The sequence below is a fragment of the Magnolia sinica genome, chromosome 16 (genome assembly GCF_029962835.1).
Source record: "Magnolia sinica isolate HGM2019 chromosome 16, MsV1, whole genome shotgun sequence".
Taxonomy (NCBI): domain Eukaryota; kingdom Viridiplantae; phylum Streptophyta; class Magnoliopsida; order Magnoliales; family Magnoliaceae; genus Magnolia; species Magnolia sinica.
In genome coordinates this window covers 22146276-22434633 of record NC_080588.1, presented here as the reverse complement: position 1 = coordinate 22434633, position 288358 = coordinate 22146276, and the positions used below count along the sequence as shown (strand labels likewise).

Sequence of the window (288358 nt, the reverse complement as noted above, 5' to 3'; positions counted from 1 at the left end):
AATCCATCATTAATTCATATCCAATCATGTTTAGAACATCAAACAATCCATATTCATTCCACATTGATTTGGGGAGGATCTAAAGTATAATGTCTTGTCTAGGTTTCTTTAGATTACCCAAATACATCCCCTAATAGGCAAAATCATTAGATTCATATTAAAATTGGTGTTAGGCCACCTAAGAATAATAGTCCGCACATATGGATCGTTGAGATCTCGGGAACGACCTAAGAGTATGGATTTTGGGGTCGATTGGCCGAAATTCCTGAGGCAAAGCACTTGCATGTTAGAACTCCATGCAAATCCCCTCTCCACACAAGGGTTTTAAGAAAAAAGGGATAAGGGATTTACCTATACAATCAGCAAGAGCGGTTCTTGCGGTTGTGGTGGAGGGTTTTCTTGAAGAAGAGGTAGGGGTTTGCAAGATGAAACTCCCTTGGGCCCTACTTCGATCTATGGTCCACCTTCACTCTCCTTCTTCTCTCTTTACTCTCTGTCTCTCTTTACTCTCTTTGGTTGTTGGAGTAATGGTGGGAGTTATGAGAGAAAGAGCCTTAGGGCTTTATTTCCTAGACTTGGGCCCATTGGCCTTAAGTTCAATAAATTCCCTCAATAGCCCTCTAGGACCCCCTTTTAGCTTTGGAGCTGCCCTATCAACCCCCTAGGCCACCAAATTTTATGTATAGGTGTCTCATGGCCTGATGAGGGGCCATGCAAAATTTAAAGATGATCGGACTCGCGGTTTCATCGTACGGTTCCGATCTTTGAATGGCCCTACGAGGTCCATTCTGGTTGTTGGGGTGGTTCTAATGGTCCCCTGGCTATGAAACCTATAGGATAGGTGCTCCATGGCCAATGAAGGGCCGTGCAAAATTTGAAGGAAAACGGATTCATGGTTTTATCGTACGGGTCTGATTTACCATCAATGGTCACCGTTCCACGATCAGGTCCCAGATTTTGTGGATGGGCGTAGAAAAATATTCTAGGCCTTCACCATAAATGTAGAAGAGATCCGATGACTTCAAAGCCTGGTATCTCAGTTTTATTTATAAGTGTCAGATTTCAATTCTGGCCTTTGGGTGAGTTGCGTTTGGCAAGTGCCGCTGGGACGGCGTGGATAATTAATTTCTGGGTGTCTACTGAGTCCGTGGTTTGCGATGGACCACAAGCCCAGTGAGATCTGTGGTTCCCTAATTTTTAAAATTTTTCTGACCTTCCTTGGCCACTGCATGGCTCGCACGGGCTGTTGCTAAGTGCAAACGGGTAATCTGGATTGACGGCCCGCACTTAGTCTGATCGTAACTAGATTGGTCCACCTTAATGGGCTAATCCTGGGTTAATTTATTTGTGGTACCCCACCTATGAGTGGTTTAAGCGAATGGTCCTGTGGCAAATCCTATGTGGACACCCCAGGACACTGTTTTGGTTGTACGAGACGTTACAATCTACCCCCCTTATAAATAAATTTCATCCTCAAAATTTATACCTGTTCATATTGCTGGAGCAGGCTTGGGTAATGCTTGTAGACTTCTGCTTTTATTTTGTGGCATCTTCTTCATCGTGGTGGGTCCATAATACCTTGACCAATGGGATGACCTTGTTGCGTAAGACTTGCTCCTTCCTATCCAGTATTCGAGTGGGTCGGAGAATGTATGTGGCATTTTCCTTGAGCTCCACATATTCCCACTTGATGATATGCAAAGGATCGAGGACATACTTCTTCAACATTGAGATAAGAAAGACGTTGTGCACTCTGGCGAGTGGCGTGGGTAGTGCCAAGTGATAAGCAACTGCACCCTCGCGGTCCAAAATCTTGAAGGGCCCAATGAATCGTGGCATGAGCTTTCCTTTCTTGCCGAAGCGTACAACTGCCTTCATTGGAGAGATCTTGAGAAATACATGGTCCCCAGCTTCAAATTACAGGTCTCTTCGCCTCTTGTTGGCATAGCTTTTCCGTCTGCTTTGGGCCGTTAAGAGGCGACGCTGAATAATTTCAATCTTCTCAATCGAAATTTGCACCAAATCCGGCCCCAGCAAGCTTTTCTCCCCAATTTCCTCCCAACAATGTGGGGCTCAGCACGGACGCCCATACAAAACCTCCTAAGGCGCCATGCTGATGCTAACCTGGAAGCTATTGTTATAGGCGAACTCGGTGTAGGAGAGGCAGTCATCCCAGCTCTCCTGAAAGTCCAGTACACAAGCCTGCAACATGTCTTCTAGTACCTGATTCACCCATTCAGTTTGCTCATTTGTCTGCAGGTGGAAAGTGGTGCTAAATTTCAGCTTCACTCCCATAGCTTCTTGGATTCGCGTCCAGAATATCGACATGAATCGAGTGTCCCGGTCTGACACAATTTCTAACGGGACACCGTGGAGCCGCACTATCTCCTTGATATACAGCTTGGCTAAATCATCAACGGAGCTAGAATTCTTTATCGGCAGAAAGTGGGCTGATTTGATTAATCGGTTCTCAATCACCCATATTGAGTCATGCCCCTTCCTAGTCTTGGGAAAACTGGAGATAAAATCTATTGATATGAAGTCCCATTTCCACTCTGCTATGGGCATGGGCTGCAAAAGGCCCGGTGGTTGGCGGTGTTCAGCCTTGACCTGTTGACAAGTGAGGCATCGAGACACATACTCCATTATTTCCTTCTTCATATTGTCCCACCAATAGTTTAGCCTCAGATCCCAGTAAACCTTGGTACTACCAGGATGCATTGCCAATTTGGAGTTATGAGCAACATTTAGAACTTCTTCCCGTAGTCCTTAAAGATTTGGAACACAAAGGCGGCCTCGGTACCACAATCCCCCATAAGTACTGACTCTCCACTCGGACTCCACATCATTCTTTGCTCTTTTTTTCATCTTTTTCAATAACTCATTACCCTCCTGAGCTTCAATGATTTACCTGAAAATCATGGGCTGGACTTGAATATGGGCTATGACCTCGTACGGTTCCTCCACGGTTAGTTTTATGTCAAAGTTCCGTACAAATTCCACCATGTTCCACTCTCTCACCATCAACGGGGCCGCAAATTCGAGCGTCCTTTTGCAGCTTAAGGTGTCCGCCACCAAATTGGCCTTGCCAGGGTGGTATGAGACTTCAAACTTAAAGTCCTTTAACGTTTCCATCTAGTGACGTTGTCTCATGTTCAGATCCTTTTGAGTGAAGATGTATTTGAGACTCTTATGATCACAGAAGAGCTCAAACTCCTCACCATAAAAATAATGTCTCCATATCTTCAATGCAAAAACTACTATCGTGAGTTTGAGGTCATGTGTAGGGTAGTTCTCCTCATGTTTCCTTAACTGCCGAGACGTGTAAGCAATTGCCCTGTCCTTTTGCATGAGTACGCAACCCAAGCCCACACGAGAGGCGTCAGTATAGACGGTGTACATGACCCCTTGCTCAGGTAATATGAGTACAGGTGCTGACGTCAGTTTATCTTTTAACTCTTGGAAGGCCGCCTCCTCCTTCTCATTCCAGGCAAATTTGACCTTCCGTGTAAGCTGGGATAGCGGCCCGGCTATTTTAGAAAAATCTCTAATGAATCTTCGATAATAGCCTGCGAGACGAGGAAACTCCTCACTTCCATAATTGACCTTGGTTGCTTCTAATCTTGTACGGCCGCCACCTTGGCGAGATCAACAGATATGCCTTCCTTGGACACCACATGTCCCCGAAATTTGACCTCCTCCTTTCAGAAGTCACATTTCCTAAATTGTGCAAACAATCAATTTTTCTTAAGGATTTCAAGGACCGCTCGTAAATGTTTTTCATGCTCTTCACGACTCCTTGAATACATGAGTATGTCATCTATGAATACAATGACGAATCTGTATAAGAACGGCCTGAAGACTCTGCTCATGAGATCCATGAATACCACTGGAGCATTGGTTAGTCCAAACGGCATAACTAGGAACTTATAATAGCTAAAATAGGTTCTAAAGGCTGTTTTCTATATATTTTCATCCCTGACTCATAGCTGATGGTACCCTGATTGTAGATCGATCTTTGAGAAGTATTGAGCACCCCTCAGCTGGTCGAACAAGTCGTCAATTCTGGGCAACGGGTACTTATTTTGAACCGTCACTTGGTTTAATCGCCTGTAATCTACACACAATCGAATGAGCCATCCTTCTTCTTCACAAATAGGACCGGGGCTCCCCACGGTGAGATGTTGGGTTAGATAAAGCCCGACTCTAACAAGTTTTTGATCTGCATCCTAAGCTCTTCCATCTCACATGGGGGCATGCGGTAAGTCAGCAATGAAATAGGTGTGGCATCCGGAGTTAAATCGATCGTGAAGTCTAACTCACGTCGAGGAGGAAGTCTAGGTATGGCTTTAAACACGTCCCAAAAATCTTAGACCATGGGGGTGCATGTTATCGAGGGTCCATCATAACCCTCCTCTAATGATGCATAACATAAAATTCTACGTGCGTAGCTGACCTGGACTAGGAATGTGAAGGAAGCGCCATCGTCCTCATATATTTTCACAAATATAGTGTCACAGTCTATTTCTGCCTTCATCAGAGTCAACCAGTCCATGCCCAAGATGATGTCATAATGAAAAATCTTGGTCGCTATCAGGTCTACAAGCACCACCTTGCCCCCCAAGTCTATGGGAGCAGTCACAACACATCTTCATTGCTTCAGAGAACGTACCAGCGGCTACAATGATTTTCACTCTTAAGATAGGAGTGAGGCGTAGTCCTATATGCTTGACGGTTGCATGTGATATGAGAGAAATAGTGGATCCAGTGTCTACCAAAAGAACTATGAGAGTACCTTATATGTGGGCCATCACCTCGAAGGCTGTGGGAGTGGGGGTGACTGCATCTTAGCCTTCTACCACTAAGGCATGTACTCGTGCTTACTGTGTAAAGTTCGGTCGCTGTATAGGCCATTGTGACGGCCTAACTTGAGGTAAGGGAGGACGACGGAACTACTGGCTAGGCCCCATCGTCCGCAGAGGAGGAATCTGTAAGGCCTGCAGTGGGGGTCATCGATGCACTGAGGGGGCGTGAAGGCGAGGTCCCTCATTCTCATAAAACAGTATGGCTCAGAGTGACCTGTCATCCTACAATAATTGCATATCTAGGTAGGTCATGTAAAAGGGGCCGGTGTGGCAGCTAGCTTAGGCAGAGAATTTGGGCGCGGCCTTTTCCCGACAAAAGAAGAGGACAGTCCTTCCATCCTGCTTAGCGGCCCCAGCTGTGAACTGGTCCGTGAGACTCGCTCCTCATCCTGCTCCGCCTGTATTGACATCTCAACAAGCTTGGTATATGTCTTGATGCTTGCATAACACACCTTCGAGTAAATGCCACTCCTCAAACCCTTAGTAAATTGCCTCATTTTAATTGCCTCGTCGACGACTATTTGGGAAGCATAGCGCGACGATTCAGTGAAGCGGTTTTCGTATTGTGCCACAGACATCCCTCCTTGTTGGAGGCGTAGGAATTCATTCTCCTTATCATGCCAGTACGTCTGGTATTTCTGATTGAAGCAGCCCTCAAATGCTTCCCACATCCATACGTGTTTCTCGAGAATGGTCCTAAGAACGCTCTCCCACCATAGGTCCACCTCCTTCTCAAAGAGATAAGAGAGGATTTTGACACTCTCCGCTTTAGAACAGTGGAGAGGCCGAAGCAGATTGGTGACTCGGTTGAGCCAGTATTTCACTTCCTCCGGGCGGTGGGTGCCAACAAAAGTAGGCAGCCTAAACCTTTGGAACTGCTCAAATAAGTTGCTCGTGGTGGTTGCAGGTGCAGCCATGCTAGGTTGCTCCGGTTGTTTCACACCCATGTTATGGGCCATGACTCCCATCATAGTGACCATCATTTGTTGTTGTTGTTGCATGAGCAGCAACATCTGCCCCATTTGGTCAATGTCGACGTTAAGGGAGGTGCGGGTGTTGTGGCTTGCGTTGGTGGCACATCTGGGGCCTCATCTTGGGTATTATTACCCGTGTTGTGGGAACCAGTCGCCCCTTGGGGGCCTTATGGGTCATCGGGAAGTTGGTCCCTCTCAATTAGGCTACCGTGAGGTAGGCGGACATATCCGCCTTCTCCCCGTGGAGGCATTTCCTAGATGAACGTCTCTTAAGAGGTTAAGTACAAGAACATTGCCCATACCAAGGTCATGCGCACATATACAAGACCTATATATACATTTCATTCGTGAGCATAAGCAACTATACTTACAAGCATTTACATGGCGATAAGAAATTTCTAAGGCAATCCATATATTCACATCAATTTCAAAATGCCATTGGTATGGCCAGTACATCCTACAATATGGATTACATGTGTCACTAGTTACTTCAAACATAAAGGAAATACAGCCTAATCAAAGAAAAAGTTCTATCTAACCTTTAATACATGGACGTAGTCCTAACTGACTCAAAATAAAATACTAGTTATCAGTAGAGTTAAGCTACTATTCTTCTGAGTCGGACGAGGATGGGGTTGCTTCCTCCCCTTTGTTGCAGCAGATCAAGGTCTTTATGGCCCTATATATCTTCTTGTTCCATTTCTCCTGCTCTGCATGATGCCTTGCTTGGGTTCCCTCCATCTTAGTTAGTCTAGCGTCGAGCGCATCCAACTTAGTCATTCTAGCGTCGAGCGCATCTAAACGCTCCCATACGTCTGGAGTGGTGAGTGGCTCCCAGCCAACTTCTTCGATTTCCTTAGCTTCTTCCACCTCTTCAGCTTCATCCTCATTCTCATCTTTGTCACTTCCATTGTCTTCCTCTTCCTCTTCGTTGGCATCCCCGAATTGCTCAATGTGGGCTTGTCGTTGCTTGAGACCTATTCCCATATTATTCAACATATTGTCACCCAAAATCTGCGTCGATATACAATTTCCATCCGATCTGCCCACACCATATTGCTAAGCCAACCAACTGACCAGGTGACTAAATGGAAGGCATACATTCTTCCGTGTTGCCCTTGCGGCCCTCACGATTTGGTGGAGCACTACGCTGGGGAGGTACACATCTGCTCCCTATCCTACTTGATATAAAAACTCTACCATATAGCGAGAGTACTCAGTGCGGTTCTTCAGCCTTGGGTACACATTATGGGTGCAAATGCGGTGAAGTACTCGGTACTCTGGGATCAAGTTGGATGAGTTCAGGCCGACCTCTCGCCTCCACTAGGCAACCCATCCACCCAAAAAGCAGGTCCGCTCATCACGGGCTCGACTGGTATCCAAATTTCCCTCATTAATCTGTAACTAGCCTCATGGCACTCCAAGTACGTCAAAAATGTCCTCCACCTCAAAGTGAAACCTCTTGCTACCCACTACCAAATCAATGCCCAACGGCTTGAATTTAGGGTTTCTGATTCGGGTGTAGAAAGCCCTGGCTTGTCCCTTATACACTTGGGAACCACCATAGAATATGGGACCCCATTCCTCTTCCATAAGTTGGTCGAGTAGGGCATGATTATCGAACAGATGCTCCTCCACGGAGGCTTCGAAGGTGACATTGCGCATGTGGAAATTTCCCATATCTTCAACTAGTGGTGGGGAAGCTTGAGTTGCGAGCCCTCTTTGGGAATCGTTTCTTCTCTTAGATCAGACTTCCGAGCTTGACTTCCCCATTGGATCGGCTTTCTTCTTACTACGCCTTTCTCGCCTCGGTCTCGACTTTATGGGAGTTGATCTCTTCTTCCCCATGAGGGAAAGAATCATTGGAATGGAGAAGATGGAGGAAAGTTCCTAGGGATGGGTTTAAGAATGGGTCTAGGAATGGGTTTGGGGAGTGTGTGTGTGTGTGTGTGTGTGTGTGTGTGTGTGTGTGTGTGTTGAAATGATTTGAGAATGTATTGGAGAAAGAGAGGTTAAGAATGGGTTCAAGGGGATGTTGAGTGAGATGGATTAGAAGATGAGTTGAAGATATGGGATTTGGGAAGGGATTTAGATGTGTTTAAGAAAAATGGATTTGAGGAATGGGAGGAAAATGGTTAAGAAAGGGTTTGGGAAAGGATTTGAGAACAAAAGGGATGGGAGTTAGTTGGAGAGAGTGGGTTTGATGTTGGGTTTGTGAATGGGGTTTTGTGGGTGGACTTGAGAATGGGATGTGTTTTGGGGATATATTTGAGAAGTTGGTTAAGGATGGGTTTTGGGAATGAAGTTTGGAGATGGGGAAGAGTAGGTGGGTTAGGGAGATGGGAAATGTGAAAGAGAAGATGGTGAGTTAAAGAAATGGGTTTGAGGATGGGAGAGTAAGGGTGATGGAGTGAGAGTAGAGGAAATGAGCTCTAGACATCCCTAAAATAGCAAAAGAAATGGCCCCACACGTGTGTACATAGAAAAGAGAAGGGGCCACCCATTTTTGATCCCGTATGGGGGCCATGCCGGCTGGGTGGGGTCCTGCTGGGTCGCTGGACAGGTGGGCGAGGTTGCTCGCATGACTGGAGGCTGGGCAGGGTCGGGGCGGTCTGGCGGGGTGCGCACCGACGGGAGGGCTTGTTTGGGCGGGGTCCCGCCGACCCTCTGTACTTGGGCGGGGTCCACTTTACTTTGTGATTTCTTGGGCGACGGTAAGGCCCCTGGGGATGTACCATATATGATTTTAGGGTAGAAGAAACCGATCTACGCAATGGTCCTATATTTTTCATGAAATTCCTCCCAGTTAGAGGTAAAAATTTAGTTTTTCTATAGCTTCACTATTTTCAGGAAAATGTCATTTACCTCCAAGTATTTATCCCCAAATAGGCTGGAACTATCAATTTTGGCCCGGTATTAACTCATTCGGTCCAGGACAATGGCTTCGACCGTCTAATCGTTCAATTTATGGCTCGTTCCTATTAACATGCTGGGGCGCTGTAAGCATCTCGGACCTATCTCCTAGCATCGCTACTTCTCTTGCTACCCAACCCTAACACCTTGGAAGTCTTACCCTCTGTCTACAATGGTCAGTTCAGGGCTTGCGATGGTTCCTAACATTCTAAGTCTTTGTCACATTCCCTCTCGAGTCAGCGGATGTGTTAGTGAGTTCATGATCCATGACCCAATTAATTCAAAACCATTGCTCTGATACCAACTTGAAACGCCCTGAAAATTGGAGGTCATGCATTCACTTGACTCCCAAGTTCCCGGGTATCACTTATAACCGATTTTACTAATTTACATTTAATCAGTTTAGATGTGCAGTGTGGAATTACTTGAAACATGAAGCACAACCACAACTAGCCTACTGAAGTGAAAGAGGCTAAATATATATAAGTTCAAAATAATATAAATGGGTCGCACAAGACGTTACCCAACAAAATTATAAAAAATGTGTCCCAAAAGAATGATGAGTTGAGTCCAACACCCAGTGATCCAAAATCCGTCTACTAGGCCGATGGAGGACTGCCTATTAGCTGAAAGTTGGACAACTTGTCATCCTCATCAAGACTTGTGCTGCAGGCTCCTCGTACTCTGCATCACCTGCATCTACGGGAGAGTCTGGTTGGTGTTTAAAAACACCGTCCTAAAGTGGGAGTGAGTGATCAACTAATGGGTGTTATTAGTCTTAAGTTGTAACAAACATCAATTATATTATGAATTTAATGAAAGACAAACATCCATAAACACCTAACTAATCTTATTAATGTAGGTGCATGATAAATGATATAATGCATGACCTCACAATAACACTCCCTTGAGCGACTCCGTCTAACGATCGCGTATGACCAACACTCCCTCATTGCAACCTTAACTGTCGAATCACCAACCTAACTAATGCGATGCGATTATGATAGTGTTAGCCGAGTTCTTAATTAATTTCATTCATCAAGTAAATTGGAAAAACTGATACACCCCACGTATCAATGCCCTCAACTAGTTGCAGGACCAAGGCCCCTAAACGTGCAAGGCCAGGACTCCGCAATCCTTGATCCCGTTAGGTTACCCATCTCTGACTTCAAGCACATGGGGAGTGCTGAGAGAAGGGATCGCTCGTGGTCACTATGGGGAGGCTTGTCACCCCAGCGTAGGCCGACAGCTTGAATATAGTGTCCCATTCCACCATGCCAGGCTCACGAGTCAGTGGATCGGTTTCAATTGGTTATCAATGGGCTTCAACGGTTGAAGGGTGTTCTAAGTTCCATACAGGTGTGAGCAGACAGGGTTAACAAACATGGTTAGTCAGTACATAAACTAGACCGCACTAGTTCAGTCGAATAGGTGATAGATGATATTGGGTACAAGCGACTCATGTAGTCTAACTACTGTCGCCCATATGCACATGCCCAAATCCATGGGTTTAGCCTCAGTATGGTCCTAATAACGGGACCACCGTCTCTCTCCTCAGATTCCTGACCAACCTAAGGGTTTTGATGGTATTCAATAACATTTCAACAATCAGGATTATCAACTAACATAAGCGATATCATGCATTCATATTTCCCAGCATAAAATTTAGATTTTCTACAATACAATTGCTAATAATATTATGAAATAATGGTGTATGTGTTTTGTGCGGGTTAGTGGGAAAGCAAAGCATTTCATAAATCTTCTAATATAAAAAAATATATAAGGATTAGTGCATCAAACATGTAATGAGGGAACATCATACAAGAATCGAGCAAGGAATGTATAAGCCATCATCAATTCATAGCCAATCATGTTTAGAACATCAAACAATCCATATTCATTCCACATTGATTTGGGGATGATCTAAAGTATAATGTCTTGTCTAGGTTTCTCTAGATTACCCAAATACATCCCCCAATAAGAAAAATCATTAGATTCATATTAAAATTGGTGCTAGGCCACCTAAGAACAATAGTCCGCACCTATGGATCGTTGAGATCTCGGGAACGACCTAGGAGTGTGGATTTTGGGGTCGATTGGCAGGAATCCCTAAGACAAAGCACTTGCATGTTAGAACTCCATGCAAATCCCCTCTCCACACAAGAGTTTCAAGAAAAACGGTATAAGGGATTTACCTATATAATCAGCGGGAGTGGTTCTTGCGGTTGTGGTGGAGGGTTTTCTTGAAGAAGAGGTAGGGGTTTGCAAGATGGAACTCCCTTGGGCCCCACTTCGATCTATGGTCCACCTTCACTCTCCTTCTTCTCTCTTTACTCTCTTTGCTCTCTCTTTACTCTCTTTAGTTGTTGGAGTAATGGTGGGAGTTATGAGAGAAAGAGCCTTAGGGCTTTATTTCCTAGACTTGGGCCCATTGGCCTTAAGTTCAACAAATTCCCTCAATGGCCCTCTAGGACCCCCTTTTGGCTTTGGGGTGGCCCTATCACCCCCAAGCCACCAAATCTTGTGTGTAGGTGTCTCATGGCCTGATGAGGGGCCATGCAAAATTTAAAGACGATTGGACGCGGGGTTTCATCGTACGGCTTCGATCTTTAAATGGCCCTACGAGGTCTACTCTGGTTGTTGGGGCGGTTCTGATGGCCTCCTGGCTATAAAACCTATAGAATAGGTGCTCCATAGCCTGATGAAGGGCCATACAAAATTTGAAGGCAAACGAACTCGGGGTTTTATCGTACGGGTCCGATTTGCCATCAACGGTCACCGTTCCACGATCGGGTCCCAGATTTGTGGGTGGGCGTAGAAAAATACAATAGGCCTTCACCGTAAATGTAAAAGAGATCCAACGACTACAAAGCCTGGTATCTCAATTTTATTTACAAGTACCAGATTTCAATTCTGGCCTTTGGGCGAGTTGCGTTTGATAAGTGCCGCTGGGATGGCGTCGATAATTAATTTCTGGGTGTCTACTGATTCCGTGGTTCTAGATGGACCACAAGCCCAGTGAGATCTATGGTTCCCCAATTTTTTAGATTTTTCTGACCTTCCCTAGCCGCTGCATGGTCCACACGGGCAGTTGCTAAGTGCAATCGAGCTATCTAGATTGACGGCCCGCACTTAGTCTGATCGTAAGTAGACTAATCCACCTTAATGGGGTAATCTTTAGTTAATTTATTTGTGGTACCTCACCTATGAGTGGTTTAAGTGAATGGTCCTGTGAGGCCCGTCTCCTAGCCCATACTGTTCCGTAGGCTTCCACGGTCCTCCCGGTCAAATTTCGGCAACACTCGACCTGTATTCAACGTTTGTGCGCGATTCTAAGCCGAGTCCTGCATACCGAAGTTGGCTCAGCTCGATACTTGTATTATTGTGACCACACTGTTGCCACGGTTCAAACTCTGGGATTCGCGCACCGATCCGATACCCAGGTCAGCAGATGTGGGCCCGCATTCAGTTTGAAGAAAATGCCGCGCGTTGCAAATAAAGAGGGAATCTCTACGACACGTCACATCAATCCATCAAGCAAGTACAAGCAACCCAACCCATCCCTCTCTTACACAACCTTACCTAAAGTCAACTCTCCCTTACATGTCAAGTACACCTATCCATCACTCACCATCCCTCTCTCCCATCACTTCTCTTACATTACTTTCTCTCTCATCTCTCTCTCTCATTACTCCCAAGCAACCCCAAGGGAGAGCCAACGTCAATGGCCTCCCAAGGGAGAGAGGAGGCTATGTGTGGCCCACTTCCTATCCCTTTCATCCTAGCCACTCAATTTTCATCTTCAACCATTAAAAGGAAGCCAACGAGTAAAGGGAGCCATAGGAGCCAAGAAGAAGGCCGATCGGTAGGTGATCCCAATTGATTTTAAATTTGATGGCCTACTTGTGATGGGACCCAATTTAATGTATGAAATCATATGAGGGACCCGTAGTGGTGGGGTCCCTCTACTACACCGCTTTCTCTCTCTCTCTCTCTCTCTCTTTCTTTTATTCTTGATGATGATAATTGTATGGCCCACTTGATCCATGCTGTCCATGGGTGAGACCCACCTTGCTGGACTGTCCAGCGGACGGGATTACTGCCCATCCATCTGGATAGGCCGAGATGAAGGAAAACACAAGTATCAGCTTCACCCAAAGACTGGTGGGCCACGTGTGTGAGACCCACCGTCCAGCGTCCAAGGTCTGGATGCTGGATCCCTGGAAGTGCTGGCCTCTTTTGATTTTTTTTTTAAAATGATAATAATAATAATGATAATAAAATAAAATAAAATGTATATACATATGTTATATATATAAATATATATTTAATGTATATATAATATATATAATACATGTGATATATATACATCTTATATGTATACACGTGTGATGGTGGGCCCCACGTGGGAACCCCCCACTGGAGAGGCATTGATATGTTGATATATATATATATACATATATATATATATATATATATATATATATCTGTGTGATGGTGGCCCCACGTAGGAACCTACCACTGGAGAGGCTGATTGGCTGGCCTACCACATTCACCAGCCATCTACTTCTGACGTGAGATGTCAGCAAGTTCCATGGGACCCACCTTATTTATGCGTCATTTGCACCATCCATCTGGACGGTGCCACGTACGCCCCACCATGATGGGTGTTTTCCATCCGAACTGTCCATCCACCTGGTAGGATCAGGGCTGTCCATCTGTTAGACGGTCAGCGCCCCACCATGATGGATGTTTTCCATCGAAACTATCCATCCACCTGGAAGGATCAGGGCCGTCCATTTGCTGGATGGTCAGCGCCCCACCATGATGGATGTTTTCCATCCAAACCATTCATTCATTCGGTGGACAGCCATGTGCGTGGACCCCACCACGATGTATGTGCTTTATCCATGCCGCCCATCAGCGGGCCCCATGATGTCAACAGTCCTGTGGGGCCCGCTGTTGTATGTGTTGCATCTAAATCACCCATCTATTTGGCAAGTCAATCTCAAGGATTGAGACTAAAAATAAGGCAGATCTAGTTATCAGGTGGACCACACTACAGAAAGCAGTGGGTTTAAATGTCTACCATTGAAACCCATTTTGGGTTACAGAAGTTTTGAATTAATATGATATTTGTTCCTCTCCCCGTCCAGGTCTTTGTGACCTTGGGAACAGACTGGATGGGAAAATAAACACTATGGTGGGCCCACTGAAAATTCAACCATTAAAATTATTAACACCACTGCCATTTGTGGTATGGTCCAGATGATCTTTTGATCCGATTCATTGTTTGGATAATGCTCTAAAAAGATCTCTATAGATGGATGAATGGTGCGGCCCAAGTAGTGCGGCCTACTTGTTATATTTGGGAGGCCTAATACCATGCATTCAGGGCTCATGGGTTGAGGCCCATTGTGATGTATTTGGAGCCCATGTGTAGAGGCCAAAGGTGCTGTGTATTAGGCCCATTTGATTCGGCCCCAATTGACTCAGCCCATTTTAACCGGCCCAATTGACTCGGCCCATTTGTACCGGCCCAATTGATTCGGCCCATTTGTACCGGCTCATTTGATTCGGCCCCCTTTGATCGACCCATTTGATTCAGCCCATTTGAATTGGCCCTTTTGAATCAGCCCATTTGATCGGCCCATTTGATGCAATTGAGGCCTATGATGATGTATATTAGGCCTTTGTATGAGGCCGTGGGCCCATTATATGTTTGGCTCTATGTGGGCCATTGCTTGGGAGCGATGTTGGTTAAATGACCACATCGATGGGCAATGATGGTTTAATGTCCACATTATGACCTTCCCTTAGGCCTTGTTTGGCTAAGTATCAAGACCGATCCCGATTGTCGAGGCCAATTTGTCGAGGCCGATTCTGATTATCGAGGCCAATTCTGATTTGTCGAGGCCGATTGTATAGGCCGATTCCGATTGTCGAGGCCGAGTATCGAGGCCAATTCTGATTGTCGAGGCCGATTGTATAGGCCGATTCCGATTGTCGAGGCCGAGTATCGAGGCCGATTCCGATTGTCGAGGCCGAGTATCAAGGCCGATTCCTATTTGTCGAGGCTGATTGTATAAGCCGATTCCGATTGTCGAGGCCGAGTATTGAGACCGATTTCGAGTGTCGATTCCAATTGTTGAGGCCGATTTCAATTGTCGAGGCTAATTTTGATTGTCGAGGCCGATTGTCGAGACCTATATGATGTATATGCGACCCATAGTTGTGACACATTATGATGCATTTGAGGGCCAGGCGATGGAGTCCATTGTGATGTATATTAGGCCCATGTGAGAGGCTCATCATGATGCGTATTAAGCTCTTGAGTGAGGCCCATGGTGTTGTATATTAGGTCCTTGTGTGAGGCCATGAGTCCACTATATGTTAGGCGCTATGTGGGCCATCCCTTGGGGGCAATGTTAGTTAAATGTCCACATTATCAAGGCCAATTGTTGATGCCAGTTATTGATATCGATTATAAGTATGTGACAGCATAGCATGATGATACATGCCCATGCGCATCATCTGCATGTTTGTTATGAGATGTGATTGACCATTGCATATGTTATTGGGCAGGTTGCTATGAGACTCCCTGATAGGCCGAGATTGTCTCACATGAGTGCATGGTATGCGTAGTGACTGAATTGTATGACTCATGCATCTTGCATTGTATGTTGTGAGTACTGTACGCCCTAGCAACATCAGGGCCGTGGCCTCCACAGGCATATCGTGGATGGCCAAATGGGATACCGAAATGTTTAGTTCTAGCATACGAGCGCCATAGATGTCCTTGGGTGAAAATTTCTAAATCTCCGTAGCCAAGAGATGCCCCAACGTCAAGACCGAGTGAATATATATGAGCGCATGAGGGCGGTATACCAGTAGGCTGCGTCTCCCACTGTGTTGTGGTCGATAGGGAGGGGGTGTGACCTTACCTGCCTGAGTGAGGGGGCAATGTCTAGGTTGAGTTTGACTAGCTTGAGGAATGGGTCCGCTATCGACGAGCCGGGCCCGATATTAGCAAGTGGATAGTGAGATTTCTTCCACTTACCTAGTTGTGTGCTCGGATAGGGGCGACAAGCTGGCATAGAGTGCAATAGACCCCGGTGATGATCTTAGAGAGGAACCGTACTGATATGTGGACTTATTGAGCAGGAGTTACATACTCATTCATTCATTCACTATCCACTCGGGCTGGTGGTGCGTAACTATTTGTTACATGTACCTTCGCAATGGCCAAGATTTCGGTTGGGGCGCACAACTAACCTGAGATCAGGAGTTTACCACATTGAGTCTGACTATCCAAATTTAGGTATGAGACTGGTTTGGATAGAAATCCCTTGTGGTGGACCCCGTAGCCTGTGATTCTACGTACTATCATCTCAACTTCACATTGGTCATTTCATTCGCATCGTATATTGAATTGCATCCTCAGCACATAGTATTTGACTTACTGTCTCCACATTACATATCTAATCTACATTACTTCCTCAGTATATGATATTGATTTATTATATTTTTGCATTACATAGCCTGGGTAAGGCTGATGGTATTTATGGGCCTATCAGCATATTTTTGCATTATTCTGATATTATATGATATATGGGCTTGTCAGTATTTCTGCTTACTCTAATTACTCTGATATTGCTTACTAGACACTTACCTTGTGCACACACTTTTACCACCCACTAAGCTTTCTATAAGCTTATGCACAATAGATGCGTGCAGGTGGCATTAGGTTGCAACAGTGTTAAGCTTGGAGCATGCATCTATCTTCTGGAGCTTTGATTTTATTTAATATATGTATTTCCATTTCAGCATTGTATTCAAAGTTTATATTAGTGGATATATGATGATGATGTTGCCTTTGTGATTTGGGTAAACTTGTGGTCATGCTTCTTATGAGACAAATGTACGTTGAAAATCCTCCTTGTAGGATCCCAGGATCGGAATCTGGCGTATACATGCTAGGAGCCGAGAATGGGGTACTACGGAGGCTGTCGGCACCGGATTCGGTGATCGGGAATTTTGTGAGCCTGGGGCGTGATAGGTCCTGTGGCAAATCCTACGTGGACGCCTCAGGACACTGTTCTGGTTGGACTGGATGTTAATCTTTTGTAATATCTAGTCATTTTCTTCTATGGAAACTTCGACTAAACAAACCATTCATCGTCCTCAGGCCGGTTCTTCCTCCCGGTCTACCAATTAAGTTGTACGCAATATTCGCTTATCGAAAAATGATTCAAAAAATGTGCGGGATTTTTGTACCCTTAACATTATTAATGAGCACACTATGAATACAAATCACATTGCCCGTTTTGGCCTTATTGAGATCCTATTCGACGTAAGTTAGGAGAATATTTTTACGTGGGGTGGTGCACTTACAGGTCTATCGCACAAGGGATGTATGCATCCATTTCTGACATGTCCTCGGAACAATTATCTTTTTCTATTCAGTTCGTGGAAGACACAGTCACCATTACTCCCTCCATCATATCACATATCTTAAACATTGATATGGCGGAAGATGGAATCTCTATTCCATCACTCTTTGAATATATGTATCCAATAGATAGAGATTCTCTCACTCGGGAGTTATGTGGTTTTAATGCAACTTGGCGTAACCATAACTCACTCCCCACCTTCAACCTTCTTCCAAAATGTCGCGTCTTGCATCGTAGTTTCACTTCAAATGTTTATCATTATAGTGGGAATAAGACTGATCTTACTCCCTATATGATGCGTATTCTACATTCAGTCATTTCTGGTATTCATATCTGTCTTCCATCATTGATCACCTACCTGATCATTCAGTACCATCTTCACCCTCGTCATGGCTCTATTCCTTTTGCATACCTCATGACTTCCATTGTTTTGCGGTATCATGTTCAAATTCCCGCAACTGAAGCACCGGAGTTCGATCTCCCGTTTGGTAATGCTAATCTAAATACGATCCAACTTGAATTAAGGCCTGAGCAGCAAGGTGATCAGGAAGATGTTCCTGAAGAAGATGTCAATATGGATGACATCTTTGCTAACCTGGAAGAATCTGACGATACCAATGACTCTGATTTCCAGCCTTCGCAATTCTCAGAGAGGTTAGAGAGTCTAGAGAAGAAGGTGGACAACTTGCATGTTTCTCAGGAAGCATTACTTTAAACTCAGAAACAATAAATGAAGTATATGAAAAAGTACTTTCATTGTTTCAATAGGAGTCTGAAGATTAATGACCCTTACATGCCAGCACCGTCCTCCTCTAGTTCTGATTGATATATTTGTTTAAACTCTTGGTTTGTAATAACTTTAGACATATTTTCACTCTTGCTTGACATACTTTTGTATACTATACATGGTTATGTTATGCATCTTATATCTTATGTCAATTACTTCTTCCTTATATCCTATAGTGCTTCATTGATTGCTTCTTCCTTTGTCAACTTTTGACAAAAATGGGGAGAAATTTATATATATGTGGATGTGGATATGATCATCATCATCATCATCATCACATTTATGAGCACACAAATTTGCATGCACACACTCTATGGAATTTTATTTTTGCAGATAAGACTAAGTGCTTAAGGGGAGTGATGATTATGGATGATCTCAGGGGGAGTATCAAGATTCAACAAGCTAGTCCTGGTCGACTCAAATGTTTTTGTGTTATTGAGATGTTGTAATATGTTGTGTTGAGTTGTAGGAGTAAGTTTTGTCAAGAATTTGACAAAGGGGGAGATTATAAGTGCTTATACTTAAAGCACATTATAGTTTGTCAAATTTTGTAGTCTTGTTAGGATCACAAGCTCGACTGAAGACAATTTATCAACTCGATCAAGCATCTACAAAGAAGTCTCAACATCTCAAGGCAAGATTATTCATGGTTCGAAGTTCAGAACACTTCGTATGAGTCAACCTTCAAGTAATATAAACCTAGTTTGACCATAGGTTAGGTGTTTTTCACACATGCATAACTATAATCATATTTCATGTTAAATACACTCTAGTTAGGCTAGCCCGACGATTGGTTTGGACAACCTAACTGACTTTGGCCAACCCTACTATATTCGGTCAAAAAGACAGATCTGAAAAAAAAAAATTGCTGTAAGTTCTGCCAGCCCGACCTAAGGTTCGACTAGCCAAACATACCTTTTGTCAGCCCAACTTGGGTTCGATCAAGTTTCCAGCAATGGAACAAAAATCAAATTTTAGGCTAATTGGGCCAGCTGAACCACTTACTTAGTCCGCCGAACCTGGTGTTCGGCCAGCTGAACTTGGGCTTAAGCTAGCCGAATTTTTGAAAGATATTATCACTCAAAATCCGAGTTCCGTTGGAACGTGATCTTTGGAATTTGGCCAGCCGAACCGACCCTCGGGCAAGCAGAACTACACGGATCCTTTGCTATAAATAGGGCCTCTTTCTTACTCTTTAAGACGCGAAAATTTATAGATTTATATTGTATCGCAAAGAGAGAAAGTTCAAGCCTCCTTAAGCTATTTGTGTTATAATTCTTATTCTTGTTTTAACTAATTCTATTCTCCTTCTTAAGTTAGATTAATCTGTTTTAATAGAGTAATCCATACTCTACTTTGAGAAAAGGGAGAATCGAATTTGCAGCAATAGGGTATCATTTATTTTATTGAAAATACATTAGATCCCTTTATTTCTTTTTGGGTTGAACTTATACAAAGGCTTCATCTACATCTCGAGAAGAAGATCGCTGCATTTAAGCTACAACTACGACTTCGACTCGCCAATCGAAGATAAGTACTGTCTATTCAATTATTTCAGTTTGGGTTTTTCTGAGATAGCCTAGAAATCTCAGCGGGTTTGTTTGTGGTGACCTCGTGAAAATCACAAAGTGGATTTGATTGTGATAGCCCGTGAAAATCGCAATAACTGTATCAGGTTGTTAAAGTGACCCTGAAAAACGTTGAAATAGTGAAAGCTAAAATTGCGAGTGAAGTAATTTTGGGAGTGGAGTAGGTTGCATTGAAGCATCAAACCACTACAATTCTTTTGTGCATTGTGTCGATTGGTTATTATTATTTGTGTATATATTGTGGTTTATTTATTCTAACAATAAGTTTGATATTTTTATTTCGAAGATGTTGTGAAATAAGGTTGTCGTACCTAAATTCTTTTAGGTGAAAGGTTCTTACGAACTATTTGATATCAAGAATTCAATACTTTGTGATATTGCATTTAATTGATTTATTATTCTGCATTATATCGAAATATTTGTCATTGTCCTATTCACCCCCCTCTAGGACATCTATAGCTCGTCCTTTCAACGTTCATCCCCGTGTCAAATTCTCTTATAGATTTTCTAGAATACAATTTCGTGCCTAGATCGTCGATCTGTTTTGACTGAGTTCTCAATTAGCCAAGTTAATCTGATCTAGAACTTGACCAGTTCTTGACTTTGTTGAACTTAGCTGAACTCGCCTAAACTCGCTTAAAGTCGGCTGAAATTGGCACTTTACTTGTATTAAACTTAGTGAATCACCCAGTTAAGGTTCACTGACGTTGCTGAAACTTGTCTTGACCCGAACCCAAGTCAAACTCGAGCTGACTCAACTCAACGGATCAACTCAGCCCTACTCGTCCCTTTCACTTCATCTTATTCTCTTTCTTTTCTCTTCTTTCTTCTCTCTTTTTCTCCTCACTCAATCCCATGTCCAGCAGGGACAATGAAACCCACATAACTCGGTTGAACTCGGCACAAGTCAGCAAGTCAATGACTTGATTCAGTTTTGGACTGAGTCGACTCAACAACTCACCTCTCTTCCTCTTCTTCCTCTTCTATTTTCCTTCTCCTTCTCCTTCTCCTTCTTCTTTAAACTCTATTTGCTCCTGTTTTTCATTCTCAACTGGGGCATCCAACACCCTATACCTGAACTAAACTCACCTCGATTTGCCTTAACTCAATAGCGAGTCGACTCAAACTCGACAATAACCCTCGTCTCGCCCTCACCCTCTCTTCCTTCTTTTTCCTTTCTTCTTCCTTCTTCCTACCTACTTCTCCTAGCCCGACTAGTAATGTCTAGACTCAATCCCAGACCCTAACTCAGTATGACTCATAGGAGTGCAAAGGCCCGACAACTCCGCTCGACAGATAAAAAAGGCACACACCCACTCTCACTGTCATGCCTCAAACCCAGAAATCGGATTCACAGGAATCCCGATCATCGAATCCGGTATCGACAGCCTCCGTAGTACCCCATTCTTGGCTCTTAGTGTCCATACGCCTGATTCTGATCCTGAGATCCTACAAGGAGGATTTATTTATTTTTGTACATTTAACTCGTAATAAGCATAAACACAAGATTACCTAATTCACAAAGGCAACATCATGATCACATATCCACTAATATAATATTTTGAGTACAATGCTGAAAGGGAAATACATAAATCGAAAATCAAGCTCCAGAAGACCGCTGCAGGCTCCAAGCTCAACGCTGCTGCAACTTAACATCACCTGCACGCATCTATCGTGCATAAGCTTATAGAAAGGTTAGAGGGTGATGTAAGTGTGTGCACAAGGTAAGTGTCAAGTATACAACGCGATGTCATAATCATACAATGTCAAAATAGGTGCAAGGTCATGAATTATACGTTATTAGAGTAAGCGAAAATACTGAGAATCAAACAATATCAGAATACGCAATACAGATCAACTATACAAATGAGGAACAATATCAAAATACGAGGTACAGATCAACTATACAAATGAGGAGTCATAAAGAGTCAAATATCAGATGCCGTATCTAAACCATATAAATATAAAAATACAGGTAACCAAAACTGTCATACGCCGCGGATGTAATGCAATATGCAGTGCAAATGGAATGACCATGCTGGAGTTTGAAGTCGGGATGATAGTACGTAGTATTACAGGCTATGGGGTCTATCACAAGGAACTTCTATCCAAACCAGTCCCATACCTAAATTTGGATAGTCAGACTTAATGTAGTAAACTCCTGATCTCAGGTTAGTCGTGCACCTCAACTGAAATCCTGACCATTGTGAAGGTACATGTAACAAATAGTTACGTACCACCAGCTTGAGTAGATAGTGAATGAATGAACGAGTATACAATTCCTGCTCAAATAGCCCACATATAAGTACGGTTCTTCTCTGGGATCATCACCGGGGTTTAGTACACTCCAAATGGCACTGCCGCTCTCCCAGCCACAGTCCAAGTGAGCATAAGAAACCTCACTATCCGCCTGACCAATAATTTGCCAATACCTATCCGACACATCGATAGCGGACCCATTCACGAGCTGGTCAAACTCAGCCTAGTATTGCCCCTATGCTCGGGTGGGTAAGGCCACACCCCCTCCCAACCGACCATGATATAGTGGGAGACGAGGCCTCCTGGTATTCGGCACTCGAGCACTCATGTATCCACTCGGTCTCGACTTTGGGGTGTCTCCTGGCCCAAAGGTTTAGAGATTTTCACCCAGGGCCATCTATGGCAGCCCGATGCTAATAAGATATTTCCGGTGTCCCATCTGGCCATCCATGATTTGCTTGTGGAGGCTACGGCCCTAATGTCGCTAGGGCGTACAGTAGTCACAACACACAATGCAAGATGTATAAGTCATACAATCCAGTCATGCATTAATCATGCGCATACCGTGCGCTCATGTGAATAACCTCCGCCAACCAGGGAGTCTCATAACAACTTGCCCAATGGCATATGCAATGGTCAACCACATCTCATAACAAACATGCAGATGATGCGTATGGTCATTATCATGATGTTATGCTGTCACATACTTATAATCGGTGTTAATAACTGGCATCAACAATCAGCCTCAACAATGTGGACATTTAACCAATATTGCCCCCAAGGAATGGCCCACATAAAGCCTAACATATAATGGACCCATGGCCTTACACAATAGCCGAATATACAACAAGTGAACTGCATTGCATGGGCCTCTCATACATCACATCGAGCCTCGCCATTTGGGCCTCACTCTTGAGCCACATATACAACTCAATGGGCCGCACATATGGGCCAAAAGTACATCACAATGGGCTCTATCGCCTGGCCCTCGAATGCGTCAAATGAGCCTCATCACATAGACCTTATATTCATCACATTGGGCCTTAAATATGGGCTGAATACGCATCACAATAGGCCTCAAATACGGGCCGCATATATATCACTTTGGGCCTCAAACACGGGCCGAATGCAATCACAATGGGCCTCAAATACGGGCCACATATACATCACATTGGGCCTCGACAATCAGCCTTGATATTTGGCCTCGATATTTAACCTTGACAATCGGCCTATACAATCGGCCTCGATATCGGAATCAGCCTCGATGATCGGAATCGGCAATCGGCCACAAACAATCGGAATCGATTAATAATTAGCCTCAATAATTGGAATCAGCAATCAGCCATGACAATTGAAATCGGCAATCGGTCACGATAATCAGCCTTGATCACTAATCGGCAATCGAACACCTCAATCGGAATCGATCGATAATCGGAATCGACAATCGGTCACGATAATCAGCCTTGATCGCTAATTGACAATCGAACACGTAAATCGGAATTGGTAATCAGTTACGATAATCAGCCTCGATCACTAGTCGGTAATCGACCACCTCAATTAAAATCGATCGATAATCAGAATCGGCAATCGGTCACGATAATCAGCCTCGATCGCTAATCGGCAATCAGCCACGTCAATTAGAATTGGCCTCGACAATCGGAATCAATCTCGATAATCAGCCTCGACAAACGGAATCGGCCTAATAAGACCTAAGGGAAGGTCACAATGTAGACATTAAACCATCATTGCCCAACATGTGGCCATGAAACCATCATTGCTCCCAAGGCATGGCCCACCATAATCATCATTACATACATCATGGAGTAATCACACATCGCAATAGACCTCATATATATCACATTTGGCCCCATACAAAGGCCCCACATACGTCTCATTGGGCCTCACTTGTGGCCCTTATATCCATCACATTGGGCCTCGTATACCTCAAATGGGCTGTATCAATGGGTCATACTAATGGGCCTAATACATCACAACAGGCCTTGCCCATAGGCTACGAATACATCATAATAGGCCTTACTCATGAGCCTCAGATTCAAGCAGGTGGGGCCCACCATATAAGCCTTATATACATCACATCGAGCCCCACTCATGGGCCCAATATACATCATAATGGGCCTCTCTACCGGGGCCTCACATACATCAAGTTGACCCACACAACAGGTGGGCATGTACCTCCTAAATGGGCCCACCAGATGAACAACATGGATGTATAACACATACATCAAGGTGGACCCCACCATAACGCTTATTTTCCATCCAATCTGTTCACAAGGTCACAAAGTCCTAGATAAGGAGGAAAACAAATATCATGTTGGTCCAAAACTTCTGTAACCCAAAGGGTTCAATGGTGGGTGTTCAATCTCCAATGGTCTTTGCGGTGTGGTTCACCTGATCAATGGTCGGACTCATCATGGTGTGGCCTGTCGTGATGTATTTGAGATCCAACCTATTCATAAGTTAACATAATGATAGATGAAGTGAAAACAAAAACATCAACTTGATCGAAAACTACTGTGGCCCTTAGAAGTTTTGAACGGTGGATATCACTTTCCCTACTATTTTCAATGGTGGGGCCTGCTTGAACCATAGATCTGACTCATTCTTTCTCTCATGCCATAAAATGATCTCTTAAAATGGTGGGACGGTTTAGATATAAGACATGCATCATGGTGGATCCAACCGTCCAAGGTCAGGACAGCGTGGATGGGACCCATACATCATAGTGGAGTCCACCTAATGGAAGGTGCAGATTACAATTCATACATCAGTGGGCCCAGAGAGCTTCTGACGTCAAAGCAGCAGCATTTCTGCTGCGTGGGCCCCACTGTCTAGATGGACAGTGTATATATATAATACATACATCAATGGTGGAATCCCACCGTCCAGTAGATTGGACGGTGGGGATGTATGATGCATGCATCTATGTGGGGTCCATAGACAGACGATGCGGTTGTAAATCATATACATCATGGTCGGCCCACACAACAAGTGGATGGCTGAGATGAAACCTGATGGATGGCATGAATGAAACACATATCATGGTGGACCCCTCCTACTAAAATAGATGAATAGCTTGGATCCAAAACTCACGGCTCACATGGGACCCACAGAATTTGCTGCGTTAACACAGCAGCTGTTCTGCTGCTCATACACAAACGGACGGTTGGGTGAAAAAAAAAATACACAAAATCAAGGTGGGGCCCATGGATTTTGCAGATGTCAACCTGAGGCAAGGCTACAGGGACCCATCGTCCTTGTTTCAAATGGACGAACGGCTGGGAGTATAAAACACATATATCAAAGGTAGGTCCCACTACACGTGGCCCACAGCTTGGGACCAAGCTGATATTTATGAATTCCCCATTGTCCAGACAGTTGGATGGTGTGGACAGATACATCATAGTGTGGTCCGTAGAACTTACTGCTGTAAATACAGTAGATGTATAGCTGGTGTGCAGGTCCACCGTCCATCAGACGAATGGCTTGGATATCAAGTAGATGGACGATGTGCAGGTATAACACATACATCTAATGGGGTCCACGTAGATGGACGGTCTGGATATAACATTCATCATGGAGGGCCCCACAGTACTTGTTGATGTTAGTCAACGGTAGGACCCACCATAAAAAAATAGATGTACGGCAGGGAGATAGACATCACGGTGGAGTCCCACCATCCAGCAGCTGGACGGTGGGGATGAAACCATACATCAAGTGGGTCCACACGTGTGGGACCCACCAGCTTTTAGATTAAGCTCATACGGTGTAGCAGCAGAGGCTGCTGGACATCCCATGGCCGGGCAGCAAGGATGTAATACATCCATCAAGGCGGCTTCCCACACGTGCCATCTAGGCAAGCCCCACCACTTGCTGACGTGAACGTCAATACAGCAACTACATGGTTGCGTGAGATACCTCAGCCAATCCATGCCCACTGTCCAAGGATCGGACGATGTGGATGTGATGCATCAATACAAGATGGGCCCCACACGCTGCCATGGTGGGGTCCACAACACAAGGGAAAGAGAGAGAGAGAGAGAGAGAGAGAGAGAGAGAGGGTAGTGAAGGGGCCCCGCCACTATGGGCCCCTCATGCTTACAACATATACATCAAAATGGGACCCACTTACGAGTGGGCCCTCAAATGGAAATCGATGGTAGATCACCCACCTTAGATCCCTTCTCCCTTCTTCCACCAATGTATGATAGAGCTCCAAAGGTACAACTTCAACTGTTGAGATGATCTTTGGATGGTGGAGATGGGAGGTAAGAAAGTGAGCCACACAAGCTCTCTCCCATGGAAGCTTGCTTGGATGTGGGATGCTTGCTTGGAGAATGAGAAAGAGATGAGAGAGAGAGGTGTGTGTGTGTGTGTGTGAGAGAGAGAGAGAGAGAGAGAGAGAGAGATGGGTGTGATGGGTGTGAGTGAGTGTTGTGTACTTGTGTAAGAGAGAGTTGACTTTAGGAGAGGGGTGGTTGTACTTGGGGATGGGTGAGTGATGGAGTGTGATGTGTACTTTGATTGATGGAATTGATGGGATGGATTCTCTTAAGATTGTAACGAGCGACGTTTTCCTCGAACTGAATGCGGGCCCACATCTCTTGGCTCGAGAATCGCCTTGGCACGCAAGACACGGCGTTGGAACCGTGGCAATAGTGCGGTCGCCCTGGTATAAGTCTTAGGTCGAGTCGACTCAGATATACAGGACACCACTTAGGATCGCGCGAAAATGCTGATAACAGATTGCAAGTCAACGAAATTCAATCGGGAGGACCGCGGAAGCCTACGGAATAGTACAGGTTAGGATATGAGCTTCACACTCACACTCTTTCATCTCTTTTCTTCTTTCTCTTTAGAAGTCCAAAGTTGCCCTGATCTAGTCTGAAGATTAGATGGTGACTCAGAGACCGAGCCGAGTTATGCTAGTGAGTCCCGACTAGGCAACGACCCACTAGACCTCTCTCCCTCTTGTCTTCTCTTCTCTCTCACCCTCTTCTTCTTCCTCTTTCTGAATCTCTTCTACTTATTCTCTCTATGTTAGGAAGACCAGATGAGACGTTGGAGTCAGACCGAACTCACAGCAACTCGAACCGAGTTGACTCAACTCATTGTAGCAATCACAACGATGTACCCTCTCTTTCTCTTTATAGCTTATTATTTTTAACAAGGGATGCCCTAGAAATTAGCCCTTTTGTAGGGCTTCATTAACCTATTTTCCAGATACTTCTAACACTAATTAAATGGTTAGTTATAGTTGTGCAATTAGATCATCCAATAGGGTGATAATACTCAATGTTAATAATTAAATAAACCTATTTTATTCAAATCGACCTACACCGATAAGTTTCTAGTGGTATGGTCCACAAAACAGATGCCCATAATCAGTGGATTAAGCCCACCAGGAATTTGTGTGGTTTTTAGCCAAACAGGGAAGATGGCTGCCATAATCATGGCGGATTTCAATTTGAAGGTTGATCTTTCGATCTACCACATCTTGTTGTAGAGCGGGTCACGGACACTGACATGTCCAAAATGGATCAGAGAAGGCCCGATTAGAGGTAAAAGTCATCAAGACCATCAGAACCTTAAAACAGGCATATCTCGAAAAATTGGTATGAGTTACTCGACGTACCATATATGATTTTGGAGTAGGACAAGCTACTTTAGCCTTGCCGGGTTTCCCACACCAAATTTGCGAGATTCCATCATATCGACAGCCAAATTCCATGTTTAATTTTGTTTTTACTATAAATAGTAAGTTTAGTTTGATTATAACTCTTCATCCGTTGGGCTTTAGGAGTTGCACCCAACATGAAAAGTGTTTAGAAAAATTAGGAGAATAACGTGGTTAAGCTACATAGAACACTTACTATAAATAGAAATTTACAATCTATACTAAGTTATGAATTTTAAGGAGTTTTAGTTATAGTTTAATTCCTAAACTTATTCTGAGTCTTATTATTCCTATTTAAAGGAGTGTAGACTCGTGAATCAATCAATTAACACGTTTCTTTCATATATCTTAAAATTATTTCTATTTCTTTTCCTCGTGGATTTAAGAAGTCTCTGTGAGAAGTCCAAAGAAGCTCCGTGGATTCGGAGTAGTTATCCTTGAGGAAGACGGTGATCGACCTCATCACATTCATCCCTGCGTCAATTGGTATCAGAGCGAGGACTCCCTTCGAGTCGATGGCAAACAATGAAGATATGAACCAAAATCCTGTAGACGGTGATCCAGTGATTTGTTATATTTTAGGAAGAATAGAAGTTTTCCATCGGGAGAGTCAGTTGACCATACAATGACTGCAGGCAACCCTCAGTTGTATTGTGGATGCGCTAATTCTGCCCCAACCCTAGGTGATGCTCGACTAGCCGTAGTTGTTGTACGACACAACTTTGATTTCTGTGGAGCACTACCAGTGGTGAATCGTAGGGTTATGCTAGATAATGTGAGTTTTAGCGACGAGGACCTTGATGACGGCTTTGCCCAATGACTAGTCCATAGAGGAGATCAACTAGATCGTATTGAAAAAGACTATCGAGGTAAGGCTGAACTTCCTAGTTTTAATGGATTATTATGTATAGAAGATTTCCTCAACTGGCTTGCCAAAGTAGAACGATATTTCGATTACATGGATGTGCCAGAGCATAAAAGGGTGAAGTTGGTAGCCTTTAAATTAAAATCCAGTGCTTCTGCATGGTGGGAGCAATTACAAGTCTCACGTGCCCGACTGATCAAGGCACCCATCTCATCATGGTCACGAATGAGACGCCTTCTTTAATCACAATTCTCCCTAGTGATTACGAGCAGGTGTTGTTCCAACGATATCAAAATTGCTGACAAGGGAATCGAACCGTCACAGATTACACTGAAGAATTCCAACAGTTGGCAATACAGAACAATTTGTCAGAAACAGAATCATAGAAGGTAGCATGATTTATAGGTGGGTTACGATCAGTGATTTAGGACCGAGTTCAGATGTACCTAGTGAGAATTGTGGATGAAGTAGTTCAGTTCGCAGGTAGGGCAGAAACACAGCTTGTGAGAGTTCCTATTTAGCCTTATGCTTTAACTCAACCCCCTATGATAGGTCCCACTCAGGATTCAGAATCGACAAGAGGAAAAGAACTAGTAGTAGGACATCCTCAAACTTTTACAATTAGCGGCTCATCTAGGTTTCAACACCCTACAACCTACTTGACCATTAACAAAGGGGGCACTGTAGGTGCGGTCATAGACGAAGACCCTGACTTTGATGAAGATGAACAAGCCATTGAGGAAGGAGCACATGGCGAAGAATGGATGGGCGAGGATCGTGATGAATCTCTAGTCATGAGGCGATTAATGTACACCCCACGGAAAGAATTACATCCACAACGACATAATATATTCCATACACGGTGCACCATCAACGACAAGGTTTGTGATGTGATCATAATGGTAGTAGTAGCAAGAACATCGTCTTGAAAATGATGGTTGACAAGTTGCAACTACTTACGACAAAACATCCTTCCCCTTACTCAATTGGCTCGATTAAAAAGATGAACTAGTCCAAGGTAATTGAATAATGCACTGTCTTATTTTCAATTGGTAAAAATTATAAAGATCAGATACTTTGTGACATGGTAGACATGAAAGCATGCCATATGCTACTCGGTCGACCATGGCAGTCAGACCGTGATGCAACCCACCAAAGATGAGACAATGTTTACACCTTTATTGAGAATGGTCGAAAGATAATCCTTGCCCCTATGGTACCAGACAAATACCCCGAAGCTTCTAAAGTGGAGGGGAGATTCCTCTTGACCATTCGAGGTTTCGTGGAGGAATCCAAGGAAGCAGGTGAGGTATACGCTGTAGTAGTAAAGGACAAGGAATCAAAACCCTTAAACATTCCTCCAAGTTTAAGTCCTTTTCTAAACGAATGTAAAGAAGTCTGGCATGAAGATTTACTTGATGGATTGCCCCCCATGAGGGACATCCAATATCACATACGCCTTGTCCCTGGGGCTAGCTTGTCCAACCGCCCTCACTGTTAGGTAAGTCAGAAAGAATGTCAAATCTTGAACATAGAAGTGAGGGAATTGATCCATACTAGCCAAGTCAAGGAGAGCATGAGTACATGTATTGTGTCAACTCAAGAGCCTAATGCCAAGTACAAGAAAATGGCTAATAAACATCGGCATCAAAAGTTATCTCAGAATCACAAAACTAAGTCCCTTGAGTAACTCGTGGATGAGTTTTTTTTTCGAGCAGAGGGGTTTGATGTAAAACGTATCACAGATACATTCCTAGCATGGTTAGACTAAAAGAAGGTGGACTGTAAATTGATCATAACTTTTGATCCAGATATCGTTATGGCGCACCAGACCAAACATCATAAACCGAAGTAGCACGAGAACTTGAGGACAAGTTCTTTTGAAGTGGAGGGGACCGATTTAGAGTGGGTCGCGGACACTTACATGTCCAAAATGGATCAAAGAAGGCCCGATCAGAGGCAGAAGTCATCAAGACCATAAGAACCTTAAATAGGCATATCTTGCAAACCAGAATGAGTTACTCAATGTAACATATATGATTTTGGGGTAGGATGAGCTACTTTAGCCAACCACCAAGTTGCCCATACTGAATTTGCAAGATTCCATCATATTGACGGCCAAATTCCATGTTTAATTATGTTTTTTTCTTATAAATAGTAAGTTTTAGTTTGATTATAACTGTTCATCCGTTGGGCTTTAGGAGTTGCACCCAACATGAAAAGTGTTTAGAAAAAATTAGGAGAATAATGTGGTTAAGCCACATAGGACACTTACTATAAATAGAAATTTATTATTTATAGTAAGTTATGAATTTTAAGGAGTTTTAGTTATAGTTTAATTCCTAAACTTCTTCTAAGTCTTGGTATTCCTATTTAAAGGAGTGTAGACTCGTGAATCAATCAACAAGTTTCTTTCATATATCTTAAAATTATTTTTATTTCTTCTCCTCGTGGATTCGAGAAGTCTCTGTGAAGAGTCCAGAGAAGTTCCGTGGATTCAGAGTAGTTATCCTTGAGGAAAAAGGTGATTGACCTCATCACGTTCATCCCTACATCACATCTGGATGGCATGGATTAGTCCCCAGATCATTGCGGGAGCTATGTTTTTTATGAACACAAGGGTACCTTGATGATACGTGAGATTTTCTCGTTCTGCACACTATTTCTTGGCCAACAAGTTCTCTCCTGAGATCTTTTTACCATATGTGAAAGGGCTTTCTAACGCCCTAGCTTGGATGTCTGGGATTCATAGTCGAGGCTTCTAGAAGCAGATGGATGATCTGGATCATGTTAGTGTAAAGATTTTATGTGCACGATAGCTTTAACTGACAAACCCTAAAATGAGCCGGAGCTTGGATACACAGCTGAGATTCTTATGGATGAACAATCAGGATTGAGAGAGATTTTCTCGAATTTACCTGCTTACTGAGCTAAAAATGGGATTTCCGCTTTAAAAAATAGCCCGAACACAACTACTTTTGTGCTTGCGTTACTGCACACACACGTGTGTAGTCACATATTCAATCAACGGTTTTAGGTCGGAAGCCTCGTCTGAACATTCTGGATGGTTCATATTTTCTAGACAGGTAATCATTGTGGGCCACGATCGACGCAATCGGATGGAGATCCTGGTTCAGGAAGCACCGCATGCATGTTCGATCATCGCTGAAGATCATGCACCTACATACGTGTTTCAATGTGCGAATGTGATCAGGGTTTGGTTGGAATTGTCCGTTCTCCAAGATGGACGATTTTGATTAACCAACCGTAAATAAATGTTGGGCCACGATCGTCGTAACAAAGCCAGTTCATTTTAAATGGTCATAGGAGGGAAACATAAGAGGAAGAAGAATCCTTCCTTTTTGGGTTTTGTACAGTCAAACTTGATTTGAGTCATTTGACTGGGTTTTTCATTTTGGCGCTCTGCGGGTGCACACCCTTTTGTGCACAGACAGGCCAAGGGTGGGGTCCACAGCAATGTTTCATAGGATTCACGTTAACCAATAGTTCCCCATCTCATGTTGGGTCCCTAGCTAAGGGATGAAGTAGATCCATAGCTCAGTGCGTCGGCCATACATCTTTCTTTGTGAGTTCAACTAACGATCTTTATCAATACGATGATCGGGTGGACTCTGAATCTGAACATCAACTGTTTAAAGAGTCCAAGGGCCTGTTTAAGCAAAAATCAACAATAATTTTAGTGGTGATATGATCTTATTGACTCGATCAAGTAATGGGTCTATACATTGGGTGTTTTAGACTCGATGTACGGTGGATTTTGACGTCTAGGCTCTGATTTCAACTATGAATGGTTCAACCCGTGTTTTAAGGTATCTACGGAGTTTTGTCTATTCAATCATTTCCAACGCTAATGAAAGGTCCAAGTGTTCGTATTGCTTGTACGTGTACGTGCATTGTGAACCCGTGTTTAGATCTACACTTAGGATGGTCATGCATGATTATGAGTTGTACCATGATCCAAGTCTAATTAATGGCCCACTATTTGCATGATTTATGTTATGGGTAAAAATAGATTGACCAGATGTATGAGACAGATGGGCCGAGCATCCAGACTCAATGACTATGGATTGCTTCGACCTCGGCCTCGGGTATCAACTTCAGCCTCGGATACCGACCTCGGCCTCAAAGAAGAGCCTCGATCATGATCAACACTTCAGCTTGGTCTGTACCATTCTCGACCACGATTGATAGTTCAGTTCGGTTTGTAAGATCTCAACCTATCCATCCTGGAGGTCGGCCTCAATCATCTACCTAGACCTCCTCAGATCCCTACTACTCGAAGATCTTATCTGAAAAAGATTTTCCCGAGATCTTCGCCATGGATCTTGGGGAGATAACCACAATGCATTTGAAAGAAGATCCCTTCTGCAATACGCATCCATCATAGAAAGAGGCATTGCCATATATGCCACTTCCCCTTAAAGCCTATAAATACACTCGATTGCACGAGTAAAGGTACATTCAACAAATATCTGCTTCTTCTACTCCTTCTGCGAAACTTCCTAACTTAGGCATCGAAGGGTACCCGACCTTAACCGGCTCCCCCAATGTCTTCTCTTGTTTTCCAATATATCCCAGGTAGCCCAGCTAACAGGAGGTGAGGCAGAATCGACCAGATTTCTGCATCAACAAGTTGGCGTCATCTGTGAGAATGACATTAAAGTCATTTCCATCTCATCGAGGTTCTACAAAGGTGAAAGGAAGAAAGAGAGCTATGGCCGTTAGTGCTACAACTGCTCCTATGCTAGCAAAACAATCCATAGACCAAGTACATCCGCCTTCCCAACTCCAGGCTGATTCTTCTACCGTAGGCCTTATACAGAGGTCACATAATCAAGGAGGTTGGCTCGTCTCTCTAGAACATCAAGTGTAAGACCCGACCTAAGTTCCTGCATGTGCATGTGTGTGTGAGTATGCATTTCATTTCTTATGGTCCAGCGGTCCTACCAGTCAGATTCTGGCGACTTGCGACCCTTGGATTGTGTTTGCGGTCATCCTTGAGTCCAGTCATGTAGACCCGACTCGGATCGACCCGAGACCTATGCCATCTTATTCGCATCATCGTCACGGTTCTGACGACGTGTCTTGTGCGTCCATCCGATATATGGATTAAAAGTTATGAACATTATATAGTATGACCCTTAATCATATGACCTACTTTTGTACAATGCATATGAACCACCTCCTTGGCACAAGTCCCTATACACACTACACACACACCACACAAATTCTATGAAAAACACCACCCAATTTAACAAACACTACACAAGCCTAATCTAAAGCCTAAACATTGTAAACTCCTCCCTAGGCAATGATTATTTTTCTTACAAAACAATGATGACATTTCTCTCTCTCTCTCTCTCTCTCTCTCTCTCTCTCTTTATTCTCTCCCTCCCTCTCATTTCCCTCCATTTCTAGCAACACTCCACTCCAATGTCCCCTTCTCCCTCTTTTCTCCAGCCCCCTAATCCTCAACATACTGCCAATCCCACCTTAAGAATAAATCTCCACCATTAAAGCCTCTACTTAGGCTTAAGATCTTCATGGTGTAAAAGTTTGGAGGCTTGCTTTGCATGTGAGTGAATATAAATTTTTAATTTCTTTCCTGACCTTTAATATTCTCTTTTCTTCATATATGGATATATGGAACCCACCAATCCATGGTGGGGATCCCATTTGACCCTATGGATGTAGCCCTTTGGCCCATCCTACATGCATGTCATGATACATGATGGGGCCATTCTCCATGGACCCCATCATGATGTATTGTATTATATACTTCATTCCAAGGGAATCTAAACCCTAGAAGTTATATTGGGATGGCATCCTAACCACACATTTTAGTTATGGATCATGCATGCATAGGTTTATTATTGCATGTACAATCTACATAGTTGTATGGATGAGATTGAATCTTGGGAGGGCCCATTAGTGGCGGAGCCCTACCCCCATGGTCGGGTTATATTTCTTCTTCTCATTTCTCTTATTATTGTAGATGATGATGTGTGTGGCCCACTTGGTGGGCCTAGGACGTCCCAAAAATTCAGCAAGGGTGGGATGCCCCTACCACCTTATTCCATGATTTTTGGACACCCTAATTTAAGGCATGCAAGTGTCCTGACCTTAGTTCATGATCTAGACGTGTGTGGGGCCCACTAAGGAAGGCCACACATCCTTTTAATTGCTGAGATTATTGAAATATAGGCTGATATGTCCAGCCATGTATTGCTGTCGAAAAATCTGGACTGTTGCATGGACTGTTATGGTCAATGTTTGGCATAGATTTTAAATCATGATTTCCATTATTTTCTTTATGATTATGGGGTGTAATATAAAGGTGTGGACCTCACCTTGAGGTGTGATGGATCACACCTCAGATGGCCTATAAAATGGTACCAAAAAAGGGAGGCCCATAGGGGTGGGCGGTCCACCTTGTTGGACCATCCGGCCCACATGTATGGAGGGAAAACACAAATTTCAACTTGGTTTCTCTGAGGGGTGGGCCAATTTTGTGGACCCCACCTTACTGTATTTTATGGAAAAAAAATACTAAACATCCACTTTTCCCCTCCTAGATGAAGTTTGGGCCTACCTTATTGGATAAATATTGCATGGACAACAACATTTCACTCTGGATAGATTGTAATTTTGAATTTAATAAAACTATTTATGAGTATCCAAAAATTTTAAAATTTATATAGAGGTGGCCCACCCATGGTAGGACCCACCTACCAATTTTTAGGGCCAACGGACCTCTATACACACCGTGGTAAGGGCTAGACTGGCCCACCAGGCTAGGACATCTAGGTCAAACATATTTTCTGGACAGTCTTTTTTCTTTAAATTAATTAAAATACTTATAATCATTCAAAAATCATGAAATTTTGTAGAGGTGTGGTCCACCCATGGAAGGACCACCTTGTAAATTTTTAGTGCCATCGGTTCCTTGTACCGTTCGTGGTATGGCCTGGAGTGGCCCACTAGGCTGGGAAGCCCAGGCTAGGGCGTCCAGCCTTGGCTGGTCATCCAAGCCATCTTGTGGACCCACCTTGATGAATTTTATGGTCCCACCATCTATACAATCTTGGTCCATGTGAGACATGGCCACCTCCCTTTGCAGTTTCCATTTTTGGGGTCCATTTGGGTGAATTATAGGCTAATTACCCAGGCCCATAGGGCTGCCTACACATGGGACACCCAGCCCATTGGGCTGTCGCTGGACGTCCAGTCCAGCAGCATGGCCCACCTGATTTATGTGTCTAATCTACTCACTTCATCTAGTAGGTCCCCTATGACATGTATGAGTCACCAGGAACTAAAATAAATATATAAATTAATTATTTTTGAATTTCCAGCAAGCCTAGATTGTGGGTGGGCTGGAATTTCAGCAATAGGCCCAAAGTTGCTGCCCATAAATGAATGTTTTAGGGCAGCATGGTCCACCAAATTTGAGAAAATTATTAAAAAAATTTGAGGACATTATTACACATATCTTACCCATTTTTAATTAGATTTTAGGCTTAATTAGTGCATATTTAAGACCCATTCCAATTGGATTCTTATTGGACTAGTCTTCTTAGTTAATTGTTGGGTTTCCTAGGCCCATTGTCTTGAAACTTTCTTGATAAGCCCCTGACCTTTGGGCCTATATTTAATACACTATTGTAATGAGTTTTATGGGCCAAAATACTCAAGTAGTTGGGCCCTTGCTTGCCCATTAAAATAAACTCATACTTAGGCCAAGATGTGAGTCACTTGATTCAAATATGGAATTGCCCATATGGTTGAAATAATGGGCTACCCATTAGGCCCACCATAATGAGTGGACTCATGACCTTTATGGTTGGGCCCAAAACTTGCTTGAGGGCTCACCATGTTGCCTAAGTGTTGGGCCTTGTGTACGGCCCACTAGGCCCGGATTATTTAGGCCTTGGGCCTTGTTTTACATGCGTGTAGTTAGCGGACTACTTTTTAGGACCCAGTTGAGATTGGATGTCCTCCTTAGTGGCCCTCAGGTAGGCCTATAGGGCCCTTATAGGTTGTTGAAGGCCTACCTTGGGCCTTGTTAGGATCGTTTCCTCCTTGAGGCTTTATAACTCTCTTAGCTTGTGGGTCATCCCAAAGTATTGGGCCCCCACTAGAGGACTTCACTTCTCCTTAGAGTACCTGTCTATGTATCTAAACCTTGTCCTTCCTGAGGAAGGAGGAATATATTCTACAGGTAGCGTTCTTACATCATTGTGACCCATATGCATCATCTGTGTGAATTGATTACATTGTGTGGTGTTCATAGAGGGATGGAGTTTCTCCCCTTGTGCACATTGAGTGGCTGAAGCTAGTGCATGATCTGTATGTGTGACTCATGCATTGGCATCGTATTTTTTTATGATACCGCCCTTGCTTCATCAGGGCCTTTCCTCCACAGGGATATTCATGGATGGCTGTATGTATGGACACTGAAAATATTATTTGAGCATACAATGTGCATAGGATGCCCATAGGTGAAATTCTCAAAATTTCCATGGTGTCAAGGATCTGCCCCAACGCCGTGACTGAGTGGAAACTATGAGGGCACGAGGGCCTTATACCGTTAGGCCGGGACTCCCACTATCGTGTAGTCAGTTGGCTAGGGGTGTGGCCTTACTCGCCTGATGTAAGGAGGTATTGCTAGGCTGAGTCTGACCAGCTCATAAATGGGTCCGCAAATGCTACCTGCGGGTCATTAAAATTCGACTGGGAGGACCGTGAAAATTTAGGAAACAGTACGGGCGAGAATACGGGTCTTACAGGTGATTTCCTTATGATTGGAAATGTACTTGATATGTGGATTGGTTATGAGCACTGACATTACTTCGCACTGCATTTGCATCGGCTACATAAGCCCCTTTATGCATCACCTTGATATAGCGTCCAGTACTCATTGCATTGTATTCATGATAACCTCGGTAAGGCTAGCGATATTGTCATTGATCATGTTTCCCTCCCTGTATCTCTTATTATTCTTCTGTGCACCATTATCACACACCTTCACCACCCTCTAAGCTTTTATAAGCTTATGCACGATTGATGCATGTAGGAGATCCTAGACAGGCGTTGTAGCGGCAAAGCTTAGATTAGAATTGAGCTTGAGGACCCCGGTGTTGTAGACTTTTTCTCTCCTTCTTCTATTATCTTATGTATGTCCTTTGGACGTTATGAAAACTTGTAAAAGTTCAAATTCATAGTGGATTTTGTGATGTGTGCTTTTGTTATTCTCAAATATACTTGCTGTGATCTTGGGTATGCTCATATTGGAAATGATTATACTGTTATGGAAATCCTCTTTATAGTATCCCAAGATCGGAACCTGCCTCAGGAGCCGAGAATGGGGTACAAAGGAGGCCTTTGCGGCCAGAACCGGCTATTGGGTTTCTTTATAGTCTGTTACCCAGTCTGGGACGTGATATTAAGCTGAAGCCTTGACTAGTAATATTAACTGGATAATGCATCTTGAAGAGACAAAACCCACCTCTCGACTAGGGGATAGATGCACTGGTAGCTACCAAGGTCTTTGCACCACCTTAAGCACTGGTCAACTCGTAGAGAACCATGCAACATCTTGGGCAGCCAAGCCATGCGCACTCCTACACCTCGGGAACTGTCATGCCCGCCGACTCCGACTTGCATCACACGTTGGAGAAGAAGAGGTGTGGAAAGGCTCCCGATGAGTTAGCTAAGAATGAGGGCCTCTGGAAGGCAAAACTCAAGGAACTGCGAGGTCAGATCGGTAATATCTGCCAAGCCTACCATGCTCAAATACTGACCTCCGTCGAGGCCATGTTGGATAGCCGCTGTTCGCTAACGAAATCATGGGAGCTCAACTTCTGCCCAAGTTTCAAATGCCCTAAATTGCCCCCTACTTGGGGTCTAGTGACCCGGCATAGCACTTGGAATCCTTCAGGGCTTGGATGGAGCTCCAAGGCACGTCAAGCTCTATAATGTTCCGAGCATTCTCCTTGACTCTGTCGGGAACTGCACGAAAATGGTATAGGCAATTAAAGCCGAAGTCCATCAGCTTATTCACTCAACTTAGCAAGGCCTTCATCACACAGTTCATCAGTGGGAAAGACAAAAGAAAGCCATCAACTCATCTTCTCATAATCACTCAGAGGGAGGACAAGTTGCTAAAAGACTGCATCATCCGTTTCAACACTTAAGCTACCCAGGTCGACAATTATTCCGACTAGATAGCTCTAGCTACCATGGTAACCGACCTTAAACAAGGAAAGTTCCTTTTATCTATTAGTAAGAACCCCTCGAATACCCTCACCAACCTACTTAATTGAGCTAAAAAATATTCCAATGTCTAGGAGTTCTTATGTTTGCGAAGAGCTACTCGAGGAGGAAATGACTCTTCTAAGGATAGGAAGTGAAGGGAAGAAGGGGAGCCCTCTACCGTTAATGCTAAAAGAGAGAAAGAATACAACCAAGACCGAGACCATCATACTAACTGACATTCAAAAAATCATTTTCATTGGTACACTCCCTTAAACACCAAGTCGGATTAGGTACTTGAGGAAGTTGGGCTGAGCAAGGAAGTATGACGACCGAGCTAAACCAATCAACCGAGCTCGGTAATAAGACTCGTCGGCCAACCCTGACCTACTCGACTAAGAGCGACCTCCCTTTTTAAAGGAGAAAAAGGTGCTCATGATTTTACTTTTGTGTTTTCTACTGCTTTATGGGCTTTTACAATAAAAGAACTTCCTCGGGTTAGGGGAAGAAATGCTTTTAAACTATTTCTCGACTATCTGAACTACATGACCGACTAAGAGGGCTTCCCTTAGTGCAAGGGAAGAAAGTCCTCCACTATGAATTCTACTATGAAAGAACCTCCCTAGGTCAGGGGAGGAGAATTTCTTTCAATTTTCCAATTATCCGAGCTTACGAGGACTTCTCTTAATATAAGGGAAGAAAGTCCTTCTACCGAGTGCTCGACCTACTCTAATGTGAACGACTGGGACTTTCCTCAATTGAATGGAAGAAAAGTCCCTCCTATTAATTCTACCGTGTGTGACTTACTATTGAACAATCAACTTATTGATCCTATGGTTGGTTGGCCCACTCACTCTACTCCGTCTGACCTCTCATCCTCCCGACCTCTTTTGTGTGAGGGATCATAGTGTCAGTCCACACTAAGTTACTTCCCAAGCTCCTGAAGAATGCTTGGAAGTTGGGGGCTATTGTTATGGGTAAAAATAGACTGACTAGATGTATGAGACAGATGAGCTAAGCAACTAGACTCGATGACTATGGATTGCTTTGACCTTGGCCTCGGTTACCAACCTTGGAGGTCGACCTCATATACCGACTTTGGCCTCGGGTACCAACTTCAACCTCGGATACCGACCTCAGCTTTAGGTACTAACTTCGGCCTTGGATACCGACCTTGGCCTCGAAGAAAAGCCTCGATCACAATCAACACTTTAGCCTAGTCTATACCATTCTCGACCACAGCTGACAGTTCAGTTCAGCCTGTAAGATCTTGACCCAGCCATCCTGGAGGTCGGCCTCAGCCATCTACCCAGACCTCGAATCCTAACTACTCAAAGATCTAATCAGAAGAAGATCTTCCTGAGATCTTCACCCTTTATCTTAAGGAGATAATCACAATGAATTCGGAAGATCCCTTTCGCAATGCACATCCATCATAGAGAGGCATTGCCATATACGCTACCGCCCCCAAAAGCCCATAAATACACCTGCTTGCATGAGTAAAGGTACACACAACAAATATCCCGCTTCTTCTACTCCTATTACGAAACTTTCTGACTTAGGCATCGGAGGGTCCCCGGCCTTAACCGACTCCCCCAACACTTTCTCTTCTTTTTCAACAAATTGTAGGCATTCCAAATAACTGGAGGGGAGGCAAAATCGCCCAAATTTCTATATTAACAATTTAGATAATCACAAACGTCGTTGATTGATCGATATAAATTAGATGATCTAGATTTGTTTTGATTCAGGGTTCACGATCAAATAGCACTAAAATTTCAATTAATGAGCCCATAGAGCTTCATGACTAACAAAATGCAAATATATGGTGGATTTTTACTACCCAAGATCAAGCAATTGAGATGCGTAAATTAATGGATGATCGAGCGATGGTGTATAGAGTAGATTCTGTGTGTTCCCATACATATATACATTAATTAGATATCTAAGGTAACACCCGAGTCGAGTATTGAAAAGTACAATGTGTTACATGATGTCTGCTACATGCAATCAGATTATGTGGATTTAGGGCCTTCCGTCAGATCTTGGTCTTCATCTTACAGTTCTGACTCCAACTTATGTGGATAAGATCGGTGTAGTTCATATTGCTTCCAAGCTTATCTTTCATGAGAGGATGAAGCACATAGAGGTTGATTGCCACTTTATCTAAGAGAAGTATCACTCAGGCATCATTTCTCTTCCTAATGCAACATCTCTGAATCAATTTGCCAATATTCTTATCAAGATGCTACCTTTTACACGAAACTCCTTATTGACAAGTTATTGATGGTTGATAACCCACATCAATTTGAGGGGGGGTGTTAGACATATATGATTTCCCATTCCACACGCCATGACTGGGGCATACGGCTGGATGGTTGTGGTGGAGGGGTATGTCCCCTCACCTATTTATATTATGTTTATATTATATTTTTCTTTTTTACCCTTTCGCCCATGTTGGGTGACCATGTTTGTAAAGGGGGATTATGGTACATTGTTTTCTTCCTTGGTTGATATATATTGTTGCTTTCTTTGAGAGTTTATGATAATGCAAACCTCACTAATCTAGATTTTTGTTATGGGTGATGATTTCTTTTGGTTTTCTTTAAAACCTATCATGTAGACCATCAGATGCATCACCCAGTGTTGGGCCGAGAGTCCAAAAAGCAGACCCATCCATCATTTGAGTGGGTCACATAATCAAGAACAATTTTGCAGGGGTATCCCACCATCTAAACCGTTTCCCTTCTTGTAACCTACTTAAATTTATGGAACAACCTAACTTTTAGGCCTAGGGCCTAACATGTGATGAAGAGTATGATGGTTTGAGTGTATTTGACATGCATATCAATGTGGGCCTGGTAAAAAGTGAAGGGTGGATGTTCCTCTCTCAACTAGTTCCCTTGGTGTGGCTCACCTAATTTTTGGGCCCTAGGCATAACCTCTGATTAAGCATTGGATGGTCGAGTAGATTTAACATACATATCGAGGTAGGTCTTGTAAAAAAACTTCAAGGATGGGCATCATTCTACTAACAATTTCTCTTGATGTGGCCCACTTCAATCATAGGATAGCTTGAATTTTGTGCCTTAGGCCTACCAAGGGCTGACACATCTTGATGGTCATAGTGAATTTCACATACAAATCATGGTAGGACCCACCAGAGGCATCCTCCATTTGTATATATGTGGGTTTTGTTGTCTTTACCTTTGATGGGGATGTTAGACCTTTTAAGTGGCACACTGGCTAACCTATTATTGATCCAAATCATTCATTCATTCATACACTTAGGAGCAAGCCATTGTGGAAAAATCATGCCAATCTGGCAACCTATTGCTGGTCTGAACCATTCATTCATTCATACGATTAAAAGCTACCCATGATGGAAAAATCACGCCAATTGTGTGATCCTAGGCTTATGATCAACAACATGAAAAATGGACAATCAAGGTTGATCAGAGAAACAAAACATGTCCAATCATCATATAAGAACATTTAATAAATAGATCCCACTTTGTATTTCTTATGATTCCAAAGTAATAATTTGATTTAATGATTCTAACCATGTGATTTATGGCTCATAAACAATGGACGGTTATAACAAATTGATCCCTTCAAAGGGTTAGAATCATTCATTCAGTGTGATTCTTACACCATGGATTGTTCCTAGTTGTATGAATGAATGAATCAATGATTTAAATCGTTGATAAGTGACCCTGCGTGCCGTTTAACAGGTTTAAGGCCATTGTTAGCATCCCATAAAAGTGGGGATGTTACTAAAAGCATGTAGGAATTTGGGATGTGTAAATCTATAATTATGGAAATTCAAAATTTAAAATATAATTATAAAAAGAAATTAAAATAAAATTAGAAATTTGAATAAGGAAGAATTTAGAAATTTTTTTTGATTCGAAGTGCAACAAAAGTCACTTGGCTTGAAATTAATTTGCCCACCTTTAGACGATGTCTGTATTGTAACATGAATACTAGACAAGCAACCTCCAGGATACCCTCGAATATTGTCTTGTCATATTGGTGCACTCGATGTATGAAAACCCAAATTGTCTTTGTATGTCTAACCTGAAGACTGAAGCAGGTGAACTAAAAGAAACCGTTGCGGATATTTGAAGTGAGAAAGAGAGCTGAAAGATTGAATTATTATTAAATTCGGAACTAAAGAAGTCCCTTATATATACTTCAATGGTTGCCTCCATTTGGTGTGTATGCACCTTGCTAATAGTCATGGTTGTTGGGTTTTAAAAAAATGTTCATGACCCCAAGTGTAAGGTCGTGATGTAGTAATAATATCGATGAGACCGAGGTCGAATCTACAAGGACTAAACTTGTACATATTCTAAAAATAACTAGAACTAGAACTAGAAAAAGATCTAAATCTAAATCTAGAATAAAAGAGTAATTGTGAATGGTGTTGATTTAAACTATCAATCAAAAGGTAGGAACTAGGGTGCCAAGGATCCACTTGTAGCTATCAGGATGCTACCTTACTTGATTTAAGGAACACAATTAAAATTGGAGTCCTATCTTATCCAATTGGAAGTTGAAGCAATTATACCAAATCTGAACTTTTCATTGATTTAGTCCTCAATGAAGGGGTATTATGAGGATAGGAAGGGATTCCATCATCCTATCATCCTTAGGATACGATGTTGAACAACAGGATTTACCAATCTCACAATCTCAAAATAGAAAAATAAGATATCTAAAGCTATCATAACATCTATTGTAATTTGAGTCACAATAAACCATAGAAAACTGAAAATATTCCTTTAATATCAAACTAGAAATCAATGAGGTTCAACAAGAACAAGAATCAAAGCAAGAAAACTATCCCAACATGCTTCAAGCTTCACCTCTTAGCCCTAGCTAAGAGGTTTAGCCAACCATAGTTTTGATTAGATTTAAAACCCTAAAAGAAAGCATTAAAAATAGAAAAGAAAAGAAGAAAAACTCTTAGGAGGCTGCTCCACACTTTGGCTCTACTTCTTAAAACTTAATTCCTCCTTAGAAGTCCTTGAAAAACCCATATTTATAGCCTTCTCCATCTAATTTTGAAAAACTACCTCAAATTTATGCACTCTATGTAATGGTTTTGATGTCATCGAATGTAACTTGAATTCAGAAGTCGCGCCTTTCCGCACTGTGTAACGCCTTTCGTACTACTTAACTCTTCATGTCAACGAACATACTTTCGATGTCATCGAACAGTCCTTCAATGTCATCGAAGGGTGTTCGAGTAATCAAGAATGTGTTCATAGTGTTCCTACGAGTTGCTCTAAAAAATCACAAAAATCTTAATGTCATCGAACTGCCTTCAATGTCATCAAGGAGGTCTTCGAGCAATCGAACAAGGCTTCAATGTCATCAAGAACTGCATCCCATTTGTCTAGCAACCAACTTGATTTTCATGTAATGATTCGATGTCATCGAACACTGGCTTTGATGTCATCAAACACTAGCTTCAATGTCATTGACTGACGATCGATGACATAGAAAGTGAAGTTTAGATTCTGTGAATTTCTACACTTTGCACTTTTGACTTCCTTCCTTTTCCACTTGGTTTTCTTAGATCTTGGGGTCTTGAAATCTTTAATCTTGGTCTCCTAAGATCCATTCCTTGCCATGGTGATTCTTGAGTATCAAATCTATACTTTTAACATTCTTTTCAATCCAAGCTCTTAAACTCACCTCACAATACAAACATGTATAAAATATACCCATTAAGTGTTATCATGTTCATAAAATTAAGATATAAATAGGGGAAAATATGCAATATTTGACAGTCACACACCCCCTAACCAACATTTTGCTAGTCCCAAGCAAAACATGCATGACATAATTTTCAATTCTCAATGTGCGAACTTGTTTCAAAAAATAATCTTTTGTACAAACAAGTATGAATGAGTATAATCCAAAGAAGCAAGAGTGAAAATTTGAAAACCTAAAGCCGAATCACATGAGTAATCAATCAAATAGGTTCGTTATCAAATACTTAAGAGAATTAAGTTCATATATTAAGTTTCTCAATGTGCTCAGTGAATTTCAACTTACTTTTCATAAAACTACTATCGTTTCATAATGTTAGCCATGCTCATCACCTCAAAATTAATTGAATAATCAAGTGTTAATTCCAAACTTATCCCTTCTTTCTTCTTTTTCCAGTTTTTGATTTTATATTGATGGTCACTTTTATTTATTCATTCTTTTCAGTCTTTTCATTCTTTTCTAATCTTTTCATTCTTTTCCAATCTTTTCATCATACATGACCTTTTTGTCGATCTCTCTGTTTTTTTAACAGGTTCTTTTCATCTTTTTAAGGTGGATAAAATTCTTCAGACTCAATTCTCAACATCTATCAATGATTCACATACTAACAATCAAAAATTCTAGCACAATTCAGAAAAAATAGATTAAATGTCTCTTGTGATTTAGATTAACATGATATTCAAACTTCCTCTTCATCAATTAAATGAAAGAACTTAAGTGATAGTCTATTCAGTTGATCAAACCCCAACAATTCAAAATTCAATGTCTATCTTATCAACATACTCAAAGCATTCTTAAGTGAACAAACTTTTATTTTCCAAACAAGTTTTAATTTGAAAAATTGAAAAATTGATATTTTTTTGCTCAAAGACTAAGAAAATACGATTAGTTTACCTAATCCACATCCCAACCTAAAATCTACATTGTCCTCAATGTAAAAGAAATGAGCATGCAATGCACATGAGAGAACAAAAAGAAAGGAGAAGTGAGGGAAAGGTACTACTTGAAGAAAGAGAATTGAAACTTTTCCAAAGTTCTCAACATGTAGATGAGTTAGCATGAAGACTAAACTTATTGAAAAACAAACTGTCCTATCCTAAAACTTATGAAAGCAATAAACCCAACTAAACCTCCATCATACTAGGAGGTCAATCATAGTATACAAGATCAATCAGAGGTATGGACATATCCTCTGAGTCAAACTTCTCACAAATGGCTTTAGACGATGTCCGTTTACCTTGAAAACATTGTCATTCGTCAGATTCTTTATCTCGACGGCCCTATGAGGATAAACATTAGTAACAGTAAAAGGGCGGGTCCAACGAGATTAAAGCTTACCTGGAAAAAGATGTAACCAAGAATTATACAAAAAGACTTTTTGACCAGTTATGAATGATTTTCGAAGGATGTTCCTGTCATGGAACACCTTCATCTTGTCCTTGTAAATTGTCGAGTTCTCATAAGCATCGTTCTGAATTTCTTTGAGTTCATTCAATTGAAGCTTGAGTAGCAAGCCAGCATTGTCCAAGTTAAAATTAAGATTTTGGATAGCCCAATAGGCTTTATGTTCCAACTCTACATGCAAGTGGCAAGCTTTTCCATAGACAAGTCTAAAGGGAGACATTCCAATAGGGGTCTTAAAACATGTACGGTAAGCCCATAAAGCATCAATCAAGCGGATTGACCAATCCTTACAGTCAGGGTTAACTATTTTTTTCAAGATTTACTTAATTTTCCTGTTGAAAATCTTGGCTTGCCAGCTTGTCTGCGGATGGTATGGAGTGCTCACTTTGTGAGAGATGCTATATTTCTTCATTAAGTTCTTGAATGACGTATTGTAAAAGTGTAAGCCTCCATTACTAATGATGGCTTGAGGCATTTTGAACCAGAAAATGATGTTTTCTTTTAAGAATTTAATGACCGCTCGATGATCATTGTTCTGGCACAGAATCGCTTCAACCTACTTAGTGACATTGTATACTGCTAATAAAATATAAATATTCCCAAAGGATTGGGGGAATGACCCCATGAAATCGATGCCTCAGCAATCAAATGCTTCAATGATAAGAATTGGGTTTAGTGGCATCATATTTCGATGGGACAATCCTCCCTATTTCTGACAATGCTTACAAGCTTTGCAAAACTCATGAGTATCTTTGAACATAGTGGGCCAGTAAAAGCCGCACTATAGAATTTTGGCCATGGTCTTTTTAGCAGAAAAGTGACCACCACGGGCCGAAGAGTGATAAAAGGAGATAATACTTTGATGTTCATTTCTGGCACACATCTCCTTAGAATTTGGTCTGGGTAATATTTAAACAAATAGGGATCATCCCAGAAGAACTTACGTACCTCAGCAAAGAATTTTTCTTATCTTGCGTTATCCAATATGTCGGCGTGAAACTCGTGACAAGATAATTCTCAATATCAGCAAACTAGGGTAATTGGGAGAGTTTAAACAATTGCTCGTCAGGGAACATGTCGTTTATCGATGTTAGTAAAAGGGAATCAGGAAGATCAAGCCTAGAGAGATGGTTGGCCACTATGTTCTATACTCTCTTTTTATCTCGTATTTCTATGTTGAACTCTTGGAGTAGAAGGATCCATCTTATCAAGCGGGGCTTAGCATCATTCCTAGAAAGAAGGTACTTCAGTGCTGCATGATCATTGTAGATAATGATCTTGGATTCGATCAAATAGGACCTAAATTTATTCAAAGCGAGCACTATGACTAAGAGTTCCTTCTCCGTGGTAGAGTAATTTACTTGGGTAGGATTTAGAGTTTTACTTGCATAGTGAATCACATAGGGATTCTTCTCTTTTCTCTGGCCTAACACTGCCCTAATAGTATAATCAGATGCATCGTACATAATTTCAAAAGGTATGCTCCAATCGAGTGGCTGAATGATAGGTGCAGTAGTCAACATGCATTTGAGCTTAGTAAAAGCTTTTTGGCATTACTCAGTCCACTCGTATGGTGCATCCTTTTTATGTAAATTACATAAAGGATGAAAGAGGTAGCTAAAGTCCTTTATGAATCGTCTATAAAATCTGGCATGTCCTAAGAAGGATTGCACGTCAGGTATGCTCTTAGGTGGAGGTAGGTTAGAGATATGGTCAATTTTAGCCTTGTCTACCTTAATTCCCTTAGACAAAATTATATGTCCAATCACTATTCCCTTGGGAACCATAAAATAGCACTTCTCCCAATTCAAAATCAAACTCTTTTCTTCGCATCGCTTAAGCACATTTTTAAGATTTTCCAAACACTCGCTAAAGGATGGACCAAAAACAGAGAAGTCGTCCATGAAGACCTCTAAATATTACCCCACCATGTCAGAAAATATACCCAACATGCATTGCTGAAAAGTGGCGGGGGCATTATATAGTTTGAATGGCATCCTTTGGTAAATAAAGGTGCCAAAGGGACATGTGAATGTTGTCTTTTCTTGATCTTCAAGGTCTATCTCTATCTGATTGTAGCCCGAATACCCGTAAAGGAAACAATAGTAAGAGTGACCAGCTAACCTTTCTAAAATTTGATCAATGAAGGACAAAGGAAAGTGGTCTTCTTTGTGACGGTGTTCAATTTCCTGTAATCAATGCACATTCTCCAACTAATGGTAACTTTAGTTGGCACGAGTTCATTATCGACATTGGCTATAATGGTGATTCCGAACTTCTTGGGAACCACGTGAGTTGGACTCACCCATTGACCATCGGATATAGGGTATATGATACTCACATCCAACAACTTAAGTACCTTAGCCTTAACCACTTCTTTCGTGTTTAGTTTTAATTGACGTTGTGGTTGCCAGGAGGTTTTTGCATTATTCTCAAGATTTATGTGGTGAGTACAAATCAAATGGTCAATTCCTTTGAGGTCCACAATCGACCATCCAATGGCTCCTTTATGCTCAATGAGAGTGGAAATAAGCACACTCTCTTATTCTTTCTAAAGGTGGGAAGAAATCACCACTGGGTATGTCTCATCTTGACCTAAATAGAAATATTTAAAATCAATGGGCAAAGGTTTTAGTCAAGCTTCAATGCTTTGTGGACAGTAGAGGCACTACATCGGTTTGGGACAATTTCTCAAATTGTGGCCTCCACCGGTTAACTTCAAGTATCGGCGTAGCATCAAGTAAGGCATCCATCTCCCTAATCATGTCATTATCTAAATCAGAGGAATGGACCAAGCACGTCTCTAAAGGGTCAGAGTATAGAGTAAAAAAGGCTCTATCTTCCATGCAAGAATCTTCGTGGATATCATCAACATCCTCTAACTGTTTGCTCATGTTGAAAAAGATATTGAGCTCCAATGTCATATTTTCAAAAGATAAATTCATAATTACATTCCTACATTAATGATTACATTTGATGTAGTAAGGAATGGACAACCAAGAATGATGGGAATTTGAGTGCTCATATCTATAATGGGTTGAGTATCTAAGACAATAAAGTCTAATGGATATTAGAATTTATCAACCTAGACCAACACATCCTCAATCATCCCTCTCGGTACACGAATTGAGCAATCGCCAAGTTGTAATGTGGTCCGGGTGGATTTTAATTCACCTAGACCCAATTGTTCATAAACTGAGTAAGAGATCAGATTTACACTCGCCCCCAAGTCCAGAAGTGCATGTTAAATCTGGTGATTCCCAATTATACAGGTGATAGTTGGGTTACCAGGATCCTCGTATTTTTGTGGCACATCTTGCTTGAGGATGGCACTCACTTTTTCTGTCATAAAGATTTCTTTTATATGTTTTGCCGTCGTTTGGTTATACATAGAGCTTTCAGAAATTTGACATATAAAGGGATTTGTTTAACAACATCTAGTAGAAGAATATTGACCTTCACTTACTTAAGCACGTTTAGAATATCCTAAGAATTTGATAGAAGTTTTGGTGTAATCAACTGTTGAGGGAATGAGGCAATCGGCTTACTTTCATGTTTCGGTTCTAATCCATGTGGAGCATTGTTAGGTCTATCATTCTCAGCTTCTTTCAGGTCCTTAGGCTTTTCAGCCCTCGGCGGAATAGTTTTGTTAATAATCTTCCCACTCCTAAGAGTGGTGAAAGACTTAGCCTACTCCATCTGATTTAAAGAGCTTGGGTCACTTATTTCATATTGCGGTTTTGGATTAGGGAATGGTTGGACTGGAAGGATCCATTTCTCCCCAATCGAATTTTTTGTATTAAGCCCTTGTATGACCTTTATAAGGTTTTGAAAGGCTTGCAGCATACCCTGATTAAAAAGCTCTTGATTTTGCATGTGTTTTAAGACCAAATCCTCTTGAGGTTTACTTTTGTTCAGAAATTGGTTAAGGATCCCTTGAGGAGTAACAATTTGTTCATTCCTCCAACTGAAATTTGGATGGTTCCTCTAACTTGAGTTATATGTATTTAAGGTGGGTGCACTGAAGGTCTTTGGTAGTTGTTTACAACATTTGATTGGTCATTCAATATATCTCTTGAAAAGCAGAAATTGTTAGGCAATTCTTAGTTGTATGTAGGTTACAAGCACAAATACCACAAACAACTTCCACAGCCTTTTCGGGTTCTGCCTTCTTAAGTTCCATGGCCTCGACTTTTCTTGTGAGTTTGGCTATTCTTGCATTTACATCATCTTCCTCTTTTAATACATAAATTCCTCCAATTTCCTTTGATTGAGTAGTCTTAGAAGTGGTAGTTCTTGATGAGGTATCCCATGATTACGCGTTTTCAGTGAGTTTATCAAAATAATCTCACGCATCATCGGCTTCCTTGTTCATGAATTCCCTATTACACATCATCTTTACAAATTGGCGCATGGATGAGGTCAATCCTTCATAGAAAAAGCTTGTTATCCGCCATGTTTCGTAGCCATGTTGTGGAAATGAATTTATGATATCCTTAAATTGCTCCCAACATTAGAAGGTCTTATTCTCTTTTTGCACAAAATTCATGATTGCTTTCCTTAAGGTATTATTTTGTGATATGGGAAGAAATTTTTAAGGAACTCCTTTGTCATCTCAGCCCATGTGCTAAAGGACTGTGGTCTTAAGGAATGTAACCACGACTTAGCCTTTTCTTTCAAAGAGAAAGGAAACAATTTCAGTCTTACTGTGTCCTTACACACGTTTGGGAAGTGTAATGTAGATATTATCTCATCAAACTCTTTCATATGCAAGTATGGACTTTCAGATTCTAGTCCATGAAACTTAGGAAGGAGTTGAATCACTCCAGGTTTAACATTCACAGTTCCTGCATTCAATGAGAATATCATACAGGAAGGTGTGCTCATCCCCGACGGTTGTAAATAATCTCGTAGAGTACGAGGCGGGGTTGCTTGATGCACCTCATTCTCATCCTGGGTTTCCTCTACTGGGTGTTGAGGTTGATGTGCAGCCATCACTTCTACTAACTTAGAGGATATCAGGTGGTGTCTAACCTGGTGATGGATAGGCAACCCTTCAACTAATCATCCTTCACTCAAGAAACGGAGAGTGTTGTCACAAACCCACTTGGGCATGAAACACTCTCAGCCCTCAAGTAACTAAATAACTAAACCTAAAAAGAAAACTAGAAAGACTAAAAAAAAATAGGAGATCTAGAAAAGGTAAGAGAGGGTGTTGGAACAAAATTACCGAATAAGAGTTGCTATGTTAGGATCCTACAAAATAGAAAACAATGTTAGTTTCTAAAAATAATTTCAGAAAAAATTCTAACCTAAAAACATAACAGAAAAAATAAACCCTAATCTTAACCTAATTCTAATACCAATTATCTTAGAAAAATGCAGCCACAGTCCCCGGCAGCAGCGCCAAAAGCTTTACGTATTCTGAAAATAACTAGAACTTGTACGTATTCTGAAAATAACTATAACTAGAACTATAACTAAAAAAAGATCTAAATCTAAATCTGTAATAAAAGAGTAATTGTGAATGGTGTTGATTCAAACTATCAATTGAAAGGTGGGAACTGGGGTGCCAAGGATCCACTTGTAGCTATCAGGATGCTACCTTACTTGATTCGAGGAACACAATTAGAATTGGAGTACTATCCTCTCCAATTGGAAGATGAAGTAACTATACCAAATCTGAACTTTCATTGATTTAGTCCTCAGTGAAGGAGTATTGTGAGGATTGGAAAGGATTCCATTATCCTACCATCCTCAGGTTAAAATGGTGAACAACAGGATTTACTAATCTCACAATCTCAAAACAGGAAAAGAAAATATCTAAAGCTATCACAACATCTATTGTAATTTGAGTCACAATAAATCATAGAAAACTGAAAATATTCCTTTAATATCAAACTAGAAATCAATGAGGTTCAACAAGAATAAGAATCAAAGCAAGAAAACCATCTTACCATGCTACAAGCTTCACCTCTTAGCCCTAACTAAGAAGTTTAGCCAACCATAGACATGATTGGATCTAAAACCCTAAAAAACATCATTAAAAATAGAAAAGGAAAGAAGAAAAACTCTTGGGAGGCTGCTACACCCTTTGACTCTGCTTCTTAAAACCTAATTCCTCCCTAGAAGTCCTTGAAAAACCCATATTTATAGCCTTGTCCGTCTAATTTCGGAAAACCACTTTAAATTTACGCATTCTGCGTAACTCTGCCTAATGTCTTTGATGCCATCGAATGTAACTTGAATTTGGAAGTCACGCCTTTTTGCAATGCGTAACACCTTTCACACTGCGTAACTCTTCATGTCATTGAATAGTCCTTTGATGTCATCGAAGGCCGTTCGAGTAATCGAGAATGTGTATGGAGTGTTCCACCAAGTTGCTCCAAAAACTCACAAAAATCTCATGTCATCAAACTGCCTTCGATGTTATCGAGTAATCAAACAGGGCTTTGATGTCATCGAGAACTGCATCCCATTTGTCCAACAACTAACTTGATTTTCATGTAATACTTTGATGTCATTGACTCGTGTTTGATGTCATCGAACACTAGCTTCGATGTCATCGACAGGCGATCGATGAAATAGACAGTGAAGTTCAAATTCTGTGAATTTCTACGCTTAACACTTTCGAGTTCCTTCCCTCTTCACTTGGTTTCCTTGGATCTTGGGGTCTTAAAATCTTTTATTTCGGTCTCCTAAGATCTATTCCTTGCATTGGTGATTCTTGAGCATCAAATCCATGCTTTTAACATTCTTTTCAATCCAAGCTCTTAAACTTACCTCCCAATACAAACATGTATAAAATATACTCATTAAGTGTTATCATGTTCATAAAACCAAGATATAAATAGGGAAAAATATGCAATATTTGACACTCAACAAAAAACTTTTCATTTTTCGGCTTTGTTCAAAAATTCAAAACAAATGACTATTTTGCTCAACCATTGCAAAATGAAATTTCAAAAGGCAACAAAAAACTTTTAGGCTTGCAAGTATACTTACGCGTGCATGCATGCGCACCACACCGCATCGCATCGCGCTGCACCACACCACATCCATGGCCACAGACCGGTCCAGTACGCACGCACATGTGTGGTTTATTATATAGATTGGGGTTGTGGCTTTGAAAATTCACTTGTGGTGTAATGGGATTACCACTGTTGTGTGTGCGAAAGCTTAGTGGAGCTAAGGAATGAAGGGTATATCCTAGAGGGGGTGATTAGGACCAAATAAAATTTTATCTTTTAAAACCACAGTTGCCTACTTAAGCTAATTTTAAATTATGCCAAGCAAGGTAATTAACAGGAAAGCTTCCAAGCCAATAGAGGGTCCAATCACATGAACTACAAATGATATGCCAATTAAGCAACTAGTATATAAACACACTAGTGTACATGTGTGTGAGGGATGGGCTGACTATCAAGCCTTAACATTTATCTAATCATGCATACAAATAATTAAACATTCAATCACATAAGCATAATTAAACAAATGCATAATTATAATACAAAACACTAACATGTATAGTAGTTCGGTTTTCCTACTCTACTCTTGGCGGACCCACTCAACCCATGAGTGTACTAGATTTCATTATCGGAGGTTTTAAATCAGGTTAACTTCTAACCTTTACAATCCTACATAAGGAAGGGCTCCCACAAAAGACTTTACATAGTTTTTTATGTGCTCACCACAAACCTCAATCGTACACAAGAACTTACTGATGTACACTCCTGTTGGAGGCTCCCGTAAGAGACTTTAGTTGGTTTTCTATAAGCTAACCAACAATCACAGTCCTATTCCAACGACCTATGTTTATTTTCATCAAAGGCTCCTACAAAGACTAACACATACACACCTGTGTCCGATGGCCTATGAAAGGACTTTATTTAGGCCCTACATAAGAGCTAAGGTCCTACACAAGAACTTAGTATTTAGGCCTTACACAATAGCTAATGTCCTACACAAGAACCTAGTCGAGTTTAGGTAATAAACTATTACCCTCATTCTTATATAATGAAGGAGAGTTTATAGACTCTTACACTTGACAAATTACTTGTTAGACTGAGCCCCTTTTATTACACTTTCTTGGGTAACTTGATCAATGCTATCCCATGCTTCAATTAGTTCTCTTTTTCTCCCTCGATCAGAGTGTCGATGCTTTGCTAATAGGCCCTACATAAGAGCTAAGGTCCTACACAAGAACTTAGTATTTAGGCCTTACACAATAGCTAATGTCCTACACAAGAACCTAGTCGAGTTTAGGTAATAAACTATTACCCTCATTCTTATATAATGAAGGAGAGTTTATAGACTCTTACACTTGACAAATTACTTGTTAGACTGAGCCCCTTTTATTACACTTTCTTGGGTAACTTGATCAATGCTATCCCATGCTTCAATTAGTTCTCTTTTTCTCCCTCGATCAGAGTGTCGATGCTTTGCTAATGCTCCAACTCCAAGATCAAATACCTTACATGTAATGCTCATTTAAGGTAACCAAGGTGGTAGGAAGTTGGTTGAATCTCCTACAACTAATAGAAAGTTGTATTTCCTAGGGCATTCACTTAGATGGGTCTTCTAGAGGATTTAGACAATGATATGCCTATAAATGTTGAGCCTAATCTCTAGAAAATGGAGAAGTTCAAGCACATCTTCAAGGTGGAGGTTAGAATCCTCATAAGAGTGTTAATCTCAAGGAAGATGACGTAGAAGTCTTCGACTTAAAGGCTTGAGATGAGGGATATGATCATGGAATCACCTAAGCTTCTATTGGACAAAAAACCCATCTTACTGCCCAAGAACCAAATGGCCTTTATAAGAAGTTCAAGTTCTAACAATAAGAAAATGGGCAGATAATGGCTCTATTGATGCCATCGAAAGGTCTTCAATGCCATCGAGGTGTCCTCCAATGCCATAGAAGGGTTACCTTGATGCCATCGTAGGGTACCTCGATGCCATCGAGAAAATTAAATAATATGATATATTTCTTGCTAAACATATCTGAGTTACCTTTTGATGCCATTGAGCGGTCTTCAATGCCATCGAAGATTTCATCGAAGTGAATCTTCAATGCTATTGAATGAGACCTCGATGTCATCAAGAAAATCATATTAAATGATCAATTCTTACTGGACATATCTGACTGCTTGTTCGATGCCATTGAGTGGTCTTTGATGCCATCGAAGATCCCTCAAGGTCTGCTCAATGGGATCTTGCACCACTCAAAGTCTGTTGTTTTGGGCGTATATTTTCACAACAGCTTCGCACCTCTTCTATCTTTATTTATCATGTTCCAGTCAGGTTTCTAAAGCTAAGGGATGATCAACAAGATTTACCTATTAAGCCAAGATTATCAAGAGGTTTAAAGGTTATTTTAGGTCAAGGGTTAGAGCCACTAAGGCACATCATTTACCTGTTCTTTTATCCTTGTTCCTCTTTTACTCTTGTGTCTTTGTTCTTTAACTTCCAAAGGCTCAACCAACTACATGACACAAGGACTCATGTGATTAACAAATGAAATGCACAAATCATTGTACTAACAGGCATAACCCCCGAAACAACCAAATTCACATGCCTCTTAAAAGGGGCTTAAGCCCTATGTAAAATTCTCTTCTTATAAACCTAAGTTTTTCTCATTGCCTATCTAATGTGAGACTAAACCCACACCACTACAAGACAAAATGTCTTTGTTGCTTTTTGAAAATTTTGAAGGATTTTTTTAAAAAAAAAAATTTGAAACTCCAAAATACAACAATCCACCACATATTTCAAAATGATGACTTTCAAATTAAACATAAATAATTGTGCATTATATTGATATTTAGTAGACTTGAATCGATACTTACAATAGATAAGGTAGGTTCATAGGAGTCAAGTGACAGACAATCTTGAACCATATTCCTATTAATGTAAACGGCTACACATGTCATCACACAATTGTTCCAATATAGATGGTTTTATGGTTTGATGCCGTAACACCCCGTAATTTCGGTACTCGTGTGCTACCGAGTAACCCTACTTAGTATAAGTACGAACATAGCTCGAGCAAATGTTCACATGCATTCCAGTCAAAATTCGACCGTTGAAGAACGGTTCCCATCCATATATCGGACTATCCATCCGTTATTCCTCGAGGCGGACCATCACGTCATCAGAAAACCCACCCTTAGGATTCTAATTTGATTGGTAAAAGGTCCATCCAACCGTTGTAGATAGCTTAGGGACACTTAGAAGCATCGATGAAAATATCAGAAAGCAAATGGGTGCGCTTAAGATTAATATTGGGATTATCCGATCATCAGATTGGTCATCCAATTCAGGATGTGTAAATGTAATAATTATCATATATATTATATATATATATAACTTAGTATATGTATGTTATATGATCTAACTGATTAAATAAATACTATAATACAATATAAATACATACACTGTGAAATGTTACTTGTACACTTTATAAATAGTTAAAATTTCATAATACGTTGATGTGTAATTACAACCCACATTATAATTATACATTTGTAACATTATTTATATGAATTTCAATCGTAAAAATCTATATTACATAAATTAATAAAATTTATAATAAATAACACATTTCAAGCAATTGAGATCTCATATAGAATTTAAAACTTAAAACATATATAACCACAAAAATAATATACAAATTTTATATATATATATATATATATATATATATATATATCTTTGCTCACTGATGTGCATATAATTTATATTTATTAACAATCTATTATAATATAAATTATATATGAAAAAATATATAATGTAAATAATTACTAATAATAGTAATAATTATAATTTTAATAAAGTAAAAATAAGACATTAAAATTGTTGATTGCTTACTAACATGTTATGAGGGGCTTGGATATATATCTGGTCTATTAGTACCTTTTAACAGTTGACATTCGAATTAGAATCAATCCGACCATCGGATCGATGCAATCGGCACTAAAGGACCCTAGTTTCATTAGTATGGCCCACCTAAGCGTTGGATCTGCCACATCTTCGGTCATGACAGCTTAGTTGAGTTGTGGAACATCACGGACGGTGGGGATTATGTAAAACAGTCTTTTGGGCCCCACTTTGAGGCAGTGCGTGTGCACAGAGGTCGTGCACTCGAGATGCAGTAGACCTGTCAACACGGTCAGCACGAGTTGACCCGTGCTTCTCAAAAAAAGAAAGAATTTCCCTTTTCTTTCGGCATTGGCAGCGGACGGAGGTGCGTCTACTGTCTTCGATCATGGCCCACCATCTGGGCCCCACCTTGACGATCCAGACCCTCCATAGTGCGTGCGGCATGGGCCTGACCAGAACCACGTCACTCGTGCAAGCCCCTGCACACGTGTGTTCACACAACAACCGGCACAAGCAGGACCAGAAGCACAAAGTTTTTAAAAATGGAAACTGTTCTCCCTTGCCAGCTTGGCAATCCGGGTGCTCTCTCCCTTTCCTATCCCAGCCGTCCATCCTGGAGAGATCCTAGCCGTCCTAGCCAGGTTTTTAGGAAAGAAAGAGGATGAGAGAGAGAGAGTAGCAGCCACCTTCCTTCTCAAAACCCACCAACCCATCCTCCTTGAAGCTTCAATGAAGCTTGTCTACAAGTTTTCTAAAGCCCCTACGGACCTTCTTCAAGAGGCTGATTGGAGGAAAACCATCTGGGCGAGATTCTGCCATTAACGGCACTCTCCTTCACCACCGCGAGGTGTCGACTGGGTCGGGTTTGCTCGGGTCTAGAGGAGTTGTTGTATCAGCTGCTAGAGAGGGAGATGAAACAGTGGAAGGAGAGAGAGATTCCGAAATGTGGCAGTCAGCTGCCGTTGTGCAGCACCGGCCCGACCCAAACCGAGTCGGGACCCGAGTCGCACTGCTGGCCGAGTTCTCGTCAACACTGACGAGTGAAGGGGAGAGAAAGGGAGACAGGAAGAAGAAGGAAAGGAGAAAGAAAGAAAGGAAAAGGAAAGAAAATAAAGAAATGAAGGAGGAAAGAGAGACAGAGTGGGAGAGAGAGGGCCACCGCTGAGTCGACTCGGCTGAACTCCCTGAGTCCAGCGGTGCGAGTCGGTCAGGGCTGGCTAGTTGCAACAGAGGAAGGAAGAAATAGGAGAAAGAAAATGGAGAAAGAAGATAAGAGAGTTTGGGGGAGAAGAAGTCCGAGACAGAGAGAGTGAGGGGCTGCTCCTGTCGAGTCGGGCAAGTCCGACTCGCTGAGTCCGAATGGGGTCTGGTATGGCTGTTGCTGGACTTTTCCAAGCAGAAGAAAAAGGAAGGAAGGGAGAGAGAGAGAGAGAGAGAGAGAGAGAGAGAAGAAGAAGAAGAAGAAGAAGAAGAAGAAGAAGATAGGATAGAAGGGAGAGAGTGGAAGTAGGGGTGGTTGCATTGAGCCAAATCAACTCAACTCGAACCGAGTCGGCTAGGTGAGTCCCCATTTTCTTCCTAGATTGAAATTATTTCAATTATCATTTTATTATTATCATCAATTTTTTCTAGGATTATTAAATTTAGATGTAACTAACCATTAGTAAATTATCCATACCGACATTGGTTAATACATATGGAAATTATCATTATTAAGATATTAGCATTTTATTTCACCGTTCTTAAAATATTAACATTGACATTAGGACATACTATTTATTTTCATCAAAATGACTATTAGTGTTATGCTGGCTAATTTAGTGATATTATTAATATTAATAATTACTTTGGACTTATTAGCCTTAATATTCATCGTAGGTTGTTGTTAGGTAATTTTAATATGATAGTAGCCATTGTTAATATTCCTGCAACTAATAACTAATTTGAATTCTATCTTATGTGGTCATTAACAACCACATAAGATAGAATTCAAATTCCATACACAAAACATAGAATCTAAACATAGAATTAAACCCTAAAATGAAACCCTAAACTCTACATTAAAATCTTAAAAATCTAGCCTAGACCTAAACTCTAGGATAAAATCTTAGACCTAAGAAATCTATTAGGTCAAGACCTTAATTAAGAATAGCGTATAAAGCTGGGATCTAACTGTACAACTTAAAAATTTATGATACGGTTTGATTCTAAGGAAACACACATTCTGTAGCAACATTGGTAGGCGGTTCAACTATAAGGTGATGATTTCTTCCCCATAAGCTTTCCATCTCCAAATTAGTTTAAGTTATAGTCTTTTTGAAGAATCAAAATTGTTAATTCATAGCATGCGATCTCTTACATAATTTATATCTGATTTACAGTTGATAATTGTGAAACATGATTGCATGCGATAGTTACTTACATGATAATTCTCATTTTAATTTATAGTTCACATCATGACCTGTTGTGATTATTATGCTTAACATATGTCTGTCATTTTATAGCTGTATATTTTCACATGAATTGTTGTAAGTCATTATGAACCTATATTCACTACACTTATTAGTGGGTAAGCCCTCTTGTGTATGTGAACCCATACTTAGGATGTAACAAGATGGGTTGGTGAGGAATGGGCTCTCGATTTAGAAGTTATATGGGATATGGAACATTAATGTGGGATTTACCGTCAATAGGGCATACGGCTTGAATGGCTTGAAATGACCTCTTTAACCGCTCTGATTTAATCTTACCTACCCCTTGTCATCTCGATTAGTATTTCGAGCATTCTTTTACCGTTATGATTTAACACTTGTCCCATGTTTTGATTATTTCCTTGTATGCCTTTGATGGCCTATACCATGCGATGGAAATCCCTACTTATTGAATTTGTTTGGCCACTAATCGATAGGCTACATTAAGCATCCTAAGGTGAGGGAATCTCATGAGCCAGGAATGATGGTCATGAGACACTATGCCCAAGCTGTCGGCCTACACTAGGTGACAAGCCTCCCGTAGTGACCATTGAGTTACTTAAATTGGCTGATTGTAATTGGATTAATAACGGTTGGCTAATCATGCATTCATAGTATATTAGCAATGATGGGTGGCTAATTCTGGATGCTATAGCACGTGCCCTAGAGACTTTCGGGTATCGTTTTGCTAGCTCCCAAACCACCGACTATCAACCCATTGTTCCGACTAGATGATCATTCCCAGGTCGATGATTGCATGGGTGATGAGCCCAAGTCTGACTGGATGTGCATCCCCAGGTCGATGTGCATTCACGCATCCATGCATATAAAAAGACTGCATCATGTTTTGTTTTGATTGCCTTGTCATTTTAACTATGCTTAATTAAGGCAGCGATGTGTAATCTTGAGGAAAATTCACACTGAATTGGCCACTCATCCATCAAATATATAACCGTATAGATAGCACAGGTGGCTTAAGTGATTTTCAGGTTCAGGCTGATGAGGAGCCGGGTACAAGTGCCAGGGTTGCATGGTTGTATCTACCTTGAGAAGCTGCGTAGTGTTGCGGCTTATGTTTATATTCTTATGTTATTTTTCATGTACTAAATCATGTGAATTCTTATATTTGTTAACATGAGACATTGGTTTGTATAAATCATTATGGGCAACCTCTTGTGTATTCTAAATATAAATGAAAATTTTTCGTTATGCTGACTTGTCCATCCTACGCTTATCTGCTAACTCTGATAAGAGAAAAAGATTATATATGGAATTTGGCCATTCTTAGGTTAACACTCGGGTTTTTAGAAAATGGGTCATATACTCGGGTCCTAAAAACCCGGGGCGTTACAGATGCTTTTTAGTCATCCACCTTTATCTAGATTTCACTAGTGCTTTAGTGAATTCGTCCAAGTTTTCATAGGAAGTAGCATCACCTCCACACTAGTATAGGTGAATTCCATCTAGTGTACGCACAACAACTAAATACACCACCAATAAGTATATGGAATATGGATTCATTAAGAGTTTGAGGCTCAACCTTACTAATTATCGCTTGCATTGCCTACACCATAAAAGAAACTTTCTTATCGCGGTGCTAAATGTTTTGTTGTTTACCCATTTGAAACACATTGCATGGGATCTCCATTGGTATAGGTTGGGTTACAACACTAGTAGCTTATGATATTGGACTCAGCACCATTCCCTTCAATGTATATAGGACTAGTTGTTTACTAAGTCCTTTAGTAAGAGGATTTGTGTAACGACCTGTATGTTCGATTAAAAGCTTCGATTTTAGTATAAGATCAACCATTTTTTCCCAATGCCATGAACCTAGTAGCAAGACTCCAACAGTAGGTCCAGTTACATGTTAACATTCCCCACATCAGTCGATGAACACATTAGAATTAAAATCGCAGTCGGGTTAACCAAGAATCTATAATCATTAGTAACAAGCCTCAATTGGGACCCATTAAAAACCTTAGAACCGACAGATCTTCGACTTAAGGCGTTGATGAACCACCCAAGCAGAATGAACGGTGTGGATCACACTGACGATAGCGTGGACCCCACCTTTGAGGTCATGTACGAACACAAATTGCATGCATCCGCAGAATGCTGAACCGTGCACACGGTCAAACCGGGCTTGACCCGATAAAACGCAGAAAAGTGGGATTTTTCCCACTTTCTCGCCACACGCAAATTCAAATCGAGATTGTTTGTTTGGGCCCACCATCGAGGACCATCAAAATTGTCACACCCAATATGAACCGTCCATCATGTTCAACAAAGGCCACCAACCATGGCCATGGTGGAAGTTGCAAGAAATAAACACGTCTGTAACCAGAAATCAAAGACGAACTAAGCGTTGAACAAAGAAGCCTTGATGGAGAGAAGAGATCCACTTCATGCCACCACGCAGGCATATCCGGCTGTTTGAAGTCATCGAAAATCATCCACGCACGCAATGGAGTCCTTGTCACGCCAGCCAAATCTGGAAATATCTCCGCTTGCAGCGTGGAGTGGATGGAATCTTCCCATTTATAGGAACAATCCATCCCAACCGATCGTTCGCTTCTAGAAACCCCACACGAACAGATCTCGGATGTTGGCATTAGGGCTACTGGAGATCTCGTAACTTACTGAGAAGTTTGTCGATAAGTTGACGAGAAAATGAATCGGCGCAAACCATCTCCGTGCGGTTAAACACATTTAATCTACACCCTTCTATCCACCGTAAGATGGACCCCACATACCTTCTAGTGGAGATCAGAGCCGTTCGGATGACCCTGATCGATGGATCAACCGACCAGTTACAGCTACCCGCACCCATGCAAAAGATCATCTAAATGAGAGAACTGTAGGATGAATCTCTCAACATCTTTTCTTATTAGCAGTGTGCTAATCCCTGGGATTAGCCGTAGAAAACTCTAGAAAAGGAAGGGCTATAAATAGTCAGATATTAGGGCGACTTCTAAGGAAGGATAGAGAGAGAAAGAGAGAGGGAGCCGGCCATTGGAGCAAGTTGCATGCCTCTATAGCAACTCGACATAGCCACCCCAGTAGGCAAGTCTGTAGCAAATCTGACTCATTTTCCTGCTAAGAAAGAAAGAGAGAAGAGAGAGAAAGAGATAGAGAGAGAGAGAGGGAGTGAGAAAGAGAGAACAACATCAACCAGGACAGCTAGCTCAGACCGAAATCTAATTCTGCTCAGTAACAAACTTGACATTTTCACGAGGACCCATCCTTCCAGAAAACCGACCAGACGCATTGCGAATCACAACTACCTCTTCGTGACAAACCATCTTCAATCAACTCGTATCAGTCTTGAATCAGTAGGATCTAATGAAAACACCCATCCGAATCGCATCCCAGGTAACAAGTCTCTGCCCAAACTTAGTTCTGGGTCAAGTCATTGGTGAGTTGGTAATTTATCTGCGTTTCAGGGAGAACCCTAACTCAAATCGGATTTGGAGAATAGTTCGTTTCAGTCTCCCTACACCATCAGGTAATCTGAATCTATCCTAACAGTTTCAAAGTAACGCCACACTCCACTCGGTGCAAGTTAACTTAGTGTTAACACATTATGATGATGCCTTTAGGAATGCCTCTAACTGGCTACGCTGGGAAGTAATCATCCTCTACGATAGTTGAGGAAAGGAATCGCTATTTAGGTACGAAACTAGAGTCTGCTATCTAGTTTTAAAATCCCCTCAACTCAGTGGCAAGTTGACTTGTCCACTTTCCCAACCAAGTCAAACTAATCACCGATGCCAGAGTCATTTGAGGATAATTTGGGAAGCATCAGACCCAGGGGATCAGTAATCTAAACCTGCAGCAAGTAAACTACTTAAAACCTATACTCAACTAGTTTGTTAGTTGAGAATCCCGACCGAGTCGACTCATATTAACTCACTGGAATCTTGTAATATCTTATTTAAGTGCTATTTGCAACTGTTCTCCTTGAAGGATACTTCCCTTCAATCAATTTCAAATCAAGTAAGTGAAGGCAATCTCAAATCACCCATAGTCCATGCATGAACTAGAATAGAATTTGATTCTCATTACTTTGATTTAGGATTTCATAAACTCACCTTATAGGAAGGTTCAAATCAAGAGGAACATTCATTCAAGGTGAGGAATATCCCACATTACTTCCTTCATTTCATTGAAGTCCAAGTTGGTTTTAAGCCTAAAGTATAGAGACATCACAATAGTGTAAATGTTGATCTCCCTCCTTTTAGATTTTAATTGATATTGATAATCATGAATGAACCTTGTTGCTCTAATTCATTTTATAGGAGTTTGTATTATACTCCTTATGCCACATTTGGAATTGCTTGATTACATGTACATTTCTACTAGTGATAATATGAGGTAAGAAATCTTGTTTCCACCCATCTTATAAATGGTACAATTGCCCCATTACTCCTTATATATGCTAGACCCATCTTAGTTTGAATCTAATGTGTATGAAATTTTAGAATAATGTGAATAGTAATTTATTCCTCTTATTCCTATTTTGTAGTGATAAATAGGAGTTAATACTTTATTTTCCTATTACCCAAATCCTATATTTATTAACCATGTGATTAGGATTTAGTCATGCAGTCTCTATGTTATTTTATTAATTGCTTGATTATGGGCATAGTTCCACTAGTAATGACAAGAGTCATGATATTTCATTTCATTCCATTTTACAAATTAAGATTATGTGTGGGATGTTACCTTTCATGAGAAATGTAGAATGAACACATTAATAGTTTAATCATATCTAATATGTCACATTTATGGGCCCTCACTTGGACCTAGAGGAATTATCAAGATTTATGTAAACCCATATTTGGATGTTGGATAACTTGCTAAAGACCTTAAACTTTGATTATGTATATGATTTAAATGGCTATCTTGTTAAATCTAAAGAATGTACATGGGTACCATGGTGCATGACATCCACGCATGACATATGAGCTTTACTGAGTGCTCAATGTAAGCCATGTTCTGCTCTGTTTACTAAAAGTCCTATCACTTTAGTTAAGCTTTCAGAATATGTGCATTTTACCACTATGGGCTGCTCTTCCTTTACATGAGGCTTTTCCATATTTTAGGACCTCCTCGGGTGTATCCTGAGTATTTTTTCAAGAGGTTAGACAACCTTGGGCGCACTCACCTTCATGGTCTTTTCCAGGTAGTCAGGCTACTGCGGACAACCCTTTTATTTTGACAGTTGGATGTACATCCCTAGATCTATGACTTGAACATACATTCATACATCCATACATAGATACATTTAATATAACTACTTTATGAAATGAATGTGTTGGTTTAAACTATATTGGAATGATGTGATATGCATGAATCTGTGCAGGAAATTTCCATTGAGTTTTCACTCATCCAATTGTGCGGTTGCACCAAATAGACGCAGGTATAATGGTCGAGGGTGACCCCTATGACGGGACAAGAGGGTTAGCTGGGGAGGAGTATGGTGAGGAGGATCTTTATGCTGGAGAAGTCGAGTCGTTGGAGCTCAACTGATATTTAGGATTTATTTGCTTTCATATTTCAGATTTTATGCTTTGCTTGCATTTAAGGATTGTAATTAAAATCCCTTGTTGAGGGATTTCACTTTTATGTCTTATTCCTCATTCACGTATGTTGGACTCTTTTAAATTTGCTTTTATTAGTTTATACAGCAATTACCTTTCTTAATGTTATGAGAATTGTTACTAGTTAAATGAATGTTAGATCACTTCATAACATAACCCTCGAGTTCTCGTACTCGACCGATCATCCTTGGGCTACGAGGACTAGGGTGTTACAATTTGTCAAGTTCTTCTCTGATCTCATAAAATCAATGGTTATTACTCCATCATGTAGTAAATGTCTTACTATGTTATGCTAGAGTTGAATATACCTACTTTTGCCATAATAGATCTTATTGTTCTCCCTTGCTATAACATCTTGAAAATGAAAAGATATAACTGAAATACATTTTGGCCACAAAGGTATATCAGCAATAGATTTCTAATCCATTTTGCTTCCGCTCCAGCCTTTTCTAAAACAATGAACTCGGATTCTATAGTAGACTGAGCAATATAAGTTTATTTGGTAGATTTCAAGGAGATAACTTCTCCACCCAAAATGAAAACATATCCACTTATGAATTTTGTTTTATCTAAATCTATAATCCAATTAACAAACTATATCCTTCCATAATAGCGGAAAAGCTAATGCAATGTATACCACATATGAATGTACCTTTTAGATACCTTAGTATTCGAGATAAATCATTCCAATGATCATGATTAAGGTTATGAGTATGTGTACTCAATCTATTTATTGCATAAGCTATATTAGGCATTGTGCAATTCATTAGGTATATTAAGCTACCAATGATTATGGAATATTCAAGTTGTGATACATTTTCACTAGCATTTTTCTTTAAATATATGGAATAGTCATAAGGAGTGCTAATAGGCATATTAACAAAGTGATTAAAATATTTTAACTTTCTCAATGTAATGAGATTGATATGGAATAAAACCATCATCCTTTTTAATTACTTTTATTCCAAGAATCACATTGACCTCGCCTAAATCTTTCATATCAAAATGTGATGATGATAAATTTTAGTATAGTTAATCAACATAAGACTAGTTCAAAAAATGAGCATATCATATACATACAAACAAATAATAACTCTTAAATTACCTGTGAATTTACTATGTACACATTTGTCTGCATCATGTATTCTCTATCTATTAAATTTCAAAACACTGTCAAATTCTTTCATGCCACTGTTTAAGAGGTTGTTTTAAACTATTTAGGGATTTGATTAATCTACATACTTTGTTTTCTTGACTTTCAATTTTGTAACTCTCAGGTTGATCCATGTATATTTCTTTTTTAAAATCTTCATTCAAAAAAGCAGTCTTGACGTCCATTTGATGCACAAGAAGTTTGTATATATAGGCTATAACTATAATGACTTTAATAGAAGAGATCCTATATAGATGAGAATATGTATCAAAGTAGTTTATCTCTTCCTTCTGTCTAAAACCCTTAGCTACTAATCTACCATTAAACTTGTCAATGGTACCATTAGGTTTAACTTTTACCTTAAAATCCATTTACAATTTATTGTCTTATTCCCAAGTGGCATGTCTACTAATTCCTAAGTTTTATTAGACAAAATAGATTCTAATTTATCATGTATAGCTTCTTTCCAGAAGGATACATCAGGTGAATTGATAGCTTATGTATAGATTAAAGGATCATCGTCAAGGAGAAAAGTATAGAATCCATCTCCTAAGTTAGTTTCTTTTCTAAACCTTATACTCCTCATTGGTTCTACTTCTTCTATGTTTTCTCTTTTTACAGTCTTACTACTTGAGGTAATACTTAAAGCATCATTATTTTCAATATCTTTAGATATGACTTTCATTGCAAAAACATTCTTAAAGAATTCTGCATCTCTTGCCTCAATGATAATGTTAGGGTATATGATGTTATCCAGAGATTTCAAAACTAAGAATCTGTAGGGTGCACTATTTTTTGTGTATCCTATAAATACATGCAGTTTGTTGTTTTCAGACATAATTACCTTTTCTTAGTTTCTGATAACCCTACTTTTGCTAAGAACCCCCACACTTTAATATATTTATACCTAGTAGAATGTTTCTTCCATAGTTTATAGGGTGTTTCACCTATAATTTTATAAGGTATTCTATTCAGGATGTGACAAGCAAAAAAAATAGCTTTTCCCCACATGTTTGAGGGTAAATGACTCAAGGAAGGACATGAGGTCGAGCACCGTCTTCCTTAAGAGGATAACTATTCCGAATCCATGGAACTTCTCTGGACTCCTCACAGAGACTTCTCAAATCCACGAGGAAAGAAAGCAGGAAATAGAAATAAATTCTAATAAATTCGAAATTGATTAATGAATCCATAAAAATGAGTTCACAACCCTTTAAATAGGGGTACCAAGCAATGGGAAAGAAATCAGAATCAAACTACAACTAAAACTCTTAGAATTCCTGACTTACTATAAATAGTAAACTTACTATTTATAAACGGTTGTGATGTCTACTAGTGCGCAAGGTTTTTAGCCAAAAATAGTAAGCATCCTATTTGGCTTCACCAAACCGTTCTCCTAATTTTTCTAAGCTCTTTTTACATTGGACGCAACTCCTAAAGCCCAATGGATGAAGAGTTATAATCAAACTAAAACTTACTATTTATAGTAAAAACGAAATTAAAATAGGGAAACGACCGTCGATCTGGTGGTATTTTGCAAATGTGGCTTTGGCAACCCAGCGTAGTAGGGTTGGTTGGCTAAAGTAGCTGGTTCTACCCCAAAATCATATATTTTATGTCAGATAACTCATTTTAGATTGCGAGATACGCCTGATTTAAGGTCCAATGGTCTGGATCACTTCTGTCGTCGACCGGGCCTTTTTTTATCCATCTTGGCCATGTAACTGTCTGTGACCCGCTCTACATCAGTCTCCTCCACTTCAAAAGAACTCGTCCTCAAGTTCTCATCATGCTTTGGTTCATGATACTCGGTTAGGTCCGTGACGTTGAAAGTCCGTGAGATCACCATGTCATCTAGAAGATCAATAACATAAGCGTTGTCATTGATCTTTCGGATGATTGGTACCGGTCCAATCTTTTTATTCTTCAACTTATTATATATTCTGGTTGAAATTCTTTCTTTACATAGATGGACCATTACTTGGTCGCCCACCTCGAATACTTTTTGTCGCGGATGCTTGTCCGCTTACTCCTTGTACTTTTCGTTTAAGGCATGTAGCTTGGTTTATACCTCCGCATGAATGCCCACGATCTTGTCTAACATATGTTCTGCTGTAATGCTCATGCCTGGGAGTTTGGGTGGAGGGACCAAGTCTAGTGTGTGGCGAGGTACTTGTCCGTAAATAACCTTGAACGGGAATTTCCCTGTCAAGCGGTTCATCATGTTTTTAAATGCAAACTTCACTTGAGACAAAGCCAAATCCCACTGCTTTGATTTTTCTCTTGAAATACATCGAAGGAGGTTTCCCAACGTGCGATTCACAACCTCGATTTGCTCATCAATATGTGGGTGGTAGGCACTGCTAAACTGAAGTCATGTATTGAATCAAGTCCACAATGTCTGCCAAAAGTGGCTTATGAACTTCGTGTCACGATTAGAAGTAATAGTCTTGGGAACCTTGTGTAGCCGCACAATTTCTCTGAAGAATAGATTCACCATGTGTGTTGCATCAAGTCTTCTTGCATGGAATAAAGTGCGTCATCTTGGAGAAACGATCTACTACCACGAATACCGAATCCATGTCGCGTTGTGTTCGTGGAAGACCAAGCACGAAGTCCATAGATAAATCCTCTCAAGGGCCATCAAGTACGGGTAACGGAGTGTAAAGGCCCATATTATGAGATTGTCCCTTGGAGGTCTGACAAATATAACAATATTGGACTACCTTTCCTACATCACGTAGCAATTGCGGCTAATAATATTGTTCTTTCACAAGAGCTCGTGTCTTGACTTGCCCCATGTGTCTACTGAGGCCACCTTCATATAACTCTTTGATTATTTGTTCCCTTAGCGAACTGTTCGAGATGCATAGTCGATTTCCCTTGAAAAGGAACCTGTCTTGCATATGTAAGTCACTGGGGTGACCTTCTTGGCATCTAACCCATGCGTCCTTGAAGTCGTCGTCGGTGGCATATATATCTTTGAGGCGCTCGAACTCGACAACCTCATTGCTCATAGTGACTAACAAAGTTACACGACGACTCAGCTCATTGGCTACTTTGTTCTGTTGCCCTGACTTATGTTTTAGCACAAACATGAATTCCTACAAAAACGAGATCCATCTAGCATGCACACAGTTAATGTTGGCTTGGCTATTAATGAATTTGAGAGCTTGATGGTCCGTGTAAAATATAAATTTCCTTTGAATCAAATTATGTTGCCAGTGTCGCAGTGCCTGGACCACAGCGTACAACTCGATCTCATATGTAGACCACTTCTTGCGTGTATCGTTAAGTTTCTCATTGTAGAAGGCTACCGGCCTACCTTCTTGAGACAATACTCCCCCAATCCTGACATATGAGGGATCGCATTCGACTTCAAACAGTTTGTCAAAGTTGGGAAGTACAAGAATCGGGGTCGTGGATAATCTGCGCTTGATTTCAGCAAAACTCCTGTCGGCTTTGTCTATCCACTAAAACTATCCTTTCTTCATGCAATCTGTGATTGGTGACATAATGGTATTGAAATTTTTCACGAACCAACGATAGAATATCGCCAATCCATGAAAACTTCATACTTCGTGAATATTTATGGGAACCGGCCATTCTCTGATTGCCTTTACCTTTTCCTCATCCACTCGAATGCCCGTGGATGTAACCACAAAACCCAGAAACAATATGCTATCAGTTATGAAGCTGCACTTTTTTAAATTGAGATACAGTTTATTTTTAGTAAGCACTTGAAGGACCTTCGTGAGGTGTTCCATATGGGTGGTTTCGTCTTGACTATATATCAAAATATCATTGAAATAAACCACAACGAACCACCTAATGAAAGGTTTCAGAACTTGGTTTATCAATCTCATAAATGTGTTAAGCACATTCAAAAGACCGAAGGGCATGACTATCCATTCGTACAATCTTTTTTTTGTCGTAAAGGTCGTTTTCCACTCATCACCTGGCCGTATTTGAATCTAATGGTAGCTACTTCTTAGGTCCAATTTAGAGAATATTTTTACGCCCTCTAGCATGTCCAATATATCGTCCAACCGTGGTATAGGAAACATGTATTTTATGGTGATTTTGTTAACGATTCAACTATCGACACACATGCGCTAACTCCCATCTTTCTTTGGAGTTACTAGAGCTGGTACGATGTATGGGCTCATACTTTCTCGAATAAGACCCTTACGGATCAGCTCCTTCACTTGGCCCTTTAGAATCTTGCACTCATTCGAACTCATTCGATAATGAGGACGATTAGGTAAACTGGACCCAGGGACAAAGTTGATATGGTGTTGAATATCCCGCATGAGGGGTAACCCATCGGGAAGGTCATTGGGCCAGATTTCTTTGAATTCATGTAACCAGGGCCTTAGTCTTTTAGGAATGATGGTAGGCTCGAGTTCTTCCCCTTTTACAATTAATACATAAGTTTGTCCTGTTTCTTTGGATTATTCCACGATGTCCTGTATGGTTAAGAGAAAACGACCCTCCACTTCAGAAGTTTCAGGTGGTCCTTCTGGATCCATAGGGGCCAATATGGTCTTCCGGCCGTCCTTGACGAAGATATATATGTTATCTCGCCCTTCATGATTAGCGTCATGATCAGATTGCTAGGGTCGACCAAGTAGTATGTGACATGCTTCCATGTCAACCACATTGCATACTACTCCATCCTTATAATGTTTGTCAATTGAAAAGGATATGGTGCATTGTTCAGTTACCTTTGTTTCGTTGACCATCTTGATCCAACCGATTGTATATTGGGAGGGATGACGCTCTGTTTTCAATTGTAATTTTTCTACCATGACCTTGGAGACAATGTTCTCGCTGCTTTCACTGTCAATGATCACGTCACAAAACCTTTCAATAGCTGTCTCACAACGAGCGACTTGCCGTGATCTTGCTGAATCGAACCTAAATATCTACCTCATTCTCGGTGGTATGCTCATGTTCTTCAACATCTGGATCTTCATAGGCGTTATCAGCACTACCATCATTAATGGTGAGGTTTGTCACTTTTCGCTTGGGACAAGTATTTGATAGGTGGCTTGGTTGGCTACCATGATAGCAGTTGTCAGGCCTTGGCCGAGCATAGGGGTTCAGGATTTTACTTGGACTAGCAACAATCGATACGCCCCTTTGGGGTCTAGCTTGCCCACTCCCCTGATCTCGGTTCTTAGACGTAGGAGGTTGAGTGTGTGCTCCTACAGGCTCCTTCCCCTTGGGATGTAGAGCTTCCTAGGGCAGACTTGCGGTAGGATAGGCCCGTGTGTTAGGACGTTCAAGGATAGCCATACGTAATCCACCATTGAATCGGGGGACTTGCTGCGATTCAGTCTCAATCAAATCATTACACGCCGCCAAGCGGTAAAATTCTTCTGCGTATTCTCTCACCGACTAACTACCCTGTCGACAGTTTTGCTATTGTTGGAATAATACCTGATAGTAATCGCTAGGGAGGAATCGGACATGTAGTAGCTGCTTCATCCGCTGCCATGTGTAGATTGATGCTTTCATCTGCCTAGTTCGTGTGAGTTGCAGTTGTTCCCACCAAGCTGAAGCTCTGCCTTTCAACTTGTAGGCCATAAGCTTGACCTTCTTTGCTTCAGGAATGTCCATATAGTCAAAAAATCGCTCAACTTCAGAAAGCTAATCGAGAAAATCCTCAATGTGTAGTTGGCCATTGAAGTTAGGAATATCAACCCGCATCTTGAATTCTCGATCTGTTCGATTTACTCGATCGCCGCCTTGTCTAGTGTAACAACCCAAATAAATCTTAACCGTCAAATTTTAACCATTAATCAATGTACCCAATTAGTCCGATATGACTATCGATCTATAAGATCAACTGGTTCAATCTCAACCATTGATTTGGACATATCCGATCCAACTGTTCGTTAACTAATAAATCCAACCATATATTTAACCATCCATCCAACGATACAACCATCAAATTGTCCATAAGCTGAAATCATCAGAATACTTGTCCATCCATCTACCATCCATTTAAACCGATCATTCATCTCACCAATAATCCACAGGTACATAACAAATTCCATTCCCCGATCTCATCTAGCCGTACATTTATCCATCCATCTACCCATACATTCATTTGTCCATCTATTATACATTGATCTATCCATCCATCTACATTATCCATGTACCATCAAATACATCCCAACCACACACATGCACCAAACACATCATGCACACCTACCTTTCACACGTGGCATACATGCATCAAATACATCGCATGCATCACATGCACACACATGTGGCACATGCATGAGGCGCACACACTTACACACGTGTGGCATGCACACACATTTGACAAATGCATGTGGCACACACATGGCAGTTGTGAAATGCATGGTACATGTATACACTAGATAGCAACTGACTATAAATGAAAAAGGAAAAAAAAACATGGCCAAAAGAAAATGAAAATAGTAGCAATAAAGGTGAGAGTTGCTTTAATGTACGTGCCTAAAACAACACTATAAATAAGAGGATCACTCTTCACCAAGATGTGAGTGTGAAAAGTGAGGAAGTGTGTGACGTGAGGAGAGATAAAGAGCAAGTGTAGGGATGTGAGAAGAGTGAGGAGAGAGAAGAAAGGGAGAAGAGAGAAAAAAAAGAGTTGCTGGACATTCACGTTGGAAAGAGAGGGAGAGAGAGAAGAGAGAAAAAAAAAGAAGAAAAGAGGAGAGAGAAAAAGGAAGAAAAAAAAAGAAAAAAAATACTTTTTAAGAAAAAAGTGAGTTTTCTCTCACTTGATATTTAAAAAAAAAATGTTTTTTATTTAATTATTCATTCATTCAAATAATTAGATCTTACTTGCCCATCTTATATGTATTGTTGTTTGTTTAATTATTATTATTTGTTTTAATTGCTTTCTATAGTTTTAAACATGTCATTTTAATTTTTTGTTGTTCGGTTGTCTTTATTTTAATTGACATGATATTATTGCAAAAATCTTGAGTTTAGAAATTTTGGATTCTTAAATCAAATAAATTATATTGCATATTTATTTATTTTTATTTTTATTATTATTATTTTTTGTAGAACTTTAATCATGTATATGCAATTTACATTGATTAACAATTTTGTTTTAAATTTAATAAATTGTGCACATCACGTATTATGATTGATCAATAGGAGTCGTTAAATATTTTTAGAAATATTTGATTTATGTAATATTAAAATCATGCATCATTAAAATAGTTATGAAACACCAGAAAATAGGTGAGGCGATCAAGTCCTCAGGGTTGAAAATCTCTAAAGCGTAAATAGGTGGGGCGATTAAGATCCTTGGGTTGAAAGTCCCAGAAACCCAATTGGTATCTTTTGGAACCTCTACCGTACCCTTTGAGTGGGTGAGCTGTCAGGATTGCAAAAGGTTCCCACTGCCAGGTTCGGTAGGGTAGTAGTCTGACCCGCTAACGTACAAATGGGTCCCTCACCAAGTGCCCTTTGGATGGGTGAGCATGTCATGTAAGAGGTTCCCTTTGCCAGGCTAGGTGTTGTATTAGTGCGGGTGTTGGCCAACCGGTGTAAACTGGCCCTGGTGTTAAAAAGAATAAACTGCACATGTTATTATGGAGTATAGCATATGTTGATTTCATTCATTCATTTTTCTTTGAATTTACATGGAAACATTTTGTTTATTAAATCTCCTCATTTGTTGTTTGGCCCAAATATGTATCGTGTTTTTATACAATTTTATTCATATTACATGAGATTATTTTGAAACCTGTGTTGAGATTACTCACTAGGCTTCGCAGCTTACCCTATTGGGATTTTAAAATTTCAGGATCGGGATCACATGGAGGGGCTTAAAGAGATTTTCTTTTATTTATTTTTGTTTCTTTACCATTTTCTAAATAAGTGTAATGAACATTTAGTATAACAACATTACGATGACATGTGTTTGATGATAATCTTGAATAGTCGGAACATTGACATTTTTCTTTAAATAAATGTTTGATTATTCAATTTTTGGATTGTTATATTTTATGAATGAGGTTATTTTGTCAATATATGTGTGAAATATGAAATGTAAACATACAAAACATAAGTCATGCCTGTGGGTACGGAATCGCGGTCGGATTTACCCAGGTGCCAGATTTTGGGGCGTGACATCTAGGGTGTTGAAAGATTATGTCGTCAATTTTCTCCTCACTGGATCCCCCTTCCTCATATATTTTACATCAGATAACTCATTCCGGATTGCGAGATACGCCCGATTTAAGGTCCGATGGTCTGGATCACTTCTGTCGTCGACTGGGCCTTTTCTGATCCATCTTGGCCATGTAACTGTCTGCGACCCGCTCTACATTAGTAAAGAAGAACTATTCAACATTACATTTATCATTTTTTCAAAGTTCTATTTTTTTGTTCTTATATACTATTTTGTTCAGGTGTATAAGGGGCAGTGATTTCATGTATAATGTTATTCTTTTCACGGAATTCCTTAAACTGTAAGGATTCGTATTCACCTACCCTATCTATTTTTATTTTTTTATTTTTTTTTATTTAATTGGTTTTCAACTTCTGTCTTATAGTTGATAAAGAAAAGCTAAGGCTTTATCTTTACTTTTTAGTAGGTATACTCTAATGTACCTCGAGAAGTCATCTATGAATGTTAGGTACTATCTTTTTCCATTTCTATATATATGATTCGTAAAATCACCCAAGTCACTATGAATCAATTCTAGAATCTCAAATTATCCAAAAACTAATTTAAAGCTTTCTTATGGAACTTAGATTCTACACGCAATTCACATTTATTTGGTTCTTGATTTGAAAAATCAAGTATAAGACTTAGTTTCTTTATTCTTTTCAGAACATCTACATTTACATGTCCTAATCTATTCTGCTATAAATCAAGTGACTTAACTAAGTAAGCGGAATTGGAATTCATTTTATTATTATCAATAGATGATACATTCAGTACAAATAGTCATCACAACAATATTTAGGAGGGTGCTAGAAACTTTTTCTGATGTCATGCACATGTAGAAATTATTTAGTACAATGGTCTTTCCAGAAGTGAGCCTTAAGATTACTTTTCTTTTTCCAACTACTGAAGAGGTTCAGGCATTTTCCATAAACACTTGTTCATCCCCTATAGCTTGGTAGGAGGCAAACATGTTTCGATCCTTACAAATGTGACATGTAGCCCCAGTGTCTAGTACCCAGTGCATTGTGTTGACAAGGTTTACTTCAAATACCACTGCAACTATTTCATTTTGTCCATCTTGTTCAGTTTGATTGGCCTGAGCTTGAGAAGCCTTCTTCTTATGCCTGTACTGTCTAATATGATGCCCGAGTTTACTACAATGAAAACATTTTTCTTTTTTTTTTTAATACCAGTTTTACTTTCTTATTTTTGATCATACATTGTTCAACACGATGGCCTGGCTTTCCACAATGGAAACATATCCCTTTTAAGTATTAACATTGATCAATAAGGTGACCTGCCTTTCCACAGTGAGAACATGATCCTTTCATCCTTTTATTCTCCTGATTTGTTTCAACTAGGTCAGCATTTGAAGCAGAGCTATTAATATTTTCCTTTTGATCTCTTATATAATTGGCTTAATCTATTCGGATATGTACGATAATGTTTTTCATGGATTTTTTTTTCTTGTGTTTCATCTTATTTTTGTATTCTTTCCAAGAGGGAGTGAAATTTGCAATTAAAGCACCTCCAAGGAAATATATAATCCATTTTTAATCATTCAAATATAAGCTCATGCACTAAACTTTAATACTCAAGTATTTGATTAGATACATGTTTATCATCCAACATAGAAAAGTTTAGAAAGAAGGAAATAACATGCTTTTTGGCACCAGCTTCTTCTAACACATATTTTGTAGCAAATACCAACTAGATATCCTTGTACTTTCATATGTAGCATACACGTCATACAGTTTATTAGAAGAGATTTTTAGAATATAGTTTTTGCAGTTGTGGTCATCCCTTACAACTATTTCTTTATCAACTTCTTATTGGAAAGTATCAGATATCACATATAATACTTTTAATATATTTAAAGCAAATTTGAGTTTCTATTTCCACCTTTTAAAATGGTTCTCAGAAATTTTTCGATTTTAGATAATTCGGTGGTCGGGTTTACTGTTATGTCTACCATTATTACAGATGTACATATCAGTAAATCAATTTCAAGATTGTAAAAATTTTGGATCTATAAATCTGTAATTATGGAAATTCAGAATTTAAAAATAATTATAAAAAGAAATTTTTAAAAATTAGAAATTTGAATAAGGAAGAATTTAGAAAACTTATTTGATTCGAAGCGTGATGAAAGTCACTCGATTTGAAATTGATTTGCCATCTTTTAGATGATGTCCATAGTGCAATAGGAATATTGGACAATCAACCTTCAAGATACCCTTGAATGTTGTCTCATCACACTGGTGCATTTTATGTATGAAGACCCGAACCATCTTTGTATGTCTAACTCGAAGATTGAACCAAATGAACCAAAAGAAACCTTTGTAGAGATTTGAAGTGAGAAAGAGCTAAAATTTTGACCTGTTATTAAATTCGAATTCAGAGAAGTCCCTTATATAAACTTCAAAGGTTGCCTCAAATGGGTGTGCAATCACCCTTGCCAACAGTCATGGCTGTTGGTTTTTTTTTTTTTAAAGAAAAACTTTTCATTTTCTAGATCTATTCGAAAATTCAAATAAATGACTATTCTAGTCAACCACTGCAAAATGAAATTTCGAAAGGCAACCAAAAAACTTTTAGGCTTGCAAGTATACCTACACATGCAAGTACGAATGCCACACCACACCGCACTGCACCATGCCACGTAACGTCCATGACCCGGCCCCAACACAGCTGCGCAGTTCATGTTATAGATTGGGGCTGTTGCATAGCCCCCTCCCCCAAACAAACAAATTCACATGCCTCCTGAAAGGGGGCTAAGACTTCTATAAAATCCTCTTCTTATAAACCCAACTTTTTCTCTTTGCCTATCTAATGTGGGACTAAACCCACACTACTACAAGACAAAATGCCTTTGTTATTTTTTGAAAAAATTTGAGGAATTTTTATTTTTATTTTGAAACACCAAAATACAACAAAGCGCATGCATACACACACATGTTGGGGTGTATGAAAATTGCTACTTCCTACATGGTGATATGAAGGGAGAGTAGGGAGAGATTGCGGCTACGGCAGGCTACACAAGTCCCATGCTTTTCCTATTCTCTCTCCCACTATGTTCCTGTGCTATAATCCACCTTGTATTTAGACCTGTTTAACTTTTTGGAATCACATCCCAAAATGAGCTTTTCACAACTGATTTATGAAGAGAATTTCACATAGACATCACGATAGCTCCTATATAATTTTTTTGTCTTAAGGAGTTGCATTATATGGGCTATACATAAAGATGGGAGAAAATGGTGCGGTTACTCTATTAAAAATATGAAAATAATGATTGTACCTCCATTTAAAGGGCTAGTCGCAATGAATACTCTACTATTTTAAAATCTGTTAGCCGTGATTGCTAGGGGCAAAAATGTCCCTCACTATTAGTGATATTATATAAAATAAGCAATACGCTGGTCACTTGGCACCTTGGATTTGAGTGTACTTGAGTGCATTTCAAATCCAAAGTAGTTTGGAATTATGGATTCATAGGTATTTGGAATTGCAGGTGACTGAAATATACAGTTTTAGTATGTTTTGAAATCTTTCGTTTTTATCCTGATTTGTAATTAAATGACATTTTGACTCCTTTTTAAAGGTGGTAGTTGCACGCATAAAAAAAGGTGTCCCTAGCCTGTTAATCTATAGTACAAATGGCACGTTGATGATACCTCCAAAACCATTAAGTTATTTGGCACATCACTAAAATTACATTTATAGGGTGATTCAAACAATCCAAATGTTGGTCACATAAATTGATGGCTTATTATAATTATTCCCATTAGATATCACATATGCACACTGTTGATGTAGAAATTTGGACGCCCTCCTTAAACCACTTGATACCTGTAAGAGAAGATAGAGATGGAGACCCTGGTTGTAGCAGGAGACCCTCCAATTCCAAAGTTAGGCAAGCAAACCAGGTCTAGTAAAACGTAGGGTTTTAGATGTGATTTGTGCGTACCTTTCATTGTAGAACAACTCTCTATTTATAGTTGATAGGTGCGATCGCAAAGAAGGAAATCTCCTTGCCTAGTAGGTGTGTATTGTAGGGGGGACCCTATCCCGAGCATGTCGAGGCAATCTTTCGAGATCCTCGACATAAATCTCAGAGATATCTTTTTTGATAAGCTTTAAGTAGTCGAGATTAGAAGAAACATGTAGTAGGAGACCGAGGCCGACCTGGGCTCTTTGACGGGCCGTGGCTGGGCTTTCCCTTTAACATTCGAGTAGGTTGATGACCTACCTTGTAAGACCCTTAACCTCAGTGTCCGTTTTGTTCCATTAGGTCCCGCGGTCCTACCAGTCAAATTTTGGTGAACCGTGACCTGTAGATTTTATTTGCGGTCATCCTTAAGTTCTATTATGTAAACCCGACCTAGATTGAGCCGAAACCTATACCGTTGCGACCGCATCGACGTCGCGGTTCCAATGCCGCGTCTTGTGCGTAAATCCGACGTGTACATCAAAAGATATAGGCCGTGCATTTTATGAACCATTAATTGTGATTTGGTGGGACCCACCTAGCTTGCATGTTTTCCCATGCATGACATCATCCTTTGTCATAATAACCTAACCTAGCCCCTATAGATCCTACCCCTAGTAAGGCATGGGTTGCTTCTCCCATACTCATCATGGCTTTCCTCTTAGCTAGGCCATTATTGCTTATCTTTTTAAGAAAACTCATCATTGCATTTCAACTATAAGTCCCATGCTTTTCCTATTCTCTCTCATTTCTCCTCCTTCTCCTTGCTAGAGCTCCATGGCCGTCCCACCTAGCTGAAAAATTTCAGCCACCATTCTCTTAAAAATCTCCCAATCTAACCATCAACTTTCAATCTCAACCTTACATCCTTATACCTTGGAGCATGAGTCCCTTGGTAGAAGAATCTTGAAGATCCGGTGTACTTCTAGGATTAGTTTTCTGATTTTCCTTTATGAAATTTTGTTTTTCATTCTTAGGAGCTTGTAGGACCCACCAATCAATGGTTGAGATCCTACACGACTCTATAAGTGTGGCTAGTGGCCCACTTCATGCATGCATGTTGCCATGATGGGACCATTCTCCATGGACCCCATCATGATGATTTCTCCTTTTATCTATTTTGTTGGGTCATCTAGATCTGATATTGCATGGTGGGGATGGCATCCCCACCTTAGATTTTTCTTTGGATGTAAGAATCCATGTGTGCATGGACTTATGATGTATGGTTTGGATTGTTGGAGGACTCATAATGGCAGAGTCCTCCCATGGCTGTGATTTTCTCTCTCTATCTCTTTCCCTCTTTGTTCCTGATGAATGTAGCCCACCTGATGCGACCAAAACACCCTTCAGATTTTTGGGACGTCCAGGCCCATTTGGTTGTATGGGTTGGATGGCCATTAAGGCCTGATTTCCTTGGATGTTTTTGTAAGAGGATTGGGTTTGAAATATTTGTGGCCCATCTAGGTGGACCCCACTTGTTTAATCTAAGCTTGAATGCCTCTATTTATTTTGCAGTGGGTTAGAAATGGACAGTATATGTTATTGTCCAGATTTCAGGCCCAATTGATGTATGGTTTTGGACATTGTTGTAAGGCCTGTTTATAAGGCTTTTCTTCTAGATTTTTTTTTTGAGGATTCTCTGAGGTGTGGACCCTACCTTGATGTAGGATGGAGCCCACACCTTCCACCCTTGATTTGAGCTCCATGGAGTGGACCCAAGAGGGCTGGGCGGCCCAAATTTCCCGGACTGTCCAGCAGTCCTGCATGCAGAAAATGCACCCGTATTAGCCTAGTTTTGGAGAAAATAGGCCAATCTAGTGGACCCCACATGTTGTCCATATATGGGTGCATACAATCCACCCATTTCCCCTTTGATTTGGTAGGCCTAGGCCCACCCCATTGGGTGCACAAGATGAGGCCAGCAACAATTTTTCTACAGTAAAAATTTTTACAACCTTGCTGCCCATTTGGATTAAAATTATTTGGAGGTATTTATGGCCCTACTTTTTCCCCCATTTTGTGGCCCACATGCTGGGACCTACCTCAGGTGCATGTGGGCCACCTAAATCATAGAGTTTTCGGGTTTTTGGGGCTAGGATGCAAGCACCATGCTGGACGTCCAGCCATGGGTTAGCCCTCCACCCCTTGTGGACCACCTTGATGTATGTGTTTCTTCCCTCAGTTCCTCCCTTATGTGGCCCACTGAAGCGTGGACCGTCCCTTGGTGGGACATCCACTTATGGAGCCCAACCGTCCAGGCCCTTGGAACGCCCAAGCCCACCTGGGATGTCCAGGCCTTTTGGGGCACCCACTTGAGTTTATGTGTTTTTGTCCACATTCCCCATCTGTTGGGACCCACCATGATGATCAGGGACCACCATAGAATTTATGTCTCCCCAAAATCAATTTTTGTAGGACCTCAACAAGCCCAGGAAGCTGGGTGGGCTGAAGGTCCAGCAAGGTGTTATGAAAGAAATTATATAAGTGGCTAGATATTTTAAGGATGTGGGGCCCACCAAGTGGAGAAATAATGAGTGCATATGCTATACTTTTAATGCTAAGGCTTTTGGGCTTAATTAGTGCCAAGAAAGGCCCACCTTTTGTTGATGTTTGAGCCCGAAATAGATGGACCAGAATTTTTGGATGTCTAGCAAGCCCAGATGGGCTGGGACATCCCACCTTTTGTTGATGTTTGAACCCGAAATAGATGGACCAGAATTTTTGGATGTTCAGCAGGCCCAAATGGGCTGGGACGTCCAAGCTTGGCCTAGTTGTATATATGGGCTGCTTCCACCATTATGCTGGAATAGTTGGCCTGGAATAGGTCCTTGATTGCCCACCTAATTTTTTAGTTTTTGGGCTGGTGTCGTAAGGCCCATTTGGTCTAACTTGGATATGATCTTTGCCTATGTACTTGGGCTTATGGGCTGCCACTAAGTCCAACATAATGCATAGATTTGGTGGCATTGTTCTTGGGCCATAATCTTCCCTATGGGCCCATGTTGTTATATGTAGGCTTGGGCCATTTTCTCTAGGCCATTATGTGAGAAATATATATGTATGTAGCTACCTATTTTAATGATAGTATTGGGGCCTTGGGCCTTGCTTCTAAGCAGATTTTGTTGGGCTGCCTTGTTAGGGGACAATGGTGGTTAAATGTCCACATTGAGGACCGCCACTAGGCCCGTTTGATAGGCCCGTTTTCATCTATTGGTGGTTAAATGTCCACCATAGACCCTTTGTTAGGCCCACTCTCATCATTTAGGTCCATGACATTATCTACTTAGTCTCGTGGGCTACCCTAAGCTATTGGGCCCCCACTAGTGGCCGTGTTCCTTCTTCCATGGAAATTTGTCCAAGTACCTAGACCCGATACGAGTACATCATTTCATGGCACACTTAGTCATTTTCATGACTCATGAGCATCATTTGTGTGCTTGGTGGATGGTTGATTTGTCATGGCATTATGCCGTTGGGCAGGCTATTATTGGACTCCTTGTGTGATAGAGTTGTCCCACTTGAGCGCACTAGATGCACAGGATTTGATGTATGATTGATTGGTGTGATTCACGCATCTGGAATAGAATGTTGATATTTTCCCTAGCTTCATCAGGGTTGTAGCCTCCACAGGTGTAACGTAGATGGCCAGTTTTGGACACCAAATGTTTATTTGAGCACTGTGGGCACGTAGGATGTCCTTGTGTGAAAGTTTCAAAACCTTCATGGTACCAGGAGATACTCCAACGCCGAGACCGAGTGGAAAACATGAGCGTCAGTGCCTTTACCATTAGACCGCGTCTCCCACTGTATCGTGGTCAGTTGGAAGGGGGTGTGGCCTTAACCACCTGAGTGAGAGGGCAATGGCTAGGTTGAGTCTGACCAGCTCGTCAATGGGTCCACTACTATCGTGCCTTATTGGTGTTGGCTGTCCATAGGCGGGTAGTGAGGTCTCTTAAGCTTGCTAGGCTGTGCGCCTTAGAGAGCGTTAGTCAGCAGGTAGTTTATTTGACCCCGGTGATTTCCCAAAGAGAAACTGTATTGATTTGTGGACTTGATATGAGGATGACCATGATCACATTACATATTGCATATGACACTTGGTTGTATAGCCCTGCATTGCATAGCCTTGGATTGGCCGATGGTATCTTGCATTGAGTTGTATAGCCCTTGGTTGGCAGATGGTATTCCTACCTTGCATTGCTTAGCCTTGTGTCGGCTAGTAGTATTCATGGTCTTACCGCACTATTTCTACATACTCTGATATCGCATTCATGGCACCTGTCCTGCACACACTTACACCGCCCTCTAAGCTTTTGATAAGCTTATGCACGATTGATGCGTGCAGGTGACGCTAGGCAGTGTGCAAGTGATCTTAGGCAGCAGCCGTAGCTGAGCAAGAGCATGGAGCATGCCGCAGTTTATTTTGGAGTTGTTCTTATTTAGTCCTTGTATCTTTTCCCCTTAAACCTTATACTTGTAAAAAGTTTAAATTCTTAGTGGATTTTGTGATGATGCTCATGTAGTTATTATCTATGGTTATGATGTTATGTCTTGGGTATGCTTATTATGAATCAGACTTATGTTATAGAAATCTTCCTTGTAGGATCCCAGGATCAGAACCTGGTGAATGGGCGTCAGGAGCCGAGAATGGGGTACAACGGAGGCTGTTGCCGCCAGATTTAGTGACTGGGATTTCTGTGAGGTTAGTTTCCAAGTTTGGGGCACGACATACCGACCTACTCCTGAATGTAGCATCTGAGTGCCGAGACCGACCTCACTTTCTTAGTAGAACACAAGCGAAGTCGAGGATGACCATCCTCTTCAACTTATCGTATCATGCAGGGACTCTCTCACAAGTTTTCTGAGCAAGGCATGCTCGGTCGTATACGGGATCATGCCTCGGAGGCTTCTCCAAGAGACCTAAACATTAGCTTAGACATGTTTGGGGCCATGGAAGAGTTCGACGTCATATAAAAAAGTATAACAGAATATCACTTTTTGGTCATTGAGGAACTCCTTGGTCATGTCTGGAGTTGGCCGACCATGCAACGTGCACAGATGTCCGAGCCAACCTCATACTCCTAACCAACTCATTTTTACCCATAACAGTAGCTCCCTTACTTCCGAGCTGACCGCATAAGCTCGGGAAGTAAGTCAGTCCGATGAGGTTAGATCATTGATATCTTGCGCATGGGAGGTCGAATCGGTTTGTCATTAATGCGGAGAGGTAACAGGTGTGGAGATCGTGGAAGATATACAATGATAGCACGACATGTTCGAAGCGGTGTGCATTGGCAGGGCAGCTTTTCACTCCACGAGTTATGGGGCGTGGACGTGTGGCACTACCTAGGAAGTCAGGTCATTGGGCGAGTGGGAGATCTCCACGTGGCTACATGCACGTGCCTGGGAGCCTCTTCGTCTGATGCATTTAATGCGGGTAGTCATCGCCTGTGGTCGAGCTGCCTATAAAAGGGGGAGAACCCTAACATTTCCAGCCATTTTCTCTTACTGCTTCTTCTCAAGGTCCCAGACTCGGCGATTTTTAGTAAGTAGTAAATATTCTTCCTCGATGTCTTTTACTTCTTTTTTCTTTCCATATTCTATTTCTTGACCTAATATGTCCGATATCTCAAATGAAAGCCTTGAGCTTTATGCTTTCCAGGGAGACTCTGACCTGGGGAGCGTAGATTCTAGGCTTGGGGCTCCTTTTGATCCTTCATCTTCCGTATCCTTAGACCATGACCAAACGATGGAACCCATTCCATCAAAGAGGGAAGTTACTCATACTTTGGTCGAGTAACCAATTGATGTCTGTCCTACTGGGTCGACGTTGATGGGGGTCGATCTGGCTCGGATCGGATTTGAGTACTGTATTCCAGACTCAGTGGGACTTAGAAGCCCCCCATCCTGGTGAAGTCCCTAGTGACCCACGCGAAGGCGAGGTGGTTATCTTCTTAGTAGCCTTGTAGTGCAGCTCCGCCTCCCCTCCCACTGAATCGTGAGAGGGGCCACCTCTCACTTAAGGTTGGCCCTGGGATAGATCATCCCAAACGCCTGAAGGGTGTTGTTGGGGACTTACATTCTCTGGTTCCAACTTGGGAACAAAGAGCTGACAGTCGAGGAGTTCATGTACCTATACCAGCCTAAGGATCACCCAAAGCAGCTGAGTTAGTACTACTTCTCGGCATGGGCGAACAAGGGTCGGGCCCTCATCACTGGCAACCCAACTTCCAACAAAAATTAGAAGAATAAGTAGTTCTGGGGGTCTGGAGAATGGGAGGTTCCTGTTGCTTAACTGGCCTAGCTGCGAGCTCAGGTTCTCACCAAATTCGTGGTCAGATATTACCAAGGTGTTGAACTTAAGATTTTTCTTCATATTTAGTAGTTGCATTCACTAGCCACTGATTGCTTTTGCAGGCTTCCCCAAGACTCCGCCCCTTCTCTCTGACCTGCAACTCAGGCAAGTGAACAAGGCAAAGGTGACAAAGGATGATCTCCTGCTCTAGAGAGCATTGATCCCCCTAGATCTCCTCTATCAGTCCGAGCTTTTTCGACATGCCCCTTTCGCTACTCCTTCTAGTAGGTAACGAATTGGAGACATACTTAAATAAAGTAGATTTTTTCTAACTTTGAATGTTCCATTGTGCAGACATGGCCGAGCTGTCGTAGTCTGGGAAAAGGGTCCACCCCCCATGTTATTGAAACGATCGGAAGGAAATTGACCGTGAGGAGGAAGGTGATGGTCCCTCCGACCATATTGGCAGTAGCCTCTTTTGCGGCAGAGGTGAGGTTATTTAAACTCGCAAGTATACGAATCAGATGCAGATACGGTATGTATTACGAGATCGTTCCCACGAGGACCGGTCGTCACAATTCAAATCTATGATTCTCCTTAACTAATCCAACAAATAATGGAATGAATTACTAAGCACAATTTTATGAAAAACAATTAATTAAGAACAGGGAAGAAAATTCAATCAGAGAGAGAGCACTAGGACTTTCGAATCCACCCCTAATTATCCTAACCTTGTTTTGTCTGTTGATTCACCTTGATCTAGATTGATACCACTTATACAGAGAAAGCACAATCTGTGTCCTTAATCGGGCATCCAAACTGTCTAATTCCTTTAAGCAATGCCATGAAGGACATATCCCATATCCTTGGTCGGGTACATGGAATGTACATTCATTAAAGCACCCTGTTTCTTCCTCTATAGGAAACTTGTTCTTGATCGACACAAGCACCTATAATAAGCATCCAAACAACATCCATATATATACTTTGGTCAAGTTCATAGATGGAGAAGTTTAGAATTTAAACCCATAAAGCCCACTTAAAGAAAGAAACAAATTAATTGAAATTCAAAGTAAATCAACCAATACAAGAGCTAATCAAATTAGGGGCTTCATCTCAGCCCTAGCTAAAAGATTAATGACCCATAAAATCCATAAAAAATATTAAATAAAATTCATAAAAAAAACGTCAAACCAAACAATCTCTTTCTCTCTTCTTTCTTCTCTTTCTTCTCTTTCTTCTCTCCCTTGCTCCAGATCTGGAATCCCCTGGTTCTGAATGAATTTCCCACGTCCAAAACTCCCCTTTTATAGCTGCTGGATGGCTGGGGTCGGTGGCAGAGTCGTAGAAGGACTCGAAGTGTAATTTTTCGCAGCCGTGATCGGTGGGCCCCACAGAGGTATTTTATGAAAAATCCACCCCGTCCATTGGATTCAGAACGAAATTTCAGTCAAGCATGGGTGGTTTTGAAGGTCCATTAGTGCGGCCCAGAGAAGAAAATACAAAAAGATCAGTTTTGAACGTCCCGGGGTAGTCTACTTTTGGCCTCTGCACCGCACACGTGTGTACGCATGGGCGAGGAATATCAACATATTTTTGAAGCTCTCGACGCCCTCTACACGATGGACGGATCAGATCTTCCATCTGATCGAAGATGGTGGGCCACAACCGCCCGGAAGTCAGTTTTTTCGCGGACATGCGTAAGCCTTCGTACGTCCGGCGCTGTGATGCTCGGTGGGCCCCACATAAGAGTTTTCGGGGAAATCCACCCCGTCCATTGGATAGAGGACGAGATTTCGTTCAAAGATGGATGGTTTTGAACTTGCGTGGACGCGGCCCAAAGAAGGAATCATGCTGTTTTCATTCTGGACGTCATGGGGCAGCTTGCTTGTGTCCTCTGTACCGAACACGTGTGCACGTATGGGAGTGGAATATCAGCATGGTTTTGTAGTTCTCGAACCCATCTACACGATGGACGGCTCGGATCGGCCGTACGGGTGACGTACGGGGCCCACAGCGGTCCGTAAAAACGGACTTTCCGTCCGTTACACGCGCCAGAAACGGGAGTTTCTGTTTTTGAAAGGATGAAGTCGGGTCAGCGCTGCTGACCGACTTATGCTCGTTCGGTGCACATGCAGTGCACATGTGCACCATGCACATGTCACCCAAGGTGGGGTCCACTGTGATACTTTTGAGAAATCTGCACCGTCCATCCTTTTTCTCATATTATTTCCACCGTCAGGACCAAAATTGATGTATATCCAGATATCCAGCGGGCCCCACTTAATGAATTAAGGGGCTGATCTGGCCGTTAGACCACTTTCTGAGATTTTCAATGGCTGAAATTTAATATGTACGGTTCATTTATGGTCCCCATCACGTGTATGAAGTTTCGAGTTGATCGGATGGCGGGAAACATGTGATCTTGCATTCGGACCCTTTTCGAGCCCCTTTGCCTTGCTTTCCTCAATCCCAGGCGTGTAAAATCTTCACTATTGGTTTTCTGGAGTCCATCCCGTGCTCTGGTAATTTTGGAGCGCCAAATCCATGTTCTTAACATCATCTTTCAGTACACACTCCTGATTTCATCCTGTAATAAAAACACGATTAAAATATGGCATTAAACCTTATCATGTACGTAAATTTAGGCAATTACTAGGGTCTGATATGCAATATTTGACCCTGATCACAACCCCCAACCAGCATTTTGCTAGTCCCGAGCAAAACATGCGAAAAATAATTTCAGAAATACTTGACAATTCTTGTGAACCCGAGTGACTTGTGAACAGATAGCTGAGATGTGAAAATTCTAAGATTCATGAATGGTAAGTAGAATTTTCTTCTGAAATCAAGCTTACAGTAAACTTCATAATCAAGTTCAACATATTAATCCATTAATTAGAACATTCCTAAACACTGAGTTCCACAGGTGTATAGTATAATCTCAGCTTACAATCATTAAGAGTTCCAATAATCAATTTCATGCTAAAATTGGTAATTAACAACAGAATTCTTGACAACCAATACTAGCATTTTAAATTAACCCTTCAGCCCAAAAATTTTTATTTTTATTTTTTTTATTTTTTTTTTTTAAATTTTCTTTATGAACAGTACGCCAAGGAAGGGAATCAAATCCTCACCTACAGGGAGCAAACCTATGGTGAAAACTCGTCGCCTCATTTTTTATAAGTCAACTATGGAGAATCAAATCTACACCTATAGGGAGCAAACCTATGGTGAAGATTATGTGACTTAGCCTTTTAATTCTTCTTTTTACCAAGTTAATCATTCAGTTATCGAACCAAAACTTAATGTGCAAGCGAGATGTGATTTGTGAAATCATGACTCAATCAATGGTTACAACTTCTAATCATGGATTAACAATTCAAAATTGACTGCGAAATCAAGCAGATGGCCGAATCCAAGAGTCATTAGTTACCAACATCATGCATCTTATAATGTTAAAATCACAACTATCCTTCAAAATCACTTTGAATTCAATAGAAATTCCAGAAAAAATTTTAAAATTTTCACAAATTTTGCTCAAGACCAAGAAAATACTGATTAGGTAACCTAATCTCCCACCCCCAACCTAAAATCTACATTGTCCTCAATGTAAAAGAAATAATCATGCGATGCACATGGGACAACGAATAATAAAAGAGGAATGAGGGAAAGATAGTACCTGGACGGAGAATCAAGAGGCTTCCCAAAATTATCAATGTAAGAGCAAGTTAGGGCAAGAGAGAAATTAATAGAAGCGAAAATAACAAAAAGAAAAAGAAAAGAAGATCCGACCTATACCACTTTCGCAGGTGCTCTCGATTGCATTTAGCGTATGCAACAAGCCTTTAAACCCCTAGGTTACCCCTAGTGGACGAGTTGTAGTCTCGTGAGGGTTTGCAGTAATGTTACCCACAAACATTGAAGTAACGAACTAGGAAAAAGCATAAAATAAAAGACTGGGTTGCCTCCCATGAGCGCTAAGTTTAACGTCTTCAGCCAGACAAGAACGGACCATGAATGAAATAATCTTTATAACCAGGGTCCGCCAAAGAAATTACCTCAACACTTTCATTAACCGATCCCAGACAAGTGATGTGAGTTCCCATGAACTGTGCTATCTGAAATAAGGCAACTGACACTGTCGTCAAATAATTTAAGGACTTCTGCTCGAACGACTTCTTCTATGTTAGGATCACGCTTCCTTTGCATGTTATGCGATATTACCACAGCATGATCCATCCATACAGTGGGGCATACTCCCTGGATTTTTTCTATCTTCCGTTCAATTGCTGCCTTATATGCTCTAAGAACATTAAGCAGCCTGCTCGCCTTTGTCTTCTCAGAGTTACAAACTGTGCTGTCAGGAAGAGTCTCAGAGGGATGAAGAGGTTCCACTTTCGCTCTCCATTTTTCAGTCTCCAATATAGGAGTAGAGTCGAGCAATGCATTGACTTCATGGATGGGACTATCAATGTCAAAATCCATGCCCGATTGTGCTAAGCAGGTCTCAAGAGGATCTTCAAAAGATGTACGGAAGGAGTCCTGCACAAGGCTCTCGATCATGTCCACTTCAAATATGTCATCCAAATCTGAGGGTTGTTGTCCTGCATTAAAAACATTGAGTTTAATATTCATGTTACCAAAGGACAATTTCATAACTCCATTCCTGCAATTGATAATAACATTAGATGTGGCCAAAAATGGACGACCCAAAATGACTGGGATCTGACTATGAAGATTCTGGACAGGCTGAGTATCTATAACTATGAAATCCACTGGAAAATAAAATTTATCAACCTGGATTAACACATCTTCAATAACACCCCGGGGCACCTTGACAGATCTATCGGCTAGTTGTAATGTTACCTTAGTCGGTTTCAACTCACCAAGTCCTAGCTGCTCATAAACCGAATATGGTAACAAATTGACACTCGCACCTAAATCAAGTAATGCCTTCCCGATCTTATGATCTCCTATGCCGCAAGAAATGGTGGGAGCTCCTGGATCCCTAAATTTAGGAGGGGTGTTATGTTGAATCATGGAGCTGAGCTGCTCTGCAAGGAAGACTTTCTTATGAACATTCTGCTTACGCTTTTGAGTGCATAAATCCTTAAGAAACTTAGCGTAAGCAGGGACTTGCTTGATAGCGTCAAGCAATGGGATGTTGACTTGCACTTTTTGAAACACATCCAAGATTTCATCAAAGTTATTTCTTTTCTTTATTGGTGCCAGACGTTGAGGAAAGGGTGCTTTGGGCACATAAGGTGGCACATTAGTGGCTCTTGGAGAGTCAGAGAGCTTTTGGACTTTGGATGCATTGGTATGGCTCTCTGCTTCATCTTGATCTTCTGTTTTAGAATTTGATTCATCCCCAGGCATCTCTATTCTGTTATCAATCTGCTTGCCTGACCTAAGGGTAGTGATCGATTTGGCCTGTTCATGATATTGCCCTTGGTTGGAATTAGAGCCAATCTCATACTGTCCCTTTGGATTAGCCTCAGGTTGGCCAGGGAACTTGCCCTTCTCTCTCTCACTCAATGTGGCAGCTAGTTGACCCATTTGTGCTTCCAGCTTGGCAATGGATTGTGCATTTGCATGTAAGCTTTGCTGGTTGGCCAGTAAGGTTTGTTGGGTGTCTTTTTGGAATTGGAGAGAACTCTGCATGAAAAGATGGAGTGTATCCTCAAGAGATGGTTTCCTTGATTGTGGAGGCACTTGTTGATACTGTGAGAACTGCTGAGGTTGTTGATTGCCCACTTGGGAGTAAGGTTGCATAGGAGGATTTCCAGATGGTCCTCCTTGTTGTGGTCCTTTTGCCCAAGAAAAATTTGGATGTCTAGCCCACCCTGGGTTGTATGTGTTCGAGTAAGGATCATTCCCAGATTTGTGAAAAGTGTTCATAGCATGAACTTGTTCAGAGAGAAGTTCTGGGAATGCTGCACCAGATGGACAAGACTGCATAGGATGGGCAGGGCTAGAACATGTGGCATATGCCTCGACTTGAGCTGTTTGTGGTGGTCCATTATTTAATACCAGAGCATCAACTTTCTTTGTCAGGGTTATCAAGCTTGGCGCTCAGCTCTGGCATGACTCCTATCTCATATATACCACCTCTCTTTTGTGGTTGGGGACTTTTGTCACCTCTATTTGAATAATCCCATTGCTGTTGGGAATTTTCGCACAAGGTTTAAAAGAAGATCCACGCTTCGACAACACTTTTGGTCAGGTATGACCCTACACTGGGGGCATCAACCATGCGACGGTTATGTGGTGTCAGACCGTCATAGAAGTATTGAACTTGTTGCCACTTCTCAAAACCATGGTGAGGACATTTAAGAAGCAAGTCCTTCCATCTTTCCCAACATTCATGAAAGTGCTCGCCCTCTTTTTGTGTGAAGTTAGTAATTTCTCTACGGAGGGCATTGGTTTTGTGAACGGGAAGAACTTGTTTAAGAACTTCTTAGACAGTTGGTCCCATGTAGTGATAGATCCAACTTCTAGAGAATTCAACCATGCTTTCGCCTTATCCTTCAAAGAAAAAGGAAACAGGCGTAGGCGGATCGAATCGTCTGAGAAGTTTTGGAACTTAAAGGTGGAGCAAATGTTTAAGAATTCTTTCACATGATGATATGGGTCCTCCTTGTCCAATCCATAAAAGGATGGCAACAATTGTATGACTCCAGGTTTAAGTTCAAAGTGTGCTGCCGTAGTGGTTGGCAACACTATGCATGAAGGCGCATTAAATTGGACAGGAGCTGAATAATCTTTGAGAGCTTTAACTTCAGTCTCATTCACCATTTCAACAGGATTATTTCTCAATCTTTCACGAATTGTTCTTTCAATCTCAGGATCAAACGGTGCTAGTTCTATATTCAGAGATCTACGTCCTAGCATAAACTATGTTATTGCAATGTAAGAAAGAAAACTAAACTAAGAAGCAACCTAAGAGAAATAAAACTAGACCTAGAAACTATGAGATTCTAAAACAAGTTAAAACTATGTAATTAAGAATGGGAAGAAAGAACCCGGAAAAGGAGATGATTGATGTCTGAAGAATAGAGAGCTCCTCCTTTTGAAGTCAATGTTATTTAGCAGCTTCCTTCCTTAATTCCTGTAAACAAAAAGAAAACAAAAAGAATTTAAATTTACTAAAATAATGCTAGAAAAATCCTAAGCAACGGTTAATTTCTAAAAAAGAAAGTTTGTAATCTTAGAAATAAAAGCTAAGTTAGTTTCTAAAAAGGAAAATTTTCTAAAAAATAGGAAATTAGAAAATAAGAGAGAAACTTTCTAAAAAATAAAACCTAAAGACTCTTCTAAAAATAATAAAATTTCTAAAACTAGAAAATAGAAAGTTACTTGAAAGAAGAATCGGAATCTAGAATTAGAAAATAGGAAATTTCTAAAAATAAAAAAATAAAAATAAAAAATAAAATAGCTTAGAAATAGAAACTTTCTAAAAAATAAATAAATAAATAAAACCTCAATTCTAAAAATAGAAATTGGAAAAAAAAAAATAGAAAATTTGGAAAGAGATTACCAAATTAGTAGTTTATGTCAGGTTCCTACAAAACAAGAAATAGGTTAGTTTCTAAAAAAATTTAACCTAAAGTTAGTAAAAAAACTAAGACTATGAATTATGATAAGAGAGAATCCTAAATCCAATTGGAACAAAACAGTCCCCGGCAACGGCGCCAAAAACTTGATGTTTTATTTAAACCAACATGATTTAAATGATTTTTAAACTCGCAAGTATACGAATCAGATGTAGATACGGTACGTATTACGAGATCGTTCCCACGAGGACTGGTCGTCACAATTCAAATCTATGATTCTCCTTAACTAATCCAACAAATAATGGAATGAATTACTAAGCACAATTTTATGAAAAATAATTAATTAAGAACAGGGAAGAAAATTCAATCAGAGAGAGAGCACTAGGACTTTCGAATCCACCCCTAATTATCCTAACCTTGTTTTGTCTGTTGATTCACCTTGATCTAGATTGATACCACTTATACAGAGAAAGCACAATCTGTGTCCTTAATCGGGCATACAAACTGTCTAATTCCTTTAAGCAATGCCATGAATGACATATCCCATATCCTTGGTCGGGTACATGGAATGTACATTCATTAAAGCACCCTGTTTCTTCCTCTATAGGAAACTTGTTCTTGATCAGACACAAGTACCTATAATAAGCATCCAAACAACATCCATATATATACTTTAATCAAGTTCATAGATGGAGAAGTATAGAATTTAAACCCATAAAGCCCACTTAAAGAAAGAAACAAATTAATTGAAATTCAAAGTAAATCAACCAATACAAGAGCTAATCAAATTAGGGGCTTCATCTCAGCCCTAGCTGAGAGATTAGTGACCCATAAAATCCATAAAAAATATTAAATAAAATTCATAAAAGAAACGTCAAACCAAACAATCTCTTTCTCTCTTCTTTCTTCTCTTTCTTCTCTCCCTTGCTCCAGATCTGGAATCCCCTGGTTCTGAATGCCTTTCCCACGTCCAAAACTCTCCTTCTATAGCTGCTGGATGGCTGGGGTCGGTGGCAGAGTCGTAGAAGGACTCGGAGTACAAATTTTCGCAGCTGTGATCGGTGGGCCCCACAGAGGTATTTTCTGGAAAATCCACCCTCCATTGGATTCAGAACGAAATTTCAGTCAAGCATGGGTGGTTTTGAAGGTCCATTAGTGCGGCCCAGAGAAGAAAATACAAAAAGATCAATTTTGAACGTGGCAGTCTACTTTTGGCCTCTGTACCGGACACGTGTGTACGCATGGGCGAGGAATATCAACATGGTTTTGAAGCTCTCGAAGCCCTCTACACGATGGACGGATCAGATCTTCCATCTGATCGAAGATGGTGGGCCACAACCGGAAGTCGACTTTTCGCGGACGTGCGTAAGCCTTCGCACGTCCGGCGCTGTGATGCTCGGTGGGCCCCACAGAGGTATTTTCTGGAAAATCCACCCCGTCCATTGGATAGAGGACGAGATTTCGTTCAAAGATGGATGGTTTTGAACTTGCGTGGACGCGGCCCAAAGAAGGAATCAAGCTGTTTTCATTCTGGACGTCATGGGGCAGCTTGCTTGTGGCCTCTGTACCGCACACGTGTGTCCGCATGGGAGTGGAATATCAGCATGGTTTTGTAGTTCTCGAACCCATCTACACGATGGACGGCTCGGATCGGCCGTACGGGTGACGTACGGGGCCCACAGCGGTCCGTAAAAATGGACTTTTCGTCCGTTACACGCGCCAGAAACGGGAGTTTCTGTTTTTGAAAGGATGAAGTCGGGTCGGCGCTGCTGACCGACTTATGCTCGTTCGGTGCACATGCAGTGCACATGTGCACCATGCACATGTCACCCAAGGTGGGGTCCACTGTGATACTTTTGAGAAATCTGCACCGTCCATCCTTTTTCTCATATTATTTCCACCGTCAGGACCAAAATTGATGTATATCCAGATATCCAGCGGGCCCCACTTAATGAATTAAGGGGCTGATCTGGCCGTTAGACCACTTTCCGAGATTTTCAATGGCTGAAATTTAATATGTACGGTTCATTTATGGTCCCCATCACGTGTATGAAGTTTCGAGTTGATCGGATGGCGGGAAACATGTGATCTTGCATTCTGGACCCTTTTCGAGCCCCTTTGCCTTGCTTTCCTCAATCCCAGGCGTGTAAAATCTTCATTATTGGTTTTCTGGAGTCCATCCCGTGCTTTGGAAACTTTGGATCGCCAAATCCATGTTCTTAACATCATCTTTCAGTACACACTCCTGATTTCATCCTGTAATAAAAAACACGATTAAAATATGGCATTAAACCTTATCATGTACGTAAATTTAGGCAATTACTAGGGTCTGATATGCAATCGTAGTCTGGGAAAAGGGTCCACCCCCTATGTTATTAAAACAATCAGAAGGAAATCAACCGTGAGGAGGAAGGTGATGGTCCCTTCGACCATATTGGCAGTAGCCTCTTTTGCGGCAGAGGTGAGGTCGGGATCTGACGCCGAGGAATCCTTGGCGGAGCAGTCGCTTCTGACCACGTCAAGTGAAGGGGCTCAGGGTGCCCTTGCCCTGCCTATCCCTCCACAGTAGGCGACTATGGAGGTGGTGGATTTGGAGGAGACCTCTCCAGCTCATGAGGCTCACGCGGCCGAGGAGCCTCAGCCCACAACCATCCAGGATCAGGCCGAGGAGTCCTAGCCTGCGACCACTCAGGGTTAAGACGAGGACGGTGGTACTTCGGGCCCCTAGACAACCGAGATCGAGAGATTGAGCTCCCTACCCCCTGGGTATCATATAAGTGGCATGACCAATTGGGCGGCTAGGCATGCTCCGGAGGATTAGATCGTCGATTTGATCAACACTCATCTCGAGACTCTCCTGAGGGACGCGATAATGTTTTGCTATAAGGTGCATCCTTTCCTCATGGTTGTGTTTGTTCATTTACATTTGGTTTCTAACATGCTTTCTTCATTTCAGCTTGTCCCCACTCTTCTGTCTACTTGACCAAAAATGAGGCAGGTGGCGGATGAGTGTGAGCAGGCAGAGGCAAAGCTCCAGGGCAAGACTGCTGAGGTTGAGGCCCTTCGATGGACTTTGGAGCTAACTGGGGAGGAGCGTGCAGCTCTTAAGATCTAGTTGAGAGAAGATCATCAAAAGGAGAGTTCAATGTTGGCCAAATTGAAGGGGATGAGGTCGTATCTTTCTTTGGTAAAAAAGGAGTGATCTCAAGTGGCAGCTGAGGTCGTAGAGCTGAAGGCTGAGCTGGCAAGGGAGAGAGAGAGCTTAGAAGCTAAGTTGGCTAAATTCAAGGCAACTTTGGCTGCTTAGTTGTCTGAGGTTGTGGCAGCTATCCATCAAGACTGCAACTATAAAGGAGTACAAAGCCTTGAAGGAAAGTAGAGGTGATCTACAACTGCAGCTACGAACACTGCATAGAGGATGTCAAGGGGTTATACCCTGAGCTGAATCTTGACAGCCTCGGTGACAAGGTACCTGCAGACCCTGCACCAACCAATGCCAAAGCTGAGTAGCCCCCCTCTCGAGTTGGTTGAGCCTCGCCACCCCTCACCATACTCATATAATTTTTGCTTTTTGTTGTAATGCTCGACCTGATCAATGGAAAGATAATTTTTTACAGTAATTAATGTTGTGCATGGGATTTTAAAGTAGATTTAAGTGGTCGCTTAGTTGCGTGTTGGTTACAATAGTAGGCTGAGCATATTAGTCGAGTAGTAGAAGTAGAGCTCTTCCATTCATTAAGGGAGTTTTGCCCATGTAGAATAGGTAGATTAACCGCATCGACCTCTTCATAAAGGGTCGGGCAGTTCAATTAAGAAGACTAATTTTCCTCGCACTAAGGGAGATCCACATAGTAGATCATGTGGTTTAAGTAGTGAAAATGATTAGTAGTCCGACCTCTTCTCTAAGGGTCGGACAACTAGTGAGAGGAATGCTTTCTCTTGCATTAAGGGAAATCCTCGGTAGGCCATGTAGTCTGAACAGTTTAGATGATGAGTAGAATTAGAGATTTTCCTATCTTGGGGATTTTTATTGTAGATTTTGCATAATAGATAAACAAGCTGTTTCGACCCAACAGGTTAGTCATTTTTTATCTGAAGTCAGATCTGTATTTCACAGATAGTAGATCTTCAAATGCTCGGTGTTTCACAGATGTGGTAGAGGTTGTCCCTTCACGTCTTCAAGTCGATAAGTCCTAAGTTCGGTTGTACCTATTATCTTGTAGGGCCCCTCCCAATTTGGCGCTAGGGTTCATGAACTGGGTTCCTTCATGTTTTGGAAAGTTCTACGGAGTACCAGGTCTCCTACTCAAAACCTTCTCACTCTTATTCGGGAATTGTAGAATCGGGCAACCTGCTATTACCGAGTCACAACCTTTAGTTGTGATTGTTCCCTCCTCTCTTCGAGTAGGTCAAGACTAAGGGCCATCTGCTCGACATTTTGAACTTCATCATAGGACCGAACACGATCCGTGGGGAGCCCCATTTCAACTGGTAAGATGGCCTCTGCTCTAAATGCTAGGGAAAAGGGGGTTTCTCCCGTAGATGTGCGAGCGATAGTTCGGTATGCCCAAAGCACATAAGGGATCTCCTTGGCCCATGCTCTTTTGGCCTTCTCGAGCCTGGTTTTGAGGTGGTTCTTGATTTTTTTGTTGACCGCCTCTACTTGATCGTTAGCTCGAGGGTGTCGAGGAGACGAGTAGGTATTGCGGACCCCGAGCCTCTCGTACATACCTCAGAACCAGTCATTGTTGAACTGTTTGTCGTTGTCTGAGACGATTGTGTTTGGAATTCCATATCGGTAGATGATATTTTTTCAGACGAAATCAGTTATCTTCTACTCGGTGATCTTAGCTAACAACTCAGCCTCAGCCTATTTGGTGAAGTAGTCAATCGCGATGACAGCATACTTGGTCTAACCTGTACCTGTTGGTAGTGGGCCGATGATGTCTATCCCCCATTGGGCGAACAACCATGGTCCGATCATGGGGGTCAGCTCCTCGGTTGGCTGACGGGGTACCAATGTGAATCTGTGACATTTGTCGCATTTTCGAGTATACTACTTGGCGTCTTTCTTAATGGTTGCCAAAAGTACCCTTGCCGGATGATCTTGTGAGCAATAGCATGACTACCAGAGTGGTTGCCATATATTCCCTCATGTATCTCCTCTAGAACGTATTCATCTTCTTCAGGTTGGAGGTATCGTAGGTAGGGCAAGGAAAATCATTTTATGTAGAGGATGTCTCCTACCATGGTATACCAAGCTGACCTAACCTGAAATTTGCACGCTTTAAGCTTATCTTTGGGCAGCGTGCCTTCCCGAAGATACTCAACGATCAGATCCATCCAACTCGAGGTTGAGCTGACGGGGCAAGCGACTTCCTGGTCGGGTTCATTAATGCTCGGGTCAGATAGGAACTTGATGGGGATTAACTCGGGATGTCATCCTCGGTTGCCTTGGCTAACTTCGTCAGCACATCCGCTTTGGAAATCTCTACTCTAGGGACTAGGACGACATCACATTTTTAGAAATTTTTGATGAGTTCACGGGCCTTCTGAAGATAGGCAATCATTTTCTCTTATTTAGCCTGATACTCACTCACGACCTGGTTCACAATGATATACGAATCACTGTGGACTTTTAGGGTCTAGGCCCCCACCGCCTCTGCCAACTTGAGTCCGACAAGAAGTGCTTCATATTTCATCACGTTATTCGACGTTTGAAATCCAAATCTCAAGGCATATTGCATGTTGGTCTGGTCGGGTGCCTCGAGGACTATCCCGACCCCGCTGCCTTTGGAGTTGGAAGAACCGTCAATGTATAATGTCCAGACCAGTTGGTTGGCTTCGATCATCTGGTTGGCTCTGACTAGCTGGTCAGCCGTGTTATTTGGATCGTTTGGGGTTCCTGAGTTCTGTCCACTGGTGAGTTTTACGAGGAAGTCGGCCACCACTTGATCCTTGATGGTGGTCTGGGGCTGATATTTGATGTCGAATTCATTGAGTTTGATAGCCCATTTTGTGAGACTTCCCGACACCTCAGGCTTCCGAAGTACTTGGCGAAGAGGTTGATTGGTCGGGACTATGGGTGAGCTTAGAAGTAAGGGCATAGGCAACGAGATGACACGACCAAGGCTAGGGCGATCTTTTCAATGTCTGGGTATTTGATATCAGTTGGAACTAATGCCTTATTGATGTAGTAGATAGGGAACTGCTTCCTCCCTTGCTCTTGAATAAGAGCTGAGCTGACTGCCGCGGTTGAGACAGCTAGGTTGAGTAGTAATGGCTCTCCTTGCTCGGGCTTAGAAAGTAGCGGGGATGAACCTAAGTATTACTTGAGTTGTTGAAAGGCTAGCTCGTAGTCCTTAGTCCATTCCACCTTCTGTTTTCCTTTTAACCGCTGGAAGAAAGGAAGGAAATTGTTAGTGGCTCGAGAGATGAAGCGATTAAGGGCAATAACTCTTCTAGTGAGGCATTGGATATCTTTCGTTGTCCTAAGTGAGATCATGTCTAGCAGGGTTTAGATCTTATCGGGGTTTACCTCAATCCTCCTTTGGCTGACCAGAAAGCCTAAGAATTTTTCCAAGCTAATGTCGAAGGCACACTTGCTTGGGTTCAGCTTCATCTGATATTTTCGCAGGATTGCGAACATCTTATCGAGGTTGGCGGTATGACTTATAGCTTTAATGCTCTTAATAAGCACGTCGTTGATATAAACCTCCATGGAGTGCCCGATCTGCCGAGCAAATATTTTGTTGACCAGCCGTTGGTACGTAGCTTCAGCGTTCTTCAGCCCGAAAGGCATCACTCTGTAGTAGTAGAGCCCCTTGTCGGTGACAAAAGTAGTCTTCTACTTATCGTGTGGGTGCATGGTGATCTAATTGTAACCTGAGTATACATTTACGAAGCTTAAGAGATCGTGCCCTGCAGTGCTGTCGATCGGTCGGTTGATCCATGGGAGAGGAAAACTATCCTTGGGACGGGCCTTGTTCAGGTCTGTGTAGTCGACACAGACTCACCATTTCCCATTGGACTTTTTCACTAAGATGACTTAGCGATCCATTCAGGATAATAAATCTCCTCGATGAATCCAGCTTCCAGGAGCTTGCTGACCTCCTCTCCAATGACGGCATATCACTCTGGTTCGAATGCTCGTCGCTTCTGCCTCACTGGTCGGTGTTTGGGATCAACGTTTAATTTGTGGACCATTACTTCTACGCTAATGTAGGGCATGTCTTGGCGGGACCAGGTGAAAATATTGGCATGGTGTTGGGGGAGGTTCATGATCTCGTCCTGCAGATCTGGAGCTAGCGATGAGCCGACCTGTATAGTGCAAGTTGGGTTGGACTCATTGAGGGAGATGGCTACAAGGTCTTCTATTAGAGACCCTCTCTCGAGTGACTCTTCCCAGGGATCGAGGGAAGTGATGGTCATCGTGCGGTGCTGGGTCCTTAAAGCCGCGGAGTAACATTGGCAAGCGTCTTACTGGTCTCCTTTGACTTGCCCAACACTGTGCTCAGTCGAAAACTTCATTGTGAGGTGGTAGGTTGATACCACCAATCGCATGGTGTTGAGGGACGGTCGTACAAGGATGACATTGTAGATGGAAGGATAATCGACCACAAGAAAGTCAGTCATTATTGTCGTCTGGTTTTGTCCTTCTCCCGTATTGACTGGGAGGAGTATAGATCCTTCAAAGGTGACCTTTTCTCCTGTGAATCCGAGTGGAGGGGTTCAGACAGGTCGAAGTCGGGATATTTCAATCCCCATCTTGTTGAAGGTGACAGCGAAGAGGATGTCGACCGAGCTGCCAATGTCTACCAAAATTCAGAACACTCTGCGGTTGACTATGGTCATGGCCACCATTAGGGCGTCATCATGAGGGGGAGTTGGACACCTCGGGTATCCTCCTCGGTGAAGGTCAGTTTGTAGGGGACCATCTTTTGCTCTTTCGGAGGTTGGAATGTGAGGTGGATATGATGTTCTAAACTGTCGTGACTGATGCTCTAAGCATGAGCTTTCCTCTTCTAGGCCCGCTAAAGATGGTACAGATTTCCCTTGTAGCTTCATTGTTGTTTCAATTTTCGTGTTGTTTGGTCCTCCGATCTGACCATTCTTCTTTTCTTTTGATGTACTCCTGCAAGTGTTTAGTGTGAATGAGGGCTTCGATCTCCTCCTTGAGGTCAAAACAATCACTAGTGACGTGATCGTGGTCGCGGTGGAAGTGACAATACTTCTGCTTGTCTCGCTTGTCGGCATCAGTCCTCATTCGGTTTGCCCATTTCAAGAGTTATTTGTCCCGAACTTATGTGAGGACTTGTTCAGGCATAGTGTTAAGGGAGGTGTAAGAGCGGAACCTGCTCTTAGGTCATCTGCTCAGACGTTGACCCCTGGTCGGATCATCATCCCTTCCACGCTTGTTATTGGGGGCCGATGTCTGTCCCTCGTTAGGCTGTTTTTCCTTAGCCAAGCTCCCTGCACTCCAAGTGGCTTTTCGTGAGCTAAAAAGCTCCTTGAAGTTGGAGTGCTTCTAAGCTCGATTGAGGAGATCTGCTAATGTCGTCAGGGGATTCTTGCCTGCCGAGAAGAGCAATCTCCCCTCCTTTATGCCAGCCATCATAGTGGCCGGGGCGATCTAATCTGAATAGCCCTCCACTTGCATCGCTTCCAAGTTAAAGTGTTTAATGTAGTCTTTCAACAATATGTCCTCCTTATGAGTGACGGTAAGGAGCTTAGTTGCTGGCTTTCACCCTTCTTTTCCTCTAATGAAGTTAGTAATGAAGGCTTTGTTGAGCTGTGTGAATGAGTTAATGGACTTCGGTTTCAATTGTCGAAACCATTTCCGGGCTACTCCTGACAGAGTTATGGAGAATGCTCGGCACGTCACCGCGGTCAAGGCACCATGAAGTTCCATCAACACCCTGAAGGATTCTATATGCTCAGCTAAGTCGGTGGACCCGGAGTAGAGGGTGATTTGTGGCATCCTAAATGGGCGAGAGCTGAGCTTGCATGATATCGTTGGTGAACGATGGCTCAGTTTCTTCCAACATCGCTTCTATTGAGGTCGCGGCATGCACGTGATAGGCTTGACGTACATCACTGATCTATCCTCATATTTCTTTGAGTTCGGCCTCCCAGGGGTCCCATTCTCGGCCACATTTTCATGAGCTTTATCTTGCCTCTTCTTCTCCAATGCATGATGTAGGTTGGAGGCAGTCAGCACGGCAGTTCCCAAAGCATGGGAGGGTGCACATCTCAGTGCCTCACATGCATGTTTGTTCCTATGGGAGTCGGCGGGTGCCTGAGATGGCGTAGAAACTTCAGTAGCTGTCCGAGCAACAGCTTCTTCCTCCCCTTGGTCGAGAGGAGGATTCTGTCTTTCCAACATTTGCCTTATCTGATCAATGCTACTAGTTAGTGCTTCAACTTGATGCTCCAGGGAGATAAGCTGACCTCCCCAGTTCTGAGATCGCTACACTGGACCTGCGGGTGAAGAATCAGTCTGAAGTTGGGAGGGTGAGTCCCCATGGTCCACAGACTGTTCTGCGAGTGCAGCGCTGGGTGCAACAGTAGTAGTGGCCTGAGCCTTCTTTCTCTCTTTTGCCATTGTAGGATCGATGTAGGTGATGGGAATGGCTTTCAATGTCACTTCCCACAGATGGCGCCAAACTGTTGATGCAGAAATCTGGACGTCCTCCTTAGACCACTTGATACTTAACCTTGGTTGCCGCAGGGGACCCGTCGATGCCAAAGTCAGGCCACAGGGACTGAAACCTGTACGTTATCTGAAAATAACCAGATCTAGAACTAGGTTAAGATGAAATCTAAACCAATTGTGATCTGAGGAATAATGGTGAAATATTAATCTAAACTTAAAGAATTCAGAGAAAGGGAACTAGGGATTCAGAGGATCCACTTGTAGAGATCAGGGAGATCTTATGCCCACTTCATGGATATTATACTGAACTTACTTGATATAGTTTTCAAGAGATGAAAGGTATAAGAATTAGGTATGATTCCATCGCAAATCCATGCCTAAGAGACAAGGTAAACAACAAAACTTAGACCAATCCATAACCAACTAAAAGATGTATGAGTGTTAGGAAGGATTCCATCATCCAACCATGTCTATGAGACGATGGCGAACAACAGGGTTTCCGAACATCAAAATAAAAGGAAAAGAATTATTCAAGCCATCACAGATCTATTGTAATTTAAATCACAACAAATCATTAATGACTAAAAGAATTTCTTAAATCAAAACATAGTCAATCAGTTCAGTTCAATCAAACCTGTAAAAGCTCCCATCATGCCACAAGCTTCACCTCTTAGCCCTAGCTAAGAGATTTAGCCTAACATAATCATAGAAAAAGGAAGAAAAATAAAGAAAAAATACATAAAAATTTCAAACGCTTCTCTGCGCCTCTCTTTCTCTATCTAACGTCTCCTATTCAGGCATACCCTGTTCTCCATGTTTGGAACTCTTTTTATAGCTTTTGGAGTGGTGAAAATCGGATTTGGGAAGCTATCGCACGTTCAGCGAAAGCCTTTTCGCAGTTCGGGGCTTCATAACTCTCGTGTTCCTTGCATTATTTCCGTAAAATCAACGTCTCTTGGAAGTATTTTGGTTGGCCTACATGATGGTTCAGATATGCCATATGATCAAAGATGGTGAGCCACAACCGCCTGGAAAGTCGATTTCGCGGACGTGCGTAGCCTTTCGCACGTTCGGCGCCAGCGTGATCGGTGGGCCCCACAGAGGTATTTTCGGAAAAATCGATCAGGACGAAATTTTGATCAAGAATGGGTGGTTTTGAATGTCCATTGACGCGAGAGAAGAAATCACCCCAAAAATCGTTTTGAATGTCACAGGACCGCCTGTTTATGGCCTCTATATCGCGCACGTGTGCTTGCATGGGTCTAAAAGTTCAGCAAGGTTTTAGATTTCATGGCCCTCTACAAGATGGACAGTTCAGATTGGTCGTACGTACACTATGTGGGGCCCACTAGCGTCCACAAAATTGGACAGCGTCCGTCCGTTACACAGCTTGAAACGACAATTGCCGTTTTAGGAAGAAGGTGCGGGTCAGCGCTGCTGACCCGCCTCACTTAGCTCGGTGCGCAGTGGCACGTGTGTACCTTATGTACACACGCTATGTAAACGGGGCCCATTGTGATGTTCCTACAAAATCCAAACCATCCATTTGTTTCCTCATCTTATTTAAACCGCCGAGACCAAAGTTGAGACAGTTCCAGATATCAGGTGGGCCTAGAATCAACGGTTTATGGGCTGATCTGTCAATTGGGGTACTTCCATAGTGATCCGAGGGCTGAAATTTGATATGTACGATTAATTTATGGCCCTCAGGCCATGTATAAAGTTTTGAGCCAATCAGATGGTGAGAACCATGTGATCTTGTAATTTTCACCAATTTCGGGCCTCTTTAACGTGAATGGCTTGATTTTCTCGGATCACTGGTGTGTAATTCCATCGATCTTGGTCCCCTGGAGTCCGTCCCTTGCCTTGGGTGTCATCAGAGCGTTAAATCCATGGTTTAAGCACCCTTTTTCAGTTCATGCTTGTAAATACACTCTGCATCACAAACACGATTAAATCAGGCTATTAAACGGTATCAATGATTGTAAATCCATGCAATAACTGGGTCTGATATGCAATATTTGACCCTCAACATATGCACCATCCTTGGTTGCCGCAGGGGACCCGTCGATGCCAAAGTCAGGCAAGCAAACCAAGTCTAGTAGAATGTAGGTTTTTACATGAGATTTGTGTGTACCTTTCATTGTAGAACAACTATTTATTTATAGTTGATAGGTGTGATGACGTAGATGGCAATCTCCTTGCTTGGTAAGTGCATATTATAGAGGGGATCCTATCTCAAGCATGTCGGGGCAATCTTTCGAGATCCTTGGCAAAGATCTCAAAGAGATTTTTTTTTTTTGATAAGCTATGAGTGGTCAGGATTAGAAGAAACATGTAGCAGGAGATCGAGGCCGACTTAGGCTCTCTGACGGGCCATGGCCGAGCTTTCCCTTTAGCATTCGAGTAGGTTGCCGACCTGCCTACCTACCCCTGAATGTAGCATCCGAGTGCTGAGATCGAGCTCCCTTTCTTAGTAGAACATAAGTGAAGTCGAGGATGACCATTCTCTTCATCTTATTGTACCATGCAGGAACTCTCTCGCAAGTCTTCCCAGCAGGGCATGCTCGGTCGTATACGAGATCATGCCTCGGAGGCTTCTCTAGAAACCTAAACATTAGCTCGGACATGGATGGGGCCTTGGTAGAGTTCGGCATCGTACAAAAAAGTACAACAAAATATCACTTTCGGGTTACTGAGGAGCTCCTTGATCATGCTTAGCGTTGGCCGACCATGCGATGTTCACAGATGTTCGAGGCGACCTCATACTTTTGACTAGCTCATTTTTACCCATAACACACAATAATTAGTGATATTAATTAAGGATGAGTAACCTGGGTTCAAGCCTAGGTACTTACCTTGAAAAAAATTAGGAATATTAAAATTGATTTAGTAATCAAAATCAATCTTGTAAATATGAATTCCAGTGAATTCAGAGTTTAAGCTGCCAAGCATAATTGAGAATTGGAAATCACCTTGATTTGAAATCAAATGACATTTTGGCTCCTTTTTAAAGGTGGGAGTTGCACGCATAAAAAGGTGTCACTGGCTTTTAATCCATTATACAAATGGCAAAACGATTAAGTTATCGGCCACATCACTAAAATTATATTTATAGAGTGATTCAAACAATCCAAATGTTGGTCACATCAATTGATGGCTTATTATAATTATTCCCGATATCACATACGCACACTAATTAGTGATATTAATCAAGGATGAGTAATCTGGGTTCAAGCCTAGAAACTTACCTTTAAAAAAAACTAGGGATATTAAAATTAATTTAGTAATCAAAATCAATTTCTTGTAAATATGGATTCCAGTGCATTCTGAGTTCAAGCTGCCAAGCACAATTGAGAATTGGGAATCGCCTTGATTTGTGATTTGGAACATAATACATTCCAAATAAGGCTGTACACAAGCAGAGTTAGCTCGGTTAGCTCGCTCGGCTTGACTCGACTCGAAAAAGCTTGATTCGACTCGGTTCGAAATTGAGTTCGAGCCTAGTCGAGCTGACTTTTTGAGTTGGAAATTTTTTTTAACCGAGTTCGAGCTTGGCCGAGCTCAACTCGACTCGGACCGAACCCAACTCGAATCGAACTCGGATTGAACCAGTTCGGTGACCGGTTACTTTGATATTGATGTTGCTCACCATCTATTTGATGAAAGAACCCAACCATGTGTCGACTGGTGGCAAGGAAGGTAGTATGTGAAATAAATACCCATTTTTCTTGATTTTCATGTTGCCTATGAGGTGTTTGATGAAATACCTGTGAAAACTGCTGCCGCTGTTTTACAAACAGTGAGAATTTGAGATGCAGTTCATGTGTTTGTGAAAATGCCGCAGAGGTGAACTCGGCTCCATCTTGGCCCGAGCTATTGACTGAGCCGAGTTTGAGCTGGGGTCGGCAAGTGGCCGAGCCGAGTCGAGCTGTGTCAAGCTCGACTCGATTCGACTCGTGTATTTCCAAATACAAGCTCCGCAACGGCAGAGGATCCGCCGGATTCACGCAACCGGGTTTTAATCGACCGGGACAGAACCCGATTTCTAAACGGGAAAACAATTTGAAACAGATCCGTTGAAATCAGTTCGGGTCCATTAAAGCATTCATGACTTCCACCAGCATGAAGATGCAGCCGGTAGACGAGAGGGAGGTGGTGGCAAGGATGGAATGCGCTGCAAGGGGAAGGACAGCAACAGCTTGCACCGGACCTGCTACCAGACGCTGTGGCGTCTGCGGAGCCGTCGCTTACTGTTCTCGCTCTCACCAGGCATCTCTCTCTCTCTCTCTCTCTCTCTCTCTCTCTCTCTCTCTCTCTCTTTATTAGGCTGCGTTTGGTTGCACAAGCGCAGCGAACATTCAGTTTTAGCAGGTGGACATCAAAAAAATTCAGGCTGCGCTTGGATGCACATCATAGGAATCACACTGAGGATGCAACCCTAAATTGCACTGACTATAATGCTAAATAATTTGAATTTGGGGCCCATATCCTCAATATTGTGTATTATATCACAATTTGGTTAGTCCCACTTCACTGGGCTTTAAGAATTCATTACTCTTTTGCGTCCAAAGATGCACTCGACTCAATGTTGTTCTGTAGCATTCACAACTGAGGAAGTATCCCTTAAATTGCATTCACAGTGGGATTACTGCAATTTGGAGCCCAAATCCTCCACATGAATCCTATGTTTGGATGCACTTTGCCACTCCTACTTTGTTATGCTCTGGTCACGTTTGCATTCACGATTGGAGGGAATTGTGAACATTCAGTTTAATTCATAAAGAGATTATGATAAGAACCGCTTGTATTTCCTAGTATTATAGTTAGGAAGTAGCCCTTGAGTTGTCATTGCCTCTCTCTCCACTTTGACTAAGGGGCCGTTTGGATGCCTGTAAATTGGGCAAGTTGTAAATGATTGACAGGGAAATAATTTACACTCTGTGTTTGGATGACCTTTTATTTGTAAATCATTTACAGGCTGTAAATGATTTACAACATTTACCCCCATACCATTTACAGGCAAAAAGGTGGGATTTCATTTACAGGCTCTCCATTTACAGCCTAACGGCTATATTTTAAACAATTGGCTCTCCATTTACAGGACTTAAACAATTTATAGGCTATCTGACCACAGACAATCATTTACCTGTAAATCATTAACAACTTACAGCCAAACACGACAGGCTGTAAATGGTTTACACCTGTAAATTGTAAACCATTTACCACTTAAACCATTTACAGGCATCCAAACGATCCCAAAAAAAGACAATAAAATCACCTCAGCTGCTCAGTATGAATGCCAAGGAAGGAAATTATAATTAAGGTATTTCCAGTTTATTAAATTAAGAAATGCAATTCAATTCAATACCACATCCAATTGAGCCATGAGAGTTCAGTGCTCAACACATCCTCTGAGTTTCAACAGATTGCAGCAAGTTTCTAATGCTGACAAGTGACAAGTGGTGTCCCATGGTTTAATTACCATCGAGATTTTGTCTCCCTGCTCAAAAAATCTCAAAGGTTCTTAGTTACAACACATTGGAGCAAGTTTCTAATGCCGACAAGTTACCATCAACATTTTTTGTTTCCCTGCTCAAAAAATCTCAATGGTTCTGAGTTACAACACATTGTAGCAAGTTTCTAATGCTGACAAGTGACAAGTGGTGCCCCATGGTTTAATTACCATCGAGATTTTGTGTCTCCCTGCTCAAAAAATCTCAAAGGTTGGAAGATCATGGCCACCAACTTCTGATTTTTATTTTATTTGAATGTGACTATTTTTCTATTTCTCTTATTAGCTGTCTAGGCCATAAATTACCATCATACTATCAGGTAGATTTTATGGGATAGTCCATCAATAACAGAGTCAGCTGACCAATGGTCTGGATTACAGAAGCATGGTCCCACTGGTTAGAATGGAAAATATGCATGTACTGTGCAAAGCCTCTGGTTGCGTGCTTTATTATTATTTTAATTGGTTTTCTTAATTAGTCGTTGAGTACAAGTTGGTTCTTGAGTTAAATTAATTAGCAAGTTAACTTGGGTCAGAAGTCTCTAGTTAGTCTAGTTCTTTGCTGTAGATGTTTGAGTTGCTTTTAAGAGGACTGGGTTTGGTTTTTGAAAAGATATTGAAGATCATTAGTTCTGTGAGAGATTTGAAATCTAGTTTGGAGTATAACAGGTTTTAATACTAGCTTGATATGAAGTTGAATAAAGAGTACTCTAGGATCAGAAACTTTAGTTTTAGGGTTGTTTAGGCGGTTATAAATACGAGTACTTAGAGAATAACCACACACACACACACACACACACAAATACAAGTACTTAGAGAATGAACACACACACATTATAATTTTAAGAATATACCATAATAGTTGTTCGAGTGCCTTTTGTGCTTGGAGTTTTCATATATTGTTCTCCATTGACATTTGTTTCTTCCTCTTACGAGTATTGTACTGGAATTGATTGTCAATGTCAACCAAGGTGGGAATGAGATTTTGGCATCTTATATAACCATGTGTTTTGAATTGGTTGTGTTGTGACATCTCACAGTTGGTGCCACCATTTCCCCAGTGAACTTATGATCATGATTTTGTTTGATCTTTTGTCGGCCACTATGCTGTATTCCCTTATGGATGTATTTTGTTGAAGTCGTCTTGGTGTCAGACTCTTAGTTCCTTGTGGCTTTGTGGACTGATTAGGGATGACTTATCGTAGTTAATAATTTGCTGAAGGGCCTCATTTTCCAAAGACAAATACTAGTTGCAGTATTCAGTTTCTCTGATGAACTGGTAAAGATCTGGTATCTTTATAAAGCTTGTAATAAGCTTGACATTGTGGTACCTATTGATGGGAGGCCTTGATAGAATTGCTTGGAGCTATCTTAATAACCATCTTTCAAAATAAAGTAAAATATGAATGTATTATGACCTCTGGAACTTTTACCAAAAGACTAAAAAAGTGAAAAAAGAAAAAAAAAAGAAAGAAAGAAAAAAAAGCAAGCACCTCTTTCTTTTGTTGGATATTGTGTACCATTTGTTTCCATCTCGAGTAACAAGGAGGAAGAATATTCAAGATTATTCAAACTGTAGAACAAAATGGATCTTATGTTAATAGTCTACCTTAATGACAGTCAAAACTTAGAATGTACCTATCTAAGGGTCAGGATTTTCCAATTTGCAAAACTTTGGAGGATCCCTCATCGATAGTTGGCCCATAATTTCAAGGGTTTGGGTCGTTGCTCCACCTGTAGGGAATAGCATATCAGGACACTATTCATATCCTGATGCATTGGCACCCAACAGTTCCTCTTAGTTATGCATTTATGCCATGTTGAGAAATAATTGATTCTGATGAAAATTTCAAGAGCGTGATGCAAGCTCTACTAAATTTGTTTTTATTTGTTTCCAGATTTCACATTGGAATGATCATAAAGGCGAATGTGCAAGATTCGAAAAACAAATGAGATGTGCAGATGCCTTGCATGATTTCCCATTTACATTCTCTGGAGACACCACTCTCCAGGTGACTGAATATTTGGTTGTTGTTGTTGCCGGATAAGTTCCAACTTTGCTTTTAAGGTTCACTGCTCATTTTATTTTTATTACTTCATAGCTTGAAAATTGTATGTTCTACATCAATTTTTCATTGCTGAATTAATTCTTTGTTGCATATTTTAAATTTCCTGGTAGTATTCTATTATTAAAAATTCATCCTTGTAGCATTGTGCCAGAAACTAAGGTAATGGAGGATGGTTGATGTCAGGTGGTCAACCAGCGGCGAAACTTTTGCTATCTTGAGAGCCGACCCCAGATAGCTGGGACAAGGTTATGATGATGCTGATGGTAGTCTACATTTAAAATTATCAGGGTAATTAAAAACCTCATTGTTGCATGACCTTTAAGAGGTTATTACGATCTAGTGATCATAATGTCTAAAGGAGGCTTGTACCCATTTGATGATTTTCTCCATGATGTTACAATTACTTTGTAGATTTCTTTTACCTCTACTAGGTCTATGTGAAGATCAATACTTTGTCACGGTGCAGTTGTCTTTCGCAAGGCTTCTCTGAGAGGGAGTGTTAAGGAACAAACGGCATTTCCTTCTTTCCTTCTTTCTTTCTTTATTTGCCTTCTTCCTCTTCTTTTTTTATTTATTTTTTTTTTTCTTAAAAAAAAATAAAATGTATAGCAAAGTTGGTACAACATGGCAGAACTTCCATTTTGTATATATATTTTTGTAAGGGGATTTTATGTAAACTTACCTTGCCAGTCTCATATAACCTATTGTAAAGAAGTCATAAGATCAATATAGGAAATAGAAGAGAAGTATCTTTCTCCATAGTTTTTTTCTATTGGGAGAAGAGATCCCTTCTCGACCACACATACAACAATATCGAAATCAAAAGAAAAACAAAGAAAAGATGCAAATCACAACATAGAGATTTACGTGGTTCCCTTTTGGGATGTCCATGGATTCACACCGATCCACTATGCTAAAAAAAAAGGAAAAGAAAAGAAAAAAAGAAGAAGCAGCGACTCTCAATACAGTGATGGCTTCCTTTCTCACGACAAAATTTATTTTTATCCTAAACGAACTAGGGTTTACATAAAACTCCATGTGAAATTATGAAATTGCCCTCCAAGCCCGGAGCTACACCCTTGGACCCCCAAGTAAGGGGGTGCTGCTCTCTATGACCTGCGAAAGTGCTGGTTGGTGAACTGTACATCTCTGATGATTAGGCTCCACAAATCCTAACAATCTCCTACTTGGATACTGATCACATGCAATCTCCCATTAAATATGCTACATTGGAAAAAGGCCATGCCTCCATAGAGAACTCAATGTGAATGACTTTAGTTTCTCTCTGGTGACCACCTTAGTCAACATATTTGCAGGGTTTTGATTTGTGTGAATTTTTTTCAAAGTAAATTATGCATCCTCTAAAAGAGATCATATGAAATGACATTTGATGTCATATGCTTGATTCTTGAATGGAAGGTTGAGTTCTTTGTTAGATGAATTGCACTTTGACCGTCACTGTACAACTTATAATTTTCTTGCTTCTTACCTAACTCCTCCATGAGAGCCTATAACCATACCATTTCCTTGCGAGACTCTGTTGTAGCCACATACTCTGCTTTTGTCGTTGAGATGGTAACAATCTTTTATAACTATGAGACCCAAGTAATTGCTGCACTGCCCAAAGTGAACACATGCTCCATAGTGCTCTTTCTGCTATCAATATCTCTTGCCAAATCTTAATCAACATATTCCTGTAAACTTATTTTTGACCCTCCATAGCACAACGCTACATCAGTAGTACCTTTCAAGTACCTGGAAATCCATTTGACAATTTCCCAATACTCATTCTCTGGGTTATTCATAAACGTGCTGACAACTCCCATTGCATGAGCAATATCTAGTCTTATACAAACCATGATGTACATTAAGTTGCCAATGGTGGATGCATATGGAACCTTGGCCATGTAGTCACGTTCTTCTTGCGTTGCTTCACCCTGTTCCTTTGAGAGTCTGAAGTGGCTTGCCAAGAGAGTGCTAACTGGCTTAGCATCTTTTATGTTGAATTGTTTGAGTAGTTTTGCAACATATTTAGCCTGTGGTATTTTTAACTTCTTATTTCTTCTGTCTTTGTTGATTCTTATGCCAATGATTTGTTTTGTAACACCCAAATCCTTCATTGCAAACTCCCTAGACAACTGTTCCTTGAGATTTGAAATCTCATGCATGCTTGACCCTGTGGTAATTGTAACTTACTGTTCTTCTGTCTTTGCCGACTCTTATGCTAGTGATTTGTTTTGTAGCACCCAGATCCTTCATTGCAAACTCCTTAGTCCTTAGACAATTGTTCCTTGAGATTTGAAATCTCATGCATGCTTGACCTTGCAACAAACATATCGTCTACATACAAAAGAAGTATCAGATACAAAATTTCAAGTTTCTTGAAATAACAATAATGATTAACATGGCATCTCTTAAAGCCATTAGTGGACATAAAACTGTTAAACTTCTTATACCACTGTCTTGGAGCCTGTTTCAAATCATAAAAATTCTTCTTGAGTTTACATATCATGTTCTCTTTATTAGGTGCATCATATTTCTGTAGCTGATGTATATAATGTCTTCTTCAAGATCACCAAGAAGAAAAACTGTTTTTACATTTAACTGCTCTTAAATGTAGATCCTCCACAACTACAATGCTTAGACTTGATAGTGGAAATCTTAACAACAGGAGAAAATATTTCAATGTAGTCAATACCTGCCTTCTGTTGAAAACCTTTCACAATCGACCTGTCCTCGAATCTTTTAGTACCGTTATGCTCTTCTTCCAATATATAAGCCTACTTATCATGCAAAGTTACCTTTCCCTTGGGTAGTTGGACTAGGTCTCATGTTTGGTTTGATATTAGAGAATTCATCTCATCATCCATAGCCTGCTTCCAATTGTTCCTGGTCTCAATTCGCAAAGCCTCTTCATAACATTTTGGTTTACCATTATCAGTTCGTAATAATTAATGCAAAGAAGGAGAATAATGAACTGTGGGTTTGCTAACCCTAGATGATCTCCTCACAGGAATATGGTTTTGAGGTTCTGCCTGTAAATTTTCATCTTGGGGCCTTAAAACATCCTTATTAAGTATCTCATCAAGTTCTACAAACTTATCATGTTCAATTTTCTCTTCATGTCATTCCAACTTATGCTTATACATGACAATTTCATTAAATACATCCTTTCTCCTAATGATTTTTTAATCTTCAACATCTTAAAATCGATAACAAAAAATCATTAAGGCCATATCCAATGAATGTACACCTTCTAGACTTAGGATCAAGCTTGGTCTTATTTTTAGAATTGATATGGATATAAGAGATAAAACCAAATACCTTTAAATGGGACAAGTTTACTCATTTCCAGTCCATGCTTCCTCTAGCAATTCACCACCCAAAGCAATTGAGGGTCCTCTATTAATCAAGTAAGTTGCAATATGTACGACATCTACCTAAAACAGTTTTCGCAATCCAGCATGGATTCTCATGCGCCTTGCATGCTCCTGAATGGTTCTGTTCATCACTCAGCTACACCATTTTTGCTATGGTGTTCTTGGAGTCGTTTTCTGTTTCTTGATTCCCACACAATACTCCTCAAACTTGTTGTCGCAGTACTCTCCCCCATTGAATGGTTCTGTTCATCACTCAGCTACACCATTTTTGCTATGGTGTTCTTGGAGTCGTTTTCTGTTTCTTGATTCCCACACAATACTCCTCAAACTTGTTGTCGTAGTACTCTCCCCCATTATTTGATCTAGGACACTTTAGCTTTAGACCTGTTTCATTCTCAACCAAAGCTTTTCATTTCTCGAACACATCAAATACTTTCGATTTATGCTTCAAGAAATAAACTCACAAATTTCTAGTAACATCATCAATAAATGTAACAAAATAAAAATAACCACCAACATAGGATACCTTAGCTAGTCCCCACACATCAGTGTGAACTGGTTCCAACCACTCCAACTTTGAAGTCATTCTGACCTCTATTTGTCATAGATACGATCTTCATAAAGTCTAGATCAATAGATTTTAACCCTAATAGTTTCCCTTTTGAAAGTAGAACCGTTATCCCCTTTTCTCCCATGTGCCCAAGTTTGTGATCCATATACGTGTGTCCACCCCTGATGATGCAACTGCAATGGAACTGTTAGAGCTGAAAGTCAAGTAAAGAGTGCCTTCTTTCTTACCCCAAGCAATTAGTACCATAGCCCTCTTTGTGATCTTTCATGAATCACTAGTGAAAGTCCTCATGTGTTTTGAATCCGCAAGCTGGCCAACTGAGATCAAATTCCTTTTTAGATTGGAACATGCCTAACATCTTTCAACTTCAATACTGTCCAATTCAACTATTTTATCTGAACGTCTCTCTTTCGAACAACACAACAGGTTCATCATCTCTCAGATAGACTTTCTCGAGATTGCCCTGCACATAGTTATGAAGAATATCCTTACTTGAAGTAGTATGAAACGAGGCACCATAATCTATTACTTAAGAATAATTACGAGTATCAAAAGATAGATTAGGGTTTTAGAAATATTTTCATCAGAGATGTTTACAGAGTCTTTACCTCCCTAATTACTGTTTTCTTATTGTTTCTTCGGAGCTTTACAGTCCCACTTCATGTGCATCTTTTTGCCGCAATTCCATCAACCATCACTCTATCTTTGTGGAGGCTTGGATGATCTATTCTTCTTTGATCTCGATTGACCATGATTTTTGTTTTCTCTGTTTGGTCTTCTTCCCCTTTCTTAAGCATTCAGAGCATTCCCTGATATTTCACCTAAAGATCCTAATGCTTTCCTTCGAGATTCCTCACTTAGAATGAGGCCTATAACATCATCATACTTCAACTTTGCTAATCCAGTAGAATTACTCATGGCTACCACCAAACTGTCTCAACTTTTTGGTAATCCTGATAAGATCAGAAGAGCTCTAATTTCATCATCAAAATTGAGGCATATGGACTCCAAGTGGCTTGTGACTGTGTCGAATTTATTGATATGCTTAGTCACGTTTCCGCTATAAGATATCTTCATATTGAGCAACCTCTTCATCAGATGAACTTTGTTGGAAACATATGGTTTTTCGTACATCCTTGATAGGGTTGCCATCAAATCTTTTCTAGTTTTCTCCTACGAGATATTGAATGCAATAGATTTCGCTAGAGAAAGTCAAATCGTTCCTAGAGCCTCTCTTAAGTACATCCTAGTTGCTGTTAGACATCTTCTCTGGTTTCTTTAATTTTCCTCCAAGGGGGAAGTAGAGATCCTTCTGATAGAGGTAATCCTCTATCTACATCTTCTAGAAGCTGAAGTTCGAACCATTGAACTTGTCAATCCTTACCTTTCCTTCTTCCGACATTGCCCCCACTCAAACCAAGAGCTATAATACCAGTTGTTGGGAGAAGAGATCTCTTCTTGATCACACACACAACAATATTGAAATCAAAAGAAAAATAGAGAAAAGATGCACACCACAACATAGAGATTTACATGGTTCCCTTTCGGGACGGCCATGGATTCACACCGATCCATATGTTAAAAAAATAAAAAATAAAATGAAGAAGCAACTCTTAATACAATGACTGATTCTCTCTCTCATGATAAAATATATATTCCCTAAAAGAACTAGGGTTTACATAAAACTTCATGTGAAATTACGAAATTGCCCAAAAGTGCTGGCTGGATGAAAGTACATCTCTGATGATTAGGCTCCATAGATCCTAATATCTTCCTCTTTTTGCATCTTCATTTCCATTGACTATCTTATAATGGCTATTGAGTGCTGAAGCAAAATGTAGAATCATGGCCCATACTTCTTGGAAAATGATATTTGCTAAAGAAATTTATGCTGGAACTTGGGTGTGGGTGTCATTTCTCATGGCATGAAAAGTGATGATCAAGCTGTTTTTTAGTTAATGACACCTGCCACGTTAGTCTTTTCTTGTTCTTCGATTAATAAAATCATCACTTTCAAAAAAACAAAAGAAGGGAAAAAAGCGACTACGCTGCACCGCTGCATTCCACTTCTCTACTAGTTTGGTCCTTCATTGTACAATCATAGCATATCATTATCTATTCCTCCTCTAAAAAAGACACTCAAACTCAAAAGTAAATATGTCCTCCATAGTGGGAGTATCAGCATTTGGTCGCTGAATTGTTCCACAAGTCAATTTGGAACATACCACCGTAACAGGATTTTGATAAATTGGTCCTGATCAATATACATGCACTAGCTTGAGTGGGGGAGTTGTGATGATAAGTAATAAGCCATAAGTGCAGGTGCTTTAACATCGTAGTTCCTTGGCCTGACATATGCATTATGTTTCTTATTATGTAATATTTGTCATCCTATGACAAGAATATGAAACTCTCACCTAGGTTGGAACTTGCAACGAAGCTCATTTATTCGTTGCACATTATATTACACAAAGTACTTTATTTTACATGTGCACTTGCATTAGGTTTTCTGATTGACTATGAGATTTTGTTTATAATTGACTGATTTGGTTGTTGCCCTTATCCTTTTGGTGTTTAATGTTTTAGTATGTCTGTGCGAAGCAGGTGACACGATGTTCCTTCTTGACGACAAGGGGCCTTCACCGAATAGGGCTGTGGAAATATGAATGCAGTTGTTGCCCATCAGTTTCTTCTTCCGATTGTCTGAGGTTTCTTCCTTTCTTTCCATGTGGAAGTAGTGTCATTTCCAAATTAAATTTATTTTTTCAGTGGAAGGGTGTAACGTCTCGGAAAAATCCGTACAAAGACCTGAGTATCACCTCAGGCAGAAATCACTCAAGACCAAATTCTTTAGAAATTAGACGAGAATTAGCTAGTGCTAAACTAGAGTACCTGTGAAATTAGTACTAATCACTTTAAATATGATCTGCAAGACCCAAAACGTGTAGAATCATTAACGCTACTTTACCCTGAAATCTAGAATCAATCTCTAAACCCGGTTGCTCTCAGGAGCACCTTGAGACTCCGTATCGGACCTGGACCGCGCATCGAAACTCTGATTACTATGAAACCATACGGTTATGACCGCTATGTTGGACTTGACCATTATCTCGGAAATCAAGTCCTAATTGTATCCAGAAACGCACAACTTGAGCCCGGAGCGAAGTGTGTGAGAAACGCGAATATCTTTAGGAAATGAACTGGGACTTAAGTGAATTGAGTCGTTTCACTTGCAGGCCAAATCTAAGGATTCAGACCGTCGGAATCTGACCCAATTACACCCTCGGATCAGGGAAAATTTCCAACACATGTCAGTGCACTTGTGGCCCTGATCGAGTACCGGTGACCGTTGAACTGAAACTGGTCCTCCGCGGTCGATCTGTAAACCTGATCGGACCGAAGTCTTAGCCTGACCTAGATCCAATGTCAGGAAGCTTAAGTCCAACCACATGTTGATGCAGGACGTGAATTTAAATATGATATGCAAGATTTCAGGCTTATATCACACCAATTCAGAAACAATCACACAAATTCCACATCCCACATGAAAATCCAAACATTCAATTAAAGGTGAATCTATGCGGGTCCAAGCCGACACAGGCTAGGACTGGACCAATAAAAATTATAAACCAAACGACGTCAAAGGGAAATAAAATCAACTACTCATGCATAAAAATCAGTCCCTAATCTAAGGGATTCCCTAATTTCAATTCAAGGAACCTTAAGGTGATAAAAAGGGGAAAATCAATTAAGGATCATGTAATCTAGGGTTAGGATTCTTGAAAAACGGCTATGAGAGGATAAAAGAGGATAAAAACCTGAGCCAAAAGATGATCCCACGTGTGCACAACAACAATGGCCCAGACGGACGTGCGTGTGATCCAGGCCGCACGTGTGCGGGGCCCACTATTCAGAAAAAGGCCACCTTGGCTCTGGTCGGCTAGGGATGGACTCCAAAACTCCCAAATCTGGTGCTTCGCCGAAGTTTCAGCTCGCCTGCGGGCCGAAATCTGGAAACCTGCTGTAATGAAAAAATCTGATGCAATAAAAGGACAAATTCGAAGTACGGATGGTGAGAGAAGATGGAAAAAAGATGATGGAAGATGGGGGTAAATTGGGATCGATGTGGCTTCGCACCACGGTAGTTAGCCCTTCAAAAAGGGAGGGCTTCGCACCCACTTTTGAATTCTTCCACAACTCACGAAGAGAGCAGAAAAATAAAGCAGGAATTTTTTTATTAACTTCAATCAATCAAAAGAACTACAAGGGGTGCCTATTTATAGGGAGAACCCTATACCCAAAAACTCGCACCATGTGCGACACCAATTACTTGGCGATGAAGTAAACTAAAATAAAAACCAAACAAGGAAATCTAAAGCGTTCACGATGTTCTAAATAATAACAATAAGCAAAACCTAAAATATAAAACCAATCCGACGAGTGGGCCACGATCATGAGATCCCATGGTGGGCTTTTCTTGACTATCGGGCCACTTTTCTGAACCAAAACTTGACTTCTAGCTAGGATGCCCTCCTTGGACGTCGTCATCGAGCCAGATCGATGGTGGGGTCTTCCTTCTACGTATGTACGTGCGTAGGGGGGCGGCGTGAGTGCGCGTGATGTCCCCATCACATGTGGAAAAGGGGCCTCCAGACCAGCTCCGTTGGATCGGAACAGTCCACTTTTGGCTATAACCTAAGTATATCATGGCCCTGGGGCCATTCCCATCAGTTCTGGGCCTATATAAAGGCCTAAACCCACCCCTCTCATTCCATACGAATTCCTAACCCTAAGAGAGAGAAGAGAGAGAAAAGAGAAGGAAAGAGAGAGAAAGTGAGAGAGAAAGCTGGAGTTTGTTTCTGGGACTCAATCCCCTCGCTCCACGTACTTAACCACCACATCTGTATCGCTGTACCAGCGATTTTGACGCCGTTTTTGGGTAAGAAAACCTAACCCTAATTTGTTTTAGGGTTTCAAATAGAGTGAATGATGAATTAGCTAACCTATTTCATACTTTAGGTTGCCGTTGTGCCGTAGACGACAAATTAGAGAACGAACTGAGTTCGTTACAAGTTTACCGGCAAAAGGTGCGGAGTATAAATGTTTAGGTTACGGTTTTCAAGGCTTTCAATGTCAGCTAATGATTTATGACTGACTTGAATACTATCACATGCTTAGATACGATGTTTCCTGCACTTTACACATATATATGAACTATGTTGAATATAGTGTATTCTACGTGTTTGTTGATATGTCTGAATGAATATGGAATTTGTATTTGTGCTTGCCATGATTATTAGCTATGGATATATGCTTGTTGTGTATGTGGCAACTCTTTTGTAAAAGGGGCTTGCCGGGATGTATGTTGTAACTAGTCTATTACATGTGTGTAATATGTGTAGGCTAAGTGTTTGATAAAATGCCTGAATGAGGAAATGTTTGTTTAAATGTAGGTAATAAGGGTGTTGAGATAGGATTCTTAATTCCCTTAACTATGGCTATAGTTTCCTTTATGTAACCTACATCGCTACTACGTGCTTTATGACTGAAATACCTATGTATGCTAACATGTACCCTATGTGTTTGTTGAAATGCTCATATGAGATTTGTATTTGAGTTCAGTTGCCACATGCTGTTTGACTTAATGTGAATGCTATTGTTTGGAATGTGATTGAGGCTATGATGTAGTCCAGGCAATCAGTAATGGTTTACGATAAGTGGCCATACTACTTAGCCACGACAGACACGCCTGATGAATCCGAGTCATATGCTGCTAGTCGACAGTGGTTAGGCCACGCGGAGTGCTTACGCGGTCTATGTCGATCGGCTCGACGTATGCTCATACCAGTCGAGCTTGTCAAGTAACCCGATTGCCCGATGTATGTTCACCATGTATGGACGCTACTGCTTGAATCTAACGTACCAAACTCACTATTGAAAACCCGTTTAACCTTGATACCATGATCCTCTAAGACTCATGAGTCGGGCATGGTGGTATGGGATACCGTGGTCGAGCTGTCGGTCAACACTAGGGTGACGAGCCTCTTTGTAATGTCCAGTGAGCAACCTAGACTCGTGAGCCGAATACGGTGGTATGAGACACTGTATTCGTGCTATCGACCTACGATCAGGTGACGAGCCTCTCATAGTAACCTTGAGCATACTCTAAACTACGCTGAAGTGACGAGCCTCTCCGTAGTAAACTAGAGTATAAACCAGACCTGCACTAAGGTGACAAGCCTCTCTGTGGCGACTTGGAATCATCTATCGTATGTGAATGACTAGGAGTGACGACCCTAGATGGATCAATGTTTGGGTATATAATATAAAGGGAGGTGCCTTAACTTTTCAATCCTGTTGTATCAAAAAGGGCTAACTAAGAACTTGGATAACACGATCATGCATCGCATTGCACGGTGCTTTGGCGAGGAAGTGCACGTTTACTGGGAGTGGTGCATGCCGCGATCGTAAGATGTTGTCGAGTGCAGGCGAGGGCATGCATCATTATAACATACCATTCTTGCATTAACAAGAGTACTTAGGACATGAATGTTGTACTGCTTTATCATTACTACTTGACTGAATTGATAACATGTTAACCTTTGCTTCATAGTTCGACTGAGTTGATCACTCACTCCCACGTTCTGGGACGGTGTTGTACACACCAACCAGATTCTGTCTTAGCTGCAGGTGATAGCGATGCTTATGTAACAGAGCCGGACTATTGCGATGATGAGTTCTCCTATATGCAACTCTCTGACGGGTCTATGTAGGCTTGGAGTTGCGCTGTCGGGGCTATAGGGTCTTGGATAGAGAACATTACACATTTTGATTTTTGTATATTTTGAATTAAACTTGTAATTATTTAACCTAGTGACATTCATACTCTGAGGGCTTGCTATTACTTTTGTACAGTTTATATACACATCACAGTCTTCCGCTAACGCACTTTAATTTGTCCCTGGAGTATGATATGATGTTTTGGTATAATCCCATTCATGTTTAAGACACTAATACGGACAACATTTAATTATCATTATCTATGTTGCATAAGTGATGCGTTGAAACTCGGGAGTTGAGTCTATGCTCGACCCCCGATTTTCAGGGCGTTACAAGTTGGTATCAGAGCGAGGATGCTCTATCTCCCGAGGTGGGGTGAGTCCCTGCCCAGCCGAGTTGGTGACAAGCCAGCTGTCAAGGAGGTAGGAACAGGCATAGGATTCTCAGTTTCGCCAATCGGCGAAATTAACCGAGATCGACCGCCAGAGCGGGCCCGTACACACCCGTGATCACTTGAGGCGATCCCGGATCACTTCTAGACCTGCAATTGACGGGTTTAGACGAAGATTTAACCTATTCCAACCCCAAATGACCCGGAAAACGCGAATGTACATGAGATAGGACCCAAAATGACTCGAACGGACTTCGGGGCCAAAATCGTTCAAATCGGGGGGACTCAGAGTGGACCCTGCATGTTTTTGGCACCCCATGTGCGGCGATGGCATTGCTGGATCGGCGATGGCATCGCCGGTCGGGTGCACCGGGCCTGTCGGGCTAGCATGGGTCGGGCTGGCCAATGCAGGTGGGACGCTGTGGGGCCCACGGAATCATGTAAGACCCCTCCTATTTGTTTCAATTTCTCCCCTCTTTCATTTCCCACCCCTCCAAGCTTTCTTTTCTATCCAAAAACCCTTTTCCTCTCTTGAATCTCCCCTCCATTCTCCCATTTTCTCATTTTCCTATAATACTGACGCCCCTCCACCGTTTATTACCAAAACCCCTCTCCTACTTCCTTCATTTCCTCTCATTTTGAGCACACCAACACCACTTTGTGCCTCAAAAATCTTGGGATCCAACAACCCATCCTATTTATCCATTTTATTCCTCTCCAATGGCTCTTTTTGAGCTTGTGACGGCCCTATTTTCACTTTCCACACTCCTTTCCCTCATGGGGAAGAAGAGGGCTCTTACGGATGAGGCCAGGCCTAGTCGCCCTACTCGTTCAAGGAGACTGAGAGGCGCCACCGTTAGTGCAAGCATCAATCGAGAGATAAAGACAAAGCGGGACCTCGATCCCCAGGCTCCCCTCGAGAGGGCCCTACTGGCGGATCTGTCCCATGGACGATTCCAGGGCCATAGGGTTCTTTTTGAAGCACACGTGGACGAGAAGCTCTTTGGAGAATATCTGGTGATGGACCGCCTGGTCAAGGCCGGGTGGGGTCCGGTATTTGAGGGCAAGTGTCGTGCGAACGTGAACATTGTCCGAGCCTTCTACGCGCACATTCGGGAGCCAACGCTGGAGCCTTTGCAGTTCAAATTTCCTGTGGGAAGGCGAGTTCTCACAGTCAATGCTGGCTTGATAGCCCGACTTATGGGAGTGCCGCTTGGCGAGGTCCATGCTAGTGAGAAGAATCTTCGGAGTGCACGTGAAAGAGATCACCGCACGCGATTCCTTTGTGGCCAACTGGCCCACTGGAATTCAAACAATAGTCTCCTGTCATCCAATATGACCGACGACTTCCGCCTGCTCCACCACATCTTCACGTACAACGTATACCCCAGGTGGAGCAATCGCAGCGAGTGCACACGCCTGATGGTAGACTTTCTGTACCAAGCTGGGCAGGGAGAGAAGCTGTGCGTGCCTACGTATGTGCTGCTACAAATAGTGCAGACTGCGCGCTCTTCCAGGACGTCCATTTCACTCCCCTTTGGCCTACTTATATGCAAGCTTGCACGTGAATTCGCCTACAGACTTGGTGCAAAACTTCCTGTGCCGATCCATTTCATCAATGACACCACTCTCAACAACATGGAGATTGGGCCATGATAGTGTCAAGCCCGACTCGACGAGAGAGGATGAAACGGAAAGTGAAGAGGAAGAGAGTGATGAAGAAGGTAGAGATGAAATAGAAGAAGAGCAGGGAGAGGAAGAAGAGGAGGCCCAAGACACTGATGAGGGCTCTCCTTGTGCTGCACAGAGACGCGATAGTGATCGGGCGGCTATACAAGCCCGCTTGGCTCAACTTGAGGAGGGCCAGGCTACCCTGCAACAAGAGGTTGGTGAGACCTGGGCTTTCGTAAAGCGAAAGTTTAGTAAGGTGTCTCGTGCATTGAGGACTATCCTGTGCTGTGTGCAGGATAAGAATGCACCTCCACCATCGCCGGACTCTGACGACTAGTCGTGCATATAGTCGTCTTCTAGTTTGTTTGTTGTTTGTTTGCTTGTTTCTATGTGTAGTCTTGATAGGCTTAGTAGTGTGGTAGTTTGATAGTATGTTTTAGGGTTTGAAGTCTTGATTGTATTAGCTCACATGCGTTTTTCTGTCATGATTCATGTAAGACTACATCTTATGTATTGTGACGATTTTGTTAAATGAAATGCATGAAGTTTCTTTGAGCCTTAATGTGAATGCTGTGTAGTTGAACTGTGAGTATGCTGAATCTGACCTGGGTTGCACCCTATGTTGTAAATAGGGGATGCCACCTAAGAGCACGCGGAGCTCGGCACGTCTCTCACTGGGCGAATCGTTTGATGGGGCACCTCCCCTAAGCGATAGCCATACGAACCCCAGCTTGGGTCCGATCCACGAGACTATGCCGAATTCTGAGCCGGCCACTGGCCCCACTGTTGGGCCGACGCCTATGACACCGCCTATGGCACCACCTGTGGTAGCACTTGTCAAACCATCGGTTCCTGAGCAGAACCGTGCGTCTACCTCGATGCCTTACATACCACAGTCCGCTCCGCCTCCTGATAGGCTAGAGCAGATGATGCTGTTGATGCAGCAGCAGCAGCAGTTTTTGTCTTCCATGTCTGGTATCTTTACTCAGTCGATGGGGGCGACTCCACCTACTTCACCTATGCACCCATCTGGGAATGCAGGTGCTAGCGGCCATTTTGAGCGATTCCAGCGCTTGCGGCCTCCTACTTTCGCGGGTACTCACCGACCCGAGGAGGCCTAGTATTGGCTCGCATCTCTAAGATGCTAAGGCCGCTGCACTGCACTGAGGCAGAGCAGGTGGAGTTGGTCATCTTCATGTTCGAAAAGGAGGCCAGCTTATGGTGAGACAGCGTCCTTAGGACCATTGCTGCCGGTTTTGTGTGGATGTGGGAAGCCTTTGAGATGCGCTTCCACGAGAAGTATTTCTCTCTCACGTACCGGCATGAGAAGGAGAGTTTCTTGGCCTCCGTCAGGGAGGGATGATGGTAGCAGAGTATGAGAACCGATTCACGGAGCTGGCCAGATATGCTCCCCTGATATTGGCAGACTAGCCGATGTGGATGCGGCGGTTTTCTGAGGGCCTGCGACCCACAATACACTCGAAGATGTGTTGCGCCAGCATATCTACCTATGCTGAGCTAGTGGGCATGTCTTTGCGAGCAGAGCAGGACGGGGATAGGTTATCCCGCACTCGTGGGCCTATAGTTCCTAGGCGACGACCCGAGTTGCCGACAGGCCGTTCCTTGGCAAGAGGCCTCATGTAGATTCACTTCCTAGACTTCCGGCTCCCCTGACTCAGCTGAGGTGACCGGACTTATTGTGCGCCTACTGCAAGAGGCCAGGCCACACTGACACATTGCTTCACTAGGATGAGGGACAACAGCTTCTCGCAGCCTCAGAGGATTAACCGTCAGCTTCCTCAAGCTATTTCAGCCCCACCTCTGCGTTCAGCACCGACACATCCATCCTTTCGACCACCTGCCCCTCGATTCAGGCAGCCTTAGCGACCTTTGGCACCGCTGTTGAACCGTTCACAGTAGGCTCGGGTGCACTCACTTTCAACTGAGGCATCTGAGACGACAGTTACGGCACCACCGGCTTTCGAAGTCACAACGCATATGCAAGGTATACCGGTCTTCTTATTGGTGGACACTAGGTCCACTACCTCTATAGTATCATGCGCAGCAGTCAAGCGACTGGGGTTGAAAACTGGTCCTATGAAGGGAGTGAGACTTCTTGCCGCCATAGGAACTTTTTCAAACATTACCAAGATGTGTAAGGATTGCTCGATAGACTTAGGGGGCAGGACAATTCTCGTCGACCTGATTGCTGCTCCACTATGGCATTATGACGTTATCCTTGGTATGGATTGGCTCACCGAGATGAAGGCTGAGATCGATTGCGATACCAGAGTGGTGACAGCTCATGCACCTGAGGGCACGACCTTTACTTTTGCAGTTCAGGTCAATTTGCTTTGCCACTTGCGTTGTTACGCTTGTTGAAGAATGTTGATGGCCCAACACTTGAAACCACGCCCGTAGTTCGAGATTTTGAGGATGTGTTCAGGAAGATACCTGGGTTGCCTCCTCAGCGCGAGGTCGATTTTACCATTGACCTAGCGCCCGGTGCGACACCCATTTCGCTACCGACGTATCGCATGCCTCCATGCGAGATGGAGGAACTGAGGAGGCAGATTGATGATTTTTAGAGGCAGGTTTCATACGACCGAGTGTGTCCCCTTGGGAAGTGCCCGTGTTGTTCGTAAAGAAGAAAGATGGTTCACTGCGATTATGTATTGATTATCGCAGGTTGAACCAGGTGACGGTGAAGAACAAGTATCCTTTGCCTAGGATAGATGATCTGTTTAATCAGTTGAAGGGGGCACGATACTTCTCGAAGATCGATCTGCAGTCAGGGTATCATCAGTTGCGCGTCAGGGATGAGGACGTGCAGAAGACGACCTTCAGGACCAGTTTTGGACACTATGAGTTCCTTGTGATGTCATTTGGACTCACGAATGCCCCGGCCGTGTTCATGGACCTGATGAACTGGGTATTTCGACCATAATTGTACCGATTCGTCATCGTCTTTATAGATGACATTCTGATATACTCCAAGAGTCGGGAAGAGCACGAGGAGCACCTGCGGGCAGTGTTTACTACTCTTAGGGAGAACCAGTTGTTCGCACAGTACAAGAAGTGCGACTTCTGGAAAGAAGAAGTCAAGTTCCTGGGACATGTGGTGTCTAAGGAAGGGATAGCTGTGGACCTTGCTAAGGTAGCTGCGGTTCAGGATTGGGAGCAGCCCGGTTCGGTTACTGAGGTGAGGAGCTTCCTTGGTCTGGCAGGTTATTATCGACGATTCATTCGGGACTTCTCCAAGATAGCCAGACCTTTGTCTCAGTTGACACGGAAGGATCTGAAGTTCGCTTGGAATGAGAAGGCGGAAGCATCTTTTCAGGAGTTGAAAGACAAGCTAACGTCCGCCCCTGTGCTAGTATTGCCAGAGCAAGGGGTTAAGTATATTATATACACCGACGCATCTCACGTTGGTTTGGGTTGTGTCCTTATGCAGAAGGACAGGGTGATTGCCTATGCATCGCGTCAGTTGAGGAAACACGAGAACTACCCTACACACGACCCAGAGTTAGCGGCCGTCATCTTTGCACCGAAGCTCTGGAGAAATTACCTCTACGGAGAGGAGTTCGAGCTCTTTTGTGACCACAAGAGCCTCAGTTACATATTCACTCAGCGGGACCTGAATATGAGGCAGCGGCGATGGATGGAAACCTTGAAGGACTTCAAGTTCGAGGTTTCCCACCATTCGGGCAAGGCTAACCTTGTGGCTGACGCGTTGAGCCTCAAGAAGACCATAGAGTTTGCGGCTCCGCTGATGGTGGCAGAATGGGGTATGGTAGAGTTCGTGCGAGACTTCGAGTAGAAGCTCACTGTGGAGGAGCCGTTCAAGAGCGTCGCGCACGTTCGTGTGCGACCACTTATTGATGATAGGATCATTGAGGCCCAGAAGGACAATGGACGATTGTCTGAGCTTCGAGAGCAGGCTAGCGACGATGAGGACGCCGAGTGGAGAGTTGGTACGGATGGGGGCTTACGTTACCATGGCCGCCTATGCGTCCCGGATCTTCCATGACTTGAGACGAGGTTCTCGAGGCTGCACATAGTTCGAAATTAGCGATGCATCCTGGAAGTACGAAGATGTATTAAGATATGAAGAGATCGTACTGGTGGGACAACATGAAGCCCTATATAGCAGAGTATGTATCACGTTGTCTCACGTGCCAGCAGGTCAAGGCCGAACATCGCCGACCTCTTGGACTGCTTCAGCCCATGCCCATAGCTGAATGGAAATGGAATTTCATCTCTATGGATTTCATATCAGGGCTGCCGAAGACGAGGAAGGGGCATGACTCTATATGAGTGATCGTGGATCGATTGACGAAATTGGCTCATTTTCTCCCTATCAGAGTTTCGAACTCAGCAAACGAGTTGGCCAGGTTGTACATCAAGGAGATTTTGCGTCTGCATGGAGTTCATCTGGAGATCGTGTCGGACCGAGACACAATTCACATCTATTCTCTGGACTCGTATCCAGGAAGCAATGGGTGTGAAATTGAAGTTCAGTACCGCGTTCCACTCACAGACTGAGGGGCAGACGGAACAGGTAAACCAGGTGTTGGAGGACATGTTGCGAGCTTGTGTGCTAGATTTCAAGGATAGTTGGGATGACTGTCTTCCTTATGCAGAGTTCGCGTATAACAACAGTTTTCAGGCGAGTATTGGTATGACTCCTTATGAGGCATTGTATGGGCGTCCCTGTTGGGTACCACATTGCTGGGCAGAGGTTGGCGAGAAGAGCCTGATTGGCCCAGAATTAGTTCAAGCGACTTCAGAGAAGATCGACATTATCAGACGTCGACTCCTGGCAGCATAGAGCAGACAGAAGAGCTACGTCGATACGAGGTGTCGGCAGTTAGAGTTTGAGGTCGGGGATCATGTAGTTCTAAAAGTTTTCCCCATTAAGGGAGTTCTTCGGTTTGGCAAGATGGGGAAGCTTACCCCGAGATTCATTGCCCATTTCAGATACTTGACCGAGTGGGTGTGTTGGCATACCGTCTTGCTCTGCCCACACCACTTGCGGGCGTGCACAATGTATTTCATGTATCTATGCTGAAGAAATATGTTCCTAATCCTTCCCACATTATCAAGTGAGAGTAGGTGCAGTTGAGTGAGGACGCTACTTATGTACTGCGACCGACGTGTATCCTAGATAGGAAGGAGCAGGTATTGCGTAGCAAGGTTATCCCACTTGTGAAGGTACTGTGGACGCATCACACTGAGGAAGAGGCTACTTGGGAAACTGAAGCCGAGGTTCGTAAGAACTACCCACAGATTCTCGAGGAGTACGAAAAGGTACTAATTTTGAGGATGAAAATTTTCTTTAAGGGGGGTCGATTGTAACGTCTCGGAAAAATTTGTACAAAGACCCGAGTATCACCTCTGACAGAAATCACTCAGGACCAAATCCTTTAGAAATTAGACGAGAATTAGCTAGTGCTAAACTAGAGTACCTGTGAAATTAGCACTAATCACTTTAAATAAGATCTGCAAGACCCAAAACATGCAGAATCATTGACGCTACTTTACCCTGAAATCTAGAATCAATCTCTAAACTCGGTTGCTCTCGGGAGCACCTTAAGACTCCGTATCGGACCTGGACCGCGCGTCGAAAGTCCGATTACTACGAAGCTATACGGTTATGACCACTATATTGGACTTGACCACTACCTCGGAAATTAAGTCCTAATTGTATCCAGAAATACACAACTTGAGCCCGGAGCGAAGTGTGTGAGAAACGCGAATATCTTTAGGAAATGAACTGGGACTTAAGTGAATTGAGTCGTTTCACTTACAGGCCAAATCTAAGGATTCAGACCGTCGGAATCTGACCCAATCACACCCTTGGATCAGGGAAAATTTCCAACACATGTCAGTGCACTTGTGGCCTTGATCGAGTACCGGTGACCGTTGAACTGAAACTGGTCCTGCGCGTTCGATCTGTAAACCCGATCGGACCGAAGTCTTAGCCTGACCTAGATTCAATGTCAAGAAGCTTAAGTCCGACCGCATGTGGAAAAGGGGCCTCCAGAACAGCTCCGTTGGATCGGAACAGTCCACTTTTGGCTATAACCTAAGTATACCATGGCCCTGGGGCCATTCCCATCAGTTCTGGGCCTATATAAAGGCCTAAACCCACCCCTCTCTCATTCCATACGAATTCCTAACCCTAAGAGAGAGAAGAGAGAGAAAAGAGAAGGAAAGAGAGAGTGAGAGAGAAAGCTGGAGTTTGTTTCTGGGACTCAATCCACTCGCTCCACGTGCTTAACCACCACATCTGTATTGCTATACTGGCGATTTTGACGCCGTTTTTGGGTAAGAAAACCTAACCCTAATCCGTTTTAGGGTTTCAAATAGAGTGAATGATGAATTAGCTAACCTATTTCATACTTTAGGTTGCCGTTGTGCCGTAGACGACAAATTAGAGAACGAACTGAGTTCGTTACAAGTTTACCGGCGAAAGGTGCAGACTATAAATGTTTAGGTTACGGTTTTCAAGGCTTTCAATGTCAGCTAATGATTTATGACTGACTTGAATGCTATCACATGCTTAGATACGATGTTTCCCGCACTTTACACATATATATGAACTATGTTGAATATAGTGTATTCTACGTGTTTGTTGATATGTCTGAATGAATATGGAATTTGTATTTGTGCTTGCCATGATTATTAGCTATGGATATATGCTTGTTGTGTATGTGGCAACTCTTTTGTAAAAGGGGCTTGCCGGGATGTATGTTGTAACTAGTCTATTACATGTGTGTAATATGTGTAGGCTAAGTGTTTGATAAAATGCCTGAATGAGGAAATGTTTGTTTAAATGTATGTAATAAGGGTGTTGAGATAGGATTCTCAATTCCCTTAACTACGGCTATAGTTTCCTTTATGTAACCTACATCGCTACTACGTGCTTTATGGCTGAAATGCCTATGTATGCTAACATGTACCCTATGTGTTTGTTGAAATGCTCATATGAGATTTGTATTTGAGTTCAGTTGCCACATGCTGTTTGGCTTAATGTGAATGCTATTGTTTGGAATGTGATTGGGGCTACGACGTAGTCCAGGCAATCGGTAATGGTTTACGATAGGTGGCCATACTACTTAGCCAAGACAGACATGCCCGATGAATACGAGTCGTACGTTGCTAGTCGGCAGTGGTTTGGCCATGCGGAGTGCTTATGCAGTATATGTCGATCGGCTCGACGTATGCTTGTACCAGTCGAGCTTGTCAAGTAACCTGATTGCCCGATGTATGTTCACCATGTATGGACGCTACTGCTTGAATCTAAGGTACCAAACTCACTAGTGAAAACCCGTTTAACCTTGGTACCTTGATCCGCTAAGACTCATGAGCCGGGCATGGTGGTATGGGACACCGTGGTCGAGCTGTCGGCCTACGCTGGGGTGACGAATCTCGCCGTAGTGTCCAGTGAGCAACCCAGACTTGTGAGCCGAATACGGTGGTATGGGACACTGTATTCGTGCTGTCGGCTTGCGATTAGGTGATGAGCCTCTCTTAGTGTACTCGAGCATACTCTAAACTGCGCTGAGGTGACGAGCGTCTCCGTAGTAAACTAGAGTATAAACCAAACCTGCACTGAGGTGACGAGCCTCTCTGTGCCAACTTGGAATCATATATCGTATGTGAATGACTAGGAGTGACGACCCTAGATGGATCAATGTTTGGGTATATAATATAAATGGAGGTGCCTTAGCTTTCCAATCCTGCTGTATGAAAAAGGGCTAACTAAGAACTTGGATAACACGATCATGCATCGCATTGCACGGTGCTTTGGCGAGGAAGTGCACGTTTACTGGGAGTGGTGCATGCCGCGATCGTAAGATGTTGTCGCAAGAGGGAGTGCAGGCGAGGGCATGCATCATTACAACATACTATTCTTGCATTAACAAGAGTACTTAGGACATGAGTGTTGTACTGCTTTATCATTACTGCTTGACTGAATTGATAATATGTTAACCTTTGCTTCATAGTTCCATTGAGTTGATCACTCACTCCACGTTCTGGGACGGTGTTGTACACACCAACCAGACTCTGTCTTAGCTGCAAGTGATGGCGATAGTTATGAAGCAGAGCCGGACTATTATGATGACGAGGAGGAGTTCTCCTATATGCAACTCTCTGGCGGGTCTATGTAGGCCTGGAGTTGCGCTGTCGGGGCTACAGGGTCTTGGATAGAGAGCATTACACATTTTGATTTTTGTATATTTTGAATCAAACTTGTAATTATTTAACCTAGTGACGTTCATACTCTGAGGGCTTGCTATTACTTTTGTACAGTTTATATACACATCACAGTCTTCCGCTAACACACTTTAATTTGTCCCTGGAGTATGATATGATGTTTTGGTATAATCCCATTCATGTTTATGGCACTAATACGGACAACATTTAATCATCATTATCTATGTTGCATAAGTGATGCGTTGGAACTCGGGAGTTGAGTCTATGCTCGACCCCCGATTTTCAGGGCGTTACAAATGGACATACAACATATTGGTTTTGAAACTACTCCTTTTGCTTAGGAGGCAAGTTACGCTTGGGTCCCATAGAAACGACATTTTTGTGTAGATGAAATTAAAGATGTTGGTTTTATTTTGTGCCCTAAAAAGCCAATTGGACTTGGTTGATTGGAGCTTTGTTATTGGTGAGTGACCTTTATCTATTATGTCCGATGGTTGGACTGGTCCAACTAGACATAGCTTGTTCAATTTTATGGTGTATTGCCATCTAAGGACAATGTTCTATAAATTAACTGATGCATCAAAGGCAACAAAAAATGCAGATTATATTTTCACCCTCGTGGGTGGTGGATGAGATTGGGGAGCAAAATGTGGTGTAGATTGTAATTGACAATGAAGCAACATACAAGTCAGTGGCTAAAGTGCTAATGGACAAGAGAATTTTTATTCTGGTCACCATGTGCCACACACTACATCAACCTTATATTAGAGGATATTGGAAAAGCAAGTGACAACATTCATCTACCATCATAACCAATTAGTTGCCATAATGAGGAAGTTCAAGTGAAGGTGAGAGTTACTCAAGCTTGTGGCGATTTGATTTGTGATAAACTTTATTGCCCTTGTGAGTAAGTGTGAGTGTTTGGGAGAATTGAGTGAAATGTTTGCTTCTCGGAAGTGGCTCAACACAAAACATGGGAAGAATACATCGGGGACCTCGATTTAGGTTGTGCGGATCATCATGGACAACAAATATTGGAAGAAGGTTGCAAACATCCTCAAGGTGATGGATGAAGTGAAGTTATTCATCATGATTGTAAACATTATTTAGATTACTAGAAGATGATTGACAAGCATTGGATGAATTAGCTTCACCATGACTTCATGCAGTGGGCAGAGTCTCATTTTAGTAATGTCTTATTTATGTTCAGTATGTACTTGTTTTTATTAGTTATTACTAAGTTATTTTTATGGTATAATCATTAAAGTCTTTGTTTTCATTATCGTAATGCAGGATACTATCTAAATTCGCAATATTGTTACGTTGTTTCATTTGTCGAGAATGAAGAGGTTTGTGTCGGCTTGAAGAACGTGAAAGATAGTAGAGCCTAACATAGATTTACAGATAAGGGTGTTGACAAAGTGAGTACACTTCTTTAATTATTGGTCTTTAATCTTGTTATTTTGGTGCTTAAAACAAATCATCTTTTTTGGCGTATTGTCCACAGTTTGGAAATATTTGGACTTCGCCATGGCAACTTCTCGGATGCACTTGTGCAAAGGGCAATCTTTTAGATAGCTCTAGGTAAGAAACTAATACATAATCATAGAATTTGTTTTGTTAGTGATGTAGAATGGTGTGTATTGCATAAAAATTCCCCCCCTCTCTATGAAAGTACAAAGGCTTTCAAGACAATAGTGGTTAAAGTTTGAGCCACAAACTTCTTCCTCAAGCTGCGTGAGGAACTGGAGCTAGTTTACTCATCCATTTTGTACAATAGGAATAGCTTGCAAGTTGGACATTGGATCGGTTCATCTACATGTAGTACAATAAAAGTTGAGATTACGTAATTCAAGGCGTGTAGTGAACCAGGTTGAAGAAGGCGACTTTTGTCCAATAAACTTGGACAACATTAACGATGGAGAGGAGTTTCTTTTACCTTAGTTGGAATCAGTGTTTGAATTGTCGACGAGAAATCGATAATATCGGCGATATTATCGGTGTCGCTGAACCGGCGATATCGAAACCCCAAGTTTTCGTTTCTCTTCCAAATATCGGCGATATTTTCGATTTTATAGAAAAAAATAGCTATCGTTCTCCTTATTATTGAAAAAAAATTGAAATAAATACAAAAAAAATATAAAAAAAGATCTCTTACCTTCTTTTTCTCCCGATTTACCCGCGGAAGTGGATTTCGGCTAGATTTAGTGGCAAATCGCTGTTGATAGCTCTGAATTATCCGAGATAAGAAAACCCTTTTAAAAAACCCTTTTGTTTTTTTCAAAGAAAGAGATTTGAAAGCGAACTTGATTTCACCGAGATTTATGGAGATTTCGGTTCGGATTTGAAAAAGAAAAAGATAAATTTCTGGAAAGTTTTTTACGGAAGATGAGATTGATTGCGATTTTCCGGAGAAGAGGAGAGAATTTCGTAAAAACGAAATTTCTCTCGCGTCCGGGAGGGGATTAGCTACTGACGGGTTGAGTATACTCACAGGTTGAGTCGCGAGACTAGCTACTGAAGTGACATCGGCAAGTTCCGTGGGCCCCACTATGATGTATGTTTTGCATCCACACCTTCCATCCATTTGGAGAGATCATTTTAGGGCAATATCCAAAGAACGAGTTAAATCCAAAGCTCCAGTGGACCCCAGCACAGAAAACAGTGGGACAGTGACACCCACCATTAAAAACTTCTAAAGGCCACAAAAGTTTTAGATCAAGCTGATATTTGTGTTTTCCCTTATTTAATGTCTTTTTTAACTTTTAAACAGGTTGGATTTCAAATAAACATTATGATGGGCCTTAGGATAGTTTCAACGGTGGGAATCACTCTCCCCGTTGTTTTCTTTGGTGGGGTCCACAACAGATTTTTATTTGATTCATTCTTTGGTTCATACCCTAAAATGATATCTAAAAATGGATGGACGGTGTGGATATAACATATACATCATAGTGGGGCCACATAACTTGGTTACGTCACGTCAGTAGCCGACTGGCTACTCAACTTGTTAGTATCCATATAATCCGCGTCCTCTCACACCTGCTGTATAGCTGCTGTATACGTAAGCAAGTTCTGTGGGTCTGATCACAGGGTATTTGTTATATCAAAACCGTCCATCAATTTGGCGAGCTCTCTTAAGGCTTGAGACGAAAAATAAAACAGATTTAACTATCAAGTGGACCACACTGCAAAAAGTGGTGGGAGATTGAACGTCTACCATTGAAACCCTTTTTGGGGTCACAAAAGTTTTAGATCAATATGAAATTTGTTTTTATTCTTCATTCAGGTCTTTGTGACCTTACGAACAGATTGGATGGAAAATAAACGTTATGGTGGGCCCTACGTATTTTTTAACGGTGAAAATCATTATCTCTGCTACTATTTGTGGTGTGGTCCAAGTGATCTTTGGACATGATTCATTTTTTGGATAATAATCTAAAATGATCTCTAAAAATAGATGAACGATGTAGATATAATAAATACATCACTGTGGGGCCCATGTAACTTTGATCTCCTTTGAACCGTTCGTACAACTTGGAGCTCGAGCAGCGTCAGTGCACGTCTTCGCACTACACGAACCTGCAGTAGCTATATAGCTGGTGTGTGGTACACCTGCCAATCTGCTTCCAATTTTAAGGGAATGGAATGCGCTTCCAATTTAATGGTGGCATTTAATAGCGGTTGTTCCCTTTGATGTGGTCCACTTGAGATTTGGAACTACCTCATTTTTTGGACCATGTACTAAAATGATATGCTGAAATAGATTAATAGAGTTGATTCCTCGCATATATCATGGTGGGCCCACGGAATACTCTCCAGTAGCCACCTCGTTATTCACAGCATTATAAAACACATGGGATACGGTGGGTACCACAAAGTCCTTACACCACCTAGAGGACTTGATTTGGCTAGTGACGTTGCCACTGTCAAGATGGCTAATGGTTGGTGCTATGTGGGCCTAATCATGATGTATTTATTTGATCCATGCTGTCCATCTATTTTTTCAGATCATTTTAGATCTTGATCCAAAACATCAGGCATGTATAACTCTCAAGTGGACCACACCACAAGAAATAGTAGCAATTGAATGTCCACCATTAAAAACCTCCCAGGGTTCAATGTAATGTTTATTTGACATCCAACTTGTTAATTAGGTTATACAAACTAGTTCGATACAAAATTTGTGGCCCTTGAGAAGTTTTTAATGGTGTGCATTCAATCAACACTGTCCTGTGATGTGGTTCACTTAAGATTTGGATCTATCTATTTTTTGGGCTTATACCATAAAATGATCTGGAAAATTGAATGGATGCGTCAATATGTCAAACAAGTGCCATATCCAAGCCATCAATCACCAAGTAAACCAATATATATAGATTCCATGTCCCAAAAAAGGTGTACTTTTTTAGTTCATTAACTTTTACATGTCCTAATTATTATATGTTAACTGCATTTGTATTATATGAACTCATTTTGATTACAATTGGAGCGATTTCTTATGGCAGCATATGCTTTTTGGGTCCCATTAAATGAAAACTTATTATTTAATGTATTTTTTTTTGTAATTTTTTTATTCATAAATATGCAAATATGTGTATTTAGGCATGCCCTGAAGTTCTACTAAAAAATTCCATCATTTTCCCCATTATTCGTCATTTTTTTTTTCGCATTTCCGGTTATCGGCGATATTATCAGCGATAATGATAATATATCTTTATCTCTACTTAGCGAAACTTGTAGCGATACCGACAACTCGAACACTGGTTGGAATTAAACAAAAAACTAGTAGAAGATGATAGTGAATAAGTCGAGGTGCATGACCCACCATTACGCGTGAGGCAACAAGAGAGTCTTTTAGCTGTCTTGGAACTGAGTAGAGCTACAGAAGATTTGACCCAATGAAAGACTTGCAACAGCAAAACCAGTCAATGATGATGATGATGATAATGATGGTGCACCTGTTGGTCTTGTTGAGCAAATGAGAGTACATACATCTAAAGCGTTCAAGGTTGATGTGCATCGATTGACCAGAGGTCGGACTTATGAGTGTATTGAATCACGATACGACTAACTAGGGTAGGAGCATCATAGGGAGGCGGACAGCAATGGCACTGGAGGAGATGGAACACCAGGATATCTGATGGCTTAAGATATCAATATGGATATGGCCATGGATAGTATAGGTAGCCTAGGGCACTTTCTTGTTGGACTAGTCTCGGTCGATATGATCCATATGGAGTAGGTCAATATGGGAGATATGGATACTTGGATCTGGATCCGAGTTATTTGTCGTCCTAGTCTCACTCTCACTCTTAGCAGTACGAGCAATACCAGGGGCAATATGTGTATGACTATGGCTATGGGTCTACACCTGCCATTGGTGAATATTCTTGCTAGGGAGTTGCAACTCATCCACTGTATGAATGGCATGTATACACATGAATCTGCATTATCCAATTCGTGGGCTCTAATGTGCATGGTGCATAGCTGAAAATTTTCACTCATGAGATGGTACCAGCAATCCATTTGGGAACATCAAGTGGATCGTTAAATGGTCAAATTTCAACAGGTTAAATCAGATGGTTAAGATCGTGGGAAGAAATGGGGCTTACAATTTGGACAGTCCAGATTGGTTTGATGTGTGGGTTGCAGTATACAAGAACTATTAATGCAGAAAAGGTGGCACCTTCATTAAAATAATTCAGTACAAATAAGTACAAGATCTGGGAAGAAATGGACTGCAACATCACACGGTCTTGACCATATATTTGCTCATCACTTTAAGCCTGTTATAAGGCTTTCTTGGTTGCAAATTGTGGTTATTCTAATAAAACAAAGTAGGTACTGGATAGGTATTGGATTGAACTGTTCATATGTTGTCCTTTTTTATTTGTTCTTGATTTGGACAGAGTATCAATGCAAACTACTTCAATCTAGACTATTATTTTTATCCAAAATGTTCTTTGTTGCCAGGATAAATGATGATTGGAATCTTCCAAGTGACTTATGCCCATGCACGGGTATAGTTCTTGCTTGTCATCTTTCTCTATGATGGATTTTCTGTTTTCATATATATATATTTTTAAATTTCAAACAAACATGCAGAGCCAATAAATTCAGTATCAATGCGTTTGAGTAGTTGGAAGGATTACTATCAGTGGAGGTGCCTCCCGCTCAATTCACCTGTTGCTTTGCTACTCCATTGGGTATGATATGCTGTTTATACTCAATGTTAATATATGTGACCCTGGAAGCTCTCTCTCTCTCTCTACATCTCTTATAAATGCAATATCCTTGTTCTATATTTGTATTTGTTTATATGAATGTTATATCAGATAGAAAGCCTACTTGCTAGTTATTAGCAAAAAAGAAAAAAAAAAACACTCATCTTCTTTTTTTTTTTAATTTTTTAATTTTATTTTAATTATAAAGATTTTGATATTTGAATGTTTTTCTCTCTATGTTATTTTACTTTTTTAGTTGGTAGCATAATGCTCACCAATGAAGGAACCAGCAGAGTCTGGGTTCCTTAGCATAATTTTGGTGGCTGTTCGTTGGGCAATTTGGGCACTTTGGGGATTGGAGGTACCCTGAGGGACGAGAATGGCGCATTCTTGATGGTGTATTTGGGCCCTTGTAGGTAGTCAGGGTCGCTCCAAGCTCCCCTGCTTGCCCTAATAAAAGGACTGCTATCATTGCCTTTCATTCTAGATGAGGTTATTGTTGTGGATGATTTACGACCTGCCATACAATGGCTTTCAAGCAACCTGTTGCATTTGTTTTAGTTGTTTTTTCTTCGTCAGGTTTGTATTGCATTTCTGAGATCTAATATATAGCCTAAATGGTAGTTATTAGCCTAAAGAAAAACCTGAAGAGGGGTTTGTATTGTATTTTTGAGATCTAATACACTGTATCTTTCTTAGGAGCCCAATTCTCAAAAGCTAGCCACAAGGTGAATGAGCCCACTTGTAGGCTAGCTAGAGGGGATGCGAGAGGGCCACTCATTTCATGCTCCTGTTTGTATTTGCTTTAGTTGTTTTTTCTTTGTCAGGTTAATAAAGTCTTTGCTGTAGATTGAGAAGAGAAGAGGTAGATGAGGGATTATAAACATGCAACGAGAAGAGAGGGAAAGGATTTGCATTTCCTACAAAGGGTGATCAAAGCATTAAGATGATTAGGAATTCTTAGAAGTGTCTTTTTTGATGTTGGTTATGGTGGGAGGAGATTCGATGAATTGTATCCTATGGATTATATCACAAACACTGGAGGATGTCAGGGACTTCATCTCGGGATGAGCTTTTCTTGTAATCTTGTTTCGGGGGATGCTAAAATGGTTGCTGACACACTAGCCAAAGAGTTTCTGATTCCAAGTTGTATACTGGACCTCCTCTCCCTTTACCTGAATTTAATAATCATTAATTTACTTTTATAATCTTGTAAAGTATCTTCAATTATCAAAACCAGAAAATTACATAACTACCCCTTGCAAGTAATCAGCAATGTGGTTATTGGGGAGAACCCAAAAATTGTTCCAACATATCCTACTACAATTAATAATGACCATAATCACTAAAAAGATATATTTAGACACGCCTCTCTCTTGAAGCCTGAGGTTTTAGACTGAAGACCAACTGCGATATGATTTAAGAAATTGTCTAAAAGATTTTTTTCTGGAATTTACAATGATAAGGGTCTGAAATCACTTCAGATAGCCTCTGAAAATTTTACTAGTCACAAAAAAATAAAAATAAAAATAAAAATCGAAAACAAATTAATTGATTATATTATGAGATCTACTTATATGTGACTTCAATTTATGACTTTATGTCACAGGTACCAGTCATAACATCAGCCACACAAGAGTTCTATTTTTATTTTTATTTGGTGAAACTTGAAAGGGGATAGTACTACCAAAAATTTATTGATTTTCAATAAGGTCCTGTTTCCTGTTCCGCCTGAAACAAGAACTCAACTCCCCGATTCACCGAACTGACATGATTCATGGAAAGCATAAGAAAGGAGATAGTGTTTCCTGAGAAACTTTATTTTCAGGAAATTGTGGGAAAGGAAACATTGTTTTCCTTGTTTGTTTTTCAACTAGATTTCCCTAGAAATTTAGGATCTATTTTCAAATTTGTTGTTTGGCAAAACAAAACATTTTCTTGGAAAAAAATTCTAGGTAGTCACTAGCATGTGTTAGATGAGCACATGTGGCACGTGTGGGATACTTGAAAAGATGGATAATGGCACATGTGGCACTTGTGGGATGCTTGCAAAGGTGGATAATGGCACATGGATGCTTGAAAAGATGGATAATGGCACATGTGGCACACATAGGATGCTTGTGAAGATGGATAATGGCATGTGGTATGCATAACATACATGGGCACTTGGACCTGAATTGTGGCACACATGGTACATTTCAGGTGCTTGAAGTTGTACGGTGCCACATGTGGCGCAGGACACGTATTGATGCATTTGAGCACGAAGACTTGAAGCTAGATGGCAGTGCTTGTACACATTGTCACCATTGGCACACGTTGCATATTTGGAGTGATTGAAGATGGACAATGGCACATGTGGCACATTAGCATGTGGGATGCATTACACATGTGGGGCTTAAGAGAAGATGGTGGCACATTGGTACATGTGCAATAGTGGCACATGTGGGGCATAATTGAAGATGGACAATGGCTCATTTAGCACATTGTCAGGTGTCACATGTGAGGCGATTGAAGATGGATGGTGGCATAGTTGGGCCTAACCTTCGAGAAACCCATTTTGCTTCCATTGTGGGAAATGCCTTTATTAGGGGCGGAGGTGGGAAAATAAATTTGGTTATTTTCCAGAAAGGATAGAAAGTGGAAAATGGCGTTTCCCTCAACTTCCTACAAAAAAAGGCTTGCCAAACCACAAAAATTGTGTTTCATAGTAAACAATGCTTCCTTTCCCTTCTTTTCCACAAATCCAAATGGGCCCTAAGAAAAATTGCACTTATTTGGGGGGAGGGACATACGAACCTTGTCCCAAAAATGAACAATACATGAATAAAAAATATTGAAGTGAAAAAAATTCTCCCTGATATTCACAATACCGGCCTTATCCACAACAATCTTCTCTTTAATATTAGCAAGAAACTGGTGGGATGCGAAAAAAGATATTGGAGGAATTCTCACAGCCTAACATGCCCAAACCATCAATCATTACGTAACTCTCCCTAATTTTGGTAGAAAAGCTATTGACTTGTTCTCACTAATGCTACTTTTTATACAAGAGTAATAGAGTAAGTGAAGAAAAGAACAAACCATCTATTAATAGCATGAAACTACGAGATGCAGTATCGGTCGGCCGATATTGTTAGCATCGCATGTGCATGAGATGCAACCCTACCTATGTTCAGTTTTTTGGGATGTCGACAATATTATTGCTATGTGTCACACTGTATCGCCAATATCGGCAATACATTGCAATATATTGTTCGTGATGTATTGACGATATAGGCAATACATTGCCGAAAAAAAAACTTTAGTTGTTCTTCCTCTTCTTCTCCTCCTCCTCCTTTCCTGCTCCTCTCTCTACTTTCTCTCTCTTGATTGCAGACTGTAACAATCGCTATGATTTTTGGGCTCCATTTCTAAATTTATTGTGGCATCTAATGGTCAGAATGGATTTTATATAGTCATCATGGTGGGCCCCGTAAAAATCAAGGGTGGATGTCTCTTTACCAATTGTTTCATTTGGTGTGGCCTACATGAATCACAGGTTGGCCTGAATTTTTGGCCTGGGCCTAAAGTAAGATTACACATCTAACAGTAGGAGTGGATTTCACATACCGCATTGCAGTCGGACTCGAAAAAAATGAAGGGTGAGTGTCTTGATTTTAGCTAATATATTTTTAAAAAAATCTTATTGACCCCTTGAGTTTTTATGGGGACCACCTTGATATGTATGTGAGATCCACTTTGATCATTATGTGTAATTCCACGTTAGTCCAAGGCCAAAAAATCAGGCTGACTTGTGATTCAGGTAGGCCATGCCAAAGGAAATAATTGGTAGAGAGATGTCCACCCTTGAATTTTACAAGACCCATTGTGATGATTGTATGAAATCCACTCCTACCATTAGATGCTACAACAAAATTTAGGTACGTGGCTAAAAAATTCAAGCCGATCCATGATTTAGGTGGGCCACACAAAGGGAAATAGTTTAGAGGGAGAGCATTGCGCTGTACACTGTTTCCAATCATATGGTCCACTTGAATCATGGATGGGACTGATTTTGTAGCCTTGGGCCTAACATGGGTTCACACACCTGGTGGTCGAGGCAGATTTGACATAAACATCATGGTGGAGAGATGTCCACCCTTGAATTTTACAAGACCCATTGTGATGATTGTATGAAATCCACTCCTACCATTAGATGCCACAACAAAATTTTGGTACGTGGCTAAAAAATTCAAGCCGATCCATGATTTAGGTGGGCCACACAAAGGGAAATAGTCTAGAGGGAGAGCATTGCGCTGTACACTGTTTCCAATCATATGGTCCACTTGAATCATGGATGGGACTGATTTTGTAGCCTTGGGCCTAACATGGGGTCACACACCTGGTGGTCGAGGCAAATTTGACATAAACATCATGGTGGGGCCCACCTAAGCCTTCGAGATCCCTAATCTCTATTTAAAGGCATTCATAAATTGTAATGTGTACGATGCACGTATAACACTTATATGGATGCACTAAAAAATTGCATACATGTCATATATTAAATTATTAACTCAAATTAAACTAATTAAATTGTGGAACCACTGTTGGTAAATCATGATCCCAAAATTGGATTGTTTGAATGACCCTGACCTTTGATTCGTGGACACTTGTTTATTAAAACAGGACCATTGGATATTTTTCATTCCTAACTGTCTATGAAATGTCCACTAATCTCACCGTCAGATGAAGAAATAAACCTAATTTTTTCGGTTACGAGACATAATATGGAAAATTTATTTCCAATTGCTTGTATCGTATGCTATGTGTGTAGTTTTTTAAAATAATTAATTGATTGTGTTTCTATATACATCTTCTATGATTTACAAATTATATTAGTTGATTTTGAATATGGTTGCATCACTTTGTTAGATAACGCATAGTTCAGGACCCTATACAAAGGGAGCTTATTATGAGCACTTATTTTTTGTAACATTTTGATTTCTAAGTGTGTAATCATGTCTCTTTTAACATCCGTTGAAGTTACAAAAAAAAATAATTATGCGATACATTTGATATTTCCCATGTGATAACCGATATGTTTCCATATCCCAAGGTTGCGATACATACATTGATACCGATATTGAAAACATTACACATAACTAGCCTATCCTATAAACTAATAAACAACAATTTGCAGTGAAAAAGAATTCCCTAGGACAACCACTTCCTTTTATAAAAATGGTGGTAAATCTTCCATATTATCCCATGGATTATCAAAGCACTCCTATGGGTTTCTTAATTCTTTTTGCAAATGGAACATAGTACAATAGGTTTACCTCCTGCACATCTTTGCATGCTTTGGACTTTCAATCACATTGAGGCATGGGATTTCTTTCATGGTTGTTCAAAAATGTCATACGTATTGTATATATTACTTGGTTATTTTTTCAAAGAACAAGAAATCCATTTTAGTAGCTTTTGGTTATTTGCTAATGTCATGTATGTGTATTTTGATTGAACCCAAGGGTTGACAACCCCAAGTATAGGGCTGCGATGTAGTAATAACTCAATAAGACCAAGGTCGATTCATAAAAATTCGGTGAGAATATACTAAGAACTTAAATTAAGAACAAATGGTTGGTCTGGGTTTTTAATCCAGTGGAATAGAAGAGTTGTAAAAACTATTATAAAAAGGACTAAAGATCCAAGAATCCCCAATCAATAGATTTTGAATTCAATTCATCTTCTTGAGTTGATAACTCAACTAGAACTGGATTCCAATCCGTTTTAATTGGAAGATAGCACAGTAATATCAATAAAAAACATCCAACATAGATTGGAATCATGATAGGCTTGATCTCTCATGAAGATCTAGGTAATCACATCGCAGTGAATTGAAAGTATCTAATGTACCCGGAGGCAGTGTTTTAAATATCGATGATATCAGCCGATATATCCCACCTATTCAATCCAGTGGGCATTTTCAATTTTCGATCCATGTTTTTGTCATAAATCACGTTAAACCAGTGTTAAATTGTTACAAATCTATGATTCTTTCTGTTTTAAATGAAAAATTATGGATTTGGAACTTTGATTTCGAGATTTGGGGGAGATGGGTCAAATTGCAGAAAATTGAGAAAAAACAAAATTTCTCAATTTCTCACAAATTAGTCACAATCTTTGTATCTAAACACAAAATTAAACATGTATGTAACCTGATCTAGTGATTCTTCTTTTGCTTTTGAATGTATTGCTTGTGTTTCCATACATGTCTTCTTATACTTATAAATTATGTGAATGGATTAGACTTTGAATATACTTCCATCAGTTCAGTTGGAAAGCACATATATTAGGACCCTATACAAAGGAAACCTCTATTATGTGCACTTTTTTTGTAATGTTTTGATTTCTAAATGTATATTGATGTCTTTTTCAACAATGCCTAAAGTTTCATTGAAACATTCAACCAATTTCCCAATGTTCCCATGTTTCCCAACGACAACGATACATTATGCGATACAATCGATATATCCCATGCGATAACCGATATTTATCCGTATCCCAAGGGTACGATACATTATGCGATAGTGATATTTAAAATACTGCCCAGAGGCGATAATAGATCAAACAACTTTACAGATCTATTCCTTCCCCAATCTAGGAATTCAATCACATTCATTCATATTTCAACATAAAAACCTTAAGTTTCATTGAAGAAACAAATCAACTATCAAGTATCCATTAAAAGGTTCATCCCTTAGCCTTAGCTAAGAGATTAGCCAAGCATGACTAACATCTTAAACAAAACATAAAGAAAAACCAGAAAACAAACTATAATCGAATGATTGAGAAGGAAGGATGATTCCGAAGGAGCTCCGCAACTCCTAGGTCTCTCTCCTAAGCCCTAATTCGTACTTAGGAAGGCTTAGAACACCCCTTTAAATAGGAAAAGTTTGCACCCACCTAGAACTGACTTCAAATTTGCGCACTTTTGTTACGCTTCGGTCACACCGAAGTCGCACCGAGTCCAACCGAAGATTCCTTTGGTTGTAACCGAATTTCATAAAAATCTATCTTAAGTCTCTGTCCCTCTTAGGTCGCACCGAACTCTCCTTCAGTGGCACCGAACCTAGCTTCGGTCGGATCTAAGTGTCAAGCTGAATTATCTCTAAAAATCACAGTTTGTTGCTGGACCGTTCTGTACACATTCAGTCGGACCGAACCAACCTCAGGTGGGACCGAACAATCTGTTATTTCTATTATTGAATTGTGTGATTTTTCAGTCATTCCTTCATCTTTTGTACTTGGTTTTCTTGAATCTTTGGCATGTGAATTCTTTATTAAACATGATTTCATCTTTGTTTCCTGGATTACCTCGCATGTACTAAATAGATGTTAGTGAATTAATTAAGCACTTTGAATGCATGGAAACTAATGCAATTGAGAGGATAAATATGCGATATTTAAATGTTATCATATTTGCATACGCACACACATTGTCATTTTATCATCCCTATATGTAAATTTTCTATATCATTCTTTTGATGCTTAGAGCTTCGATGCAGAAAAAGGTGCAATCATGCTATCCCTTCTATACATCCTTTTCTTTTTGGTAAAGGTTCACATAGTTCCGATTCTCCTTGCATCTAATGAATGTGGTTGATCTATTTCACTCTTCTCATTGCAACTAAAGAATGAGTGGGATCCATCTTGTTACAAACATGATTTTATTAGTATTTGCGCTGATTATCTCAGTAATAAATTTTTATGGGTTTTTTCTTTTTTTTTTTTTTATAAAAATTTTGAATATCCTAATCTCTTCAAATATGGCATGTTGTGTCATTTTATTTATTTTTTGTTACAGCCTCTTACCATATACCAGGGCGTTCAACTTGCTTCCAGCATAAGACCAATTTCCGAAATTAGAAGCAAATTGCACATCCATTATTTAGGTATATCTTGGTTCCTGAGGTTTTCAATTTCGTCATTATAGCTATAAGTTTATGATCTCATTCTCAAAATTTTTCAGTACTATGTCTATTATGGTCTTGTATTGTATGATGATCATCATCATTATAGTATTCTACTAATTAGCACAGGAATGGTGAGTTAAATCCTAAGGTTTTGTACTATATAAGTTACTTCAATCTTCTGTATTTTATTATCTTCACATTATAGCAGCAAGTTGCTGATCAAGACCTTTACCTGTTACAAGTGTTCATCCTATTGGTATTGTTACATATATAGTGACTAAGGATAAGGAAATGTGTATCGATATTGCCGAAAAGATAGCTGTTACATGGACATGTATCTTTGACTGACGGAATCATTGGGGAAACATGGAGAAAAAGGTGAAAATTTTCAGTGAAGCTTGAGTAGATTCTAGGAGACACATGTTTACATATTTAGGAATAAAAGAATTGCAAAAAAGAACCATACACGATAAGTTTCCATTTAATAGGGGCCTAAACCATATGTTGTTGTAAAAAAAGCCATTGCACTAGTTAAAAAAAAAACGAATTCATATCATACAAACGTAGGTAATAAACAATAAGTAAGACAAAAAAACTAAGGGAAATGAAAAAGATACCTATTCGGCTATCCTTCAAACCCACATGGAGTTGCGAGGTGGCTCAAAGTTATCATCTCTGTCCCCACACGGTCGGCCTTAGGATTGCTTCTCCACATGTTCCTAGTACTGTGCCTAGGTCATTGTCTGGTTGTACTAATGGAGGTACTCTCATAGGTGTCTTTGGTATTCATCCTCCCTGAACTGTATGAGTACGCGTAGACATGGGTATTGCGTAATTGTAACTGGCTATGGTTAAGTTATGTAGGAGATGGATTGACTTCAACCACGACTCTCGGGTAGAACTGAGCCCAAGCATACCCTGAATATCCCCTTCTTACCAATAATCGTAAGTGCTCTCCTACGGTTGCCCATATCCATAGAAGGACAACTGTGACCTAGTGTTGTAGCTATAGTCATACCTATGGTACCCTCCATGTGCATACGGTGGAACTGAAGTGGAGTTCCCTAGTTCTAAACAAATATCCTCCAACGACAAGCTGCATGCAAGAGACTCCTCGGAGCGTGTGACCTTCTTCCCATCCTCGCAATGCTAGAAATGCTGGTTAGGCTCTCCTACTCTTTGCCAGGGTGATGGATGAGATCCATGATCTTTGTATTGAGTGGCATGGTCAAAGTGGTTGTCCTTGGTGAATTGGTTAATGGATCGCTGATTTGACCTATTGCATAAGCCCTACCTACCATTTCTGTGTCAACCTCCAACTCTTCCACCTCCACCCTCACCGTCACCATTGCCATCCCCCCTGTCATCACCCCATTGTCGTCTTCATCACCCTTGTTGCCACAGTAGGATGGGGATGCCGCTTGTGATGATACCTCGTGACCCTCACTAGGATGCACTGGGCTCCTTATCGACACGTTGGACTGGGCATGAGTCTTTTGCTCACTCACGACTTGGTCAACATCAATACCTAGAGACATTGCTCCCTTGACTACCATTGGAGCAGAGCCTCCCTTAGTATCATCTAAATCAACTGACTTGACCTACTTATAAAGTGGTTTGTAGCATCATCAACAAGATGTGCCTGTGCGCCTATTGACATCAAGTCCAGTGAGTCATGTTGTGATTCCTTGTTGCACTTTACCTGTAGCTGCCTCTCTTTCAGCTTCATATTATAGTGGCAATGTATGAGCTTCTACACCTTCTCACACCCAAATTTGCTTCTCTTGTTTGTGTAGATGAGCGACCACGTGCTCCAGTTTCTCTCATATGGTGAAGAGAAAACAGTCTGTGCGTGCACACAGATGGCCTGTAACTATAGTGTGGGAACGTTGATTTCATGCATCGCCTACAAGGCCACAACTTGCTTGCCAATCTATTAGAAGCATGTCTTACTTCAATTGGTAAATGCGTTGCTCCATCACAAACCATATTGTTTGATTACTTAAAGTAATTAATATCCTCACATTACATCATCATTTCTCTCGATGCTCTTGTAATTGCGGTTGAGAACGTATACATGGCATGTCAAAAGCGTAGTAGTTGTCAATCACAATTCATGAATACCCATCCAATAGTAGACTATAAGAAAGTAAAAGCCTCAATTTATCATTACATCATTCCTAAATTGTGGCCATCTCATCAACCTAGTGGATGACCATCTTCGGTTCATTATCCTCCTAGAGCTGGTGGAACTTCGAGTTGAGGCAATATGCTGAACCCCAAATAATATTTAATTAACAACACTAACATAGAAACAAAAGTAATACTCGATCAACAACTGAGAAATAAATGATTAAATGTAAGAACCTTTTAGCTTGAAGTGGATGCTCAAGGATTTTGTTCCATCTATTATCTATAATGTTGGGCACCTATCTATGCAAATTGAGATAGATGCAATCCTTTTCATATCAAGCACACAAGCTCGTATACCCCATCGATGGCCACCTCTTATTATTTACGGCATTTAGGATATTGTAAATTGGATGCAGGATGCCAACTATATCATGAACTCTATCTCAGAATCTGCCACTCAACATCATCTCCGCAACCCTTTCCACACTTTGCGCCTCTTTTTTTATTCCATTCTAAGTATCTCTCAGATTTGAATAGATTCCTTAGTCTCTCCTTGTGCCATTACAAGCTGTCTAGTGCGAAAAAGTTTGTGGTGAATTGTGTTGCCCCCATTCAGACAATATCCCCCTGGCACTCATCGCACATCACAGCTAACTAGGAATGACTGTATATGAATTGGTTACTTTCCTCACAGCCTTAGCGGACTTGACCAACCCTCTCTACCCTATTGACTTGAACATAGGGTCGATGCAGTGAGCCGCGTAGAGGGTCCAATAGATATTGTTTTTTTTCATCTTCTTTCCTGCCTTAACGAACATATGCCGTTGTCCCTCACCTACACCACATTCTTAGGCTCGACTCTCTAATCACCCCCTTCAGAAGGTCATATATGTAGGAGTGATCTTTTATGTGAGCGAATGTATTAATAAATCTAAGAAAAATTGATTTCTCTTTGCAGTAACGATGAAGTTGATGATTGATAACTTTGTAGGCTTCATCTAGACATCGTACATCACTGTCACCCCATATGTCTCCTAGTTCGGCTTGAGGTCCTTTGCTCAAGTTTGCATACTTGTGGTCAAGGTAGACCCCCAAAACCTCCTTCGGCATTGGAGGCTTCACGCCTTGACCAATTCTCTTGATTGTGTTGATTATATTGTGGAAGTGGGGGCTAGATGCTCTGTGTGCTAGTATGTGACTCGAAATGAATCCCACTTTGTTATAGCACTCCCTACGGTCTTCTTAATTCCTCCATTGCTCCATAAATATTTCAATCTCCTCTGCTTTGCACCAACAATGGGTGTATGTGAACCACGAGCACTATGGGTGCATTGTAGGCCAGGAATGCTTGAACTAGACTCCCCCTTGCTGCTCTCCCCTTATTGCTCCCACCATTCTCACGTGTAAAGGCCCCAAATGTCTACCTAGTCTCCTCAAGCCATTGCCTTTGCTCCCAATCCCAACTTAATGTCAATGACTCGTACATGGCTTGTCTATACGTCACCTTGTCTCGCTCGATAATCCTTGGGATATGCTAGGCCCACGTCATTATCATCATCTCGCTCCTCAACGGTCCCTAGACTCCATCCAGGAACCCAAAACTCCTCCCTCATATCCTTCTCCCATGCCTGCTACTGCTGCTTGTGTATCATACCCTTGCTCAACACCTTCGTCATCTCCACTCTCACCTCATCTGGAACACTTTGGCAACCCTTCACATCATTTTTTCGCCTAGCAAGTACTGCAACCCAAAAACCCTCCACTCATCTTATGCCCATAGTAGTTGTAAATGGTTCCAAATCAATTCCCCTCCATTTGCCATTCATGTCTCCAACCGATGTCCCTTGCTCATTTTCCTAACATTTTAATTTATGCTACCTACATGGAAATACAACCAATAATATCGTTGGGAACACGATAATCGCTTAAAGCTGTTTCTAAAACAAAGAAAAAGTCATACAACCATGCATGCATCGATACGTCCATCCATACATGCCTTAATACATCCATCCATCCATCCATCCATGGATACATAGACTATAATACCTCTATCCATCGATCTGTGCATACATAACACTAATACCTCCATCCATCCATGCATAATGCATGCATCATCCATCCATCCATCCATGCATACATACATACATACATGATCCATCCATTCATCTATCAGTTCATGCATACATTCATAAATACATACATCTATACATGTCTATCCATTGATCCATCAATCGATCGATCTGTCCATCCATCTGTCATACATTTGTACATATATACATTACTACATCTGTCCATCCATCCATGTGAGGAACTCAGTGAGTAAAAAAGGAAATAGTCGTATAGGAGATAATTTTGTGTGAGATGCAAGGTCTCAACATGATTGGAAAGGGAAGAAGATAGCGATATCTTCTGAAGAAAAAGAACGGGGAACTGAGGGAACAGAGTTTCAGGGGCGTTGGACAACCGTCTCTACGATCAAACCAAAGCAACGGGGAAATGAAAGAAGGGGTTTGCTATAGGAATACCAACTTTATTCGTGGAAGGTTTTCCGGTTGGGTCGTTGCTGCGAATTTCGAGAGTGTGTTTGGACGTGCTGGGAAAGTGATGGAAGTAGTCATCCCACAAGAATGAAATACAACAAATCTCTGGTGATTGGTCTTTGTTAGAATGCTTTTGGATGAGGTGGAGAAGGCCGTTGAGTTGCTGAATGGCGAGAATTTTGGAGGAAAGGAATTGAGAGTCCAGAAAACTCAGTTTGGACCAGAGATAAAAAAATAGAGCAAGGGGGAAAGCCGGAAGGAGAGTAAAAAGAAGAAAAATAGTGAAATTGTGTTTGATGGTCAGAGAGAAGTAGATTTAGTGCTGCAAAAATCTTTTCCGATGTCAAAAGGCATGGAGGATGGTAGATTGTTTAAAGAGGTGGTGACAAATACTGCTAAACAGGGGATGAAAATGGACTTAGAGTGAGGGGAGTCATCAAAGAAGATAGGAGAAATGGGTATGGAGGGAAATAACGGAGGAAGGGCCAGAAGTGCATGTTTATAAAAATGTTTTAGAAGATTCATTGAAATCCTTTGAATATAGTTTTGTAATCACAGTGCGGCCGGGAACCTCTGATTCTGAAATGGTGGAATGGTTAGCTCAGAATTGCAGTGCTGCAGATCAAGAAGATATAATGGTGAAGAGGCTAAAGGTTGATGTAATGCTCGTCTCGAAGTTGCCAATAAAATGTTGATACAGTATATTTAGCATGCAATCTGAACCAGGATGAGATGGTGAAACGAATACAGAGATGGGAAGAGCACTGGTTTCAAATCTGGAATATTCCCATGGAATTCTGGATTAATGAGCTCTTCAGGGAGATTGGAGCCTATATTGGAATAGTGGTGATGGTTGACTCTTGCACGAAAGAAAGTGAGGAGCTTTGGTACAAGGCTTTGAATCTGGAAGAAGTTACGTCCGGTCCCTGAAATGATACAAATTAGAGTCGGTGATGTCAGGGTTGCAGTAACAGTGGTGCAGGAGCTGATGGAGCAGATGAAAGTCGCTGAAGAAGAGAAGATGAACTAGTAAATGATGGTGAGGCGAAGTGTCGAAGGAGTACATGATAGGTATTGTTGCAGAGTACTGGATGCAAGAGAGAGATCATGTGGTTCTCCCATTCGCCACCATAAAGGTGTGTCAGGCATGAATGATGTTGGCAAGATGCGTGAAGAAGAGAGGGAAAAAGCTCTGGAAATCTCTGGCAAAGTTAATGACAGGGGAGGTAGGTGGCTTAACGTTGTGACGTGTGGTGAGGATGCGGTCAACGCATTTAATTCAAGAGATCAACTCAAAAGTAAGGTTAGGATTTCTCACATGCTGCATGAGGGGGCATCGGATATTATTGAGATGGAGCCATCTCAAAGAGAGAGCCATGTACGTGTGGAGGGCTCCACACATGTGAATGACTCGCAACTCTTTCACACGGGTGGAGAATAACTTACTCAAAGACAAGTATGATAGGGCTATTTCAAAAGGAATCGATTCTGGGTCTAATATAGAACTACGATACAGCAATTTGCAGAGGAAAACGAGTGTGGATGTAGGATAAAAGAAGAATCTATGACCATAAAGGCTGGGGCTTTAGGAGGAGCGAACAGGTTTTCAATTGGTTCCCCATAGCGAGTCTGGCAAGGAAGCCGCTTCAGCGGGAGGAGGCGAACAAGTACAGAACAGCCAAGTGCATCTTGTTTTGGCAATGGAAGAGGTTGGTAGCCAAGCAAGCTAGATGAACAGTAAGATAGAGGTTTGTACAAATATGCTGGAACCTGAAATGATAACACTGCTGGCAATTGATCGTCAATTGGCCAATGTTGAAGAGACGGCAGAGGCACCACGCCCAGTTAACATGGTGAATGATGCAATAGAACTGATGCAGGTACAGAACAACAAGCTTCCCATGGCACAGGGTATGAAATGAATTAAAATGGTCACGGTGGAGATTGCTTATCTAGTGGGGCTAACATTCGGGGACAGGCTAGAGGATTACGTGGCTCACTGGCTCTATTTGAATTTGTGGAAGAAAGCAGGAGGCAACTAGTCCATCAGGACATGCATGAACAACCCAAACTGGCAGCAGAGAGTTGCCGTACTCGGAATTTGGTAGTGGTAGCGTGGTTTGTGAGTTTGTGGGCAACACAGTTGAGGGGCAGTAGGGATTAGAAGGTGGCATATGAAGCTACTCAGTTGGGATGTGAGGGGCTTGGGGTGTCTGGAAAAAAAAAGAGGGCAGGTCAAGGATGTGTAAAAAATATAAAGTTCAAATATTGGCATTTCAAGAACCCAAATTGTAAGGCGTAGATGAGGGAATAGTGAACTAATTGTGGTGGGGGCAAAAAAATGGAGTGGGAAGCTTTGGATGCAATGGGGTCAGCAGGAGGTATCAAGGTAATTTGGAACTCAAGCATATGGTGTAAAGGAGAGTTGGAAGGGGCAATTCTTGGTATCTTTGTTGTTCAGAGAAGTTTCGACGGGATTTAGGTGGCATTTTCAACGGTATATGGGCCAAGCAGATTGAGATTAAGGTTAGAGTTTTGGGTTGAGTTAGATGTGGTGTGTGGGTGGAGACTTCATGTGATTAGATTTTCTTATGAAAAGGGGAAGGACATCCACCAGTATGAGTAATTTTTCAGATTAGATTGTAAAAGATGAGATGGTAGATAAACATATAGGAGAAGTAAAGTTTACATGGTCAAATGGGCAAGCTAAGGTGGTCAAGTCAAAATTAGACGACCTTTTACTTTCACCAGAATGTGTTGAAAAATTTCCGTTGGTGCATTAAAGAGGCTTGCTAAGGCCTATATCAGATCAATGTCCAATAATGTTAGAGATGGATATGGAGGATTGGGGACCTTGTCCTTTTAGATTTGAGCTTGCTTGGTTGGAGGTATAGGGGTTTTCGGAATCGGTGGCTCAATGGTGGTTTTCTTTCTCGATTCAGGGGGTTGCAGGCTTCGCTTTATTCCAGAAATTAAAGATGTCGAAAAGAAAAATAAATGTGTGGAAAAAAGAGACTTTGGGGACTTGAGAGGAGGCGGCTTCAAAAATATTGCAAGAAATTCAGCTTCTAGATATAAAAGAAGAATCGGGAGAGCTATTGAAAGATGAAAGGTCATGGCGGGAAGTTTCGTGCAAAGTATAATGCTAGATTGAGAGATGATGAAATTAGATGGCGACAAAGGTCAAGGGCTCTTTGGTTGAAAGGGGATAAAAATACAAAATTTTTTCATGCCTTGGCAAGTTCTAGAGAAAGAATTAATAAGATCAAGTTGTTAATAGTGAAAGGGGAAAGAGTCAATGGCAAGGCAAAAGTATGTGCTTCAATAGTTCATTTCTAGGAGGGTCTATTGTCGAGGGAAGAATGGAAGAGAACATTACTTGATAATCTTTCATTCGGTTCTATCTTAATAAAAGCGGCAGATTCATAGGAAAAAAAAGGCCCCTCCAGAGGAGGAAATTGAGAGAGTAGTATCAGAATTGGGAGGTGACAAAGCCCCTGGATCAGATGGTTTTTGATACAGGACATGAAAATTAACTATGATATGCAAGATCTCAGGCTTTAGATCAAACTAATTCAGAAACATTCACATAAAATTTCGACATCCCACACAAAAGTTCAAACATTCAAGCAAGGAGAATCTGTGCGGGTCCAGGCCTACACATGTTAGGGCTGGATCAATAAAGATTATGAGCCAAACGGTACTCAAAGGGAAGTAAAACTCATCCACACATGCACAACAACCAGTCCCTAATCCAAGGGATTCACCCGTTTCAGTTCAGAGAACCCTAGGATTAGAAAAGGGGCAAATAAATTGAAAGTAATGCAATCTAGGGTTAGGGTTAGGGAAAATAGGTATGAGAGGAGTAACATAGGTAGGAAACCTGAACCTGGAGACAGTTTCTGCGCACGGACAGCGGGCTAGGCCTATCACACGTGCGCAGGGGCCTGGCCGCACGTGCGAGGGGGCGCCGAATGTGGAAAGCGCCTCCTTGGCTCTGGTCGGCCAGGGGAGAGCTTCAAAACCTCCAAGTTTCGTGGTGATCCAATGTGTAGTTTGTGCGTGGTGCTCTACCGAAGTTTCAGCCATCCTGCAGGGCCAGAATCTAGAATTCTGCTATAAAGAGTAAAACTGCTGCAATAAAGAACGGATTTGAATCGTAGATGATTATACGAGATGAGAAGTATGGATGGTAGAAGATGGAGGCGAATCGGGATAGATGTGGCTTCACACCACGGTAGTCAGCCCTTCGAAGAAGGGAGGGCTTCGCACCCAATTTGATTTCCACAACTCAAGAACTCAGAGGAGTAGAAAAACGCATGAATTTTTTTTATTAATCTTTAATGAATAAAAAAGCTACAAGGGATGCCTATTTATAAGAAAACCCAATACCCCAAAACTCGCGCCATGTGCGCAACCTATTACTCGGCGATGAAGTAAACAAAAATAAAAACTAATCAAAGAAATCTAAACCGTCCATGATATTCTAAATAACATTAATAAGGAAAACCTAAAATATGAAATTAATCAGACTAGTGGGTCCCGATCATGAGATCCCATGATGGGCTTTACTTGACTCTCAGGCCCACTCCAACGAATCAAAATTTCGTCTTCTAACTAGGAGGCCCTCCCTGGATGTCGTCATCGATGCAAATCGACAGTGGGGCCCTCCTCCCTGCGTACGTGCGTAGGGGGGTGGCATGCGTGCGCGCGCGCGCGGGCGTGATGTCCCCATCAGTTTCCCAATAGCATTTTACCATAAATTCTAGGAGCTAGTAAAGAGGGAAGTGTTTGGTTTTATTAATGAATTCTATGAGAAAGGAGGGATATATTGCGTTTAAGCTAGAGGCCACATTTAGTGTGGCGATTCCTATAAAAGGTGCCGAGTATCTTAAGGATCGTAGAGTGTAGACCCATCAATATTTTGGGAGGACCATAAAAGATTCTGGCTAAAGCTCTTGTAACTAGATTTCATGCATTTATGCAAGAAGTTATTTTAGCATCACTAGGGGCCCTCGTCGAATGAAGATAAATAATGGATAGTGCTTTGGTGGCAAATGGATGTATCAATTCTTGTAATAGAACAGGCTTGAAAGGCGTATTATGTAAGTTGGATATAGAAAAAGCATGCGATTATATGCATTGGGATTTTTTAGATTAAATGTTCGGTAGGATGGGTTGTGGGATGAAATGGCGTTCTTGGATATGGGAATGTGCAATTTCCACAAAATTCTTAGTCTTGGTCAATGGATCTCTGAATGACTTTTTCTCTACTACTAGGGGATTGCAGCAAGGGGGACCCCCTTTCCCTGTATCTGTTTGTGGTAGTTATGGAGGCTTTGAGTAGGATGTTGGATAAGGGGTAGAGGTGGGTTTGGTGAAAGGATTCGGGGTGAATAGCTCGAAATTCCAAATTTCTTACTTGCAGCATGGAGATGATGCACTTATATTTTGTGAGGCAGATGCTTGAAAAGTGAAAAATCTTTGTTTGGTAATAATTACTTTTGAGGCGGTATTGGGGCTTAAGGTGAACATTATTAGAAAGAGCGAGATTTTTGGGGTGAATATTTCTAAGGAAGAGGTGGGGGATTGTGCTAAGATATTTGGATGTAGGGAGGGATCTTTCCCATCTACATACCTTGGTCTTCCTTTATGTATTGGAAGACCTGTGAAACATTTATGAGACAAAGTGATTGAAAGATTTGAGAGGAAGTTGACTTAATGGAAATCTTGACACTTACCTTTGGGTGGAAGAATAACTCTGATAAAGGCCGTAATGTTGAATCTTCCAGTCTACTATGTGTCGCTGTTCAAATGTCCAAGGTTGGTATTGAAAAAATTGGAAAAAATTAGATGGGACTTTCCGTGGAAGGGAGCAGAAGATAAGCACAAGTTTCATTCTCATGAAGTGGGAAGATGTTTGTAAACCTTGGGATCAAGGGGGAGCCAGATTAAGGTGTTTGGAGGTCATGAATTTAGCTTTGCTAGGAAAAAGGGTTTTGAGGTTTGGGGTGGAAGAGGGTCTTAATGGAGAAAGGTGGTAGGTAGAAAATATGGGGTGGAAGAAAGGGGTAGGTGGATTAGGTAGTCATTGTTATATAGGTCATCATATATCTGGAAATTTGTGGCATTGATAAAAAGTAAGTTTGGGAAGGGTTAGGTTTATGTTTGGGAGTTGGGAAGCAAATTAGGTTTGGGGATAAAAAAAATAAGCGAACTTTTCCCTCATTTAGCGAGGATTGCGGTTAAGGCAAATCTGACGGTAGATAGATGCTTTTCCATCCAAGGAGAAATATTTTTGTGGGCTTCGCCATACAAAAGGAATTTAGAGTATGAATAGATTAGAGAATTTGCTAGTCTTATTGTGTACTTATCCAAGATAAGTCGGTGTTATCAGAAGCAGATTCGATGAAATGGTTGAAAGATAAGTCTGGTAAGTTTTCAGTAAAATTCTTCTACAAGTTGTTAAGCGGGATTGGAAGAAACATTAAATCACATAGATACCTTAACATTTGCAATTACACAAGAATGATGAATCAATTCCATAATAACTTTTGGTACGATCCTTTTTGAAGTATTCCAGGGTAGAGCACTTGTGTGTGCTGATCGTTTTAGGGGATGACCCAAGGCAGAGCACCTGTGATGATCCTTCTAGGGAATGACCCTTTACAGAGCATTAGTGTTGATCCTTTTAGGGAATGACCTTGGGTAAAGCACCCATGAATGAACTTTTAGGGTAAAACCAAGTCGGGGCACTCGTGTGTATGTATCTTTAGGGAATCACCCAGGGTAGAGCACTCGTGCTGATCCTTTTGAGAATGACCCTAGGTAGAGTATCCGTGCAGTGGTGGCCATTTTGGGAATGACCTTGGGTAGAGCACTTGTGCAACAAGGTATTCCGTAACAGTAATGGTGGCCGTAATAGTGACCACTACTACCTTTACGATATGGGTCATAATGGTTGTTATGGCCCCCGTAACAACTGTTATTGTTTCTTTAATTTTTTTAATTGAAAAATAAAATTGAAAAACCTTTATGTACATCGTAACGTTGAAAAACTTATATTAGCCTCATAACAGACCATTACGGGGCTGTTATGGCCTTTACATGGGACGTAACGGGTCATTAACTATAGTTACAGGTCATTTTTTTCCATAACGGCTGTTATGGTTGTTATGATCCTATAACGTGTAACGGTTGCCATGTTATCTTTACGTCCCCGTAACGGCCTTTACGGCACATCATGCCGTGCAGTGCTGATCCTTTTGGGAATGATCCTAGGCAGAGCACCCGTGCTTTCAGTTTCCGTTCTTATTTAGTTACAACAAAGAAATAATGAAATCACAGTTTTACCATCACACGATCTATCATCGATTCCACACAACTTTAAGTGTGTACATAAAAGTAAGATCATATCTATATTTGAATCCATGATTAATACAAAATTTAAATGGCAAAAATAAAAGATTCAATGTAAAATGGCAACATGTTTAAGTATAGACTAAAATCAAGGCAACTCAATTCATTACAAGTAAAAATGAAGGACTATGCACCATAGTTGTATAAACATGGAATTGATAAAATAAGGAAGGATCACCCACCTGGATACGTGTGCAAGGGATTGAGCTGTGGCTGGAAATACGTGCGCACTTTCAGGGTTCGGTTCCAAATACACAGTTGGATTCAGTTGCACAAAATCTGATTCGTTAGGTGTTTTGATGCAAATAGGTGGAGACCTCTACATGTAATTACACACGTTGATTTGTCAGATTCTAGTCTAGGGTTTCTGGTCCTCGGGACCCAAAATACAACAAAAGCATGTTGACTCACTGAGTAAACTCAATGAGTCCTAGGTTAAACTACATTTCATGATCTTTTTCTTGAATCGAAACGGCTACAATCGGGGCTTACCTATTGAAGATTGCATATGGGGCTTCACTTAGCCCTGATTTCAGCTTGGTTACAGAGACTTAGCGGGTCAACTCACTAAGTTGACTCGATTGGTTCTTCTTTTCCTCATTCTTTTCTTTCTTTTCTTCTTCTTTTCTCTTCTTTCTCCTCTCATTTCCTTCGACTTAGAACGTCCAACAACTAGACTAACTCAACGACACAACGAGTCACGACTTGCTAGGTCTGCTCTCTCTCCTCATCTCTTTCTTATTTTATTTTATTTTTTCCCTTCTCTCTCTCTCTCTCTCTCTCTCTCTCTCTCTCTTTTCCGTCTTCTTCTAGTTTCTACTGCTTTATTTCCCTCCAAATCACATCTAACACTGGCATTGGAAGGGCTTCGATGCTCGACTCGAGCCACCCTGATCTCTTAGTTAAGATCTCTATCTGCTGTGTTTTCTATTGTGAGATAGCTCTCGCTGGGAGGGGTTTTATAAGGTTATTGGTTCCGGAATCTGAGTTAAGGAGTTTTTCATCGAGTTTGCACATGGTGTGTCTGCGAACGAAGTTGTTGGTAACGATCGGGTTTTTAAGTTTTACACATTAGTGTGAGTCATTCTTACTGACCGTTGATTGGTAGTGTTTAGACGGGCCTCAAAATGATGGTTTTTCAATCTTGACACAAGGTTTATACAATATTCACGTGATGGGTTCTTAATCGGGAGGATGGAGCATTAATGGTGGATCTTGACCTGGTACAAATCTCGACATTCTAAAACTTCTGGATGGCTCAGATTTGTCCAAGGGAACTTAGGGAAGCATGGAATTGAAGGTTGGGATTAGTTTTCTCGGTGGGTTCTGGACTTGAAGAGTGTGGTTGAAAAACGTTCAATAACCGAAGACACCGAGAAGAACACGGGAAAGAGGGAGATTTGATTGGCTCGGAACGAAGGGAGTGAGTTCGTGTAATGTAAACTGTTAGATGAAGATTGAAATCTTAGAATTTGAATGGCTTAGATTAAGAGCTGGTGCGTTTGAGGAGGTTGTGTTGCTCATAGACACGGAAAGAAATCCCATTTTGAATGGGTTTCCACAGTTGGCGTCGAGGATGTGAATGCGTTTGGAATTTGTAAGAGATAGGTGGGGTCCACTGGGATATTTGATGAAATCCATTTTGTTCATCTCGTTCTGCAGATCTTGTTAAGATAGGAGTCGAAAGATGGAACAAATGAGAAGCTCAAGTGGACCGCACGATAGGAAATTGTGAGGATGGGATACCATCCGTTAGAGGCTGATGATGAACGGTCTAGATCAACAAGGTGGGCGCCATAGATGGACGGCTGTGAGTTAGGGTTTACTGCGCTTGCACGGAAGGAAAGAGAGATGTCGTCTCCTGGCTAATAGGGTAATGTGCACATGGCAACGTACTTTGCTGAATTTTATTATTATTAATATTTTTTTTACATGGATGAAGTTGTGGGCTCCACTAAAGTGCTCGTGTAGAATCTAAACCGTCCACTAGGTTAGGCAAGTCCCAATAGGACATGGGCTCAGCAATAAGGTAGATCCAACTTAGATGGGCCGCACCGAAAGAGCTGATTAAAGATTTGGGATGAATGGTCGTGTGTAAAACTAAACAAACATGTGAATTGAGTATTGATTTCAACATCGATGATAGCTTAGACTTGGTGTCAGTGTTGAGAATTTTAATGGGTTAGATTTGCGAATGGATTTGAATATGAACGGATGTGAAGGTTTTAAGTTGGTTTGTTACGATCAGATGATTCGCATGCAAAGTGAACGGTTGGGAAATCCTTAGGTTGTGAGTAGTTGATCCTACGGCTGGATTGGTTGTTGGTTGTGTATGCGTGGTTGTATTGGGTTTCAAAGGTCGTGATGAGGTGTACGGGAGTCTAAGTGTACGTTCGTGAGCTTAAATGCATGTGTCATTCTCCTAAAGGTTCGAGTTTAATGTGGAATGTGTACTAGGATACGCACTTGTGTACCTACAGGAGCACACAAATTTTCGGGGTATTACATTTTACTCACCTTAACAAATTTTGTCCTTGAAATCTAATCTACCTATGACTATGTTTGAGTTGGGTGGCCTAGCGAGTATAGGTGTCGAGAGTGCAATTGTACATATACATATATGCATATGGACTGAAATCATATAATTATTAACTGCGTACATCATTGGTTCACACTAGACGGGTAAATCACACATGTTAATTGCCACTACTTGCATAGATTGATGAATGTACGTATGCATGGATGGATGCATGAATGCTTTGATGAATGCAAGTAAACATGCGTGTACATGTATGCATGTGCACTAAAATCTCAGGTAATCTCAGGTCGTTACAGTTTTGCACTAAATTAGACTTACTAATGATGTAATATCATGATATTTGGTGCAATCAAACACAACCTTAAATATTTTATTTTTTATTTTTACACTCTTATTCCTTGATATGCCTCTAGGCTTACGCAACCTTACAACACTCGATCGCCTCTACTACCCTCTCTTCTTTAAAACCTTGCTCTTGACCCATTCATGTAGTATCTTTTTAGAACAATAATTTTTGGTGATGGTGGCAGAGGAAACTTCTCTTCTCAGCAGCTCAAGTTGTCACTTGTAACCAATGTTTACCGTATCGTTATTGCATTATGTATTGCACCCATGGGATACAAATACATATTGGTTATCGCATGGGATATATTAGTTGTATAATGTAATTTATCGCACTTTATGGGAACATTAGGAAATTGGTTGATTTTTTCATTGAAACTTTAGGGATTGTTAAAAAAAGACATTAATACACATTTTTAAATCATAACATCACAAAAAACAAATGCACATAATAGGTTTTCTTTATATAAAGTCTTAAGCTATGCGTTGTCTGACCGAACTATGCAACTGTATTCAAAGTCAATTCATAAAACTTATAAATGTAAGAAGATATTTATGGAAACACAACTAATATATTCAAAAGCAAATGAAGTAGAAAATTAGAAATATACCTATGAATGATGTGTGTGGCTGTGGCTTAGACCCACAGAGCTATGCGATGGCTCTCAAAATCATCATCTCCATCTCGACGGGGCTGAGAATAGTATTGTTGCTCCACAAATTGACAATATTGTGCTCATGTCATAGTAGAATGGTACTAGTGAAGATAATCCATGCTGCTGGCCATATATAGACTTTGGATATCCTTACCCGTATGTGGAAGTGAACTCCTGACTGTAGTTGAAAAATGATGTGTCATAATTGCTGGAGTTGCTTGCTGCATATCAACGAGGTCTATCTATATCCATATTGTGGCACAAAACTCTAGCTACCCTCTTGTGTTTGTGATCCATATCCATACCGTGGCATAAAACTCGAGCTACGCTCCCTTGTTCGTGATCCAAAAGTAGAGCTACCCCACTTCTCACCAACGCTTGTGTCCCTCAAACACTACCAATAATTGCTCTAAATCTGTTAGCTTTTGGGTTTGCTTCTTCTTTAGTAGCTTCTTATGTGTGTATGCTTTATTAATGACAAGGCGGGGGTGTGGTTCTTCTAGGCGAGACTCATATTTAGTGTCCTGGGTGGCATGATCAAATTCCCTCCCTAGTGAATGGGCTAAGAAGGCTCTAAAACTGACTCCTAGAATGAATCTCGTTGTTGCTGCCCCCATCCTCGTCGCTATGTCGCCATCGTCATCATCGTCATCACCATCACCATCACCATCACCATCATCGTCGTCATCATCATCACCATACCCATCACCTGCATTGCTCTCTGTCTTGCTCTGAGTGTCGGATAAGGTCTCGCCCAAGGTGTCCCGTATCGGTATCGGTTGGCGTAACGGTGACCTCCAAAACCGATACGGATACGGGGGCGTAACGGTGATACGGGGGCGTAACGGCGCAAATTATTATTATTATTTTTTTTTGCAAAAAAATATGGATTAAATCCGTGTAACGGTCCACTCTTTGGTGAGAAGTTGTATCGGACTATCTGATGAATTTATGAACCAGATAACCTGAATTTGACTACAAAATTCATATATTTAATTTTCTAACTAACTACTATCAATGATAGATATATTAGAATGAATGTAATATGAAAATATCTTACATTTAGCTATTTGCAATTATTTTTGAGGGCCAAAATTCATGCGTAAATAGAAAAAAATATACAAAAATATATAAAATGGCACCCCATCATGCGTAAATAGAAAAAAATATTAAAAAAATATAAAATGGCACCCCAAATATGTAAAATGCACATTATCATGTTCTACTATGATTAACACATCATATGACATCATTAAAACAGCAAAAGAATCATTAAAAATGATTTTTTGAAAAAAAGGGCCTAAATTAATGCGTAAATAGAAAAAAATATAAAAAAATATATAAAATGGCACCCCAAATCTGTAAAATGCACATTAACATGTTCTACTATGATTAACAGATCAAATGGCATGATTAAAGCAGCAAAAGAATCATTAAAAATGATTTTTCGAATTTTCAAAAAAAGGGCCAAAATAAATGCGTAAATAGAACTTAAAATGCACATTAACATGTTCTACTATGATTAACACATCATATGATGTCATTAAAACAGCAAAAGAATCATTATAAAATGATTTTTCGTATTTTCAATAAAATGGTCTTAAATAAATGCGAAAATAGAAAAAATTATTAAAAATTATATAAAATGGCACCCCAAATATGTAAAATGCACATTAACATGTTCTACTATGATTAACACATCAAATGGCATGATTAAAACAGCAAAACAACCATTAAAATTTGATTTTTCGAATTTTAAAAAAAGGGGCCAAAATTCATGCGTAAATAGAAAAAATATTAAAAAATTATTAAATGGCACCCCAAATCTGTAAAATGTACATTAACATGTTCTACTATGATTAACACATCATATGACATGATTAAAACAGCAAAACATATTAAAAAAGTATAAATACCTATTTTTGACAAATATTTGTTTTTATCTCAAATACCTAGCTAAGGTTGGTCGAAATTAGTAGTAGAAGGAGTGAAAAGCAGTTTGGAAGCAAGAGGTTTCAAAAAAACAGCAAAAAATGAGCTAAAAATGAAAAAAAATTGGACTCCTGGTCAATTGGTCAAAAGTTTCGGGAGGAGATCTAGCTTGCTTTACATGAGCTTCAACATTAATCCCCCGTGATGTTTCTTCCTCCGCTAGATGCAGCTCTGGTCATCCATCTGAAGTGTAAAAGTCATCTGACTCAACCCACTCTTAAAGTGGGTCCTCTATATCCTCTTCAGCATATGCATGCTCACAGATCATCATCAAGTCCAATGGGTCCTATGCTTTTCTTCTCTCTTCTGTGATTAGCAACCTTTCTCATGGCTTCATGTTGTAGTGGCAATATATTAGTTTCTGAAGCCTTTCGTATCCCAATCTATTGTGCTTGTTCGTGTTAATGAGAGAGGTGAGGACAATGTTTGTGCGAGCACACCAACAGTTAGTGGCTGCAAAATCTCGCAATCACTCCCATATATGGCCCACTATTCGCCTACGAAATATATAATTTTTTCCCCTTTGTTTCACATTTACTAATAAAATATGAAAACTAACTTTAAGTTGTAAGAGGTAAGTAATGCATCAATTCACATGCCATCATTTGGCTCCTCGCCCTTTGTACAGCCTCGCATCCAAACATTCCAACAACATTAGGGAATTGAACAATCTGTTGATGTCATTTAACATTAACTATGAGTATGAAAGTTTTGATGAAGTTAAAGAGTGAAGAACATGAAGTGGCCTTTCCCCGGATAGTTGGGACCTAACTTATCACATACCTCATGCACAACCCTCTTCAGGGTATTGTCTTTATAGAGTCTATAGTTGTAGTGGTACTTGGGATTCATGAAGTATGCTGGAACTTAACACTGCAAATATTCACATATCAGTACAATAAAATAGCCATACATGCTATGCGAAGAACTGAGTACTAAAGCATATAGGCAACAAAAAATAAATCATGTAAGACTACTTGCTAGTTTGATGAAGTGGGTGCAAAAAGGTTCTTTCCCAACAGTCATCAATTATTGCATGCACCCACTCATATGCTTTGGGGGCTTTAGCCTGGATGGCTTCTTTCATTAGCTGCATGGACACATACAAGGATCCCATTGACGAATGTGTCTCAATTTGCACTGCCCTTGGCACTACATATATGGGCTCCAAAATACCCACAACATCATGCACGTGTTCCTAGAATACGCTTCTCAATTCTCCAAGCTACTCTCTTCCCACTCTGATTCCAATTCGCATACTATCCAGAGCTAAAAGGTTCTTGCAGAGTCCCTGCCTATGTTTTAGGAGGCTATTTAGGGCGATGTAATTTGTGGAAAACCTCGTTGTTGCGGGCCACACTATATCCGTACCATACCTCGTGCACATCTCGGATGGTAACCTAGCGTGGTTGTAGATGAAAGTTGTGATCAACCGTGAATCAGTAATAATAGCCTTCACTGAAGGCCTATCCTTTATCGCCTCCCACACGAGATCTATGTAATGGGCTGTACAGGGGCTCCGGTACATATAGTACTTTATTATCTCCTTCCTTGCCTTCACAAATGCACTCTCATTGTTCGTAACAAATTGCACGATGTTCTTACAACGTCTTTATGACATCATTCACTCTCATTGTTCGTAACAAATTGCACGATTTTCCGGTCGCAACAAATTTACCTATATGGTTCAGGACCGAGATGACTTGCCAGCTTTTAGATGCTAAACATTCAAATTTCATATGGCCGACATCCCCACATGCATGGCACATGGGAGAGGCTCTAGGTCTACTACTAGAGGCTGATGAGTCCTTTTGGATTATCACGGGGATTGAGGTTGTAACATGAATATTCCTATTATTTCTAAGACCTCTCTTGTCCCCATAAGGTTTGCCTAAAGATGTTCTTAGTAGATATTGTTCTTGGGCAACCTTAACATTAACAAGATAAGATTCAAGTTGGCTAACTTAAAGTTTCAGGTCTTGATTTTCGGATTTTACCGTATTGATTTCTAATTCAAGACCCGAATCCCTAAAGTCTCATCAAGGCCAAACTTAAGATTTTCTTGTATTTGAATCGGAGAGAGATTTTCAGATTCAAGTTGTTTTAATTGGTTAGCCAATTGAATCTTTTCATCCTTTACCAAACCCAACATTTTTATCATTTTCATGCTTTTCTTGAAAAGTTGGTCATAGGCATCTTGCAAATCCACTTCTCCATCCTCATCATTGATGAAACTTCCATTCAACTCTCGCACCGTTTTCATGTCCTGCATCAATCATCTTCTTAACCATTGGAGGAGGATGTCTCTTCTTCATCCTAGGTGTTATGGTTAGATACTTCTCCCATGTCTTTAGTCATAGGGAGATTAGAGGTGTTGGAGATCATTAAGTTTTGCATTGATCCAAGGTCTCCACCACTATGGGATTTTTCGGAATTTGATTTAAAATCCTCGGACTTATCCCATTTTGCTGCCGTATTCTTTCCTTTGATTTTTAAAACATTCGGACATGAAGAAGTAACATGACCATTACCCTTGCAAATGTGACAACGGGTTTCTTTTGATGTTTTGAAAGATTTACCTATATGTATAGAGTCAAAAGATGTACCCTCCATGTCACAACAACCTCTATTGTTACACATGATTCTAAAGCTCTTTTTTTGGATCTTACTCTAAACGGTTTGATGGGGATATCTCGTGCACATGCACGCCCCCCTTACACATGTACGCAAGGAGGAAGACCCCACCTTCGATCTGGATCGATGACGACATCCATGGAGGGCCTCCTAGTTAGAGGACCGTGTTTTGGTTCCTTGGGATGGACCCGATCATCATGTGGATCCCATCATTGGATCTCATGATCGTGACCAACTATCCTAGGTGACCTAGGACTTTGAGTTTTGCTTATTACTGTTATTAGGAACATCATGAATGGTTTAGATTGCAATGGTTAGTTGTTATTTTTGATTACTTTGTCTTTAAGTAATAGTATGCGCACATGGCGCGGCTTTTGGGGTATAGGTTTTTCTTATAAATAGGCAACCCTTGTAGGTTTTTTTTTCCAGTGAAGATAATTAATAGGGTTTTTTTCATTGAAGATTATTAATAAAATTATGTGTTTTCCTGCTTCTTTAATTCTCGGAGTTGTGGAAACCTAATTAGGTGCGAAACCCTCTGTTCTTCGAAGGGCTAACTACTGTGGTGCGAAGCCACACCCATCCCAAATCTCTCCCATCTCCTACCCTGCATATTCCTCATCTCCTACAGCCATCCCCTCACCAAATCCACCCACGTTTGCAGCTAATCTTTCCCCTACAGCAGATTTCCAGAATCTGACTCTGCAGGAGGGCTAAAACTTCGGCGGAGCACCGTGTTCAAACCGATCATCCGTTTGGCCTGAAATTTGGAGGGAAGGTGGCCCATCCCTGGCTGACCATGCCCTAGTTGGCCGATTCCAAATTCGTGGGCCCCACACACGTGCGGGTCGCCATCCACGCACGTGCGTGTAACGCCCTGAAAATCGGGTGTCGAGTAAAAGTCCAACTCCCGAGTTCCAACGCATCACTTATGCAACATATTTAATGATGATTAAATGTTGTCTGTATTAGTGCATAAAACATGAATAAGATTAAGCCAGAGCAACAAAACATAATCCAGGGACAGTTGTAATACGCAAGCGGAAGACTTACTCAAATACGTATAGCGTTATAACACAGTATAGGTCCCCAAAGTATGTATGCATTGCCAGGTCAATAATTACATATATTGTTTCCAAATACAAAACGTCAGAAGTGTGATAGTCCACTACAAGTATAACCCTGAAGCCCCGTTGATCCGGATGGCCTAAGCAAAACCCCCGGAGAATTGCATATATGAGAACTCATCCTGATCGTCATAGTAATCGGGCTCCGCCTCCTGAATCACATCGCCATCTGCAACTAAGACAGGGTCTGGTGGGTGTTCCGAACACCGTCCCAGAACGTGGGAGTGAGTGATCAACTCAGTGGAACCATGGAGCAAAGGTTAACATGTTATCAATTCAGTCAAGCAGTAATGATAAAGCAGACATATCAGACATTCCTAGATACTCTTATTAATGCAAGGATGAAATGTAAGCATGATGCATGCCCTCGCCTACACTCCCTTGTGCGACACCATCTTACGGTCGCGACATGCTTTCTTCCCTCTGTGCTCTTCAACCCGGGGCACATGCAGTGCGATGAAATGAGCGTGATTACCGAGTTATTATTAGTCCCTTTCATACAGCAGGATTGTGAAGCTAAGGTACCTCCCTTATATCAATTCCCAAACAATGATCCATTCTAGGGTCGTCAATCCTATTAAATCTCATACGATGTTACAGTTCTAGGTCGCTGCAAAGGGCTCGTCACCTTATCAATGCAGGCCTAGTTTGTACTCTTATTATGACGAAAAGGATCGTCGCCTCTATGCAGTCTTTGGGTACCCTCGAGGTCACTACAAAGGGCTCGTCACCTTATCAGTGTAGGCCGACAGCTCGAATACAGTGTCCCATACCACCGTATTCGGCTCACGAGTCTGGGTTGCTCACTGGTCACTACGGGGAGGCTCGTCACCCTAGCGTAGGCCGACAGCTCGACCACGGTGTCCCATACCACCATGCCCGGCCCATGAGTCTTAGCGGATTGAGGTACCAAGGTTTAAAAGGGTTTTCACTGATGAGTTTGGTACCTTAGATTCAAGCAGTAGCGTCCATACATGGTGAACATACATCGGGTCAATTGGGTTACTTGACAAGCTCGATTAGTACGAGCGCACGTTGAGTTGATCGACATGAAGTGCGTAAGCACTCCGTGTGGCCAAACCACTGCCGACATCCCAAGTACGGCTCGGATTCATCGATCACGTCCTATGTGGCGAAACAACCTCAGCCACATATTCCAAGCCCGTTACCGATTGCCTGGACTATTCCGTAGTCCCAAACACATTCAATTATAACAGATAATCATACAATCTAATCAGAACAGTAATGGATCAACAATTCCAATCATACAAGCATGTGAGCATTTGATGGATTTCAACTTAAACATGAATTCACACATATGCAGTGTCTAAGTAAAATAGACAAAGAATATAAGTTATATGGAGGAAATCATACACATCGCTAAGATAGTTGAGAATCTCTTCTCAACGCCCATATAACGTATAATTTATTACACTTGTTCATTCAGACATTTCTACAAACACTTAGACTACACATTCCAACATACATGACATATGTTGGTGATAGCACGTCTTAGGGCAAATCCTTTTGCTAAGGAGTTGTTACACATACAACTAGCATAAACATATGACAATTAATCATGGCAAACACACGTTTCAATTCCATACGTATACGATACTTTCTACGTATACATGGAATACACTAAACCCAATATAGTTCATATATATCAGAAACGCGATACAAACATCGCATTTGGCATGTGAAATTGCACCCACATCAGTAATAAACCATTAACCGACATTGAAAGCCTTGAAAACCATAACCTATACGTTTATAGTCCGCACCTTTCGCCGGTAGACCCGTAACGAACTCAGTTTTAAAGCTAAGTCTTTGTCTACGGCACATTGGCAACCTATAGCATAAATTAGGTTTGCTATTTCATAACTTACACTACCTGAAACCCTAAAACAAATTAGGGTTAGGTTTTCTTACCTAAGAACGGGATTGGTATCGCTCGTTTAGCGACACAGGAGTGGTGGCTAAGCACGTGGAGTGTCAGGGAAAGATCCCAACATCTATCTCTCACTCTCTCTCTCTCTCTTTCTCACTTTCTTCTTCTCTTTTCTCTCTTCTTTCCCTTAGGGTTTGCAAAATTCGTATGACATATGAGAGGGAGTGTTTAAGGTCCTTATATAGGCCCAGGTTTGATGGGAATGGCCCCAGGGCCAAGGTATACTTAGGTTATATCCAAATACGGACTGTTCTGGTCCAACGGAGCACTTCTGGTGGCCCCTTTTCCACGTGCGGTCGGACTTAAGCTCCCTGACCATGGATCTAGGTCAGGTTGAGTTTTCGTTCCGATCAGATCAGCCGTGGCGGACCAGTTTCAGTTCAACGGTCACGGTCACTCGATCAGGGCCACAAGTACATCGACATGTGTGGGACATTTCTCCTGATCCGAGGGTGTATTTGGGTCAGATTCTGACGGTCTGAATCCTTATATTTGGCCCGCAAGCGACACGACTCAGATTACTTAAATTCGGATTTTTATTTCTAAATATTTTCACGTTTCTCACACACTTTGATCCGGGCTCAAGTTGTGCATTTATAGACACAATCAAGACTTGATTTCCGAGGGGGTTGTCAAGTTCAGTAATGCGGTCATATCCGTATAGTTTCGGAGTAATCGGACTTTCGACGTGCGGTCTAGGTCCGATACGGAGTTTCGGTGTGCTCCCGAGAGCAACCGGGTTTAAGGATGGATTCTAGATTTCAGGGTAATGTAGCGTCAATGATTCTGCACGTTTTGGGTCTTGCAGATCATATTTAAAGTGATTAGTGCTAATTTCACAAGCACTCTAGTTTAGCACTTGCTAACATTAACCTAATTTTCTAAAGGTTTTGATCCTGGGTAATTTCTGCCAGAGGGGGTACTCGGGTCTTTGTACAGGTTTTTCCGAGACGTTACAGTGCGTTAGGCCGGTTTGCTGTCCACACGTGCGGGCTGATCACAGGTTCCCTCTCGTCTCTATTTCACTCATCTTTCACCTTGTTTCTATGATGCTAACCCTAGATCATCTCAAATCCCCAAGTTCTATTCCACTTTTGAAACCCTAGGTTTTCCCGAATTGAAACGTGAGAATCCCTTAGATTGAGAAATAATCCTTTGCATGTGTGGATGAATCTACTATCCTTTGAGCATTGTTTGGTCTGTAATTTTTAATTGATTCAGCCTCAAGATGTGTAGGCTTGGACCTTCGTAGATTCTCCTTGTTGAATGCTTGACTTTATGTGGGATGTGGAATTATTGTGATTGTTTCTAAATTATTATGATCTAAAGCCTGAAATCTTGCACTTCATATCTAATTTTCATGTCCTGCATCAAATTTGGTATCAAAGCTTAGGGTTCTTATAAGGGAATGCATCGCATGTTTAGGGTTTAGTCTACTCGCGTTTATTTTGAATTAAATTTCATCATGTAGGGTTGTTTAGGACCCATCATTCACAACATAGACTGCTGAATTTTCTATTGTCAGAAATTCTCCAATTTTCATTGCTGAATTTTCTGTTAACAAACTGTTTGGACAGTTATTTTGCTGGAATTTTAGGTGCGTTGCGTAGTTTCTCTCATATAGAGTCCTATAGGAGCATTTAGTCACATTTAGACACATATAGTTGCATTAGAGGACCTTTGAGTTGAGTGGGTAGTTGTATGCCCACACGTACTGGTCGTGGTTTAAGTTGCATCCTGTACTAAACATGGAGCAATTACAAGACTCAATGGACAACATAACCTGACAGTTTGAGTCTTTGGGTAGGTTCTTGGAATAACGTATTGACCAACCCTGGGATTAGCTTAATGTGCGCATTACCCAACTAGAGCCCTTCGCCTGGGCAAACCTGCCATTGGGGAAGATGCCCAATCTCAGGCAGGTGGGCAGGAGGATAGACAAGGGAATGGGGGTGGCCAAAGAAAGACATGGGCACACACCCGTGCACCCATCCTGCGAGAGGCATCATGATCGTTATGATCCAGATGCGCAACTCCTCAAAGGAGTTAGGGTAAAGGCCCTTACGTTTAATGGCCACTTGAGCCCCAAAGCTTTTCTAGATTGGTTGGCGGATATGGACCACTATTTTGAGCGGTACGACATGTCAGATGCTCGTCGAGTACGATTTGCCAAGATGAAGCTTGTGGGCCAAGCAAAGAGGTTTTGGGCTACTGTGGAGCGAAAGAAAGAGAGGTTGAGGGAACCCCCAATAGTCTATTGGGGACAAATGAAAGAAACTCTTAAGGAAAAATGCCTCCCTTTCTCTTATCACTTAAGGTTGGTTAAGGAATCAAAGTCCAAGTCTAAGCCTCTCCATATTCTAAATGCCAAAGACTTTGAGCGAGAGACTGAGTCGGACTTGATGGTGTACGCCTTTGTGGCTAGGGAAAGTGCACCAGAGGCTAGTGCAGAGTTACCCACTGAGGCCATTCCAGTAGTGGATGAGTTTCGTGATGTCTTTCCCGATGATCTACCGGATGAGCTTCCCCGTATGAGGGATATACAACACGCCATTAATTTAGTCCTTGGGGCGACTCTACCAAACCTGTCTGAGGTGGTCAATAGGAGTCTTGGTAATTAGCTCAGGTGTTTAGTGGGGGAGTACACCAGGACGTGGGACACTGCACTACCTGTCGCTGAGTTTGCATTTAATAGTTATGTCAACAGATCCACAGGTTCAAGTCCTTCTGAAGTCGTTACTGGTTATAAACCTAGGAAGCCTATTGATCTTGTCCCTATGTCCCTGTCCTATAGGCCATCAGAGTCTGCAAAGTCTTTTGCACATCACATTCATTCATTGCATCAAGAAATCAGGCGAATTACAAAATTTCTACTGACCAACATAAACGATTCAAGGAATTCAATGTAGGAGACTCTGTGATGGTCCGCATCAAGCCAGAGCGGTACCCTCAGGGAGCCGTCGTAAATTACACGCACGTAGCGCTGGATCATTCAAAATTATAAAACGAAACGGTCTCAATGCGTATGTGGTAGATCTTCCACCTTCCATGGGAATTAGTTTCACATTCAATGTGGAGGATTTAGTTGCATTTCAGGGGACCACTGATACATTATCTAGCCTATCACCTAACCATGGCCCTCTCCCGACCCATCTTCCTAGCCTTTATCTCCCATGCCTACCCTTCCTATACCCAGAGAAGAGATAAAGGATATTCTGGACCATCAGATAATATCGACGTCAAACGGCAGATTTCAAAAGTTCCTGGTCAAGTAGAAGTCACGCCCGGCTTCAGACAGTACGTGGCTTACTAAGGAGGAGCTTCAGAGACTTGATCCTGACATTTTGGAGCGGTTTAGGAGTTTTGTTTTGCCAGTGGCGAAATCTTCGAAGCCGGCGAGAGTTGATGGGGACATCTCGCGCACACGCACACCCCCCTTACGCACGTACGCAAGGAGGGCCCCACCTTCGATTTGGATCAATGAAGACATCCATGGAGAGCCTCCTAGTTAGAGGACCGTGTTTTGGTTCCTTAGGGTGGACCCAATCATCATGTGGATCCCATCATTGGATCTCATGATCGTGGCCCACTACCCTAGGTGACCTAGGACTTTGAGTTTTGCTTATTACCGTTATTAGGAACATCATGAACAGTTTAGATTGCATTGATTAGTTGTTATTTTTTATTACTTCATCTTTAAGTAATAGTATGCACACATGGCGTGGCTTTTGGGGTATAGGTTTTTCTTATAAATAGGCAACCACTTGTAGGGTTTTTTCACTGAAGATGATTAATAAAATTATGCATTTTCTTGCTTCTCTAATTCTCTGAGTTGTGGAAACCTACTTGGGTGCGAAACCCTTCGTTTTTCAAAGGGTTAATTACCGTGGTGTGAAGCTATACCCATCCCAAATCGCCCCCATCTCCTACCCTCCATATTCCTCATCTCCTACGACCATCCCTTCATCAAATCCACCCACGTTTGCAGCTAATCTTTTCTCTATAGCAGATTTCCAAAATCTGGCTCTGTAGGAGGGCTGAAACTTCGGCGGAGCACCGTGTTCAAACTGATCATCCGTTTGGCCTGAAATTTGGAGGGAAGGTAGCCCATCCTTGGCCGACCAGGCCCTAGCTAGCCGATTCCAGATTCGTGGGCCCCACACACGTGCAGGCCACCATCCACGCACATGCGTCAGGCCGGTTTGCTGTCCACACGTGCGGGCTGATCATAGGTTCCCTCTCGTCTCTATTTCACTCCTCTTTTGCCTTATTTCCATAACCCTAACCCTAGATCATCTCATATCCCCAAGTTCTATTCCACTTTTGAAACCCTAGGTTTTCCCGAATTGAAGCGTGAGAATCCCTTAGATTGGGAAATAATCCTTTGCATGTGTGGATGAATCTACTATCCATTGCGCATTGTTTGGTCTATAATTTTTAATTGATTTAGATTTAAGATGTGTAGGCTTGGACCCTCGTAGATTCCCCTTGTTGAATGCTTGACTTTATATGGGATGTGGAATTATTGTGATTGTTTCTAAATTATTATGATCTAAAGCCTGAAATCTTGCACTTCATATCTAATTTTCATGTCCTGCATCACGATTGAGTCCTTGAAGAGCAACCCGCTCTGATATCGATTGAAATTACGTGGATTGTCTACCACGGTGCGTGCAGAAGTTTGACGGAGCTTTAGAATTATGGTTAATTCCTAAAAAGGGGGACCACTTAAAATTTCTTTGCCTAATTAACTAATTTATCAATTCAAATCAATAAGGCAAATAACACTTAGGCTTCCAAGCCAAAGTGGGTCCAATCACATAGACTACAATATGTGCAAAAATCAAGTAACTAGTCTATAAAGTAAGATAGTGATCTTGTGTGTAGGATATGTTAACTATTCAACACCTAACATATATCTAATTATGTATTCATATAAGGAATTAAGTTCATAAGCATAAATAGAAATGTGCGTAAATCATAATCCCAAACACAAGCATGTATAGTGGTTCGGCTACTTACCTACTTCACTCCTGGCAGACACTCTCTCCTCGAGTGTATCGGAATTTCACTATTAGAGGTTTTAAATTAGATTCACCTTTAACCTTTACAAGCGTATACTCCCGCCGAAGGCCTACACAAGGACTTTATGCACGTACACTCCTGTGTTGGAGGAACACGTTTCCACCCGTGTTAGTGGCTCCTGCAAGAGACTTTAGTTGGTTTTCTATCGGCTAACCAACAACTACTAGCGGTCCTAATCCAAGGCCCTACATACTCCTGCTAGAGGCTTCCTATGGAGACTAACACGTACACACCCATGTCTGGTGAATTGGGCCCTGCACAAGAACCTATTCGAGTTTAGTACAAACTCTTACACTCAATACTACACAAGGAAAGAGTGTATGGACTCTAAAAGTGATAACCTTACTTGTTGGATTGAGCCCCGTTGATGTGCCTTGCTTGAGATGATTGATCGATGCTCTACCGTACTTTAATCAACTTCTCTTGTACTCACAGGATCTTTGGGGCCGATCTTCTTCCGCTTCCTTGAATCAGCTACCTTGCACTTGATGCTCTAATGAGGCTACCAAGGTATTGGGAGTGGTTTAGTTGAATCTCATACCACTAATGACTTAGTTGGTTTCCAAATGGGGATTCACCTATATGTGCGTTTTAGAGGTTTAAAAGACAAAGGATTTGCCTATTGGATTGGTGTCTATCCTCTAAAGAATGTAAGAAACCAAGATCATCTTTATAAGGTGCTTGGAATGCTCATAAGAGTGATTAATCACATGTAAGATGACTCGAATCCCTTTGGGTGAGAGCCTAGAAGTGTTGGGAAGTATTAGGGCACACTGGAGTTTCTAACTCGCTACAAAACCATCATTTTGTCCAATGTCCGAGTGCCTTGTATAAAGGAATCAAGTTCCAATGGTAAAAAAAAAATAGGCAGAAAAACATCACCTTCGATCGATTGAGCAATTCCTTCGATCAATTGAACTCCCCTTTGATAGGATCGAAGGTACTTCGATGGGATCAAAGTTCATAATTTAGATAGAGAGTTGTTGGACGTTTCTGGCTGCCTTCGAGCAATCGAGCCATGAGCGGATTGAGACCCATCGACAACCTGTCGATGAGATCAAAGATCCCTAAAAAATTGCTGTTTTGGGCTGATTGATTTATAACAACTTTGCATCTCTTTAGCCTATATTTATCATGTTCCAATTTATTCTTTTAAGGCTATGAGATGAGCAAATTAAGGGTTTACCTATTAAGGAACGATCATCTAGAGGTTAAAGTTGTTTTGGGTCTTGAGACCCATCGGCAACTTGTCGATGGGATCAAAGATCCCTTGAAAACTGTTGTTTTGGGCTGATTGATTTACAATAACTTTACATCTCTTTAGCCTATATTTATCATGTTCCAATTTAGTCTTTTAAGGCTATGAGATGATCAAATAAGGGTTTACCTATTAAGGAACGATCATCTACAGGTTAAAGTTGTTTTGGGTCTAAGGTTCCAAGGCACCTCAATTTACCTGTTCTTCTCTCCTTTATGCTTCATGTCCTCTTGTGTCTTCGGTCTTTAGCTTCTAAGGGCTCAACTGACTTCTTGACGCAGACTCATGTGATTGACAAATAGGTGCACTAACGCTCTCAACATGTTCTACTTGCAAAAGAATATGCAAATGCAGTGTACTACATCCATAATTCTTAATAGAATCTAACTATTGATCAAATTGGATTTTCATAAAAAATCTTTTTTAACTTTTTTTAAAAATTATTTTAAAATTAAATTATTAATTATATTTTCAAAAAAATCATCAAACACCCTTAAATGCTCTAAAAATTGTAGTCAATTGACTGTAAAAATTATTATATATATATGTATTTTAAAAATTTTAATTAAGATTTTTTTTTTTTTTCTCAAAGAAAGCTTCAAAACATAAACAATCAGTAGATCATGTTTGATACATGTTTCATTTCATGTTAGGACACTAAGATTGCAACCAATGTTTTAAATATTGTTATCGCATAATGTATCGCACCCATCGGATATGGATACATATCGGTTATCGCATGGGATATATCGGTTGTATTGCGTAATGTATCGATGTTGTTGGGAAACATGAGAACATTGGGAAATTGGTCAAATATTTCAATGAAACTTCAGGGATTGTTGAAAAAGACATTAATACACACTTAGAAATCAAAACATTACAAAAAAGTGCACATAATAGGGGTTTCCTTTGTATGACGTCCTAATATATTTGATTTCCAATTGAACCGATGCAAGTATATTCATATAATTTATAAACGCAAGAAGATATGTATGAAAACACTAGCAATACATTCAAAAGCAAAAGAAGAATCACTAGACCAGGTTACATATGTGTTTAATTTTGTGTTTTGATACAAAGATTGCAACTGATTTGTGAGGAATTAAGAAATTTTGATTTTTCTTAATTTTCTGCAACTTGACCCATCTCCCCCAAATCTCAAAATCGAAGTTCCAAATCCATGATTTTTCATGGAAAACATGAAGAATCATAGATTTGTAACCATTTGACACTAGTTTAATGCAATTTACAACAAAGACATGGACCAAAAATTGAAAATGCTTACTGGATCGAGTAGGTGGGATATATCAGCACTACCTATGCGTTTCGTATTGCACAAGTGGGATACAAGATATATCATGGGATATCTCGGCTGATATCGTCGATATTTAAAACACCGATTGCAACTAATGTGAGAGAAATTTTGATTTTTTTTCCCAATTTCCCCCAAATTGGACCAACCCCCAAATTCCAAAATTAGAGTGTATAATATGAATATTTCATCAAATACTCTTACATACTCTGCAATATGGTCCAATCAACTATTGATAGAAGTGGAATTTCAAAAAAATAATTTATAATATTTTAAAACTATTTTTAATTAAAAAATATTAAAAAACAAATCTTCAAAATGATAAGAATCAGTAGATCATGTCTCATACATGTTTGATTTCGTATTTGGATTGTAAGATTGCAACCAATTTGGGAGAAATTGCGGAATTTTCGATTTCCCCCAAATCGGACTGCCTACACTCAAATCTTGAAATCGAAGTTTGAGATCCTATACTTTCTATGGAAAACATGAAGAATTATGCATTTCTAACAATTTGGCACTGATTTGACATGATTTTAAAGAGGGATCAAAATGCGAAAATATTCACCGAAACGAAACCGACTCCAAATCGGTTTTAATGTTGATTCCGCCTTGAAAACGTTGTTTTTTCTTCGAAGTGATTCAAGAGGATGGACTGAAATCCACTCTAAATGTGTTTAGAAGAGGAAATAAACAAGGAAAATGAGGAAAAATGAGTTTTTTTTTTCCCCACCTAGCCCTGACTCTCAAACAACGTGGATGACATCTATCGATATTTGTCGATACTAAAGACAAAAACAAAGGAAACAAATGCAATATATCGCGATAGTTGCGATACATTGTGATATCATGCGATACATTGTGATATTGTGCGATACATTGTGATATTTTGACTAACACTAACGATTTTAGATACTCCATGCGTGTTTCATATTGCTAGTATGCAATAACGGTAATATCGGTCGACTTATCAGCCGATATCAACGTTATTGCTAACGCCACCTATAACCTTGTACTTTAAGCCAGACTGTACCATTTCCTGTTACAAACATAACTAAAATACATTTGATTGAATCTGGATATAGTATTCAACCTGTCTATCATAGGGAAATAAGAAGGGACTTGACTTTACTCTCAAAGACCAATGGAAAAGCATTATTGCGATTGTGATGATAATATACTGAATGCTATTTCTTAGGATGGTGGCTGCTATGGAAGATTCAAACCTTCTTTGCATCTTAGCCAAGTTTATTTTATTTTATTTATTTTTATTTATTTATTATTATTATTTTTTGTGTGTGTGTATGTAGTTGGCTAGCTCTGTTTCTATTGTGCTTTACGTACAAAGGCAAAAGAACTTGTAATTTGGGGCTTTAGGTTTGTAAAGATGTGTCGACCATATCTACAAGTGCAGAAATGCTCAGCATATTGGTGGAGCAACTAGTGCTTGTCTCAAAGTGAAAAGAACATGAATAAACAACTGCATCCACAAATCCTTTAAAAAAAAAAAACAACATGCACAATGAAGATTTCTGCAAAAGATGCTCTTTTCTCTGATTTGGGGGAAAATCATTTGGGTGAAGTGGTGGTAACTGTCTGTACCTAAAAATCTATTATTTTTGCAAGATTCATGATGATGACATCCTACCATTTAGAGTGTACCAGAGGAGGAGGAGGTCGGCCCATCCTTCACTTTGGCTTGATGATTTGTATATGGGCCCAGGTGGGCCGCACTGAGGCCTTGAAGACTCCACATGCATGATTGTGCATTTTCGAAGACCCTACACTAGGAAGATGCATGTGGGTTGCTTCGTTGGGAGATTTGGACCATTAGATTGTGGCGATATGATGATCGGAATGTTGGATTGTATGAACAACTTGATCAGACCGTTGATCGTGGGCCATCGGTGTCACTTGACATCATTGAATTTTATTTACTGTAGGATTTTATTTTATTTTTAGCTTAGATTAGGTGTTTTCCCAATTTATTTCATATTTGATGCATTTATGTAATGTTTTGTGAGGTTTGGGACATGGTGGGAACAAAAAGAACTGAAAGGGCATTTTTATAATTTGGCAGTCCAAAGCCTATTTAGGCTTGGACATCCTGCTGTTAGGGTTTTATTTATTTATTTATTTAATGCATGAAGTTTTGAAAAAAGGATAAAAAGAAAAACAAGATTTCTCTCTTCCCATGTGCAATGCGTGGAATCCTTTTGTGAAAAGAGACAATTTTGGTATGAATCCAAGGGTTTGAAGCCCATTGTCCTCTTTTTCTCCCTCATTCTCTACATCCAAGGTATCATCTTCACTTTCTCTTTCTCCATCTCTCTCAACCCCTCTTTATTTCTCTCCGTCTCTTCTTTTCCCTTTTGCTTTCACCCAAAACCCATTCTAATCACATCTTAAACCCACCTAAGCTCAACCCAATTCTAGCCGTACAATCATATGGATCAACCCAAGACCATATGTCTGTATGGGAGTGCTGTACGGCCATCTGGACGGCCAAGGCCTCCCTCCTCTCTTTCCCTCTTTACTCTTATTCCTTTTCCCCTTTAAAACTCATAGCCCTAATCCTAAAACCTTAAACCAAACTATAGCTCTCAAAACCCTATTTCCCTACAAACCCTAATTCCCAAATCCCCAAATTTCCTAACCGACTCTAATTCCTAAATTCTCAAATTTCCTACCCTATAAGTGTGCCAAATCTACCCATTGATTTAGAACCTTGCCTATGCTAATGTGGGGGGTTCCAATCTCTGATTGGGCCTTGGGTTTTCATGTTTATATGATTCTTACTAATGTGGGATTGTGATTTTATCATAAATCTAAATTTTATTGCCTCTTTGGTACTCTTTAGATCATGGTTGGATAGCATGTTATTATATTTGCTTTGTTGTGGTTAATCTGTTAATAATCTCCCGCATTCAAGTAGTAATCACACATCTTGCATCAATTCATATATCGGGAAGGTTTTTATTTGGAAGATGTTTTAGATCAGAACACAGGCTCTTACATGAAGGATGTTATCTCAAGAAAGTACATTGAGAAATTAGCTATTTTGTGGACTTGCTGGTTTTGCAAGGAGAAATTTGGACTGGGCAAGAGAGAAAGTAATCTGTATGCTAAACATATTCGAGTGGATTGCCTCTCTTTCTTTCTTCATTTTTTTTTTTGGTAGGAAAGTGAAGTTTTGTTAACCTTGGTGTCAGAAGATCTAAGGTGATAAGAATCTTTTAGTTCCTCTATGATCTTTATTTTGAGGATTGTTGTTTCAACTCAAGCTCGTAATATCCAAATGCCTTCTTGAGGAGCAATAATCAGATTGCAGATGTTTCTACCAAAGCCTCGGTGTAGACGAGTTTTGGCTTTTCTTAATCGAAGAATGACCAACAAACCAGTTTAAGGGTGCTTTGAAGATAACAATTTTCCCATTATTTTTCATATATTTATCATGCATACACTTAGTGTTTGGGCGTTCTTATAATAAAAGAAATCTAATCATTCACTCTTATTCTTATTATTTTACATAACTGCCTGTTTCCAAGTAATTGTGCTTTGCTTCCAGTGTTCAGTATCGGCATCATTACATGTAATGGTGTGCAACGGACTGGTGATTTGCAAATATGTATCAATATCAACGTTATTATTGTCGATACTCGTAAAAATATCACTAACCGAGGGAAACATTGTGAAAAAGGTAGAATTTTTCAGTGAAACTTTAGGAGATGTTAAAAGACAGAGATTTAGACATTTAGAAATTAAATTATTGCAAAAAATAATTATATATAATTGGTTTCCATCTAATAGGGGCCTAAACCATGCGTTGTCCGAAGAAAGCTATAGTCCGCAATTATATCCAAAATGAGTTTATATCATTCAAATACCATATTATGCAAGTAATAAAACATCCATTCTCAATTTCTGGGTTGAAAACGGTGGAAATTAGGATTACCTCCATTCACCCACCCAAATGTTGATTTATTTGCCACAAAAATCTATGGCGATGCGAGAGAATCATGCATAGACATTCTAATCCATGCTAACATTAAAAAAAGAAGTTAATATGGATTTTTTTCTCTAGCCTATCTCCGTTTTGAGTTGCAAATCTAAGCATTGATTCAACAAAAATTAAAAGGAATGGTTGAAATCACATGAGGAACGAAATCCCCCAAAATGATTATTTATGGATTTTCCTGATATATTTTTTTTTTTTGGCAAATTTCTTGCATTTTATGGGAGTATCCCTGGTATTGCCAATACTAGGGATACTCTTAGAGACAAAATATTGCTGGTATTGCCAAATATCGCTGATAGTATCATAATTATTGGCAATATTTGGAATTTTCTATATTACTTGAGGTTTCGGTATTGCCAACCCAGAAATATTATCGATACGCAGATATTCGGAACTCTAATTGACCGACTCTAATATGTCTTAGTTTTAGGTCCACTTGTAATGGGTCTTAGTGACCTGCAAGTAGTTGAATTTTTGTATTCAAGTGATTTTTCACCACTCTAGTTGCAATGTGCTCTTATAAGCAACGCTTATCAGTTCAATAATATTTGAAGTCCCGCTTCTTGTTGGTTCACTTGCTTTAAAAGCTATACTTATCATTTTACTGACATTTGAAATCTTATTATTTATTGGGTCACTGATTGGTATTTTCCTTCACCAACGTAATTCTATAAGGGCCTGTTAAAGAGCTTCTGCAACTTGCAGTCTTTGGGGAGCTACATGCACTATTTCCTGGTCTTCAAGTACACATCGAACTTGTTGGACCAGAAGTTCCACAAATAAGGTTGGTTTTATGCATGCTTTACAATGGGTTTCTAGAGCATATTTGAAGTCATTGTATCCCATGATCTTGTCTTTATTTCATTTTATTTAGGGTTCGTTTGGGAGCTTGTAAATGGAGGTAAATGGGAAATGGAATTGGAGGTAAATGAATTGGGAGTAAATGGCTTACTCAATTGTGTTTGTATGGGATTAAATGAAATGTATTTGAAATCAAAATGTTCTGTTTGGATGGAAGTAAATGGGAGGAATTTGAATGCTTTGGAATTTTTTAATATATTCACGTGAACATGTGTGATATTCCAAATAATCTTTAATACCCAAATTAGAGTACATATGTGATATTTAACAGAATGATTGTAATAAGCCCATTAAAATATATACTTTGGCAACAAATGAGAAAATTTTGAGCCTCGGGTGGGCAACAAATGTAAGGATCACAAACAAGCAACTTGCTTTCTTTTTTAAACTATCCATTTAGATGGCCAACCTTTGAACGGTTTGGATCATTCTATTAGTGTGATTTTAGTGTAGTCAATAATTGAATTATTTTGGAGTATCATGAATGTGCCATGTGTATGATGGACATGTGCATGGCTCCACATTTGTTTACTCATGCAACTCCCCAAGGGAGATTATAAAGGCATTTCATTCCATTTACTTCCAAATCCCCTCTAAGAAAGGGGATTTCATTTACAGGGCCATTTACTCCCATTTCATTCCATTTACATGCATTTACTCTCATCCAAACACACCTCAAATATCATTTACCTCCATTTACTCCCAATTCCCCCCATTTACCTCCACTTATTCCCATCCAAATGGCCCCTTGGTGTGAAGGTTGTACCGCTAGACATCAGTGATTAATCTAATATGGTCTTTGATTTCATTATTATTATTATCAATCATCAACATGTGGCATTATTTATTACTTTCATCCAATATGAATTTGCCTTCTTAGATTCTGCTAGCCTCAACATTATGCATAACATTCGATCTCTTTATTGTAGAAAATTCAAATGAAATTAGATAATAGTAGTGCCCTCAATCCCCCCCCCCCCCCCAAAGAAAGAAAGAAAAAAAGGACAAAAGATGTCCAAAGCTATTACGACATGTAACTGGGAAGATAGAAAAACTTAGAGACACCTATTAATTTCTAAAAGAAATGGTTTTGACTTTAGAAATAGGCAATTAGCAGTGTGGTTAAAGGCGATCTAGGTGCCCTCCATAGGCATTTGGGTAATATGCAATTTTCTTGGGCCCTAGGCAAGTTAATAATCATAGGAATGCGCATAGGGATGCCTAGCTCATAGGCACATATTTCCCTAGCATGCACTTGGGTCCAACCCGACAAAAGATGGGACATACACCATATGTGCACCGCAAATAAAGGGATATTTTAGACATGTTAATAACAACCATTAAGGGTGGAAAAGCTTAAGGGAATCAAATAAACCCCCTCTAAAAACTTTCTTGCTTTATTTTGGACCAAAGCAAGTGTTTATGGAAAAAAAACGCTTCTTTCTTTTTCTCCCAAATTTCTTTAATTTTCATAAACTTGTGAAATCCTTTTCATCTTGATTTCTCATCCATTAGGGTTTGCTTGGTTTTATAAACAGTTCAATGATTGTTCCATGTGTAACTAGTTTGATAAACAGTTCATCTTGATTTCTCATCCATTAGGGTTTGTGCAATATTTGAATGGCTATGGAACTTGATTTGTTTCATCTGAATGGTCATACACACCATTGTTGTCATGGGTGATCGCATAAGCGATTATACCATCGCACAATCGCATATTATGGCCCATATGGCATATGCAATTGTCGCATATGCCATGTGGACCATATGCGATCGCATATGGCATTATGCCATGCATATGTGATTGCATAATTGCATATGCATGGCGTTATGCATATCATATGTGATCACATGTCTTCCAACGGTCAGAAATCCAACCGTTGGACATTTTTTTTCCCCTGAAATTTGGGGCTTTTGCCTATAAAAAGGCACTTCCCCCCCTCCCCATTTGCAATATTGGTTTCCTATTTTTTTCTCTAATACTCTCCCTCTCTCACTGTAAATGCCTAATCACTCACTCTCTCTCCCACAATCTCTCTTCTTTCGGTTAAGACTTAAGTCTCTTGACTCACTTAATGTACTTTAAGATCAAGAAGCAAGAAGCAAAGAAGCAATTAGCAAGCCTCATTCAAGAAACAAAGATTCAAGGCTTCAAAACTCATTCTAATCTCCTATTCTCTCACTCTCACTCTCTAATCTATATCTCTCATTCTCTCTTCTCTTCTTTTTCTCTCTCTCAATCTCATTTTCCCATCTCTATCTATTGTCTTTCACTTTCTTTCTGTAATAGTCTCATTCTCATTCTCTAATCTATAGTTTTCTTTTTCTTTCTTTCTTTCATTAGCATTCTAAGACTTCCAACATTTTTTTTTTTTTTTTTTCCATTTCATTAGTAAAGAGTTAAGACTCAAAGACTCCAAACTCAAGTTAAGATAATGCTATTGGTTTGTTTTATCTAGAAAGATTCAAGACATCTCAATAGTCAAGACTCAACACTAGATATTGATATTGGTTTGTTTTATTGTATTCGTTTGTATTGTGTTTTGTACGCTTGTATTATTGTTATTTATTTCTTTAATCAAGACATTCAACACTAGAGTTTAGGACTTCAAGAGATCAAGATTCAATAATTGAAGACCCAACTCTCAAGATAGATTCAATACTAGGGTTCAAGACCTCAAGGATTCAAGATTCTTCTCTAATGAAGATTTTAGCCTCACATTCAACTCTCAATTCTCAAGTCTCAGGACTCAAGAGTCAAGAGTCAAGACTTTTTTTTTTCCCTCTTATTCTATTGTCACCACTATCCTCTCTCTCTCTCTCTCTCTCACACACACACACACACACACACACACACACAGCTTTTGTAATTGTAACTCTACTCTCTTGAAGTTTCCTACTTATATAGTAATAGATTAATAGTAGACTAATATTACATTACTTAACTAATAGCTATAGTCGATAATTCTTATTTGTTTGTCTTACTCATACACTACTTAGTAGTTACTAGTAGTTTTTTTTTTTTTTTTTTTTTTTTTTTTTTTATAACAAAAAGAGGATTCATTCATATATTCAATGGGAACATATACAGCTCATTCGGGCCTAAGCCAGGCAGACAAAAAGATACCCCGACGAAGGCCTATCGTAAAACAGAAAACAAAAGAACTATCAACAAGGGGCTATATTACTAGTTACTGGTACTGCCTAGTTTTGTTATCTCTACTTTGTTGACTACTTGAGTCAACTCCTCAAGTCTCATCATCATCAAGTCTTCTTCTCAGTGTTCGAAGTATCGGTATCACTACAAGTTTTGCTGGCCAGGGATACGGAAACAATATCGATATCACTGATAACCAGAAATGCGGGGAAACATGGGAAAAACGGTGGAATTTTTAACGTAACTTCAGGAGATGTTAAAATGTACATACTTGCATATTTAGAAATAAGAAAATTGCAAAAAGGGCCTTAAAAGCATGTATTGTTGTAAGAAATTAGTCCAACCATCCCATCCAACCTATTTAACCATCCAACCTTTCATTCAAACATTCATTGATATTGCAAAATATCTACAACACATGATATTTCACCAAGAAATCATCAACAATTGGAAAGGAAACGAAAGATTGCGGTCTCAATATCATGCGTGTTGCAATATCGATGATATTGAGATATTATCAATGACAAATTGAACACTACATACAACCATGTGCCGATGAAAAAAAAAATTGAAATCTATATATATATTTTTTCTAATAAACAAAATTTGATGATATCAATACGTTGGCGATATTATTGAAATATCGTTGATACACTTATGATACAAGCATTACCTAGAATTTACATAGTTGAAAATATTGGTGATACATTGGCGATATTGATGCTTTAGCAATACAAATAAACAAAATTTTGATGATATCAATATGTTGGCGATATTATTGAAATATCGTCAATAAACTTATGATACAAGCATTACCTAGAAAATATTGGCTATACATTGGCGATATTGATGCATTGGCAATACAAGCAACACTTAGAATTTACATAGATGAACATATTAGCGATTACATTAGCGATATTGATACGTTGGCGATACTTAGCGATACATTGTTAATACCTGCAATTTCTGATACTACTAGCGTTATCGGTATCACTGAGCTAGAGATAAAGATATAATATCAGAGATAATTTGAACACTACTTCCCAATCTTCTTATTTGAAACCCGAGTGAAATGACCCGGGTTGGAAGTGTAAGACCCGTACCCCGATTAATCGACTGTACTCTTCCATTTCGGTGCCGGTATGTCCTGGACGGACCAGATTGACGAGTTTTGATCGTGACCCTATTTTAGTACCGTAACAATTAGGGACTTTTACTCTAACGACAGCGCGGGCGCTGCAATTCCAGCACCGCACAACACACCTAGTTGCGATATCCAGTGTAAGAGATGTCTTTGTGCATGTAAATTGAGGCAGGCCGCGCTACGTATGTGTGGCGTGGGGCCATCTAGAGAATCTAGTAAGGAATCTTTAAAAGTAACATTCCTAATTCCTAAAACCCTAAACTACCCTCACACCGTCACCCATGCCCTCACAACCACCCCTTGCCTAATGACCAAGAAGCCCCTACCAAAGTACCCTACACTCCCTACCCATGCCCAAAATACCCCTACTCACATCCCTCTCTCTCCCCATTAGTCAACACAACCCATCCCCCTCTCCCCTTAAAAGGGATGATATTGAGAGCACATGCCCATGCTAGCCCATGCTAAGCCACTCTCCTCTTTCTTTCCCTCGCCCCATCCTACCCTTCCTTCTTTTCCCTCTTCCCTCTCTATTATAAAATTTCTACCATATCCTAAGCCCCAAACCTTCCCTCATCTCCATAAATCTCTAACAAGTGAAAGAAGAAGAAAAGAGAGAGAATAGATTAGAGAGAAGAAAGGATTAAAAGAGATTAGGGGGGAGAGGTAGTGAAAGAAAGGAAGATTAGAGAGAAATTTCAGTAAGAGGGAGAGATTAGAGAGATGGTTTGAGAGAAAAGAGAGAGATTGAGAGGGAATTAGAGAGAGGGAGCTTAGGAGAAGAATGAGAGCTTGGTGGACCGTCTGATCGTCGATTCGGCCCAATCCGACCATCCATCCGTCATTGTGAGTGCAAGGGAGGATGAAGCCTCCCATTTTTCTTGTTTTTCTTTCTTTTTGTGTTGATGTGGTTAGATTCGTATGGTGGACCCCATAGTGGCGGGGAGCCCACCCAATGGCCGGATCCCATCTCCTTTGCTTCTTTCCCTCTCTTCTTTCTCTCTCGTCCCGTGATATTTATTTCCATCCAACTTGTTGATTAGGGTCACAGATCCATGTGATCGAAAAATACAAAGATCAGATCGATCCAAAGCTCCCTTGGGCCCACCTTGAGTTGGCCAACTTAATGGACAGTTCGGATCTCCCACGTGGACCCATGTACAAGGGAAAAAAAGAGAAAAATAAAAACAATATATATATATATGCAAATTGTCCAGACGCTGCATGCATTGAGCATGGAGTGGGGTCTCCGCTCGTGGGACCTACCATGATGTATATGTTTCATCCATGTCCGTGCATCCATTTTGCCAACTTATTGTAGGCCATAGATGGGGTCGTATCACAGGGAACATTGCCTGGCGTTGAAACCTTCTTAAAGCCCACTGCGGTGTTTCTATGGCATCTAAACCTGCCAAAAGTTGGACTCATTGGGCCCTCTATGAGTTGGGGAACTTGATAGACGGAGTGGATCATCCTCATGTGGGCCCCACTTGTTGAAAACACAAAAATATAACAAAAAAATATAAAAAAAAAAAAATCAAAGGATGCTGGTGCAGTCCTGCCCAACGTCCATGGGCATTGCTGAGGGATACTGCAGGGAACAGTGGGGGTTGGGAACCCCCTAGCGTCCCAGTCGCTACCTGTTGCAACGTGGGGAGTGGGTCTCCACTCATGGGACCCACCATGACGTGTGTATTTAATCCACACCGTCCATCTATTTTCCAGATCATTTTAGGCCATGGACCCAAAAAATGAAGTTGATCCAGGTCTCGGGTCGACCACATTAGAGGAAGCAGTGGAGACAAAGGAGCTTACTGGCTCCAACATCTTTGACAATGCCCTCCTGACAGCGTGTGGAGGTGGCCTACTCGTGGGACCCATCATGATGTATATGTGCCATCTACGCCGTCCGTCTATTTCACCAGATCATTTTTTTTTATATATATATCTTGAGCCTGAATATGAGGCTGATCCAGATCTCAAGTGGGTCACGCCACTGGAAATAGTGAGGACAATGATGTCCACTGTTGAAACCTTCCTAAGGCCACCATGGGGCTTATTTCCCATCCAACCTGTGGTAGGGCCACATGCCCAGGATGAAGGGAAAACATAAATATCAGCTCAACCTAGAGCTTCTTGGGCCCATGAGCACCATGCTGCCCAGCTGTGGCCAAGCTCGTGGGGCCCACCTTGATGTATATGTAAATCCACACCGTTCATCCCTTTCTTCATATTATTTTAGGACTTCAATCCAAACAATGAGGCTGATTTGACCCTTAGGTGGGCTGTACTGCCAGAAACAGTTGGGACAATGACGTCCACCATTAAAACTTTCCTTGGGCATGTAACCATCTGTGGGGCCCACCTTGGGGTCTCACCTTGATGGATGTGTTGTATACCCTACCATCCTTCTCAGCAGGGGCGTGGGGCCATATTTTGGGTGGACCACACTTAGGGAATTATGGCAATTTAGTGCCTACCATTGAAACCTTCTCAAGACCTACATAAATACCTTTTTGTTATTCATCCTGTAGGTGGGGCTAGCGTTGGACCCCACCTGGGTGTATACGTTTTAATCAGGCTTTCCCAAGTGGGACCCGCCTCGATGTACGTATTTTATCTATGCTTTACATCACTCTGCTAGGATCATTTTTATGTACGGGCCGCATAAGGTGCCTGTTCAAGTCTAATGTGGGCCATGCCCCATAGAACTTTACATAACTAATGGGGCCTGCCATTTGGGTCCCATTCTCTGCGTATACTGGGCCAATTAAGGTTGATTATCACATGATATGTTTTGATAACATGCCAGTGTACTTAGCATGGTGTGCCGTAAAGGCCATTATGGGGCCGTAAAGGCTGTTACGTAAAGGTAATGGTGGTGGCAACCGTTACACATTACGGGGTCGTAACAACCGTTATGGAAAAAAAAATGACTCATAATTGCCGTTTATGGTACGTTACATCCCCTATAAAGGCCATAATAGCCTCGTAATTATTTGTTATGGGGCAAATACGGGTTTTCCATACTTTTTAATCAACATTACGGGGCAAATACATGTTTTTTAGGATTTTTTTTTTTCAATAAAAAAAGAGACCGTAATAGCTATTATGTGGGCCGTAACAGCCGTTATGACCCATATCATAAATGTAACTGTGGTGGTTGTACGACCACCCTTACCGTTACAGAACACCTTGGTACTTAGCCTGATAGGACACTCTGATAACATGCTTAGTGTATTGGTTACCATGCTCATTCATATGCCCATACACATATCTGTATGCCTGTTGTGGATGATGATATGATTATAATATACATCTTTTAGCTTGAGATACTTAGGGGACCCCATATGGGATAGGGTCGTCACACATGATTGCGCGGTATACGTAGGTTTGGTGCATGACTCATGCATCTCGCATTCTGTATGTCACGATCACCTTCACACCCTAGCCCTGTGGTACTAGGAGGTTCTAGTACTTGGGTGTTATGGATGTCTTTGGGAGAGTCCCTAAACCCTATGGTACCAATAGGATGCACCAAGGTTGAGACCAAGTGGATAACATGAGCGCCTGAATGCCAAATACCAGTAGGCCGCGTGTCTAACTGTGTCAAGGTCGGTTATAAAGGGGTGTGACCTTATCCGCCTGGGTGTAGGGGGATATAAGCAAGGTTAAGTCAGTAGAGAATGGTTTGATGATAATAATGTGAAGAAAAAAGGAGAAGATTGAGAGATAAGGAGGAGAGTTTGGGAAACATGTTGTGTTAGGCTTGCTTGCCCTAGCACACAATTTTTTATTATAATAGAGGATATAACACAGCTCAGGAGAAGAGGAAAGTGTGCTCATGCACTTACACTAAAAGGGCCACTAACCACATGCAGACAATACACTAACATTCTCTATACTCCCCCTCAAGTTGGAGCATAGATGTTGATCATGCCCAACTTGTCACGAACACGATGAAGAGCATCTCGACTCAAGGACTTTGTAAGAACATCAGCAAGTTGATCCCTAGATCGAACAAAAGGAGTGACGATTTCCTTAGAAGCTACTTTCTCCCGAATAAAGTGACAGTCGACCTCAATATGCTTGGTTCGCTCATGGAAAACCGGGTTACGAGCAATATGGATTGCCGCTTGGTTGTCACAGTGAAGAGGAACAGGATCCGAAGGAGGATAGCCAAGTTCTTCAAGAAAGTTGCGAAGTCACACGAGGTCACACGTCGCATGACCCATATCACGATATTCTGCTTCAGCCAAGGACTGAGCAACAACTGGTTGCTTTTTGCTCTTCCATGTTATAAGATTGCCACCTAGGAAGGTACAGAAGCCGGATGTAGAGCGGCGATCATAAGTACCACCTGCACAATCAGCATCGGAATAGCCAGAAAGATGAAGATGACCATTCAACTGAAAGCGGAGGCCAAGACCCGGGGCTGATTTAAGATACCGAAGTATGCGGTAGACAGCCGTGAGATGGGAAGTACGGAGAGCTTGCATGAATTGGCTAACAATGCCCATTGCAAATGAGGGATCTGGGCGAGTAATAGTTAGGTAAATAAGCTGGCTTACAAGTCGTCGATACATCCCGGGATCAGTAAGGAGAGCACCATCATATGTTCGAAGCTTCTGTGAAGTATCCATGGGAGTGGTAGTGGGCTTGCACCCTAACATGTAGGTCTCCATGAGAAGATCGAGCGCATATTTTTGTTGTGACAAGACCAATCTGGATGATGAGTGACTAACTTCAATTCCGAGGAAGTAGCGAAGAGGACCAAGATCATTGATCTCAAACTTGGTCTTAAAAAATTCTTTGACCTCCCTCATTCCAACAGAATCACTACCGGACAGAATAATATCATCCACATAGACAATGAGAACCATGATGCCCGTCGATCGACGACATATAAAGAGAGAATGATCAGCATGACTACGAACAAAGCCGAACTCCAACAAGCCTGACTGAATTTTTCGAACCATGCACGTGGGGATTGTTTGAGTCCATAAAGAGCCTTCTCCAACCGACATACAAGCGCAGGGTTGTGAGAAGCAACAAAGCCAGGAGGTTGATGCATGTAAACTTCCTCTGCAAGGTCCCCATGGAGAAATGTATTTTTAACATCAAGTTGAAACAAGGGCCATGATAAATTAACGACTAAGGAGATCACAATGCGAATCGAATTAAGCTTAGCCACTGGAGTGAATGTCTCGAAGTAATCTACACCATGAGTCTGTGTGTAACCCTTAGCAGCAAGATGGGCTTTATAGCGATTAATGGAGCCGTTTAGAAGAAAATCGTATAAACCCATCGACATCTAATGGGTTTATGACCTAAAGGAAGTGGCACAAGGTCCTAAATATGATTCTTCTCAAGAGCAGATATTTCTTCTATCATCGCCTTCGTCAAGTCAGGACTTTGAAGAGCATGTGAGGGAGACCGAGGAATAGTCTGTGAAGAAAGGGAAGCTGCAAATGATTGAAAAGACGGTGAAAGATGATCATATGAAACGAAATTACTAATGGGGTGTTGAATACAAGATCGTGACCCTTTGCGCAAGGCAATGGAGAGATCTAAACTTGAGGTAGGAGAGTCACCTAAGCCAACATCCAAAGTGAGCAGAAGGGTGGATGGCTGAGTGTGTGAGGATTTATTTCGACGATGATACACCCGCAAAGGCTTAGGCTCACCCAAATCACCAACAGGATGCTGAATGGAGGGGAGAGGAGTTTCCCCATGATCACTAGTGGAAAGAGGAAGAGAATAAGAGTTCTACTCCCCCCTGACTCACTAGAGAATTATAAAGGGATCGGCCTGGAGCTGAGAAAAAAGAAATATCCTCAAAGAAGGTTACATCGGCAGAGACATATTTCTTGCGAGTCAATGGGTCAAAACATTTATACCCCTTTTAATTCCGAGTATACCTTAGAAAGACACATTTAATTGCCCTGGGGTTAAGTTTATCATTACTTCCATCCAAAATTTGAACAAAGAATGTGCAACAAAAAACTTTTGGTGGTAGAGGAAATGAATTATCATGAGGATACAATATAGTAAATGAAGATTTGTAAGACAGGATACGTGAGGGAATACAATTACTAAGAAAAGTAGCAGTTAGAAGAGCATCACTCTAAAAATGTTTAGGTAGATGCATACCAAGCAGAAGGGTGTGAGTAACTTCAAGAAGATGACGATTCTTTCGTTCTGCAATACCATTTTGTCGAGGTGTGCGAGCACACGGCGTCCTAGATAAAATATCATATTCCTGCAAGAAGGACAGAAAGGTAGTAGACATGTATTCCCCCCATTATCAGAATGGAGGGTGTTGATGGTACATTGAAATTGAGTGCACACTTCATGATAAAACTCTTTAAATGCATCAAACACTTCACTTTTAGATTTCAAAAGATAAAATCCAAGTTGTGCGTAAATAATCATCAATAAAGGTAACAAAATATCTAAATCCAAAAGTGGAGGTAATCGAAGCTGGTCCCCAGACATCCGAGTGAATCAGAACAAAAGGTTGAGATTTCCTCCCAGAAGAGCTAGGAGGAAACGTAGCACGATGATGTTTAGACAATTCACAAATATCACAACATAATGGTTTAGCGACAGATAAGGAGGGAAACAAAATTATCAATCTAGCTATTAATGGGTAGCCTAAGCGGCAGTGCCATCGAGTCATGGACTCTCGATCCAGAGAAAGGGTACTAGAACCGGCAACGAGTGTATCATCGAGAAGATAAATGTCTCCTCACTCATGCCCCCCACCAATCACTCTCTTCGTCTGTAGGTCCTAAAACAAACAATAAGAAGGGATGAAGGTAATGAAACAATTTAATGATTTAGTAAGAGAGCTAACAAACAATAAGTTTAATGGAAAACGAGGCACATTCAAGACTAAAGACAGAGACAAGGACAAAGAAAGAGGGATGGAACCAATCCCAGAGATGGGAGTTTGGGCTCCATCTGCGATTGTGACATTCTGGGTGTGGGGAGAAGGAGAATAAGAGGAAAGGAATTGAGACTTACCAGTCATATGGGAGGAAGCTCCAGAGTCTATGACCCAAGAGGTAGGAGAGGATGACGCAAGAAGAGCAGTACCTGATTGGGCCGAAGCTGCGTGAGATGGCTTAGGAATATCACGAATGTGAAGCCGCATAAAGGCATCATATGTAGCCCGAGAAATGATAAGAGACTCCCCCGAAGTAGACTGCTCAACTGTCGGGGTGGAAGAATGTGTCTCAGGAGCAACTGTGGATGCAACAGAAGTAGCGGCATACGTAGGACGACCATATATCTGCCAACAATAATCATGTTAAAGGAGGAGGATTAAAGCTCAAAAGATTAATCAAGAGAAGACTTGGAGATTTTAGAATCATTAATGAAGAATTCACATGCCAAAGATTCAAGAAAACTAAGTACAAAAGATGAAGGAAGGACTGAAAAATCACACAATTGAATAATAGAAATAACAAGCTGTTTAGTCCCACCTAAGGTTGGTTTGGTCCGGCCGAATGTGCATTGAACAGTCTAGCGAGAAACTGTGATTTTCAGAGATAATTCGGCTCGGCACTTAGGTCTGACCAAAGCCAGGTTCGGTGCCACTGAAGGAGAGTTCAATGCGACCTAAGGGAGAGAGACTTCAGATAGATTTTTATGAATTTCGGTTGCAACTGAGGGTATCTTCGGCTAGACTCGGTGCGACCAAAGGTGACTATCGGTGTGACCAAAGCATAATAAAAGTGCGTAAATTCGAAGTAGGTTTCAAATCAGTGCGAACTTTTTCTATTTAAAGGGATGTTCTAAGCCTTCCTAGGTACGAGTTAGGGTTTGGTAGAGAGACCTAGGAGTTGCAGAGCTTTTTCGGAACCATCCTTCTCAATCCTTCAGTTCTAGTTGTTTTTCTAGTTTTTCTTTATGTTTTGTTTAAGATGTTAATCATGCATAGCTAATGTCTTAGCTAAGGCTAAGGGATAAACCTTTTAATGAATATTTGATAGTAAATTCGTTTCTTCAATGAAAGTTAAGGTTTTTATGTTGAATTTTGATTGGATGTGATTGAATTCCTAGATTGGGGAATGAATCAATCTGTAAAGTTGTTTGATCTATTGTCGCCTCCGAGTACATTAGCTACTTTCAATTCCCTGCGATGTGATTACCTAGATCTTCATGAGAGATCAAGCCTATCATGATTCTAATCTATGTTGGATCTTTTCTATTGATATTACCGTGTTATCTTCTGATTAGAACGGATTGGAATCCAGTTCTAGTTGAGTTATGAACTCGAGAAGACGAATTAAATTCAAAGTCCATTAATTGAGGATTCTCAAATCCTTAGTCCTTTTTATAATTGTTTTTACAACTCTTCTATTCCGCTGGATTAAAAACCCAGACCAACCAATTTTCTTAGATTAAGTCCTTAGTATATTCTTGTCAATCGGGACAGCATATATTTAGCCATAAGTCATCTAATTTATAGCATGATTGTATATATCTTGTACAGTTATATATCTTGTACAGATATTGTTTCCTTGTTTATTAGCCTAGATTGATGTTAATGGCTGCAATTCAGCCTTGTAATTAGCCCGGAGTTTTTATATAAACAGAGGAACCTCACAATGAGGACATTCAATCCAAAATATTTACATGGTATTAGAGCTTTCTATTACCTGTTCTGAGATTTTTGCGTTAGGTTGGGACTAATTTGTTGGTCTCCTTGGCTGTCGATACCTTCAAAGGAAGGTTTAGACAATTCTGGTGGGTTATAAACTGCTGTTTGGTAGTTTCTGTAGAGGGTAGGAAGTTTCTTTCTTGCTGGAAACTCTCATTTTGTGGTGATTAGTGGCTGTCGGCGTGTCTAGTTCTTGCTGAAAACTCTCATTTTGGTCTCCTTTTGTTTTGGGTTTGCTGGTTGTAGGCTTGTTTTTGGACTAGGGGTGAGGAGGATTTAGTATTATGTCTTTATTACTGTGTTCCGGGCACCATGTCTATTAGCAACTCGAATTCTTTTGGTGTGCGCTTCACGGGCAAGAATTATTCTGCTTGGGAATTTCAATTTCGCCTATTTGTCCTGGGGAAAGAGTTATGGGGTCACATAGATAGAAGTGATCCAGCTCCTACTGAACTTTCTAAATTGGCTCAGTGGAAAGTGAAAGATGCTAGAGTCATGACATGGATTTTAAGATCTGTTAATCCTCTGATTGTCTTAAATCTGAGGCCGTACAAGACTGCAAGAGATATGTGAGAGTATTTAAAGAAGGTTTACAATCAGGACCACACAGCCAAACGCTTTCAGTTGGAATATGAGATCGCCAATTACACTCGGGGCGATCTCTCCATACAAGATTATTTTTCTGGGTTTCAGGACTTGTGGGGTGAATTTGCTAACATTATTTATGCTAAGATACCAGCTGCATCTCTCGCTGCTGTTCAGGAGGTTCATGAACAGAGTAAGAGAGATCAGTTTCTAATGAAGTTACGGCTGGAATTTGAGGCAACTCACTCCAATTTGATGAATCATGATCCTCCTCCCTCTTTGGATGTGTGCTTTAGGGAATTACTTCGTGAAGAGCAGCGTCTTGCAACACATGCTACCTTTCAGCAGAACCGCATGACCTCTAATGACGTCGCTTATGCAGCTCAGGGGAAAGGCAATGGTAGGGATATGCGGAAGGTCCAATGCTTCAGCTGCAAGGAATATGGGCATATTGCAGCTCACTGTGCCAAGAAATCTTCCAATTATTGCAAGAAGCCAGGACATTATCAAAGACTGTCCGACTCATCCCCATAATCGCCAAACTAATGCCTATCAAGCTGCGGTGGGTACTTCTGCTTCCGCTAATTCCTCTATAGCTGGTGATCCCTTTGTTCTTATTCCTGAAACAGTTCAGCAAATGATTATTTCAGCCTTTTCAGCCTTAGGGCGCTTCATGTTAATAGTACACTACCATCTTTAACCTTGGCTTGTTGATTCTGCTGCAACACTCTTACCAATGTTCGGAATTATCATGGCTCATCGTACATTCAGATTGTTGATGGTAGTCAGTTACCTATTCATGTTGTTAGGGATATTAATTCATTAGTTAAAGAAGTTTTTGTTATTCCTGAGCTTTTTACTAGTCTCATTTCTGTCGGACAATTGGTTGATAACAACTGTAACGTTGGGTTTTCTCGTGATGGTTGTATTGTGCAGGATCAGGTGTCGGGGAAGATACTCGCGAAGGGGCCTAAAGTTGGACGATTGTTTCCTCTACATTTTTCCATTCCTTCTTGCATTTCTTTGGCTTGTACTACTGTGAACAATAAGGGTGAAGTATGCACAAACGTTTAGGTCATCATAATTCTATTGTTCTATCTCATTTAGTAAACTCTAGTTTGTTGGGTAATAAGATCAATTTTCCTCTCATCTCTCTTTTGTGCTCAACATGTAAATTAGGTAAGAGTAAGTCTCTTTTCTTTCCTACTCATGGTAGTCGTGCTAAAAGCTGTTTTGATTTGATCCATAGTGATGTGGGGGGTTATTACTCCTGTTATATCTCATGCAAATTATAAATATTTTGTCACGTTCATTAATGATTATAGTAGGTATATCTGGATTTATTTTCTTCGTTCTAAATCTGAGGTATTTTCTGTGTTTCAACAAGATGTGGCTTATATTGAAACTCAATTCTCTTCAGGCATTAAAGTGTTAAGGTCCGATTCGGGTGGTGAATATATGTCTCATGAATTTCATGCCTTTCTCAAGTAGAAAGGAATTGTTTCTGAGCGTTCTTGTCCTTATACACCTCAGCAGAATGGTGTTGCTGAACGTAAGAATCACTACCTGTTGGAGGTTGTTCGAACATTATTGCTTGAATCTTCAGTTCCTTCTAAATTTTGGGTGGAAGCCTATCCATGGCAGTTTATTTAATTAATAGTTTGCCTTCAAGTGTCTTGCATTTTGAAACTCCCTATTATCGTCTTCATCATCAGCATCCCAATTATCTTGATATGCATACCTTTGGTTGTGTTTGTTTTGTTCATTTGCCATCACATGAACGACACAAACTTTCTGCCCAATCTGTTAAATGCGCTTTTCTGGATTATAGTAATTCACACAAAGGTTATGTTTGCTATGATCCATGCTCTAACAGATTTCGTATTTCATGTCATGTTGTTTTCTTTGAAAATCAGTCTTTCTTTTCTACTCATGTTGCATCCTTGCCTGAGATCAATGTTCTTCCTCATTTAATGACTTGACTCCTATTCCTGAGCGATTCAAACCTAGATTTGTGTATGAACGCCGACGACCGACTTTGCCCCTTCCTGAGCCTGACCCGACATCTAAGCCTGTTCAGACTGTTCCTTCTGCGGCTGATCTGGGTTCTGACGTTGTTCCTCGCCGGTCTACTAGAGTCTCTCGTCCTCCTGATCGGTATGACTTTTCTCATACATCTCTTCATGCTACTTTGTCCTCTATTTCAATTCCATCTTGTTATTCCGAGGCTGTTAAGCATGAATGTTGACGTGAGGCGATGGCCGAAAAACTTCGGGCTCTTCAGGACAATCACACATGGGATGTTGTTCCTTGTCCGGCGAATGTTAAAGCCATTGGTTGTAAATTGGTTTACTCGATTACGCTGCGTTCTGATGGTACTCTGGATCGCTATAAGGCCCGGTTGGTTGCACTTGGTAATAGCCAGGAATATGGGGTGGACTATGAGGAGACCTTTGCTCTAGTCGCCAAGATGACTATAGTGCGGATGGTTATTTCTATTGCAGCGTCCCAAGGTTGGCCACTTCATCAAATAGACGTTAAAAACGCATTTCTTCATGGTGATCTCAAAGTGGAAATTTACATGGCCCTGCCACCTGGCCTGACTTCCTCTTCTTCTGATGTATGTAAATTGAAGCGATCTTTGTATGGGTTGAAACAGGCTCCCTGGGCATGGTTTGATAAGTTCCGGTTTACCTTGCTTCAGTTTTCCTTTGAGCAGAGTCAATATGACTCCTCTTTGTTTCTTCATAAGACCTTTGCTGGTATTGTTATTCTTCTTGTTTACGTTGATGATATTGTTATCACCGGGACGGATTCAGACTTGATCACTCGTTTACAGTAGCATCTTCAGGCCTCATTTCATATGAAGGATCTTGGTCCTCTTACATACTTCTTGGGGTTAGAAGTTCACACGGATCCTTCTGGTATCGTTCTGAATCAACATAAGTACACACAAGATTTGATTGCTTTAGCTGGTCTTCAGGATACTTCTTCTGTGGATACTCCTCTAGAAGTAAACACGAAGTATCGTCGTGAGGAGGGTGCTCTCCTGTCTGATCCTACTCTGTTTCGACAGTTAGTAGGCAGTTTGAACTATTTGACTATTACTTGTAATGAATTTCCCTACAAGAACCCTAGGCTTTGATACCAAATTTGAAGCGGGACATGAAAATTAAATATGATATGCGAGATTTTAGGCTTAAGATCACGTTAGTTCAGAAACAATTACACAAATTCCATATCCCACTCGAAAGTCCAAACATTCAAATAAGGGGAATCTATGCGGGTCCAGGCCTACACATGATAGGGCTGGATCAATAAAAATTATGAACCAAACGATACTCAAAGATAAGAAATAATCATCCACACATGCATAGTAATCAGTCCCTAATCCAAGGGATTCACCAATTTTAAATCAAGGAACCTTAGGATAAGAAAAGGGGCATAAAATTGGAGATTTGAGTAATTTAGGGTTAGGTTTAGGGATTTTGGGTGAAAGCGGAGTGAAAGAGAGGAGAGAGACGAACCAGAGAAGTACCGCACGCGTGGACAACAACAATGGCCCAGACGCACGTGCGTGTGATCTCGGCCGCACGTGTGTGGGGTCCACTATTCAGAAAAAGGACACCTTGGTCTTGATTGGCCAGAATTGGACTCCAAAACCTCCAAATCTCAGCTCGATCCAATGTACAATTTGTGCGTGGTGCTCCACCGTAGTTTTAGCCCTCCTGTAGGTCCAGATTCTGAAATTTTACTGTGGGGAGGAGAATTGCTGCGATAGATGATTGATTCAAAGTATAGATGATGGAGTGAGATGAGAAGAATGGATGATAGAATATGGGTAGTAGAGATGGTGATAGATGGGGGCGAATCGGGATAGATGTGGCTTCGTACCACGGTAGTTAACCATTCGATGAAGGAAGGGCTTCACACCCAATTAGGCTTCACAACTCAGAGAGTAAGAAAACGCAGAATTTTTATTAATCTTCAATCCTTGAAAAAAGCTACAAGGGGTGCCTATTTATAAGAAAACCCTATACCTCAAAAACTCGCACCATGTGCGCAGCCTATTACTTGGCGATGAAGTAAACTAAAATAAAAACCAAAAAGAGAAATCTAAAGCATTCACGATGTTCTAAATAATAACAATAAGCAAAACCTAAAATATGAAATCAATCCGACGAGTAGGCCACGATCATGAGATCCCATGATGGGCTTTTCTTGACTATCGGGCCCACCTTTTTTTTGAACCAAAACTTATCTTCTAGCTAGGAGGCCCTCCCTAGACGTCGTCATCGAGCCAGATCGATGGTGGGGTCATCCTTCTGCATATGTACGTGCGTAGGGGTGGTGGTGTGAGTGCGCGTGTGTGCGTGATGTCCCCATCATCAAGCCATCTACATTTGGCTGCCGTTCGTTGTATCATCCGATACCTTCGAGGGTCCCCTAGTTGTGGGTTGTTCTTCCCAATCGGCTCTCCTCTTCGCCTTGTTGCATATAGTGATGCGGATTGGGCCGGATGTCCTGATACTCGACGGTCTGTCATAGGCTGGTGCATGTTTCTTAGTGATTCCTTGATCTCTTGGAAGAGTAAGAAACAACCTCGTGTTTCTAAATCTTCTACTGAATCCGAATACCGTGCCATGTCTGCTGCTTGTTCTGAGATTGTCTGGCTTCGTGGGCTTCTAGCTGAGCTTGGTTTTTCCCAGTCTGATCCTACACCTCTCCATGTTGATAATACTAGTGCCATTTAGATTGCTACTAATCCCGTTTTCCATGAACGAACGAAGCACATTGAGGTGTACTGTCATTCTATTCGAGAAGCCTTAGACAGTCATATCATTTCTCATCCTCATGTTTGCACTGGCCTTCAAATGGTTGACGTGTTTACCAAGGCCATTAGACAACAGCGCCATCAATTCTTTGTGGGCAAATTGATGCTTCTTGATTGACCAACATCAATTTGAGGGGGGATGTCAATCAGGACAGCATATATTTAGCGATAATTAGGTCATCTAATTATGGCATGATTGTGTCAATTGGGACAGGCATATATTTAGCCATAATTAGGTCATCTAATTATGGCATGATTGTGTCAATCAGGGACAACATATATTTAGCCATAATTAGGTCATCTATTTATGGCATGATTGTATATATCTTGTACAGATATTGTTTCCTTGTTTGTTAGCCTAGATTGATGTTAATGGCTGCAATTCAGCCTTGTAATTAGCCTAGAGTTTTTATATAAATAGAGGAACCTCACAATGAAGACATTCAAAACAAAATATTTACAATTCTCACCAAATTCCCTGTGGATTGACCTCAGTCTTACCGAGTTATTACTACATCGCAACCCTATACTTGGGTTTGTCAACCCTTGGGTTCGATCAATCCACTCTCTTCAAAAGAATTGCTCAAGGACCTCTTCTGTTGTAGGGGAGGAAAATTTGCCTTTTTGGAGTAAAATTAGGTGAGTCTCTTTCGAAGTCACTTGCGAAGCTGGCACGTGTGGAAACGGTTCTGCACGCGGGGTTTAAGTTGTCACGTGAGACAACAGTCGTCGCACCCTCCGTATTTGCTCGAACAACCGAGTCAACAAGCCATATGTCATAAGGGGAGCCACTTCGAAGCTTCGATGGATGACATGTGGTGGCGATATCACCTCATGTCCTCTCCCCACTCACCGTGCCTGACGACCAGGCTTGAGTCAAACCCAAATAGGTTTCTAGTCCTGCCGGGTTGTCCTGATCCGAAAAAGGCTCTCGATATGTGATTGAACACCTTCTCGAAGTGTCGGGAGTAGGAAGAATCCGGGCACAAGGGGAGAGAGAAACTCATGCGAGGCTCTCCTGAAGCCACGACTCTATAGCATGCACATTGACTCGAACCTATGCTCTAACAGAGCACTGAACTTCCTCCGGCGAACAAGAGTGTGCTAGCTGTGCACCTACCCCTTGAGACCCAATCTGGGGGCTCCAACACATCATCCCTCTGCTTGGTATTCCGTTAGAGAACCAAAGTCATGCACCTTCATCGACACGACTCTCTCCTCCCATATTATGTCGCTGGAGATCCTCCTGGCGCTTCCGGGCTTCTTCACATTAGAGCAAGTGGTTGTTTGACATGTGATTTAAGCCAAACCCTGACTTGAGATAACATAGCCCCTTCTCTAGTCGTAGCCACCAACGACCATCGAAACAACACCTTATCATTGTTTGCCATCTTCGGGTCTACCCAGACCTTGTCGTCAGACTCCGAGGCATGCCTCCAGACTCCTCTCTCCATTGCAGGGGCAAAATCTGCCCTGATAGTATCTCTACTCTATGCATCTCGACTATGAGAAGAGCCCTCTCCAATCACTACCTCCTTAAAGGATCTCGGTTCCCCTTCGATCCCCTTTTTCTACCCCGATTCCACCCTTTTCTTGAATCTTATAAACAATAGTTGTTGTTTTACTGTTTTCCCTCTTGAATGTCAACTTCATTTGTTCCTCCCGGTGTTCGAAGTATTGGTATCACTATAAATTTTACTAGCCAGGGATACGGAAACAATATCTTTATCGTCGATAATATCGCCGATTCTCGAAAATGCAGGGAAACATAAGGAAAACGGTGGAATTTTTTAGTGAAACTTCAAGAGATACCAAAATACACCTTTGCATATTTAAAATCAAATGTAGGGAAAAGGACGCATATTTGCATATTTAGGAATCAAATAATAGGATTTCCTTTAATGGGGCCTAAAAGCATGTATAATTAATTCAGGGAAACATGGGGAAAATGGTGGATCCATCCATCCAACCAACCATCCATCCATGCATGCACATACATACATTCAAACACACATCCATGATCTATCCATCCATGCTTTCATGCACGCATGCACACACACATATACATTATACACAGGTGTTCGTCAACGATGAAAGCCACTGAACTTCAAACTCGAGTGGAGAAAGAGGCGGGGTAGGCCTGGGTGGGGAAGTTGTAGACACCTTCCATCCATCCAATCATCCATCCATCATGCATTTCATCATACGACCATGTGCCCATAAAAAAGTTGAATTGGAAATTTTTTAATAAACAATTTTTTAGCAATATCGATACATAGGCGATATTATCAAAATATCACAGATACACTAGTGATACAAGCGGCACCTAGAATTTACACAATAAAAAATGTTAACAATAAAATGGCGATACAAGCGACTTGGAATTTACACAGTCGAAAATATTGGTGATATATTGGCGATATTGATACATTAGTGAAATTTAGCAATATATCATCGATACCTAGAATTTCTAATACTACCAATGTTATCGGCATCGCTACCGGTGTTATCGGTATCGCCAAGCTGGCGATACAGATAATATCGGGGATATTTCAATAATATTGGGGTTACTTTGAACAATAGTTCCTCCCGATTTGCTCTTTCTGGTCCAAACTTGGCCTTTTGCACTAACAACTCCATGCTTGCGAAGTGTTCACCATTCAACAACTTAATAGCTTCCTCAAGCTCTTCCACTGTTCGCATTCGAACAAATGCAAACACCTTAGGGATCCCAGTCTTTCTGAACCTAGGGATGACAACTTCCATAACCTCACCAACTCTTCCAAACACTCTCTCGAAGTTAACCGGCAACCATCCACGAGGGTACCCATTAATGTACATAGTGAGAAACACCTTTAACAAGCCATCGCAGGTCCCCTTACTCGTGGCATTCACACCTCTCTTTCTATCTACTTGAGTCCACCACCCTCGTAACTCCAAATTTTCTTTCTCCCCATCTTTCTCCAATTCCTTCCCTTTAACGTACTTCGAAAAGGGTTGGTCACCCTCTTCCTCATCACCTGCTTTCGGATTCATACCTCTTGTAGAAGGATGTTGAGACCCTTAAAACTTTCTTATAGAGGAAATGGTGCCCCTTCTAGACACGGATCTGCCTATGCCTTTTTCTCGACGAGTTGCAACTAATCTACCCCGAGATGGGCTCTTTTCTGATCGACAAACCTTCTTTAGCTTTCCCCTTCCATCCCAACCTTTGTTTTCCTTTTGTAATGGATGTCATATCAGTTGTGCAAGCTCCCAACAAATTGAAATTGGAAGCTTAAGCAGCTAACATTTCAGAGGTTGATGGATAATCTTCAAACAGATCTAATGCTTTCTCATAGAGCTGAAGATCCAAGAAAGACTATGAAAAGGAACAACATATAAATTGTTTGACTAGATCAATACAAAGAGAAAGGACCATTGTAGCTCCCTGGAGATGAGAAAGGAGCAACGTAGCTCCCTGGAGCCTCGCTGCTCGAGGCCTAGTCATTGTAGTTCTCAGGCTTCTCGACACTCGAAGGGAAGTTTTCCAACAAACCATTCTTTCCCTATCATTTTGGAATCAAGTGATAAAGGCCTTAAAATCATCAGAACCCTTAGTATGTTGCGATTGGTGGACGATGATGAAAAGCCACCCATTGGCCATATCTACGACGTGATAGAGAGCACTAGAAACAAAACCATGGACCACTTCAACTATAAAGAGCATGATTACAAGCCTATCCTAAATATTATAGATAGTAGATGGATCAACCAAATGTCGTCCCTATTGTATTCGACTAACTACATCCTTAATCTGGCTGTATTCTTTGCGTCCACTGATCGGTTTGTGCCATTGGTAACGCATATGGTTAGATTTCTTGCCGTTTTGGAAAGAATGATTCTAGATAAAGAAGAGTCTGATAAGATTTCTCAAGAGTTGGACTTATCATGAAGAGTACATGGATTTTCTCAAGAGAGTTTTTAGGCATAGGGGTATGGAATTGCCTAGTATGTATTCACTTCTATGAATTAGGAATACAATTGTTTGTACTTCTTACAAGTTACAACTTACAATGTAAGAAGTCTAAGTGTCTAACTTAAACTTATTTGCACAACTAACTAGTGGTTAATGTACGGAGTTGACCCGAACAAGAGGGATGACATTATAAAAGTTGGCCATGAGAATTTTAGTAGCAGTCAACGCCAAAGAAATGAGATTGCGAATGAAGTAGTATAAGAAGAAGATGATCGACCATTGGATGTGGATGAGCAACTTGAGCGAATAAATGATGAATAAATAAAAGAAGATGGAGTGTACGTTGAAGAACGAGATGACTTTACTGATGATGATGGCGGTGATGTGCCACAATGGGAGAGGGATCAATGTATATAGTATTTTGTAAATTGTAAGTTTTATTGTAAATTTGTAATTTCTAAGTTGTAATGTATATAGTAAGTCTTCATTCTTCAAGATTTTATTTCTCAATACAAAAAATTAAAAATTTAAAGTTGTTAGACTTGTTGTTATTTGTTACTTGTTGGTTATTAACTTATTATAGCTTTAATAGTAAGTACCAACTATTAATTACACAAATTACAATGAAATAAATAAGAAAAGCAAATTGGATTAATTCTAGCAATTTTTCCATTTTTTCAGAATTTTTCCTATTTCCCCCCTTTTTAATTGTGAAAAAACAGTGTGTGTGTGTGTGTGTGTGTGTGTGTGTGTGTGTGTGTTGTGGTTAGCTTGTTAGTACACCCATTCTCAGTTCACACTTCACCGTTAGCCACCCCCACTAGGGAATCGATACCAAGACCTCAGTGTTGAAACGAGGTATCTTTCACTCAATCTACCACTTGAGCTATGGATCAAGGTGTGACAGTGTATATACATATGATTATGGTTTGATTGATTTGATTCCTTTTAATGTTTTGTAGAATATGAGTTGCTTAACTAGAATTATTGATTCATTCATTGATGTTAGTTTCAAGGAGCGATGTCTAACTATGTAAGTGCTAATATAAGGGATAACTTTAAAATTAGTTCTATTTCCTTGTGTTGAAAGTAGTTCTTGAGGTAAACTGATAAAAGAGATAATATATAGGAGTCTAGTACCTTCAACTACCCTGGTAATTTGAAGAATTGTAAATTTGGTAAAGTAAAACTATGAAGAATTTATAGATATGTTCATTGTTTTTAGTATCGGTATCGATGCATGTATCGCATCTTTAGGATATGGAAACATATGAGGTATCGCATGAGAAATATCGTATGTATCACGTAATGTATCACCCTTTTTGGGAAAGATTCCAAAACATTTGGAAATTAATTGAATTTCTCAATGAAACTTCATGGGATATTAAAAAAGACATCAATACACATTTAGAACTTAAAAAGTCAAAAGATCACAAAAAAAATAAAATAAAATATACATGATAAGTTTTCTTTGTATAGGGTCCTAAACTATATGTGTTGTTTGACAGAAGTGATGCAACGATATTCGAAATCAGTTCATATAATTTAAATAATATAAGACATGTATGAAAACACAACCAATACATTCAAAAGCTACATTTGTCCTACAATGTATAGGGCATTTATTTAAAATTTTATTTAGATAAACTTTTAAAAAATAAAATTATTTCTGAAAATAAATGTGTGGTTGATGTTAAGATCTGCATACACCCATAAATACATAAATAACATCCACTCAATGTAAATTTTTTTTTCAAAAAAAATATTATTTACTTATTTATTGATATTTTAAATTATTATTATTATTTTTTTTTTTTGAAAAAATCCAAACAGGTCCATCAATCTATAGATTAGCCTCCAAGAATCTCACATGATTTTTCCACAAAGTGCAAGTTAAATGTGTGAAATCGGAGAAATTTCAAAATTTCCCAAATTCCCCCATTTTCCCCAAGTTCAAAGATTGGAGATCAAAATCCATGACTGAGCATGCAAAACATGCAATATAATGGAGTACTAACTTGATTCCATATATTCTAAGCAATTTAAAGAAGAGAACAATTTAAATTAGCAATAGCTCACCGATTGGGTTTTTTGGAACCACACGCTCTCCAATCTTGATTTCTGCACTCAAATCCCTATGAAAATGATTGGTCGGAATCCCTTTAACAATGTAATCCCATCAATTTTTTTTAGAGAAAATCATTTTTTTTTCTCTCATGGATTTTTGGTAGAATATTGAAATTTTTCAATAGGGGACCAATGCTAGTGTAATATCGTTGATACATATTGGTATGTTCGATATGTCTCGGCGACATCGGGGACTAATAACAGTGATATTTTCAGAATTTTGCGATGTATCAATAATTAGCAACAGCTCACCGATTGGGTTTTTGGTACCACACGCTCTCCAATCATGATTTCCGCACTCAAATCCCTATGAAAATGATTGGTCGGAATCCCTTTAACAATGTAATCCCAACAATTTTTTTAGAGAAAATCATTTTTTTTTTCTCGTGGATTTTTGTAGAATTTTGAAAATTTTCAGAAGGGAACCAACGCTAGTTTAATATCATTGATACATATCGATATGTATCGGCGACATCTGGGACTAATAACAACAGTGATATTTTCAGAATTTTGCAATGTATCAATGTATCATTGATATGTTGCGATATATTGACTGATGCTGGGAAGTTCAACTATAGCACAGTTTCATATCGACATTGTGTCATATCAGTAGTATCGGCCGATATAGAAGTTTTCCAACTATAGCCCTGCTTCATATTGACACTGTAATATCAATAGTATTGGGTAATCACTGGATACATTATAATTACCATTTCTTTGGATGACAAGCAACTTCATTAACCATTCACAGGAGTGAAAACAAGGCCAATTATAAACAACAAAAAGCAAGGAGGGCGGGATTGGTGGGCAGCCTTGATAGAATAATAGAGGAAGGGTTTGCACAACTTGTGGCATTGTCTAGCTAGTGAATGCATGGGAGGGTGGGGTATATATATATATATATATATATATTTGTCATTATTGATCAGTATCATGCTGATAATTCAAATGTTTATGCTTTCTTTTCCTGCTGGCTGTTTGTTGTGCTTATCCTTTACTTCATTTGGACAATAGGGATGGTGAGAGGATCAACCTCTACAATTATGCTCACTGCGTTGATGCAGATTGCACTTGCAAATCTGCAGGAGAGAATGCAAATTGGAGGGTATCTAATGGAAGAACTTCTCTAGTAGCTTTGCAGCTTTGGAGTGGTTTTTATCATGACCGTTGTCAAGAAATAGTGAAGGTTCTCTCTCTCTCTCTCTCTCTCTCTCTCTCTCTCTCTCTCTCTCTCTCACACACACACACACACACACACACACACACACACACACACAAATTTCTGTATTGTCATGAAAGCTCTCTATCTCACATTTCCTTCTCAATGGTTGAACAAATACCTTACCTTTTCTTCACAAAATTCCTATATCATTCATGAAAACTTTCTTCAAAAAGCAGAAGATCAATTGAAGTAACTCTAGGGAAATCATAATGTTTTGATACTAAAATCCTTTAAAAACTGGAGTATCCGAGTTGGATAACACTCAGATAAAGCATACTACTTTACAGTGACTAAAAATCTAGATTTATTGGGATTTTGAACTCTAGAGCTATTAGCTACTAGGAATTTGTAGTGAATCATGTCGTTGGGCATCATGTTGAACCTGTGATATTGGCGTATTTCTATTATTATTATTATTATGAACCCGAGATATTGTTAGGGAAGTATTTAAACATGATTACACTTATGGATAGTGACCTATTCATATTGTGCTTGAATTCTGGGAATTTGGTTACCAAACCCAATCCTTGCTATACCCAATACCGGTACCCATATTGAGGTAACATTGGATTAAAGACATTATGCTAGACTATGTATAGTTATGAGCTTTCCGTCATGAGGAATATTTCATTAAAAAAAATAAATTAGTTTAATGTTTGTTTCAACACCAATCTTGATTGATATGCCAGACTAGACATACAACTTCATTGCATGATAAAAATAGGTTTCATTTTAAAGGCCCAAGATTGACAATGTCAGAATGCATAACATTTTATATGCCTAAGGTTTGTACTTCACTTATGTCCAATTGTTGGATCTGGAAAATACAGTCTTGTGATGTGCAGCATTAATCAAACCAAGAAACAATTATGCAGACTCCCAATTCATGCACGAAATAGTGAAATATACAATAACCATGTGCTGAGGGATTTGAAGTTTTGAAGCCTCCAAGTACCATAGGATTGATAAACAACATTTATTTATGCTAAAATCCACATGCTCGATAAATTAAAACTCTTTTTTTTTTTTTTCTATTGTGATTTGCCAAATACTATGAGAGGCTAAACAGTGTATTGTACGAATTCACACAAAAGTACAAATTAAATGCATTTAATTATTGCTTGAACGAAAAAAGAAAATGAAGAGAAAAAGAGGAAAAAGGCTTCAAATGGTTTGAGATTGAAGTGTTGGTAAGAAAAACAGTTTCCTAAATCTCTAATACACACGGGGAAGCGAATTTGATTGTAAGACAGTATATCTTTCAAGGGTTTCTAGCCCTGCAAGCATCCCTATGTGCAATTGGCACATGTGTTGGACATCCAATCATAACTGTGGTCCACCATGAAGATGGCTAGGTGCAAAAAAATTAGGTCATCTCACACCTCTGTACAAAACAATATGGAGTTCTCCTGAGGAATCAACCCTAACAGTGGTTTTTCTTTTATTTTTTATTTTTGGTTCTTCTTTCAGCAGGTCATCTATATGTTTGATGGAGGGCAGATAAACTGAAGCAATAAATTTGCAAAACCTGATATGAAGTTCGTGGTTTGATGTCACTTCAAACCTGAACTTCCGCTAGAGCCACACCACTGATAAGATCATCACGCCTGAAAATTTAATCCAACATAGATTAGGAAAAGAGAAACAAAGAAAACTTTTTCTTTTATTCATCATTCACCATACAACATTCAAGGTTTTTATATATCGTATGTAAAACCCTAAAATCACGTGTATCCCTTCGGCTATTTTTTTCCCTTCAAACTCTTTCAAGAGCTACTAACTAGTGCTCCAAGTGGGATCCATGTATTTGCCAATAGGCTAATAGAAGAGGTCTTTAATACAATTTATTAGTCTTTGTACAATATTATCTTCTTCTTCTTTTTTTTTAAAAAAAATTTTAATTTCTTTTTTAATTTTTTGAATCTGCCTCTCAAATTAACCACTCTTAACGTTATCTTAACACACCTAGTTGCCAAAAATAAGGAATCACTAATTGCAAAATGTCACCTAAGACTCCACTCTTATCAAAGCTTCCAGAAGACACCTAAATAGAAAAACCAGCACGAAATCTTTTAAAAGCCAAACTAATAAACAAGTGGACCTTATTAGCAACCAGTCACAAGCTTAGAAGGTTTCTAGTATTAGTCATAGGACTAATCGGCCACATCCTAGCATTATTTGTATAAAAGAGCCCTAAATCCCTCTAAAAATATGGTAAACTTAATAGTAGATCCCTAACAAAGTGCCCCAATGCTTCTTCATATGTGTGACCTTGCGGGGCCTACCTCATGATGTGGTAACTTAAAGAAATCCCTAAACAACTAGACCTACCAACTTCTAACTAAGATCTAACATGTTGATACACATCTTTTGGATTCGGCAATCCATGTATGATGTTTAAAAATATGAATGTGATTCTTGTGGGTCCTATCTAATGATAAGGTAACTTAAAGAAAGCCCTAAAACAACTAGACCTACCAACTTGTAATGAATCTCTAACACATTGGTGGACCTAGTGTTCGAAGTATCAGCATTGCTACAAGTTTTGCTGGCCAGGGATACGGAAACAATATCGATATTGCCGATAATATCGTTGATATCCGGGAATGCGGGGAAACATGGGAAAAACGGTGGACTTTTCAACGAAACTTCAGGAGATGATAAAATGTATATGTTTACATATTTAGAAAAAAAAATTGTAAAAAGAATGCATATATAACAAGTTTTCATTTAATGGGGCCTTAAAAGCATGTGTTGTTGTAAGAAATCAGTCCAACTATCCCATCCGCCCTCTTTAACCATCCAACCTTCCATCCAAACATCCATCGATATTGAGCACATGATATTTCACCAAGAAATCATCAACAATTGGCAAGGAAACGAAAGATTGTGGTCTCAATATCGTGCATGCTGCAATATCGATAATATCAAGATATTATCAATATTATCAATGACAAATTGAGCAACACATACAATCATGTGCCCATGAAAAAAAAATTTGAAATCAAAATTTTTTTTTCCAATAAACAAAAATTTCATAATATCAATACGTTGGCAATATTATTGAAATATCGTCTTGTAACGACCTGAAAATCGGGGGTCGAGCAGTAGCCCAACTCCCGAGTTCCAACACATCACTTATGCAACATAGAAAATGATGATTAAATGTTGTCTGTATTAGTGCTTTAAACATGAGTGGGATTATACCAAACAACATATCATACTTTAGAGACAGTTAAATTACGCAAGCGGAAGACTGTGATAATTATATAAAATGTATAAACTGTTATAAGTCTCCAAAGTGTGAACATGTTACCAGGTTAAATATATACATGTATACTCTCAAAATGGACAAAATGAATATACATGGGTGCTCTGAAATGTAAAATGACAAGTGTAATGGCATCTAGACAGCATCCCTGCAACCCCGTCGATCAGAACACGGTCTACATAGACCCGCCTGATAGCTGCATATAGGAGAACTCCTCCTCATCATCGTAAAAGTCCAGCTCTGCCTCGAAAGCATCGTCATCATCTGCATCTACAACAGGGTCTGGTTGGTGTTTAAAACACCGTCCCAGAACATGGGAGTGAGTAATCAACTCAGTGGAACTATAAGGCAAAGGTTAACATGTTATCAATTCAGTTAAGCAGTAATGATAAAACAGTATAACAATCATGTCCTAGATTACTCTTGTTAATGCAAGAATGATATGCGGTAATGATGCATGCCCTCGCCTACACTCCCTCAGCAACTTCATCTCACGTTCGCGCATAGCATCCTCCCGAAACGTGCGCTTCCTCGCCAAAGCACATGCAGTGCGGTGCATGATCGTGATTAGTCAAGTTATTAATTAGGCATATTCATACAGCAGGATTGGGAAGCTAAGGTACCTCCCTTCATATCATTTACCCAAACATTGATCCATCTAGGGTCGTTAATCCTAATTAATCACATACGAAGAACAGTTCCAGGTAGCTACGGAGCGGCTCGTCACCTCAGCACAGGCCTGGTTTATACTCGAGGTTGTTACGGAAAAGCTCGTCGCCTTAACGTAGTCTTAGAGTATACTCGAGGTCACTACAGTCTCGTCACCTGATCGTAGGCCGACAGCTTGAATACAGTATCCCATACCACCGTATTCGGCTCACGAGTCTAGGTTGCTCATTGGACACTACGGGGAGGCTTGTCGCCCCAGCGTAGGCTGACAGCTCGACCACGGTGTCCCATACCACCATGCCCGGCTCATGAGTCTTAGTGGATCGAGGTACCAAAGTTAAACGGGCCTTTCGCTGGTAAGTTTGGTACCTTAGATTCAAGCAGTAGTGTCCATACATGGTGAACATATATTGGGTCAATCAGGTTACTTGACAAGCTCGACTGGTACGAGCGTACGTTGACTTGATCGACATGGAGTGCGTAAGCATTCCGCGTGGCCTAATCACTGTCGATAATCAGCGTACGACTCGGATTCCTCGAACGTATCCGTTGTGGCTAAGCAGTACGGCCACCGATCGTAAACCATTACCAATTGCCTGGACTACATCGTAGCCCCAATCACACTCCAACCAATAGCATCCACATGTGATATTCCAAGACAGCATGTGACAACCAAATCTAAACATAAATCCCATTCGAGCATTTCAACAAACACATACCACACATGTCATCATATATAGGCATTTATCTGTAAATCACATAGTAGTAAGATAGGTGGCATAAAGGAAACTGTAACTATATATAAGGGAATTGAGAATCCTATCTCAATACCCTCAGTAAGTACATTACATCAAGCATTTTCTCATTCAGGTATTTTATCAAACTCTTAGACCACACATATTGCATACAGGTAATAAATTAGTTGAAAACACATACTATAGCTAGTCCTTTCACAAGGAGTAGCCACGTATACAACGATCATGTATTAGCGATCAATAATCATAGCAAGCACAAATCATAATTCCATACTCATTCAAACATTTTTACAAACACTTAGACTACACACTTCAACATACATGGCGTATGTTGGTCATAACATGTATTAGGACAAATCCTTTCACCAAGGAGTTGTCAGATATACAACAATCATATATCCACGACGGATAATCATGGCAAGCACGAATCCAAATTCCATACCCATTCAAACATTTTTACAAACACATGAATTACACTATATTCAACATAGTTCATATATATCTGTAAAGCGAGGGAATCATCGTATCTAGCATGAGAAATGGCAACCAAGTCAGTTATAAATCATTAACCGACATTGACAGCCTTGAAAACCATAACCTAAACGTTTATAGTCCGCACCTTTCGCCGATAAACTCGTAACGGATTTTGTTTGAACACTCGCCCTTTAAACTAGACTTTGAATACCTAATCAATAAAACGGGTTAGCTATTTCACCGATCTACGTATTTGGATTCCTAAAACAGGTTAGGGTTAGGGTTTCTTACCCAAGAATGGAATCAGAATCTCCGGTATAGCGACACGGAAGCGGTAGTTACGTACGTGGAGTAGTGGGATCGAATCCCAGGAACTATCTCACACTCGCTCTCTCACTTCTCCACTTTCTCCTTCACTTTCTCTCTCTTTTCTCTCTTAGGGTTTAGAATTCGTATGGAATGAGATAGGGGTGGGTAAAGGCCCTTATATAAGCCCAGAACTGAAGGGAATGGCCCCAGGGCCATAGTACACTTAGGTTATAGCCAAAGAGTAGCTGTTTTGGTCCAACGGAGCACATCTGGAGGCCCCTTATCTGCATACGATATGGGGAAAGTTTCCTGACATTAGATCTAGGTCAGGTTAAGTTTTCGGTCCGATCGGATTTACGGAACGACCGCAGAGAACCAGTTTCAGTTCAACGGTCACTGTCACTCGATCAGGGCCACAAGTACACTGACCTGCGTATGAAATTTTCCCTGATCCGAGGGTGTATTTGGGTCAGATTTTGACGGTCTGAAACCTTAGAATTGGCCCGCAAGCAAACGGCCCAGTTTACTTAAATCTGAGTACATTTTCTAAAGATATTCGCGTTTCTCACACACTTCGCTTCGAGATAAAGTTGTGCGTTTCTGGATACTATCTGAACTTGATTTCCGAGATGTTCGTCAAGCCCAGTAAGGCGGTCATATTCGTATTGTCTCCTGGTAATCGGACTTTTGACGTTCGATACAGGTCCGATACGGAGTTTCGGTGTGCTCCCTAGAGCAACCGAGTTTTGAGATTGATTATAAGTTTCAGGGTAATGTAGCGTCAATGATTCTACTTGTTTTGGGTCTTGCAGTTCGTATTTAAAGTGGTTCAGGCTAATTTCACAGATAATTTAGTTTAGCACTTGATTAATTTTCGTCTAATTTTTAAAGGATTTGGTCCTGAGCGATTTCTGCCTGAGGTGGAACTTGGGTCTTTGTACGGATTTTTTTCCTGAGACGTTAAAATCTACCCCCCTTAAAAAAATTTCATCCTCGAAATTAGTACCTTCTCGTACTCCTCGAGAATTTGGGGGTATTTCTTACGGACCTTGGCTTCTGTCTCCCAAGTAGCCTCTTCCTCAGTGTGATGCGTCCATAACACCTTCACCAACGGGGTAACCTTACTACGCAACACCCACTCTTTCCTGTCTAGGATACATATCGGCCGCAGTACATAAGTAACATCCTCATACAACTGTACTTGTTCCCATTTGATGATGTGGGAAGGATCAGGAACGTATTTTTTCAGCATAGATACATGAAATACGTTGTGCACGCCCACGAGTGGTGTGGGCAAAGCAAGGCGGTACGCGACCACACCCACCCGGTCTAGTATCTGGAATGGACCAATAAATTTCGGCGTGAGCTTCCCCTTCTTGCCAAACCGAAGGACTCCCTTCATGGGGGAAACCCTAAGAAATACATGGTCCCCAACCTCGAACTCTAGCGGTCGCCGTCTCGTATCGGCGTAACTCTTCTGTTTGCTCTGTGCTGCAAGAAGTCGACGCCTGATAATGTCGATCTTCTCTGAGGTCGCCTGTACTAACTCGAGTCCAATCAAACTTCTCTCGCCAACTTCCGCCCAACAATGCAGTACTCTACATGGGCGCCCATATAGTGCTTCGTAGGGAGCCATGCCAATGCTCACTTCAAAGTTGTTGTTATAAGCAAACTCAGCATAAGGAAGACAGTCATCCTAACTGTCTTTGAAGTCAAGCACACAGGCCCGCAACATGTCTTCTAACACCTGATTTACCCGTTCCGTCTGCCCGTCAGTCTATGGGTGGATTGCGGTACTGAACTTCAGTTTCACCCCCATTGCTTCATGGATACGAGTCCAGAAGATAGACGTGAATCGCGTGTCTCGATCCGACACGATCTCCATAGGCACTCCATGCAAACATACTATCTCCTTGATGTACAACCTGACCAAATTGTCTGCAGAGTTTGTAACTCTGATCAGGAGGAAATGAGCCGATTTCGTCAATCGGTCCACAATTACTCAAATGGAGTCATGTCCCTTCCTCGTCTTCAGTAATCCCAAATGAAATCCATAGAGATGAAATCCCATTTCCATTTAGCTATAGGCATGGGCTGAAATAAACCAGGAGGTCGGTGATGCTCCGCCTTGACCTGCTGGCACGTGAGACAATGGGATACATACTCCGCTATGTGGGCCTTCATGTTGTCCCACCAGTACGAACGCTTCATGTCTCGATACATCTTCGTACTACCCGGATGCATCACCATCTTCGACTTGTGAGCGGCTGCTAGAACTTCTCTCCATAAGTCATGGAGATTCGGGACGCACAGGCGGCCACGATATCGCAAACCTCCATCTAAACCAACCCTCCATTCGGAGTCATCACTGTCGCTCACCAGCTCTCTCATTTCGGCCAATTGCTCATCCTCTTTCTGAGCCGCTATGATCCCATCATCCACAAGTGGCTGCACACGAACGTGTGTGACGCTCGTAAACGGCTCCTCTACCGTGAGCTTCTGCTCAAAATCTCGCACGAACTCCATCATATTCCACTCCTCAACCATTAGCGGAGCCGCAAATGCTATCGCTTTCTTGCAGCTCAACGCGTCTGCCACAAGGTTGGCCTTGCCAGGATGGTAGGAGACCTCGAACTTGAAGTCCTTCAAGGTTTCCATCCATCAGCACTGCCTCATATTCAAGTCTCTCTGGGTGAATATATAACGAAGGCTCTTGTGGTCGCAAAAGAGCTCGAACTCCTCTCCATAGAGGTAATGTCTCCAGAGCTTCAATGCAAAGATGACGGCCGCTAACTCCAGGTCTTGCGTAGGGTAATTCTCCTCATGTTTCCTCAACTGTCGCGATGCATAGGCAATCACCCTGTCCTTCTGCATAAGGACGTAACCCAACCTAACACGAGACGCGTCGGTATATATAGTATATCTGACCCCTTGCTTTGGCAATACTAGCACAGGGGCGGACGTCAGCTTGTCCTTCAGCTCCTGAAAAGCTGCTTCTGCCCTCTCATTCCAGGCAAACTTAAGATCCGTCCGAGTCAGCTATGATAACGGCCTGACAATCTTGGAAAAGTCCCTAATGAATCGATGGTAGTAACCTACCAGACCAAGAAAGCTCCTCACTTCAGTAACTGAACCGGGTTGCTCCTAGTCCTGAACTGCGACTACCTTAGTAAGGTCCACAGCTATCCCTTCCCTGGACACCACATGTCCCAAGAACTTGACTTCCGCCTTCCAGAAGTCGCACTTCTTGTACTTAGCGAACAACTGGTTCTTTCTGAGCGTATCAAAGACTACTCGCAGATGCTCCTCGTGATCTTCCTGACTCTTGGAGTATATCAGGATGTCATCTATAAACACGATGACGAATCGGAATAGATATGTCCGAAACACTCGGTTCATCAAGTCCATGAACACGGCCGGGGCGTTTGTGAGTCCAAACGACATCACAAGAAACTCGTAGTGCCCGAAGCTGGTTTTGAACGCTGTCTTCTGCACGTCCTCATCCCTGACGCGCAACTGGTGATACCCCGACTGTAAGTCGATCTTCGAGAAATACTATGCCCCCTTCAACTGATCAAACAGATCATCTATCCTGGGCAATGGATACTTGTTCTTTACCGTCGCTTGGTTCAACCTGTGATAATCGATACACAGTCGCAGAGATCCATCTTTCTTCTTCACAAACAACACGGGTGCTCCCCAAGGAGATACACTCGACCATATGAAACCTGAATCCAACAAGTCATCAATCTGTCTCCTCAATTCCTCCATCTTACATGGAGGCATGCGGTACGTAGGCAATGAAATGGGTCTCAGACCAGGCACAAGGTCAATAGTAAAATCAATCTCGCGCCGAGGAGGTAATCCTGGTAAACACGTCCGCAAAATCTTGGACTACTGGTGTGTTCCCCAACGTCGGCCCATCAATATGCTATAGTAAGGTAGCGTAGCAACTGATGTGGTAGTACCGACCTGCACTGGAAATGTAAAGGTCGTACCCTCCGGTCCATGGGCAGTCACCAGTCGGGTATAGCAATCGATCTCTGCCCTCATCTCGATGAGCCAATCCATGCCGAGGATCACATCATAATGACATAGCGAGGAAACCATCAGGTCGACGAGTACTGTTTGGCTCCCTAGGTCTATCAAGCAACCCTTACACATCTTGGTGGAGTCTGAGAAGGTCCCCATGGCAGTAAGGAGTCTCATCCCAATCATAGGACTAGCTTCCAACCCTAGTCGCTTAACTGCTGCGCATGATACTATAGAGATGGACCCGATATCCACCAATAAGAAAACTGGAATACCTTGAACATGCGCCGTGACTTCGAAAGCCATCGGTGCTGTAACTGTTATCTCGGATGCCTCAGCTGCAAGTGAGTGCACACGAGCCTGTTGTGGACGGTTCGACTACGGTACCATAGGCCGTTGAGGCGGCTTAAATCGAGGTGCAAGTGGCTGAAAAGATGAAGGCGCAGGTGCTGACCGTAGAGGTGGAGCTGCAATAGTCTGAGGAAGCTGGCGGTTGATTCTCTGAGGCAGCGAGAAGCCGCTGTCCCTCATCCTGCTGAAACAATATCTATTCGTGTGGCTTGTCCTCCCGCAGTAATCGCACTGCAATCTGCTCGCCCCAGCTAAGTTGGTGATACCGCAAGCCTAGGAGGCGAATCCGCACGTGGCCTCTTACCTAGGAACGGCCTGGTCGGAAAATCAGGGCGGGGCCGAGGACCCACGGGTGCACGAGTACGGGATAGACTATCCCCGTCCCGTTCAGCTCGTGTAGACATGCTCACCAGCTCAGCATAACTGGGTATGCTAGCGCAACACATCTTCAAGCGTAACTCGGGTCGCAGACCCTCAGAAAATCGTCGCATACACATCGGCTCATCAGCCAATATCAACAGAGCATACCTAGCCAGCTCCGTGAACTTGTTTTCATACTCAGCCACGGTCATCCCTCCTTGTCGGAGGCAAAGAAACTCTCCCTCATTACGGTTGGTGAGAGGGAAATACTTCTCGTTGAAACGCGTCTTAAATGCATCCCATGTCCACATGTAACCAGCAGCCAGTCCTAAGGATGTTGTCCCACCAGATACTGGCTTCCTTCTCAAACATGAAGGTGACCAACTCCACCTGCTCCGCCTCAGTGCAGTGCAGCGGCTTCAGCATCTTAGAGATGTGGTCAAGCCAATACTCGGCCTCCTCGGGTCGGTGAGTACCCGCAAAGGTAGGAGGTCGCAAGCGCTGGAATCGCTCGAATGCGCCGCTGGCACTCGTGTTCCCAGCAGGGTGCACAGGTGGTGCAGGAAAGGTTGCATGCATATTCTAGGCAAAAGCCCCTGCTATGGAGGCCAAAAACTGTTGTTGGTGTTGCTGGTGCTGCAGCTGCTGTTGCTGCATTAGTAGCATTACCTGCTCCAACCATCAGGAGGAGCCGACTGTGGCATGTGAGGCGTCGAGGTAGACGCACGGTTCTGCTCGTGAACCGAGTGTGTATAAGGTGGCGGCCCAGTAGTGGGGCCAGTGGCCGGTAGTGAGTCCAGCATCATGTCCGTGTCGGGGCCCAAGCTGGGGTCTATGCGGCTATCGCTCAGGGGAGGTACCCCTTCAAGCAATCCACAAAGTGCTAGACGGGTAGTGTTCCGAGTAGTCCTCGGAGGCATGCCCTATACGCAACACAGGGTGCAACATGTGTTAGATTTAGCATAACAGCACTCAATTACTCAAGTGGTTTACACATCCCATAACAAAAGAACTTCATGCATTTCATTTAACCAAAATTGTCACAATACATGAGATGCCTTACATGAATCATGACAGAAGATGCATGTGAACTAATCTAAACAACTTTAAACACTAGAGCACACAACCTACTCTACCATACAACCAAACCTGGTAAGACCATACATAGAAACAAAAGAAACCAGCAACAAGGCATACTAAAAGATGACTACATATATGACTAGTCGTCAGAACCCGGCGACCCTTGTCTTGCACACAGCACAGGATAGTCCCCGGGGTGCCGTAGGGGTGCGGGGTCCACTTTGATTCCCCCCGATTTGCGTCGTTTGGGCCCCCGACTCTGTTTGAGTCGTTTCGGGTCCCATTTCGCGTATATTCGCGCTTTTCGGTTTGTTCGAGTATGGGATCTGTCAATTCATCATTTAAACCTGTCGGTTGATGGTCTAGGAAAGATCTAGGGTCACCACGCATGATCTTGGATGCATACAAGCCCCGATTTCAACGGTCAGTTTCACCTGGCGGCGAAACTAGGAGTCCTGTGATCATTTCTACGTTTTAACGCCCCCTCCTAAGTCAAAGTACATCAGTGTGCGTTGTGTGACCATAACCCAGGTCCAGTTTTATCCAAATCATGCTTTGATACCAACTTGTAATGCCCTGAAAATCGGGGGTCGAGCAGGAGCCCAACTCCCGAGTTCTAACACATCACTTATGCAACATAGAAAATGATGATTAAATGTTGTCTGTATTAGTGCTTTAAACATGAGTGGGATTATACCAAACAACATATCATACTTCAGAGACAGTTAAATTGCGCAAGCAGAAGACTGTGATAATTATATAAAATGTATAAACTGTTGTAAATCAGAACATGGTCTACATAGACCTGCCTGATAGCTTCTTTTTTTTTTTTTTTTTCCAAAAAGAATCTCAAATTTTCATTGACATGGATAAAAGAGCTTACAAAAACAATGAGCAGAGGCTCATGCCAAAATAAAAGCAAAGACCCCCTGCTGAACAAGAATACACATTCGGGAGGCCCAACCCAAAGGCCCTCCTATCATATAACAGAGAAAAAAATCAGGAAAAGTTGAGAGATTCGAACCGTCCCTAATCCTGTCTTATCTAGGACCCGCCTGATAGCTGCATATAGGAGAACTCCTCCTCATCATTGTAAAAGTCCGGCTCTGCCTCGAAAGCATCGCCATCATCTGCATCTACAACAGGATCTGGTTGGTGTTTAAAACACTGTCCCAGAACGTGGGAGTGAGTGATCAACTCAGTGGAACTATAAGGCAAAGGTTAACATGTTATCAATTTAGTCAAGCAGTAATGATAAAGCAGTACAACAATCATGTCCTAGATTACTCTTGTTAATGCAAGAATGGTACGTGGTAATGATGCATGCCCTTGCCTACACTCCCTCAGCGACTTCATCTTACGTTCGCGCATGACATCCTCCCGAAATGTGCGCTTCCTCGCCAAAGCACATGCAGTGCAGTGCATGATCGTGATTAGTCAAGTTCTAAATTAGGCACATTCATACAGCAGGATTGGGAAGCTAAGGTACCTCCCTTCATATCATTTACCCAAACATTGATCCATCTAGGGTCGTCAATCCTAGTTAATCACATACGAAGAACAGTTCCAGGTAGCTACGGAGCGGCTCGTCACCTCAGCACAGGCCTGGTTTATACTTGAGGTCACTACGGAAAAGCTCGTCGCCTTAACTTAATCTTAGAGTATACTCGAGGTCACCACGGGCTCGTCACCTGATCGTAAGCCGACAGCTCGAATACAGTGTCCCATACCACCGTATTCGGCTCACGAGTTTGGGTTGGTCATTGGACACTATGGGGAGGCTCATCGCCTCAGCGTAGGCCGACAGCTCGACCACGGTGTCCCATACCACCATGCCCGGCTCATGAGTCTTAGCGGATCGAGGTACCAAGGTTAAACGGGCCTTTCGCTGGTAAGTTTGGTACCTTATATTCAAGCAGTAGCGTCCATACATGGTGAACATACATTGGGTCAATCGGGTTAATTAACAAGCTCGACTGGTACGAGCGTACGTTGACTTGATCGACATGAGTGCGTAAGCATTCCGCATGGCCTAACCACTGTCGACAAACATCGTACGACTCGGATTCATCAGGCGTATCTGTTGTGGCTAAGCAGTACGACCACCGATCGTAAACCATTACCGATTGCCTGGATTACATCGTAGCCCCAATCACACTCCAACCAATAGCATCCACATGTGATATTCCAAGACAGCATGTGACAACCAAATCTAAACATAAATCCCATTCGAGCATTTCAACAAACACATACCACACATGTCATCGTACATAGGCATTCATCTGTAAATCACATAGTAGTAAGATAGGTGGCATAAAGGAAACTGTAACTATATATAAGGGAATTGAGAATCCTATCTCAATACCCTCAGTAAGTACATTACATCAAGCATTTTCTCATTCAGGTATTTTATCAAACTCTTAGACCACACATATTGCATACAGGTAATAAATTAGTTGAAAACACATACTATAGCTAGTCCTTTCACAAGGAGTAGCCACGTATACAACGATCATGTATTAGCGATCAATAATCATAGCAAGCACAAATCATAATTCCATACTCATTCAAACATTTTTACAAACACTTAGACTACACACTTCAACATACATGGCGTATGTTGGTCATAACATGTATTAAGACAAATCCTTTCACCAAGGAGTTGTCAGATATACAACAATCATATATCCACGACGGATAATCATGGCAAGCACGAATCCAAATTCCATACCCATTCAAACATTTTTACAAACACATGAATTACACTATATTCAACATAGTTCATATATATCTGTAAAGCGAGGGAAACATCGTATCTAGCATGAGAAATGGCAACCAAGTCAGTTATAAATCATTAACCGACATTGACAGCCTTGAAAACCATAACCTAAACGTTTATAGTCCGCACCTTTCGCCGATAAACTCGTAACGGATTTTGTTTGAACACTCTCGCCTTTTAAACTAGACTTTGAATACCTAATCAATAAAACGGGTTAGCTATTTCACCGATCTACGTATTTGGATTCCTAAAACAGGTTAGGGTTAGGGTTTCTTACCTAAGAACGGAATCAGAATCTCCGGTATAGCGATACGGAAGCGGTAGTTACGTACTTGGAGTAGTGGGATCAAATCCCAGGAACTATCTCACACTCGCTCTCTCACTTCTCCACTTTCTCCTTCACTTTCTCTCTCTTTTCTCTCTTAGGGTTTAGAATTCGTATGGAATGAGAGAGGGGTGGGTAAAGGCCCTTATATAAGCCCAGAACTGAAGGGAATGGCCCCAGGGCCATGGTACACTTAGGTTATAGCCAAAGAGTGGCTGTTTTGGTCCAACGGAGCACATCTGGAGGCCCCTTATCTGCATACGATATGGGGAAAGTTTCTTGACATTGGATCTAGGTCAGGTTAAGTTTTCGGTCCGATCGGATTTACGGAACGACCGCAGAGGACCAGTTTCAGTTTAACGGTCACCGCCACTCGATCTGGGCCACAAGTACACTGACCTGCGTATGAAATTTTCCCTGATCCTAGGGTGTATTTGGGTCAGATTTTGACAGTCTGAAACCTTAGAATTGGCCCGCAAGCAAATGGCCCAGTTTACTTAAATCTGAGTACATTTTCTAAAGATATTCGCGTTTCTCACACACTTCGCTCCAGGATAAAATTGTACGTTTCTGGATACTATCTGGACTTGATTTCCGAGATGGTCGTCAAGCCCAGTAAGGCGGTCATATTCGTATAGTCTCATGGTAATCGTTCTTTTGTCATTCGGTACAAGTCCAATACTGAGTTTCGGTGTGCTCCCGAGAGCAACCGAGTTTTGAGATTGATTATAAGTTTCAGGGTAATGTAGCGTCAATGATTCTGCTCGTTTTGGGTCTTGTAGTTCGTATTTAAAGTGGTTCAAGCTAATTTCATAGATAATTTAGTTTAGCACTTGATTAATTTTCGTCTAATTTCTAAAGGATTTGGTCCTGAGCGAGTTCTGCCTGAGGTGGAATTCGGGTCTTTGTACGGATTTTTTTTTTTTCCGAGACGTTACACGTCTATACACTTATGATACAACCATTAGCTAGAATTTACATAGTAAAAAATATTGGTGATACATTGGCGATATTGATGCATTTGGCAATACAAGCGACACCTAGAATTTACATTGTTGAAAATATTGACGATTACATTAGCGATATTGATACGTTGTGATACTTAGTGATACATTACTATACTTGGAATTTCTGATACTACTAGCGTTATCAATATCGCTACCAGTGTTATCGGTATTGCTGAGCTGGGGATAAAGATAATATCGGAGATATTTCAATAATATTGGAGATAATTCGAACACTGGGTGGACCCATCTGCTGGACTAAGCAATCCATCCAACTGATTGTTTCTAATTTTTGGTCTGCATCACCTGAGTCTCCCTTTTGCACGGCTAAGGTATTGCATGTGTGAGTTTTACATGTGTGCTGTTTAAAGATATATGTGGGGTGAGAAAATCTCATCACAATAATAGATAAATACTGACCGTAGTAAAAAACACTTGGATCTGAAATGGCTGGTAATGCTAATGTAATGCACCAATACGTATCTAGGTCCTGTCATTCAACTGTTAATTGAATCTGCTCAGTCAAATAAGTAAAAGCTTTTGACAATGGTAGATAAAAGTAAACTTCAGATGGAATAGTGAATTTGGATTTTCAAAATCCTATAGTTTGCTATGAAGATTGTAGAGATATAGGCCTTTGTGCTTTATGATTTAATGGATGATTGTGGTTGATGTTTGTGTATATTGGTGCAAAAGAAATTTGGTTTCTATTGTTTTTCATCTTCATGGGTACATATGATATATACAAGTGGACAGACGTTTTTTTTTTTTTTTTGAAGGGTAACACTACCAGGGATTGAACACTGGATCACTAAAACACACTACAGTGTCTCCACCAGCTCATCTAATGAGCAGGAGTCTGGACAGACTTATATTATGTGCTGCCTTCTTTAACAAAAGTCCTAAAGATTATCTTCATATCATGTTTGTCGAAAAGCTGATTGCTTTTCGCTAAAATTCTTGCGTATGCTTTTTTTTAAAATTCAAATGTTATGTTAGTCTTAATTTTGACCGCGTGGAAGTCTCTAATGTGTTTGCTCCATGCTATTCTGTTTGTTCTCTCTGGCTCATCACAAATTCTATTCATTGAGCAGGATTCCTTCCCGCACTTAATTGTTGCTTCAAATGCTGGAATAGCCGCATATCCTAGCTGGTTACCAACCATCGTATGCTTTCTTATCCCAACATGTTGTCTTGTAATGTATTGATTTTTTTAATCAAGTCTATCATGAATATGCTATTATGTGCATTAAAGTGGCTCAACTTGGACAAAGCTATCATGTGTGAAATATTGAAAATTTTCCTGTTTATTGGAATTGATTACACAACACACTCTTTTTGGAAATACCATGATAGGGATCGTTTCCAGTTGAATTCATTTGTTCATGTTTCAACCTATTGCTTCACTGCATAGGGTTACTTTCATTTTTTACTAGGATTTTGGTATTTGATATATTTCAAACCAATGTGGACCAGTTACTACAAATTAGGTGACTTCATTTGGTGATTATTTTCTATTATGAATCATCATCATCAGCTGGTGGATGTTCATCAAAAAAGAAAAAAGAAAAAAAAAAAAATCACTGCCTGGTGATATTTTCAAGAGTCAGCTTTATGGGATCGTATTTCACCAATTGTTCCTATCAAAGGCCTGAAAGTTTTTATTGGTTAGAGAAAAATAGACATCATAAAGAGGGGGACAGAATAGCGTGGCCTGTCAAAAACACCCAAAGAATCTAATGTCTTATACATACTTTAATCTCGAAATCATAATTGACCGTTTACACCAAATTCTCATATTTTACATTGACTATTTCCCAAGCCTAGCTTATCCAATATGTTACTGACTTTACCACTTTCTCACTCTAAACACAGCTCCCACATGATTATGGGTGGAACCATGCCTCGAAAGATCATTAAAAAAAACTACTATTTCTAGCCAAGCTGCGCCATTGCTGCAGGCCTTGATCAACTGTCAGTCCATATATAATTGCAATGCTGAAAAATGGTGCGGATGTGTTTCCATGATCCTTGCAAGCAATCCATTGCAAAATAAATGTCTATATTGTCTAATCCTTTACAGCAGTTACACATGGAGAGGAGATGAACACCTAATCGCCAGGTTAGAGAGTCTAACGGCAATGCTGAATGAAGCAACTTCCACATGAAAACTAATATTTTTTATGGTATTTGAGAATGTTGTGCCCATCTAGACCAAGCCTACTTAGGCTATATTGCACCAAATGCCACACTGATTTCACAGAAAAAGCTCCAAATATGGCAGGATGCCATCATAGTCAACCTTCATTTTCTGGTACCGTACCTCTGATTGTAAACTCTGCTGTACACTTCATTTGCCAGTTTATTGTTCAATTTGTCTATGTTCCAGGCCCCATCACCTTTGATAAATCAGCTACTTTCTCACCTCTGGATTTGGTTTGTTGAAATTGATTGTAAGCAGCACACAGATGATTTGAATTAAGCTAATTTTCTCTCCAGCAGTTCCCTTAATAAATTTTGAGTACTTACCCTGAATAAATTTGGTCAATATTGACCTCTTAATAGTAAAGGCCAAGCTAACTTCAGTCTTATACTCTTCATAATATACAACATCGCTCCAATCCCTAAACCCCCTTCATGGATGGGAAAATATTTTCATCCACTTAAGCCAATGCCTCTTGGCTTTTCCCTCATTTTCTCCCAAAAGAAAGTTTGACAATAATCTTTTAATTTGAGGAATAACACTTACCGGCACATCCAATGGCTGGTAGGATATGGCTTGGCATCTCTATTAACACATTCCTTATAAAAACAAGCTTCCCCACAGGCATGAATAGCTTGGACTCCCTTTGTATAGTGGAACTGGTAGAAGGAGAAGAAGAAGGAGAAGAGGTGGAGGAAGCAAAAGAAGCAGAAGGAGGAGGAGAAGGGGGAGAAGAAGGAGAAGAAGGAGAAGCAGGAGAAGGAGAAGAAGTAGAAGAAGAAGAAGAAGGAGAAGAGGAGAAGAAGCAGGAGGAGGAGGAGAAGGAGGAGGAGGAGGAGGAGGAGGAGCAGAAGGAGAAGGAGAAGTAGAAGGAGAAGAAGAAGGAGGAGGAGGAGGAGCAGGAAGAGGAGGAGGAGGAGGAGGAAGCAGAAGGAGAAAAAGGAGGACGAGGAGGAGGAGGAGAAGAAGGAGAAGGAGAAGAGGAGGAGGAGGAGGAGGAGGAGAAGCAGAAGGTGGAGGAGGAGCAGGAGGAGGAGGAGGAGAAGAAGAAGGAGAAGAACAAGAACAAGAACAAGAACAAGAAGAAGAGGAGGAGGAGGAGGAGAAGAAGATTTCCCCTTCTCTTTTATATAATGAAATTTTCATAATTATAGGAGTGCCATTAATAACAAAAGCAAAAATTCCATTTATGTCCTAGACCAAAATAACCTATCTAAGTGGGCTTATGTAGGCTCATATCACATTCATTAACACAGCCCCTCAAGCTGGAGCATAGATATTATCTATGATAAGCTTGGAATATATATGTGTAACTTGAGTGGAATGAAGAGCCTTGGTGAACACATTAGCAAGTTGGTCCCAAGATTAAACATATGGAGTAGAGATTTCACTGCTGGAAACTTTCTCACTTATGAAGTGATCGTTGACTTCGATGTGTTTAGTTCTTTTGTGATAGTCTGGATTCTTTGCTATGTGTGATGTAGTCTGATTGTCACAAAATAAATGCATAGGTAGGTTTACTTTAAATCCCATTTCTTGTAACAATTTTTTGATCCACATCAGCTCTTAGGAGGTATAAGTCATTGCTCTGTACTCTGTTTAGGCACTCGATCTGGCCACTATACTTTGCTTCTTGCTCTTTCATGTAACTAGATTTTCTCTCACAAATGTACAATATTCAATTGTGGATCCTCTATTTTCTAAGGGACCTATCCAGTGTGATTTTGAATATCCTGTGACCCGAAGATGAAACTTCCATTTATACAATTTCTTGATGCGGTGCTCCTTTGAGGTAACACAAAATTTGAATAATTGCTTCCATGTGAGGTACTCTTAGAGAAGTCGTGAATTTTCTTACTTCACTCACTGCATAGGACATGTTTGGTTGAATAATAGTTAAGTAAATAAGTTTTCTAACCAATCTTTTGTACCTCCCTGCATCCTCCATTGCATTTCCTTGATCACTTACAACTTACAAGCTTGTGATTAGGATTCATTGGACTATCAACTAGCTTGTTCCTAAGAAGACCTGTCTCCATAAGTAAATCCAGAGCATATTTATGTTGAGATAGATTAACTCCTTTGGATCTGACTACTTCTATATCAAGGAAGTATCAGAGATGACTCAAATCTTTTGTGAGAAAATGTTATTGAAGATACCTCTTTAGTGTTTCAATCCCATTGTTGTTGCTTCCGGTAACAACAATTTAGCTACATATACTACAAGCACAATGAAACCTACGATACCAGGAAAAAAAAAAGCGAAATAATCAATAGGGCTTCGAATGAAACCTTAGTTTAATACAACCTTGTTGAACTTGTCAAACCGTGCACGTGGAGACTATTTTAACCCATAAATTGCCTTTCGCAGTTTACAAACTTTATCAGACTCCCCTGAGCAAAAATTCTAGGAGTTTGCTCCGTATGAACTTCCTTTGTAAGATCACCATGAAGGAAGGCATTTTTAATGTAAAGTTAAAGAGGGGTCATCCATGATTAATAGCTACATGAATTTTTAATGTAAAGTTAAAGAGGGGTCAACCATGATTAATAAGCTATAAGTAGTATAACCCAAGTGGAATTCGACTTTGCCACAAGAGAGAAGGTTTCACAATAATTAACACCAAGTGTTTATGTATACCCCTTATCGACTAAGCGAGCTCTTAACTATTCAAACGTACCAACAGGATGAAACTTGATTATGTACATCCATTTGCAACCCACAACACGTTTATTGGTTGGAAGAGTGGTAGGTTCCCATGTGTCATTCCGATGAATGCATCAATCTCTTCCTCCATAACTTGCTTCCACCCATTATGTGACAGAACTTCCTCATATGATTTGGGAATAAAGTGAGAAGACTAGGGCAGTGTGAAGCTGTGGAAAATCGAAGATAAGTAATGAATATTTAGAGATGGGATGCTCAATACATGTACACTTACATTTTCTTGTAAGGCAACAGGAATATTAGATGTATCTAGAGAACTCGTGAGATGGAAGTCCAAGAAGATATGTTGGACAACACATCATGATCAACTGTACCGTCTGTTCATTTTTACCATGAGTAGGCCTTCAGTTGAGTCACGGTGGGATGGAAGAGGTAGTTGATGATGGAGGTTAGATGTCTTTGTTGACTGTAATGGTTTCTGAATCAAGAGATTTGGTATCTTTTGATATGAATGTGGTAGACTAAAAGAAGTAACATTTGCACATACATGTTGTCTTCTAAGTGATGGAACCATAATAATGATTATCCCTCTGTGTGCGAGAATATTCAAGAAAAAATACATTTAATTGCTCGAAAATCAAACTTATCATGCCATACTTCAATTGATGGGCAAAATAAACATATCCAAAAACTTTAGGAGGCAGAGAAAACAATAGAGTATGTAGGAACAAAACTTGATGAGGTGATTGATCATTTAAAACAGATGAGGGCATTTGATTTATTAAAAATAAAAATAAAAAATGCTTCGAGTACTGCATTACTCAAAAAACTATTAGGAACATTCACGTGAATTAAGGGAGCATGAGTTGCCTCAAGAATGTGACAATTTTTCCATTATGTAACCCCGTTTTATTGTGGGGTGCGTGCACATGATGTTTAATGTAAGATTCCTGTTTCAGAAAAAAATTAAAATAAATAAATAATAAATTTTTAAAAAGAAAAAAAGAAAAAAACTAGCTAAAAGCTTGGAACATGTAATGCTTGGCATTATCAGATTGAAACACATACACTTTCGAATTAAATTGATTTTGCACTTTCATGTTGAAAGTTTTAAAAATAGAAAATAATTTAGATATATCTTTCATTAATTAAAGCTATGCCATTCTTGAATAATCATCAACAAATGTAATAGAATACTTAAACATAAATCTACTAGATATTTTAATTGGACCCTAAATATCTGAATGAACTAAAAAGAAAGGAATTAAACAACGCTTCTCAACACGTGGTGGAAAATTAGCATAGTGATGCTTACTCAACTCACAAACATCACACTCTAGACGTGACATCGACAATAAGGAATGATACCCTTAAAAATATTCGATGATACATGATTGAGACGGTAGTACCACTGATAAGCTACATAACACCCTTAAAAATCTTCAACGATAGATGACTTAGATGGTGGTGCCACTAATAAGTTGAGATGTCTTTTTTTGTGTTGTTGTGTCCACAACATCACGATTAAGATATTATAGTCCTTTATGCTCATGTCCTTTTGCTTTTGCTTTCAAGTCCTGGAAAACACAATGTGAAGGATAGAAAGTGACACAATAGTTCATAATTTGGTAAGTTTGCTAATAGATAGAAGGCTTGAAGGAAATTTTGGAACAAATAAAACAAATGATAATATAAGAGAGGAAAACATACTAGATTGACCTATCATATGACATGGTCGGACGTTCCAGAGTCAATTACCCATGGAGTATGAGGCTTGGATCCTAAGAAGCCATACTTGAGGTCATGATTGTAACCATAAGGGTGGAAGTAGTTGCAGAAGTAGTAGGAACAAACTGATTTTGTAGATTGTTCAACAATTTAGAATATTCTTCTTGAGTCACAGTAACCATCTCACCAGTCATATGTATCTGTGAAGTAGTAGATGTAGAATTAGCCACAGGAGGCATGCTATTCTCTCCAATGTGGGAAGCTTGATTAGCCAATGCGGGCTTCTCAATGCGGGCTTCTTATGGAGGTCCCGTCATTTTCAACATAATAATTATAGAACTTGCAATGCATGCACTTATAGGTCTACGACCTCTGCCACTACCAACTCCCATGTACCCCGACCATCGCTTCCTCCGTGGTTGTCACCATAGTCCCGACCAAAGAACAATGCTAGAGCTGGGTTGTTATTGGCTCAACTTGTAGAGCCTAAAGATACACGTTGGAGGCATGTATACACCTTGTTTAGAGATGCCACATCTTTGCCACCCAAAATTTGTGCACAAATTGATTCATACTCATGTTTCAATCCAGATAAGACATGGGCAGTCGGAACTCTTTACACTGTTGACATAGGTTCTCCTAATCGGTTGTCACTTGTCAGTGGTTGATGCACAATCAACTCTTCTAACATTTCTTAGAGTTTAGATTAGAATTTGCTCAACAATTTATCTCCTTGTTGGAGCTAGGATATTTCTTAATATAACTGATAATTACAAGAAATGCTTTATCAGATGAAAACACATCTCATAGAGAATCCTACACTTAGCCTTATAAAAAATATGGCATTTGCACTCATGGAGGGTTTCATACTATTCCATAACCAGGTCATAATTGGGTGTTTTCCTAGACCATTGGTCATAAGTATTGGTTTCTTCATCGGGTTTCTTTGTGGTCAAATATCTCAATTTTCCATTGGTCATAAGTACTGGTTTCTTCATTGGGTTTTTCTATGGTCAAATATCTCAATTTTCCCTTGGTCATAAGTACTGGTTTCTTCATCAGGTTTCTCTGTGGTCAAATATCTCAATTTTCCATTGGTCATGAGAAAAACTTGGATTGACTTAGACTAGTGTTAAGTAATTTGTCCCATTTAATTTATAGAGGTTATTTGAAACCTTAAAAAATTAGATGGGTTTATACATCAGAATTTCGGGTTGCTTTGTTTCTCCATGAAAAATAAAAGAAGAGTACTTCTAGGAACGAATGTGACTAACCTAGCACAATCGATGAGCACCACAATTGAACACTTCACGCAATACACTCATCACCTCAATGAGAAGAATTAACCCACATGTCCACTACTTCTAGCTGGCCGTGAAGAAATATAGTCATGTATATGCCATCTAACATGGGCAAGCAACCCACACATTTGTAACGATCAAACGTGAGGTGATATCATTCAAGAAGCCAAAGTATTCATTCCTACATGCACATGCAGACCATTGCAAAAGGCTTGGCATACAAAAGAAACAAAAAAGAAACCCTAGGTTTCTTAAGAAATTTTCAGCACAAGCAGGATAAGGGACACCAAGGGATAAAAGAAAAGAAATAAGAAGATTTAGAAAAGAAGTAGGAGGATAAGAAATGACAAAACTCTAATACCATGTAAACTAGTAGAAAGAGAGAAAATAGAGAAGAAGAAAGAGAGAGGAGGAGAATTTACAAACATGAGAATGGGCTGAAGCTAGGGTTCACACTTCCCCTCTCCTTCTTCTATATTTTGAAAGTTTCATAATATAGAAACGTCGTTAATAAGAAAATAATAATAATAATAATAATTCCCTGTCTTAGACCAAAATAACCCATCTAAGTGGGCCTATGTAGGCCCATATCACATTTAGTAATATACCCCCATAATTTGACCCGTCAAATGAGCCCTAGCACTCAGAGCTTTCTTGGGGATAATGTAGCTGCTCTTTGACACATTAATATTGACCTAAAGAACTTTAGTGTTCCAACAGAAAGGCCATCGCTCATTTGATTGGCTATTGCCTGCTATTCACAACTAGAATAGTATCATTAGCAAAATGAAGGTGCAAAACCATAGGGCAGTTTCTTGGGAGCACTATTGTCAAAATAGTTTCATATCGCAAACCATAATAGGGCTTGAATTGTATATGAAATCGCAAATAGTATCGTATATTGTAAGTTTTTTCTTCCTGATTTTCTTGAAACATGGAAAAAATATGGAAAAATATAAATATACAAAAAATAATAATAAGAAGAATTTACTTATCCATTTCCCATCAATATTGGTAATTGACAACTTGTGTAAGGTATACATATTGTTACCTTATACAAGTTGTCAATACTAAAGGATTCTTGTCTTTCCTTTATGTTTGGTGTTCAAGAACTTTACCTTAAAAACTTACAAGGGTACTTTAGTATTGTTACCTTTGTCAAATTAGAAGTGACTTTTGAATATATTTATCAAAGAAAAAGATATTGTGATGTCTTTATTTTGGGTTTTCAAATATCCCAAACCCCCTCTCTCTCTCTCTCTCGCTCTCTCGCTCTCTCCCTCCCTCCCTCCCAAGAAATGAGGAGGGTAAAAAACAAGAAGAAAAAAATGTGTTAAAAAATGAAAAATTGTTTTTTTATGTAAGTTTGATTTGTGTTTACACAGTCCACATTTATCTTATGATTTCTACAATTGATGATTGTTGGAGAAGTTGATGATTTTGATGTTTGTGGTGGCTGGGATTTGAATCGTAGGCACTTTGGTGGCTGGGATCGAGTCATGGGCATATCTAGTGGCTACCAGAGGATTTATCACTCTTCTGGTGACTTTTGTATTATGTGACAATGCTTCTGGTGGCTGGAGGACATTCTTGCAGCACTTATGATAGCTGTTGAATGTTCCAACAACACTCCTAGTGGCTGTAGAATGTTCCGGCATCATTTTTGTTTGGTGGTTGGATGATGGTCCAATTGCACTTCCAGTGGTTGCTGATACACAACCCAACCCTTTTCATATCCATTCAGATTTAGAGAGTCAATTAGATATGCTAGTGAGGGAGAGCCCTTTAAAACTTCATGATAGGATTGTAACTTGTAAGAAATAAAAAAGGAGGAAGCAGAACTTATGGAGATTGAAAAGAAGAAAGGTATCATGGGTCTCATACCATGTTAAACTCAAGAGACTACATTGTGGAAGACATGGAGAGGAAGAAAAGAGAGAAGTTGAGAATATTTTCTTCATATTCCCCTCCCTCTACTAACTCTTATTTATAGATCATTTGTTACAAAAGATAAACTCAAAATAGATGCAAATCAAATTTAAAAGATGCATCATTATCTCTAAAGCATATGGTGTACAACTGACAGCTGAACATGTGCATTCTCACACTCAAATATACAACAATGCATGTACACCAAAGAGTAGGGCTGTCAACGGGCTGGGCCTGGGGTTGGCCTCGGCCGGATTTTGAACTGTTTCAGGTGGGGCCGTTGGGCCGGGCCATTCAAAATTTTGATTTTGGCAGGCCCGAGCCCGGCCCATTGGCAGCTCTACCGAAGAGTATAGTCCTACAGAAACTATATCTATAAAGTGAAGATTCCATAAAATAGGTTAGGCTGCATTTTGATACACCGTTGAATGGAATTGCAATACTTAGTGTTTTTTTTTTTAATTATTTTAATTATAAAGGAGAGTGGTATATTCATTTCTGGACAAAATTACATATTTTCGGGTCTTCGTAGGAAAAAAGGACCTATAGAAGACCTATCGTAAAAAAGCCAGGACATCCAAGCCGAAAAAGACAAAACCAAAAAGGAACACCAAAAGGAAGTCAGGCCTTAATTCTTCCTCTCTCTGATCGATCCAAGGCCAACCTTATCCAAGAAGAGTAAACCCCTCACCTGCTGAGGCAAATCCGCCCTGCTGGAAGTAAAGAAACGAGCTTGGGACACACTTCCTTTACGCGCGAGCGCATCAGCCGACGCATTTCCTTCCCTGAACACGTGTTTGAACTCCACCGAAGCGAGATCCCGAAGTCTATCCATTATAGCTCTGCATCCATTTCATTGCCAACCGATGTTTGCTTCCTCATTGAAGACCTTAATCACCAAATCCGAATCTGACTCCACCACAATTTTGGAAAAACCTTTTTCCAAACACAGAATAAGCCCATCATGAGCCGCGCGGACCTCAGCTCCTATATTCGACATCACACCATAACCAAAAGCGAAACCAAATATGAACTCTCCCTTGTCATTTCTACATACACCACCACCCCTTGCGAAGCCTGGAATGCCCCTAGAGGATCCTTTAACATTAACTTTCACCCAACCGGCAGGGGGTTTCTGCCATAAGATCACGGACTGCTGCGATGGAAGTAGCTGCACATACCTCCTTTTGATGTCTTCATTCCTGGTTGTGGTCAGCCACCAAGAGACTTTTGCAATAACCGATTGAGTCTTCATAGCTCTATCATCATAAAAGGCCCCGTTCCTAGATTTCCAAAGCTCCCAAAGAATAAAGGCTGGTGTGAGAAGCTTGCTAACCGACCGTCCTCTTCTGTTTGCGCAGGCCCGCCTCCACTGCATAATCCTCGCTTCCACCATTGTCGCCTGTGTGATGGAAATCCTAGCTTGCACTCCAAAAAAACCCCAGACTGATGAGGCTTGTTGACTGTTCAGGAAGAGATGAGACACGGACTCTTCGGCTGGGCCCTGCTCAGAGTCATCCCTGCAGCAGCCACACTTAGATGCAAGGGACACGCCTCTGGATTGGACTGCTTTCTCAACTGGAATAGCATTGTGAAGAATTTTCCAGATAAAAGAGGAGATTTTTGGCGGAAGTTTCCCGTGCCACACCCATCGTGCCCAGCCCTTTTTAAGAGTGATAGCCCTGCTGACGTCCTAGGCTGATTTTACGGTGAAGACGCCGAAAGAAGTGAAGGGCCAAAGAAGAGTATCGGGACCAGTTGAAACGCAGAATCCGCGCTGGTATATATGAGCAAAGACGTCACTGAGGAGCATGGGTAGAGCCACCAATGGCGGGAGAGGACCCAACGGACCCAAAACGTGGTTAACTTGCAAGGAGAGAACTTCGGCTGTGGTTTCTGACGTCAAAAAATTCTGAAGAGGGCCAAGGCCTGTCCAATTGCATCTCCAAAAACTGCAATCACCTGCACCCACACTCCACTGGACCTTATCAACCAGGAAAGGAATAACTTTCAAGATCTTCTTCCAATAGGGGGATGCACGCCTAGTACTGTTTTCAGCCACCGATACTTCCTGATTAAAATTATATTTTGTTGCCATAAAAGAAGCCCATAAGCTGGATTCCCTGCGGAACTGAAGCACCCAAGCCATTTTAATCTGGAAAGCTTCCATCACCTCAGCTAGTTTCCTGATGCCTAATCCACCTTCTTCTTCCGGCCTTGGTATGCACTTCCAACTTTTCCAATGTAGTTTACGTTTACCACCTGCCCACCCCCAAAAGAAAGAAGTGAATGTTTTCTCTATCGTGGATAGAACCTGCTTTGGAATGCAAGACGTTGCCATAGTGTGTATAGGAATACTACCCAACACATGCTTGATAAGGACCGTTCTCCCTACTTGTGACAAAAACCTGGATCTCCAACCCCTTATCCGTCCTTCCACTTTGTCAAGCAAGGGCTGGAAAGCACAAGCTTTCAGCCTTCCCACTGCCAGGGGGACCCCTAGATAGAGAAAAGGGCCTGTGGATCTGCCGATGCTGAGCAAATTGGAGATTTGACGAATCCTGGCAACCGGAATCTTGTCGGAGCAATAAAAGGAGCTTTTCCTTTTATTAATACATTGTCCTAATGCATTTTAGTACTCCTCCAACAAGGCTACAATCCTTCTCATCGAAGCCATACCTCCATTCAGAAAGAGGAGTGTATCATCCGCATAGAGTAAATGTGAAACAATTGGGCAGCCCCTCCCGATAGAGAAAGGAGCACAACTACCCGTCGCCACCATGTGATGAAGGCTTCGGCTTAAAACGTCTGCCCCCAGAATGAACAAACTTGGCGAAAGCGGATCTCCTTGCCTCAGCCCACAGGAGGACTTGAAAAAACCGGTTGCTTCCCCATTTATCAAGACTGAGAACCAGCAACTTGAGTAACAGTTCTCCACGATGTTGACCCACCTATCACAAAACTAGAAAAGCGCCAAAACTTGCTAGGAAGGCCCAATCCACCTTGTCGTACGCTTTTTCCATATCTAACTTTAGCACCACGTTCCCTCCTCTGGTCTTCCTATTTACCTCCCTGAACAACTCCTGTGAAAGCGCAATGTTTTCCAAGATGGCCCGGCCTTTGACAAAAGCCCCTTGCTCTAGGGAGATCGGAGAGGGGAGGAACTGGCTGAGTCTGACAGCTATGATCTTAGAGAAGATCTTATAGAGGCAATTGCATAAGCTTATAGGGCGGTAGTCAGCCCATTTCCAAGGTGCGGCCCCTTTAGGAATCAAACATATCAGCGAGGAATTAACAGCCCGGGGAAGCTTCCCTCCCTGGAAGAAGTAGACCATTGCCTTGTGAATGTCTAGGCCAATAATGTCCCAACAAACCGAATAAAATACACCAGAAAAATCGTCTGGGCCCGGCACACTTTCTGACGGAATGGAGGAAATAGCTAATTTTACTTCGTGGATGGAAGGAGGCGCCATGAGACAGTCATTCATCTCCTGCGTCACTAAATGCGGCACCCTTTCAAGCAAATCCGAATTTAATGTGCTGCTTCTGCCTTTAAACAATTCCTCAAAATGGCGGATTGCTTCTTTCTTGATTTCTTCGTTATCCGTCACTACTTCCCCTGATACTAGCTGAATACTAGTAATTCTGGCCCTTCTTTGTCTTTCAGTAGCTGTGGCATGAAAAAATTTAGTGTTACGGTCCCCTTCGTCTAACCAGCTTATTCTGGACTTCTGTTTCCAAAAGATTTCATGTTTTGTCTCCCACTGGTTCAGCTGCTCAGATGCTTCCTGAAATTTGTGATGCAGGTTCGTGTCGTTTCCCTGGCTTGAATCTGACAGCTAGAGCTGAAGATCTAAGGTTGCTACTTCGGTTTCTGCCGCCTTTAGCCTCTCAAAAATATCTCCAAAGTGCTCTTTGTTCCAGGATTTAAGCTGTGATTTCACACTCTTCAGCTTTACAAGCACGTTGAGGACCGGATGATAAGAATCTACCTTGTCCCAAGCCTCCTTGACCACCTGCATGAAAGAGTTCTCCTTCGTCCACATCTTCTGAAATCTAAACGGTTTTGGATTGCTTAGCGGTTGAGGAGGGAAGGACAGAAGTAAAGGGCAATGGTCCGAGTTAATCCATGGCAAATGATTGATTTGGAATGTTAGAAAAGTGGAGGCTCAGGCCGTATTTTTGAGCATTCTGTCTAGCCTGGCCCAACTCCTTGAAGAGCCAGACTGGTTGTTGCACCATGTGAACCTCGGCCCTGTGAAGCCTGCATCAAACAAACTCGCGTTCTCGATCGCCTTGCAGAATTCTCTAGCACTGTGTCTGTCAAAAGCTCCCCTGCTCCTTTCTGCAGCTGTAGTGATAGCATTGAAGTCTCCACAAACACCCCACAGGCCATGTAGGCCATTAGAAATATCTGCCAAATCATTCCAGAGCTGCCTCCTAGTAATCCGAGAGCAGCTAGCATAAACAGCGGTTAGGTTGATAGACAGCTGCATGTTCTGGATGTACATGTTTACAGACAGTAATTGGTTAGTTGTTTTTAAAATTGAACAAGAGAAACAATCTTTATAAAAGAACCAGATTTTGCCACCCTCCTCATCATTTGAGAAGGAGAGGTGAAAGCCCAGCGATAGGCCTATCCTCACTCTGCTTGAATCTCTGATTATCGGTTCAAGGATCACCACAATCCAGGGGTTGTGAGTCCTCATCATTCTTTTCAAGGTTCTGACTGTCCTTCGGTTTCCAATACCCCAAGCGTTCCAAATAAGAATCTTATCCATCCGTGATACATCCTGTGTTCACTACCCTTCGTTTAAGTCTTCTCAGCCTGGTTTCCCAATCGCCTCTGCTGTAGAAAATGCGCGGCCTTCTCCTTTGGACATTGATAACTGTGTTCAGCTGCATTCCCTGGGAATTTTCTTTCTGAGTTTCCACATTCCTATGCTTTGGATGTTTTGTTGGGACCTGCTCCAAATTCTGCTATTTTTCTGGGTGTCTCTGCTGAGATTCTGTAACTTGGCCTGCTGGATCACCTCCCTTCTGCTGAGGTTTATCAGATGAGGGGTGCTCCTGCGAGACTGCCCTTTCTCCAGCCTCGGTCTCAAAACATTGGTGCCCAAAATATGGAGATAAATCGATCTCCAATTGATGGTTAAGCAGCAAGTCCTCTCTCGGTGGAGAGTTAAAACTGTCTGATAGCTGTGAGTCCTCTTGAATATTATGCCGAGTGGGCGTGAGCTGCATATCATTCATCTCATTTTCTGAATCAGCAAAGAAATCCTCAGTTGCTGTTTGTGTCCCTTCCTCTCTTTCCAGAGACTGTGTGCCCAACATGTAAGGCAAATTTCCTTCCGATCTTATTCTCCTACGCCTGTACACTCTTGGCATCCTGCTGTTTATGTCTGGTCCCTTGTATACCTCATGCTGATTTTCTGGATGGTCAGTTGATGCAAATTCCATGCTGAAAAGGTCCCTGGAGATGTCAGCCATGGAACTTCTTAGTTGCTGTTTTTGTTGTTGGATATTTGAAGTTTGGCATTGGAGGATTGACGGGCTGGGACCACTAGTACCACTGCTGCCGGCTTGAATTCTGAACTCCTTTTGAGGACTCGTGCCTGTGGATTGTTGTCTCTGAGAAGGCTGGGAAGGTCCCCCCTGCTGGCCTTCTCCATTTGCTGTAGGTAAATCTGTTTGTCCCAAATCATGATCTGTGGCAATAGAAGCATCATTCTGTAGTTGACTTGTACCATTCACTGCAGCAATTTTGTTTCTTCCCAAAGCATGTTTGGAGCTGAGTAACCATCGGCCCCTGTACGAAATGTACCAGCTGGATTGTCCTTGTCCATGATATGTGAGATAGGTATTATTTCTCCTATTCTTCCAGCTACCGTCTCTTCATTCATAAGATTGTTTTCCAGCTCACACTGAGTGACATTATCTGTCTCTGCCGCCTCACAGGCCTTTTCACAAACATGTCGCTGGCCTGTAATTGTGCCTACCTGTTTGTTGTTGAAACTTCTTTCCACCCATTCCCTCGTGCTTTCCTTTGGGCCCTGCACCCCAACTGGGATATTTGCTCTACTGATGGGTTCCAACTCTACAATAATAGGAAAGCATCTGCCTAGAACCACAAGATTAAGGACATTATGCAGATTTTTCCGGGGACGTATGGCCACCCTGATTCGAGTGAAGCTTTGGAAAATTCCATATGCACTTATCGGATCGATTTGAGTCACTCTTCCCAGCTGATTTCCCAAGTCCAGTAAAACTGACTCCATCCAAGCATGAGCTGGTATACCGAATAACCTGATCCACACTCCTTCCCCTCCAAAAACTTCCTCTGGGGTCCATTTTGCTACATTGGTTATGTTCAACGTTTTGTGAAGCTCCGAATCCAACAGAAATTCATCCTGCGCCTGTTTGGATTTCCACACTATCAGAAATTTGTTTGGGGAGATTCTCTTGAGTTCACCTATGGATGGTCCGAAGCAGGATGCCCTGATAGCGCTTCTGATTTGGAGGATCGAAATGTCGAGATTTGAAACCGTGGTTACCACCCCCAATTTGAAGTCTGCAATCTGGTTTCTATAGCTTTCGGGTCTGCAATGGTGACTGCCTCTTCCTCCCGTGGAGCTCTTTCTAGCCGTGAATGTGCTTCAATGTTCACTGCATTGGCAAAAGAGAGAGTGGGTTTTGAAACGACCTTTACATACCTCTGGGCAGAGTTGTGTCGAGTCTGCGCTTCTGCCGTCGGAGCTCCCTTTCTCTGGGCCCATCTAATTTCTACTATTCTGCCATCAATCCTCTTGCCATTTAGAACATCCATGGCGTTCTTTGCCTCCTGCTCGTATCTGAAACGAGCGAAGCCAAAGCCTCTCGGCTTGAGAGTCCCCGGAAGCTTCGGAATGTACGTGTCCATAACCTTCCCAAATTTGCTGAAGATCTGGAAGAGGTCTTCCAACGAAGTATCGAAGGTAATGTTCCTGATAAACAGGCTGAAGTCGCTGCTATTGATGTGCTTTCTCCTCCCATTTGGACCTGGGGGCAGAAAACCAGCCGGCGCCGCAATGCTGGATTGGGGCAGTCTTTCGTTGCAGTTTGCTTGGCATCTTCCTCTAACGAGATGCCAATCTTCATTGGGTCCGGCATTACCGGACCTGGCGAGGTCCCCCATCGCTGATTTCAGTGGGCAACGTTCTGTTTCATACCAGTTTCAATCACTGATTTCAGTGGGCGACGTTCTCATTGCGATACTTAGTTCAATAAAATAGAATACACCAAATTGCAATTGCCTTCATATTCATATTGATGGACTAGGATCCAAATTGCAATCATGTTACTTTCGAGTTAAACTTAAAAGGAATGTAACTGCAATTTGAGCGCTTACTTCCTCTTCCTGAATGCGAAGGTGAATGCAATTTGGTTAACTCCTCTCGATGGAACTAGTTATTGAAATGGAATTTAACAGTGCATCCAAACACAGCCTTAATACTTTATGAGTATTTTATGTCAAGCAAAAATGGGCAGCTGTATAAGTGAGTGATCCTAATGTACTTTTCAAGCGTTTGATCTTCTTTAGATGAGAAATACAAATAACCCTTTCCAGCTGGGAAAACATCTTAAAATTTCAAAGTTAGATGATATTTTCACTTGGAAGAGCTGGACGAAAAGTTGAAGAATGGTATTTTTCCACCTTGTGACAAACTCATTCATGTGTTTTTGCTCTGGTGAATGGATTCTCAAAGTGGTGCGGTAGCCATGTTAGAAATCATTTTATTATAGAGTGTGCTACCTTTCACATAGTATTTTCAAGCTTGCATATGGTTCATACAGTTAAAAGGATAAAGTATATATGAAAGGAGTTCTTCATTCTTGGGGTTTGTAATCTCTTCTATTATTTGAAGCTTGAGGTAATTTTAATAATCATTAGCATTGTTTACTCACTGTGGACATGCATGGGAGCGCACTGCAGGAAAACTCAAAAACTCAAAAAAATTCTTCACAACTGCCAATTACATTCTTAATATTTCAAACACATTCAAGTCAAACCTTTTAGTTGTTTCTATTATTTTTCATTCTACAACAATTGCTTGCAGCTCTTCTTTGGGGCACCTTCACCATCGGCATGTGGAGCTCTCCTGTTGAAGATATGGAAAGGGAAATGCCTTTTGTTGAATGGACTGTTAAGTTGAGATGTCCGTTTCATGGCTTCCATGTACCATCTATTTGCTCATAGATGGATGCCGTGTGCAATTCTGATCATAGCTTATTCCTGTTTTGCATGCTACCAGATACTAGTTATTGAAATTTCAGATTTTAATTTCCAGACCATTGCCATAAAAGCCCTAGCTACATTCAAGTTAAATACCATATCCAACTGGCTGATATGCTGTTTCAGGAACTAATACAAAAGATGGGTGTACCAGCGATTTTTTCTGATTACTGTGAAGAAGCTGCGCATCTAGCTGCTCGTTGCATAACCTCTGTAACAGGATGCCCTCTCACAATTCCTGTAAGTTTGGTTTCTTCTTCCATATACTGAAATGATTATTGGGGCAATCATTAAAAAATTTGAGTTACTACATTCAATTTCTTGTGTTCATCCCCTGCAGGTTCAACTAAATCCATATAGGCAGCCAATGGCAGTGGAAGATAGTGCTCTTTATCTCCCTTGCTATTCGAATTGCTTTCTGTTTGGGATGTGATGCAAGGCCATGCACTTGTTAGTCCTTTTGTTTGCCAAATGATGAAATGTATTACGAATTACCCCCCTGCACATCTCTCTCTCTCTCTCTCTCTCTCTCTCTCTCTCTCTCTCTCTCTCACACACACACACACACACACACACACTCTCTCTCTCTCTCTCTCTCTCTCTCTCTCTCTCTCTCTCTCTCTCTCTCTCTCTCTCAAAAGCAAAATCTCTACAACCCTCTCATATTGGAATTATCAGTGGAGCACCAGTCGGTTGAGCTCCGGTCAGAACTAAGGTAGCAGAGGCATTTTTGTGGTGCTTTCCAGATCATCATCACTCCAAGAACTGAAGATTAATGCAGATGATATCTATATGTACTATGGGCAACATGGTACTAAATCTGGTTGAGTTGGAGTTGCGCCTGACTCTGGCTAAATCTCGAATCAGGTACCTCAATAACCTGAGCTTTGCTGAGCCCACGTGCGTGTGTACATGACAGTTTATGAACACGCCATCACATGTGCATGTAGGCTTGGATATTGCACCTGTCAGGCACACTTGATACATTGGCCAGTTCATGGGGCCACATAAGTTTTCGATCAGGCTGATATTTGTACTTTCTATTCATCTAGGTGGGAATATTTGTACTCGTGTGGCCCCTTAATGGAGAGTGGATTAGGTGTTAGCCGGGTAACATCCATTTTAGTGGGTGTTACCCTTACTATGGGGCCCACCTTAATGATGTGTTGTATACCCATGCTGTCCATCCATTTTTCCAGCCCATTTTAGGACCCGTTCCCAAAAATTAAGCAGATCCAAATCTCAGGTGGATCAACGCACAGGAAACAGTGGTGATTGAATGCTCATCAGTAAAAACTTCCTAGGGCCCACGGTAATGCCCACCGTAATGATTCTTTTCCATCAAACCTGTTAATAAAGTCAACCAGACCTGGATGAAGGGAAAATATAACTTTTAAGGGTCATTCACCATTGTTTCTAGTGGTAGGTCTACCTGATATTTGGATCTGGTTAAAATTTGAAATCATGTACTAAAATGATATGGAAACCAGATGGCCCACTTGAGTTTTAGATTTACCTTATTTTTGGGCTCATGCTCTGATGTAAGATCGTGAAATTGATAGATAAAGTGGATGTCTCACATGCACCGCAGTGGGACCTAACAAAGCTTCCACCTACAAGTTCGATGAAATACACACATCAAGATAGGCGTCCCATACCATCCCCTTTGTTCCATGACTTGTAGCCCACCTATGTTTTTCATTTTATTGATTTTTGGTCTTAGAGCCTAATATTGAGGAGCGCACCTGATGGACAGAGTGGTTGTTGCACAGACAACATGATTGGTTAATAAAGCTTTATTGTTGTACGCGTTGCATAAATAGGTATTGCACAGGATTCTACCACTCATATCATAGGGATATAATGTTATTGTGTACCTTGAAAAGCTAATGTTGATCTTGAGTATTAATCATGATGACTATGGATCCTGTGTGGACTTGTTATTAACACCATAACATGAATTTACCTTAGCTGAACATGTCTTCATGGGTTAAAATGAAGGGTTTCCTTTATTGTCACTGGAAACTCGATTTTGGGTACAACAACTATATGGTCTTGGTGCTCACTTGTTTCATGACCTTATCTTTTTATAGGTTTTAGGATGAACCATCCTCGATCGTATGGACCAATGACTAGTCAAGATAGAAAGTCTTCACCATTGTGGCCGCTTATTATTTGATGCCATCTCCCTACGCATTGTTACTATTGGAATCTTGTTATTAGACTTGTTGGATGATTGTATTAAAGGATTACTTCGAGTCTCTAGATTGCGAGACTCGTCATGTTTGTTCTAGATCGACTCGTGTATACACTAGCTTTGACTAATCTTTAGAGGTAAAGATGTGTGGAGAGTTTAAGGTCTTGGTATAATGTTCTTTGGCTTACTTCAACAGGTTGCTTTAATGGCTGATAGGTTTGTTTGGTTGGATATATGCATCAAGTCCGGTTTAGGCTCACCAGATCTAATTCATTCCACTTGGTGACCCGGGATATGATTTATGAACTAATCTTATAGTTTGGACTATTCATCAAGTGTTTTTCAAGCTGACCAGCGCAATCAAATGTTTGCTAATATTTGTAAGTTTTCAGTTGCTGATTTTCATTGTTGGTTTTCTCCTCTTTTTTTTTTTTCTTTAAAAAAAAAATAAAATTAAATCGATCTTGCTAGACATGTAATGGCTAAGATCTATTGGACTTATGTGGGATATTTTTCCAAAGTAGCCACGGTAAGTGGATGGATTTGGTCAATTTAGGTGCATGGATGGATTGGATCACATACTTTACATGTAGGTTATACCAAAGTTTGTAAAGAGGAGCACCATAACTGGTAAATCTCTTAAAAACCCTAATTCCTTATGTGTGTGTGTGTGTGTAGAGAGAGAGAGAGAGAGAGAGAGAGAGAGAGAGAGAGAGCGCTCTTGGCCCCCGCGAGATATATATATTTTTATATTTATATATATATATATATATATATATATATATATTTATTTTTTTTTGTTTGTGTGTGTGTGTGTGTGTGTGTTTTGAGAGAGAGAGAGAGAGAGAGAGAGAGAGAGAGAGAGAGAGAGAGATTTCTTTGTCTTCCGGCTTTCATGCACATGCCCTTGGCCTTATTATGGGGTTTTGTACATGGTTTATCACTTGCCTTCCATTTTTTGATAGATTGGGGAGACCTCTTTGCATTAGAGGTCCATCATCAACATCTGTGACTTTATCCATTTTTCATGGCATCAATCACAGGTAGTTGTAGAAATTTTATTTTGGATTTGATTATATCTAGATGGGGATCCTAAATCATCTTAAATATAAAGTTAAAAAAAATTCCACTGTGTTTTTAAATCCCTAAAAAAATGGGTAACATACCAAAGTAGTTGCATCAATGATGATCGGCTTTATTTTGATTGACCAGATGGGTATGGCCGTTTAGGCTTTCAACCGGCCAATTTGAAGAGGATCCCTTGGGAACTAAGTTTGTTTGTTTTTTTTTTCTTTGCCAAACATGGATTTAGAGATTTAAATTTACCATGTTGCCTACAGCTTAAATTAAATCAATGATTAATTCCAATGCATGGAGGCTTTAGATTTGTTGTCTATTCTTTGTGGATGGTGTCTTATGGCATGATGATTATTTTCATAGGCTAAAATTTTAAATGGGTATGGTTTAGTTAGTTATTTTTTATTTAATATAATGGAGGTAAAGAGTCGATTATAAGTATGATCGTGTTTGAATTTGAAATCATGATGTAATTTCCCTTTTCTTATAGATCAAAGGATTAGCCTACAAGTCATGTATTTTGTTAACTTTAACCATTCATGGAAGGATCCGAGTGATGGCGGCTCATCATTGAAGGGTAATATTAAAAAATCACAAATAGGATGATGCAAAGATGATGGATATGGTGGCTTCCGTTCATGTGTAGACCACAGACTTTATCATGGACTCCGGACATGATTATTGTAGCTTCTATTTCATCCACACACCATAGTAGGATTTGGTTGAAGGACCTCTTGTATTGGATGCCATTGCTAATTGTGAATTATGCGGCTAGTGGTTGAATGGTGCGATGGTTTGTCGGCATTGCATCTTCGGGATATGTTTGATTTTTCGGGTATTTCTTAATATTTGTATACCAAGGGAGGCCATCAGGTGGCAATTTAGCCTCTCCGATTTACAGGTTGAACACCGGATCTTCTTGAAGCTCAACTATGGCCTATGGGCTCACATTGAGCTGCTCATTTGGGGATCTCTAGCATGGATGTCAGGGTGGCTAGAGCAACTGCAAACTAGATCTTAGTGTGTAATATGTAGGTGAAGGTGACTTGGGTGAAAATGTCAATGAGATTTTTGAGATAGACGTGATAAGTTGGGAGTTACTGAAAACTCTCAAATTCTTTACATCTAGGATGATGGCTTTTTTTAAGCCTGTGATGCACGCATCGTACTCAGTCATATTGCTTGTGCACTCAAATGCTAGTCTTCTTGAGATAAGAATGGAAATTTTGTTGGGAGATTAGAGGATTGTCCTCACTCCGCTTCCTTTGGCATTGCAACACTGTCGAAGTACAATGTCCACTAATTTGCCCCTGCCCCCCCTTGATGAAAAGGATATCTTCATCATGGAAAAGGTTTTCAATGGCGATAGAAAGTGTGCGACTAGATAATTTGTTAATGCTTTTCCCTTGATTGCCATGTAGACGATGTTGAACTCAGAAAGCATCAATTGTCAGTTCGTTATCCTTCCTGTTAGTATCAGTTTCTTAAATAGATACTTTAGCGGATCCATACGAGTAGAGGACTGAGTAAGCAATCATGTACAGTGGGGACGTTGAGTGGCCTATATAAGGGCAAGACATGTCTTTTCAATTGGAGAGTTTGGATTCACAATTGGTGAATCTCCCACTTAAGTAATAGATCACTCGCTTTCTTCTAGTCTCATCGTGCTGGCCAAGGACACATCCAATTGTGTCTATGGCTACTGAGATGTAAAGTAACAATGATCATCCTTGGACATGAGGGACTAGGATAGGTGGGTTCAACATGTACCTTTTTATCTTATCGAAGGCTTTCTGACAATCTTCGTTTCATTCGTTCGATGAATTCTTGCCAAGTAGTTTTAGTCTTTAATTCATCGACTATGATGCCATCCTAAACAATGATAAAACCGAGTAATTTATTGTTGATTACATTAAAGACATACTTCTGTTGGTTAAGATGGAGTTTGAATTTTCCAATTTGTTAAGGAGTTTTTCAAGATCCTTAAAATGCCTTTTGACGTTTTAAGATTTGACAATTACATCATCCACGTACACTTGGAGCTTCTTGTTCATCATGTCATGGAATGACATTGTCATTGCTCATTGGTACATAGCTTCTGCGTTTTTCAACCCGAATGATATGACTATCTTGACCACAACTACCTTGAAAGAGGCATCATAATATATGCTCAGCCGTGCAGGTACACTGTCTGCTACGACAAGCTCATAATTTGGGTTATAATAAAATGTGCCCTCGGATGCACTCATCCGTTGTTGCTCCTCCCTAAGGATTCATTCGTACCTGGTGGCCTTGATCGATAACTTGAGTAGATCACCGAAGTACATGACTTCGAACTTCTTGAGAAGCTCGTAACTCATGCATTCCAGAGCTAATCTGGCAAATTTAGTCTTGGGGAGGATCACTGGACAATAGTTTCTTTTGCCCTTGAATCAGGTGATGAAATTCCTAGCCGACTCCTTTGGGAGTTACCTTAACCTGGAGAGGTCAGCCATAAATACTTTTGGTTCAGTATGATGGAACTGCATATGAAAATTTTCTTCCATTTCAATCCAGGTCTGGACCGAATTGGCCAGTAGGTTGATATACCAGGAAAAACAGTTCTCATCAATGAATTCCCAGAAACCCCGAGCTTTAAGAAGTTGTTATGGAATGCCTCATGTTGGGCAACCCCAAGTGTAGGGTTGCGATGTAGTAATAACTCAGGTGAGACCGAGACCGTTCCTCAAGGACTATGTGGTTGAGAACACAACTAGAACTAAACAAAATTTAAGTTTATAGTCTCCAGCGAATTAAAAAAAATAAAAAATAAAAAAATAAAAATAAAGGAGCACTAAGGATCCAAGAATCGCCACTTAACAAATCCTTAAACTAATTCGTCTATTCAAGCAGATAACTGAACTAGAATCGAATTCTAATTCATTCTAATGGAAGATAAGTCTGTAAATTCGATAAACAACATCCAAGTATGATATATGAATCGAGATAGATTAATTTCCTATGAAAATCAAGGCAATCAATCACAGGGAATCAAAAGCATCTTTTTTTACCCAAAGTTAACTATAGATCAATCGATTTTACAGATCAATCCCTTCACCAAACTAAGAATTCAATCAACACAATCACAATTCAATATTAAAAACCAATAAACTTGAATTAAAAATGAATTAAATATAATAATTCATCAAGAGGTTCATCCCTTAGGCTTAGCTAAGAGATTAGCTTAACATGGCTAACAGCTCAAAACAAAAACAAGGAAAACAAACTAGAACTGAAAGATTGAGGAAGAATATCGAGGTTGGAGAAGCTCCACCTTCACTTGATCTCTCTCCCAAACCCTAATTCATATCTCAAATAGCTTAGAAATACTTATTTATATAGAAAAAATCTGCACCAACCAAGTTTTCTCGAGTTCTCACACTTACGCACTGTTGATTGATTTCCTCGATTGATCAAAGAAATCTTTGGTCGATCGAACTTCAACTCTCGATCAATCGAACATGCTAAAAAATATTTTGCAAGCAATTTCAAAATCTATTGCATTGTCGATCAATCGAACCCTGCACTTTCGATTGATCGAAACTGACAAAAATAGTCCAGCAAGTTCAACTAGAAATTTGGATTTTCTCAATACTTCACTTAATCATTCAACATCAATTGAAGATTGGTTGATCGATCGAACTCTCTGCTCGAGTGATCGATACTTGTTGTTTTCCTTCAATTTGACTCAATGCACTTGATCTTCAATTTCCTCCTTTGGTACTTGGTTTCCTTAAATCTTTGGCACTTCGAATCTTCAAATTTATCTTCCATCCTCTAATTCTTCAATGTTTATCCTTTTGGGCTTTAATTCATTGTTTTAATTTTTTCGAAAACAGATGGAGCCAAGATTATACAAAAGGACCTTCTGGTTTGGCTCAAATGTTTTTTTTTTTTTTTTTTTTGAAAATGTTCTTGTCATGGAATATTTTCATCCATTCTTTGTAAATCTTTGAATTATCATACACTTCATTTCAGATTTCTTCTAATTCCACAAGCTGGAGCTTAAGTAGCAAGCTTGCTTTGTCCAAGTTAAAATTGAATTTCTTTATCGCCCAATAAGCTCTATGTTCCAATTTCACCGGTAAGTGGCAAGCTTTTCCATTGACAAGTCTACAAGGAGACATTACAATAGGGGTCTTGAATGTAGTATGGTAAGCCCACAATGCATTAGTTAGCTTAAGAGACCAATCTTTGCATTCCAGATTTATTGTCTTTTCCAGAATTTGTTCCATCTCCTTATTTGAAATCTCAGCCCATTTGTTTCTAGGTAATAGGGTGTAGCCACTTCGTGAGTAATATCAAAATTTCTCATTAAGCTCTCAAATGACCTGTTTTAAAAGTGGGAGCCTCCATCATTGATGATGGCTCTTGGTGTTCCAAACCTACACAAGATATTATCTTTTAAAAACTGTAAAACCGTCTAGTGATCATTAATTATACATGGAATCATCTTCACCCACTTTGAAACATAGTCAATTATTAGGAGGATGTAAAGATATTCAAAGAATGGAGGGAATGGTCCCATGAAATCAATGCCCCAACAATAAAAAATTTCAGCAATTAAGATCGAGTTTAAGGGCATCATGTTTCAATGGGATATTCCTCCCAACTTTTGACATCGCTCGCACACTTTGCAAAACTCGTGGGGTGTATTTAAACATGGTCAGCCAATAAAAACCACATGAATGAATTTTGGCAGTGGTTTTCTTTACCGAAAAGTGACCTCCACATGCTTGGGAATAACAGAAAGAGGTGACACTAGATTGTTCATGGTTAGGAACACATAATCTCCTTATTAGTTGGTTTGGGCAATACTTGAATGGAAATGGATTGTCCCATAAAAAACTCTGTACCTCGGCTAAGAACTTTTTCCTGTCTTTTGAAGTCTAATGAGATAGTTATGTCAACATACAAAGGTAGTTGGGAAACTGAAAATATTTGTTCATCCGAGAATGTATCCTTGATCGGTGTTGTCTCAATGGATTTTGAAAGTACAAGTCGGGACAAGTAATTAGCCACTACGTTCTCTACTCCATTTTTATTACGTATTTCTAAATCAAATTCTTGGAGTAGAAGGATCTATCTAAGTAGGAGGGGCTTAGCATCCTTGTCACGCCCTAAACTCGGAAATCGGGCTCACAAAATTCTTGATCACTGAATCCGGTGCCGATAGCTTCCGTAATACCCCATTCTCGGTTCCCAGCGTCCATACATCAGATTCCGATCCTGGGATACTACAAGGAGGATTTTTCAACGTACATTTAACTCGTAATAAGCATAACCACAAGTTTACCCAAATCACAAAGGCAACATCATCATCACATATCCACCAATATAAACATTTGAATACAGTGCTGAAAGGGAAATACATATGACAAATCAAAGCTCCAGAGGTCCGCTGCATGCTCCAAGCTCAACGCTATTACAACCTAACGCCACCTGCACGCATCTATCGTGCATAAGCTTATAGAAAACTTAGTGGGTGATAAAAGTGTGTGCACAAGGTAAGTGCCAAGTAAGCAATATCAGAGTAATCAGAGTAAGCGAAAATACTGATAAGCCCATAAATCATACAATATCAGAAATACTGGCAAGATCATAAATCATACGATATCAGAATAATGCGAAAACATGCTGATAGGCCCATAAATACCATCAGCCTTATCCAGGTTATGCGATGCAAAAATATAATAAAAATAATATCTTATATTGATGAAGCAATGTAGATCAGCTATGCAATGCAGGGACAGTAAGCAAAATATCATATGCTGATGATGCAATGCAATATGCGGTGTGAATGAAATGACCAAGCTGGAGTGAGGTCGGGATGATAGTACGTAGTATCGCAGGCTATGAGGTCCATCACAAGGGACTTCTATCCAAACCAATCTCATACCTAAATTTGGATAGCCAAACTCATTGTAGTAGACACCTGATCTCAGGTTAGTCGCGCGCTTAATCGAAATCCTTACCATTAAGAAGGTACACAATAATTAGTTGCGCACTACTAACCCGAGTGGATAGTGAATGAATGAATGAATATGCAACTCCTACTTGATAAGTCCACATATCTGTACGGTTTCTCTCTGGAATCAACACCGGGGTTTAGTACACTCTACATGCAAATCGTCGCCTACTAACGCGTGACCATGCAAGTGGAAGAGACCTCACCATCCGCCTGGCCAGTAGTCAGCCAATATCTACCCGGCACATCGATAACAGACCCATTCACGAGCTGGCCAAACTCAGCCAAGAACTACCCTCAGATTCTCGAGGAGTACGAGAAGGTACTAATTTCAAGAATGAATTTTTTCTTTAAGGAGGGTAGATTGTAACGTCTCGAAAAAATTCGTACAAAGACCCGAGTATCACCTCAGGCAGAAATCATTCAGGACCAAATCCTTCAAGAAATTAGACAAGAATTAGCTAGTGCTACACTAAAGTTCCTGTAAAATTAGCACTAATCACTTTAAATATGATCTGCAAGACCCAAAACATGTAGAATCATTAACGCTACATTACCTTAAAACTTAGGATCCATCTCAAAACCCAGTTGCTCTTGGGAGCACTTTGAAACTCCGTATTGGACCTGGACCGTACGTCGAAAGTCCGACTACCACGAAACTAGACGATTATGACCGCATTACTGGACTTGACAATCATCTCATAGATAAAGTCCTAACAGTACCCAGAAACGCACAACTTGAGCCCTAGCGAAGTGTGTGAGAAACGCGAATATCTTTAGAAACGAACTGAAACTTAAGTGAATTGAGTCATTCACTTGCAGGCCAAATCTAAGGATTCTAACCGTCAGAATCTGACCGAATTACACCCTCGGATCAGGAAAAATTTTCAACACATGTCAGTGCACTTGTGGCCCTGATTGAGTACCGGTGACCGTTGAATTGAAACCGGTCTGCCACGGTCGATCTGTAAATCCGATCAGACCGAAAACTTAGCTTGACCTATATTCAATGTCAGGGAGCTTAAGTCTTATCGCACGCTAAAAAGGGGCCTCCAGAGCAGCTCCGTTGGACTGAAACAGACGCCTTTTGGATATAACCTAAGTATACCATGGCCCTGGGGCCATTTCCATCAGTCCTGGGCCTATATAAGGGTCTTAAACCCTCTCTCTCTCCCTTTACATATGAATTTCTAACCCTAGGTGAGAGAAGAGAAAAGAAAGAGAAGGAAAGAGAGAAAAAGTGAGAGAGAGAGAGAGAGTTGGCATTTGTTCCGGGGATTCAATCCCGCCGCTCCACGTGCTTAACCACCCTTCTCGTGTCGCTATTCCGGCGATTCTGATTCCGTTCTTAGGTAAGAAATCCTAACCCTAATCTGTTTTAGGGTTTCCAATAGTGTAAATGGTGGAATAGCTAACCTATTCCCTATTATAGGTTGTTGTGGTGCCGTAGACAAAGACTTAGCTTTTAAACTGAGTTCGTTACGAGTCTACCGGTGAAAGGTGCGGACAATAAATGTTTAGGTTATGGTTTTCAAGGCTTTCAATGTCAGTTAATGATTTATGACTGACTTGAATGATACCACATGCTTAGATGCAGTGTTTCCCGCACTTTACACATATATATGAACTGTGTTGAAAATAGTGAAATCCATGTGTTTGTTGATATGCTTGAATGAATATGGAATTATGATTCGTACTTACCATGATTATTGATTGTAAAGGTATGATCGTTGTATACGTGGCATCTCCTTGTGAAAGAATTTGCTATAACATGTGTTTTAACTAAGTTATTGCATGTATGTAATATGTGTAGTCTAAGTGTTTGATAAAATGCCGTCATGAGGAACTACTTGTTAAAATACATGTAATGAGGGTATTGAGATAGGATTCTCAATTCCCTTAACCATAGTTATAGTTTTCCTTTATATATCCTATACACTACTACGTGCTTTATGGTTGAAATGCCTATGTACGCTAATATGCACACTATGTGTTCGTTGAAATGCTCAAATGAGACTTATATTTAAGTTGGTTGCTACATGTTGTTTTGGACTAGCACATACATATTCCTATTGTATTTGGAGTGTGTTTGGGACTATGGTATAGTCCAGGCAATCGGTAACAGGTCCTGGATTGGTGGCTAAGGTTATTTCGCCACACTGGACATGTTCAATGAATCCGAGTCATTCTTGAGTTGTCGGCAGTGGTTAGGCGACATGAAGTGCTTACGCACTCCATGTCGATCGGATCGACGTACGCTCGTACTAGTCGAGCTCATCAAGTAACCCGATTGACCCGATGTATAGACGCTACTGCTTGAACCTAAGGTACCAAACTCACTAGTGGAAACCCCGTTAACCTTGGTACCTCGATCTACTAAGACTCATGAGCGGACATGGTGGTATGGGACACCGTGGTCGAGCTGTCTACCTACACTGGGGCGATGAGCCTCCCCGTAGTGACCAGTGAGTAACATCGCCTCATGAGCCGAATACGGTGGTATGGGTTACTGTATTCGAGCTGTCAGCCTACACTGATAAGGTGAGGAGCCTTTTGTAGTGACCTCGAGCATACTCTGAGATTGCGTTGAGGCAACGAGCCTTTCTTAGCAACTAGAGTATAAACTAGGCCTACACTGATCAGGTGACGAGCCCTTTGTAGTGACCTAAAACCTGAACATCGTATGAGATGTACTAGGACTGAAGACCCTAGAATGGATCATTATTCAGGAAATGATATAAGTGAGGTACCTTAGCTTCCCAATCCTGCTATATGAAAAGGTCTAATAAGAACTTGGTAATCATGTTCATGCACCGCATTGCATGTGCCTTTGGCATTGGAGTTGAGCACTGTGGAAGGGATGCATGCCGCGACCGTGAGATGAAGTTCACAAAGGAAGTGTAGGCGAGGGCATACATCATTAATACATAACATCTTTACATTAACCAGAGTTCTTAGGAATGCTTGTTGTATTGCTTTATCATTACTGTTTGACTAAATTGATAACATGTTCACCTTTGCTTTATAGCTCCATTGAGTTGATCACTCACTCCCACGTTCTGGGACGGTGTTGTATACACCAACTAGACTCTGTCTTAGCTGCAGGTGGTGGCGATGCCTACGAGGCGGGGCCAGACTTCGAGGATGACGAGGAGGCATTCTCCTACATGCAGTATCGGGTGGGTTCATGTGAGCCGTGTCCTGATCGCCGAGGTTACAGGGACACTGACTAAAGCCCTTACACCATTATTCTATATTTGGGAGCACACATGTATATTCGTTTTGTACATTTTGAGAGTATACATATATATATATATATATTTAACCTGGTAACATGACTACACTTCGGAGACCTACTACAGTTCATATATCTTATACATGTATTACAGTCTTCCGCTTGCAAAACTCACTTGTCTCTGGAGTATGATATGCTTTTTTGGTATAATCTCATTCATGTTTAATGCACTAATACAGACAACATTTAATCATCATTATCTATGTTGCATAAGTGATGTGTTGGAACTCGGGAGTTGGGCCTATGCTCGATCCCCGATTTCAGGGCGTTACACATGCGCTCATATATATCCACTCGGTCTCGACGTTAATGCGTCTCCTAGCCAGGAGGTTTAGGAATTTTCACCCAGGGACATCTATGGCGCTCGTATGTTAGAACCAAACATTTTCGGTGTCCCATCTGGCCATTCATGATATGCCTATGAAGGCTATAGCCCTGATATCGCTAAGGTGTACAATAGTCACAACACACAATGTAAGATGCATGAGTCATACAATCTAGTCATGCATCAATCTTACGCATACCGTGCGCTCATGTGAGATAACCTCCACCTATCAGGGAGTCTCATAACAACCTGCCCAATGACATATGCAATGGTCAACCATATCTCACAACAAACATGCAAATGATGCATATGGGCATGTATCATGATGCTATGTTGTCACATACTCATAATCGATATTAATAACCGGCATCAACAATCGGCCTCGACAATGTGAACATTTAACCAACATTGCCCCCAATGAATGGCCCACATAGAGGCTAACATATAGTGGACCTATGGCCTCGCACAAGGGCATAATATACAACATCATGGGCCTTGCTCAAGAGCTTAATACATATCACGATGGGCCTCTTACATGGGCCTAATATATATCACAATGAGCTTCATCGCCTGGCCCTCAAATGCATCACAATAGGCCTCATCACATAGACCTCATATTCATCACATTAGGCCTTGAACACGGGCCGCATACACATCACATTGGGCCTCAAACACGGGCCACATATACATCACATTGGGCCTCAAACACAAGATGAATACGCATTATAATGGGTCTCAACTACGGGCCGCGTATACATCATATGGTTCTCGACAATCGCCCTGAGAAATCAAAATTGTCCTCGACAATTAACCTCAACAATCAGAATCGGCCTCGACAATCAGAATCGGCCTCGATAATTAGAATCGGTCTCGTAAATTAGAATCGGTCTCGACAATCGGAATCGGCCTCGACAATCAGAATCGGAATCGACCTCGATAATCGGAATCGGCCTCGACAATCAGAATCTGTCTTGATGATCAGCCGAACAAGGTCTAAGGGAAGGTCACAATATGGACGTTTAACCATCATTGCACATTAATGTGGACATTTAACCAACATTGCTCCTGAAGAGTGGCCTTCACAGGGCCAAACATATAGTGGGCCCATGGTCTCGCACAAGGGTCATATATATGTATAGCGCAATGGGCCTCATATACATCAAGTGGGCCGCATCAATGGGGCGTATCGCATGGGCCTCGAATACAACTCAATGGACCACGACATATGGGTCTCAGTACATCATAATGGGCCGCAACCGATGGGCCTAATACACATTACAATGGGCCTCGTGTACATCAAGTGGGCTACATCAATGGGTTGTATCACATGGGCTGGAAATACATCTCAATGGGTCTCATCATATGGGCCATAAACACACCACATCAGGCCTTGCCCATGGGCCTCGAATACATCACAATGGACCACAACTCATGGGCTTCAAATACGCAATAGGTGGGCCCTACACATGGGCCTAATATACATCACGGGTGGGCCCTGCACATGGACCTCATACACGTCACAATGGGCCGCATCACGGTGGGCCACATACATCACAGTAGGTCGCATCACATGGGCCTAATATACATCGCAATGGGCCTTGTATACATCAAGTCGGCTGCATCAATGGGCCGCACTAATGGGCCTCATACACATTAAGTGGGCTGCATCAATGGGCCACGCTAATGGGCCTCATACACATCAAGTGGGCTACATCAATGGGCCTCACTTATGGGGCATATATGCATCACATTGGGCCTCACTCATGGGCCAATATATATATATAACATCGGGCCGAATCAAGTATCAAATGGACTGAATTAAATGGGCTTATTTAAATGGGCCGATCGAATGGGCCGAATCAAAGGGGCCGATTCAAATGGGTTGATCGAATGGGCCGAATCAAATGGGCCGATCAAATGGGCCAAATCAAATGGGCTGAGTCAAATGGCCAAGTGGAAAAGGTCGAGTCAAATGAGCTGAGTCGAATGGGCTTAGTCGAGTGGGCCGAGTCAAATGGCCAAGTCCAATACACCATGCACCCACTACTAGGGATCATTATAGTACATAAAAAAATGAATCATATCCAAAGGATCATCTGGACCATACCACAAATGACAATGGTGATGATGATTTCCACCGTTAAATTTCAATGGACCCACCATGGTATTTATTTTCCATCCAGCCTATGCATAAGGTCACAAAGATCTGGATATAGAGGAAAAACAAATATTATATTGATTCAAAACTGTTGTGATCTAAAGGGGTTTCAATAGTAGACGTTCAACTCCACTATTTTCTGTAGTGTGGTCCACTTGATATTGGATTTGTCTTATTTTTCTTCTCAAGCCCAAGGACGAGCTCACCAAATGTATGAATGGTTTATATATCAAGGTGGGGTCCACATAGGTGGCTGTCCACTAAATGAACAAATGGTTTGGATGGAAAATATCCATCATGGGTGGGGTGCTGACCGTCCAGCAGATGGACGATCTAAAATCCGCCAGGTGGATGGACAGTTTGGATGGAAAATACCCATCAGAGTGGGGCCCATAGCAACGTCAGATGGATGGACGGTGTGGAGCAGTCAGCTCGCTAGATGAATGGATGGACGGTGTGGAGCAGCACATGCTTCATGGTAGGGCCGTGTGCATGTCAAATGGATGGACGACATGGTATAGAATGCATGCATCAAAGGGTCCCACCGTCCCATCCTACGGACGGTGTGGATAAGACCCATACATCACGTGTGGTCCCCACGTCCAAATCAGTGGGACGACAGGGATACAATACATGTATCATGGTGTCCATGACCGTGTCCATTGGATGGATGGTCTGGATAACATAATCGCTGCACCATCCAACAATTGGACGCTGCAGATATAGGCATACATCATGGTGCGGACCATGTAGTGGCCCACCAATGTAATGTTATTATATATATATATATATATATAATTATATATTATACAATATAATATTATATATTATATATATCTTTACTGTGACAGTAGACTACCCATATTCACCGTCCAGATGGATCTGGACAGTGTATTCATCATGATAAAGGTGGGTCCCACGTAGCGGTGGCCCACCACAGTAATTCATATATTATATGTATTATATATACATATATGTATATACGTGTGGGTGTGAAGCCGTGTAAGCGGCAGCGTCCAGCGTCCAGGGACGCTAGACAGCCTGGATGAAAGGGGCCCACCTAATATATTAGGCCCCACATGAATGGACGGTTTGGAAGTAACATATACATCACAGTGGCTACTCAAAGCTCCTGCCCGTCCCAACTATAAATGGATGGACGATTGATGTGCAACACAAACATCAAGGTCGGGTTTCCACTCCATCGTCCATATGATAGACGGCGTGGATAATATCATGCATCAAAGTGGGCCACTAAATGGGAAAAGCAAGAGATAGAGAAAGAGAGAGGAATCAGTGAGATGGAGGGACCCTGCCACTACGGGCCCCTCTCTTTACAATACATACATCAAGTGGGTCCCACAACAAGTGGGCCCTTGAAATAAAAATCAACGGTGGATCACCCACTTATCAGCCTTCTTCTTGGTCCCTTGGACTCCTATGCTCATTGCCTTCAATTTTGATAGAGGTAGATGAATGAATGGTTGAGATGAGAGATGGGAGAGTGGGAAAGTGGACCACACTTGGATTTGGGAGAGAGGGCTTGGATTTTGGGTGTTGCTTGGGAGGTTTGAGAAATGAGAGAGAGAGAGAGAGAGAGAGAGAGAGAGAGAGAGAGAGAGAGGGAAATAATGGATGAAAGGGATGGATGGAATGGTTGTTGTAAGGGATGGGAATGGGAAGGCATGGGTTGGGTTGAAATTTGTGTGAAAGAGGGATAGGTGGAGAGAGAGAGTTGACTTTGGGAAAGGGAAAGGAATGGGTTGCTTGTACTTGAGGTATGGAGTGTACTTGATTGATTAATTGATTGATTGATTGATTGATTGATGGGACATGTTGTAGAGATTCTCTCGAAATTCGCAACGCACAGCGTTTCTTCGGAATGAACGCGGGCCCAGATCTCCTGGCTTGGGTATCAGATTGATGCGCGAGTCGCGGCGTTGGAATCGCGGCGATGGCGCGGTCGCAGGGGTATAGGTTTTGAGTCAAGTTGACTTTGATATGCGAAACTCGGCTTAGGATCGCATGCAAACGTCGAATACAGGTTGAGGGTTGCTGAAATTCGAGCAGAAGGGCCATGGAAGCCTATGAAACAGTACAGGCTAGGAAACGGGTCTTACAATCCTTCTTAAAAAGAAGATACTTAAGGGCCGTATAATTGGTGAAGATAATGATTTTGGATCCGATCAAGTAAGACCTGAACTTGTCAAGTGCAAAAACCACGACAAAGAGTTCCTTTTCCGTAGTGGAGTAGTTAATCTGGGTATCGTTCAATGTTTTACTTGCATAGTAGATGATGTAGGGCTTTTTGTCCTCTTTTTTTTTGGCCTAGCACCGCCCCAAGAACATAGTCGCTAACATAATACATGATCTCAAAAGGAATGTTCCAATTAAGTGGTTGCATTATCAGTGCATTTGTTAACATGCTTTTAAGCTTTATCAAAGCTTCATAACAAGCTTGGTCCACTTGGATGGGATGTCCTTTGAAGGAGATTTCTCAATGTCTAGAGATTTGACTGAAATCCTTAATGAACCTCCTATAGAATCCGGTGAGACATAGGAAGGAATGAATATCATATATGCTTTTGGGAGTCAAAAAGTTTTCAATTAGATATAATTTGGCCTTATCTACCTCAATTCCATTGGATGAAATCACATGTTCGAGGACAATTCTTTTCTTAACCATAAAATGACATTTCTCCCAATTCAAAACGAGGTTCTTTTCTTTACACCTCGTCAAAACCAATCTTAAGTGCTCGAGACATTCATCAAATGTATAATCAAAGAAGGAGAAGTCATCCATGAAGACTTTCAGAAATTGCCTAACCATGTCTAAAAAAATATTAAGTATGCATCTTTGAAATGTGGTAGGAGTATTACATATACCAAATGACATCCTTATGTATGTAAAGGTGCTAAAGGGGCATGTAAAAGTGGTACCTTCTTGATCTTCACAGGAAACCTCTATCTGATTGTAACCGGAGTAGCCGTTAAGAAAGCAAGAAAAGGAATGACTGGCCAACCTTTCCAAAATTTGATCAACAAACGATAATGGAAATTTGTCTTTCCTTGTAACCATGCTTAGCTTCCTGTAATCAATGCACATTCTCCAACCAATAGTGACTCTAGTTGGCACGAGTTTGTTATTGGCATTGACTAAGATGGTAATTCCAAATTTCTTGGGCAACACCTGAGTTGGACTCACCCATTGGTTATCTGAGATGGGGTAGATGATACCCACATCCAGTAGCTTCAACACCTTGGCCTTAACCACATCTTTCATATTTGGATTTAATCGATGTTGTGGTTGTCTTGAGGTTTTATCATTATTCTCAAGGTGTATTCAGTAAGCATAAACCAGGGGATCAATTCCCTTGATGCCCATAATAGTCCATCCAATGACACTCTTATGTTCTCTGAAAGTATCGATCAACTTACTCTCTTGTTCTTCATCAAGGTGTGAAAAAATCACCACCAGGTACGTATCATCTTGACACAAATAAACATATTTCAACTCAGCTAGTAAGGGTTTCAAGTTAAGCTTCAGTGCTTTTGTACTAGATGCTAGAGGCTTAGAATTGGTAAGGAGCAATTTTTCAAAATAAGGCATCCACTAGTTAGTTTCAAGTATCGGTGCCGAATCCAACAAGGCATTCACCACATCTAGAATCATATGTTCGTTAGAGTCCATAAAGTGAGCCAAGCATGCCTTTGAGGGATCAGGGATAGTAGTCAAAAGAAGCTCATCTTCCACAAGTGTATCAATCATGTTCACCTCATGGACCTCACTCCCATCCCCTTGCTGTTTGCACAAATTAAACACATTCAATTCCAATGTCATATTTTCGAAGGATAGCTTCATGACTCTATTTCGATAATTGATCAATGTATTTGAAGTAGCCAAAAATGGGCGTCATAAGATGATAGGGATTCGAGTGCTAGAATTCATGACCAGTTGTGTGTCCAAAACGATAAAATCTACTAGAAATTAGAATTTGTTGATTTGGACTAACACATCTTCCACCTCCCTTTTCGATATTCTACTTAAAGTTGTCTTGGTGAGTTTCAATTCACTAAGGCCCAATTGCTCATATGTCGAGTACGGTATCAAGTTAACACTTGCCCCTAAATTGAGAAGTGCTTGTTCGATTTAGAAGTTGCTTATGATGTAAGAGACAATAGGACTTTTGGGATTCTTGTATTTTGGGAGAGTATTTTTTTTTAATGATTGCACTCACCTATTATGTCAAGAAAGCTTTCTTTTGTATGTTCAGCTTGTGTTTTATTGTACATAGATCCTTTAGAAATTTAGCATAGGAGGGAATTTATTTAATGACATCCAACAAGGGAATGTTGATTTTTGCTTACTGGAAAACTTTTAAGCTGACCTGATTATTAATCGGGCATTTTGATAAGAGAAGGCATTGAGGAAACAGAGCCACCACTTTGTGACTCGACTCGACCTCTTTTTCTTGTGGAGTATTGCTAGGTTCACTATCTTCCTTAGATTTTCTGGATTCCTCAGGTTTCTCAACCTTCTTAGGAATCTCTTTATCTATCACTTTACCACTTCTAAGAGTGGTAATGGACTTAGTATTGATACTCAAATATTACATATTTAACCATTCAATCACATTAGTTTTCCTGCCATTTAAGTGTTAATTCGATTTAATTATGTGTTTTTGTCATGCGAGGTGATTTTGGACATAAAGATGAATATGCGTATAAAAGAATGAATTTAGAGCTCAAAAGAAGATAATTAAGATTCAGAGATTTAGAGGTCATTAATGAAGAATTCACATGCCAAAGATCTAAGAAAATAAAATACAAAGGATGAAGAAAAGACTGACAAAATCACAAGTCCTACATCAGGAAAAACAGACTATTTGGTCCCACCAAAGGTTGGTTGTGTGAGGCCTGTATCCTAGACTGTACCATTCCATAGGCTTCCGCGGTCCTCCCGGTCGAATTCCGGCAACCCGCGACGTGTAGATAGCATTTGCGCGCATCCCTGAGTCGTACCCTGTCAATCTGAGTCGGTTCAACCTGAGACTTGTACCCAGCGACCGCGTCGTCGCCACGGTTCCGACAGCGCATCTCACACACCGATGCGATGCCCTGGCCAGGAGATGTGGGCCCGCGTTCAGTTAAAGGAAAATGCCGCACATTTGCAAACCGAAGAGAACATGTTCCATCAATCACATCAATCATGTCAAGTACAACACCCATCCCCAAAGTCAACTCTCTCTCTTACACAACCCATACATGTCAAGTACACCCATCACTCACCATCCCTCTCCCTCTCTTACATCATCTCTCTCTCTCTCTCTCTCTCTCTCTCTTTCTCAAACCATTCTTCCAAGCTATCATGAGAGAGAATGTCTAAGGGAAAGGAGAAAGCTAGGTCTGGCCTACCTTCCTACCACCCAATCCAACCCTTAAATCATCATCTTCACCATTGAAGGAGCTTCTTAGGAGCCATGGAGCACTAGGGAGGAAGAAGAAGGAAAGGTGGGTGATCGTAGCGCTAGATCTTAATTTTGATTTAGGGCCCACATGTATTGGGACCCACTTGATGTATGTTTTGTAAGGGAGGGCTCATAGTGGCGGAGCCCTCCATCGGATGCCGTTTTCTCTCTCTTTTTTTTTGTGATGGGTATGGCCCACTTAATCCAGACCGTCCGTTCATGAGGCCCACCATGCTGCCTATCTGTTGGGACGGGCCCGAATGAAGGGGAAAACAAATACCAGCTTTATCCTAATTGGTAGGTCCCACATGTGTGGACCCACCTCAACGCATGTGTACATCCACGTCGTCCATCTACTGGACGCTAGGCCAGCAGTCCAGCAGTTGGAAATTTATCGTGGGGCTCCACGTGATGTAACTGTTGATCCAAACCGTCCATCCACATGTGTGCCACGTGGGACCTACCAGATGCAGGGCCTTATCCAGGCCATCCGTCCAATACCAGGACGAGAGGCCACCTTGATGATGGACTTCATCCAGACCTCCGTCAATGGACATCAGGGATTTCGGTTAGGCGCATGACTAACCTGAGATCAGGAGTCTACCACATTGAGCCTGGATATCTAAATTTAGGTATGGGACTAGTTTGGATATAAGTCCCTTGTGATGGACCCCATAGCCTGCGATACTACGTACTATCATCCCGACTTTACACTTCAGCTTGATCATTTCATTCGCACCGCATACTGCATATTGCATCTGCAGCATATGAAATTTTGGGTTTCTATGTTTTTGCATTTTTATGGCCTAGATGATCCTGATGATATTTGTGGACTAATAGGATTTACATATCGAATTGTATCCTCAGTATATGATATTGGCTTATTATGTTTTTATATCGCATAGCCTAGATAAGGTTGATGGTATTTATGGACTTACCAGCATGTTTCCGCATTACTCTAATATTGTGAGATTTATAGGCTTGCCAGTATTTTCGCTTACTCTGATATCTATATGCTTAGCATGTGCATTGCATACACTGTCACCACCTCTGAGCTTTCTATAAGCTTATACACGATAGATGCGTGCGGGTGGCGTTAGGTCGCAGCAGCGTTGAGCTTGGAGCGTGCAGCTGACCCTTAGAGCTTTGATTTTGACATATGTATTTTCCTTTCAACACTGTATTCAACTGTATATATTAGTGGATATGTGATGATGATGTTGCCTTTTTTATTTGGGTAAACTTGTGGTTATGCTTCTTATGAGATAAATGTACGTTGGAAAATCCTCCTTGTAGCATCCCAGGATTGGAATCTGACATATGGGCACTGAGAGCCGAGAATAGGGTACTACGGAGGCTGTCAGCACCGAATTCAGCAATTGGGAATTTTGTGAGCCCGATTTCTGAATTTGGTACGTGACAGGTTCGGTCCAACCGAAATTGCACATTGGATTTAATATACGTTGTGGTTGTTGGGAGGTGTTCGCATTATCCTCAAGATGAATGCGGTGAGTACAAATTAAAGTATCAATTCCTTTAAGGTCCGCAATCGACCATCCAAGGGCTTCTTTATGCTCAATGAGAGTAAAAATAAGCATACTCTCTTGTTCTTACTCAAGGTGGGAAGAAATCACCACCGAGTATGTCTCATCTTGACCTAAGTAAACATATTTGAAATCAGCGGGCAAAGGTTTTAGGTCAAGCTTCGGTGCCTTGAGATTAGACGGTAGAGACACTACATTAGTTTGTGGCAATTTCTCAAATTATGGCTTCCACCGGTTAATTTCAAGTACTGGTATCGCATCAAGCAAGGCATCTATCTCTCGAATCATGTCATCATCTAAATCAAGGGAGTGGGCCAAGCACATCTTTAGAAGGTCAGAGTATAGAGTCAAAAGTGCTCTATCTTCCACGAAAGAGTCGATCATGTTAATGTCATGGGTATCATCTTCGTCCTCTATCTATTTGCTCATATTGAAAAAGATATTGAGCTCCAATGTCATATTTCTAAAAGATAGATTCATAATTCCATTCCTATAATTAATGATGACATTTGATGTAGAAAGGAATAGACAACCAAGAATGATGAGTATCTGAGTGTTCATATCGATAATAGGTTGAGTATCTAGAATAATAAAATCTACTGGATAGTAGAATTTATCAACCTAGACCAACACATCCTCAATCATTCATCTTGGTACATTGACTAATCGACAACAAGTTGTAATGTGGTCCGGGTGGGTTTTAATTCACCTTGACCCAATTGTTCGTAAACCGAGAATGAAATCATATTTACACTCGTCCCCAAGTCAAGATGTGCATGTTCAATCCGGTGGTTCCCAATTACATAAGTGATGGTTGGGCTACCGGGATCCTTGTATTTTTATAGCACATCTTTCTTGAGGATGGAACTCACTTTTTCTGTCAGAAAGATTTTCTTTTGTATGTTTTGCCATCTTTTAATCGTACATAAATCTTTCAAAAATTTGGCATATAAAGGGATTTGTTTAATGGCATCCAGTAGAGGAATATTGACCTTCACTTGCTTAAGCACCTCTAGAATATCCTGCGAGTTAAATAAAGGTTTTGGTGCAATCAACCGTTGGGAGAATGACACAATTGGCTTATTTTGAGATTTCGGTTCTATCCCATGTGAGATGTTGCTAAGTCCATCATCCTTAACCTCTTCTGAGTCCTTAAACTTTTCAACCCTATCGGAATGGTTTTGTCAATTGTCTTTCCACTTCTAAGAGCGGTGATAGACTTCGCTTGTTCCACATGTTGATTGGAAGAGCTTGGGTCATTGATTTCACATTGTGGCTTTGGATTGGGGAGAGGTTGGGCTAGAAAAGTCCGTTTCTCCCCAATCACTAAGTGTGACTCAATCCTTTGAATTGGCGATGCAAACATTCTTGTTATTGTTTTGAGATCTTGGAATGCTTGCACTATATTCTGGTTGAAGAGCTCTTGGTTTTGCATGAATTTTTGAACCGGATCCTCTCAAGGTTTCCTTTAATTTAGAAGTTGAGTAAGGGTCTCTTGAGGATTGGTTGTTTGTCCATTCCTCTAACTGAAGTTTGGATGGTTCCTCCAATTGGAATTGTATGTGTTTGAGGTGGGTCCGCTGAATGGTCGTTGGTAAGTATTTACGGCATTTGATTGCTTATTTAATAAATCTTGAAAAGCGGGGATTGTGGGACAATCCTGCGTCGCATGTATGTTGCTAGCACAAATACCACAAACAATTTCCACGAGTTCCCTTGGTTTGATAACTTCCACCTTCTTAAGTTCCATGGCCTCGACTTTTCTTGTGAGATTGGCCACCCTTGCACTCATGTCATCTTCTTCTTTTAAGGCATACATTCCTCCCCTTTCCTTTGATTGAGTAAGCTTAAAAGTGGTGGGTCTTGGGGAGGTATCCCATAATTGCGTGTTTTCTGCCAATTGATCAAGGTAATCCCACGCATCATCAGCCTCTTTATTCATGAATTCACCGTTACACATCATCTCTACAAATTGGCGCATTGGCGAATTTAATACATTATAGAAAAAAGCTTATTGTCCGCCAAATTTTGTAGCCATGATGTGGATAGGAATTCATGAGATCTTTGAACCTTTCCCAGCATTAGAAGGTCTCTTCCTCTTTTTGGGTGAAGTTCATGATTGCCTTCCTTAAAGTGTTAGTTTTATGAAATGGAAAAAAACTTTTTAAAAAATTCTCGAGTCATCTCGGCCCATGTGCCGATAAATCACGGCTTTAAGGAGTGCATCCACATCTTAACCTTCTCCTTCAGTGAAAAGGGGAACAATTTAAGTCGCACTATATCCTCAAACACGTTTGGAAAGTGTAATGTGGCGACTATCTCATCAAACTCTTTGATGTGCAAGTATGGACTTTCAGAGTCTAGTTCATGGAATTTATGAAGGAGTTGTATCACTCCAGGTTTAACATCCACGTTTCCTGCATCAAGTAGAAACACCATGCAGGAAAGTGTACTCACTCTCGCCGGTTGTAAATAATCTCGCAAAGTACGAGGCAGAGGATCATTATATACCTCATTCTCATCTTGAACCTCCTCAAATAGAGGGTGAGGTTAATTTACAGCCATTACTTCAATTAGCTGAAAGGATTTCAAGTGGTGCCTAATCCTTTGATGGATAGGCAACCCTTCGACTAATCCTCATTTACCTAAGAGACGTTGAGTGTTGTCACGAACCCACTTGGGCATGAAACACTCACAACCTCAATCACCAAACAACTAAAACCTAGAAAAAAGAAAACTAAAGCAAATAAGAAATATAGAAAAGAAAGGGAGAATTGGAAAGAGGTTACCAGATTGGAGTTACTATGTTAAGATCCTACAAAACAAAACAATGTTAGTTTCTAAAAACAATTTCAGAAAAAATCCTAACCTAAAAAAAAAGAAGAAAAAAGTTAACCCTAATTTTAACCTAATTCTAATACTAATTAATCTCAGAAAAGGTAGCCGTAGTCCCCAACAACGACACCAAAAACTTATTCACAACCCCAAGTGTAGGGTCACGATGTAGTAATAACTTGGTGAGACCGAGGTCAAATCCATAGGGACTAAACTTGTACATATTCTGAAATTAACTAGAACTAGAACTATATCTAAATTGAAATTTGGAATAGTTGAGAATAATTTTGAATGAATTAATAATAATCACAAGGGAATTAGAGTGGCAAGGATCCAATTGTAGCTATCAGGATACTACCTCACTTGATTCAATAAACACAACTGGAATCGAAGACCCATCCTATCCAATTGGAAGATAAGCAATTAAAGCATAATCTAACTTCTCATTGAATTAGTTCACACATGAAGGAGTATTGTGAAGATTGGAAGGGAATTCAACCATCCACCATGCCCAAGAGACAAGGGTGAATCACAAATTTCACTAATCTCACAATCTCATAATAGAAAAGAAGATATTCAAAGCTATCACAACATCTATTATAATTTGAGTCACAACAAACCATAGAAAACTGAAAATATTCCTTAAATTCAAACTAAAAGATAATGAAGTTCAATATAAATAAGAATAAAAGTAAGATAAACATCCCAACATGCTACAAGCTTCACCTCTTAACCCTAGCTAAGAGGTTTAGCCAACCAAAGACATGATTGAACTAAAAACTCTTAAACAAAGCATAAAAACTAACTAGAAGAAGATTGAAGAAGAATGAAGGACTCCTTGAAGTTCTCCAACACTTTGATCCACTCTTCCAACCCTAATTCGTGCTTAAAAATAATTAAGGGACCCATAATTATAGTATTTGCTTGGACTGACTTTGAAACCACCTCAAATTTACGTAAAAAGTTACACTTCGGTCGGATCCAATTAAACCTAAAAATCTCACTCTCTCGCTGGACAATTCTATGCGATTTCAGTCAAACAGAAGTTGGCTTCAGTCGGACCGAATTAAAGCTGAAAATTTTGCTTCTCGCTGAACTGTTTTACTTGATTTCGACTGGACCGAAATTGAATTTTGATCGAACCGAATGCTGTTTCAGGACAGCTCTGTTTTAGACTCAGAATTTTAGAGTATGTTTTTTCAGGACAATTTTCAGGAATATGTTTTTTTTAGAACAATTTTCAGGATTCCTTCTCTTCACTTCAAATCTTCGATTCTCTTCATTCCTCACTTAGTTTCCTTAGATCTTTGGCATATGAATTCTTCATTAATGACTTTCAAATCTCCAAATCTTCATTTAGTAATCTTTTGCGCATAAATCTTCCTTTTGACATTAATTTCACCTTAAGCTCTCGAAATCATCTCGCACATGAAAATATACATAATTAGATCGATTAAGCACTATCATGTTTATAAAACTAAGGTATAAATAGGGAAAAATATGAAATATTTCACACTCAACACACCCCCCAACCAGCATTTTGTTAGTCCCGAGCAAAACATGCGTGAAGTGATCCTTAATCTTCAATGTTCAAATCACTTTTAGAAAATAATATTTTGTGCAATCAAGTATAAATGAATACAATCTAAAGAAGCGGGAGTGCAAATTTGAAAACCTAGAGCTGAATCGCACAAGCAATCAATCAAAAAGTTTCTTTATCAATTATTTAAGAGCATAAGTTCATATATCAAGTTTTTTTTTATGTGCTTAGTGAATTCTATTTACTTTCCATAACATACTACTATTTCATAATGTTAGTCATACTCATCACCTCAATATTTATTAAATAATCAAGTACTGATTCCGAACTTATCACCTTTTCCTTCTTTTTTCAGTTTTCGATTTTATATCGACGATCGCTTTTTAATTATTTATTCTTTTTATATTCCTTTCAGTCTTTTTCATTCTTTTTAGATTATTTTTTCATTCTACATGACCTTTTGTCGATCTTACTATTTTTTTAATTGGTTCTTTTCATCTTTTAAGGTGAATAAAATTCTCTAGACTCAATTCCCAATATCTTTCAATGATATACATACTAACAATAAGAAATTCTAGTTTTATTCATAGAAAGCAAATTGAACGTGTCTTGTGACTTAGATTATCATGATATTCAAACTTCTTCTCAATCAATTAAATGAAAGAACTTAAGTGATTGTCTTACTCAGTTGATCAAACTCCTACAATTTTAAATTCAATCTTTTATCTTATCATCATCCTCAAAGCATTCTTAATTCACAAATTATCATTTCCCAAACATGTTTTTAGCTTGAAAAATTGAAAATTTTCACAATTTTTGCTCAAAACTAAAAAAACACTGATTAGTTTACCTAATCCACACCCCTCAACCTAAAACCTACATTGTCCTCAATGTAAAAGATATGAGCATGCAATGCACATGAGGTAACGAAAAGAAATGAGAAGTGATAGGAAGATAATACCTGAAGAAAGAGAATTGAAGCTTTTCCAAAGTTCTTAATATGTAAATGGGTTAGCACAAAGACTAAACAAATTTAAACCAAACTATCCTAATCCTAAATCCTATGAAAGCAATAAACCCAACTACACCTCCGTCAGATTAGGAGGTTAATCTTGGTATACAAGATCAGTCAGAGGCATGGACATGTCCTTTGAATCAAAATTTTTAACAAATGGCTTGAGACGATGTCCATTCACTTTGTAAACATTGCCATTTGTTGAATTTTTTATCTCGATGGCCCCATGAGGATAAACATTAGTAACAATGAAGGGACCAGTCCAACGAGATCGAAGTTTATCCAGAAAAAGATGTAACCAAGAATTCTATAGAAGGACTTTTTGATTGGTTATGGATGATTTCTGAAGGATGTTCTTGTCATGGAATACCTTCATCCTGTCCTTATAAATTTTTGAGTTCTCATAAGCGTCATTCTGGATTTCTTCGAGTTCTCATAGCGAGCCAGCGTTATCCAAATTAAAGTTCAGATTTTTGATAGCCCAGTAAGCTCTATGCTCTAGTTCCATAGGTAGGTGGCAAGCTTTCCCATAAATGAGTCTAAAGGGAGACATTCCAATGAGGGTCTTAAAAGATGTACGGTAAGCCCATAAGGTATCAGTCAATCGAATTGACTAATCCTTACGGTCAGGGTTAACCATTTTTTTTAAAAAAAATTGTTTAATTTTCCTGTTGGAAATCTCAGCTTACCCATTTGTCTACGGGTGGTATGCAGTGGTCACTTTATAAGAGATGCCATATTTCTTCATTAAGTTCTTTAATGGCCTATTACAAAAGTGTGAACCTCCATCACTAATGATGGCCCAAGGCATTTTGAACTGGGAAATGATATTTTCTTTTAAGAATCAAATGACCATTTTATGATCATTATTCCGGCATGGGATCGCTTCAACCCACTTGGTGACATAATCTACTGCTAACAAAATGTAAATATTCCTAAAGGATTTAGAGAATGGTCCCATGAAATCGATGCCTTAGCAATCAAATGCTTCAATGATAAGAATGTGGTTCAAAGACATCATATTTCGATGAGATAACCCTCCCAAATTTTGACAATGCTCACAGGCTTTGCAAAACTCATGAGTATCTTTGAACATCATAGGCCAGTTAAAGCTGCACTGCAGAATTTTGGCCGTGGTCTTTTTAACAGAAAAGTGACCACCACAGGCTTGAGAATGACAAAAGGAGATGACACTCTAATGTTCATTGTCTGGTACAGATCTCCTTAGAATTTGGTCAGGGTAATATTTAAACAATTAAGAAGCATCCCAAAAAAACTTATGTACCTCGGCGAAGAATTTTTTATTATCTTGCGCAGTCTAATATGTTGGTGTGAAACCTATAGCAAGATAATTTACAATGTCAGCAAACTAAGGCAATTGGGAGAGTCTAAACAATTGTTCATTAGGGAACATATCATATATAGGTGTTGGGTCAATTGAAGAGGTCAAGCTTAGAGAGATGGTCAGCCACTACATTCTCTACTCCCTTTTTATTTCGTATTTCTATATCGAATTCCTGGAGTAGGAGGATTTATCTTATCAAGCGGGGCTTAACATCCTTTTTAGAAAGAAGGTACTTCATTGTGATTAAATTATGAGTGATAACACTTACCAACAACCGTCAAATACTCCCACATATGACCCATATGACTGCAGTTTGTGAAAACATTAAAGTTTAAATTGGAGAGGTGTACCAACCATGGATTCTAGTGACTATCCTCTTGGATCTCCTACTTACGAGATCCAACTAGAAATAATCTAAGAGGATTCACTTCAGAAATACATGGATGCTCAAGAACAATTCAACCAACATGTCACACAATCATTCGCAAACATTAGAAAATCATTAGAGTTGATTGAATCATTCATTCAAGAAATTCAGTTGCATCTTATTGATGAGAAAGAGGCTAGTTTATCTCAGCCTCAACCCAATTTAGAAACACAATGTGAGGAGAGTGATTCAACTCGCTTGTGGAGTATACTAAATTTGAGAATGAGGAATGGTTGGATTATGATCATGAGTATACAGTACAGTTTTTCGAAGAGTCAATCTCAATGACAGTCCAGGTTAAAAATCAAGATGCATGGGTACTTTTCAAACATAGTGATGACGATCTACTCCACCCACATGTCATGCTTGATTCCATTGTAGAGAATGAGTCCCTTTCGACTAAATGTCTCAACTCTTTAGAAGATTGCTTGGCACACTTTAAGGATTCTAATGATATTATGATTAAAGAAATAGTGAATGACTTGAAATATAATACCTTGGTAGTTGATACTAACCGAGGGAATCATTTTTCTGAAGAGCTCCCTTCCACAAATCCTAAATATTTACCATGAGAAGTGGAGGAGCTAGAACTTGAACTAAAGTATGAAAACTTTGGAATGTGTTGAGACTACATTGGCTATAAAAATTTTCTTTGGTTTATAATTAATTGTAGTCTCAGATTCACCATGTTGTTCCAACATTAAAATTTTTTCTTCTACAAGTGAATCATATATTATCTGGAAACCTCACAATTCTGATCGCAAATATGTCGCTGAGGTTCATAAATTTCTCTGGACATCAATGCTCTAGAACATCCAAGCCTACTACAAATTGGGCTTTTGGATGATTTTGTTAAGAAATCTATTGAGAAATTTATCGAGATATTGGCCGCAGGAGGAACCCATCTATCTAGAATAAGTAGTTTTCCCTTATTTTCCTAATTTAGGATTACAATTTATTTCCTAGCATTAGTTTGTTTAATTAGGTTCGGTATAGTTGTCGGAACATCTTTTGACAGGAAGATCACACTAGCCCATCAGTCTCTTGCCTTTCAGGTACTTTTCATATACTCCTCTTTATTTTTGTTACTCTTAATATTGCTTTTATTACATATGTTTATACATTGAGAAAAATGAAAATTTTAGGTTGGGGGTATGGTTTCCTTTGGAAAATTCTTCAGATTTGTGTTTAACAGATTTGTGCTAAATTGTCGAATTTTTGAACTTCAAAATTTTTTGTGAAGTTAAGTGATTTTAAAGATAATCCGGAGATTAGAATGATAAGATGCTTATTGTTGAGGATTTTTGAAACTTGAATTTTAGTTATTTGATACATTTCTAAAGTTAAGTTTGAGTTATTAATCTTTTAATTAGAAGTCTTTAAACATTGATTGAGTCATGAATTTACATATCACATCTAGCTTACGTCTCTAAAAGTTTTAGTTAATATTGAATTGTTAACTTGATGATTATTAAGAATGATAGGAACCAAACCTAGGGAATTTATCCACCATGTTCAATGAGAAAAATTGAAAAGAGAAAGAGAAAGAAAATAAACAGCTACCCAAAAAAAAACAGTTGTCGTCGAAAAGGACTACCTATCGAAGTTCCTTGAAAGGACTATAAATATTATTTTTTTTTAAAAAAGAGTGAAAATAGTTTGAAAGCGATCAATGGAAAAATCAAAAGATGAATGAGTAGAAAGATGGACTATAAGGTAAGTTTTGGTTATCCTGAATGTTCTTTGAATCATCAATGTTATCATGAAAGTAGAGAACTAAACCTTTGGTTGTGTTAAGTTTAGATTTCACTATGCACATGGAATTCAATGTTTAGGAATTGTCTAATCATAGATTAATGCTTTAAATTTGATTAGGATATTTACCAAGTGCCAGAGTTTAGTTATAAATTATTCTTTACATTAACATACCTTGGATTTCTAAAATCTGGACTTTTTTTAGAATTGCTTAAGCTTATGGAAATTATCATTTGTTCTCAAAATATCTTTTGCATGTTTCTCTCGGGACTAGCAAAATATTGGTTGGGGTGTGTATTGAGACTCAAATATTACATATTTAACCCTTCAATCACATTAGTTTTCCAGTCATTTAAGTGTTAATTCGATTTAATTATATGTATTTTTGTCATGTGATGTGGTTTTGGATCTAAAGACAAATATGTGCTTAAAATGATAGATTTAGAACTCAAAAGAAGATAATGAAGATTCAGGTATTTGGAGGTCACTAATGAAGAATTCACATGCCAAAGATATAAGAAAACTAAGTGCAAAGGATGGAGAAAAGACTATCAAAATCACAAGTCCCACAAGAGGAAAAACAGACTATTCAGTCCCACCTAAGGTCGGTTCAGTCCGACCGAAATCACACAAAACAATCCAGCATGAAATTGTGATTTTCAGAATTAATTCGGCTCCACCTAAGCTAACTTCGGTCTGACATAAATTTGACAGATTATGCACAAATTTTTTAGATGCGACTTTGATACGACCGAAGCATAACAAAAGTATTTACATTGTTTAGTTTAAATATTTGTTATTGAATTGATAGCAAATGATTTATGCCATTAAACTATGCTTCCGCATTCAAAGGTGACCCTTGGGAATTCAAAGATTGTCGTGTGCCCGACCCTTATATTTTAGGGCATGACAACTCGTGTCATCTCGACCCATGTCTAGAATGATCACGGCCTTAAGGAGTGGAGTCGTGACTTGGCCCTCTCCTTCAGAGAGAGGGGAAATAACTTAAGTCTAATAATGTCTTGGGAGAATTTATAGTGCAAGGTCGCAACTATCTCCTCAAATTCTTTTAGGCGCAGGTATGGACTCTTAAAATCAAGTCCATGAAACTTAGGGAGTAGTTGGATCACACTTGGTTTAAACTCAAGGTTACCTACATTAATCAAAAAATTCATGCACGATGATGTGGTCATTCTTGCTGATCATAGGTAATCCCATAAAGTTCTAATCAATGGAACATAGTGCGCCTCATTCTTATCATGTACTGTCCTAACTGGCATTTATGATGCTCAACATTCTTATCATAATTCGGCTCATTTTCAGCCATGTTTCTAGATGGCTTAGGATTACCTAGATGTTTTTTGACACGACGATGGATGAAGAACCCTTCAACTAAACCTCTTTCGCTTAGAAGTCGCAATATTTAATCACGAACCCACTTGGGCATAAATACACACAACAACCTTAAGAGTTCTAAACCTTACCTTAAAAATTCTCTAATAGAAAAAAATTCCTACAATAATTCAATAAACTAAAAGAGTAATAGAGTAAGGAGAAGTTGTTACTTATAGAGAAGGAATAGAATTAAGAAGTCCTACAAAATAAAAATAAGTAAACAATGTTAGTAGATTAAAAAAATAATAATAATAAAAAATAAAAAATAAAAAATCCTAACCTAAAAATGCAACAGAAATCTATTCTATAAAAAAAAACCAGAAATAAACCCTAGAAACAAAAACAAAACCCTAGGTTAGAGAAATCAAAAAATAAAACCCTAATCTAACCTAGCCTAAGGTATTCTCAGTACGGTATAAGTCTTCGGCAACTATGTCAAAAACTAGTTGGGCAACCCCAAGTGTAGGGTCGCGATGAAGTAATAACTCACTTAGACTGAGATCGTTCTGCATGGACTATGTGGTTGACAACAAAACTAGAACTAAACAAGATTTAAGATTATCATTTATAGGGAATTAAAAAATTAAACAATAATAAGAGAACAAAGATCCAGGAATCCCTATTTAACAAATTCTTACACCAATTCGTCTATTCAAATAAATAACTCAACTAGAATCGAATTCCCATTCATTTTAAGTGGAAGATAACTCTATAATTTCAATAAACAACATCCAATTAAGACATGAATCGAGATAGACTGATCTCTCATGAAAATCTAGGCAATCGATTACAAGGAATCAAAAATATCTATTGTACCTGAAGTTAATAAATGATCAATCCCTTCACCAAACTAAGGATTCAATCAACAAAATTACAATTCAATATTAAAAACTAATAAACTTGAATTAAAAATGAATTAAATATAAGAATTCATCAAGTGGTTCATCCCTTAACCTTAGCTATGAGAATAGCCTAGCATGGCTAACATCTCAAAACAAAAACAGGGAAAACAAACTAGAAATGAAAGATTGAGTAAGAAGATTCTCCGCCTTCACTTGCTCTCTATCCCAAACCCTAATTTGTATCTTAAATAGCCTAGAAATGCTTATTTATATAGCAAAAATCCACACTGACTTTTAAGTTATCTTGAACTTTCACACTTATGGGCACCATCGATTGATGTCCACGATCAATGGAGAGCGATCGAAGAAATTTTTGGTCGATATAACTTCAATTCTCGATCAATCGAACATGCTAAAAAATGTCCAAGTAGCAAATTAAAAAATTTGTTGCATTGTCAATCGATTGAACCCTACACTTTTAATCGATCGAAAGTGGCAAAATTAGTCTAGTGAGTTCATCTAGAAATTCAAATTTTCTCGATACTTCACTCGATCAATTGACATCGATCAAAGGTTGGTCGATTGATCCAACTCTCTGTGTAACGTCTCGTAAAAATCTGTACAAAGACCCGAGTACCACCTCAGGCAGAAATCACATAGGACCAAAACCTTTAGAATTTAGGTTAATATTAGCAAGTGTTAGACTAGAGTACTTGTGAAGTTAGCACTAATCGCTTTAAATATGATCTGCAAGACCCAAACTATACAATATCATTGACGCTACATTACCCTGAAATCTAAAATCCATCCCTAAACCCGGTTACTCTCGGGAGCACCCCGAAACTTCGTATCGAACCTAGACCGCACGTCGAAAGTCCGATTACTCCGAAACTATACGGATATGACCGCATTACTGGATTTGACAACCCCCTCATAAATTAAGTCCTAATTGTGTCTAGAAATGTACAACTTGAGCTCGGAGTAAAGTGTGTGAGAAACGTGAAAATATTTAGAAATAAAATCCGAATTTAAGTAATCTGAGTCGTGTCGCTTGCGGGCCAAATATAAGGTTTCAGACCATCAGAATCTGACCCAAATACACCATTGGATCAGGAGAAATGTTTCACACATGTCGTTGTACTTGTGACCCTGATCGATTGACCGTGGCCGTTAAACTGAAACTGGTCCGCCACGGCTGATTTGTAAATTCGATCGAAACAAAAACTCAGCCTGACCTAGATCCATGGTCAGGGAGCTTAAGTCCGACCGCACGTGAAAAGGGGGCCACCAGAAGTGCTCCGTTGGACCGGAATAGTCCGTATTTGGGTATAAACTAAGTATACCTTGGCCCTGGGGCCATTTTCATCAAACATGGGCCTATATAAGGACCTTAAATACTCTCTCTCATAGGCCATACGAATTTTGCAAACCCTAAGGGAAAGAAGAGAGAAAAGAGAAGAAGAAAGTGAGGAAGAGAGAGAGAGAGAGAGAGAGTGAGAGATAGATGTTGGGATTCTATCCTGTCGCTCCACGCACTTAGCCACCCCCTCTATATCGCAAATCAAGCAATTTTGACTCCATACTTGGGTAAGAAAACCTAACCCTAATCTGTTTTAGGGTTTCAGATAGTGTAAGTTATGGAATAGCTAACCTAATTTATGCTATAGGTTGTCAATCTGCTGTAGACAAACACTTAGCTTTAAAACTGAGTTCATTACGAGTCTACCGGCGAAAGGTGCAGACTATAAATGTATAGGTTATGGTTTCAAGGCTTTCAATGTCGGATAATGGTTTATTACTGATGTGGGTGCAATTTCACATGCCAAATGCGATGTTTGTTTCGTATTTCTGATATATATGAACTATATTGAGGTTAGTGTATTCCATGTATATGTAGAAAGTATCATATACGTATGAAATTTGAACATATGTTTGCCATGATTAATTGTCGTGTGTTTATGCTAGTTGTATGTGTAACAACTCCTTGGCGAAAGGATTTGCCCTAAGACGTGCTATCACCAACATACATCTTGTATGTTGGAATGTGTAATCTACGTGTTTGTAGAAATGTCTGAATGAACAAGTGTGTAATATATTATACTTTATATGGGCGTTGTGAAGAGATTCTCAACTATCATAACGATATGTATGATTTCCTCCATGTAACTTACATTTTTGTCTGTTTTACTTAGGGATTACATATGTGCGAATTCTTGTTTAAGTTAAAATCCATCAAATGCTCACATGCCTGTATGATTGGAACTGTTGATCCATTACTGTTCGGATTAGCTTATATGATTATCTGTTATAATTGAATGTGTTTGAGACTATGAAATAGCCCAGGCAATCGGTAACAGGTTCTGATTTGGTGGCTGAGGTTGTCTCGCCATATAGGACGTGATCGATGAATCCGAGCTGTACTTGGGATGTTGGCATTGGTTAGGCCACACAGAGTGCTTACGCACTTCATGTTGATTAACTCAACGTATGCTTGTACTAGTCGAGCTCGTCAAGTAACCCGATTGACCCGATGTATGTTCATCATGTATGGACACTATTGCTTAAATCTAAGGTACCAAACTCACCAGTGAAAATCCCTTTAACTTTGGTACCTCGATCCACTAAGACTCATGAGCTGGGCATGGTGGTATGGGACACCGTGGTCAAGCTGTCGGCCTACGCTGGGGTGACGAGCCTCCCCGTAGTGACCAGTGAGCAACCCAAACTCGTGAGCCGAATACGGTGGTATGGGACACTGTATTCAAGCTGTCGGCCTACACTGATAAGGTGACGAGCCCTTTGTAGTGACCTCGAGCGTACACTAAAACTGCGTAGAGGTGACGAGCCCTTACGAAGCAATAAGAGTACACTTGGCCTGCACTGATAAGGTGACGAGCCCTTTGCAGCGACTTAAAACCATATCATCGTATGAGATTTACTAGTATTGACGACCCTAGAATGGATCACTATTTGGGAATTGATTTAAGGGAGGTACCTTAGCTTCCCAATCCTGCTGTATGAAAAGGACTAATAAGAACTTGGTAATCATGTTCATACACCACACTGCATGTGCCATTTGACGTTGGGCAGAGCACTGAGGAAGTGACTGACATGCGCGACCGTTAGATGAAGATCGCTGAGGGAGTGCAGGCGAGGACATGCATCATTTATACATACCATCCTTGTATTAATAAGAGTACTTAGGGATGTTTGATTGTATTACTTTATCATTACTGCTTGACTGAATTGAGAACATCTTAAACTTTGCTTTATTGTTTCACTGAGTTGATCACTCACTCCCACGTTACGGGACGGTGTTGTGCACATCAACCAGACTCTGTCTTAGATGCAGATGGAGACCTGACTGATAAGGCGGAGGCGGATTTCGTAGATGATGAAGATGCTTTCTCTTATATGCAGTATTCTGGCAGGTTTACATAGGCCGTTCTGATCAGCGGGGCTTCAGGGTTATATTTGTAGTGGACTATTACATTTTGACATTTTGTAATTTGAATCAATACATGTAATTATTGACCTGGCAATGCATATATACTTTGGGGACCTAAACTGGTTTATAAAGTTATGCATACTCGTTTCAGTCTTCCGCTTGCATATTACAACTGTCCCTAGATTATGTATTGCTGATTTAGCTTAATCTTATTCATAATTTATGCAGTAATACAGACAACATTTAATCATCATTAAATATGTTGCATAAGTGATGCGTTGGAACTCGGGAGTTGGACTTCTACTCGACCCCCGATTTTTAGGGCGTTACACTCTACTCGAGCGATCGATACTCGTTGTTTTCCTTCAATTTGACGCAATGCTCTTGATCATGGATTTCCTCCTTCAATACTTGGTTTTCTTAAATCTCTGGCACTTCAAATCTTCAACTTTAATCTTTCATCCTCCAATTCTTCAATGTTTAAACTTTTGGGCTTTAATTCATGGTTTTCAGCTTGTATTTGACTTAAACTTTGAAATCTCTTTACAAGATGAAAACATATTCAATTAAGCCACTTTAACATTAATTTGCATAAGAAAACACTATGAAATAGGGGATAAATATGCAATATTTAAGCCTCAACACCTCACCGCATTACATGGTGAAGTGGGCGATATGTTCTATAGTTGAGGTCTTACTGTCCTCAGAAAATAGGGTGAACTCTAGGAACTTTAAACCTTTGGAGAATTCATAATTTTGGTCTATCCACTTGGTGTACGGGTTCCTATACATTGATTGTGCAATACATCGACCATTTAGATGTATGTTGTACTCCTGAATATGATATATAATATCATATTAGTTGAGCGGCCTTTGGGGGCCTAGTGGATCATCATTGCTGGGACGTCTGTGCGGTCATCCCATATTTGGGTTTACGACCACATTTACGATGACTGTTGGATAAGGTGTGGCCGGGAACTACCCTCGGGTGTCTATACCCTTTGGTAGTCGTTATGGGGTGAGAGGCATGGTCGAAGGTTACCCTTTAAGAGCCTCTATCCTGGGTTGTCCTTGGTAGGATGGATTTACGACCAGAGGTTGCCCTTGAGTGGCTCGGCCCTTTGATAACCGTTATGATAGGGGCGCATGGTCAAAGGTTGACCCCCAGTCGCATTCATCCTTTGATATGAGGTTGATGTCATTTAGGGCTACCCTCTTTGGTAATAGGCCAATTGGGTTGCATAGTAATTTTTTGAACCTCTCTACGGTTGGGCCCTAAATGGTACGACCGCATTACCATATGATGATGGCTGGGTAGCTAGTTACCCCCCTGAGTTACTTGGGCTGGCCAGGTATTGACTCCTTAGAAGGATACTAACTCGGTCGGGGTACTCCGGTTGATTACATAATCGACCGTCTCGGTCATTCCCTATCACCACTGAAAGCAATAAAGGATGACCTTATGGTTTAATCTGATTGGCTCTAGTTGGGAGCTCATTAGGTTATTCCTCCTCGTGTCCAATGGGATGGAGTAGAGGAGAACGTCTATCCATGGATTCGAGTCTCCCAGTGAGACTTTGGGTTGTGTAACGTCTCGGAAAAATCTGTACAAAGACCCGAGTACCACCTCAGGCAGAAATTACCCAGGACAAAAACCTTTAGAAATTAGGTTAAAGTTAGCAAGTGCTGAACTAGAGTGCTTGTGAAATTAGCACTAATCACTTTAAATATGATCTGCAAGACCCAAAATGTTCAGAATCATTGACGCTAAGTTACCCTGAAATTTGGAATCCATCTCAAAACCCAGTTGCTCTCGGGAGCATCTTGAAACTCCGTATCGGACCTGGACCGTACGTCGAAAGTTCGATTACCCCAAAACTATACAGTTATGACCGCATTACTGGACTTGACAACCCCCTCAGAAATCAAGTCCTAACTGTGTCTAGAAATGCGTAACTTGAGCCCGGGGCAAAGTGTGTGAGAAACGTGAAAATATTTAGAAATAAAATCCGAATTTAAGTAATCTGAGTCGTGTCGCTTGCGGGCCAAATATAAGGATTCAGACCGTCAGAATCTGACCCAAATACACCCTCGGATCAGGAGAAATTTCCCACACATGTCGATGTACTTGTGGCCCTGATCAATGACCGTGACCGTTGAACTGAAACTGGTCCGCCACGTTTGATCTGTAAACCCGATCGGAACGAAAACTTAGCCTGACCTAAATCCATGGTCAGGGAGCTTAAGTCCGACCGCACGTGGAAAAGGGGCCATCAGAAGTGCTCCGTTGGACCGGAACAGTCCGTATTTGGATATAACCTAAGTATACCTTGGCCCTGGGGCCATTTCCATCAAACTTGGGCCTATATAAGGACCTTAAACCCCCTCTCTCATATCCCATACGAATTTGAGAAACCCTAGGAGAGAGAGAAGAGAAAAAAGAGAGGAAAAGAGAGAAAGTGAGAGTGAAAGTTGGAGATTCTTCCTGGGATTCGATCTCGTCGCTCCACGTGCTTAGCCACCACTCCTGTGTCGCTATACAGGCGATACTAATCCCGTTCTTATGTAAGAAAACCTAACCCTAATATGTTTTAGGGTTTCAGATAGTGTAAGTTATGAAATAGCTAACCTAATTTATGCTATAGGTTGCCAATCTGCCGTAGACAAAGACTTAGCTTTAAAACTGAGTTCGTTACGAGTCTACCGGCGAAAGGTGCGGACTATAAACGTATAGGTTATGATTTTCAAGGCTTTCAATGCCGGTTAATGGTTTATTACTGATGTGGGTGTTATTTCACATGCTAAATGCAATGTTTATTTCTTGTTTCTGATATATATGAACTATATTGCGTTTAGTGTATTCCATGTATATGTAGAAAGTATCATATACGTATGGAATTTGAACGTATGTTTGCCATGATAAATTGTCGTGTATTTATGCTAATTGTATGTGTAACAACTCCTTAATGAAAGGATTTTCCCTAATATGTGCTATAACCAACATACGTCATGTATGTTGGAATATGTAGTCTAAGTGTTTGTAGAAATGTCTAAATGAACAAGTGTGTGATATATTGTACTTTATATGGGCGTTGAGAATCCAAGAGATTCTCAACTATCTTAACGATGTGTATGATTTGCTCCATGTAATTTGTATTCTTTGTCTGCTTTACTTAGACACTACATGTGTGTGAATTCATGTTTTAGTTGAAATCCATCAAATGCTCACACGCTTGTATGATTGGAATTGTTGATCCATTACTGTTTTGATTAGCTTGTATAATTATCTGCTATAATTGAATGTGTCTGGGACTACGGAATAGTCCAGGCAATCGGTAACAGGCACTGAATAGGTGGCTGAGGTTGTCTCGCCACATAGGACGTGTTCGATGAACCCGAGTCGTACCTTGGTTGTCGGCAGTGGTTAGGCCACACGGAGTGCTTACGCACTTCAAGTCGGTAAATTCAACGTGCGCTCGTACTAGTTGAGCTCGTCAAGTAACCCGATTGACTTGATGTAAGTTCACCATGTATGGACGCTACTGCTTGAATCTAAGGTACTAAACTCACTAGTGAAAATTCCTTTAAAACCTTGGTACCTCGATCCGCTAAGACTCATGACCCGAACATGGTAGTATGGGACATCGTGGTCGAGCTGTTAGCCTACGCTGAGGTGACGAGCCTCTCCGTAGTGACCAGTGAGCAACCTAGACTCGTGAGCCAAATACGGTGGTATAGGACACTGTATTCGAGCTGTCGACCTACACTGATAAGGTGACGAGCCCTTTGTAGTGACCTCGAGCGTACCCTAAGACTGCGTAGAGGCGACGAGCCCTTACGTAGCAACAAGAGTACACTAGGCTTGCATTGATAAGGTGACGAGCCCTTTGCAGCAACCTAGAACCGTATCATCGTATGAGATTTACGAGGATTGACGACCCTAGAATGGATCACTGTTTGGAAAATGATATAAGGGAGGTACCTTAGCTTCTCAATCCTGCTGTATGAAAAGGACTAATAAGAACTTGGTAATCACGTTCATGTACCACATTGCATGTGCCGTTTGGCAATGTGTAGAGAGCACGAGGAAGTGACTGACATGCGCGACCGTCAGATGAAGATCGCTGAGGGAGTGCAGGCGAGGGCATACATCATTTATTCATACCATCCTGCATTAATCAGAGTATCTAGGGATGTTCAATTGTATTGCTTTATCATTACTGCTTGACTGAATTGATAACATGTTAACCTTTGCTTTATTGTTCTACTGAGTTGATCACTCAGTCCCACGTTACAGGACAGTGTTTTAAACATGAACCAGACCATGTTGTAGGTTCAGACAATGGCGTAGCCTGTGAGGCGGAGTCGGACTTTGAGGATGATGAGGAGGCATTCTCATACATGCAGTATTCAGGCGGGTTTACATAGACTGCTCTGATCGACGGGGGCTTCAGGGTTACACTTGTAGTGGACTGTTACATTTTTGATATTTTACATTTTGAAACAATACATGTAATTATTGACTTGGCAATGCACACATATTTTGGGGACTTATACTGATTTGTAAACTTATATATATTCGTTTCAGTCTTCCGCTTGCGTATTACAACTGTCCCTGGATTATGTTTTGCAGTTTTGGCTTAATCTTATTCATGTTTATGCACTAATACAGACAACATTTAATCATCATTACATATGTTGCATAAGTGATGCGTTGGAACTCGGGAGTTGGACTTTTACTCGACCCCCAATTTTCAGGGCGTTACAGGTTGACTTCTCAATTATCTTAAATTGTGATATTCACATATTGGTAACCTGTTGCATACATTCTACAAATTGCTCGAAGAATATAGCAAAGTCACTAAAGGTCTACTAGGAAGATGACCCAACTTCAACTTTAATTATGGTTTTGTGGCTCCACATCAAGTTGTTCTTCTTTAGCATTGACCATAGAACTAGTCTTTTTCGATTTGGGAGGCAACGTATTCTATTGAAAAATGTAACGAAATTTTATGGGTCCCACCAGGCGTGCCAGAGATAGCGTTGCACTCAATTTAATCAAACTAGACCACTTGTGTGACAGTGTCTAGATTTTATACATCTGTGTGTGAGTAGGATTAGGGGTGCACACGCGTCAGTTCAGTCTAGTTTTAGGGTGAAACTAGAACTGAACCGTTCTTAACAGTTCTAAGATTTTTGGAACCGGAACCGGACCATTAGCACCCTAGAACCGAACCGAAACCGGACCATTAAAATCGGTTCAGTTCCGGATCAGTTCCACGGTTTTAGCCTTTTTATAATCTAGCCCAATTGTGTGTGTGAGAGAGAGAGAGGAGAGAGAGAGAGAGAGAGAGAGAGAGAGGCAGCCGCAACAGGGACTTAGGGTATTAGGTTTTTTTTTTTTTTAAATAGTTTGATTCTTGGTTCGGTTCCACGGTTCGATTCCGCGGTTCGGATCTATGGTTTGGTTCTACGGATTGGTTCGCAGTTCGGTTTGGTTCTACATACCCCCAAACCGAGAACCGAACCGATGTAATCGGTTCTTTGATTTTTGGAACCAGAACTGGAACCAGTGCACTTTAGAATTGGACCGTTTGGTTGGTTCCGGTCCGGTTCCATGGTTCTACCAGTTCGAAGTGCACTCATAAGTAGGATGCGCAAGCCTGCCATAGTCTACTTGACTTAAGGGTTGATTGAATTGTTAGTGTCCCCTTCTCCAAGACAGACAAAATTGGAGGCTGGGATTGGAGATCCAGAGTCTCTCGGCAACCAAAATTGCACTCTAATCAGGCAATTAGTGAAAGGAAAGGAGGTTAATCATTTCAAATGTGTTCCTTTTACCTTGTAGCAATAGGAGTGAGTCTACAGACTTAAGGACTTGTTCATTCACTAATACTTTAAGTTCAAAACACTTCCCAAATAAAGAAAAATGCACATTTAAATAAAATAAGGAAAAATTTTGCCGATTTCATTAGATATCGTAAAATAATATTTATTACAATCGATAACTTGCAAGAAAACCAAATGAATAAATAAAATGAAAAGGGATAAATACATGATATGCCTATCAGAACAGACGAATCGAGGTGGGTGTGATCAACCAAATCAGAACTTAAATGATCATGATTTACAACTTAGGGTTGCAGAAAGATTGTCTCTACTTCTAAGGTACAGTAGCGAGAGCCGTTAGGTAGTAGCTGTAAACTAAGGTAAGTTATGCTAAGAAACATAAATGAAAGATAAATAAAAGATAAATTGATATGTTTGGCATAGGGCCTCGAGCTCTTCTTCGATTACTCCTTTTATAGGTCGCCGAGGTGGTGAAACCCTCATCAGGGCTTCCTTGTTCCTTCTGGATCCTTTCTTGATTCGAAATTGCTGGCTTACATAGGAAATAAAGAGTTCCAACTCAGCTTGGGCTTGTTGATTTCCCATATCTTCTTCTCGTAGCTGATCCGTCTCAATGATCTTTATGGCCCAATAAGGATCAAGCCTAGCACCACCAAAGTTCCTTTGGATATGGGCCACCATCTTAGGTTCCAAGAACCCTATGGGTTGATCTGGAAGGGACACCCTCTAAGAAATCGAGGTCACTCTTCCTCAAGATCTCGCCATGTTGATGGTTTGAAGAGGAATAGATGGATAAGATCCATCACATCAAGATCTCATAGGTGGTAGACTCTCAGGAGTTTTAACACCCAGTCAAGGGTTCGAGTATCCATAGGTGGTGAAATTCCACCAGCGTGAGTGTGTGGGGTGTGTGTGCATGTGTTAAATTAGAGAGAGAGAGAGAGAGAGAGAGAGAGAGAGAGAGAGAGAGAGAGATCTCATAGACCTTTGATTGGGGATCGATCAAACTAGTTTTTAAATCTAGTTTTACCATTCTCTTGATTTCGATTGAGGTATAGGGAGAATGATTTAATGAGACCGATGAGTCTATCTATCCTGATTTGGGCCTAAGCTGTGGCTAGGTTCACTTGGACATCGGTCCGATCTCCATATCTTTAGATCTTCAGAATCTTCTGGAACATTACAGTCTCTCCGAACGTCTCTAGGAATATCTCTCATTTTAGAAGGATGGTGAGAAATGACCTCACCGAGAGAATCATTGCCATATTTGTGATAAGATCTATTCTTCTCGGCAAGTCTCTTATAGACGTGGTAGGCACGTTGCCTCATTAATGGGCATGATAATCATGGCCACTAGCCGTATGATAATTTACTTTCATAAAGGCAAGCATAAGGGCTCGTGCCTTCGCATTTATGACAGAATACATATCGTCAAAGGAAGTGCGGACAATGATACTCTCGGATGAGAGTATGTCTCATGCCAGTTGCAGTTAAGTGGTGTTGACTCGTGGTAGCCTATGATTGGTCCACGTCAGGGCATCAAAAATGGGTGTAAACTCACGTGTTGGCTTATTGTGTGCTTTGGATTGAGGGTGTGACTTCTGCTTGGAGAAAGCAAGCCATGAGGTCCTTGATGTTTTTTCTGGCTGAGGGCTACATCGGCTATAGAAGGGGTGACAACAGGTTGAGTGCCTAAGAATCTGGGTGACCCCAAGGGAGATGGTGAGTCAGGAAAATTCCCTAAATTGATGTGGTTGCTTGTGCACGGGTTTAGATGATGCTTTGGTAAGTGCGTGCGGACTTTGAAGGGTGGCAAACTTGCATACAGTTTTTAGGCCCAATAGTAGCAAAATGGCCTACTGCTTTTTACTGGTTAGTTTGTTGTTTGTGGTCTTTCTCCTCTCTCTCTCTCTCTCTTTCCTTTTGCTAATTATAAAGGAAAGTAGAGTGCAAGAAGTGAATGACAGGAAAGTAAACAGACTAGCATGCATTAGAATACAGAATACAAATGTAAGAAGGTAAATAGACTAGTTTTCACTAGAAGGAAAAATGCAAATACAAGAAAGTAACGGAATTAGTTTTTACTGGAATGTTAGTGGGTTAGTAAGTTAGTATGTTAGCAAGTTGGCCGGGTAGTAGATTAGCAAGGGGACCAATTCATATTGGAGTACAGGAAAGTAAGTGCAATAGAGTAAATTGGACTGGTATTGCATTGGAAAATCTTTAAGTTATGGAATCTCTAAAGAATTGAAAAATCAAGTGTTTGAAGTAGGGCCTAGGCTAGTGACTGGATCTTCCTAGTAAAGTCTCCAAATCTGTGAATGCCCCCATGCAAGAGGTCCCTCACTTCTTCGGCTTTCCCTTCTAGTTGATGCAGTTGAGGTGTGATTTGACTTAGATGTGAAAATACAGTTGATTTGGAATTGCCACCATCCAAATGGAGCTTATAATCTATGGTCGGCTAGAAACTGTAGAATTGCTAAAAGGTTGGGAGCTTGGAAGATTTCTCAGCTCAAGTAACTTGTACAGTTAATATGCGAGAGGTCTTCCAATTTGGATAGTGGCGATTTTATTTGCATCGCGTGAGATCTCTACTTTACAGGATCTAATGGTTTTTGGAGGATTTAACAATGTTTCAACGTTACTACATCTGAACGTACTTCACATATTCTAAGACTTCCGTTGGGCAAAAAAACAGTTAAAGAGAAGATAAGCAAAGAGAAGAGTTGTAAGAATAGATAGAAAATGTGTGTATGTATGTATGTAGTTGATGTTATGAAATATTTGGAATAGAATGCAATTGGATTTGAGATGTGAGAAGCAAAAGGGGAGACTGCACACCCCTTTTTGCAAAGAAGATGATAGGATGTCCCCTATTCTAACCTATTCTTTAACTTCATTAGCTTCTTGTACTAGGAATATTTGCTCTTTAGCTGGACAGGTGATGGCATAGACAGGCTTTTTCCAGACTACGCGAAGGCTAAAACGGATTTAACACGTGGGACAGCCTTCTAGCAGCCATATTTTGACTTCTCGACTACCCCGGCTTTCCCTCTGACCAGTCCATTTGTCTCTCACGACTTTGCTGCTGTTCTCTCGGATGTCTTGATATTGTGTTGCTTAAATAGACCTTCAACTAGTCATTCAACTGAAAATTGTAAGCGATGTGTGTTCTTTCTGCCCGTCAGGCCTTCTTCGGTTAGGTAATCATGATCTGCGCCACCATCAGTTACTTTTTACACAACTAGCCCTTAAAGGGGCTATTGTAGGTTACCCTTTTTGTTTTTTTCCCTGCACAACAGCTGACATGTATAGAGTGTTTCGAAGGGTTTTTTTTATTATTTATTATTTATTTTTTTATTTTTTTATTTTTTTATTTTTTAACACACTCACACGCCCCCACACACTCACGCTGGTGGAATTTCACCACCTATGGGTACTCGAACCCTTGACCGGGAGTTGAAACTCCTGAGAGTCTACCACCCGGGCAATATTGTTTCGAAGTTCCAAGTAAGTATGAGTGGCCACAATTTACTCTTGACCTAGTTTGGCGTTGGTGGATTAGACCTGGTTTTTGTCTCCAGGAGATTTCCGAGATCTTTTCGACCCAACTTGTTTGAATTTTCAATGCCTTTGGAGTCCAGCAAATGCGACATGATTAATACTAAGCATAGTCAAAGTTTCTAGATAACTTGGACAAATGCCTGATATCTGATGCCATCGAACTGAGGGTTATCTAATCCGGCTAATCCTTCCTGGGTCGTGCCAAGCCTCATTTCTATCTAGCCCATTCGGATTTTTTAGCCTCTTTTGGATTAGCCAGAGACGGTCCATCGAAGTGATGTTCATTTCAAGTCTATGAGGGGTCACAATGGTTCAGTCAAGATCAGAATGGGTAGGACTTTGATTTGTCTTGGTGGTTTGGTCGCTAGCGGATTGAGCTGGCCTATGATCTTCCGATCTAGTGTATTAGTCATCACAGGGTCTGCCTGAAGTGCGCCTTCTCCAGTTTGTATGGCCATTCAATGGGCATCGAGTTGTACAAAGACGTTTTTATGGAAGCCGACAAAGACGTTTTTATCAAAGCCGGCTGAAGTTGAAGGGTAGTTTGGTCTGACTTTTTGGATGGGGTGTCTATATATGTTTGCGAGAAATCCACCTTATCCATCCGTGTTTTTTTTTTTTTTTCGATTATGCAAGGACATAGAATCCAAGATGAGGAAGCTCTAAAATTCCAGTGAGCCACGCTACGAGAAAAAGTGGATAGGAAGATGCCCGCTGAAACCTCTCCAGGTCCACAGTGATGCTTATATGCCATCCAAACTGTTCATAACGTCATTCCCACTGGGATGAACTCAAAACACAAAAATATTAACCTGATTCAAAACTTGTGGCCCACAAAATATTTCAACATTGTATGTTAAATCCTAATTGTTTCCTGTCGTGCGTCCCATTTGAGTCTTGGATCTGTCCTAACAAAAGCTGGCAAGATGTATGGACGGGGTGGACTTCTCACAAACATCACAGTGGCTCCACCTAGCTTATGAGGGCAGAACCTCCTGCCACACCGTGGCAGGCAATCGGCGAAATCGGATTGCGTACTGAGTCTTATCATGCTGAGTAAACTCAATTGGTCTCACCTTGAATGTATGTAGTCTATCCATGCCATCCATTCGTTTTTCCATCTAATTTAAGGGTTGAACCCAAAAGTGAAGCACATCCAAAGATCCAGTGGATCATACCATAGGAATAACTGGAGATAATAATTTCCACATTTGAAACCTTGCTAGGCCCCACAGTGATGTTTATTTGTCATCCAAACTGTTCATACGATCATACAGACATGGATGAAGGGAAAACACAAATTATGCTTGATCCAAAACTTCTGTGGTCCCCAAGCATTTTTCAACGGTATACGTTCAATTCAACTGTTTCCTGTGATGTGGTCCATTTCAACATTGTATATGCTTCATTTTTGGTCTCAAGCCCTAAAATTATCTATTAAAATGGATGGATGGAGCAGATAAAATACATAAATCATGGTGGACCTCACAGAGTTTACTCAGTACGCAAGCGTAGTGAGTTACTCGCTACGCAATCCGCTTCCTCCCCGTCCGTCATGTTGGGCTGACCTTCAATTGGACTGTCTACTGTGTGTGGCCCACCTTGGATGTGGACCATGCATCTTTTGGGGCCTACCTTGAATATGGACCTTCCATCATGCGGGGTGGGCCACCTTGATATTGACCGTCCATAACATGACACCACCTTTGGGTTAGGTTGTCAATCACAGGGGCCACCTTGATGCGGACAAACCACGGAGCGGATTAGGTCAGAACCCGGACTCAACCAAGACAGTGCGGCCCTTACCATGGGGCCCAACCTGATGTTTATATTCTGCATCCACGCCGTCAATCCATTTTTTACATATCATTTTAGGGCATTATCCCAAAAATGAAGCAGAACCAATTATCAGGTGGACCAAACCATAGGAAAGAGTGGTGATTGATCATTAATGGCCCACAAATTTTTTGGATCAAGATGTTATTTGTTTTTCCCTTTGATCCAGGCATACGTGATCTTACCAACAGATAGGATGGAATATAAACACTATAGAAACATTAAGGCACGCCCTAAGAAGTTTTTAATGGTAGGGCATTTAATCACCACTGTTTCCTATAGTATGGTCCACCTGATAATTGGATCTGTTTCATTTTTAGGGTAATGCCCTAAAATGATCTGTAAAATCGGATGGACAGCATGGATACATAATACATACATCGAGGTGGCCCCACGGTTAGGACTGCACCATCTTGGGTGAGGCTGGGTCTCACCTAATCTGCTCCCGACTATCCATCACACCGCGTGCTCCTTTGATGTGAGTTGTCCATCACGTGGGTCCCACCTTTGATCATGCGTTGCCTACTTTGACATCCAAAGCCCTCACGTAGCGCTCAAATTTTTTTCTTATAAACGACGTCTCTCTCTCTCTCTCTCTCTCTCTCTCTCTCTCTCCAACTGAATTTAATATATTTTTAAGCTTTAGAAAAGTGTCTACCACACATAGCCCATTCGATTACTCTCTCTCTCTTCAACTGAGTTTAAGGTAGTTCCAAGCTTTGGAAAAGTATCTACCAAACACAGCCCGTTTCTGTGGAGCTCATTTTTAGGCATCTAACAAACAAGTTTTAAAAGATTGGAAATTGAAACTAGCTATAAGAATGAACGAATCAAACTAGTGCTAATAAAACAATAAAGAAATAAGCCCATCAACATGCATTGGAAGGAATCCTTTCCATTTCAACAAATACCT

General features: G+C 40.8%; 1 protein-coding gene, 1 long non-coding RNA gene and 1 other non-coding gene across 4 annotated transcripts; all 3 read left to right on the top strand.

The window, feature by feature from the left end:
• Positions 1–90768: 90768 nt before the first annotated feature.
• Positions 90769–90875, top strand: LOC131229935 (small nucleolar RNA R71). The gene has a single exon (XR_009163671.1). It is a non-coding gene; the product is annotated as a small nucleolar RNA R71 (small nucleolar RNA).
• Positions 90876–105653: 14778 nt separating this feature from the next.
• On the top strand, positions 105654–240010 carry LOC131228497 (uncharacterized). Of its 2 annotated transcripts, XM_058224178.1 has the most exons (11): positions 105656–105937; positions 109079–109192; positions 115805–115908; positions 136242–136288; positions 136374–136474; positions 144339–144426; positions 180129–180237; positions 205805–205976; positions 222516–222587; positions 239649–239762; positions 239863–240010. In XM_058224178.1, the coding sequence occupies exons 1-11, from the start codon at positions 105776–105778 to the stop codon at positions 239953–239955; spliced, it is 1176 nt and encodes a 391-aa protein (XP_058080161.1). In that variant the 5' UTR covers positions 105656–105775; the 3' UTR covers positions 239956–240010. The 2 variants fall into 2 exon arrangements, with proteins under 2 accessions (XP_058080162.1, XP_058080161.1); XM_058224179.1 differs by lacking the exon at positions 222516–222587 and having other exon boundaries at positions 105654–105937.
• Positions 240011–240060: 50 nt separating this feature from the next.
• On the top strand, positions 240061–241892 carry LOC131229040 (uncharacterized). The gene is made up of 2 exons (XR_009163140.1): positions 240061–240389; positions 241616–241892. It is a non-coding gene; the product is annotated as an uncharacterized LOC131229040 (long non-coding RNA).
• The last annotated feature ends 46466 nt before the right edge of the window (positions 241893–288358 follow it).

Coding starts and splice junctions, on each gene's coding strand:
- LOC131228497 (XM_058224178.1), top strand. CDS start 105,776: ATGACTTCCACCAGCATGAAGATGCAGCCGGTAGACGAGAGGGAGGTG. Junction 109,193..115,804: donor CTGGAGACACCACTCTCCAG/GTGACTGAATAT, acceptor TGTGCGAAGCAG/GTGACACGATGTTCCTTCTT. Junction 115,909..136,241: donor TCTTCTTCCGATTGTCTGAG/GTTTCTTCCTTT, acceptor CTTTGTTGCCAG/GATAAATGATGATTGGAATC.